The sequence below is a fragment of the Jaculus jaculus genome, chromosome 5 (genome assembly GCF_020740685.1).
Source record: "Jaculus jaculus isolate mJacJac1 chromosome 5, mJacJac1.mat.Y.cur, whole genome shotgun sequence".
Classification (NCBI taxonomy): Eukaryota; Metazoa; Chordata; class Mammalia; order Rodentia; family Dipodidae; genus Jaculus; species Jaculus jaculus.
The window spans coordinates 10,328,757-10,616,290 of record NC_059106.1 but is presented as its reverse complement, the minus strand read 5'-3'; the positions used below and the strand labels follow the sequence as shown (position 1 = coordinate 10,616,290).

At 48.7% G+C, this 287,534-nt stretch overlaps 2 protein-coding genes across 3 annotated transcripts; one reads left to right on the top strand and one right to left on the bottom strand.

Annotated features, from left to right (window-relative positions):
* Positions 1-88,897: 88,897 nt before the first annotated feature.
* Positions 88,898-89,791, bottom strand: LOC123460597 (skin secretory protein xP2-like). The gene has a single exon (XM_045148684.1). The coding sequence runs from the start codon at positions 89,789-89,791 to the stop codon at positions 88,898-88,900; it is 894 nt and encodes a 297-aa protein (XP_045004619.1).
* On the top strand, positions 89,341-272,360 carry Sipa1l2 (signal induced proliferation associated 1 like 2). Of its 2 annotated transcripts, XM_045149330.1 has the most exons (22): positions 89,341-89,424; positions 191,799-193,545; positions 205,075-205,208; positions 207,065-207,253; positions 211,396-211,570; positions 214,070-214,173; positions 217,271-217,428; positions 219,654-220,230; positions 224,419-224,693; positions 236,927-237,184; positions 239,974-240,057; positions 241,572-241,672; positions 242,099-242,202; positions 244,838-245,226; positions 245,949-246,173; positions 249,174-249,327; positions 251,592-251,811; positions 256,433-256,564; positions 269,053-269,106; positions 269,639-269,762; positions 270,548-270,629; positions 271,116-272,360. In XM_045149330.1, exons 2-22 carry the CDS (start codon positions 192,060-192,062, stop codon positions 271,260-271,262), a joined length of 5,172 nt encoding a protein of 1,723 aa, XP_045005265.1. In that variant the 5' UTR covers positions 89,341-89,424; positions 191,799-192,059; the 3' UTR covers positions 271,263-272,360. The 2 variants fall into 2 exon arrangements, with proteins under 2 accessions (XP_045005265.1, XP_045005266.1); XM_045149331.1 differs by lacking the exon at positions 269,053-269,106.
* The last annotated feature ends 15,174 nt before the right edge of the window (positions 272,361-287,534 follow it).

The window sequence follows — 287,534 nt, the reverse complement described above, 5'->3', positions numbered from 1 at the left end:
AGTTATGGACATACTCAGTGTGTAGACAGCATATGCTGGCGCCATCTTTACTGTCATCTCTGTCTCACTTCCCCCAAAGGGACCCTCATTGTGGATGCTGCTTATCCCCATGGGGATTGTGGGTCATGCATCAGTTATGGATAAGAGGCAATGTCTCTGTGCATGATGTCTCAATTGTATCTCTAACAATCTTTCCGTCCCCTTTTCAGTGAATTTCCCCGCGCCATGTTGGGTTCGTTTTAGGTCTGCTTCAGTGAAGAGGTCTTGTGAGCCTCTGTGTCTCTGGAGTGTTCTCTGCGTCTATCTCCTTCACCCTTGTGCTGGTACCAGGTTCACCAAGAAATCGGCACTCCTGCTCATGTCTCTAACTCCCCTATGGCTTTAGCTGGGGCCAGGATGAGGTGCGATGGGCTTGATGTCAAAGGGAATTTGTCTCCACCAGTGATGCTTTCACCAGAGCCTGATGCCAGTGGAATAGCCATCATCCAGCTCACACTCCGCCTTTCACTTGCATTGAGAGCAGATGTGCGAGAGCCGGGCTCTCAACAGGTGTGGTTTTGTTTTGTTTTCTATTGCTTTTTATGACCTGAAACTGTCAAATTACATGGTGACTGAATACACACAGCAACAGGGACAAGTGGTTACAGACTTGTGATAATAAACGTCCTGAATCCTAAGATGTGAGTTTTCCCAGAATCCCCCACCATGCTGTTTTACCCCAGCACATCCAGTTCTCTGTTCTGTTCCTTATATGTGTCCTCTGTGAAGCTACTAGGTTCCTACGTAAAACCTGTGCTCAGAAGGCAATCAAGTTTGCACAAGTTCCTCGCCCAGTGATGAATTCTTTCAATTTATTTTTGCATGTCAGGGGTGCATGTGTATGTCAGTGGGTGAATGTATGCATGGAGTGTATATGTGCATATGGACACCAGAGTATCTGCCTCTATTACTGCCCAAGTGATATATTGTTTTGAGACAGGGTATCCCACTGAGCCCAGAATTTGCCAACTTGGCCAGACAAACTGGGCAGCAAACCCTGGGGAACCCTCCTGTGTCTGCCTCCCCATGCTGGGGTTATGGGCATGCATCACAAGGCTCAGTTCCAGGGATCCGAACTCAGGTCCTCATTCTTACAGAGCAAGCATGTGGTCCACTCCCCAGTCATCTCCCTGGCCCCACCCCAAAGATGGGATCTTTGTTCTTCCCAATATCTGGATCCACCGCTGCCCACCACACAGGTCTCTAGCCACGTTCTCCAGAGAATGTCCACTCCTCCCTGGTGCACACTAACCTTTCAGTCAGGAATATTGGGTTTGGGTGCCAGCAAGCCACTCACCAGCTGGTGTACTTGGCTAAGTGGCCTCTCATCTTTTTATTTTTACTTTTGTCTGTAAAATAAAGGTGAAAAAATATATTCCAGGGCTGGGTGAACTGGGAATGTGGTTCAGTGGTAAAGTGCTTGCCTAGCATAAGCAAAGCCCTGGGATCCAGGTCCAGCATCACACAAACATGAATGCACACACACACACACACACACACACACACACACACACACTCACAGGGGGAGTTACTTTCTCATAGCTGTGATGAAATGCCTGGACAAAGCAACTTGAGGGAGAAGGGGTGTAATTTGGCTCATAGTCCATCGTGGTGGATGGGGTGGTGCATAAGCAGGAGGTAGCTGGTTACATTACATCCACAGTCAGGAAGCAGAACCAGGAATGCTAATGGAATGCTCGGCTCATGTTCTCCCTTTTATTCAGTCTAGGAGCCCAGCTCACAGGATGGTGCTGTGCACACTTGGGGTGAGTCTTCCTTCCCCAGTTAAGTGTCTCTGAAAACACTCTCACAGACACACCCAGAGGTGTGTCTCCTAGGTGATTCTAAGTCTCATTAAACTGACCATTGTGAAGATAGCCAAGTACCCACACATGTGTGTGTATATATGTGTGTGTACATATAGCCACTAAGTATGTGTGTGTGTGTGTGTGTGTGTGTATATATATATATATATATATATATATATATATGTATATGTATATGTATATATACACCACATATATATACATACCATATATATATAGATATATATATATATGTATGTATGTATACACACCATATATATATATGTGTATATGTGTATATATATATATATATATATTGATATATATATTGATATATATTGCTTACCTTCTTGTTGCTGGTAAAAAACACTGACGAAAAGCAGCTTAAGGGAGGAAAGCACTTACTCCACCGTAGTCTCAAGGGAAAACTTCATGAAAGCGAAAGCATGGTGTTGCAGCCAGGTTCACATTGCCAGCAGAAAACACCTAACCAAGAGCATCTTGTGGGGGAAAGGGAGCTTATTTTGGCTTAAAGATCTGAGGGGGAAGCTCCATGATGGCAGGGGGAAATGATGGCATGAGCAGAGGGTGTCACACCCCCTGGCCAACATCAGGTGGACAATAGCAACATGAGACTGTGTCAAACACTGGCAAGGGGGAGCTGGTTAAACACCCATAGCCCCCCACCCACAACATTACACTGCCTCCAGGAGGCGTTAAGTCCTAAATCGCCGTCAGCTGTTGACCTAGCATTCTTAAGTTTATGGGGGACACCTGAATCAAACCACCACACATGGCATGAGCAAAAAGCTGCCTCACATCTTATCATATACCTTGTGGAAGTGTAAGTATTGGGTTTGAAGCTAGGCTAGTAGACCCCAAAGTCCACCCTCCAGTGACACACCTCCTCCAGCAAGGCTCCACCTCCCAAACTGCCACCAGCTGGGGATTGAATATGAAGCTTAATCACTAACATGTGAGGCTATGGGAAACACTTTACATTCAAGCTAATATATATATACATACATACTATACATATATATACACATGCATATGCATGTATCCTAAGGCTACATGAACTGTAAGGGTATAATATACAAGGACCTTTACCCAATGGGATATGTGCATGAACAGGCATGTGTTTTCAGGATGACCTATGCCAGGGACCCCAGCAGCCTCAGAGCACCGGAGGGCATCTGGCCAGATGCCAAGACACACAGAAGACACAGCCATGCTTCTTCTTCTTGTTTCCCTCCTGCCTGAGCTGCCGCGACTTCTAATGTCTTTTCCCATGATTACATTTATTTTTCAAGGTATCTCCAATCTTTGATAGGTGAGGCTGTAACTAACAGATAATTTATAAGATAAACATAATTGGGGCTGGAGAGATGGCTCAGCAGTTGAGGCACTTGCTTGCAAAGCTTAACAACCCAGTTTTGATTACCCAGTACCCACATAAAACCAGATATAGAAAGTGGTGCATGCATCTGGAGTTCATTCACAGCATCTAGAGGCCATGGTGTACCCATATTCTCTGTCTCCCCATGTCTCTGTTTCTCTCCTTACAAATAAATAAAGCTATTTAAAAAAATAATGAATTACTTAGGGGCTAAAGAGATGGCTTAGCAGTTAAGGCACTTATGTACAAAGCTGGAGGACCCAGGTGCAATTCACCAGGACCCACATAAGCCAGATGCACAAGGTGGCACATGTGTCTGGCGTTTGTTGGCAGTGGGTGGAGGCCCTTGTGTGTCAATTCTCTATCTGCCTCTCTCTATCTCTCTCAAATAAATAAATAAAATGTTTCTAAAAATCAGTTATTGGGCTGGAGAGATGGCTTATCAGTTAAGCACTTGCCTGTGAAGCCTAAGGACCCCAATTCAAGGCTCGACTCCCCAGGACCCACGTAAGCCAGATGCACAAGGGGGCGCACGCATCTGGAGTTTGTTTGCAGTGGCTAGAGGCCCTAGTGCACCCATTCTCTCTCTTTCTCTCTCTCTCTGTCTCTGTCACTCTTGAATAGTTAAATAAAAATAAACAATTTTTTTTTAAATCAGTTACTGTCACGAATTTCAAAAGTAGGAAAACATAAACAATAGTTTTAAAGTTACCACACAGCCCTAGGGGATATGTGTGTGTGTGTGTGTGTGTGTGTGTGTTATGTACCTGTGCATGTATAGAGGGTTTACCACGTGAGGGTGTGTGTGTGTGCACATGTATGTGCATATATAGAGTATTTACCATGTGAGGGTGTGTGTGTGCACATTTATGTGCATGTATAGAGGGCTTAACATGTGAGGGTGTGTGTGTGCACATTTATGTGCATGTATAGAGGGCTTAACATGTGAGGGTGTGTGTGTGTGCACATGTGTGTGCATGTATAGAGGGCTTACCACGTGAGGGGTGTGTGTGCACATGTGTGTGCATGCATGTGGAGGTCATAAAGCAGCCTTCAGTGTCGTTGCACAGGTACTGGCCACCTTTCTGAAGACAAGGTCTCTCATTGGCCTAGAGCTCACCAAGTAGGTAGCCTGGCTGGCCAGGGCCCCAGGCTTCCGTATACCTCCACCTCCCACCTCCCCAGTGCTAGCAGCTCGCCTGGCTTGTTTTTTATGAGGCAAGTCTCATGAGCGAGGGAAAGAATTGGCACACCAGGACCTGCAGCCACTGTCATCAAACTCCAGATGTGAGTGCCACCTTGTGCATATGTGCAACCTTGCACATGCATCGCCTTTTGTGTCTGGCGTACGGGGGATTTGGGGAGTTGAACATGGGTCCTTAGGTTTCTCAGATGAGCACTTTATCAGCAAAGCCATCTCTCCAGCCCACACCTGGCATTTTTATTCAGGTCCAGGCTCTGAACTCAGACCTCATGCTTGCCAAGCAAGCACTTTACAGACTGAGTGTTAACCCAGCCCCCCCCCCATGCTGAAGAATTGTTAATTCTTAGATGCGTAGCGGGAGATGGGGGTGTGGCGGTTTGAACGTAAAAGGTCCCTCGTCGCTTCATGTGGTCGTCATTAAGCCTTGTACTTGACCACGAGCTGGCAGAGCCTTGGCAAGGTGGTGCCTTGGATGAGTCGCTGGCAGTGTACCCTGAGGTTTATTAGTTCAGCCCTATTGGGTGTTCATAGCTCAGCTCACTCTCTCTGCTACTTCCCTGCTGATATATGACCATGTGAGCCACCTTCCTATCCACGTCATGCCTTGGCCACCAGGCCAAAGCCTCCCTCTGAGTACAGAAACTGAAATAAACCCTTGCCTTCCATTAGCTGCTTCTGGTCAGGTGTTTTGTTCCAGCGATGAGAAGGTAATGCTACATGGAGCCACAGGAGTGGAGGCGGGAGACCAGCAGGGGGAGGGTCTGGGAGGGCAGGAGGTCTACAGGGTAAGAGTGAGGAGCTGTCAGGTCAGGCAAGCGCCTAAACTGATAAGCCATCTCTCCAGCTCTGACCTATTTTTTTAATTGTTGTTGTTTCTCCTTTCCCTCATTTGTAGATTGAATCACACTTTAAGTGATGCTTGACATGACTGAGGGGCCCTCCCTCAAGACACCTTTTATTGAGAGAAGCAACTTACCTGTGATGCACAAGCTCACTCAGCCTTTTCTGGTCACACCTGTAGGCAGGCCATGGTGCCTGCTTTAAGAGAAGCACCTAGTCAGAACCATATCTAAACATAAGCACACTCTCCATTATCAAGCTACCATCAATCATGGGCTACAAGAAGGCCTACACCTATTAAATTCTCTATAAAAAAAGTAAGGGTTGTCTCAGTTTTCCTGGTGCTAACTTGTTCTCCATTGGAGAATCTGCTTTTCTATTTCAGATGTAGATCCTAAGGAGAAAGCCACCCCATCATACCTCAAAAGGGCCCCGGCTAAAACTAAGAAAAATTGGCAAAACAAGCAAGGGTGCTGTTTTCCTGATGAACTGGATACCAGCACGAGGGGGAAGGAGATCAACACAGAGAAAAATCAACTCCTACCAAATCAGAGAACCAGAGCCCCAGAGGCCCCAACACCTCATCACTGAAGCAGACCAAAAATGAACCCAACATGGCTCAGGGAAATTTTGCAGAAGGGGCGGAAAGAATGTCAGAGACACATGTTGGATCATGATATGCAGAGACATTTATCTTACCCATAACTGTGGGCTACCTTCACAATGCATGACCCATATACCTCAACAAGGAGGGGCCATGGAGAGGGGGTAGGTCATGGGTGAGCCTAATAATGGTACCAAACTGCCTGTATTTGCTGAATACAAAACTAATTAATACAAAAAGATGCTTAAAAAAAGAATAAATTAAGGACTGGAGAGATGGCTTAGTGGTTAAGGTGTTTGCCTGCAAAGCTTAAGGGCCCCAGGTTCAATTCCCCAGTACTCACATGAGCCATATGCACAAGGTTACCCATGTGACTGGAGTTCGTTTGCAGTGATTGGAGACCCTGGAGTGCCCATTCTCTCCCTCTATCTCTCTCTATCTCTCATTCTTTCTATCTCTCTCTGAGTCCTTTTCTCTCTCAAATAAATAAATTAAATTAAAAGTTCAGTTCCCACAAAAAATAAAAAGAGAAGCACCTACCTGCTGTTTGTGTCTGCAGGGCTTGCTAATGGTTGTGAAAGGCCCAAGAATTCAGAAGCTCAGAAATACTATCACACTCCAAAGGGAGCTTAAGCGGGCCCCCTGCATACCTCAAACTCCAGGCTTTACTCTCTGTTAGAAGCAAGTAAAGAATCCCTCTTCTCATTATATCAGAGCCCGCTCCTAATATAAAACTAGGTAAAAAGGGCATGAGATAGCCCTCAAGGATGGGAAATGAGTAATAAAGTGAACCACTTATTTGGTTTCTGTAAATAGCCTGCACCATAAGCCTTAATAGCCCACACTGTAAGCCTTAGTAGCCTTAATAGCCCACACTGTAAGCCTTAGTAGCCTTAATAGCCCACACTGTAAGCCTTAGTAGCTCGCACCATAAGCTGTAGCAGCCTGCCTCAGACCACCAAGGTCATAGGAGGCTGATACCATACTCTGCTACCCCCACCTAAGGAATTGCACAAGTGCTGACCTCCAAGGTCATAGGAGACTGGAACCATACTCTGCTACTCCCACCCAAGGACCTGCGCAAATGCTGACCACCAAGGTCACAAGAGAATGATTGGTCCATGAGGGGCTTGAACAAAGTAAACTAATTGGCTTAGAAACTATGGGGTGACACAAACTGACTGGCTAACACCTTGCGGGCTCCTGATATTGTTAAATGATTGGTCTAATGCACAGGCTTTGTTAGAAACCCTATAAAAACTGTCCCGTTCCTGCATTTGGGGCTCTGCAGTCCTCTACCCCTGTGCGGTGTACGACTGTGGGCCCCAGCGCACTTGGAATAAAATCCTCTTGCAGTTTGCATCAAGACCGCTTCTCGTGAGTGATTTGGGGTGTCGCCTTATCCGGGCAGAGCGTGGGGGCTCCCTGCGGGGGTTTTTTCCTACAGTTGCTCCTTCCTGATTTTCCATTACTTCTGTGGACCTGGACCTTAGCCAGTGGCCCATTGAGAAAAATGAATGATACATTGACTTTTCTGCCAAAGGGTTCATAAGATGGGGAGACGACTCCATTTTGAGAAAAGAAGCCATTTTGTAAGAGTCCCTCCTGAGTCAGCAGTTTCAGAGACTAATGTGTCTTAGTCCCTTATTTGGTAAAAATTTTGAAAGTTTCATTTTCCCCTAGAAACTGTGCCATTCCATATGAAGTAGCCAATCACATCAAGTGTGAGGCTGAGTTCTGACTAATCAGAGTGAGGCTCAAGAACCTCGTGTTAGGGATAAAAACCCAGCAGACTTCAGGTTGGTGTGCGTGCTTGCCGGGACTGCATGGATGTAAGGATGGACATCCTTTTGCAAAAGTAAAACATTGCCTCCCTGAAGTACTTTGTATCTGTGGTCTTTCTTGAGTCCCCAGGCTCATTTCTAACAGCCCTGACTCACCAAGGCCAACCATCATCTCTGTCACCACATCTGTTCCCTGGGCCTTCAGTGTCCCCAAGTCCACAAGTGCAACCAACCACAGCCCCCTGGGAAAAGTAGACTTTCAAATTCAAGTTCATGGGGTAGGAACATGCTAAAGTGAGGGTAAAGAAAGACAGGAAGCCACCCTGTACACAAGTCTACTCTAAGTGGAGTAAGGACCTCAATTTAAGACCTGAAACTATAAAACAACTAGAAGAAAAATCAGGGAAAACAGTGCACAACACAGGTATAGGAAAAGACTTCCTGAATAAGACCCCAATAGCACAGGAAATTTGATCAACGCTCAACCACTGGGACCTCATGAAACTAAAAAGCTACATTACAGACAAGCAAGCTATCAGAGTCAATAGGCATCCACAGAATGGGAGAAAGTCTTCAACAGCTGTACGTCCAACAAATGTCAGATATCTAAATCTACAAAGAACTCAAAAATAGTAAACAATAAAAAAAAATCAACTCACTGGGCATGGTGGCACACGTCTTTAATCTCAGCGCTAGGGTAGCAGAGGTAGAAGGATCACTGTGAGTTTGAGAATACCCTGAGACTACATAATGAATTCCAGGTCAGCCTGAACTAGAGCCTGACCCTAACTCAAAAAAAAGAAAAAAGAAAAAACACTCAAAACATGGAGTAGAAGCTGGGTGTGGTAGCGCGCCCAGCACTCAGGATGGCAGAGGTAGAAGGATTGCCATGAGTTCAAGGCCACCCTGAGACTACATAGCGAATTCCAGGTCAGCCTGAGCTACAGTGAGACCCTACCTCATAAAACCAAAAAGAAAAAAAAAAGGGGGGGTAGAGTTTTGAACAGATAATTCTCAAAGGAAGAAATACAAATGGCCATTACACACTTAGAGATATTCAACATCTTTAGTCAAAAAAGAAATAAATCAAGCCGGGTGTGGTGGTGCATGCCTTTAATCCCAGCACTCGGGAGGCAGAGGAAGGAGGATTGCCATGAATTCGAGGCCACCCTGAGACTCCATAGTGAATTCCAGGTCAGCCTGGGCTAAAGTGAGCCATATCTTGAAAAACCAAAAAAAAAAAGAAAGAGAAAAGAAAGAAATACAAATCAAAAAATCCCTGACATTTCATCTCCCTCCAGTCAGGATGGCATTTACCAAAAAATCAAATGGCTACAAATGCCGGTGAGGCCGTGGGGAAAGAGGCCCACTTGCCCACTACTGGTAGGACAACCACTATGGAAATCAGTGTGGAAACTCCTGAAAAGATGAAAATACATCTACTATTTGATCCAGCAATACCACTCCTGGGCGTCTACCCTAAAGACTCCACTCTTGACTACAGAAATACTTGCTCAGCCATGTTTGTTGCTTCTCTATTCACAATAGCTAGGAATTGGAATCAGACCAGATGCCCATCAATGGATGAATGGATAATGCAGATGTGGTACATATACACAAAGGAATTCTACTCAGTGTTAAGAAAAAATAAAATAATGAAAATTTGCAGGAAAATGGAGGGAGTTGCAAAAAACATTCATTCTAAGGCAGGTCACGCAGGCACAAAAAGACAAAGGCTGCATATACTGTCTCACCTGTGGTTCCTCTGGGATCAGTTGAAGATGAGTGCAAACAGTAGTCAGCACCAGGCTTATGGGCACAAAACTAGACTGAGAACAGAAGAGAGAAGAAATAGGGAGAGGTTAGAGGAGAGACAGACTACCAGAATACCAGAGGTGGGAGGGGCCTGGAGGGGTGAGGGATAGGGAGAGTGGGGAGGGAATTATGCCAAAATTAAGGGCTGGAGAAATGTCTTAGCACTTAAGTCATCGCCTGCAAAGCCTGGGGACCCATGTTCGATTCCCCAGTATCTGCATAAACCAGGTGCACAAAGTAGCACATACATCTGGAGTTTGTTTGCAGTGGCTAGTGGCCCTGATGTGCCCATTCTTTCTCTCTCCACCCTCAGATAAATAAATCCCAGGCCCATAATTAGGTTGCCCCACAGCAGGCTATTGGCCAAGGAGACCCATGAGGTCCCTCCAACAATGTAGGCCATTGCCAAAACAATTGATTACCTGCCAGATCTAAAAAATAAGATCTTTTGCTGAAGACACCACAGACTGCAGTCACAGGACACTAGAATATCATGCTGGAGCCTAAAGAGAAACTAGCTTCCTCCTGGATAGTGATCATCATGCTCAAGAGCCCTACACGGGGTGCTGGAGGACAGGAGTCACCAACAGCATGAATAAGCGGGGACCCTGCAGACTATAATATCAACCAGCCAGACAAGAAGTACACACTTGTGCAATAGAGGCACACAGTCTCTGCAGGTAACCAACTGCTCTGATTGGATATGAGGCCCATTCAGTGGGAGAGAACACATACCTTGTTCTGGAAACCAAGTCAGACTCCCATGGTCAGGAAACTCAGACTTCATAGAGAAGCCCCCACTGCTCTCTGGAGAGGAGTGGGCTTGTACAGATGACTTTGCCTACCCCCTTAAATCTCAGATGCTCTTACTTTTGGTTCCAGAATATGCTTTATTTTAGAGATGGCAAAGAAGATGGATGGAAACCAAGATCCATCAATAAGAAGATATCCCACTGCCCACCTCTACCACATCTGTCAGGGCCCAGGAGAAATTACAGAGGAAGTGGCGACATGAATCCTGCTCTTACTGCTAGCCTGACAACCAGCTCCAAAGTGATGGTGACAGACATAGTGATCATTCAAAACCTATCAAAGCAGAGATCCAGAGGCTACAGAGAACTCAACACTAAATTAGGCTGCCAACAGCACTTCCATGGCTCAGGGAACATTATGGAAGAGGGGAGCAGAAAGATTGTAAGAGCCACGGAATGGGTAGGAATATCCTAAGGTATAGTCTGCCAGCTATCCCACAGGGACTGAATAAAGCTGTCATGACCCCACAGTGAATACCCTAACCTCACTGAGGTGGGCCTCAGGGAAACAGGAGCAGGGGTGAAGAGATAGCCTGTTATATATAAAAAAGTTTTAAAGGAAAATAAAATGAAAACAAGAGAGGGAGGATGCCATGACTGTTCTGATGATTCCTCTTGATGCACCACGTCTGCATGGAGCGGGGGCCTCTCCAAAGCTGCTGCTTGCGCAACGCATAGGGTCATGAGCTCTGCAGGGCCCAGGAGGGACACATTGGCCAAGAAGACTTCCTTTCCTCCAGCAGACAGGGGGGGAGGCCATGCTGAGTCACCAGGCTGCTGACTCATTAGCAGCCATTAGTCCAACCCACAGTGGACAGAAAATGAGTACAATTGTGCAATTTTTATGGAGGAGAATTTACAAATGAGGTCTGGAGGCAGGACTGACAGATCCAGGGCTGTTACTAAACAGGAGAGATTTGCCTGCTGAGTTTTCTGGAGAACTAAACCCAGGGGGAAAAGAACGTTTGCACCCAAGAAATTACTGGATGCTGTGGCAGGATTGAACAAGGCTCCCTTAGTGTTTCTGTCTCTTTCTGTCCTTCTTTGTCCTTGTGACACTCCTGCCCTGGCAGGTACAGGGCCTTATTTCATTCTAATTTCACTTGTCCTTTAAATGGGAAACTGTTTCTTAAAGATACTGTTTTAAATCAAAATAGCACTTCTGTGTTTTTCCAGATCCAGGTGGCAACAAGGGACACAGGGTACCTTAGCTGAGCATGAATGAATGGCCTGGTTGAGAAAGACAGGGAGTCCTTTCTATTAAAAAAAATTATTTGTTTGTTTATTTATTTATTTATTTATTTATTTATTTATTTATTTAAGAAAGAGAGAGAAAGAATGGCCCGCCAGGGCCTCCAGCCACTGGAAAAAAAACAAAAAACAAACTCCAGATGCATGTACTACCTGGTGCATTTGGCTTCACATGGGTACTGCAGAATCAAACCACTTGCCCCAATAAATTCTCAATAGATGTATGAGGGGGCAGGGGAGATAGCAAAGTGGCTAAGGTGCATGCTTGCAAAGCCTAATGGCATGGGTTTTATTCCTCAGTAAAGCCAGATGCACAAAGTGGCACAAGCATGTAGCCATTGTGAGTGTCCGGTAGTTCAGTGATGACAGGTTCACTTCCACTGTCATGCAGCCATCACTACCATCCACACACAGGACAAATGTCAAACACTTCACAAGTTTGCATGGCATCTGCACATGTACAGTACCTGTACCAATTTTCTTGGTCATCCCAATTTTATGTATAACTTCCAATCATTTATGGTTTTAATTGTTTATTTTTTTTTTGAGGTAGGGTATTGCTCTAGTACAGGCTGACCTGTAATTCACCATGTAGTCTCAAGCTGGCCTTGAACTCATAGCAGTCCTCCTACCTCTGACTCCTAAATTCTGGGACTAAAGGCATGCACCACTACACTTGAATACCACAAGGTTTTTAAAGTATTTTTATTTAAATATTTTGTTTATTTATTTATAAGCAGAAAGGGATGGGGAGAGAAAAACAGGGGAAGAGAGAGAAAGACAGACAGAACGGGCACTCCAGGGCCTTCAGCCCCTGCAAAAAAAAATTCTACATGCTTGCGCCACTTTGTGCATCTGCTTTACTGAGGAATAAAACCTGGGTCATTAGGCTTTGCAAGCACGCACCTTAACCACTGAGCTATCTCCCCAGCCCCTCATGCATCTACTGAGAATTTATTGGGGCAAATTGGTCCACTGTATTCCATTGACCACAGCAGATCACATGGCCACACACAACTGTGAGAAAGGTGGAGAGTAGTACTTTTCCATAAGTACCTAGAAGGAGCCTAAATTAGCTACTCTTCTTGTGGCTGAGACTAAATACCTGACAGGAAGCAGCTGGATCACAGTTTGAGGGAACACATTTCCACCACAGCATGGCAGCCAGAGCATGAGGCAGCTGGTCACAGTGTGTCTGCACTCAGGAAGCAGAGACGTGACAGGAAGTTGAGCCAGGCTATAAAACCTCAATGCCTGCCCCCAGCAACCCGCTTCCTCCAGTGGGACTCCACCCCTTAGAGGTTCTGCAACCTTCCCAAATACCATGACCAGCTGGGACCAAGTGTTTAAATACATGAGCCCATGGGAACCTATGGGGGACATTTCACATCTGAACCATAACAGGGCACTTAGGGTGATTTTTTTAATCCACAGGTCTGTCTCAGATACCCACTCCCTCACAGAAGGCTTTCTTCCTCTTCTCTGATCACCATCCTTCTTCCCTAATCACCACCACAGACAACAGGAAAGATTCTGAGGATGGAAAAACAAAATAATGCAAACTTGTCAGGCACCCTCATGACATCGCGAGTTCTTTTTTTGGGTTGTTTTTCCTGCTCAGATTTAGTGATGTCATGGAGTCTATGAATCTATTTTGAGCTTTGAATTCTGTAAGATATTACCATTATTAGTGTGTTTTAGTGTCTGAAAACATTTATCTCCATCATCTCCATGACATTTTCAACCCACTTTCACTTGACAGAGATTTGAGAGCTGAATTGATTTTTCTTTTTTTTTTTTTTTTTTTTGGTAAGTTGTGCAAATATGCTCCTCCATGAGTCAATTCTCTCACTTGAGACTACAAACAGGATGCCTTCCAGTGCTAGAGATGTGAACACAGGCTATTGACGAAGATTCTCCCTACCTGCTGTCTGGCTTTCAGGATATAGAGAGGGAGACCAGTACTTACCCATTGCCCACAGCATCCATGTCAAGGCAGGTTGTTCAAAGTTCAGACTCCAAACTCTTTTTCAGGTTATAAACTGTTACAGAGCATGATGCCTCATCCCAGAAAATGCATCCACAAAAAGTTTTCATTTGGCTTAGGGAGCTCCCAGGATCCCAAGGATTTCTGCCATTGCCGGGAGTGATCATGGGACCGAAAAGCAAGTGTAAGAAAATCACACAAAACTGCAAAGCCTAAGGGCTGTGTAGTAAGTAGAGTGAGGTCAGAGCACAATGCATCTTCTGAGACCTGGGGAAAGAGCTACTGGATGATTAAGATTCCACGCCGGGCACTGGGGAGATAGCTCCATAGGCAAAAGGCCTTGATGCACAAACATTATGACATGAGTTCAAATCCCCATAACCCACATAAAGTCAAATGCAGTAGCAAGTGCCTGCAATTCCAGCACTCCTAAGACAAGATAGGAGGTAGAGGTAGAAGAGTTCTGGAAGCTCTCAGGCCAGCTAGTCTGGTAAGTACAAGAGTAAGTGACTCTGCCTCCAATAAGGTGGAAGGCGAGAACTGACATCCAAGGTTGTCCTCGGACCTTTATATGTGCTCTGTGACACATCTGACTACTCTCATACATACAAACACATGCACAGCCGCAAACGCAAAGGTAATAATAATAATAATAGTAATGCATGTCTGCCTCAGAAAGCTCAGGGCTAGTGTGCTAAGGGAGATATAAAGACATCCCCATGGAAAGGAAATGCAGCCCCCACCTCGTGTCTGCATGAAGCTGAGAGACTTGCCTCCAGGCCACACCCTGGGGCCCATCTTCCACTGACTGTGGCCACAGGCTTTATAACTAACCACACCAGTGTTTTTCCTTGCTTGAGAGACAAGCAGGGTCCTCCTGATCTCTGCCTCCAGCTCTCTCCTTCACAAGTGATCAGGCTTTCCACCTGGAATTCAACACTGCGTCTGTGTGTGATTTGGGGTAGCTGGAAGGCTGACCCTGCAAGGGAGCCTGAAGGGAAACCAAATGAAGATTGCATGGTCCTTTGGTTTCTGTATAAATTAATTTTCTCTTGCTGCAACAAAATACCCAACAGGAAGTGACTTATAGGAGGAAGGACTTATGACTCACAGCTCCTCGGAGGGGAGGCACGGTGGTAGGGATCCACGGAGGCCATGTCAGTCTGTTACATTTTGGTGGATCAGGAGACAGAGAGCTGGAGCTTGAACTCTTGATCTGGGGCCAGCTATAAGCCTCTAGAGCTCCCAGTTATGGCTCTAAGTCTTTCAGCTAGACCCCATGTAAAGAAGGTCCCACAATTTCCCAAAACAGCACTGCCAGCTGGTTCTACGGCATGATGAGCCTACGGGGGGGCCACGTCACATTCAAACCATGCAGTTTCTCATTCACTCATCTTCGCACATCTCCTTCAGGGACGGAACAGGCTTGACAGATCAAAGTCTAGATATGGCAGTTCCTGTCCTCACACAGGATGTCAATGCCCAGACCTTATGTAAAGACTGTAAAAGTGTCTGGGATACTATTGAATCCTCGCTCCAACAGCAACGGGAGCTGCCTGCCCTGGAGGAGCGGGGGCCGGGGGTGATCATCGTGAAGCAACAGTGTAAGCCTGGTTTACCTCCGGCTGTGACAGGAGGGCAGGGAGTGAAGTGTTCTCGGGAGCTCTGCACATTGTACAGATGAAAGCAGGCATTACCGCCATGCCCCAGCTGTGACATAGCTCTCGCTTATCTCCACACACACAGTGGACTCTCTTGGGTCTGTACTCTCCCTGCCGCCCCCCCCCCCCCACCGCCCAGCCTTCCTCCCTGACCCATAACTGTCCTTGTGCAAAGGACAGTGAATGTCTCCCCGACTCCCACCCCCCAAAAAATATCGTATGTCTTCCTGAATCCTCAGGATTGTATATTTTTTCTCTTTTCTTTTGGGAAATAAGTTCCTGGGGCCAAAAGTCTTTAAATGTTGTTACTTGGGGAAAAAAAAAATCTTTCTTTGCAAAGACCAAAGCAAAACCCCAAAGCATGAGTCAGCATGGCTGGCTCCTGTTCAAGAGCCCAGAGTGGGTGGAAAAGAAAGAGCGGACTTCACAGGAGAACTGTGCTGAAATGATGCACAAGGCCCCAGAGGCCAGGAGCAGCCCAGCGCAGTCTGCCCTCCCTCCCTGGCTGCCCTCTGCTTCCCTTCTCCATACATGAAGGGGCTTCTCACTTGGGGCTAAACCCTGCATTTCTCTTTGGTTGGGGAACTGAGGCTGGAAGGCTGGTGTCAGGGTTGTAGCCTTAAAAAATATGAAATAAAGATAACATGGGCCTGTCTATATAAATAATTTCTCTCTGTATTTTATTTTTATTTATTTTAGAGAGAGAGGAAGAGAGGCAGTTAAAGAGAGAATGGGTAAACCAGGGCCTCCAGCCACTGCAAACAAACCTCAGATACATGGGCCACCATGTGCATCTGCCTTACCTGGGAACTGGGGAGTTGAACCTGGGTCCTTAGGCTTTGCAGGCAAGTGCCTTAACCACTAAGCCACCTCTCCAACCCTGTTTCATGATGCAATTAAAATGCCCAACAAAAATCAACTTCCATGGACATCACAAAAAAGGCCTTACCTACTCCCAGCCACAATCTCACTCACCATTTGATCCATAGCTATGAGGCTATGGCGTCTTGAAACTGGAGTCTATCATGTACACATTTTGTTTTCTACTCCCTAAAATCTTCCTGTGTGCTCACTTCAGGAGTACATAAACTAGAATCTTCCTGTGTCCCAAGGAGTCAGCTCTGAGAGGCCGTACACAGCAAGGGGTAATTGTACCCCTGGGCAGACTGCAGGCAGAGAGCTGAAGCTTTGTTGCTGAGTTTCCAGTGATGTTTGCAGTGCATCTGGGCAGAGTGTGCCCTAAGTCTTGGGACCCAGCATGATAGTACTAAACGCACCTCAAAGATATGGTCTAAGAGGTAGGAAGGATCCACTTAATATTTCCACCTCATTCTGCCAAACAGAAATGAGATTAAAAAAAAACAACTAGAATTTGAGAAGCTGAGGCAGAAGGAACATGAGTTCAGGGTCCACCAACCTAGACTGCATCTCATAAGACATTGTCCCCAAAACAGCAACAAAGACAAGAATTTAGTTGGCAAGATGGTTGCCCTAGATACATTCAAATCCACCTGCCCATCTTACCTGAGATGGCAAAAACTCAAGGGCCCATGAACCTGGCTTAGGAAAAACTTTGCACCCAATGTCACCTTGGCTTAGCTATGACCCCAGTGACAAGCCTGCCGCCTGCTCCAGTTACCCTACCATGATATTTGCTCATGGGTCCATCAGAACCTTAGCACATACCTGTGTGAGCGCCGCTGGGATTTCGGCACTGAGCCAAAAGTACATCCAGCCTGTGAGAGCTCAGCCTCAAGGAAGAGGTAGTCAGAGAACAGAACCTTGTGGTACAGAATAGTGAGAGGCAAACACTGGGCAATGAACTGAAGAATACTAACTCTAAATCCTAGGAAATTATATGCCTTGTGTTCAAAGCTTAAGCAACTCCACCAAAATAGTCCATAGAATATTCTTAGAATCCACAAGGTTAGATGTATGCCACTTGATCTGTGTGATTAATAGGTATCTCTTTTCCATGGGTCACTATTTATATATGTCTAAAGTCATAAAAGACTTTATGAATGTGTGTGCATTTGTGTGCGTGCATATATGTGTGTAGGATATACACAGGTGCACGTGGGGTCCAGAGGATAACTTAGGGCTTCAGGAACATCATTCCCTTTCTGTTGAGAGACAGTGTGTCTTATTGGCCTGGAACTCACCTAGTAGATTAGACTAAATGGCCAGAGAGCCCCCAAGATCTGCCTGTCTCTGCCTTCCCAGTGCTGGGATTACAGAATTGCACCCACATGCCTGGAATTGGTAGCTGGTTCTGGGGTTGAAGTCAGGTCCTCGTGCTTGCATGGAAGCACTGGGCACACTGAGCCATCTCTCCGGCTCCCAGAGCAGATTTTGAAGCTCAGTGTTGCATCCTGTCCACCACCCCCCAGCAGCCATCTCTATGAACCCCACCCAGCCATATGGTTTTTCTTTTTAGCCATATGTTTTTAAAGGAGGTTCTGAATACCGTGCTGGAGGCTTGGCTGGGGGTGTCTCTGTGCACGCTGATTCCCAAGCCTCGTGTCCTGGCTCCCTGGGCAAGGGCTGACCTGGCCAATGCCTCCTGCGGGCTTCCATGTTCCCTCAGAGCAAACAGCGCTCCTGGGGCTGCGGCTGTGGGGAGGAGGCCTCCTTCTGCGCCCTCTCCTCTTAGCTCTAGTGCTTTGTATCTTTGTACTCACCAAGCACCATGGCCTCGTTTCTATAGCTTGTCCTCAGAGCACCTCAGGCTCCCTGCACAGCCTGCCTCAGGATTGCAAATGTGGCCTAAGGCAGACACCAAAAGCTAATGCGGGCTCCAGAGAACAAAAGACTGCTTGAACTCTTCAGAGCTTCATAGCTAGTTAAAGACACCAAATACTTACAATTTGGGAAAGAAAAAAAAAAAAAAACCCACTTTGATAGGGCTGGAGAGATGGCTCAGCAGTTAAGTGTACTTACCAAGCAAGCATGAGGGCCCGAGGGGGACTGAGACTACATAAGTTCAAATCTCCAGATCCCACTTAAAACAAGTGGATATGGCCACATGCCCTGTAACTCTAGTCCATCAGGGGAGCGGTGACCCAGGACAAGCTCCAGAATCAGTAAAAGGAGACTCCGGATCACAACAAGACCAGGTAGAAGAGCCGTGGAACAGGACGTCTACTGTTCCGCTCAGGCCACAGCAGGTGAGCAACCCCCACCACAGGAGAGCATGTGGGGTGCCGCTGCATATGTGTACATACAACACACACACACATACACACGCCAAAAGACAAAAATAAAAATAAAAATAAAAAACAAACACCACCTTGACTTAGAGAAAGCAAGCAGACTTTTGGTGATAGACATGGGTTACCCATCTGTGTTCATATGTGATGCTACATGAGGCCTGGAACCTCGCTGCCCACCGTGGTGCCTGGCACACTTCAGACAGCCCATGAATATTTATCGGATGAGAGATTGTTTGAGGGCTAAGTGGCTGGACCAGTCTCTCTGCGTAGACAGCAATGGGGCATAAGTGACAAGCATCCCATTATTTACCGTTAATATTCATAAATCTGTTGCCTACTTAATAGGAAACAGTTTCATGTCAAAGCCATCATTTTGCATTCTATAGGAAGGACTACTTGAACCACGTCCCCGAGTCAAGGACAAACATCACATGATCATCTCAATAGATGCAGAGAAAGCCTTTGATAAAAGCCAACATCCCTTCATGATAACAATCCGGAAGAAACTGAGAATAGAAGGGAAATTCTCACCATAATAAAGGTTACAGACAACAAGCCCATAGCCAGCATAGCACTAGCTGGGGAGAACTCTCAAAGCATTTCCACCAAGACAGAAACAAGGTAAACGTGCTCAGTGTGTCCGCTCTTACTCAGATAGCCCTGGACGTCTTCACTAGAGCAGTAAGACGAGACACAAACAAAAGGAACACGAATAGGAAAGAAAAAAGTCAAATTATAATTTGTACATGATGTAATTCTATACACAAGACCCTCAAAACTCCACCAGAGAACTGCTAGAGCTGATAAACACTTTCAGCAAAGTGGCAGGATACAAAATTAATACACGGAAATCAGTAGCCTTCCTACATACCACCAACAAGCTGAGGAAGAAATCAGGGAATCACTCCCATTCACAATTGCCTCAAGAAAGTAAAATACAAGAACATACCTAACCAGGAGCTGGGCATGGTGGCGCACACCTTTAATCCCAGCACTTGGGAGGCAGAGGTAGTAGGAGCACAATGAGTTTGAGGCTACCCTGAGACTACATAGTGAATTTCAGGAGAGCTTGAGCTAGAGTGAAACCCTACCTCGAAAAAACAAACAAAAATAAAAAAATAGGGGGAGCAATGGGGATGGGGAAAGAGTTATTATGGTTGATTGTGTACAGTTATGGAAGCTATCAATAAAATGTTTTAAAAAATAAAACAAAAGAATACACTTAACCAAGGAAGTGAAAGACCTTTACAATGAAAACCTTTGAAACCCTCAATGGAGGAAAGAAGAAAACACTAGGAAATGGAAAGACACCCATGCTCATGGGTTGGAAAAAAATCAGTGTTATCAAAATGGATATCTTGGTTTTGGGGTTTTTTTTTGAGGGGGGGGTTGAGGTAGGGTCTCACTCTAGCTCAGGCTGACCTGGAATTCACTGTGTAGTCTCAGGACAGCCTTGAACTCATGGTGATCCACCCACCTTTGCCTCCCAAGTGCTGGGATTAAAGGCATGTGCCACCACACCCTGCTCAAAATGGAGATCTTACCAAAAGCAATATACAGAGTTAATGCAATTGCCATCAGAATCCCAATGCTATTCTTTGTTTTAAAAAAATTTTTTTTGTTGTTCATTTTTTATTTATTTATTTGAGAGTGACAGAGAGAAAGAGAGAGAGAGACAGAGAGAGAGAGAGAGATTAAGAACGGGCACGCCAGGGCTTCCAGTCACTGCAAACGAACCCCAGATGCATACGCCCCCTTGTGCATCTGGCTAACGTGGGTCCTGGGGAACTGAGCCTCGAACCAGGGTCCTTAGGCTTCACAGGCAAACGCTTAACTGCTAAGCCATCTCTCCACCCCACAATGCTATTCTTAACTGAAATAGAAAAAGCAATCCTAAAATCTACTGGAAGAACAAAAAGAGTAGATAATCAAAGTGATTCTTAGCCAGAAAAATAAGGCTGGAGGTATCGGCACACCTAATTTCAAGTTACGTGAGTGACCGAGCCACAGTAACAAACAACATGACATGGCACAAAAGCAGACGTGTGGATCAGTGGAGCAGAACAGAAGGTCCAGATATGAATCCAGACAGTCACAGCTCTCTGACTTTTGGCAAAAATGCCAAAAATACTCATTTGAGGAAAAAAAATTATATATATATATATATATATATATATATATATATATATATGTATATAATTTGAGAGAGAGAAAGAATGTATGCACCATGGCCTCTAGCCAATTTAAATGAACTCCAGACACATGAGTCACCATGTGCATCTGGCTTACTTGGATACTGGGGAATTGAACCTGGGTTCTTAGGCTTTGCAGACAAGCACCTTAACTGCTAAGCCATCTCTCCAGCCCAAGATAGGCTTTTTAACAGTGGTACTGAGAAACCTGGATATCCATATGTAGAAGGATGAAGCTAGATCCTTATCTCTCTCCAAGCACAATAATCAATTTAAAATGGATCAAAGACCAGTATAAGACCTGAAAACTCTGAAACTGCTAGAGGAAAAAGTCAGGGAAACATTTCAAGGTAAATCATAGGAAGATCTTTGGGACCGGAACTCCATTCACTAGGGAAGAAGGCCAATGATCAACAAATGGGAGCTCATGAAATTAAAAAGCTTTTTTACAGCAAAGGAAATGGTTAATAGAGCAAAGAGGTAACCTAAAAAATGGGAGGAAATATTTTCCAGCTATACATCTGACAGAGGGTTAATATCTAGACTATAAAGAGAGCTAAAACTAAAACACCAAATAATATGAAATTAAATAACCTATTCAACAAACGGACTATGGAACTGAACAGAGAGTTCACAAAAGAAGAAATGCAAGTAGCCAATAAATACTTTAAAATGAGTTCAAGATCCCCAACCATTGGGCAAATGCAAATTAAAGCTGCTTCGAGATGCCACCTCACTCTGGTCAGAATGGCTATCATCAAGAAATCACATGATGACAAATGCTGCTGAGAATGCGCGTGGAAAGGGAAGACTTGTTCGCTGCCGCCCATGCGCAGCACTGAAGGCAGCCTGTTCATCTCCCTCCTTGCGGCTCAGCACGCTGCGGGAGAAGAGGCGGGGAGGACGCGGAGTGCGAGGTTAGAGAGAAGTACCGGGGAGTGCTGCCTTGAGATCATCACACGGCCTCGCATTCATGACTTCACAGTGGCTGTCATGTTAACATCATTGGGAATACAAACTGGTATATGGAAATCAGTGTGGAAGTTTCTTAAGAGGCTAAAAATGGGGCTGGACAGTTGGCTTGGTGGTTCTGACACTTGCCTGCAAAGCCTAAGCACCCAGGTTCAATTCTCCAGGTGGCATGTAAGCCAGATGCACAAGGCGATGTGAGTGCACAAAGTTGCATATGCACATGGGGTGACACATGCATCTGGAAGTCAATTGTGATGGCTGGAGGCTCTGGCATGTTAATTCTCTCTTTATCACAAAAAAAAAAATGCAAAAAGGGAGCATGGTGACACACCCCTTTAATCCCAGCACTCGGGAAGCAGAAGTAGGAGTATCTCCATGAGTTCAAGGCTACCCTGAGACTACAAAGTCAATTCTAGGTCAGCCTGGGTGCTAGAGTGAGATCCTACCTCGAAAAACAAAAACATAAAGCTAAAATGACCCACCTGGGCATATCCCCTAAGGAATTTGCACTTTACCTTAGAGGTAATTGTTCAACCATGTTTGTTGCTGCTCTATTCACAATAGCTAGGAAATGGAACCAGCCTAGATGTCCATTAACTGAGGAGTGGATAATGAAGATATCATTCATATGTGCAATGGAGTTATATTCAGCTGTAAAGAAAAATGAAATTATAAAATAAAATAACTCGGCCTCAGAAAAGGGGGGCTTTAGTGGAAGTATTTGTAGACACATGTGATAGAAAGGTTTAAATGGGGACAGGAGTGGAGAGATGGAGGTGAGGGAGAGTTAATCAAAACTAAAGATACATGAACAAGCCATATGGAAACCTACATCTTTGTTAGCTAATTAAAAAATATAATTAAAGAAGAGTGTGAGGCCAGGCATGATGGTGCACCCCTTTAGTTCCAGCACTCAGGAGGCTGAAGTAGGAAGATTGCCATGAGTCTGAGGACAGCCTGGAGCTACGGAGTGAATCTGAGGTTTAAGGTCAGCGATGAAGTGAGACCCTGCCTCAAAAAAACAATGAGTTTGAATAGAAGCACCCTGCGTGGGGTGACTAATGCTGCCCCCCAAAAGCCATGGGTTATTATAGGAAAGTCCCAGGGCCAAGGTCTCCCAGTGACTTGTTGGTCAGGAGGTCCCTGAGGTCCCCAAACAAGACAGACGATTGTCAGTACTCTTGGTTGCCCAACAGAGCTAGATGGTAAGACCTTATTGCTAGACATACCACTTGCTTTAGTTGCAGGGCACTGAGAAATCAAGCTAGAGTTGATCTGGAAGCTTCCTTCTTGCTATATAGCTGTTCGTGCTGGAAAATGCTATGCTGCAGGCTATTGAGGAATAAAAGTCATCAATCATCTTACCCAGTGTGGGACCCATCAAACTCCACAACCAGCCAAGCAAGCTGTGTCCATTTGTGCAATCGTGGCATGACTCTAAAGACTGCTCTTTGAGACCTGCTCCCCAGGAGGGATCCATGCCTTATACTAAAAACCTGGCCAAAAGCCTGGGGTTGGAGAGGTCATGGCTCCTAGAAGGAAAGCCACCACTGCTGCCTGGCTAAATAGGTATGTGTTGCCCATCAAGCTGCCCTCTAATAGGTACATTTACGGTCACAGATTGCTGCTGCTCCAACGTTTAGTTAGAGAAGCTTCATTCTGTAGATGGCACTGACCACTGAAGAGTTTCAAACTCATCAAAATGCCAAGGGTGAGTTATGGTGGAACGCTCCACGCTGGATGAGACATCTATACCCTGCCCTGAAAGGCTAAGGGAACACTGTGGGAGAGGGGACAGGAAGCAGGCAAGCCAGAGGACGGGGACAAGTGCTGTAGTAAGCTGCCTTCTGCACATGACATGCCAGTGAATTCATGACCTCACAGTGACTGCATAAGACCTGCACGGAAGCAGGCTCATAGCGTTCTGTCATGGATAGTGGAGGAGGACATGCAGATGCGCCCCCCCCCCATTGGAAGCTGACTGCTGGGGGAGCAGGAGACATTTTCTGGTCTGGTGCAGCCACTTGTATGTTGCACCTGCTCTGGTCAAAATAGCTCCCCACCCATACTCATGCAGAAGACCCTAATTAAACTCAGTGGGTCTCTCTCTCTCTCTCTCTCTCTCTCTCTCTCTCTCTCTCTCTCTCTCATGAAAAAAGTAAGAAAAGTAGAAGAGGAGCTACTTGGGAAGAAGAAGGGAGTCCAGCGGAAGGGAGAAGGTAAGTGGGGTCAAGAGAAGGAAATAGGAGGGGGTTATGATCAAAATGTATACACATCTATAAAAATGGATTTAAAAGGGCTGGGAAGATAGCTCAGTGGTTAAAAATGCTTGCTTGCAAAGCCTGCTGGCCAGGGCCTGACTCTTCAGTACCCATGTGAAGCTAGATGCACAAAGTGGTACATGAATCTGGAGTTTGCAGTGGCAGGAAACCCTGGTGCACCCATTCTCATTCATTCTCTCTCTCTCTTCTTCCCTACCTCCCTCCTTGCAAACAAAGAGGTAAAAAATGTTATTTTAATAATGGGAATACTTGGAACAGATCATCCTAAGCAAATTCACACAAGCACAGAACGAGAAACGCTGCATCTGTGGCTCCTAACCTGGAAGAGCTTGTGCTGCAGGCATGGCTGACAGGCCACTTGTAAGACAGACAACAGGGATGGGAAGGCTTGGAGGGTTCATAGGAGAGTGTGGGGGAGATATACACAAAACTAAACCCAAAATGAATTGGTACCATACAAACTTTCCTCCTGGATTGTAGACGACAAGGTATAACCCTCAATAGAAGTATGGGGCATCGTCCGGTAAGAAGGGCCCTGGAGAGGGTGGGATGAAGCCTGGCCCTAAAACATTTAGCTCTGGCTTGTAATACCCAGTCCCAGAAATCAGTTATAACCCACCCTGAGCTGTTGGTTGGAGAGACCTATGAGGTCCCCAACACAAGACAGGCTTCTGTCAAGGCACTTGATTATCCACCTGAGGTGAAAGGTAAGAACCCTTTTGCTGAAGACACCACATGCTGCTGACACAGAACACTGAGTGACCTGGCTGAATCTGGAAGGAAGCCAGTTCCCCCATGGTTAGCAGCTACAGTACTCATAAACACTACATGAGCTGCTGGAGGAAAAGAGTGAGCAAGCAGGGGACAAAGTATGCAAAATCAACCAGCCTGACAGGATGTACACGTCTATGCAATAGTGGCACCCAGCCTAGGTGGGCAACCAGTGGATCTGTGATCAGCTAAGAGACCTGCTCAGTGGAAAGGAACCCATAGCTGGTTCTGGAACCAAGTCAGAATCCTACGGAGACCAGGAGCATGGACTCCTAATGAGAAGATCTCACTCGTCTTTGGCCAAAAGAGAGGCTCCACCCATCAAAATCTCTCTTAATTAACTATACTTATTCCCTTTAACCTATGCTTATCTCATGCTCCAATGGAGAATCTGTTTTACGGAAGGTGGCAAGAACCAAGGATAAGCAAAATCTATCAACAAGACAAGAAAAGATAGCTGACTGCCTGGAAGGAGATGGATCACCCCTCCCACGGCAGCTATGGCCCAGGTGACACCACCAGGGAATCTGTGAGATGAGCAAGGGCGCTGCTTCCATGGGGAGACTGACAACCTGCGCCAGGGTGAAGGACCCGAACACTGAGGAGACTCAAAATATCACAAAGCCTAAATCCAGAATCTGCTGTGAGCTCAACACTAAAGTAGACTTACAACACACCCACCAAGGCTCAGGGAATTTTGCTGAAGAGGGGTCAGAAAGATTGTAAGAGCCACAGGGTGAGAGGAAGTATCCAGAGGCATTGCCCCTCCTCCCCAATGACTGATTGTTGCCCCCACAGCCCATAACCCATAACTCCATGGTAAGTACCAGCAATCTCCCTGAGGAGGACCGTCAGGGGAGAGGGAAATGATGGTACCAACACATGATGTGTCCATACAAAGTATACTTGATAAAAATATAACAGAAGAAAAATTAAAGATCAGAAATGCAGGTACACACATGCACACCACACACACATACACATGCATGAAAACAAGAGGGTTGTCAGAGGGAAACCATGATTCTCTTCTAGTTTCCCACTTGACTGCCTAGAGAAGTAAAAACTGCCAAGAGCAGCCTTGTCACTCCCACGTCCCCACTGCCTCCACCTGGTGACCCATGTCATTTCCAGTCCCCCTGCCTCCACCTTGTCACCCCATGACCGTACCTTGCCCCACCTCCATCAGCTGTGGCTGAAATGCCTATCTTCCTTCAGCCAAGTCATGCGTCAGCTCCGGAGCAGCATGGGGTGTCTTCCCCAAGGTTCCTTCTCTGCAGCCCCAGTGCTGCCCAGAGCACTTCGTGTCTCCCTAGTTCTCTTTTCCATGTTGAGTCAGGACAAAGTAGGTGGAAAGCAACCAACTTGCTGTCAGTTTGAGAGTCAAATCTCATAAGTTCTTAGAAATGGTGGTGGGGGAAAAAAAAAAACCCAAACCACTCAAAAGAGAGCTATTTTCAAGATGTTTCTGATTTATCTGAAGCCAGAAAATTGAAGACATTTGTAAAAGGCAGATTTCTGTGAGGGTAAAAAAAAAAAATTTATCATCTTACCTTAATACCAGATCATGTTTAGAATGTGCAAATTGGAAGCAGATTGAGTAACGGGCTGCTGCTTGGGCCTTGAGCCTTTTGAAGTTGAGAAAAGGCCCAAGTATGAATCAATCAATTTGCCTGCATGGAGTAGGCTTATCTATCACAAGCTCTTTCCTAATAGGGGAGCCATGAACACGCCTTACCCGCTGTGGGGAGGTGTGGAGTCTTGCAAGCTTCCAAGAGGAGATTCTGGCTCCCTGAGATGAGAAGCCACTGTCTGCACTGACCATGCTCGGGAGACACTGATCCTATCAGGAGAACCCAGACCTTGTTTTAGTTACTTTCTCAGTGCTGGGACCAAACGCCTGACAAGACACTATCTGTGGCTCATGGTTATTTGTTTGTTTGTTTACTTATTTGGACTCATGGCTTGAGAGGACAGTGTGCAACGTGCTGCAGCACATGGTGACAAGAACATGTGGCTAGGTCTTGTCGCGCCTTGGCAGTCCAGGAAGCAGAAAAGGGGAATGTGGGAGCTCAGCTTCTCTATCGTTTCCCCCTTCATGCAGTCTGGGATCCCAGCCCATGGGATAGTGATGGCCTCATTCAAATTAGGTCTTCCTAGCTCACGGATGCACAGATGTGTGTCCTCTAGATGGTTCTAAATCCAGTCACATTAACCATTAAGATTACCACCACAGCTCTCTCCCTCACAAACGTCCCGTCTTTCATACAAACCTGAAAGAAACATGGAATATTCACTTGTGATTCTTTTTCAAGAGCAGAGGACTGAGCATTTCCAAAGCTACTTGGACAGTAGTCTTTTTCATTGAAAATAACTCTGGGAGAGTCATGTTCCATGGGGCACATAGAGGTTCAGCCAAAATGTCATTGGTGAACCCACTGACGGCTGATGTATGGTGAGAACCATTCAAATTCATCACTAACCTGACAGAGCTCGGATTCTTTACCTTCAACTCTGGGAGATGAAAAGGCATCACATGAGCAAAATTAACCATCATGTATGTAAACCAATTGAATAGCAAAACCTGCATGGGAGATAGCATAAAAATATACAAGAACAACCCATGTTGCTTGGCTCTGTGGATGGGGTAAGATGACAATTATCAATTGAGCTGTGATTTTTTTTCTTTGTAGAAGAATTCAGCCCGCGGAGCCATATGGTGAAGACCTGACATCGCTGACAATGATGACTTCCTCTTCATCAACGAGCGTGTGTTTGCTTTCAAAAAGAAGCACGGAGGAGCGTGTGCTCCTGGCAGAGGACAGCAGGAGAGAGTTTTGTGACCCAAGATAATATTCATGAGGGTGATGGTGTCCAGAGGTTGAGAGTCCGAGATCACCAGTGTGTCTGAGGAAGCAGGGAGTGTGCATGGGTGCATAGGCATGTGCGTGCGCGCGCGCGCGCACACACACACACACACACACACACACACACACACACACACACACAGAGAGAGAGAGAGAGAGAGAGAGAGAGAGAGAGAGGGAGGGAGGGACCAGGATGAAGATGAGAAGAAAAAAAACCTAACAATGCTTGCTGTCAGAGTAGTAAGACCTGTATTTTAAACCCTGCTTCCAGGTCTTAACCTCTGAAAGTGAGGTTTTCTACTTTTACATCATGATACCACAGGAAGTCAGAAACTCACTGGAAGTGGGCGTCTCTCAGAGGCTGCTCTGCTTCTCTAGGCAGCCTCCACACGGAGAATGATGAGGAAATGGAAATAAAGCCTGCCTCAGGAGCTGAAGACATAGCTTGGTTGGCATAGTGCTTGCCCAGAAAGACCTGAGTTTGATCCCCAGAACCCGTGTAAAATGCCAGATATGGTGGTATGAGCCCATAAAGCAGGGAGACAGAAACAGGAAGATCCTGGGGGCCCACTGGCCAATCTGTCTAGCCTAATTTGTGAGCTCCAGGCCAGTAAGAGGCCCTGTCTCAAAAAGAGGTGGGTGGCATGCCTGAGGATGACACCCGACCTTATCCTCTGGCCTGAACATGCATATGCGTGTACAGACATGAGCACACACACACACACAGAAACACACATGCATTTTTTTTTCCAGAAAGCATTCTTGCAGAACTTGCCTGCCTTCCTTGTCAAAGGCAGTAACTTCTCTACCAGCAGATCCCATACGTTGCATCTGGTCAGGTATTTTATCCTGGCAAGGAGAAGGTGTAACTAAACACATCTCACAGGAGGCTGCCGTCAGGAGTATAGAGCCGCGAGTCCTGGCCAGACCATCTCAGTACCGCGGACAATCGCGGAGGAGCTCAAAAGGGAAGAGCAGGTGCTTCTGAGTGTGTGCACGGTGACTGTGACTATCACATGTCCAGCCTGGCTTAGGATGGAAGTCACATTGGTGCAGTTAACTGGTCACTGCTGGGATGAAACACCCAACCAAAAGCGGCTTGTGAGTGGAAAGTTGTTTACTTTGGCTTCTAATCTTGAGGGTATGCTCCATGATGGCAGGAGAAAGCATTGCATGAAAAGAGGCTGGGCATCACCTCTGCCACAGCAGGTGGAAAACAGGAGCAGGAGAGTGAGCCAGCTCTGGCAAGGGGGAACTGGCTGTAACACCCTTAATACTGCCCCCAATAATACACCTTCTCCAGCAGGGCTCATCCTCTGAATTGCCATTGGCTGGGGTCCAAGCATTCAGAACACACGAGTTTATGGGGGGGGGGCATTTAATCAAACACACATATCTGGTTATGGGGCAGACAAGCAGGGGGAGGTGCGTCCTCGAGCACTCAGCTCACCCAGTCGACTTAGATTTTCTCCCACGGCTTGTGAGAGCCCCTGATGGCTTGAATGGAAGGTCACAGTTTTCTCTAGGAGAACGTCTGGTTGCAGGGGCTTGGGAGCAAGGGAGAGACTGTGAGGTGTTTTCGAAAGCTGGCAAAGAGATGTGTGCGTGGAAGACAGGAACACACAGGAAACACAGGAAATTAGGAGCCAAAGCTAGGTGCACTGTGGGGAAGGTAGGGAGTGTGTGAGACACATGAATCTTGAAGCACTTGCAAGCACCCCCATGGGTGGTCCACACCCCAACGCTTTCACCCTTTACATAACAGAACGCACCATTCCCTGCCTGTTCTTCCTCTGCTTCTCTACTTTAATTAATACACTCCTCATTAGTTAAGCTGGGAAGAAATGTGTCATGTCCACCCACCCGCTGTATGCACTCTTCTGAGCCAGGCACGGTGCGAAGTGCTGGCATTGCAGGGACACAGCGAGGAGTAAGACTGTCCCCTGCACAGGGGGCCGAATCTTCTCAACAGAGGCAGCTGCTCTCTGCAGCTCCTCTTCCACCCTGGGACACTAGAGATTCTTGAAAACATGGTCCCAGCACTTTCACCTGCCCAAGCCTCCCCCGGACGCTACTCAAGGAACAGGTTGCTGGGGCTGGTCTGTTAGCTTCGCTACTCGGAAGGCTGAAGCAGAAGGAGTATTCAAGGCCTGGCAGCCGAGAGAGTGATTTGGAGGTTAAAGGCATCCGCTTACAAAGCCTGCCAGCCCCGGCTCAGTTCCCCAGTACCCGCATAAAGCCAGATGCACAAAGTGATGCAAGTATCCCAAGTTCAGTTACAGCAGCTAGAGGCCCTGGCATGCTCATTCATTATCTCCCCTTACCCCCTCTCTCCGCTTCTAAATAAGTAAAAAATAGTGAAAAATAATTCAAGGCCTTGCTGGGCTAGAGTGAGCTCAAGACTAGTCTGAGCAACTTAATGCCACCCTATCTCCAAGTCAAAAGAGGGCTGGGGATACGGCTCAGCCCTTGCCTGGCATGTGCAAAGCTTTAGGCTCAAAGTCCACTGACACAGAGGAAGAAAGGGAGGGGAGAGGAAAGGAAGAAGGAAGGAAGGAAGAAAGGGAGAGAGGGAGAGTGATAGAGTTATACTTTACCTATCATCCATCTACCATCTATCTATCTACCATCTATCTATCTACCATCTATCTATCTATCTATCTATCTATCTATCTATCTATCATCTACTATGTGTGTGGAAGCTAGAGGACAATTTCAGGTGTCATTTCTCAGCTATACTGTCCACTTCTTTGTTTGTGTGTGTGTGTATGTGGTATCTGCATGTGTTTGTGTGTTCGTGTGTAGAATTAAGGAGAGGGTGCCTTGGCGTACGTGTGAAAATCAAAGGTTGGTTTGTGGTGGAGGTCCTCCCTTTCCACCTCTGAGGCAGGCTCTCTCATTTGTTGTTCCATTTGCCACGCCGGTGGGCCTTCAAACTTCCCGCAGCTTCCCCCGTCTCTGCCTCCCTTCTTACGAAGGCAAGCTGGCATCACAGACAGCAGCACTGCAGTGCCCCGCTTTATGTGGGTTCTTGGCATTCAAACGCAGGTCCTCTCCACTGAGCCATCTCCCCATCACCCACCTCTTTTTTTTTTAATTTTTATTAACATTTTCCATGATTATAAAATATATCCAATGGTAATTCCCTCCCTCCCCACCCCCACACTTTCCCATTTGAAATTCCATTCTCCATCATATTACCTATCCATTACAATCATTGTAATTACATATATACAATATCAACCTATTAAGTATCCTCCTCCCTTCATTTCTCTACCCTTTATGTCTCCTTTTTACCTTACTGGCCTCTGCTACTAAGTATTTTCATTCTCACGCAGAAGCCCAATCATCGGTACCTAGGATCCACATATGAGAGAGAACATGTGGCGCTTGGCTTTCTGGGCCTGGGTTACCTCACTTAGTACAATACTTTCCAGGTCCATCCATTTTTCTGCAAATTTCATAACTTCATTTTTCTTTACCGCTGAGTAGAACTCCATTGTATAAATGTGCCACATCTTCATTATCCACTCATCTGTTGAGGGACATCTAGGCTGGTTCCATTTCCCAGCTATTATAAATTGAGCAGCAATAAACATGGTTGAGCATGTACTTCTAAGGAAATGAGATGAGTTCTTTGGATATATGCCTAGGAGTGCTATAGCTGGGTCATATGGTAGATCAATCTTTAGCTGTTTTAGGAACCTCCACACTGTTTTCCACAATGGCTGGACCAGATTGCATTCCCACCAGCAGTGTAGAAGGGTTCCTTTTTTTCCACATCCCCGCCAACATTTATGATCATTTGTTTTCATGATGGTGGCCAATCTGACAGGAGTGAGATGGAATCTCAATGTAGTTTTAATCTGCATTTCCCTGATGACTAGTGACGTAGAACATTTTTTTAGATGCTTATATGCCATTCGTATTTCTTCCTTTGAGAACTCTTTATTTAGCTCCATAGCCCATTTTTTGATTGGCTTGTTTGATTCATTATTATTTAACTTTTTGAGTTCTTTGTATAACCTAGATATTAATCCTCTATCAGATATATAGCTGGAGAAGATTTTTTCCCATTCTGTAGGTTGCCTCTTTGCTTTGTTCACTGTATCCTTTGCAGTGCAAATCTTTGTAATTTCATGAGGTCCCAGTGATTAATCCGTGGTTTTATTGCCTGAGCAATTGGGGTTGTATTCAGAAAGTCTTAGCCAAGACCAATATGTTGGAGGGTTTCCCCTACTTTTTCCTCTAGCAGTTTCAGAATTTCAGGTCTGATGTTAAGGTCTTTAATCCATTTGGACTTAATTCTTATGCATGGCGAGAGAGAAGAATCTATTTTCATCCTTCTGCAGATATATATCCAGTTTTCCCAACACCATTTGCTGAAGAGGCTGTCTCTTCTCCAATGAGTATTTTTGGCATTTTTATCGAATATCAGGTGGCTATAGCTACTTGGGATTATATCTGGGTCCTCTATTCTGTTCCACTGATCTACATGTCTGTTTTTGTGCCAGTACCATGCTGTTTTTGTTACTATGGCTCTGTAGTATAGGTTAAAATCAGGTATGGTGATACCACCAGCCTCATTTTTGTTGCTCAGTATTATTTTAGATATTCGAGGTTTTTTGTGATTCCAAATGAATTTTTGGATTGTTTTTTCTATTTCCATGAAGAAAGCCTTTGGAATCTTGATAGGGATTGCATTAAATGTGTAGATTGCTTTAGGTAAGATTGCCATTTTCACAATATTGATTCTTCCAATCCAGGAACAAGGGATGTTTCTCCACTTTCTAGTGTCTTCTGCAATTTCTCGCTTGAGTGTTTTAAAGTTCTCATTGTATAGATTCTTTACTTCCTTGGTTAGGTTTATTCGAAGGTATTTTATTTTTTTTTGATGCAATTGTGAATGGAAGTGATTCTCTGATTTCATCCTCTGTGTGTTTGTTGTTAGCATATATGAAGGCTACTGATTTCTGTGTATTTATTTTGTATCCTGCTACATTGCTGTAGGTTTTGATCAGCTCTAACAGCTTGCTAGTAGAGTCTTTAGGGTCCTTTATGTATAGAATCATGTCATCTGCAAATAATGACAACTTGATTTCTTCCTTTCCAATTTGTATCCCTTTTATGTGTGTCTCTTGCCTTATTGCTATGGCTAAGACTTCCAAAACTATATTAAATAAAAGTGGGGACAGTGGACACCTTGTCTTGTTCCTGATTTTAGTGGAAAAGCTTCCAGTTTTTCCCCATTTAGTAATATGTTGGCTGTAGGCTTGTCATAAATAGCCTTTATTATATTGAGATATGTTCCTTCTATTCCCAGTCTCTGTAGGACTTTTATCATGAAGGGATGTTGGATTTTGTCAAATGCTTTCTCTGCGTCTAATGAGATGATCATGTGATTTTTGTCCTTCAACCCGTTTATGTAATGTATTACATTTATAGATTTGCATATGTTGAACCATCCTGCATCTCTGGGATAAAGCCTACTTGGTCAGGGTGAATGATCTTTTTTTTTTTTTTTTAATTTTTATTAACATTTTTCATGATTATAAAAGATATCCCATGGTAATTCCCTCCCTCCCCACCCCCACACTTTCCCGTTTGAAATTCCATTCTCCATCATATTACCTCCCCATTACAATCATTGTAATTACATATATACAATATCAACCTATTAGGTATCCTCCTCCCTTCCTTTCTCCACCCTTTATGTCTCCTTTTCAACTTACTGGCCTCTGCTACTAAGTATTTTCATTCTCACGCAGAAGCCCAGTCATCTGTAGCTAGGATCCACATATGAGAGAGAACATGTGGTGCTTGGCTTTCTGGGCCTGGGTTACCTGACTTAGTATAATACTTTCCAGGTCCATCCATTTTTCTGCAAATTTCATAACTTCATTTTTCCTTACCGCTGAGTAGAACTCCATTGTATAAATGTGCCACATCTTCATTATCCACTCATCTGTTGAGGGACATCTAGGCTGGTTCCATTTCCCAGCTATTATAAATTGAGCAGCAATAAACATGGTTGAGCATGTACTTCTAAGGAAATGAGATGAGTCCTTTGGATATATGCCTAGGAGCGCTATAGCTGGGTCATATGGTAAATCAATCTCTAGCTGTTTTAGGAACCTCCACACTGTTTTCCACAATGGCTGGACCAGATTGCATTCCCACCAGCAGTGAAGAAGGGTTCCTTTTTTTCCACATCCCCGCCAACATTTATGATCATTTGTTTTCATAATGGTGGCCAATCTGACAGGAGTGAGATGGAATCTCAATGTAGTTTTAATCTGCATTTCCCTGATGACTAGTGACGTAGAACATTTTTTTAGATGCTTATATGCCAGGTGAATGATCTTTTTGATATACTCTTGTATTCTGTTTGCCAATATTTTGTTGAGAATTTTTGCATCTATGTTCATGAGGGAGATTGGTCTGTAATTTTCTTTTTTTGTTCTATCTTTGCCTGGTTTTGGTATCAGGGTGATGCTGGCCTCATAGAAGGAGTTTGGTAGAATTCCTTATTTTTCTATTTCCTGGAAAAGCTTAAGAAGCAATGGTGTTAGCTCTTCCTTAAAAGTCTGGTAAAATTCAGCAGTGAATCCATCTGGGCCTGGGCTTTTTTTAGTTGGGAGATTATTGATAACTGTTCGGATCTCCATGCTTGTTATAGGTCTATTTAAGTGATTAATCTCATTTTGATTTAATTTAGGTAGGTCATATAGATCAAGGAAATCATCCATTTCTTTCAGATTTTCATACTTTGTGGATATATATGCTTTTATAGTATGTCCCTATGATTTTTTGAATTTCTCTGGAATCTGTTGTGTTGTTACCTTGTTCATCTCTGATTTTATTAATTTGTGTCTCTTCTCTCTTTCTTTTGGTCAGATTTGCTAAGGGTTTATCAATCTTGTTTATCCTTTCAAAGAACCAACTCTTTGTTTCATTAATTCTTTGGATTGTTCTTTTTGTTTCTATTTCATTAATTTCTGCCCTAATCTTTATTATTTCTTCCCATCTACTGATTTTTGGTTTGCCTTGTTCTTCTTTTTCCAAGGCTTTAAGGCGAAGCATTAGGTCGTTTACTTGCGACTTTTCTAATTTCTTAATATAGGCACTTAAGGCTATAAATTTACCTCTTAGAACTGCCTTCATTGTGTCCCAGAGATTTTGGTATGTTGTGTTCTCATTATCATTTGACTCTATAAATTTTTTGATTTCCTTTTTGATTTCTTCATTGACCCACTCATCATTTAGTAGTGTATTGTTTAGTTTCCATGATTTTGTGTATGCTCTATAGCCTTTCTTGCTACTGATTTGTAGTTTAATTCCATTGTGGTCAGATAGAATGCAAGGAATTATTTCAATTTTCCTGAATTTGTTAAGATTTGCTTTGTGTCCTAATATATGGTCTATTTTAGAGAATGTTCCATGTGCTGATGAAAAGAATGTATATTCTGCAGCCTTTGGATGAAATGTCCTGTATATATCTGTTAAGTCCATTCCTTCTATGACCTCATTTAGTCCAGATGCTTCTCTGTTTATTTTTTCCTGGGATGACATGTCAATTGATGAGAATGGGGTGTTAAAGTCACCCACCACCACTGTGTTTGGTGTTATCTGTGAACTTAGTTCTAATAGTGTTTGTTTGACGAATTTGGGAGCCCCCATGTTAGGTGCATATATGTTTAGGATTGTAATGTCCTCCTGTTGGAGTGTGCCCTTAATCAATATAAGTGACCTTCCTTATCTTTCTTGAATAATGTTGGACTAAAGTCTACCCTGTCCGATATTAGGATAGCAACCCCTGCTTGTTTTCTAGGCCCATTTGCTTGAAACATCGTCTTCCAACCTTTCACCCTAAGATAATGTCTATCCTTTGCAGAAAGGTGAGTTTCTTGGAGACAACAAATTGTAGGATCCTGCTTTTTAACCCAGTCTGCGAATCTATGTCTTTTCGTTGGGGCATTGAGGCCATTGATATTAAGAGATATTATTGAAAGGTGTGTATTTATGTTTGCCTTTTTTTTTTTTTTTGAGGTTCTGGTTCTACCTGTGCTCTCTTCTGTTAACTAGTATTTGAGTACTGCTTGTTTTTTCTAGGTTCCTTATATGAGTGCTTTTCCTTTTCTTCAGCATGGAGGATTCTATCAAGTATTTTCTGTAGAGCTGGTTTTGTCTTCAAATACTCCTTTAACCTGCTTTTGTCATGGAATGTCCTTATTTCTCTGTCTATTTGAATGGATAACTTTGCAGGATAAAGTAACCTTGGTTGACAGTTGTTATCTTTCAGAACTTGGAATATATCACCCCAAGCCCTTCTGGCTTTAAAAGTTTGTGTTGAATAATCTGCTGTAATCCTGATGGGCTTACTTTTGTAGGTAACTTGATTTTTCTCTCTAACTGCTTTCAATATTTTTTCTTTGGTGTGTGTGTTTGGAAGATTGATTATAATATGGTGAGGAGAGGTTCTTTCCAGGTTTTGTCTGGCCGGGGTTCTAAAGGCTTCCTGTATCTGTATTGGCACCTCTTTCCCAATTTGGGGGAAATTTTCTTCTATGATTTTGTTGAAGACACCTACTATTCCTTTGGAGTGAAATTCTTCTCCTTCTACTCTGCCCTGAATTCTTATATTTGATCTTTTCATAGTGTCCTGAATATCTTGAAATCTCCACTCATACTTTTCTATAAGTTTGTCTTTCTCTTTGTTGGCCTGTATTAGATCTGCCACCTGGTCTTCTAGCTTACATATTCTGTCCTCTCCTTCATCCATTCTACTGGTGAGATTTTCTACAGAGTTTTTTATTTCACTAACTGTATTCTTCATTGCTAGTAATTCTGACTGGTTTTTCTTTATTATTTCTATTTCCTTATTTATGTCTTGTATTGCCTTCTTTATTTCATGAAATTGGTGTCCTGCATCTTCTTTGATTCCTTGATTTCCTCTTTAAGTTCCTCTGTGACTCCTTTGATTTGTTCTCTAACTTCTTTGAACATATTTACAATCATTCTTTTGAAATCTTTTTCAGGCATTTCCTCTAACTCGTTCTCACTGAAGGTCATTTCTGATGCATTAATATTTTTAGGTGGATTTATATCATCTTGCTTTTTAGTGTTTCTTGTGTTATAATGTATATATTTTTGCATCTTGGATTAAGTTAATGCTTGGATTTTCTAGCTAGCTGGGTATTCTTAGCTGTATCAATTGATTTGATGTTATATATTTTCAGGGTAGGAGCTTAAGGTGTTAGATGTGGCTCTTAAGACTCTGAGAGTATCTACAAAGGTGTTCCTAGGGGTTGAGTTTCCCTGCTATGGGAGTATTCAAGTAGGCTGAGTGGAATAAAATACCGGTAGATTCTAAAAGTTAGCTAAACACTGTACACATTCAGTCAAAAACAGCCCCAAGTATTTATGCCAGAGTAGTTATTATAACAACCAGATCCTCTATCAACACAGAGGTTAAGATTTCTGGTCTGTTGAGGGATCCCAGTCAGCTTGTGACCAAGTGAGATCCTTCCCCGGTGCAAACCCAGTTACCTTGGATGGTTTTGGTCTCAGTCAAGTTGCTGCCTGGGTCGTCGGGCTGCTGTTCTGATTTCTGGAGCTGGGCACTGGCTTTTCCTGCGGGGCAAACCAAGCCTGGCAACTGTGGCCTTGCAGATCAGCACCCTGCTGCTGGAACTGCTGCTGCTTCTGGGTCTGCTGTTGTTGCTGCTCCTGGGTCTGCTGCTACTGGAGCCATTGGTACCGGTTCCAGAGCTGCCGATGTTGCTGCCAAACTCTGCTCCTGCTTGGGTCCCACTGTCGGCTCAAGTTGGCGTGGCCGGGTCCAGGCCGGCTGCTCTGTTCGCTGGAGCTGGGCTCAGGCGGTGGGGGAGGGGAGTGAGCCGCAGCTGCTCTGGTTCTCTCGCTGCTCCACGTGTTCTTCTACCTCGTGGTCTGCTCCTCCGCTGCTCGCTGCCGCTCTCCCCTCATGTTTCCTGAGTTGCGGAGAGCGCGGTATGAGGGGAAAATCCCGCACCTGGCTTTTCCTGTGGCTGGAGCCGGGTCTGCGGCTTTCTGGTGCACCCCGCCGCCGTGGCGGTTGGCGGAGCTGCTGGGACCGCTTTTGCCGGCCTGTGCGGGCTCTGGATGCTCTGGATCTCTCCTACTTCTCTGCTGCCGCTTCAGTTTCCTATACACCTCGGTTTTTAGTAAAAGGTTTTTTGGTCTTTTTTCCCCCCAGGCTGCTTTGACGTGGTACCTACACCGCCATCTTAACCAGAAGTCCCACCTCTTTTTTGCGACAGGATCTTTCATTGGCCCAGAGCTCATAATTGGGCTAGAGTGGCTGGCCATCTTCTTGTCTCTGCCTCCCCATGCTGGAATCACGGTTACAGTCTCATGGCACCGTGCCTGGCATTTTCACACGGCTTCTGGGGTGGAACTCGGGTCCTCATGCTTGTGAGGCAAGCCCTTTACCCGTGGAACTACATCCCCAGCCCCAGACAAGCAGTTTGACAAAGGATAAGGTACCTGACAAAAGGGTGGAAAGGGTGCAGATTGGGGTGAGCGTGGGGGACGGCCTCCTGCGGTGCTTTGAATGTGAGTGTCCTGTGGCCTCATGTGTCTGTGATTCAGCCTCCTCCTTGATCCTCAGCTTGGGGCAGTTTGTGAGGTGGAGCCTTTTGGAGGGGGTGTCTCTGGGGAGAACTTGAGGTGTCCTAGCCCAATACTCAAACTGCTCCCACCAGATATATGACAGCTTCCGGCTCGAGTGGCGTTTCCCCTGTCACGATGAATCTTCCTCCCGAAACGACAAGCTGCATCAACCCTTTTCTCCCCTCCATAAGCACTTCTGGCCGGGCCTTTGGTCCCAGCCACGAGAAGGTGTAACTGCAGCACGCCCCAAGGGGTGCTGCGGACCGGAGGGGTGAGAACTCACCACTCCCTGGAGAGCCGTAGGGATGATGGAGGAAGAATCTCCTTCCTCGCTCCAGCAGCCAGGCTGCAGTGGGAGGACATGGTCTTACCGACGTGGGGACTCCTGGGATCCAGGTGTGGAGAAATGAGTGGCCAAGAAGAAAGTGGATGGCGGAGGTGGCTCCGGGCTCGGGGGCTGGTGTAGGAAGAGCTCAGCTCACTTAGGTCTGGGCTCAGTGAGGGGCTGGCACACCTGGGCAGGTGCGAGAGAGAGCTGGCTGGATGAGACGGGATCAGACGCTGGACCCCAGCTCTGCTGCGGCATCTTTTGGGTTCCCTCTTTTTTTATATATATTTGAGTCTTCTCCTAACTGGCTTCCTGATAACAAAGCCATCTAACTAGCTCCTCCTCACAGACCCTTCAACTGCATCTGAGCCGAGCAGGCCCGGCTGAAGGAGCAGAGAAACGGTGAGTCCCCCCTCTCAGTCCTGACCCTGGCTCCAGGTAGGTGTTGATGGGCAGAGCTGGTGGTGGGAAGGAGGCAGAAGCAGCGAGAGGGAGGCTCTGGAGGAGGGGAGGGCTCGGAGGAAGGCTGCATGACAAGTCCAGGCCAGAACGGGTCTCACTGTCGGAGTCGCCTGATGACCACATGGAGGCCAGTGTCCAGGGCGTCGTGGGTGCCTAGGCCTGTCCATGGGACTGCACGAACGGGCTGCATCTCGGTCCCGAGGCAATCACTCTCCAGCCTTTGGAAAGTCTATGCCACTTCCAACAGGACAAAGGAAAAACCGCCTTGAATGTCTCCTCATTTTTCCCACCCCCATGCACCCAAAAGCTTTATTTTTGCTTCACAAAACTCCCCCAAGATAAGAAAGAAGGAAGGAAGGAGAACTGAGGAGGGAGGAAGAAGGGAGGAGGAAGGGGGAGGACAGAAGGGAAAGAAGAAAGGAAGGAGAAAGGGGAGGGGAGGCAGAGAGGAGAGAAAGAGAAGGGAGGAAGGAGAGAAGAAAGCAGGAGGCGGGAGGGATGAAAGGAAGAAACAGGCGTGAGGGAGAGAGGAGGATTTCCAACATCCAGGGTATTTCCAAGGGGAAATTTTTTCACTAACCTTTCCAGGGACATGCAGCTAGTGTCATTCTCCAGAGTCCCCGGCCAGCCTGGTTGAGTCTGGTCTGTTGTGACTTTGTCCTAGCTGTCCTGGTCTGGTCTGCAATGTCTCGTTACCTCTTGGTAGAGCTCAGGTGTCCCTGTCTAGATAAGTCCAGGCCATGTCCATCTACCTAGCTGGTGTCTTTTTTCCTGGGGTCAGAGAGCCCCTCCATTCAAGATGGTCAGAGGAAGGTCAGGTTATGCTCTGCCACAGGGGGAACTTAAGGTTTGTTCTAGAAAAGGGCAGCCTTGGGGGTTAACTGGCCAGGTAAGCACCCTGAGGTGACTCACGGGAGCCTCAAGTTCCTCTGAAGATAAAACAGGCCTTTGGTGGCCTGTCTGAGCTGTTCCTTATCTTCGGGCCTGGGGCTTTCCTGTTGCAGAACATGCAATTTGCATGGCCTGCACCCCTCTGTCCTGCCTCCTATCACTCCTCACTTCTCAGGGTGCTTAGATCTTCTCTGACCCCCCTTATTAGCCCCAACTAAGGTGGGTCCTGAACTGGCAACACATGACGAAGTTTCAGTGCCTTGGAGCCATTAGCATGCCCCATCCCAGTAGCACTGTGTGAAGACCAGTAGCTGAGCATCTCTCTGCTTTCTTCAGATGTGGACATTATTATTAGGCAGGGCTAGATTTTGTGGCTCTCTGGGAAGCTTGCCACGGCGCAGAATGTCACTCATATGAAAGTAAATTACAGAGCTGTTAACTCAGGCCTCCGTACACAGCTGCCTACAGAGCTGGGGACACACACATTGATTCTTTCATTGGTGGTTGATGAAACCTGAGGAAAGAAATGCTTTTAAAGCATCTCTTTTCTGTAAGTCTATTTTGATCTCTGAGAATGTTCAGAAGAACCTGGGCGAATGCAGCGACCGAAGTTGGGCGTTCTACTAGGATCCTGCAAGCAAGGGATGAAAGCTCCGTCCCAGTGGAGTGAGAGGTGGATTTCCTCACGTGTGAATGCAGGCGCTCTTGTGCCTCCGGGGATGCGCCACAGCTATGATCCAAGCACGCAGGAGACTGAGACAGGAGGATTGCCATCCAAGTTCCAAACTAGCCTGGGCTAAGAATGAGATTCTGTCTCAAAAAAAAAAAAAAAATCCAAGAAAAGGAAGAGAGGAAGAGAAAGAGTGGGAGGGAAGGAGGGGGAGGAAGAAGTCAGAGAGGGCTGGGATATGACTCCGTGAACAGAGTGCTTACCCAGCATGCACAAAGCCCTGGGTTCAATCCCTAGCACATAGAAACTGGGATTGTTAGTGCTCACCTACAATCCCAGCACTCAAGAGGTAGATACAAGAGGATCAGTAGTTCAAGGCCATCCTTGATTGTACCATGAGATCAAGGCCAGTATGCTTGAGAGAGATGAGGCCTTCTTTCAAAGAAAGGAGAGGGGGAGGAGAGAAGGAAGGAGCCTGAGAACAAATTAGCAGAAATGTGGGGAAAGTTTTGCCAACTGTCTTGAGATTGGTGATTTTGTTCTGGTCAGTTAAGGCGTGTTGATTAATAAACTAACATATTTCCACATCAATGTTTACTAAGGAAAATCGGTTTCTTACTATGTCTCCTTAATAATGTGGACTGTTAGCTCAGTGTGGTGGTGCACACCTTTAATCCCAGCACTTGGGAGGCAGCAGTGGGAGGATCGCTGTGAGTCGCTGTGAGTTCAAGGCTATCCTGACACTACATAGTGAATTCCTGGTCAGCCTGGGCTAGAGTGAGACGCTACCTCGCAAAACAAAAATAATAATAGTAGTAATAGTAATGTGGACTGTGACTATTGGGCATGTCCGTTTGCCTTCACCCCATCCTCTGCATCAATGGGCCAGGATGGCTCGCGCACGTAAGGGGACGGTGCCCTTGCTTGGGGCCCGAAGACCCCAGCTCTGTCCTGCAACACAGCTCCTGCTGCCCCCTCCCAGCTCATGCAGCTGCCTGCACTGATGACAAGGTGGTATCTGCTATGATTTAGCCGCTCCTGCCTCCCGGTGCCTCGAAGCCTCTGCAGTAGCTTCCTAGTACACGTCTGCTAGCTTCCTGTCTACAGAATTGTGATTTTTCTTTACTCTACCTCAAAGCTAGCTCAAGGCCAAAGTCATAGTAGACACGCAGTACAGGCCTGTGAAATGGAAAGCAAGTGGATGACCTCACCACATGGAGTTGCCCACTGCCTGCCTGCACTTGAAGTTTTCACAAAGCCATTTCTCTTAGCTTGGCCCATTGCTGGACAGACCTACACCCTGGACAGAGGGAGAGATTTAGATGACATTGGAAACAAGGAAGGGATGAAAAACACACAGAGAATCTTTCAGAAGCTCCTGATAAGCTTTCTTGGTACATACCATTTTGCCTGCCTAGTCTGAAGTTCTCTCTCTTTACCTTTATTCCAGATTTTTTTAGAAGAAAACAAAAACTTAAAAGCAAAAGCAAACAAACAAAAAACCTTACTATTCTTCAGAGATTTTATCAAAGGGCAGCTCTTTCTCAACCCTTCCCTGATGCCGCTAGCCAAACTCTATTATGAAACCCCTTTTCAACCATCCGAGTATCTTTAAATATATATATATATGTGCTGGAGAGATTGCTTACTGGTTAGGGCACTTGCTTGTAAAGCCTAAGAATCCCAGTTTGATTCCCCAAAACCCACGTAAGCCAGATGTACAAGGTGGCACATGCATCTGGAGCTTGTTTGCAGTGGCTGGAGGCCTTGATGTGCCCATTCACTCTCTCTCTCAAATATATATGTGTGTGTGTATATATATATATATAGATATAGATATATATATATGTATATATATATATGTTTGTGTGTGTATATACATATATATTATATATGTGTGTATATATATGCATATATGTACATATATATATATATATTTGAGAGAAACGAACAGGTGCACAGAGAGTGAGCAGGGGAGTACCAGGGACTGTGCTACTTTATACATCTGGCTTTATGTGGGTACTGAGAAATCGAACCCAGGCTGTCAGGCTTTGCAAGCCTTTAACCACTGAACCATCTCTCCAGACCATGAGTATCTTTTGTGAAACCTGGAAATGAACACTTTCCAGTACATTCTTCGGGTTCCCAGGTGTGTGTTCTTATCTCAGCTCCAAAAGATCACGCTTCACTGTAAATGAGGATGTTCTATTTCTTTATTCCCTTAAGTGCCTAGCAAGGGGATGTTCAATAAATATTTATTGTGTTGAAGGGAGGAATGACAATGCCTTTTAGTGGGACAGCAGTGAAGGACAACCTTCAAATGAGTATTGAGTCATGGGGTGGTTGTGTAATCGATCCTCCTGCACCCTGTACCCTGCCCACCACCACCTCAGTGATGACCGGTCAATGCACATTGGCTTCTGGCTAGCTCAAGCACGTGTGTGTGTGTGTGTGTGTCGAGACAGGGTCTCATGTAACCCAGGCTGACCTTGAATTCACTATGTAGTCAAGAATGACCTTGAGTTCCTACCTTTACCGCCTGAGTGCTGGGGCGCCACCACGCCTTGGGTTCACCATTAAAGCGCTGCCTGCAAGGAAGACAATCTACCAACTGATCTACACCGCCAGCCCGAGACATAATGATTGTGCATTACTAAATTAGCTTGATTGACAGAGAAATGAAGTGACTTCCTTTAAAATGCCAAAGCAAGTGTCTCGAAGCTCCCCAGAGCTGGGCCCTGATTCAGCTGCCGGCGCAGCCTGCCCCCCCAGCCCAGCCCCCTCCAACAGCGCAGCTGCAGCAGGGCAGCCACAGCGCAGCCTCCTCGGGGCGGCGCCTTCCCTGTGCGCTGCTCCCGGCGTTCCGTAAACAGTAATTAATACCGTGTGGAGGCTGGACTCCGCTGTTTACCCTGGCTCTCAATTAATTAGTTAATTGCCCAGCTAGGAAGTGGAGGTTTGTGTTTCGTGCTATCAGGGCGCGCACACGGTGACTCATTGGCAGCTCTGCTCCAGAGGAAACACAAGGTGTGCACAAGCCACAGCAAGACAGACCAGGCATGGGATCCCGGGCCTCCCAGGCGGGGCTGTTTTTTCAGCCTCCCTCCTTCCCAGCAGGCGGAGTGAATCATCAAAGGCAGCGCTTTTCCAGGGTGTGCGCGGGCCTCTGTGTGTGCAGACTCTTGTTTGTTCCGATAGGCTCTGAGGACAGAACCTAGACTGTAAAGTGCTCTGGGAGCTTTATAGTGTTCAGGGAGCATGGGGGGGGGGGGGCAGGGGCTTTGAGAGGGTGATAAGTGTCTGCATGTCCCAGTTGATCTGGGCAGAGCATAGTAGGTCTAGAGTGGTCTTTTTCTCAGCCTTTCATTTTCTCCTCCTCTCCTCTCCTTTCTTCTCCCTTCCCCACCCCTCCTCTCTTCCCCTTTCCATACTTTTCCTTTCTTTTCTTTTTTAATTAAAAAAAGCACAAACACATGTATTTACTAGCCAAAGGATGATCTTAGCTAAACCAACACTTTGAAATTCACGCATGTAAAGTATTTATGTTATTGGGCCTGGAGAGACTGCTTAGTGCTTAAGGCATTAGACTGCAAAGCCAAAGGATCCACGTTCAATTCCTCAGGACCCACATAAGCCAGATGCACAAGGTGGCACATGTATCTGGAGTTTGTTTGCAGTGACTGGAGGCCCTGGCACATCCATTCTCTGTCTCTCTCTCTCTCCCTCAGCCTCTCTTTCTGTCAAATTAATAAATAAAATTTTAAAAATATAAATATTGTGTTATAGAAAATTGAACACTCATAGAAAAAACAAATGAAAAAAATACACAAAGTGGCCATGGTATCCTGACCTCACAGAAGCTGATTCTTCCTGCACAAGACCTGAGTCTTGTAAGTCTTGTAAGGGAAAAAAAATGATGAAGTCAAAAGAAAAGAGAGACAACTTTGAAAGAAAAAGGGATTTAACAGAAGGCCGACTTAGGAAGGGGAAAGGGAGAACAGTGGGAGAGGATTATGATCAGCTTATAGTGTCTATATACATGGAGGCTGTCAATCAAAAGTTTTATGAAAGAATTAAGCAGTGTTGCCTGACCAAAAAAAAAAAAAAAAAAAAGGGTAAATAAGCCAGCTCCATGGGAGGGAATACATCCCTGAATCTGAAAACCTACAACAGGGGTAGTCATGAGCCCTAGGGGTGTAATGTCTGCTGCTGTCTGGCTAAATGTATATACTATGGTCACCAAACTGCCCAGTAAGCATGTCTCTTAATGTTCATACCCATATATTAATGCTACTCTCACTTTTGGTTAGAGACCTTGGGATGACTCAGAAGGCACCATGGTGCTGAGAAGAAGTGACAGGAGTGCTCAGCACTGAGATATCTCTATCATACCTTCCATGGCTCAGGGTCCATTGCGGAAAAGATGGCGGAAAGAATGTAAGAGCCAAAGGAAGGGTAGGACTCCTTACAAAGTGCTCCTCCAGACACAAAGTGGCCTGGATATCCATGACCTCACAGAGCCCGGCACTACTTACACAAGACTATCATAATAGGAGGAAAAGATCACGATATCAAAATAAAAGTGAGACTGATTGAGAGGGAAAGGGGATATGATGGAGAGTGGGGTTTCAAAGGGAAAAGTGGGAGGAGGGAGGGAATTACCATGGGCTGTTGTTTACAATTATGGAAGTTGTTAATAAAAAAAAGAAAAAGTATAAAATAAGAAAAAACTGTAAGAAGCTGGGCGTGTTGGCGCACACCTTTAATCCCAGCACTTGGGAGGCAGAGGTAGGAGGATCACTGTGAGTTCAAGGCCACCTTGAGAATACATACTGAATTCTAGATCAGCCTGGACTAGAGTAAGACCCTACCTCAAAAAACAAAAATAAAATAAAATAAATATAACTAGATAAATAAAAGAAGTGTAGATTTTTTGTGCTTTGCCCATTGAACCAAGCTCATTCATTCTCCAGGCTAATTCCTGTCCAGGACAGTAACAGAATTTTGATTCTCCTCTTTCATAGACCAAAATACCGGTGGCATTCACTGTTCATGATACCATTCACCCCTAACTCCCCCTGGCCACAGCAGGTGGGTGGGGGGGAGAGCTAGCGGCTGGAGAGATACCACAAGCAGCAGGAAGGAGCTTACGTCAATTGCAGCCTGGGCCCAGGCTCCTCTTCTGTGCCCGGGGTGCCAGGTCTCGGGGCCAGGGGTTTATCTCAGTCACTTCGACTGTCTGTGCCAGTTGGATGAGCAGGGGCATGCAATCTTGTACCCCATGGAAGTCAGTTTTGGGGCTGATGCGGAGCTGCTGGCAGAGATGGGGCGGGGAGAGCCCACTTAAGCCTGGAGCAATCCCCCTCAAGTTAGGAGCACCCTCCTCTTCCCAGCACTGAGACACGACAGCAGCTCTTGCCCTGCTTGAATCTTCTCAAGCTAGGATCTTATCCTAATGGATATATTTCTTTAGGGGCTCTTAGTTCAACAAAGATAACAATTAGTGTATGGTTAAAATTAGGATGTGGTCTTAATGAAGGGTTATGTTTCTACAGAGAAAGTAGTGGAGGTTGAATTGGGATTCTCATTATTATCTCAATGAGCCCTGGGTAAAGAAGCATATTTTTCCATCTGCACAGCCAGTGACAGTCCCCACCATTCACCCGGCGAGGCTTTCAGAATGGGAGACACGGGGTGATGCTATCTCTATTGATAACAAAAGTAAATCTGTTTAGAGACAGCATGTCTGTCAGCACGCCGTTCCTCCTTTCTTCCTTCCCTTCCTCCCTCCCTTCCCTTTTCCTGTCCTGTTTTATCCGTTGGGTGGTTCCCATATGCCAGACTACTAGGGCATAGGGACAATAGCCTCCCTGGTTACGTGCTGATAGAGCAGAGACCCACAGAGACCCTGGGATGAAGAACACAGTGACATCCCAGGGCTGGGGACTTGAGCAAGCTTTCCAAGGAAGCAGAGGCCTGGGGAGAGGCTGGGATTTGACCAGATAGGAAAGAACATTCTAGGCAGAGGACATCATATGTGTCCAGGCCTTAAGGTATAAAGGAACACAATCATTCAACAACTGTTCCAACACGCAGCATGCCTGGCTCAAACACGTAGAGCAAGAAAGCCACATGCACAGAATTGCCAGTTCTGAGTGGCCAGGGCCGCCCTGCTCCTCAATAGCCCCTGGGTGGGACACTGCACAACCAGTAGTATTTCCCTCGTGTCACATGTACCCTGGACACATGTGGTAAAAAAGCTCCCATTATGGAGACAGCAGTTTCTCCCATGGTCCAATTTTCCTACCTGAACAGGGAGCTGTCTGGCAGAACCTCATTTCTGATTGAGGGGCAGCAAGAAGCCAGTTCCTTTCCCACCACCTCCACTGAGTTCTTGCATGAGCTAAGAACAGTCATCCCATTTGGGTAGGAGTTTGTCATATTGAGGCACAACATTGACGAGCACTGTGAGGGGTTGAATCACATGCTCACTCATAACTCAGGGTTTCTGGAGGCCTGGTCCCCAGCTGGCGGCAACTGGGGAGGCGGAGCCTTGCTGCAGGAGATGTGTGGCTGGCGCCCTGGCGGGCTTTGGGAATCTCACAGGCCGGCCGCCCCCTTGCCAGAGCTGAGCTCATTCCCTCTCTCTCTGTCTGGCTGTTTTCTGGCCGCTGCCCTGGCAAGAAGGGACGCCCAGCCTCCGCTCTGCCACCCTTTGCCTTTCCCTGCCTGCCTGCCTGCCTGCCTGCCTGCCTGCCCCATCAGCGATGAACCTCCCCCCGGAGACCGTTAGTCACCCAGGATCAAGCCTTTCCCTTTCCTGCCATCTGCTGCTTTGGGCCGGGTGTTTTATACCAGTAGCAAGAATGGAGCTGGCAACCAGCACTCTTGGCTTCAAAGCACCCCCAGTGTCTGGTGGGTAGTTTTTATGGGTTCATATGAAATATCTCCCATGGGCTCATGTGTTCATCATTTCTTTCCCAGCTGGGCGACACTATATTTGAAAAGATCTGGGAACTTTAGGCGATGGGGCACCTGGATGAAGTAGGACACTTGGGGTGCATCTTTGAAGGCTATATCCAGTCTTCCCTGGCACTTATTCCTATCAATGAGATAACCAGTATCTTCCCCTACATGCTCCTGCCACCATGACGCTGCCTCGCTGACTGGCCAAGAATCACTGACCCAGAGATCTCAGAGTCTCTGAAAACGCCAGCCCGTAGAATTCCTCCCTTTCTGCTTTTCTCTCTGGTATTTTGCTGCAAGCTATACAAAAGCCTAACTCACTGCGGTAGTTTGAATCAGCTGTCCCCCATAAACTCATGTGCTTTGACTTCTTGGTCCCCAGCTGGTGGCAATTTTGGAGGTGGAACCTGGCTGGAGGAGGTGTGTCACTGGCTGTGGAGCTTAGGGTTATTAGCCCCTAGCTTACCAGTATTGGTTTGACTCACTGTCCTGCTGCTATTTTCCACCTGCTATGGCAGAAATGACGTCCAGCCTCAGCTCATGTCATGTTCTCCCCTGCCATCTTGAAGCTTCCCTTCAAGACTATAAGCCATTAAATACACACACACACACACACACACACACACACACACACACACACAGTAATAGCTGCTTTTGGTTGGATGTTTTCTTCCCAGCAATGCAAAGGTAGTTACAAAACTCACACTATGGTGTTCAGAGCCTTGGGGTGTCGATGGCCCATAAGCAGGGTAAGCCCTAGGAAAGCTCTGAAAAGGAGGGTGTCAAAGCCTCCATCCTCTGCCTGCAGGAATCAGGTGAATGTCTTGTGAAGTGTGAGATGCACGGTTCACAGGGAGAATATGAAATGGTGGGGACTAGAGGTCGTGTGTTCACATGGACAGGCTGGCACCCAGATTTCCCAATGGGCTGCAGGGTCGCATCTTTGTTATCTTGCTCTGCTTAAAGATAGAATGCAAGCTACTCTCAGTCTACCCTCAGTCACCCCTAAGGCCTAGCAGAGGCCCAGGCCTCTCTCAGTCTACCTTCATCAGCCTAAGCCTAGCAGAGACTTGGGCCACCAAGCTTGAGGGAGATGGTGTCTATGGCATAAAGGGAAGAATATGGAGGAGGCATTTCATTGTTTCCTGTGCTCAATCTTCCTTTATTCCTGCATGAAGTAGGAAGTTGTCCACTGTCTAAGGAAGGATACTGGAACTTTTGCCCTGTAATAGAAACAACCTAGGCCAGGCATGGTGGCGCACGCCTTTAATCCCAGCACTTGGGAGGCAGAGGTAGGAGGATCATCGTGAGTTCGAGGCCATCCAGAGACTACATAGATAATTCCAGGTCAGCCTGAGCCAAAGTGAGACCCTACCTCAGAAAAAGAAAAGAAACAAACAAACAAACAAACAAAACCCTTTCACCTACCCGTCCCTTCTTTTCAAGCCCTTCTGCTGCTCCTTTGGGCCAACCCTCTGTGGTGTTTTTCCAACGACTTATTTCTTTATATCAAGAACAACTTGGGGCCAGGGATGTGGTCCTCTTGGTAGAGAGCGTCCTTGGAATTCACAAGGCCCTGAGCTCAGTCCTCAGCACTACCCAAGTGAGACACGGCGGCGGCACGTCTGCATTCTCAGCACTTGGAAGTCGGGAGCAGGAGGATCCGAGGTTGAAGGTCATCTGAGACTACATGAGGAAACCTGGGATATATGAGGATCCATCATTTAAAAAAAAAAAAAGCTCATAAATTGGAGCCATTTCTACAAAGATTAAACCGCTCTCTCAAACAGATTTTTCCCTCAGTAGCATTTTGTAGAGCAATCATTGCTGATCACACCGAACCCAAAACCAGAACATGATGTCTGGAATGTGACCCGCACGCTTCAAGCCTCTTGCATTGCTGCTTCCTCTGGGAAGGTGGGAACTGTTCTGGCAATTTTTCTTCTTCAGTACAGCTCATTCAGTTTCTTTTCTACAGAAAAGATATATTACTGTGCTTAACTACCACAGTTTCCCTATTTATCATATTTATTACCTCCCTCACCACCCGAATGTAAGCTCGAGGAGAGCAGAAGTTTAGTCCCATGTCTCCAGCACCTAGAGCCACGTCCAGCTAGCATGGCACTCAGTGGATATTTGTTGAAAGAACAAATAAAAATGTATGATGAATGTTTTCTATTTTGGTGTGGCATGTTAATTCCCATACAGTCTTGCAGCCCATGTTTCCATTATTATCTTGTTTCTCTATGCTTCAATCAATGAGTCAACCTGTGGAAACAATTTTGCATTTAGGTCTGGCCTCAGAGGTAGGTACACCCAACTGATTTGCTCCACCTCAAACCACAAGTGGCGGTGGGAAGAAAATGCAGAAGCCCTAGAAGATCCATGAGGCACAAAGTCAGGGTGAGGGTCAACTTGGGGCCGTGCTAGGTGCTTCACGTTAATCCAGTCGTTTGCTCTTCAAAACAGTTTCATGGCAGCTTGATGGCTGTTCCCTCCTTACAGAGGAACTGCTGCTCTAAGGGCGGGGGAGTTTGCTCACTGGATAAAGACACTTGCAAAGCCTGGTGGGCCGGGCTTCAATTCCCCAGGAGCCATGTAAAGGCAGATGTGCAAAGTGCTACATACATCTGGAGTTCATTTGCAGTGACAGGAGGCCCTGGTGCATCCATTCTTGCTCTCTATCTCTGTTCTTCCCTCTCTAAATTAAATATTTTAAAATTATTTTTTAAGATGTACTTTTATTTATTTCTTTATTAGAGACACAGAGAGAGAAAGGGGCGGGAGTGAGAATGGGCATGCCAGGGCTTCCAGCCACTGCAAACGAACTCCAGATGCATGCACCACCATGTGCATCTGGCTCACGTGAGTCCTGGAGAGTCTCACCTGGGTCCTTAGGCTTCACAAGCAAGTACCTTAACTGCTAAGCCATCTCTCCAGCTCTTAAAATTATTTTTAAAACAAAAACTGCTGATGCACTAAGAACTTGTCCAAAGTTAGAGGCTAAGAAGTAAAAAGCCCGAATTTGAACAAATATCTTATTACTGACCCATGTAACTCCCGAGGAGCATTCATCAATGTCACTGTGCGAATGCAAAGTGTCTTCTGCAGGTTCCCGTGTGTGGACATTTGGCCCCAAGGGGGGAGGGGTGCTGTTGCAGAATGTGGAGGTAGAGCCTTTCTGAAGGAAGCGAGTGAATTACTAGGGGCTGGCCTTGAGGGCTGATAGCCTGACCCTGTTCCCTGTCCATTCTCTGCTTCCTGACTGTGGACACAGTGTCACCAGGTACCTCTTGCGCCCGCCACCATGACTTCCTTACCGTGATGGACCTCATCTCTTCAAACAATAGGCCAAAGTAACCCGTCCTCCTGAGGCAGCATTTTGTTAGGTATTTGGTCACAGCTACTGGAAAAGTGACCAATGCAGCAAATAAAGATGTATTGGGGGGGAGGCTGGAGAGATGGTTCGGAAGTTGAGGCGCTTGCCAGTAAAGCCTAAAAGACCCAGGTTCGATTCTCTAGTAGCCACATAAAGTCATTTGCACAAAGTGGCACATGCATCTAGAGTTCATTTGCAGTGGCTAGAGGCCCTGGTGTGCCCATTCATTTTCTCTCTCTCTCCCTCTCTCTCTCTCTCTCTCTCTCTCTCTCTCTCCCTCCCCCCCCTCTGTCTTTCTCTCTCCCTTTCTCTCCTTGCAAATAAATAAATAATTTTTAATGTATTGGAATGAGACATAAAGAAACACAATACAATGTATTTTACCTTTCACAACTACAAGTAACCAATAAAGTCAATGAATTGTAAAATGATGAAAAATAAAGAAATTGAACAAAATAAATTATATCTCCCCTTTAAAAAGAAAAAGGAAGAGACATTTATATCTGCAATTTTCATCAGCAACTCCAACCTGGGAAACAAATCCATTTCCCATTTGGCAAAGCTTCTTGCTTTGTTGGAGATGTAAAACTTTGGCTTGGTTCTGAAAGACTAGATAGGTATAATTCAAAAATTATGAGCAATTGCAAAATAATTTCTAGATTAAAAGCAATTAGTCTGAATCAATGTTTCATTTCCTCCCCATCCACGAAAGTCAGTCCTCTCTGCTTAGGGGCGAGTCCCAATATTCTCATCCCTTTAATTCTCTCTTAGTCATGACCCGCAGTTTCGTCTCCAATACAGTCCGAGGGGTGGATAGTATGAGTGGGCAGATACTTTGTAAGTCTTGTTCACTTTCTTACCCTTTTCTTCTTTTTTATTTCCTTTTAGCCTTTATTTATAGATCACCAAAACATCTGGCCAATTTACTTAATATCCAGATGTTTTTTACTTATTGCATTGTAGGTTAAATAGAGCCTAAATGAAAGAAAGAGGTTATGATATTGTAACTAACTAGCAATCAACAGTCAACATCTGCTCCTTCTTTCTCTATTGATTTCCTGCTCAACCAAAAAAAAAATAATAATATTTGTAATCTTTGGAGCAATTTCTGGGAAAGTCAGAATTCACTTGAGAATCTTTATCAGCACCACAATCAGAAAGAAGTCAGGGCCAGAGATGAAGACAAAATCCACATCAAGTGGGATTCACACATTCACCATGAGGCTCAAACTGGGATAAGAACTTAGATCCAAAAAATTTCAAAACCATTTGTCACACCATCTCCACCATTCATTTTCCCTCTGCAACTGTATCCCAGCATGCACAGTGTAAACCTGATTAATTGCTTTGGTTTGATGCCATCCTGGCACAGCCATAGACAAATGACTTACTGTCCTATTGGGCTATAAATCAAAGCGAGTCCAGCCTTCAGGGCCATGTCGCAATGAGACGGAGTGTCCCATAATGACTGTCACCCTTGGCCCATAGAGCCTTGGGCCAGTCAGAGAACATGACAGCTAGGTTAGTCAGAGAAAGGTTTAAACTAAATCATACTTCCTGCCCCTCCATATGGCTTAGATGTGATAATCACAGTGAAATATGTGTGACCCTGCATATCAAGTTCAAGTGAACTGACTTCTGGTCAATGGGTCATAAGTCAAAATATTTTTCCTGCCAAGCTTTTAATCCCTGTACTCAAGAGGCAGAGGTAGGAGGATTGCTGTGAGTTCAAGACCAGCCTGAGATTATAGTAAATTCCAGGTCAACCTTTGTTAGAGTGAGACCCGACCTTGGAAAAAAAAAAAAAAGATTAGTAGTGTATATTAATTACACAGAATAATAGATTTTATTGTGATCTTTTATAGATATATATGATGTGTGTTTGTCTTATTTACTACCTGCTCTTGTCCCATTGCCACCTCCTCTGGTTCTCTTCCTTTTCCAAATAATTTCCTTTCTACTTCCATGTCTTTTTAATTTAGAAAATTTAATCTAGACTTTATATGATTGTCATCTTTTCAGATCCATCTAGATTCTTACAGATTGTTGTATATTCTGTAAGTTACTGGATGAGAAGTTTATAAATCTTTTAAGGTCACTATGACTTCATTTTTTTTCTCTCTCTTTTTAGTTCTGTTAAGGTTTGCTTCCTGTATATGGAGACTTATCATGAAACGGATGTAAAGGTAACACTTGTATCTCTACGTCCCTCGTTCTCTTTAGAAATGCTTCCAACCTTCAAAGTAGTTGTGCCTGGCAAACAAAATAGTTCCTCCAGGGCTGGAGAGATGGCTTAGCGGTTAAGCGCTTGCCTGTGAAGCCTAAGGACCCCGGTTCAAGGCTCAGTTCCCCAGGTCCCACGTTAGCCAGATGCACAAGGGGGCGCACGTGTCTGGAGTTCGTTTGCAGAGGCTGGAAGCCCTGGCGCGCCCATTCTCTCTCTCTCCCTCTATCTGTCTTTCTCTCTGTGTCTGTATCTCTCAAATAAGTAAATAAAGAATTTTAAAAAAAAATTATAAAAAAAATAGTTCCTCCATGTGCTCTTTGTTTAAAAATATTTTTAATTGTTATTTGCAAGCAGAGAGAGACAGAGAAAATAAGAGCTCTAGGGCCTCCAGCCGCTGCAAATGCCCTCCAGATACATGGGCCACTTTGTGTATCTGGCTTTACGTGAGTGCTGGGGGTGGGGGCTGGGTCACTAGGCTCTGCAGACAAGCGCCTTAACCACTGAGCCATCTCTCCAGCCCCTTCCATGCTCTCTTATTTGCATCATTTGTACTCCTCTGTCTACTTCCAACCTCTTGGGCAATATGCCTGGCCATATGTCTCTTGGGAGCAGAATGTAATATTGTCATCTAGTCTGAATATTTTTTGTCTTTTAATTGAAATATTTAGTCCATACGATTTTGATACAATTCCCGTTTGTCTGACTCCTCAGCTTGGTTCTGCTCATTTGCTCTGCTTTCTCGGCTACTGGGTTGACTAAACCTTACTTCAGGCATCTCCACGAAGCAAGACTCTTTGACTTCTCCCCCAAACAGCTACCCCGAGCACACCCTTCAGGGACCTCAGTAGAGTCTACTGTGAGCCAGTACTCATCCTGCTTCCTGGACAGCGCGAGGGACACGGGGACTCTTGACATCTTTACCCTCCCGTGTGCTGAGTACTACTTCCTTCAAATTCTCTGTGGACATCAGGTCGCATCAGACCTTGTTATCATTGAGTTTCATGGCCCATGTGTTTGTCATTTTCCTTGTTCTTTTTGCTTCCTGAATCTTTGATTTGCCACATAAAATTTTCTCCTCATTGCAGAACCAATTCCTCTAATGTTTATTTCAGTATGAATCTTCTGGCAACAAATTCCTTTAACTTTTAAAAATATTTTAATTTATTTATTTATGATAGAAAGAAGGTGGAGGGAGAATGTGTGTGTGCCAGGGCCTCTTGCCACTGCAAATAATTCCAGCTACATGTGCCACTTTCTGCATCTGGATTTATGTGGGTACTGGAGAATCAATCCTGGGCCTGCAGGCTTTGCAATCAAGTATCTTTAACCACTGAGAGATCTTTCCTTTCATTTTTTTTTTAATCTAAAAATATATCTTACCTTAATTTTTTTACCTTGAGTTTTTGAAGACATTTTCACTGACAATTTATTTTTCTGTTTTAAGCACATAATCATTATCTTGGCTAAATAATTGACTGAAAGAACTGTGGAATTAACAAAAGAGCAATGAAGGTATAGAGTCTAAGCTCAAGAAGCCACTATGAACTGAATTTCCCAGGGGAAAACAAGCCACGCCAGTGTTAAAGACCAACAAGGCTAATCACTGACTAGAAATGCAAGGTTGTGGGGAGCTGGAATGTTGTGGATACAGATCCAAGTGATCCTTGGCTCTGTCTGGTCCCCTCAGTAGCCACTCACTGCTCACCTCTGATAGCCTGTGGCCTTCAGGAAAGCCTTTTGGAATGTTTGGAATTAACATAGACCACCAGTTTCTACTAAACCAAAAGCGAAGAATGTCACCAGATAACATCTGAAACCCGTAGCAGACCTTTCACTGTGCAGTAACCTGCCTGTCTGCTGTTCAGTAACCATGAAAATCTGAGGAAATTGTTCCCACAGTGGCACACAGTATTTGAGGCAGCTTCAACCCATTCCAGGCCATATGGCCGTGGCGCCACAATAAACTTTCTTGTTCCCACTGACGTGAGACATGTTTCCGTGTGGCACCTCAGCCATGTAGATAGTACGCAAACATGGACACAGCCACATAGTCCACTCAGCATCCGTGCCATAAGGAAGTTACTACATAACATCATGGGTTCTCAAACACAAAATGTATAAATGTGCGCTTTTCTAAATATTTTATTTATTTATTTGCATGCAGACAGAGAAAGTGAGAGAATGGGAGAGACAGGGCCTCCAGCCACTATACACAAACTCCAGATGCATGTGCCACTTTGTGTATCAGGCTTTATGTGGGGATTGGGGAATCAAAACCAGATCTTTAGACTTTGAAGACAAGAGCCTTAGCCACTGAGAATCTCTCCAGCCCTAAACATTAGAGAACTTAAATCTAAGCCCTAAGGTGTGTGTGTGTGTATACGTGTGCATGCACACACGCACCTGTGTGTCGTGCTTGTGTGTATGCTTCAAAGATTATTTTGTGCTGTTTCTTTTTTAAATATTTTTATTTATATATTTGAGAGCAGGAGAAAGGATGAGCATGCCAGCGCCTTTGGTCACTCTAAATGAACTCCAGATGCATGCGTCACTTTGTGCATCTGGCTTTACAGGAGTACTAGGGAATTGAACCCAGACCAGCAGGCTTTGCAAGCAAATGCCTTTCACCGCTGAGCCAATTCTCCAGCCCATTTTGTGCTATTTATTATTTATTTATTTATTGGACAGAGAGGCAGATAGAGAGAGATTGAGAGTGAGCCTGCCAGGTCTTCTTGCCACTGCAAACAAACTCCAGATGCATGTGCCAATTTATGCATCTGGCTTTATGTGGGTCCTGGAGAAGCAAACCTGGGTCCTTTGGCTTTGCAGGCAAGGGCCTTAACCCCCTTGTGCTGTTTCTTAAGGACCTAACACATGTCAATGGCTGATGAAGGAAAGCTGCCCTATATATTCATATAAGCTTAAACAAAAAATTTATATCCTAAAGCAAAGTAGCCACTTAATTTTAGATGGCAAAAGGAAGGAATTCATTATTTAGCTTACATGATACAGTTTAATGCTTTGAAAAAGGAAGAAAAAATTTTAAGTGGGTAAAGGAAATAAGACAATAAACTTTTTTTTTTTTTTCTTTTTGCAGTAAAGACTCACTCTAGCCCAGGCTGACCTGGAACTCACTCTGTAGCTCCAGGCTGGCCTTGAACATACAGTAATCCTCCTATCTCAGCCTCCTGAATTCCGGAATGCTCGGATTAAAGGCATACCCAGCTCCATGAACTATTTTTGAGAGAAAACAAAAACATAATGTGCCTCTCATTTTTCCTAAGCTCCGATTTGGAGTAATAATTTTTACACATATCTGCTTTTCAATGAAGACAGAATGACAACATGAGGATTGGGGACACACTGGGGTGTCAGTGCTAAGAAACCCTCTCTTCAGCAGAGCAGCAGACCACCCCACGGTGGTGCAGGAAGATTTTGTTGTTGCTTTTCAAGGTGGGATCTTGCTGTACCCCGGGCTGACCTGGAATTCACTATGCAATGTCAGGGTGTTGCTTTGTGTATCCCTTCATGAGAGGGAGAGGAAGAATAAACATTAAGGCTAAATATAAGGGACTGGTGAGCAAAACGCTTCTAGAATGACCGAATTCAGACCAGGCTTCTAAGAGAGGCCTGTGGGGGGCCAGGAGGAGCAGGGTCCAGGTGACGTGCTCCCTTGTCCTGTTTCCTTACTTAAGGCCACCATGTAGATGGCCTGCTGCCAAAAGCACTAATGGGCAGCCCGATGTACTGGACGCTTAGTCCTCTCTGTTTGCCATGGTTTCTTTTCTTTTTTAATTTTAAATATTTTTTCTTATGAGATAATGGTGTAGTCTCTTGCTGCTGCAAACAAACTCCACATGTGTCACTCTGTGCATCTGGCTTTATGCGGGTATCAGGGAATTGAACCCAGACCGGCAGGCTTTGCAAGCAAGTGCCTTTAACAGCTCGCACCTCTCCTCAGCCCTGCAATGGTTTCATTCTTAGGTACTTGCCCAGATCCTCCAAGTGTTTCCAGTCTTTTGCCTTGAGCCCAGCCCCCCACACCATCTGGCCCTGCTCCCTTATTTTGTATTTGTGAGCTGTGAGCTCACCTCCTGAATTCATGGTGCTATTCTCCTTGGGGTACCATGATTTCAGCTCTCTCTCTCTCTCTCTCTCTCTCTCTCTCTCTCTCTCTCTCTGTCTTTCTTTCTCTGGCTCCTTGCCCTGGAGCTGTGGATGGAGAAGACACACCCCAGCCTTCTTGTTTCAGAAGGACTGCCTTAGGCTCTTTTCTCAAGGAGATGGCTTAACTCTTGGGGCTAAACAGCCGACGTCTCCAGTATGCATGTGAGGAGGAAGGAAGGATTGCACTTTCTGTACTTTGTCCTTCTCTGTGAACTGAATGTGCTTTTTCCAAGCCTGATTTGAACGTGTTCTGGCCTATTCCTTAGACCTCTGTAACACCTGGAGCGCAGAAGCTCAAAGGCCTGAGATACGCAGTAGTAAGTGAGACTACATATGAAGAAGACAGACGTTCTTTAAACTTAATCATCATTGCTTTCCTCTGCCCTACATTTAGGCTTTAGAGAACACTTAAAAAATAATGAATAAAGATCTCTACGCTCTACCTCATGGGTTTTTTCTTTCTTTCTTTCAATAGCCTAGATTCATCTGTTTCCTCTTGTCCGTAGTTTTATGGGTCTCTCTAGGCCCATAAATTACATGGCATTAAGAAGTGCTTCCAAAAGAGAGGGACGAAACCAGACAACTGACATCTCCCCCCAGTTTTACAGCACTTGAGCTCAATTATTGTTGTCTTTAATGGGCCTGACCCCAATCTCCCTACCCCAACATAAATCAGGCACCGAATGCATTTCCACTGAGCCTCTAGGCCTGAGTGGAAACGGGGGGGGGGGGGGCAGCTCCTAGTGGGTCACTGTTGGGGCTTAAATGTGGGATGTCTCCCTCCCACAGGCACGTGTCTAGGTCTCCAGTTGGTGGCGCTGCTTGGGAAGGTTGTGGAACATTATGAGGTGGAGTGGGGTGGGCATTGGGATGTTGTAGTCCAGCTTCACTTCCTGTTCTCTCTCTGCTTTCTGTCTGTGGATCTAATGTATCCAGAACCCGCTAGGACTTCTGGGCCATGATGGACTATACACCCTTCAAGAACTAGAAGCAGAAATAAGTCTTTTCTTTCCTTAAGATGCTTCCTGTCAGGTATTTTGTCACAGCAAGAGTAAAGCACCCATGCAGTCACCTGTCACAGACATGCACTGTCTTTCCAAGAAGCTCTCTCTGTGTCCCCACACCTCAGGCCAGAGGCTTGCGTCTGGCTGCGTGCGCAGGGAGGATGGCCGTGGCCACGCACGTCATAGTATCTTGCATACTGTGGCCCGCCGACATTCAAAGGACGATTTCGTTATGGGGGACTCTAAACGGGCGTAGTGGATAAAACCATTCTCCAAGTGAAGTGTGACACAGACCGTGACAGAACTCAGGATTCCCCTGAGCACCTTCCCTAAAGCAGGAGAAATCTCTTCTTGTTATTAGCGTGATGTGACAATGTGACTGATATGTGCTTCCTCAGGAAAGTAAAACTGTCTAGCTTGAGGTCACGAGCGCACAAGTTGGTTCTATCCATTACAGTGAGTGACAATGGCTGGCCATTCAGCAGTCAGATGATTGAGAATCACCTTAACTTCAACAGTTGCGGCCCACAGGAATCCGTTAGGATATTTCAGGGCAGACCAAGCCAACAGAATATTCCTTTGTGGACTACTTTCTGCTGAGTCCCATCAATATGGTGGTACAGGGACAGCCCAAGACATCATCTGATGTGAGGTCACACGTGTCCAACACTCAGGAGGCTGAGGTGGAAGGATGGCTGTTAGTTCGAGATCAACCTGGAGCTACAGAGTGAATTCCAGGTCAGCCTGGGCTTGAGCAAGACCCTTGAAAACAAACAACTTTAGAACTCTACAAGAGGTCATGCTCACGATCTTGTAGGTAACACTACAACCTCATAAAAAAATCTGCATAGCAATATGTGTTTGTAGCTTGTCTTTGAAAATAGGGTGTTCTGGAAGAGCTAGGCAACATGGCCTCCATCAACCAAAGGTAAGAAGACAGGGCCTCTTATGACTTGACTGTAAAAGGTCCTCACAGGCTCTTGTGTGGAAGGCTGAGGACCATTTAGGAGGCAGAAAGTCACTGGAAGAAATAAATGTGACACTGGGGGGAGGGGGGAGGGTCTTGTGGTTTTAATGCCTGGCTGCACTTCCTGTCTGCTGTCTACTTCCTGTTTTCCTAAGATGTGAGCAGGTGAGGCGTCCCAGCTGCTCACTCCTGCCCGGTGGCTGCTGGTCTCCGTGGTGGACTGCATTCCCCTCAAACTATGAGCCAGAGCAACCCCTTCCTCCCTTGAGTAGCTTCTGTTGGGGTATTGATTCACAGCAGTGAGAAAAATAACTAACAGTCTCTTTCCACAGGACACAGGCTTCTGGTCAGAGGCTGGCTTCTCTGGACACTTGAGGTGGTGACTCCTGTATCTCCTTCTTGATGTCCATTGACTAAGTACGAACTTGAACATGCAGAAGTGGATGTAGTGACATGGGTAGGGATAGACGGGCAGGCACTCCATCTAGGAACAGCAGTTCTGTGCTTTGATCTCCACGTACAGCACTGACCCATGGTGAATAAAGTTTCTCTCGTATGCCCACATGACCCGAGAGACCATTAAAACCTCACCATGCCTCTGCCACACGGAGCAGCCAGCTTCCTTTAAATTTAACATCACCTTCGCTCTGTCATAGAGTTAGGTTCTGTGACACTGCTCTTCCCTTGTTGCTCACAAATGGTGACCATGAAGGGGGGTGGTATCTCTGCGGGTTTCCATAACATTTAATACACATTAAGTAGTTACTACTTATTGGTAGGTCAGTGAGTTACTTTGTTTTCCCCATGTCTCATTTTGTTGAGAGAATGACCCTTTCCTGCCCCTACAGCATCATGCCTCTTGCTGAATATATGAGGAACGCAGTGAGAGATGATTTTATAGAAATTGCTTCTCAATGAATGGCTGCTTCAAATGCACAATGCATTGTATGAAAGAATACAATCCTGGGATATTTAAGTGACAAGCTCCAGCCCAAGTGCTGTAGAAGGCTCTAGAATGCATCTTGAAGCTGAAAGAAATAGTGACTTTGATGTTTGCTTTCAAGAAAAAAAAAATCAGCTTAGAAGAAAGAAATCAGTGTGCTGGGGAAGGGGCTCTGGACCCGCAGTGTCTGGTCTGGGGGGTTGTGAGAGGAAGATGCTTCTTGGATGGAGACTGTCTGAGTGCCACAGGAAAGCATCCAGAGTTAGGCGAGGCAGGGTTTTATACACCTCCCTTTCCAAGCCTTGGCTCTTTTGTGTCTGTGTGTGTATGCATGTGCGTATGAATGTAGGTATGTGCAGGCCACATACACCGTTATTTCTCAGGTATACGCTCCATCTCATTTTTAAATTTTTTTTTAATGTATTTACAAGCAAAGAGAGACAGGGGAAGGGGGAGAGAAGGAGAGAGATCAAGAGAGAGAATGGGTGTGCCAGAGCCTCTAGCCACTGCAAATGAACTCCTGATGTATGTGTCACTTTGTGCACCCAGCTTTACATGGGTAATGGGGAATTGATCCTAGGTCATCAGGCTTTGCAGGCAAGGGCCTTAACCACTAAGCAATCTCTCCAGACCCTCTTTTATAAAAAGTATTTTATTTATTTGTTAGAAAGAGAGATACTATGGGTGTACCAGGACCTCTTGCCACTGAAACAAGCTTCAGACGCATGCACCACTTTATGCGTCTAGCCCTACATGAGTATTGGGGAAAGGAACCCCAGCCAGCAAGCTTTGCAAGAAAGCACCTTTAGCGCTGAGCAAACTCCCCAGCTCCTGTTCACCTCTTGTTTGAGACGGGAGCTCACCAGCTAGGTTAGCCTGGCCAGCTGTCCAGCAAGGTTCAGGGATTTTCTTGCCTCTGCCTTCCCTTCCCAATGCTGGCATTATAAGCGCACACTGCCAAGCCTAGCATTTTTACATGGGCTCTGGGAACCAAACTCAGGTCCTCATACTGGCAAGACAATCCCTTTACCCCCGGGGCCATCTCCCCTCTCCAGCCCTCTGAGACTTGATTATTTTGAGTCTAACTCGGATGTTGACTGTGAACTTTTGCATGGGATTCAAAGACTCTTTCTGCATTTCAGAATGTAAGCTCAACAACCTGGACCCAAGCAGGGATCTGATGTCACATATGGACCTCCTGTTACCCTTGCTGTGGTGATGGTCAAGTTGAAGGAAGCCCTTTCGAGGCACTGACGTGATGATGGCTTACCACACCAGACTCCCTGACTGCAATTCTTACGCATTCTCAACTCTGTCTTTCTGTCTAGAGGGACTTGAAGACAAATGTGTCTCTCTTTTCACATGCCCTTGCAAAGAAATTGTCCCCATAGCTCCTCTGTCCAGGGCAGAGATTGACATGTGTGTAAGGGGACGGCCCTCAGACTTAAGGGATGCCCTGGACACCGTGGCTGGGAGAACCCACTGCCTCTCTCTTTCCTCCTCTTTTTCTTCAGCACTATCTTCTGTATTTTCTTATAAGAATCACATTTTATATACCCATGGCCGTCATCAGGAAGCGAGGGCCCATGATGACAGTTAATTTCTGTTGTCAACTGGATCCCACAAGGCATCAAGTAAGAGGCATAGCTTTTTGGTAGACTGTGAAGGCATGTCTAGGAAGGATGAAAGGAGGAAGGAAGCCCTTCCGCTGGAGAAGGCAGCGCTTCCAAAGGCAGCCTGCATAGAGAGGATGCAGGAGGAAGGCGGCCCTTGCGCCTCGCTGGGGAGTTCATCTTCCATGTCGCTGCCATCCTTCTCCGACTCTGGCATCTGGCCTTTTCAGCCTTCCAGTGTGGACTGGAGACCAGACGCTCTTCCAGAACCTCCTAGGCCTTCGGGACCAGATTGGGACTGCTGGAGCCTCTAGCCTCATAGACTGAGCAGCTGCCAGGCTCTCAGACTCTTCAGTGTACAGACATCCGTTGCTGAACTGCCCAGCCCGTATCATGTAGGACAAGTTAGTAAATCCCCCTTATAATATATATTCATTCTATCAGTTCCGTTCCTCCAGAGACCCTGTCTGATAGGCACGTTATGCCTGTTTTTTTCTTCTCAACTTAGCCTATGTTTTTGCTGCTTGTCCAACACTTTGGAAAGTAGGCTCTGTCTGCGTGGCATAGACAAGCTGAGCTTGGCACCTCCTGCATGTCACATGACTGTGCAAATGCCGCTGTGCCCTGTTTGTTCACTTAGCAAATGACATAAGGATATTGCAACAGGTTTTTCCTTAACTACCTCTAATTATTGTGTGTGTGTGTGTGTGTGTGTGTGTGTGTGTGTGTGTGTGTATGGTTGTGTGTATGTGGGTACATGGGCACATATGTGTAAACGTCCATGTGGAGACCAGAGGACCATCTCAGGTGTTATTCCCCAGGTGCTGTCCACCTTTTTTGAGACAGGGTCTTTCATTACACTGTTGTTTACCAAATAAGCTAGACTGGCTGGCCAGGGATCTACCTGTCTCACATCCGGTGTATTTTACATGGATACCAGGAATGGAACGCCAGGCTCTCTTGTTTGTATGGCAAGGATTTCATCAGGTGAGCAATTTCCCCAGACCAGTCTATTCTAGTTATTCTATGTAATTGTAATTACATGTATTTCTATTGTATGTCTATTGTAATTATTCTATGCAGTTGTCTACTATCTGTTTGGAAGAAAGCTCAGTTTAGAAAGTAAGCCATTGGGAGAGCAGGGGAAGTTAGAGGTGGGCTTTCATTTTCCTGGAAGAATTTTTGCTGGTCATTGCTGGATCAGCCATACGCGGAGGACTTGGTTACCAGCAACAGTTTGCCTTCCTCCATGTGGTCACGGATGGTATACATGGATGACAGAACCTTCTCTAAAGACACATCTGACATCATTCCAATGGACTAGACCTTCTTGCGCATTCCATATCCCAACCTACCTTGCTGCCAGTCCTTTGTGTGACCAGGAGGTAGCCCTGTGACCCTCAGGAAATCCCTTAGGACATTGCCTCCTGTTCCTCTGTTCAGTCATCTCTTTGCACTAAATGTTCTCTCCAAGGATCATTTTTGACCTGCATTTGGGCATGGTCTTCTGTTAGTACATGGTGCCTTAGCATTTAAAAGAGATTGACTCATCTCAGTATGATATGGGTCTATACACCGTGCAATGGAAGTTTACTGGGAAAAAATAAAAAAAAAAAAACAGTGATGAATCATTGCTTTCTAGGATTTCTTCCAGCTCTGAGAATCCATTGTGCTTCATGGATTTGCTTTTTTTAGGAACAGAAAGTAGAAATGAATTGACTGACCATCTACTCCCTGCTTCATTGAGTGTCCCTCAGTCCGGGGTAGGATAAAGACTATCTTCTTGTCGTATCTTTAGGATGCTTGTTTCATAATATCATGGATGCTGCTTAGGAAAGCCATCATCTGCTTTCTTGGTAGACTCTGGTTCAATAGCACCATTATATATTAATGTGGTTTTGCGGGAAGCCTCTCCAGCCATGTGTCTACAGTGCTGGCCTTGCTTTCCTGTGCTATTTATTATTGATTAAATACCTCTTTGTGAACAAATGTTGTCTGGGATCTTCAATATGATTGAAAGGACAAAATCTGTATAGTGATATCATCCTGGAACTTTGTGTTTTATTGAAATGTATTTTAAAATGATACATGGTATGTCCATGACAAGTACTTTATCAGTCACGATCCTATTTCAAGATAACATTGAACCACAAGCCCAGCACAATGCATAGCATTCTATCCTTTAGCAATGTACTGAATTGAATTAGAAACATTCATGATTTTTCTAAGTCATCGGGAAGCTGCAGCCAGGCAAAAACATGCTAAATGACCAAGTGGAACTGAAGCCATGCCATTTCCTGGGGTCACCCATCCTGTCATAACCTGTGAGGATTAGACATAGCTTCCGCGGACATGTCCCCAAGACATGTGGAGGGGAGAACTGTTTGCTGGGAAAAGAGGAGGGACACAGTGGTGAGTCTCACGTGTGAATGTCATAAAGCTGAGTCTCATCTCTCATCGCAAACATGCAAACAGTGGCCTTTGCATAAACCACTGGCCAGGTCTTCCCATGCTCAGAGAACTTGGTGGAGAAATCTAGGAACTGGGCAGTTGCCTGGATTGGATTGAGGTCCTTGAGTCCTCTCCCACCTGGCAAGGATAGGGGATGGGGAAGGAGATGTGGGTAAGCTGAGCCTGATTTCTACTCTTTGCAAGCACCATGGGTCTCCTGTACTTAACATGGTCTGGCTGGCTCCCTGGAAATCAGCATTGTACCCTCAGCCATTCTTCCATCGGTTCAGATGAGAAAGTCTAATGAGTGCCTTTCTCAAAGCCTGCGGTTCTGAAGCTCCTGGCCTCTTGTGGCCTGGTGCTGTTGAAGTTTCATGAAGGAGACTGGTTAACAAAATTGGACACATGACCAGACCTCAGAGTGGTACAAACTTGCTTAACTTGGTTTACATGCTGCATTGGAGCTGGGGAGAAGGGAAAGGAAAGTAGGAATGACCTTATGGGGCATTTACACAGGGGTGGGGCAGGCCCTGCTGTGCCAAGTTTATTCCTGTCTACTAATGGCTTTCCTGGTGACAGGGCATGTCCAGCTTCTTGACAACTTCTCATGGAGACAAAGCACTTGTCCTCCTGGCTGGTTCCTACAAGTTCTCCCTGAAGGTATATTATTAATTGTTATTATTAAAACTTTGTGATGGCTGCCATGAGTGCTAAAAATAAAGTGGAAACAGACTTTCCAGCTGCCTTGAAACCCAGAGTTTTTGGCTTTTGGTGCATCTATCCAATTGGCCTCCAGTCGCTGTGCTCTGAGAAGCTGGGTCCACACAGATGCCGTGCCTGGAATCAGCAGATGGGCTGGAGGTGGAGAGAAAGAGACTTCACAGGAGAGCCCAGACCCACGCTTTGTGACCTTGGCCAGCTAACTGTGCCTTTGAGGAAATGGCGTCTTGCTCAGGGTCTCTGTTTCTTTACCTGGAAACTGGAAAGAGCATCAAAGGTGCACTCACATGCTAACAGCGGCCTTGTGATTTCCAGTTTAAAACATGTCTGTGCCCTCGACCTTAGTCCTACATTGAGCTTTGCACTCATGTGACAGAAATTATACATAAGTACATGAATCCTGAATTTAATAGTTATTTACTCATTCCACTCAACAGATCATGACAGGCTTCCTTCCTCCTCCTCCTCCTCTTCCTCCTTTTTTTTCTTTTTCTTCGAGGTACGGTCTCACTGTAGCTCAGGCTGACCTAGAATTCACTATGGAGTCTCAGGGTGGCCTTGAACTCACAGCGATCCTCCACCTCTGCCTCCTGAGTGTTGGGATTAAAGGCGTGCGTCACCACGCCCCCGGCATTCCTCCTCCTTTTCTTATTCTGGAGTCTAAGCCAGGCTCCGCATGAGCTGAGCAAGCACTTTCCCGTGGAGCTACAGCCTCAGCCCTTTTCACATTTTGAGACAGAGTTGCACTAAGTTACTCAGACAGGCCTGAATCGCACTTTTGGAGCTCTGGTGGGCCTTGAGCTTGCCATCCTTCTGCCTCAGCCTGCCACTAGGATTGCAGGAGCTCAGGCTGCACCTCCAGACCTGGCTGAGGCCTTTGCCAGGCAGCACTGAGAGGAGCACTGCTAAGAGAGCAAGCGCGGGAGAGCCTGTGGTATCGAATTAGAAGAACGTAGATTGAGATACATGTGTATGCTCGTGATTTTGAAAAATGTCCGTAGGGCTATGGAGATGGCTCAGTGTGCACAGTGCTTGCTATGGAATGATGGGGTCCCGAGTCTGTCCTCAGAACACATGAAATACCGGGAATGGCTGCCTACCGCAATAGCCCCAGTGCTGGGAGGTGGAGACAGAGACCCCCTGGGGTACACTAACCAGCTAGTCTGGTCCAAGCAGAGAGCTCTCGGTCCATCACAAGACCTTGTCTCAAAGACCAAGGTGGAGAGCTATTGAGGAAGACACCATCTGGCCTCCACAGACGTGTGCCCTTCACAGACATGTGCACGCATACGCATGCACATCTGCACTCACACACACATGTTCACAAACATACAAATATGCAGGCACTCCCCCACACAAGTATATCTGCTGTTACACTAGTTGCAAAAAATCTCTAAAGCCAACATTACTTGATTTTCCACTAACAATAGTCCGAACATTGTATCAATTACATTCTGAGTTCTAGGAACTCTCCTAACTTGAGATATAGAAAGAAAGACAAAAGTACCCCCAAGCAATAGTGGGAAATAGATTCATGAGTATGGTGGCTTGGATGTGGACTGTCTCCCGTCCATAAGCCTCATACTTAATTCACAGCTGGTGGAAGCTTGCTGCAGGGGCTGTGTTGCTGGGGGTGGGCCTTGAAGTTTATTAGTCCAGCCCCAGTGGGTGGTTATAGCCCACTCCTTTGCCATCACGGAGGCGTGACGCTCAGCTGTCTGCTCCTACTATCTCCCTCACCATGACGAAACTTCCCTTCGAAACTGTAAGCCAGACACGAGCCCTTTCCTTCAGGATGCTGCTTTGGGATGGGTGTTTTGTCGCTGTGACAAGAAGGCGATTGCTCCAATGAGCTTAATGAAGTCTTACTCCCTTAGTTGATCGCGCATGCTGCAAACAAAAATCCATGTGGCTCATAGTTGCAGAGGTTTAGTCCATGACACTTGTCCCCATACACTTGGGCAGAACACCACGGTGTCAGTAGAGTGTGACAGAGCCTGTCCTTAGCTTCTTGGCAGGTAGGAACAGAGACCAGGGCAGATATAGGCCAGGAACATGCCTCCTCCAGTGATTTTGTTCCTGCAACCAGGCCCCATCTCCTGCCTCTCACCACCTCTCAGTAACGCTGTCATGTCGTAAAGGCATCAAGGGATCATCCATCAATTGGGTCAGAATTGGGTCTGGATCTAGTTGTCTCTGGAGATGCCACACAGACATACCCAGAGGTGGGCTTTGGTAATGTGCTTCAGTCATTCCAGTTGACAGTGACTAACTGTAACATTTGTAGAGATTAAATTGCACCTGATTGGAGTCAATATCGCTATAGGGAAGCATGCACCTTTGTAAAAGCTTCCAAGACTCAACAGAAACTGACCCAGCAACTTGCAGCAGGTCCAGAGGACGGTTGCCAGGGTTCCATGTGTCCGTTTCCAGGACACCGTCCCTTCATTGATGGCCACAGTGTGGCTCGATGCATTCTCTGTCCTTCTGTGGAGTCATGGGAAGAAGGATTTTCATTCGTCGCTTTTTATAAAAGGAGTAAACTTGTAAGACAGAAACCTTTGCTTTCCACAGTGAACTCCCCTGGGCTTGGGAAACCTTCCCAGATGACACAGACCCAGGACAGCTGAGACTAAGGGTGCCCTGTCAACAGCCTGCATGCCGCACAGAGCCCAGCATAGCCATGAATGTGGCCCAACAGGATTGTAAACTTATAACCATTCAAGATAGGTTTTTTTTTGCTTGTGTGTGTGCAGGGGTGGGGCATGTATCTGCGGTGCCCTTGTACTCCAGCTGTGGGATGCACTCTCTTGTGGCGGGTGCTTGTCTGCAATGGCTGGAGTGGCGCTGCGGGTGTCCCGCGTCACTGCTCTTCAGTCGGTGCTTATTCAGAGCTGGAGGCTCTTGCAGACATCAGAGATTGTCTTTTTTTTTTTTTTTTGACGGGGAGTTTCAAGGTAGGTCTCACTCTAGCCCCAGCTGACTTGGAATTCACTACAGTCTCAGGCTGGCCTCGAACTCACGGCGATCCTCCTACTTCTGCCTTCCAAGCACTGCTGGGATGAAAGGCGTGTGCCACCACACCTGGCTGAGATTGTCTTTTTTGTTTTTGTTTGTCTTTTTTTCGTTCCTTCCTTCCTTCCTTTCTTTCACAGAGAAAGAGGGGGAGAGAGAGAGAATGGGCGCACCAGGGCCTCCAGTCACTGCAAACAAATGCCAGACTCTTGAGCCCCTTGTGCATCTTGCTAACGTGGGTCCTGGGGGATCGAACTTGGGTCCTTTGGCTTTGCAGGCAAATGCCTTAACTGCTAAGTCATCCTTCCAGCCCTTTTTTGTCTTTCGATGTAGGGTCTCACTTTGGTCCAGACTGACCTGGATTTCACGATGTAGCCCCAGGCTGAGCTCTAACTCACAATGATCCTCCTACCTTAGCCTTCCTCCTGAGTATTGGGATTAAAGGCATGCACCACCAGGCCCAGCATAATATTTTTTTACTTGAGAACTTTATTGTATGAACATGTAAATTGGTCATATTCTCACTGGGTTATATTTTATAACTCTCTCCCCACCATCTTCCACTGAGGGCCCTCCTCAATGGTATTATAGGTGTTCACTGTGGGGTCATGACTGCGCACTGGTCAGTCTCTGTAGGGGGGACAATGCTTCAGAGTAGACCTTTGCACCCTGAGGCTCTTGCAGGCTTCGTGCCTGCTCTTCCATGTGTTCTCTGAGCCTTGGAGGGCACGTCCTAAGTCTCCTTTGGTGTTGAGCTCTAGGAATCCTCTGATTTTCTGCCTTGATGAGGTTTGAGTGTCCTCAGCATCTATCACTTTCTCCCTGGAGGAGATTCTCTGGCCAGCAGTGAGAGAAGCACTTGGATTTAATCCACTTCCTCTGTAATGCTTCTTGGGCCCTGGCAGATGTTATAGAGATGTGATATTTTTCCCCTGTAGCTCCTCTGAGGGACTGGAGTTACAGGTGCATGTGGCCATACCAGCTGTTCAATATGGGTTCTGGAGATTTGAACCTGGGTGGTCTCAGGCCTCTTAAAGCTCTCATGCTTGTGTAGGACACGTGAACACTTGACCTCTGAACTCTCTCTCCTTTTTTGTCACTTAATTGTGTGGTTTCCTGAGTGTGAACTTTGTAGGTAACAATGTTATGTCACCATGATACTTAATGTATGTATGCTCCTGTAATCCATGGATCATGAGTTGGAAACCTTTGAAATTTAATGTGTGACCAACCCAAGACAATTCTTTTTTCATTTTTGATACAAGGTCTTGCTGAAGTTGCCCAGACTGGTCTTGAACTTGTGCACCTTTTGCCTCAGCCTCCCAAGTAGCTGGGGTTTGTATGCTGCCAGACTCTGCTGGAAATTCATTATATTCTTATATGAAAGATCAGGCTGTCGGGATGTGCCGGTAAGGGTAGCATTTCCTTTCTTATGCCCTTGTAACCAGGAGGGTATTTCCCTGATAAGATTTAATCTGCTTTCCCAATCCTATATCTTTGAGGGATGAAAGTTGAGCTACGGTTGCACCCTAAGGCTCTTGGCCCAAGACCCTTTGGTGAGCAAACAACATGTTTATTCACAAAAGGGCAAGCAGTCTTGCTGTGGAAACTGCTCCTGGAAGCCATGTAATCTTCCTAGGAAATTACAAAACTACATCAAACCATATAAAAGTCGTTCCTAATATCCCAGTTGAGTACAGGATGGATTAGACAGGGAGGAGGAGGGGACAGGAAGGGCTTTATTGCAGGCGCTCCAGCGGAAGCTTACAAACCAAGCCAGTGGGGGGCAGGAGACAAAGACAAAGCCGAGAAGCCTAGTGGTGGGGAGTCAGGGGAGCTAAGCACCACCTGACATGGGGGACCACAGACAGCGACTGGTTTTGGGATCAGGCAAGGTCTCCTCCAGATGAGCTATCCAGTTTAACACCATGAAACTAGAATTCAAGGCTGGGTCAGCAGACAGAAATCTGGAAGAATGTGCAAATTTGGGAAATTGAAGATGCCCAAGTTAGTCCTATGAGGATGCAGTCTTGACAAGTTTTGGAAATATTCAATTTGCAACAACAAAATCTATGTTGTGTTTTTCTTGCCTGGTGTTATGTGAAATTTTTTTCCCAGGGGAGACATGTCTGTTCACCCCAGATAGGGCCCAGAAGACAGACTATAAAGCACATTGCTTCAAAACCAGTTTTGGTGAGCATGAGTTTATTGGGGTCACTCGCAGAGCAGGGGCCATTGCTTACAGGAGCATGGGGGACTCAAAGGCAGCTGCGTCTCCACACAGCCCAGCCCAGCCCAGGGGACAACTCGTGGAAACTGATCTCTGGAGCTCACTGCAGGATTTGCAGGCAGCCGGGCTGCTCAGTCTAGGCCCTGTTTGTTTACACTTTATATCTCTTTAGGGAGGGGTTTCCAATCTGCTAAGCTGCAGCTTTCCCAGACTTCTTTTTTTAATGTGTGTGTGTGAAAGAGAGAACAAGAGAGAGAGAATTGGCACACCAGGGCCTCCAGCCATCTTGTGCGTATGTGCGACCTTGCATGCTTGCCTCACCTTGTGGGTCTGGCTAATGTGGAAAATGGAGAGCCGAACAAGCTTTGCAGGCAAGTGCTGTAACCCCTAAGCAATCTCTCCAGCCCCTCTTCCATGCTTCTCCATTACCTGCATCTTCGGCTCTCCCTCCCAGGGAGAGACTTCTGCAGTTGGGAGGAATTTGCTGCACAGTGCCTGGTAAGACTGGCCTGATGCAGTTTTTCTCTCAGGTTCTTTGCTGATCACTCAAAGCTACCTCCTGATTGTGAGATCCAGGCCTTTTTGAAGTCCCCAGTAAAGGTCTGTGTGGCTTGCCCAGAGCCCAACCTAACTGCTTTCTCCCCTGCTACCTCGCCTTAGAGTGTGAAGGCTTCCACTCCTGTCCCTGCCTCTTCTGGGTGAGAGCTGTAACTGAGCACGTCAAAGACAGCCTCTTCCCTTTTGTTGATCCTTCCTGGAGTGGGGACCCTGTGTCTGCAGCCAAAGCAGTCATCTGGAGCAGGCAAGCAGAAAGGGGCAAGAGAAGCTCAGAGGCAGCACTGTGACAGACGCACGCCTCCAAGCCTGCAGCCTTCTGCCCCTTACGTGAGCAAACGAAATCTTTGTTTGTGCAGTCTGCTCTAAGTCAGGTCATCTGTGGTTCAGAGCCAAGCATATCCCTGGTTCATACACTGCTTCTTGGGGGAAGTCCCTCAAGTGCGCATTCCAGTTTCCTATCTCTGGTAATAAAGCACGTGGCTTTATTTACTTATTTATTTATTTAAAAGATGGCTTAGTGGTTAAAGCACTTGCCTGAAATAAACCTCAAAGCATGTGGCTCAATTCCACAACAACCATTTGTTTTGGTCACAGATTTGTAATCTGGACTGAGCCCCGGGGGATCCAATGGCAGCAGCTGGAGAACCTGCACAGAGGCTGTGGATATGCTTTCAGGATACCCACTTGTTGCGGAGTTGAGAGCCATGGGGACCACGCTGGGCTCTGAGTGGACTTAGGACAAGTCCCCAAGCCAGTGGCTCTTAAGTTCTTGTCTACAACTAGCAAAGAATTAAAAAGCGTGCACACAAAGAAGGGTGGATTGTGAAATCAGGGGGACCCCCAGAGAGAACACTGAGGAAAAACCCACATGGCCTCTTGAATCAGGTCTTTTTATCAATCAAGCATCATTGCAAAGTACAGATGTATAGGAAGGGCCTTGATGGGCTGGTGGGCCCAGGAAGAGAGAGTAGACTCAAACAGGGCCCACCCAGTGGGGAACAAGCCCAGGCATGGTGGCACATACCTGTAATCCCAGCATTGGGAGGTAAGGGCAGGAGGATCAAAAGTTCAAGGTCATCTTCAGCTACATACTGTTCAAGGCAAGCCTGGGCTACATGAGACCCTATCTCCAAACAGAAAAAGAGGGGCTGGAGCAATTGCTCAGTGGTTAAGGTGCTTGCCTTCAAAGCCTAACACACAGGTTCAATTCGCCAGAAGCCACATGGAGCCAGATGCCCAAACTGGCGCGTGCATCTGGAGTTCATTTGCAGAAGTGACTTGGAGGCCCTGGCATGTCCACTCTCTCTCTTGGTCTCTCTTTCTCTGTCTGTCTGTCTTTCTGTTTGTCTCTCTGCTTGCAAATAAATAAATAATAAAAGAAAGAGGGCTGGAGAAATGGCTTAGCAGCTAAGCGCTTGCCTGTGAAGCCTAAGGACCATGGGTCGATGCTAGGTTCCCTAGGACTCACGTTAGCCAGATGCACAAGGGGGCGCACATGTCTGGAGTTCGTTTGCAGCTGCTGGAGGCCCTGGCATGCCCATTGTCTCTCTCTCTCTCTCTCTCTCTCTCTCTGCCTTTTTCTCTCTGTTTGTTGCTCTCAAATAAATAAATAATAATAAACAAAATTTTTTTAAAAAATAAATAAAAGAATACAGATCAAATGGAGGCCATTTAATTCAGTGCAGTGATTCTGACAAGTTTTCCAATAGCAGGGCCACATGGACCCACAGGTTACATACCTACAGCCATGTGGTATTAACCAGGTCTTCCAAGACTCATCCTGGTATGGCATGTGCAGTCCTGGTCCATCATCTTCAGGTAAGCATTTCCCCCAGGACACCCTGCAGGTGGTCCGAGCAGGTGAAAGTGTTCTGTGTAAGTGTGGCTATGTGCCCATATGTGTGTGTGTGTGTATACATGTACCTGTATTTGTACATACATATGTTTATGTATGTATATATGTTTATATGCATGTATTATAACGTATTTGTGGTATTAAAATATAGACCCAGGGGCTGGAAAGATGGCTTAGTGGTTAAGGTGAAAGGACCCAGGTTAGAATCCCCAGTACCAATGTAAAGCCAGATGTATAAGGTAGCACATACAACTGGAGTTCATTTGCAGTGACTAGAGGCTCTGGCATACCCATTCTCTCTCTCTCTCTCTTTTCTCTATCTGACTGTTTCTCTCGCTGTCTTTCTCAAATAAATATATAAAATATTTAAAGATATATATATATTTATATATATATATTTAAATATATGTATATATATAGCTAGGCATGGTGTCACACACCTTTATTCCTAGACTAGGTAGAGGGATCACTGAGTATGAGGCCAGCCTGAGACACATAGTGAATTCTAGGTCAGCCTGGGCTAGAAGGAGACTCTACCTCAAAAGAACAAAAACAACAACAACAAAAAACTTACTTGGTTCCAAGGACTCCACCTAAGTTGGGTAACCCTTGCCTAGAGTTAGTACTGGACACACTGTCATGAATAGAATCTGGATGAAGGATGGGGTGTCACTCCCAGAGCAGACAAAGAAAAGACTGTAACTTCCATTTCGGTCACACCCTCTCTCTCCTCCTACCTGTTTACTCCGATAAAGTCAGTTGCCACAGGGAGTCAAGAAACTAAGGGACGAGCCTGCTTACCTGCCTGGGAGAAGCTGAGTCCTTCCTGCAATCGTATGAGTGAGCAGCGCCGCCCTCCTCCCCACTGCCCAATCTGGGCCTTCCAGTGACCTTGACTCTGGCCAGCACCCTGGTTGTCATCTGAGGGCCACAGAGCCAAGGACCCAGACGAGCCCAGCCTGGATTCCACAAGCCCAGACACTGAGGCACTGCACAGAGCTGGGGAAGGCCCCACGGTTAGCAGTGATTCATTCTGCAAAGTTCTCTACGTCAACTGAAGGCCCCAGAAAAAACAAAAAACAACACCAACAAAAAAGTTGTAGCTGTGTGAAACATTCTACAAGGCTTATTGACTGACCAGAATTCTTGTACTTGCGGAGAGCTGGAATGTTAGAGGTCAGGAGCTCAGTTATCCTGGGCTATCTTCAGTCCCCTTTTTAGCCAGTTATTGCCTGCCTCTGGGTGTGATCTAACATCCTTGTGACTATTCCATCAATCCTTTGGAATGTGCAAACAGACCACCAGCTTCCACCATCCCAAAGACCAAGGATGTCAGCAGGTAGTACCTGAGGCCTGTGGCAGAAATGTCCCCACTCTGCTGTGACTGTAACCAATGTAATTTGAAAAGGGCCTTCATTTATGGCTCTATTTAAAAAGTTCATGAAACTGTTCCCACACAGGGGCATGGTATAGGCGGGGAGAGCCTTGGTGGTTAAAGGAACATGGTGTTTGGGGTCACCTGGTTCTGTGTTTCTAGGCTTTGCTCACTTATGTTGAACTTTTGAAGAAACTATCTCTTAATCCTTTGAGGTCAAACATGGTTTGTTTGCTTGGGTTTTTTTTTTTTTCCTGCATTCCAGTGGGGCCTGGGCTCATAGCTAAGTCGTTCAGGGATTGTCTGGTACACCCATGACCTCGAGTTCCACACTTAGCACCATATTAAAAAAAAAAAATTAAACATGCTTCCCCCAGCATCTTCTTGCTCCATGAGCAGCAAGCGAGCTGGGCTCCAATGTCATGTGTCACATGGTCATTCAGCCTGGAGCGAGGTGAGGGACTGGGGCCCTGGGGAAGGCTTTGTAGCCAAACTGCTGAGTGGTTTTCATATCCATTATCATTGTCTGTAGAAGCTTCCAGGATGAGCTCTTCTCCTCAGTTGTTCCTCCTTCACACAAATCCTGGAAGACCACCGAAACTTCTCTCCCTGGCAGGAACTCTCTGCAGAAGCTAGGGACAAAAACGTGCAGGCCACAGTGAGCACCTTGGGAAAGGGTCCTGAGGCATCCTGTACCAGAACGAGAAACACTATATCTTTTTATATGCCATTTTAAAATCTTTTTCTTTCCTATCCTTTTTATTTCCTTTTCCCTCTTTTCTTCCTTCCTTCCTTCTTTTTCTTGCCTCCCTCCCTCCTTCTTTCCTTCCCTCCTCTTTCCTTCCTTCCTTCTTTGACAGGATCTCACTATGTGGCTAACATGACTTTGACTACAGGGTGCATCGGGGATGGAACCCCGGGTGTTTTGCATGCTAGGCAAGGGCTCTGCCACCAGAGTTCCAGCCCTAGCCCTAAAAGGAGCACCTACATTTGCATAAACTTCATTTGCATAAACCTGGGTCTACTGGCCATATTAGATACTTTGGCTATGCAAACCTTGAAGGCCTAAAATCATACCTTTCATTCACTTAAAACAGTACTTTGTTTAGAAAGAGAAACTATCTAGAGTAAGTGTTCTGCTGCTTGTGAAACATGGATGATCTTTTCAATTTTCTTCTCATCATGGAGACACACATTCCATTTGTTTCCATTGAGTTGGTCCTAAAAAGAAGCTTGTGTAGACCAAGAAGCCACAGGGTCCGTGTCATGGCTAAATTCCCGTTATTAGCTAACTTCCTTGGATGGCTCCCCTCCTCGGCCTTTGCTCCGAGGAGCTGCCCAATATATCTCTCCTGTCAGGCACAGAGTCTCTTATTCTTAGGAGAGAAAAATATCTCTTCCTGTTGGAGTTGCCTTCAAATTGGTGGGACAAGATCCAGGACCAAGAGCAGCCGATGGGAAGAAAGGGGTTAGGCTGGCTCACAGTCTTGAGGGGAAGCGTCACGGTGGCAGAGAAAGCAGGGCGTGAGCCAGGCGTGGACTTCACTTCCTGCCTCAGCAGGTGGAAAATGGCAGCAAGAAAGTGAGCTCAGCTCTGACAGAGGGAAGCTGGGCTGTAAGACCCCACTGCCCATCCCCATAACACGCCTCCCCCAAAGGGTTTCCCAGCCGTACTGCCACTATCCAGGGACCAAGCATTCAAAACCCATGATTTTATGGGAGGGGGCACATCTGATTCGACCACCGCACTGTCCCTTTACAGAGAGGCTAGTAACTGTAGTGGAGTTAGGAGCTCTGTGTGATATCACTGCTCACACAGTGACAGACAGACAGTCAGGACACCTGTGATTCAGCCAGACCTTTGTTTTGGGTTAGGCAAGGTTTCATGCTGGCCTGGAGCTCACCAGATAGCCCAGACTGACCTGGAACTCGTAGCAACCTTCCACCCCAGCCTCCCAAAAGCTGAGGTGGCAGGAGAGCCAGTCACTTGCAGAGAGAACTCTTCTTGGGTGGCATAGGCCCATGGGAGATTGACATGGATCAGTGCTAAAGAAAAAGGAAAGAACACACTCCACCACACTAAGATTCTCTGAGGAAAATGAAAATGTAAAGACCTTTAGAACAATAAGGACAATAACAGATTTCTGTTGAGGGAAGCCAAGAAACCTTTATAGATCAGCTTTAGACGTTCAGGTTTTGAAGTTTGCAATGCCGTTTCCCAACACACAATGAGCCTTACATTAAATGAAAAAGTATGCCATAGGCTAGGAGCCACAGCAAAGCGGAGAAGGACTCTTTTTGGCCATGGGGATTTAGAAGACGCATCCTGCCTTTAATCCACACCGACCCGGCCAGATGTGGGTGCACGGCAAAGCGCACGCAAGCAGCGGTGTTATTTCTAGAACCCGGTGAGCCCTCAGAGGATGGGTGGCATCGCAGTGCTGTGTTTTCTGCTGCCCTTGACGGTGAACAGACCGCGTCACTCCTGCAGACTCCTCTGTCCTGGGAGCCGCGAGGGACCTTGTGGGATTACTCATTCCTCTCTGTAGATGGAAGCTGTGGAAAATGGGGCATGCAGTGGCTAAGGACACCCCTGAGTCCCATAGCGAGGCCAGATCTTGGGCCATCCCAGTGTCCAGGCTGAGGAGAAAGGAATTCCCATTTCCTAGCAAATGTGCTTACAGGTAAGACGCACTGAAAGACTTTATCCTCCTTAAAGGTAAATTCAAGAGTCCACGTAGGAGAAGCTCAGCAGTTGACTTTTGGTGGTGGGACCTGCCTTACCTGAATGAGAAGTGTTCCCTCTGGAAGCGGAGTGACGGCATGGCCACAGGCGAGTCACTGAGGTGCAGCCAAGATGAATAATAGTGCCCCATTCTCTGTGAGTCCCAGCCAGCCCCAGGCTAGAAGCCAGCATTCAGCCGCTCCTTAGGGTGCCTCCATGGTTTTGTCAGCCTTATCTATTACTGTACTTATCAGTAAACACACTTTTCTCAGGGCAGGTGCAGAAGCAATAGAGCATGTTGTTTTGATACCCTGGCTTGTTTCTTTTGCAAAGAGCCAAGGGACTGAGTTAGCTAAGGGTTAGGTTTGGAAGAAGGACAGAAAAGTTAAAGAAATTCTGTAGAATAATTCAATAGAAGAACCTGTGCACAAAAGTAGAGGTAAAATCTATTTTCTCTCAAGCTAAAATGGAATTACCTGTAACGTTCAATAGCTCTGCTAACACAAATGCTGACTAAGGACTTTTTGACTAAGGATTTTTAAGAGAAGGTTAGGCTGGGATGGTGGTGGTGATGGTGATGGTGGAGGTGGTGTGTGTGAGAAACGGGGCGGGGAAATTGAGGTTGAAATCAAATATGATCATCTGGCATTTAGGAATATGAGAAAGGATTCATTGGAGGGGGGAATCAGGAGGGGGGAAAGGGGAAGGTGGTGGGAGGGGACTATGATCGTGAATATATTGTCTATATGTATGGAAATTGTCAATAAAACATTACAAAAAAAGAGTTTGAGGAAGATTGTAAATCTCCCAGTGTACTCAGAGACTTCAGACATTTCCTCCCAGCTGTCAATTAAACTTGATTTTTCTTGCTTACCTCTGCAGCCGGATTGTAAGCATGGATTAAGTGATAATAAAAAAAAGAAGTCACCTTCACAAAGCAACCATTTTAGGCTTACACAAAAACTTGAAATCTTTAGGGAGTGGATATATGTTTAGGTTTAGGAGATTTCATCTTCAGAGAAAAAGAATCTTTTTTTTTTTTTTTTGTATTATCTCATTCCCGGGAAATATTTCACCAGATCTGGTTCAAAGACAACCTTGATCCACTCTAATCTTGAGCAGAGACATAGGAAAAGTCAAGATTTAGGGAAGGGCTGCTTAGATCAGGCTAGCTTTTGGGTGAGAAAAATGAGGACAGATGAAAATGAAAGAGAGGAAGCAGGGCTGGAGAGATGGCTTAGCGGTTAAGCGCTTGCCTGTGAAGCCTAAGGACCCCGCTTGCCTGTGAAGCCTAAGGACCCCGGTTCAAGGCTCGATTCCCCAGGACCCACGTTAGCCAGATGCACAAGGGGGCGCACTCGTCTGGAGTTCGTTTGCAGTGGCTGGAGGCCTTGGCGCACCCACTCTCCTCTCTCTCTCTCTCTCTGCCTCTTTCTCTCTCTGTCGCTCTCAAATAAATAAATAAATAAAAATAAAGAAAGAGAGGAAGTAGAGAGGGACAAACAGCTTTTTCCTTCCAGGCCAACAACCAGAAGTCCTAAGGGCTAGCCATGGTTGTTTAACTCTCCCTAGAATGGATCATCTACCTGTCTCTTCCACTAGAGGTAAAATTCATCTTTGTGATTCTAACGTCTAGCACTGCGCACAAAGAACCTGAGTGAATGGATGGACAGATGGATGGGCAGGGGGATGGATAGATGGATGGGTTAAAAAAAGTAAAAGAGAGTTGGGGAGGTGGTCCAGTGGTTAAGGTGCTTGCTGCAAAAGTGTGAGAGCAGATTCCTAGACCCCCGTACAGTGACGTGTGTGGCGGCGCATGCCTGACATTCCAGCACTGGGGAGCTGTAGACAGAAGGACCCCTAAGCCTTGCTGGCTCGCTGGTCTCGCTGAAGTGGTGAGCTCTAGGGTTGGTGAAAGAGCCTGTGTCCCAAAATTAAGATGGGGAATGACTGAAGAGGACGTTCATTGCTAATCTCTGTCCTCTATATGTGGTGAGAACCCACAACAACACACACACATGCATGCATGCACACACGCACGCACGCACGCACGCATACCACACACAAGTGAATGAATGCTGGGTGTGGTAGCATGTGCCTGTTACAGAAACCATTCGGAACACAACGTTCCGTGAAGCTGTTATCTATCCAATGTGCCTGGGTGTGTGCAGGGACCGGTATCTATATGTGCAGGATTGCGCCTGCTAGTGGCATCTGCGGCTTCATGTTAATGGGGTCACTATGGCTCAGGCTGAGACTATGGCTAACTGTGAAAGCTTATGGAAAGCCACCCGTGTCAGATCCATTGCTTCTCAGAGACTCTGCCACCTGCTATACACACATTCCCAAAGCTCAGTGAAGGCTTGTGCTGAACCTGGGTTAAATCTGTCTGTTGGCTCGTATGGTAATAAAACATGGGCTGGAGAGATGGCTTCACAGTTAAGGCACTTACCTGCAAAGTTTAAAGACCCAGGTTCAATTTCCCATATAAGCCAGGTGCACAAGGTGGTGCATGCCTCTGATGTGCATTTGCAGTGCCTAGAGGCCCTGACACACCTGTTCTCTCACTTTTCTCTTGCTCATCTGACTCTATCTCTCTTAAATAAATAAATAAAACATTTTTAAAAACTGGCTGTGTTAACTCAAAACAACAACAAAAAAACAATAACAACAAACACACACACACACACACACACACACACACACACACACACCAAACTGGCATCACACCAAAATTGGTACTATTTTTTGATATAGGGTCTCACTGTAGCCTGGGCTGATAAGGAATTCACTCTGTATTCTAGGCTGGCCTTGAACTCACAGGAATCCTCCTACCTCTTGCCTTGAGAGTACTGGGATTAAAGGCCACCACACCTGACATTGTTTATTTGTTTATTTATGTTTTTTGAGACAGAGAGAGCATGGGCATACCAGGGCCTCTGGCCACTGCAAACAAACTCTAGCACATACACCACTTTGTGTATCTGGCTTTACGTAGGTACAGGCAAAATGAAACCAGGCTGGCAGACTTAGCTACAAGAACCTTTATTTAACCACTGAGCCATCTCGCAAGCCCTGTACCATTTATTTTTATTTGAGTTAGGGTCTCATAGTTGCTCAGGCTGACCTGGAATTCACTATGTAGTCTCAGGATGGCTTCAACCTCATGAGGATCCTCCTAACTCTGCCTCCCAAATACTAGTATTAAAAGGATTGCACCACCATGCCTGGGTCCCACACCAAATTTTAATGGGTAATTTTATTTATTTATTTATTTATTTATTTATGGTGTTTTGAGAAAATGTCTCACTGTGTAGCCTGGCTTAGCTTTAAAATTGTTATACAACCGATGTTAGCCTCCTCTTCCCGCTTCAGCTTTCAGAGTGCTGGGATTACAGGTGTGAGCCGCCATGACTGCTGTTTCTCTGCTGCGTGGGTAGGTGCATGTGTGCGTATGACAGCAAACAGTTTTTTAAAAATGCTTTTCAAGGTATGGTTTCACTGTGTCCCAGGTCGACCTGGAACTCCCATGTACTCTCAGGCTGGCCTTGAACTCACTGTGATCCTCCTACCTCTGAATTGTTGGGATTAAAGGCATGTGCCACCACACCTCATTAAAAAAGTGACTCCACTTTAGGCCACAACACCAACCGCTCCCACGATCAGAAAGTTCCAAAGCATCTCAAGGTCAATGGAAAAGAATGCCCCCATTCCTGCCCATCCGCGTTAGCGTTAGCCTTCCTTTGCTCTGTCTTTGTGCTGTTTTCTTGCCCTTAGCCAATTGGGACACAGATTGTAAACTCAGGCCTCGGCTAATAGGGCAAGGCTTATGGTGCCCCCTCCTCTTCTTTGTGCTTTGGGGACGAAAGACTGGATGGACTGTGGCTGCCTTGCTTTACAGACATGCCAGGCACCCGCTTACAAGAGTGAAACTTGCCTGTGGAGACATCTGCTCTCTGCGTGTCTTTGTTCAGCACTGGTGTGTGGGCCGGGGCGAGACTCATGTATGTGCGGGGGTCAGAGGACAATCTTAGTTGTCTTGGGAATGCTGTCAATCTTTTTAAAAAGTGTGACAGTTAATCTTGGTTGTCAACTTGACAGGAGGGAGGGAGAACCAAGCTGCTGTTGTTAGGTTTTTTTTAATTAGTGTATATTTCAAATAAATATTTTATTTATTATGTGTGAGAGAGAGAAAGAGGCACAGGGGCAGAGAGAAATTGAGAGAGAGAGAGAGAGAGAGAGAGAGAGAGAGAGAGAGAGAGAGAGAGAATGGGTGCTTCAGGGCCTCCAGCCACCACTAATGAACCCCAGATGCATGCGTCCCGTTGTGCATCTGGCTTATGTGGGTCCTGGAGAGTTGAATGGGGACCCTTTTGGGCTTTTCAGGCAAACACCTTAACTGCTACACCACCTCTCCAGCCCTTGTCGTTAGTTTTATAGTGCCTTTCTTTTGTAGCTCCTTTATGTATTTGAGATAGGTTGTCACTCTGTAGCCAAGGCTAACCCAAACTTATGGCAATGCTCCTGCCTCAGTCTCCTGTATGCAGGGACTACAGGCATGAACCAACACATCCAGCTCCTTTCCGTTTACTTACTCTTTGACTTTAACATGTGGACTCTCTCAATAATAAAAGCATTTTCAATTATCTAATTTTCATATTTGTGGACAAAATTTGCATGGTTTTGTCTTCCCCACACAACTGTTTCTCTCTGGCTACCCTTCCTTCTTTCCCTTTCCGTCTCTTTCCCTCAGTAAATCTCACATGCAGCTGCAAAGCAGACAAGCAGATGTAAGAGTGAGGGTGGATTTACATGTGGGGACTGGCAGGTAGGAACAATCTGGTTCTGACAGAACATCGCATATCTATCTCCATTTCTCCCTTGTAACTCGTAACAACACTTCCCAAACATCTGTCTCTTCACGTGAGTTAAATGTGATGAGCATTTCCATCTTAGCATTCTGATGGGTTTTCTTTACGAGATAGTGTTATGCTTTGGATAGAAAGTGTCCCCAAAGGCTCAGTGTTGATGGCTTGGTCCCCAAGGCTACAACATTCAGAGGTGGGCCCCTGGGAAGAATAGATTGGATCATGAGAGTTCTGACCTCATTTCATAGATTAATCCACTGATGGGTTCGTTATTTAATGGGTTGTCGGCAGGTGATGGAGAATTGGGATGTGAGACCCAGTTGAAGGAGGTGGGTGTGTGTTCACAGGGATGCACGCTTGCAGACTCATCCCTCGTCCCTCCTCACCGCCATCACAGGGCGAGCAGCTGTGCTCCTCCGCAGGCTCCCGCCTCGGTGCTCTGTCTTGCCACGTCCCAGAAGCAACTGTGCCAAGTGACCATGGACTGGACTCTTTGAAGCTGTGATCCCAAACAAACTTTCTATCCTGAAGTTAATTTCCTCGGGTGTCTTGGCACAGTGATGGCAAGCTGACTCACGGGCAGTGGGCACATTCTCCCAAGTATTTAACACGAGATCCCTTGTTGCGGCACGCACAAGTGCATGTGACGGAGGCAGTCGAAGTGATGTGACTGCTTGTCATTTTCTCCATATTGCTTTCCACTTAAAAAAAATAGCTTTAGGCTGGAGAGATGGCTTAGCAGTTAAGCGCTAGCCTGTGAAGCCTAAGGACCCCGGTTAGAGGCTTGAGTCCCCAGGACCCACGTTAGCCAGATGCACAAGGGGGCGCACGCATCTGGAATTCATTTGCAGTGGCTGAAGGCCCTGGCATGCTCATTCTCTCTCCCTCTCTCTTTCTGCCTCCTTCTCTGTCTGTCGCTCTCAAATAAATACATAAAAATATTTTAAAAATAGCTCTATTTATTTATTTTTACAAGTAGAGGGAGAAAGAAAGAGGGAGAATGGGTACACGAGGGCCCCAAGCTGCTGCACATCTGGCTTTATGTGGATAAATGGGGAATCAAACCCTGGTTGTTAGGCTTTGCAGACAAGTGCCTTAACTGTTGAGGAATCTCCCCAGGCCCTGATTTCAACTTTTCCCAAAATTTTTCTCCAGGAATTTTGTTCTTCTCATTTTAGACTCAGTAGTCATGACCAGGTTCAGTGAAAGTCTGGCACATCCATAGTGCTTAGAGTTTAATTGGCAACTTTCAATGCTGTTATACAAGGCATTAGTGGTTTGCCAAAAGACGGGGAAGTTCTAGCTTTGTAGCCAACATTAAAAAGAAATCTGATGTAAGAAGTGAATCTATAGACATGAAAATGACTATAAACCTTTTTTGTATTGATTTCTCAGGAATTATCACTTGGCTGCTGCACAGTGCTGTGGAAGGTTGCTATTGTAGACGCCATCTAGTGGTGAAAAATAACAGCGCCTCATAGATCCATCTAATGTTATTTATTGTTAACATTTCATAAATGCAAAAAAACCAAACAGTAGTTAAAGAACTGTGTGTCCCAATTAGAGATAAGAAGTGGATGTCTTGAGGCCCACTCAGTAGGAGAGAACTCATATCCGGTACTGGGAACTGAGTCAGCACCCCATGGTCAAGAAAATCACATTACCCAGAGAGACGCCCCCAGTGTGCCCTGTACAAGTTGAGTGGGTAGTTGCATCAATGTGTCCCTCAAGCTCCTAGGCATATCCCTTTAATAAAATCTGCTGTCAGCCTTGGTCAGGGAATCTGTTTTATGTTACAGATGGCAGAGAATACTGGGGAGAGCCAAGATCCATCAATATAAGAAGACAGCCCAATGCTCTCAACGAGATATGCCATCTCTACCACTTTTACCAGGGACCAGAAGAAATTGTGGAGGCAGCAGACACAAGTATTGCTTCAATGCTAGCTAGACATTTACATCCAGGAAAATAGCAAACAAAACAAAACAAAAACAAAAGAACAAATTGGTGAGCTGAAACACATCATTAACAGAAATACCGAGGCTACAGAGAAGCCAACAACAGCCTATAACCCACCTGCCAAGGCTCAGGGACTGTTGTGGAAGAGGAGGCAGGAAGAGTGGAATGAAACCAGCCTAGCTGTCCTTCAACTAACGAGTGGATAAATGAAGACATGGTACATTCATATAATTTACACAATGGAGTTCTATATAGAAAAAAGGAAATTTGCAGGTGAATGGACAGATCTGGAAAAGATTATACTAAGTGAGGTAACCCAGGCCCAGAAAGCCAAACACTGCATGATCTCTCTCAACTTTAAATCGTTTATGGCATAAAACAGGAAAAACAACCACAGCATTGCTTTTCTCAGCGTAATCCATCTACCGCCCGCTCTCTTATCCAGTCAGCAATTACTGATCAAGCCCTGCCTGGCACCAGGCACTGGAAACAGAAAGGCTGGTGGGCCGCTTTGCTTCTTGCACTCACAGGGCACCAAATGGCATTGCAAAACCCTCCACATGGCCCTCAGAGGTTTATTTTCACATTTTCAGATGAGGAAAAGGAATTGTTTAAAAATTTGTTTATTTATTTACTCACAAGCAGAGAGAGATAGCAGGAAGAGAGACAGACAGAAAGAATGGGCATGTCAGGGCCACCAGCCACTGCAAATGAACTCCAGACACATGTGCCACTTTGTGCATCTGGCTTTATGTGGGTACTGAGGAACTGAACCTTGGTCATTAGATTTTTCAGGCAAGCACCTTAACCACTGAGCCATCTCTCCAGCCTTGGGAAAAAATAAAAATTTAACTTGTCCGGCTGGAGAGATGGCTTAGCGGTTAAGCGCCTGCCTGTGAAGCCTAAGGACCCCGGTTCGAGGCTCAGTTCCCCAGGTCCCACGTTAGCCAGATGCTCAAGGGGGCACATGCGTCTGGAGTTCATTTGCAGAGGCTGGAAGCCCTGGCGCGCCCATTCTCTCTCTCTCCCTCTATCTGTCTTTCTCTCTGTGTCTGTCGCTCTCAAATAAATAAATAAAAAATTTAAAAAAAAATTTAACCTGTAACTTGTGAATAGCTATGAAACTAATAAGCTTACAAACTTGGTTCAATCCTCTGAGTCAAATGTCCATGGGCTTCTACAAGCCCTGCTCTCTATAGCTTGAGAGGTGAGGCAATGGTGAAGGTATTCTTGGATGGCTTCTGCTCTCCCTGCTTCTCTCCCTCCCTCCCCGTGGAGAAGCAAGAGAGCCTAAGACATGTTTACGGGAGTAAAGTTGGTCCTACGTGTTCAGCTGAAGGTTGAGCTAAATGGAGACAGTGAAAGGTAGGAATCATGAGTAGTGATGACCGTGAATTGCAATCACCAGAAAATGAAGACTCCACCCCAGGGCTTAGGGGAAAGTGCAACTCGTAAAGGCCTTGTCTTGAGGACTTGAGCTTGAGCCCCAGAACTCACTAAAAAAAAGCCAGACATGGCAGTGGGGTGCTCTTGTCATCCCAGCACTGGGGAGGCAGGGGGAGGAGAAGCCCCAGGGCTGGAGTTGTTGGTGAGTTCTAGGCTGGTGACAGAACCTGTTTCAGAAAAAGTGGGGGGTGCGTGAGGAACGTTTCACCTGAGGTTGTCCACTAGCCCCATACACACATATACATACATACAGGAACACCCGCAACGCATGCACACATGAACACACAAGAAATAACCTACCCATCCTAGAAGATTTTTGGTGATACACGGGGCTGGGCATATGGACCAAAATGTAGGATATGTTTTTTATGAAACACACATAATTAAGACCAGGAGAAAGCTGTCTTGCTGAAGAGCATCTATAACTAGACCTTTTTTATTGTTTTTGTTTTTTAGAAAGACTTTATTAGATTAAGAGAAGGAAAGAGGAGAAAATACAAAGAGCTCCTTCCATGTGGAAGGCGGAGGGCATTCGAAGCCCATGTGGGTGCAGAGGTGCCCCTCATCTCAGCCTAGCAGGGCTCAGTGGGGCTTCCCAGAGCAGGCACCTGGAAGTTCAGGAAAGGTGAAATGCCAGAAAGTGGACTGTTTATTTTTGAGACAGGATCTTACTCTGTAGCCCAGGCTGACCTCAAACCTATAGATATCCTCCTGCCTCAGCCTCCCAAGTGCTGAGATAACAGGGAAGAACCACTACTGGCCAGAGTGTTGGAAAACCAAGTATTCCCTAGCGTGTAGTGGAGTCTTCATTTCCACATCCAATGCTCTTTTCCAGACCTCCATGGTGCAGATCTATGAGACATTAAATTCATAGTGGCATTTTAAACATCCTGTCTTTGCACTGTTCTTCAAACTGCTTCCTGTATAGAATGCCAGCCAGGCTGGCACCTCCTGAGGATGGTTACTCCTTGTTTAAATGCGATTACTCACTGCATCTCCCAGAGCAGTGCAGTGCAAAGAGGAGCAAAGCAGAGCAGTGCAGTGCAGAATAGAGCAGAGAACAGAGCAGTGCAGTGCAGAGCAGAGCAATGCAGTAGAGCAGAACCAAGCAGAGCAGAGCAGAGCAGTGCAGTACAGCAGGGCAGTGAACAGAGCACTGCAGAGCAGAGAACAGAGCAGTGCTGAGCAGAACAGAGCAGTGCAACGCAGAACAGAGCAGAACAGAGCAGTGCAGTGCAGTGGAGCAGGCAGGACAGAGCAGAGCAGTGCAGTGCAGAGCAGTGCAGTGGAGCAGGCAGGACAGAGCAGAGCAGAGCAGTGCAGTGGAGCAGGCAGGACAGAGCAGAGCAGAGCAGTGCAGTGCAGTGCAGTGGAGCAGGCAGGACAGAGCAGAGCAGAGCAGTGCAGTGGAGCAGACAGAGCAGAGCAGTGAAGTGCAGTGAAGAGCAGTGCAGTGGAGCAGGCAGGACAGAGCAGAGCAGAGCAGGTGGCATTGTTGGGCTCCCAGGATAGTACATGCATTATGCTATGTAACGGTATTTAATGCACAATCACACGAGACATTTCTCTTTCTGTTGCCACTTGAAGGGAAGACAGGCTTTGTTTTGGTCAGGAATAATTGGTAAATCACAACTCCAGGACCAGGAACCAGTTTTCTGAACTACAGCTGAATCACTTAAAAAAAAAAAAAAAGTGTAGCAAGACCTGGCACTGGTTTAGTCTGTAGACCACACCCAGACATTCTGCTGTGAGAGAGTTCCATTCTGGAAGAGAGGTGAAGTGTGCCCATAGGCTCAACATAGTCAGGATGTCCCCTCCAAAGCAGCAAAGAGGACCCAGCAAAAACGTGTGCTGTACAAGCAGATAAACTGCACCAGGCCAGAGGGCACGGCCCTGTGCAATGTCCCCAGCCCTTGAACACTGGAGTTCCCAGCCATTGGTGTGCCTTTCTCTCCTCTGTGTGTGTGTGTGTGTGTGTGTGTGCGCACGCGTGTGTGCAAGCGTGTGTGTCTGGGGATTAAACCAAGGCCTTCCTTATGCTAAGCAACCACTGAGCTGTCGTGCCCAGCCCTCCTTCTCTTGTTCTTGCCTTGCTTGTTTGAAGTTTTTGCCAACCGGCCCACACTTTGTTTGCAGCCGTGGACCCAATCTTCTCTCTGGAAGTTAGTCACAGCCAGTACCTGAGCACTGGCCTGTGCTCAAACCTCCCTGTCCTGAATTGTCACCACCATCCTTTTGAGTCTTTTGAGTCCAACATTATGCCCTGATCTGTGTATACAATCAATACCTATTTATTGCAAATTATGAATATTCATTAGGTATAAAGGAAAAGCTTTAACTGGGGGGGGGGGGCTTGTAGGAGAAAAGGGAAGGCAGAGTCAGATGGAAGTGTAAAGCCTTATTTAACTCATCCGTGGAGGTTTAGGACAGTGTACGCATGCTCCTAGGGCAGGACGAGTCTTGGTGTAGCATTTGTTAAGGGAATAAAACTCGCTTTGGATAAGTTCAAAGGTAAACAGATAAAAGCAGCAGGCAAGGTCAGCTAACAGGTTCAGCTCCTCGGAATGGGAACTGTAGCTGGGATGCCTCTGAACCCTGGCCCTTTCCTTTTTCGTACAGTAGCTGGGCCTGCTGCGGGAATTACTTCTGAGTTCCTGGGCAGGGGAGTGGGGCATCACCCCCTGGAGCCCGTTTTGTTGGACACCCTCAAGCGTGGCGTAATTCCCAGGAGGAAGTCTTTGAGGAGTGGAGGAGGGGAGGCGTGGGAGCCAGGGAAAGTGCGAGGGATACCTGGTAGCTCACATGGTTGATGTTTTTCCTTTGACAGTTCAGTAACTTTTATATATTCTAGCTTTGCTAGATTTTTGTTTGTTTGTTTTATTTTGTTTTTTCCCTACCGAGCCCAGGCATGTATTGGCATCTACATGCATTCAGGATTTCAGTGTTTGCCTTGGGTTTAACCTCCACGGTCTTCCCCTCAGAGCAGCAAACTGGGGTTTCTGGGGAAAAGACCTTCCAGGAAAGACAGAAGCATAGGTCCTTTAACCATCTCCACAAACGTCTCTTGAGTGAGGGTGGGGGTGGGGGCGGGGCGGGAACAGTTCTTCGGAAAGACCTCAAAACCTGGAGAACTGGGAAGTGTTATCGAGTCTTGTTCCCAGACGTGCTTTTTACAATGCCGATCCCCACGTATTACACCTGCATTATAAAAAGATACGTAAGGGGATTATGTAAATAAAGAACCAGGACGTGGGTAGGAGCAGCTTTGTTTAAACTTTACCAGGGTGTGTAGTAGGAAGTGTTGAGATAGGAAAGGAGAGATAACCTTATCTCGTCAGGGGAGGGGCTGGAAGCCCCAAGCAAACCCCACTCGATACTCCAGGGATACCAGATGAAGCCCGTGGGGAAATCCTACCACCTGCACCAGCCTGATTTTCATCTCCTCCAGGTAGTGACTCTCCTCCTACCGCTCCAGACGGAGTCAACCGGTTTTCCTCTTCCTGAGACCTTCGGCCCTCCGGCAGCCCTGGCGGCGTCAAGCAACGACCGCGAGTAATTCTAGGTTAGGCTTCCTCGTAGGTGAGCAGCCTTTCCCGGGAGGGCAGAGAAGATGAGCATGCCTACAAAGTGCGTGTCTTCCGGGGCCAGGTGAGGACCAGAGCATCCCTCCGGGGTCCGCGCCCCGCCGGGTCCCTGCCGCGCGCGGGCGTCGCTCTCCCCGCCTGGCGTCTCCCAGCTCGTGGCCGCAGCCGTCGTGGAGATCCGGCTCTCACCCTGACTTCGCACTCAGCGCCAGTGCTGGCGGGGGTGTGTGTGGGGGTGGGGGGGTCTTCGGCTCGCAGCGACCCCTAGGTGTCCCGGGGTGAGAGTGGAGCAGGGCCCAGGCTCCTGGGAGCAGGCTCGGAGCTGCCTGGGGCTGTCCGTCCCAAGTCTAGAGATCGCGCGACTCGGGAGGGGACCTAGCTCCTCCGAAGGCGCACGGTGCCGGGCGAGGACCCTGGCCTCCCCGGAGACCGCAGGCCGAGGCCTCCCTCCGGCCTCCCGCCTCCGCCTGGGAATCGCGTTCTGCTGGCGCGCGCGCGCGCGCGCCCGGAGGGTGGGCGGGTCCGGGCCAGGAGGTAAGCCAATAGGAGACTGCACAGCGCTCGGGGGCGGGGCCCGGGCGGTCAGCGTCCAGTGGGAGGCGGCGGAGCGCACGGGGGCGGAGCCGGGGCCGGCGGGCAGCGGCGAGAGCCGGCGCGGCAGACGCGAGCCGGGCAGCGGAGGACGCAGCGCAGCGCAGCGCCTCGCCCGCCGCCCGCGCAGGCGACAGCTCCAGCCGCCTCCGCCCGAGCGCGGCGCGCGGGGTCCGCGCCGATGGGCAGCCCGGGGCAGCGGCGGGCGGCGAGGCGGCGGCCCCAGGACTCACCGCCCTGCGCGCGCCGGCCGTAGCAGGTCCGGTTGGATCGTGGCTCCGAGGTGCGTGTCGGGGGCGTGCGGGGTGGGAGCCTGTCCCGGAGGAGCGGGGGGCGGCCGCCGACGCGCTGCGCTCCGTGCGCCGGTGCGAGCCGAGGCGCTCACTCGTCCCCAAGTTCCCGATGGTCTCCGGGGCTTGTCCCAGCCGTGGGGACACGGGCACCGGGACGGACGCCCAGAACTCCGTGTGACCCGCGGCCTGGCAGGGGAGGCTGGCGCGGGGCGCAGCTCCTTGGCGCCGGGCGGGGGGACGCGCCCCACTTGCGGGGCCGGGTCCCCGAGGGGCGCGCCGGGCTCCTTTGTACGCGCCCGCCCGCGACCTCTCCGCGGAGTCCGCCCGCTGCGCTCGCTGCCGCGCCGGGGCCAGCATCTCCCAGGGTCCGTGGCCAGGTCTGGGATTATTGCACCCCCTCCCCCAGCGCCGGCAGATTAATTTCAGCCTCTCTCTCAGCAAACCCAGAGAATCAATTTTGTCTCATCACTCAAGAGCGACGGTCCAGCACAACTTGGCATTACCCCTCTGGGGGCATTCGTCATTAACCTGTTCGGCTAAATTAACTCAGCTCAAGCGGACTCCAAACCCTTGTACGGGGCGCATCAGGTGCTCTGACCCGAAATTGGGCTCGCCAACACTTGATTTTGGTCAAAACAGAATTGTATACATTTTAGATTTTGCTTAGAGTTTCACTTGGTTTTGAGCAGGACGGCTTTAAGAAAGAAAGAAGGACAAAAAAGGGAGGGGGGACAAAAAGAAAACCATACCAAAACCCAAATCACCCAAACCCAGAATCGTCGTGATTTTCATGGTTTGCTCAGTAAGTTCAAAATAGTCTCACAAATTTTTCTTTTGTCTGCAGTTTTCACTTCTAAACTTTAACACTAGATGGCTTTCTTATGACAGGCATCTAATACGCTGCTGGCTTGAGTCGCCTGCGTCTGCAATCTAGCTTGCGATTCTTTTTCTAAATATCGTCTTATCAATAGTAATGGAAAGAAGAAAATCTCCGAAACTGTGGCTTTGTTTGAAATACAGCACTTCCCTGTAAGACTTATACCGTTCAATATTTTGGCAGATACGGAAAAGTGAGCTTTGATTTCTGGCCCTTGAAGGTGATGCCATATAGTCATGTATTTAAGAATATTTTGGTTGATGTTTGTGATGGTGTTTAGATAGTGTTGTCACTTGTACCGCTTTTCCTGCCGGGTTTTGTAATTCGGAGTGACAGAAGAGTGATGTGATCATTGGTGACCAGATGAGTCTGTCTTGAGTTTTGATCCTACACAGTATTGCTTGTTCCTGAAGGCTGACAAACTGCATTTGGGGAAAGCTGTCATTGGAGTGTGTGCGTGTGTGTGCGTGTGTGTGTGTGTGTGCGTGCGCGCGTGCGTGCACGCGCATGAGTCACACTGAGGGGTTGTGTCGGGCACCTACCTCCTCATTTCCTTCTTCCCAGGTGATATTTGGTTCTTTTGTAAGTATAGCCCTTTAATAGTGAGTTCAACTGCCTGTCCTTAACTGCAGCAGATGCCAGATTCCGGGTTACCTTGAATATCATTTATTTATTTATATGTGGTCCTGGGGATTAAACTCAGAGCCTTGGGTATGCTGGCCAAGCAGTCCACTGAGCTACATCCCCAGCCCAATTTATCATCACCATTCTTATTGTAACGATGATGATGATTTTGAAACGGTCTAAGTTGCTGGCACTGGCCTTGAACTTGCAATGTAGCCTAAACAGGCTTTGAATTTGTAATCCTTCTGCCTCAGCCTTCTGAGTAGCTGGGACACAGGTGTGCACCACCACACCCCTTTTGTATTCAATACTTTTACTCTACAACAAGGCATGATAGCAGTCTAAATCCTGCCCAGGTAAGCAAACGTTTATGAGTTGGAGAAATGTCTCGAACTTATCATTGTAGTTGTCACTTCTCGTGTGTCTTGCTCAGCTTAAAATACGACATGCTAAATCTGAGTGTTCTAAATTAGAGTGGATTCATAAATAGCTGAAGGAGAAAAGAGAAACAACCGGGCAGACATCTGGGAAGCGGGAATGTCATGAAAGGGAGACTGCTTCTCTCAGTACCCTGTGCTACCTATAGATGGGGTGAGGTGAACTTAGATTAGAACCCTCACAGACGGCAGAGAGAGCAGCATAGGATCCCATGCAGGTATGGGGTAGAGCCCCACCCCCCCAGCTTCCCAGCTTAAGTGTATGCTGTTCACAACATCATTTTAATGTCTGAAAAATGCTAGGTTTTTGTAAAGAGCTTTCATTTTGCAGGCTGTAGCTTTTAGTCTAATAGGAGAATTTCCAGATCATGATTTGATGTTTATTTTAGAAATTCACATTTGTAAGGCAGGTTCCTCCCCCCACTCCCCCCGCCCACACACACACTTAGACTGGAGTGATGCATTGAACGGTTCCTCGCTCCCGGGCTTAGTCGGCGGATCTTCACCGGTGGGCACCTCTTTCACCTGAGACGAAAGGGATGCTTGGTTACACACTTTGTTGAAAATCTGTTTCTGAAAGGAAGGAAGTGTTCATATTCTACCCTAAAAGGGTGATTGCTTGCCAATTGAAACTGGTTTTAAGAGTGCCAGCTACGGCTGTCAGAACCAGCTACTACAACCAAATAGTTCACCGGACCGTTTGCACAGACCGGTGCGTTTTCATGGACACAGCCTTTTACCCTTTCCCCCAGCTGTAATTGGCAGATGCCTGGCTTTTCTGAGATTAAGGAAGCATTGACTCTTTGAACTTCTGATCTTTTGTGGTGGTGGTTTAGGATTACAGAGTCTACAAAGACATGCTGAATTCGAAGACAGTTTAGACTGTTACTGTTCACTGGAGAGTCACATCTCTCTTCTGGTTTGAACTGGAATGAAATATGAAACAGAGCCCAAAAGAACATTTTCTCTCTCTCTCTCTCTCTCTCTCTCTCTCTCTGTGTGTGTGTGTGTGTGTGTATGCCATGCACGTGTGTGTGGAAGTTAGAGGTAAACATTGTTTGTTTTTCCAAGATCACTTTCAGCTTTTTTGTTTTTTGAGGTAAGGTCTCACTGTACCTCAGGCTGACCTGGAATTCACTATGTAGTCTCAGAGTGGCCTTGAACTAATGGCGCTTCTTCTACCTCTGCCTCCCGTGTGCTGGGATTAAAGGTGTGTGCCACCATGCCTGGCTTCTCTTTCAGCTTTTTAAAAAAGATTTTTTTAAAAAATTTTATTTATTTATTTGAGAGCGACAGACACAGAGAGAAAGACAGATAGAGGGAGAGAGAGAGAATGGGCGCGCCAGGGCTTCCAGCCTCTGCAAACGAACTCCAGACGCGTGCGCCCCCTTGTGCATCTGGCTAACGGGGGACCTGGGGAACCGAGCCTTGAACCGGGGTTCTTAGGCTTCACGGGCAAGTGCTTAACCGCTAAGCCATCTCTCCAGCCCTAAAAAAGATTTTTTAACTTTATTTATTCATTCATTTGAGAGAAGCAGAAAGACAGAGAAAATGGGTGCACTAGGGCCTCCAGCCACTGCAAATGAACTCCAGATGCATGCACCCCTTTGTGCACTTGGCTTACGTGGGTCCTGGGGAATTGAACCTGGGTCCTTTGGCTTTGCAGGCAAATGCCTTAACTGCTAAGCCCTCTCTCCACCCACCCCCCTTTATTTTTTGAGTTAGTCTCTCTCACTGAATCTAGAGTACACAATTTAGACTAGGTAGTCAGCAAGCCTTAAGGCTCCTTTTTCCGCCTCCCCTCACTGGGATTATAGGTGTTTCCCATCACGTCTGGCTTTACATGTGTGCTGCGGATCTGAACTGAGGTCCTCATGATCGTGTGGCATGTACTTTACCCCCTGAGCCATTTCCCTAGTACATATTTTCTGCTTCTGCTGATGCGTTCTTTCCCGTTACGTCACAGTGAGTGGAGAGGAGCAGTTTCTGTGCCCTGTTGGTGGTCACAGGAGTGTGGATAAGGCGGCTGCACCAAATGTGCCATGGTACATATTTCAGTCCCAGCACTCGGGGCTGAGGCAGACGACAACCACTGTGAGTTCAAGGTCAGCCTGGGCTAGAGTGAGACCTTACCTTGAACTCCCACCCTTGGCAAAACACGTATTAGAGCAATGAACACGTCTGTTTGAGTGAGATAGTTTATACTTCACATGATTGTGCCTTCTCTTGGACTTGATGTATTGTACGTTTATGTACAATGAGCCATTGTAAGAGTTTATAGCTGCTTGGTTTACCTTGAAACCAGTGACTCAAAAATTGCTTTTTGGTGCCAGTTGCATTTAGCTGTGACCCTTTTAAGGAGAGGTAATAGTGTGTTAGGAATTTGAATGCCTTTCAACTTCAAGGGTAAATTGTTTTGATCTTTTCTCAACCTGACTCATAAACTTTTTCCCAAGAGCAGCTGGGGGGGGGGGAGGGGCAGATCTGACCGGGGAGGGCTCTGCTTTCTGGAGAGGCCTCCTTGTTAGTGTGAAGCCTGCTCTGAGACACTTCCTGAGCAGTATTGCCCAGAACCCTGAGCGAGGGAGGGAAGAGGGTACGAGTAAGCTGAAGGTAAGTGTAGGTAGCACCTCTGGGTCACAAAGGACCTTAAAAGTGTTGACTGCTTTGTGTTTAAAAACTTTGTTTCTGTCCTATTATAAGATTAAACGTAGCACATGTCTGTGGTTCCAGCACTTGAGGAGTGGAAGCAGGAGAATTCACGGTCATCCTAGGCTACATGAGAGTCTGTCCCCAAAACAAGAAAAGCAGGGCTGGAGGGATGGGTTAGCAGTTAAGGTGTTTGCCTGCAAAGCCAAAGGACCTTGGTTCGATTCCCCAGGACCCACGTTAGCCAGCTGCATAAGGCGGTGCATGCGTCTTGAGTTCCTTTACAGTGGCTGGAGGCCCTGGCGCACCCATTCTCTCTCTTTCTTCCTCTTTTTGTGTCAAATAAATAAAAATAAAATATTTTTAAAAAGTAAATTTTAGGAATGGTTAGATTTATAGGCATTTAATGTGGCTACATAAATCTATCATGTATATATACACAGACATTAAGTAAAGTAATAATATAATATAATAATAGCCTCTGCAGACAAACTTCAGGCACACATGCATCTGGCCTTATGTGGGTATTGGGGAGTTGAACTTGAGCCGTTAGGCTTTGCGAGCAAGTGCCTTTAATTGCTGAGCCATTTCCCCAGCCCAGTAATAGCCATTATTAATTTATTATCTGTGCATGTAATCAAGGTAACAGTTTGGGCGATAGTGCCAGTTGAGTGTGATGATTTAACTCTAATCTCAGCTCTTGGGAGCTTGATGCAGGAGGATTGCTGTGATTTCAAGGACAGCCTGGGCAGCAGAGTTAAGGCCTTGCATAAAAATAAAACAACACCTAAACCCCAATAACAGCAACCAAAGCATCAGAAAAAGAGGGTGTGTGTGTGTGTGTGTGTGTGTGTGTGTGTGTGTGTGTGTGTGTTTGCTCTGTGAGACTGAAGGAAGCTGCCTTCTGTCTGGACAGGATATTTCTTGATCTGACACATGCCTGGGTACCCACTCAACTCAGAGACCCTTTGTCCTTTTGCATGGGGCAGTAGAAATAGCGCCAGGACCTGGGATTTGGAAACCACGCATGGCCCTGCTCAGCCACTCTTCTGCTGCCTGGGTTCCTGCCTGGGATTTCTGTAGGGGATCTTCCCATGGGATTGCTGCAGGGCTAGTGGTGGGGGTGGCTTGTGGCTTTCTAATGGTTTTCAGTATAAGGAACTTCCCTCCCTCCCTCCTTTCTGTACTGAGATTTATGTATGCCAGCTTTCTTCTTACTTTTTTCCCCCCTTTTTAAATTGGGCTGGAGAGATGGCTTACTGGTTAAGGCGATTGCCTATGAAGCCTAAGGACCCAGGTTTGATTCCCCAGTACCCATGTAAGGCAGATGTAGATGGTGGCGCCTGCATCTGGAGTAGGTTCTGGTGTACCCATTCATTCTCTCAAATAAATAAATAGAAATAAAAGTAAAATATTTAAAAAATATTTATTGATGATAGAGAGAGAGGGAGATTGGGTGCTGCAGGGCCTCCTGCCTCTGTAAATGAACTACAGACTCATGCACCACTGCGCGTCTCATGTGGGTTCTGAGGAATGGACCAGAGGCTGTTAGGCTTTGCAGGTGAGTGCCTTAGCAGCTGAACCATCTCTCCAGCCCTGCTTTTTACTTTACATTTCGAGACAAGAGTGAGTTGCCTAGGTTAACATGGAACTCACCGTGTAGGCATAGGTGGTCTTGAACGTAGGACCCTTTTGGTGGTGGTAGCCTGTCCTACCACCACCAGGCCCTCGACCGTTTCTGCAGCTGTGGAGTGAATTCTCAAGATACTGCTTCATTGGAACTTGACTCCCTCCATAGGCTTCAGAACAGATCTCTCTGGAATGGCATTTCAGCTTTGGAATAGGCTTTTCAAGTGGGCTGCAGAACCCAGAACTCCCCTGCTTGCTACGTAAGGCCGGAGTGGAGCGGGGACGCCTTTCAAGGCCTCCTGTCCTGCTGGCTGTGACGGTGTTCACGGTCCTGCTGCTGCTGCCTCAGAGGGTTCCTGCGACCGCGGAGCCCTCACCCCGCGTCTGTCTGTCTCCTCGGTGGTGTGACCTACTGCTGCCACTGTGCAATTCAGTGTTGCTACTTCTTCCCACGAGGCTCTTTGGAAGTTGATTCTTTTTTTTTTTATTTTTATTTATTCACTTGATAGAGAAAGAGGGAGGGAGGGAGGGAAAGAGAGAGAGAGAGAGAGAGGGAAAATGGGTGTGCCAGGCCTCCAGCCACTGCAAACAAATTCCAGATGCATGTGTCCCCATTGTGCATCTGGCTTACATGGGTCCTGGGGAATTGAACCTGGGTCCTTGGGCTTTGCAGGCAAATGTCTTAACCTGTAAGCCCATCCCTCCAGCCCAGAATTTGATTCTTTTTTCATTTTTCACTTTTTATTGAGAACTTTAATGAGTGAACAGACCAGAATTTGATCGTGTTCCACGCCCCCCTTCCTCTTCTATCTCCTCACCCCTTATTCACTGAGGGCCCTTTTCTTTCTAGGGAGTCCTCTTTCTATTTTGCTGTCTCATTCGTTTGTCCTCTGTCTTCCATGTCACAAAGTTGATGGGCTCAAGACCGTGCAGGCATTTTGGGGGATGCTGGGAACTGCTGTGGGGTCATGAATGTACCCATTGGTTCATGTCAGGAGGCCAGTGCCCCATAATGCTCCTTTCCGCCCTGTGACTCTTACCTTTCATCCATTCTCTCTCCTCTGGGTTCCCTGAGCCTTGTGGGTGCACTGGCTATTTCATCTAACATAAGCTCTTGACACCTTACTTTTGATGACCTTTGAGTCTCAGACTCTGCCATCATCTCCACAGAGGAGGTTCTCTGGCTGGTGTGAGAACAGCTGTCACTCAAACCCTGTGGCTGTGGTAGACATGACTTGTCCAGTGCCAAGCCCTGGCCTTTTTCCTTTTCTTGTTGTGGTGAGCTTCGGCGCTGGTCTCCCTGATACTCCCCACCATTGCAACATGGGGCTGGGCAAGGAGGGCTGTGTCCTCCTTGCTCCTGGGCAGCCTCTGAAATTTGGTTCTCTTGGCACTTTTGTCCATCTCCTCAAAGGAGTTCGCACTTGAGGTCAGTCTGGCGCTTTACCTGCACTGCCCACGGAATGGGTCAACCCTGTGCACCTGCTTGGTGACCCTTTAGCCAGAGTGGCTTCTGGGAGACAAAGCCTGCGGGTATGTCTGTGAGGGATCATCGAGACTAGGTTGGCTGAACTGGGAAGACCCATGCTAACTGTCCAGCACCATCCCATGGACTGGGGACCTGGGGTGAATAAAGTGACCTGAGAACCAGCATTCACCCTTTCCTCCATCCTGGCTCAATGCAGTGTAACATGCTGCCTCGGCCTCTGCAGCCATGGCTTCCCTCTGGCGATGGACTGTGTCCTCAAGGTGGAAGCCCAAGATATTTTGTCATAGCATTGAGAAAAGTAACTAATACAGCTCTGGCCTCGTGGTGTAAGGAGCTGTATTCTTGCTCACAGATAAGAGCCAGCATGAGTGACTTAGTCCCCTAAAACTAGCCTGGGGCTTGTGAAAGAGCCCATCTAACCTGCTTTTCGAGTTCCACTGATCAAGTTATTCTAGGTCAGAAGTGAGTCCATTTGCAGTGTGTCCCTGTGAGTTCAACTCTATGTAGCATGTGTGTAGTGATGGGAAGTACAAGTTTCATGATTGGCCAAATGTCTGAGAAGCTAGCTGACCCGGTGGCTTTTGAAGTCCTGGCCACTGCATATGTGGGGGGAAAAAACAGACAGACAGAATAATGATGACCTTTCTTGAGCTCACTTTTCAGTTTTGCATGGTTTTGTTTACATCTGCTTTCAGATGTGGGTGAGAGCCACATTTTCCTGGTGTTTTAATTAAGTTGGTGCAGGTATTACTTTTCTCGCTGTGACAAGATACCTGCCAAAGCCACAGAAGTAAGGACGGCATGGAGGGAGCAAGGGGAGGAGGGAGGAAGGAAGGGAAGGTTTGTTTGGAGCACAGTTTGAGGGTACTGTCCATCGTGGTGGGGAGTCATGGAGGCAGGAAGGTGAGGCAGCTGGTCACGTTGTGTCTGCAGTAAGGAAGCAGAGGGAGTTCATGCTAATGCTCAGCTTGCTTTCTCAAGGGATGGAGCCATTAGAGTGGGATTTCCCATCTGAGTTAACCTACCCTAGAACTCCTCTCACAGGCATGCCCAGAGGCGTGTCTCCTCGGTGACTCTCTGTCCTGTCATGTTGACAGTCGTCATCAACTGTGGCAGTGCCCGCGTGTTTCTCATTGACACATATCCTTCAGCTACAGGCCATCTTGAGCTTTGCCCATTTCACCACTCCATGCTTCTCCCCCATAGTTGTGCTGGTCAAGAAATCCGCAGTCTAAAATAGGAGACATAATAAATAAAAATATTTTTTTTTAAAAAAAGGGCTGGACAGATGGCTTAGTGGTTAAGGCGCTTGCCTGCAAAGCCAGAGGACCCAGGTTCAATTCCTCAGGGCCCACGTTAGCCAGATGAACAAGGCAGGTGGGGAGGCACGCAGCTAAGAGTTCTTTTGCAGTGGCTGGAGGCCCTGGTGCGCCTGTTCATCCCCCCCTTTTCTCTGTCAAACAAGTAAATAAAAAGTATTTTTAAGATAGGAGACATTAGCTAGCTTCTCACTGCTGTGGTCAAGATACCTGACAGAGACAAATGAAGGAGGGACTTCTGCTCATGGGCTTGGGGCCATCAGACCATCATGACTGGGAAGGCGTGGAACCAAGCAGCTCACGCCACTGGGCCAAGAAACCGGGGAGGGAATGCTGGTGCTCAGCTCACTTTCTTCTTTACCCCTTGTGCCCCATGGGCAGGTGCCACCCACACTCAGGGTGGGTCTTCCCTTCTCCCTGGAAACACCCTCCGAGACATGCCCAAGAGGTGTGCCTTAACCAGTCTCCTGGGTAATTCTAAGTCCGGGAAAGTTGATAATCAGGTTTAGCCATCACCATAGCTTGTATTCAGTTATTCTTTTCTGTTTTAATTTTCTTTTCCTAAGATGAGGTGTATCTCCCTGTACGTCTCAAGCCGGTCTTGAATTTGTGACCCTTCTGCCTTTCCCTCCCAAATGTACGCATCGCCATGCCTGGCTACTCTTAAGTTAGAAGAACTAGAGCAAAGAGCCAGTGTTTGGAATTGTGACCATGGAAAGTAAGAACTGTGGGGCAAGTAATGCATTAAGTATTCTGGGTGATCTATTGTGTGGAGTTTTCACAGAGTTCTGAGCCCTGTGTCGCCAGCACAATGTCTGCCTTCACTGTGCTCTGGGGCGTTTTTGAGTTTGGTTCCTGTGGAACAGTGGGATACATGTGGTCCCGGAATAGCCCTGGGCTATTGCTCTGTGTGTTGAAATTTCTAACAAGGGATTTTAGGAATTACAGTTTTGATCCTTCATCCAAAGGAAATGCTACCATTTTGAGTGTTTAATGCCTTAATCCAAAGAACAATGGTTGCTTTGTAGAATGGTTTGGAAGTTCCTTTCACTGTACATAGTCACCTCTCTCACTGTCCACACATGTGTGAATATACATGTACATCCCCTTCTCTGTGTATGCATGTGGGTGCATGCATGTGTGTGGTCACATATGTCATAGGTATTAGACATGTACGTGTGTGCATAGGTTTACCATGCTGAGTATGCTGGGCATTATTAAACATCAGCAAATAAATATTTCATAAAGGATACCCTTAAAAGTGGAAGTGTTTTCTCTCATATCCTGGAGGCTCATTTGCCACCATTGAAATATGTGGCCCCATTCCGAGTCCTCCGTTCTTCCGTCCTCCCTGGTGGAGTGCTGGGCTGTGCTGTGGGAACAGGTTTCTGGGGTTCCAGGGCTAGCTCACCCCAATGAGCTCTGTGTTCACAGTGTATACTGTCCTGGGGACTTTCCTCCAGTTGCCTGTTTTTCTGGAAGTACAGTGCCTTGGTTGGGGTTTCCTTTGGTGATAGATGGGGTGCCGACCTCCTTAGAATGTTCCCAGTTAAGCTGTGCTTGGAGCAAGCTGTACACCTTCATGGCACCCTTTTCCTGGGCTGTGGCACAAGCACATGCCTGCACACGCACTCGTCCAGAAGCATCTAAGAGAACCAAGTTCAGTGCGCAGCGTCGTGGTGCTGTGCTGTCTGTGAGTGGAGTGGACTGTGGCATTGGCCACTCCTGCTGCGAGGTCGCCCTGAGCTTCCCAGCTGTCGGGGTCAAGTGTGAGGTGTTCCCGGAGGTGCACATGTTTGAACACTTGCTCCCCTGCTAATGGTGGTACTGCTGTGGAACTTGGGGGACATTGAGGAGGTAGGGCCTCCATGGGGAAGTGGGTTACTGGAGGGATGGGCGTTCCGGGCTGAGGCCCAGCCCCACTTCCTAGTCTGATTCTTTCCTGGTCTGCTGAGATGTGAGCAAACTGCTTCACGTTCCCACTGCCATGGTGGATGCTCGCCCTGAAGTTGTGAGCTAAAATAAATGTTTTCTCTCAAACTGTTTTGTCAGGTGTCTGGTCACAGGAAGGAGAAGAGGCCCAACGCGCTGGTCCTCAGGGAGCAGGAGGCTTGAGGGTGGGTGGAGAAGAGGATGGCCACCCCTCACCGTCTCTTGCCACGTTCAGCTAAGCACCACCCCCAAGGCCAGGGCCACTCTCCTTGCAGTTTGAATTTCCAGCGTGCACCTCGCATGACACATTTGTGTCTTTTTGTGTCTTGCCGCTGAGTCCCATCAGTAGAGGGGCGGCATCCTGTGGGCAGCTGTCTCACTGCATACCCCTTGCATTTAGCATTCTGCCATGTCATTGGCATGTGGCCCATGTAGCTGGTAAGGAAATGACTGAGAGGCGAGGGTTTGAACGTGACCTTTGTCGTGGCTTTGGTTGCGCTAAGTAGAATTGCCCCAAGCGCCTGCCAGTTTTTGCTGTTACTCTTCTAAGCAGCCTTGCACGGCTCCCATTTTGTTCCCACGTCCCAGGAAGTGGCCACAGCTGAACTCTGGGGTGCAGCTGTGAGGGGCGAGAGTTCTGGTGGACAGATCAGAGCTTTACACGTCCAGTGAAGCTGCTGATGCTGTGACCACAGGTCCGAGGTTCTGGGGAGCTGGCGTGCTCGTTCTCCTCCCGCCACAGTCTGTCCTTCCTCAGTCAGTCTTCCATGTTCTGATGACCGCCAGCCCTGGTGCAGTTTGCTTGAAAGCCCTGGTGTGGGCTCAGTAATAAGAGGACTGGAGGTAGATGAGGTGTGAGTTGTCACCCTGCAGCCTATTATTGATTGTAATTTCTACTGGAAATAGACTTTTGAAAACCACATTTCCAGTGTACAGGTTATGATGTTAATTACATGGTTGTGAGGGTTGCAAAGTATGTTAGGGTGTTGCCGCTGCCCTCGATGTGGCGGTTACGTGGTGACTGTTAGGATGCTGCCGCTGCCTTTGATGTGGCGGTTACGTGGTGACTGTGGCTTTAACTTTTATCTTTAGTGTCTCGACGTAGTAATGATTCCCGTTTTGCAAGCAAGCACCTTTAAACACCATGCCTTCTCCTCAGCCCATGATTCTTGTTCTGTATGGCATCCGAGGATGTGGTCCTAACTCCCTGCTCTGGTCAGAGCTGCCTGCAGAGGGATCAGCCTGTGTAGATGTGTAATAGGCAAGGCATGCAGCTGACCATTGGATTTGCTGATTTGAATCATGGGTCTGTTTTCCATTAAAAAAAAATTCCAGTTAGCTAGGCATGGTGGCAGACGCCTTTAATCCTAGCACTTGGGAGGCAGAGGTAGGAGGATCACCATGAGTTCGAGGATACCCTGAGACTACATAGTGAGTTCCAGGTTAGCCTGAGCTAGATTGAGACCCTACATAGGGGAAAAAAAATTCTAGGTAGGGCTGGAGGGATGGCTTAGCAGTTATGACACTTGCCTGAAAAGCCTAAGGACCCAGGTTTGATTCCCCAGTTCATCTGCAGTGGCTGGAGGCCCTGGTGTGCCCATTCTCTCTTTCTACCCGTATGTCTATTTCTCTTTCCCTGTGTGTCTCTCTCCTCTCAAATAAGTAAATAATAAATAAGTCTAAAAACAAAGTTTTAAATAATAAGAGCCAAAGAGACCAATCCACTTGGCAGAGCCAGGGTAAAGATTCCTCAAGGCAGGTCCCAGCCATTTGTGTGTGAGTTCTCCCGCTTGTCCTGGTCATTCCTGCCCTGCAAGGGAGTTTTGTAAGGCTGCTGTGATTTTTCCCTTGTACAGAGGCAGTCACCGAGGCTTAATGAGAGAGATGTGGCTTTTCTGAACTTTTATTAGCTCTTGTTTCCAGCCCACATCTCAAGTCTGAATGAAGTACTCCGTCCTGCCCTGGATGCTACAGGCTCCCAGGGGCTGGGCAGGTGTCAGTGAGTCAGGGGACTGGGAGTGCACAGAGGGTAGGAAGGAAGAAGGGAGGATTAAAGGAAGATGAGCGTATATGCAGATAGTGGAGGTGCCCAGCTCCTGTCCCCAGAGAGGCTGGTGAGGAGGCGTTGGGTTGGGCCAGGGAGCCATGCCCGTGAGTTGGCATGTAGGGTGAGGTGGCTGTGGAGTCAGTTAGCGTCCTTATTGTTAATCCCAAGAGGACTTTTCTTGAGCCCGAGAGAGAGAGAGAGAGAGAGAGAGAGAGAGAGAGAGAGAGAGAGGGAGAGGGAGGGGGGAGGGAGGGGGAGAGGGGAGAGAGAGAGGGAGGGGGGAAGGGGAGAGAGAGACAGCCAAGATTAAAAGAAATCTAAGAGGAAAAACGTGGTTTTTTTTTTGTTTTGTTTTGAATTTCTCCTTTGCTGGATTTGCATAATCTTTGTTGAAGCCAGTTGAATGTGAATCCCTAAATAAATTCAAGACATTTAAATATTTAAAAGGATTCATCCACAGTACTTTACTCACCCAAAGAATAAATGCTTTCAACAAAGAAAATAACACCCTCGCAGATGCAGCCCGGGTAGACTGTGTTCACCTTGTCATGGAATTATCAAACATTAATAGCGAAGCTAGAATTTGAACTGGCTCCGAAAATCTCCGCTGGCCCCATGCCAAAATCTTGTTTCCCTGGTACAGAAAGCAGGAAGGGTTGTTTCAAGCTGGCAGCTCGCCAGTCAGAGGCTCTGACGCAATCATCGCCGGAGCTGCTCGGCTCCTCGGGACTAATTTTAGGGCAGTTAAATCCGGGTGATGTCTGATGGCTGCTGTCGCTGCGCGTCTGGTTTTGTAAATCCGTCCTCTTAGCTTGACATCACAGTTCCTGGTTCTTTCTAGAACAAGCTGAGGGCAGAGGGGATGTTGAGTCAGCGGGGGATATGTGCCTGGAGGGGGAGCAAGGCTAGAGCTGGGAGGAACTGGGGCTCCAGTCTCCACCACGGTGGGCTGTGTCCAGCCGGTGCTCAGGACCCCGCACCTGGGCTTCTCTGGCGCCTGCACCAGGTGAGGGGCTGGGTAGTGGGGAGCTGCACATGGGGGGGGGGGGTCTCCACTTTGAGATTAGGCCACTTGCTGTCCCTGACAGCATCACTGTGATCATCACTGAGCCTCACGTTCTTTTCTGAGGAATGTAAAACTAGGGAGAAAGATGGTAACTAAAAAAAATAGAAACCTCATAGCGGCTGCAGCTATTTCGAGCTCTGTAGGGAACTAGAGTTCCTGCCCTTACAGGAGTTGGTAACCCTGGTGGGGCTGCCTTGTCCAATCCACTGAGCTTCCTGGGATGGGATGGAGAGTCAGGTTTTCTTTTTCTTTTCTTCTTTAGTTTTGATGTAGGGTTTTATTCTCCCCTAGGATGACCCGGAATGTACTCTGTAGCCTCAGGCTGGCTTCAAACTCACAGCAATCCTCCTAACTCTGCCTCCTGAGTGCTGGGATTAAAGGCACGCCCAGCTTTTCTTGTGTGTGTATACATGTGTATGCATGTGTGTATGTGTTCATATGTGTGGGGGTGAACATGTGTGCACCAGAGCGTGGAGACCAGCGGTCAATGTTAGGTAACTTCTTAATTTTTTTAAAATTAAAAAAAATTAATTTTTTTATAATTAACTACTTCCATGATTGTAAACAATATCCCATGGTAATTCCCTCCCTCCCCCACTTTCCCCTTTGAAACTCCAATCCCCATCATATCTCAGTCAGTCTCTCTTTTATTTTGCTGTCATCATCTTTTCCTCCACACTACCTACACAAGACCACCTTAATTTATTTTATTTTATTTTTATTTATTTATTCATTTGACAGAGAAAGAGGGAGGGAGAAAGAATGGGCGCACCAGGGCCTCCAGCTATTGTAAACAAATTCCAGATGTGTGCACCCCCTTGTGCATCTGGCTAATGTGGGTCCTGGGGAATTGAACCAGGGTCCTTTGGCTTTTCAGGCAATCGCCTTAACTGCTAAGCCATCCTTCCAGCCCCAAGACCACCTTAATTTTTGAGACAGATCTCTCAGTGAACCTGGATTTCACTCATTTAGTCAGGTCAGCCAGCCATTGATCTCCAGGGATCCTCCTATGTCTGTCTCCCCAGAATTGGATTATGGATGTCTAGTGCTCTGCTTGGTTCTGCTTTTATGTGTGTTTTGGATATTAGACTCGGGTCTTCACTTTAAACAGTGAACCTCTAGATTCAGTTGTCATAGGGATGTGAGGCCACAAGTTTGGATTTTCTTTAGCTCTCCCTTCTATGATTGATTGATTGATTTCCAGGTTAGCCAGGGAATCCCAGGGTATGGACCCCTGTAGGCCCCAGCCCTGGTACTTGTGGACCTCATCGGAACCTGCAGAACTCCCCTCCCCTCAACTCCCCTCCTCTTCTCTCCTCTCCTGTCATCGGAACCTGCGGGGCTCTCACCTCACCTCACCTATGCAACTTCCCCTGTGGCTGATGCAGATCAGTGTCAAACTTTGAATTCAACATGTTCCCTGGTGCTTTACCTGTGAAAGGCATGGTCCCAGCTGATGGTGTTGGAGACATGATTCAGTCATGGGCACTACCCTTATTCCACGAGCTCATAGCTGGATGAAGTTGAGGCCTACTTAGAGGACATAGGTCTTTGGTTGAAGAGGTCATGTCTTTGAAGGCGGTATCTTGTCTTGGCCTCTTCTTGCCACCTGGAGGTAGGCAGTCCCCTGTGTCGTTCCCACTACCATGATGCTGCCTCACCACAGGCCCATGGCCATGGAGTCAGAACGGTGGGCCCACATTCATTCACTCTTCCTACGAGGCTTTCTGTCAGGTGCTTGTCAGTGTGAGAAAATCTAAGCCCTGAGTCTGTTTTGTGATGCCATTGTTGGCCTTTCTAGGTGAGGAGGTTGTTTCTTCTTTAGTTGGGCATGGCATGGGTGGACTGATGGCCCACCAGTGGGAATTAGAACCATCTAGATTCCTTTAAGGTTGAGAGCAGAGTACAGATGGTGCCATGATGCCCTTCAGAGGAACGACTTGGTCCTGAGAAGAGTATGTGTCTGTGTGGTTTGGGGACGATATGACTTAAGTAGAGCTTTGCAAGATGGTGTACATTGGAGGATTTTTTCTTTTTTTGGCTTTTCAAGGTAGGGTCTCACTCTAGTCCAGGCTGACCTGGGACTCACTATGTAGTCTCAGGATAGCCTAAAACTCACGGTGATGCTCCTACCTCTGCCTCCCAAGTGCTGGAATTAAAGACATGTGCCACCATGCCTGGCTTCATTGGAGTTTTTATTGAGCCTTGTGTTGAGGACCATCCTGGCTCTGTGGGGAACCAACAGATGACCACAGGAGAGTCTAAGTTGCTCATTTGGTCACAGTACAGAACTTAGTAAGTTTGTTTTGCTCAAAACTGGATTCTGGGGCTGGGGAGATGGCTCAGCAGTTAAAGGTGCTTGCCTGCCAAGCCTGCTGGCCCATGTTCAGTTCCCTAGTACCCATGTAAACCAGGTACACAATGTGATTCGTAAGTCTAGAGTTTGTTTGCAGTGTCCAGAGGCCCTAGCATGCCCATTTGTTCACTCCCTCTCTCCCAAAACAAGCAACAAACACAAAAAACAAATTATTTTTTCTTTACCTAGTTTGGGTTTCACAATTCCAGAGCAAAGAACTTTCTGGAGAGTGATAGATGCATTTTCGTTGGCAGATGAGCTTGTCCTTCATGGACGACAGCAGCCTGACTTTCTTCTTTGCAACTTGCACAGTTACAGAATGTGGCATGAGCCTGGAAGAGAACGCATTCAGCTCCAGCCTCAATGTAGGCACTGTGTCCAGGTTGCCTGTCCAGAGAAAATGTGTGCACTCTTACTTACAGTCAGGATTCAGGACCATGCATTTTGTTTTGAGATCCTGGGTTTAGGAGCTTGTAACTTGACCATTGATTGGCTGTAGCAACTTATTGAAAATGAAGCTGAGTCGTCAAGCTTCAACTGGGCAGTGTTGGGAAGAGCTGCCCTGGCCTGGGGCGTAGCTGAGGCTCCTGGCACCTGAACCTTGTGCCTGCACGGCACCTGAACCTTACCGTGGCCTCAGTCATGCCCAACTGTGTGTCCTCTGGAGTGATTGGAATTGCTGGGTGACGTGTGCACTGTCCTTTGACCTCCAGACATTGAATCTTAATGTAGTTACCATTTACTTTCTCTACACACACACACACACACACACACACACACACACACACCTGCGATCATGTGTGTGGATGCATTTTGGTATGTGTGCACGTGCATATGGAGGTCAGAGGACAGCCTAAGACTCAGGTGTCGTTTTTCTGGAATGCTCCTCCTTTGGGACAGGATCTCTCATTGGCCCAGAACTTGTCAATTAGTATAGACTGGCTGGCCAGGGAGCCCCAGAATTCATCCAGGGGTCTCTCTCTGTCCAGAGCTGGGAATACAAGCACATGCCCCAGGCCTGGCGTTTTTACATGGATTCTAGTGGTCAAACTCAGCTCCTTGTGTCTGCAAAGGAAGTACTTGCTCCAGCCCTCTCCCAACAAGTTACATGCAGATTGTCAAACTCGCTGAAAGTCGAAAGCACCGTGTCCCACAGGGGGTGTCCGTGTTCTCACAGCTCGTGCCCGGCGCACAGTTGCTCACTGGCTTCCTTGTGCTATGTGTGGTCAGCGCCCTCCACACACCCGTCTTCCCACGCACAGTTATGGTGCGGGCTATTGTCGATGTAGAATTTGGGTTTTTTTTTGTTGTTGTTGTTCTGTTTTTTTCTAGGTAGGGTTTCACTCTAGCCCAGGCTGACCTGGAATTCACTAGGTAATCTCAGGGTGGCCTCAAACTCACGGCGATCCTCCTACCACTGCCTCTGAAGTTCTGGGATTAAAGGTGTGTGCCACCACACCCAGCAGAACTTGTTTTTAATGCAGGCCCTTAATGTTTAGCCCTGGCTGGCTAGGTGATCACAGTTTAACATAGGCTGGTCTCAGATTCATGGCAGCCCTCCTGTCTTGGCTTTCTGAGTGCTGGAATTACAGGTGGGCACCACACAGGTCTCCACCTCCGTATTTCTGTTCCGAAGTCTGTTACATGCACCAGCATCAGGTATTCTTCACCACTGAGCATCTCAGCATGTGGATGGCACATGAGTTCTGAGCTTGTTCACTATTGGAAGTGACTTTTATAGGTTGAAACGCACAAATCTTAAGTGTATCGTTCTGTTAGTTTTGACAGGTCTGTGTACCGATGTAAGTAATCTTTCCGTTAGGCTGTGACGGTGCCTGCCTCACCTCACTTCTCTCCTGCCCCACCTACTCGCCCCACGCCCATCCAAGGAAACCCATCTCATTTTTCTGCCGTAAATAAGCTTTGCCTGCTCCTGAATAAATAAATACAGGTGGAATCGCAGACCTGCCTCTTGTGTGAGCTTCTTTTGCTGGCGTCCCATGCTTGCGTTCCCTTGCTATTGGTCTTCGCATACGTTACCCCTGAGCTTGTCTGCCTGCGTTGCTGCCCTCTGATCAAAGTACCCCTCTCAGAGGTCACACTCCATGTCTTAGGATTTTAGGAGCAGTTTCCTAGGTGTTGGTGTCTCAGTGACAGCTGCATTCCCTTTTCCCTGTGGGGACATGGCTTTCTGTCTTGCAGAGGCATTGCTGTCCGGGCGTTTTCCCACCCTGTACCCTCTGAAGGTCACATGAAGCTGGGGTCAGAGAACAGAAACCAGGAGCCCATGAATTGGTCCTGTCTTAAAGGGGGGGGGGTCCAGGGCAGTGGGGCATGAGAACAGCAGCAAACGAGGCGTGGTGGAGCCAGGCGCCCATTCTGGTGCCTGCAGGGTTGAAAGCTTGTAGTGTTTCAGGATTGGAGCTCTGGGGGGGGGGGATTAGATCTCCGTAATGATGCTGGAGGACCCCAAGATTGTGAACCCTAAACTTCAGGTCCTTGTCTGAGTTATTGAAGAACTGAAAAGTAAAGATACAGAGAAGGGTAAGTTATGAGGACTTGTAAAGGGTTGGGTGAAAGCAGGAGAGAAGGAAAGCTGGAAAGAGGAATTCCTGTCCGTTCAGCACCAACATGCAGAGAGGGGAGAGGAAGACCAGGGAAGAATCTCCCTCACACCACATGGGAACTAGAAGTCTCAGAGGCCTGTAGGCGAAGGGGCTCACACATGAGTTTCTGAGCCGGGCATGGTGGTACATGCCTTTAGTCCTAGCACTCAGGAGGCTCGCCATGAATTCAAGGCCATTCTGAGACTATAACATAGTGAACTCCAGGTCAGTCTGGGCTAGAGCAAGACTCTACCTCGAAAGAAACCAAACCAACCAACCAAACAAAAAAACACATGTGTTTCATGTCCATTCATATGAATCAGACATCCAATTAGAATGGGCCTCATCACCAGGGTCAAGTGTATAAGGAGGAATCTGATTGGTTGGTGGGCCCAGGAGGAACACTGATGTAGGAGGGGGCATCCATGGAGCCTAAGCCCATGAAATTTGGGGAAGAAACAGGAAGCTCTTCTGAAGAGGGATTAGAAGGTGGTTGTTTGTAGAACATCTTGGATGACGCTGAATCAGGCATGAGTTCTAGTCCCTCTGGGGCAGACAGGTTGACATCCTTATTTCTTTGGGTCAGTCCCTAGCTGACCAGCTATCAGGAAAAAGCTGCCTTGCTCCTAACCCATATCAGTAGCCCTGTCTGGGCTCCTGGCTTTCTAAGTGGAGTCTTGCCACCTTGGCTGTTCACTGGCCTGTGCTGTTCCTAAAACGCTAGGTGAAAGGAGACGTCTGTGTCATTGGGAAGCTGACTCCTTTCTGGTTCAAGCGCAGCAGATGAAACTAGAATTCCCGGAGCTGTTTGATGATGTCATCTGTGGAGGAGACTAACCAACTAAACTGGGAAGACCAGATTTTCAGATCTCCTGTGCGGAGGGGATACTGACTAATGGCCTCAAATTCCTGATGACTTTACGCAGCTTTCTAGACCAAGTGAACCTTGGTCGCTGAGGCTGTGGGGGCTGGCCCTTTCCGGCCATGCCCACAGCTGGTTGTCACCTGCTGTTTGGGGGTTCCTGGCACCGCTCATCATGTGTGGGGCTGTTGGTACTCTACCCGCTCCAGGAGACACTTCTGAGTGGAGTGCCTGCTTTCCTGCGCGACACTGGCAGGGCGGGCCAGCTGCCATGTGGGACCTACTCTCCTTGCTACGATCTCGTCCCGCGCTCTGAACCGTCTGTGCTCCATACTGAGGCCCGTTTAGAAGAGAAGGGGCAGTTAGGTGAGACAGCTAAGGATCTGAAGAAGGACCCTCCTTACACCTACTCTCATTTCCTGGGGACCATGTCTCTCCCAGGGGAAGCCAGGGACTGTTGTAGCTGCCACTGTGGCCTTCTGTTCTGGTCATGTGTAATCAGTGCTGGGCTTTATGGTGCCTTGTTGAGACTGGGTTCATGTCCTTGTGGTCACGGGCATCTGGTTTCTGTTCTCTGATCCCAGGCTTGTGGCTGTGGCTGTAGTGTCCAAGGTCAAAGTCTTCCTTTGCTTCAGGTTTTGCACCTGTGAGTGGAGTGTGGTTGGCCCACTGTGCACTGTGCAGTGTTACTGGGAGGAGTCTGTCTGCACTGGGGTGCATGCCTTCCTTTTTGTCCTGTGTCTACCAAGGATTCCGTCGGCCCAGGGGAGGTTCTGTGGTCGTGGACCATGGTGGTGGGAAGGAAGATGGGGTGTTGCCCTCGAAGTATTTTCATTTCCAAAAATATACTTGATATCTTTCCAAGTGTGTGTGTGTGTGTGTGTGTGTGTGTGTGTGTGTGTGTGAGAGAGAGAGAGAGAGAGAGAGAGAGAGAGAGAGAGAGGGAATGAATGAATGAATAAATGAGTATGAGTGCACCAAGGCCTTCTGCCATTGCAAACAATCTGCAGATGCATGCACCACTTTCTGTGTTTGGCTTTATCTGGGTACTGGGGAATCAAATCCAGGCCATTAGGCTTTTCGAGCAAGTGCCTTTAACCAATGAGCCATCTCTCCAGCCTCTCCAAGTCATTTAAAAAAATCGTTTGCTGTTGGAGGCAGAGCTGTGCTGTGTTACATAGTGCATTTTAGTTCAGGGTGGAAGGAGGGAGGGTTGAGTGTAATTAATAATGGCATTGCAGACATTCTGGAATTTAGAAAGAAATGCAACTGGGGACGTGGACTAGGGTATGTAATGGAAGACTGGGTCCCTGTGTAAAATTCACTCTCATAATGGAGGGCTCAGGAGACACACGATAGTGGTGGCCCTTTAGTCTGGAGGCAGAAGGGTTCTTGGGAACAGAGCCTTTTGAGTGATCACAGGGCCTGGGGGCTTGCTTGCCACTCCGAGTGTCCTACTGATGTCAGGGGAGCTGGGGCGGCTCCGGCTGGTCCAGAGGAAGTAGCTGAGTGTGTGACTTACTCTCCTTCATCTGTCACCCTGGGTCACTCCCCAGGCAGCCCATTGGTTAGCGCCGGGAAGTAGCCACTTTGGGCTCTTGTAGCTTCTTCTTCTTTGGAGACCGCACAGATTTTCTGCTGGGATTCAGGGAAGCTTGTGCCCTGGGTGGTGTATCGGGTGGTGATGAAGTGTGGCCACCACCCCTGCGGCCTGGTTTAGAGTTACCTTGTCTGCTTGCCCACGGATGCATAGAGCTATCCGGGAGCTTACTTCTGGGTGGTGGAGACCACAGGCTGTTTCTGTTTTTGAGTCAGCATCTCATGTAGCCATAGTGGCCTTGAGTATGCATGTGGCTGAGGATAACCTTGAAATCCTGATCGTCCCGTCTTTACCTCCCAAGTGTAGGGATTACAGATGCGCACTACCACACCTGGGACTCAGTACAGATACGGACACTGGCCTTTGCCCTTGTATCTCGCTATTCCATCAGCCAGACTCCTTTATCTCTTTCTACTGATGCTGTTACCTAAAGCATCGGGCCCCTGCTGGGGATCCTGAGTTAGTATGGCTTTTGGCTGATGGTGTGAAGGCAGGCTGCAGGGTATGTCAGGAAGTGGGATGAAGGCTTCTCAAGAGTTCTTGTTTTCTTGGAGGAGTGGGAGGGAAGATTCCAGGGAAATTGCGAATACACTGGTAATCCTTAGAGGATTTCACACAGCGCTCTCCCACTAAGTGTTCTCTCTGTGTTATTATTGGACTGAGAAGAAAGGCCCTCTGACTGAGTCGCGCCTCTGATCCTGTGGGCGATTCTTCCATTTCTGTTTCAGACCCTTCCTGGCTGCCTTTGGCTCAGATGCTGGGTGTGTCCCCTGCGTTTAGAAAGTGCTTGGCACCTCACAGAGCATGGCCTGTGCTCCTAAATTGAGATGAGCTAATTCGACCAACGTCAAAACACTTTTTGGCATCTAATCTTTTTTTGTGTATGCGTTGTTCTTGAATTATGACTTAATTGGCGAGTTTTCCAAGCCCGATCCTTCTAATCTTCATAGTAGTATTAGAATTTGGCTCACAGTTTTATATCTTCCTCTGCTCTTCTGAGATTAAATTCCTGGTAATGCAGAAGATAGGCTTGTGTTGGATCCCTTTGGAGGGTCCCTGGGGCTGTGTTGGCACCCGGAGGTAGTTCCCTCACCGGAATAAAAGCAGGGAGCTGGAGACCACCTGAAACCCTGTCCCTGCTCCTACCTGGGCCTGCAGCTTCACCAACAGGAATCTTATTTGTTTTGTTTATTTGCAAGTAGGGGGTCAGGGAGATGAGCACTCCAGGGCCTCCTGCCACTGCAAATGAACTCCAGATACATGCACCACTGTGTGCATCTGGCTTTGCCTGGGTATTGGAGAATCAAACCTAGGCTGCCGGGCTTTGCAAGCAAGCCCCTTTAACCACAGAGCCATCTCTCCAGCCCTTATTTATTTTAATCTACTAAGCGTATATACTGTAAAGTGCTAACTCAGTGTCGCATTGTTAAGTCCCTCCACAGACCTCTCACCATCCTGCTGGTCCGTTGGGAGAGGTGTTTCGTGAGCGCAGAACCAGGATCTGTGACTATAAGCACAGGTCTGTCATTGGCACCACAGACCAGGCTGGCCTTGAACTTAGGGTGGTCCTCCTGCCTCTGCCTCCTGCCTCCAGGTATTTCAGGTGTGTGCCTGGCTTGGGGAAGAGATTTTGAAATAATTTCAGCAAGTTCATTTGGTCTTCATTGCTCAATAACAGCATCCAGAAGAGTCTGAGGGGGTGTGAACACTATTAGGATGGAGGTAACTTTTATTTTGGACTGTAGATGTGTGTGGCATGTGTATGCAGGTTGGTGTGTGGTGTGTGCATGCGTCTAGGCTGGCATCAGTGTTTTCCTCGTTGCTGTTTACTTTCAGATTTCAGAGCTGGTCTCTCACAGACCTAGAGCCCACTGAATTGGCTGGACTAGCTAGCCAGCAAGTCCTGGGGACCCAGCTGTCTCTGCCTCCCCAGTGCCTGGATTCCCGTCGTGTACCACCACCTGCGGCTGTTCTGTGAGAGCTGGGGATCTGAAGTCAGTCTTTATGCTCACCGAGCTGTGTCTTCAGGCACAGTGTGCCCCTCCCCCTTTTAAAGAGAGGGTTGTGGGCTGGCATTAGGTATTGTTCTTTACTTTGTAATGACTGACTGGGATCTCCATGAGTCCAAGGCTAGTCTAGAGTTACAGAATGAATTCCAGGCCAGCCTAGGCTAGAGTGAGACACTGCCTCAAAGTAAATAAATAAATAGAATTTGAAAAAGAAGAAAAGAAAAAGAACATTTATAATGACCTTTCCCAAGTACCCAGTAGATTTGGAATACTTTGGACAATTATGGGACTGCAAAGTTAGGATGTAGTCATGGGACCTCAGAGGCCCCTGTCCAGGTGAGCCTGCCTTTAAGACCTCATTGTTGCTGTCCCTGGGCGGCATTCCCACCCAGCGCCCCTCTCTACCTGAGCAGATCAGCCCTGTGCTGTAGAGCGTGTGGAGATAGGAGTGTGCAGCATGTGGGGGAAAGCAGTTGTAACTGGAGTCACCTGCTGATGTTGAAATGCTGGAGTCGTGATTGAGCGAGAGGAGGCCGTCCTGCGGAGCCAGTGCTAGGAGGGCGGAGGAAGCCGTCATGGGGACGCCAGGACCCGAGCCCGCGGGTTCTAGTGCATTGTTTTCTGCACTTCAGGCTGTGCAGGTCTGTCCTCGGCAGCGTCTCCCCACTGAGCTTTTGTTCCTTCATAAGAAATTGTAACTAAAGATTCTTTTCTTAATCTTTTTTATTTTTATTTATTTGAGAGCGACCGACAGAGAAAGAGGCGGAGAGAGAGAGAGGGAGGGAGGGAGAGAATGGGCATGCCAGGGCCTCCAGCCAATGCAAAGGAACTCCAGATGCATGTGCCCCCTTGTGCATCTGGCTAACGTGGGTCCTGGGGAATCGAGCCTTGATCCAGGGTCCTTAGGCTTCACAGGCAAGCACTTAACCACTAAGCCATCTCTCCAGCCTGGTAACTAAAGATTCTTTATGTTCATTCCCAGCAAGAGGAAGAGATGGGTCATGGGTGCAGTGCAGGTGTGTGACAGGTACTTAGAAACAGCTTTTGCTCGAGATATGGTTACCTCACTTGGGCCCACAAGGTAAACTAAAAGCAGAATGAAAATGTGTCACCCGAGCCTCCAGTGTGTGCCTGTCCCCTTTACTTTGGGCCAGCCCCCTGCTGGACTCTGCGCTGCACGTAGGCCAGTTAATCATTCAAGGAATGTCTGTGTAAAAACCAGGATACCTAACTTATCTCATCCACTTTCAAGGCCAAAAGCACAAAGATAAGAATAGCTGAGGTTCTTTTACTGTGAACTTTGTCAGCTTCCTATTCTAGTCCCTAAAAGGCACCCAAGAGTCTGCAGTTAATGTCCTAAGCCTGCAGTCGCTGTGGATTTTGGGAGCCATCGACACGCAGATGAAGGACGTCGTGATGGAACTGAAGGTCTGCCCGTCCCTCCAGCAGGAAGTCATCTCGTGGGAACCAGATTGCCCCCTCAAGAGGTGGAAATTTCCCTAGAGGCACTCTGAAGAGCTAGAAAGGAGAAAATACCAGCTTGAGCACAGCTTCTCCGACTGCTTAGTTATGCATGTCTCTCACCTCTGTGAAACCTCAAGCTCAGCCAGACTCCAGAGATGGGCTCTCTCCGTCTTCCAATGCGGCCACTCTTACATGCCCATTTGATTTCTAGGGCAACTGATTGGATCCAGTTTGATGAGAGCCTCCAGAGTTGGGACTGTGGCTTAGGATTCTAGTTATAATGTGAAAATTATTGGCACCATGACATTAAATTAAATTAACTTAATATTGAATCCATGATTTTCCATGTATTAGCTTCTCTAAAGGAACAAAACCAATAGACCCCCCCCCCCCATATATTACAAAGGGGAATTATTAGACTGGCTTGCGGGATATGAGCTGGGCAGGTCAGCAGTGGATGTCTTGTCTGTAGGCGGGAGAGGTACAGACTGGCCCCAAGAGTTGGTTCCTAACCAACTCCAGTTGACAATCAAAATTAACCATCACACGCCATATGATCAAGTAATTTAAACTGATTAAGTGTCCTGTTTTAGAAGTCTGTTAATGACACGAGAAAACATTCATGGAATATTAAATGAAAAGCATCTTCTAAGCAGTGTATCAGTTTCCCAGGAAAATTAAATATTCATGTGCATTGTTAGAATGGGACTATATTAAACATTTTTTATGACTATTACTTATAGATACGTATAATTATCTTCCCCTTTTGCATTTGTTTTCCAGATTTTCTCAAAGGAACAGATTAATTTTTAGGGAAAAAACACCCTCAAGCTATTAAGATATTTGACTGGCTGAGTTATGTGTCCTGTAAAAGTGATTAGTTTATCTCCATAGTTTGGGGTTTTTGTTATATAATCTTTCTTGTTTTATTCTTTTGAGTGTATTTAAAGAAGTTTTCAAAACAACTAATTAGCAGCCATTTATTAGCCACCTACTGTGTCTAAGAAGTGTTTTTGGTATATACCGAGGCATCTGTAATCTGATGGTCTCCATTTAATCTCATGCAGGTGAAAGTTCTTTCAGTGTTCCCTAATGTTGAAACTTAAAGCCTTATATTTTAACCTGTGTGTCTTTCATTTAAACTTGTTAATTGGGTGTGTATGTATATATTTAATTTCAGGATTTTTTTTTCTTAGTAACTTAGTTACTGAATGATGTGTATTACATGTGTGTTACTAGCATGCAGGTGTGTGTGTGCAGTGACTTGGTTGTGTGCCTGCTGGTTCGCCCTCACAGGTGCCTTGCCCTATGATGGTGTGTCTTGAGGATACCAAGGTGATGGAGACATATTTCTGACTTGCTATTAAGAAGATTGTTAGCATTTGTTTGAAAAAAAAATGTTATTAAAGCCCTCTGCTTATCTCTGAGAACAGACATCTTGACCCAGAAAGCTCATGTGTCTTTTTAGCAGTATAATTGCCAGCTCTTTGATTCCATGCTCTTTTGACATTTACATTAAAGTAAAAATTAGCTATTTGTAAGTTATGAGGTCTTAAAATATTCATTATGGGGCTGGCGAGATGGCTTAGTGGTTAAGCACTTTCTAGTGAAGCCTAAGGACCCCGGTTTGAGGCTCAACTCCCCAGGACCCATATAAGCCAGATGCACAAGGTGGCACGTGCATCTGGAGTTCATTTGCGGTGGCTGGAGGCCTTGGTGTGCCCATTCTCTCTCTCCCTCTCAAATAAAGGAATAAAAATAAAAAAAAAAAATCAAAACACATTCGTTCCTCCTTCACTCCTGTGAATGCTTCTATTAAGACTCCGAGAGGGCTCATTCAGTGCAGTGACAACAGTTAATTCTCTCTGAATTAGCACTGCGTGACGTAGAAAGGTGCATGTAAGCCTTGTGTTTGAGTAGTGACTCGGAAGTCGGTACTGCATATGTTAGATCACAGTCTTTGCAGCACAAGTGTCTGTAGATAATTAATCTCATCTCTTGCTGTTCCAAAGAATGCCTGACATATTCAGTGTTAATGAACTTGAAGCTACGTGAAACTTCCCAGTGTCATACATGTGAGGCACAGGCTTGTGGTCAGAGTGGCTGCGCCTGGCTCAGCACTGTCCTGGTCAGCAGCTGTGCCTGACTCTGAGCCCACGCATGCCTGTACTTGAGATGTGTGGGGCACAGCACACAGCATCGTATTGGTGGGGGACCCAGAGTCCTGCTTGCCTGTCCTCTTATTTTCTTTGTAACATTAAAAACGGTCTCACAAGTCAGTGTGACTTCAGTGGAATGAGATGAGGTTTGAAGTAACTGTTTGCTGTCTCCTTTGAACATCTTTTCTTCCAGAAAAGTGAGGGCCCACTTCCAACTAATTCTGCTCTCTCTGAAAAAAAGGGGGGTTCTACTTTCTAAGCTGAGCTTTCTTCCAATAGGTAGTAGACAACTGCATAAAATAATTACAGAGACTGGGCTAGGGAAATAGCTCACCTGATAAAATCCGTGCCGTTCAAACACGAGGATCTGGAGTTCCATCCCCAGTACCCATGCAGCACATAGCGGATGTGAAACAGGTGGATTCCTGGGGATCACTGGCCAGCCAGCCTAGTTTACCTCGTAAGCAACAGTATAATGAAAGACCCTGTTAGTTGGAATAATGCGGTAACCCCAGATTTGAGTTTAAGTTTTGAACCCCTAGGCCAGTGGGCCTCTCGTTTCCCTCTAGGAGTGTAGGGATGGCATGCCTGTGGTGGAAATTTGCTGTGAGGTTCTGGTAATGACCCTTCCGGTTGACTGCCGTGTGCCCTGCGGTGGCATTGAGTGGATCTGTCTGAATGGTGCTGCCATGTTCTGCAGGAGCTGAGGAGTCAGCTGGAGGTGACAGCTAGTCCAGGCAGACCTTGGACCTTGAGTGTGATAATGCCTGTGCCTGTCCAACTCTTCACTACTGTTTGTCTGAATTTCCCGTGCTTGGTGTCTTTAGCCAGAAATAGGGAACTTAAGCCCTTCTGAGAACTGCTGCTCCCCCACCTCACGGCCAGAGCCCACACGCCCAGTGCTCGCGTGCAGCTGGTGGCTGTTCTGGATAGCGTGCGAGACGCTTGCGTGGCCGAGTCTCCCTTGTTTGCGCACCGCTCCGGCCGCTCTCCCGGCCTTGGACCTCTGGACACAGTCCCTCCTTTATGTGGCTTCTGGCCTTCTCTATTTTTTAAAGATGCATTTATCATTTTTTTATTTTTCTAAAACAGATTATACCCTTTTATTCCCTCTCCCCTGTTTCTGATTCCTTGGGGCCCCTCCTCTGTGGGGTTATGGGGTTTACTGTGGGGTCATGAAGGCCTCAGTCAGTCCCAGTGGAACAGTGGGGGACCATCCCTCTAGGAATTCCCACCCACTCGGTGGCTCTTTCTGCCCCTTCTTCTGCTGTGTTCCCTGAGCCTTTGACCTTTTCTTCATAGAGCACCCCCACATCCTGGCCGTGAGCCCCCTGCAGAGCTGGAGGTCCCAGTGCCACCCCATCCCTTGCCATGAAGGTGAGCTTTCCTCACTGGCTCGGGTCCACTGCTTCCTCAGCAGGCCTCCCCATTGTGGCCTCCCCCTAGGGGCTCATACATACTTATGTATTTGCTCCTCTGAAATAATCCTCAAAAAAAAAAAAAATCTGTGTGCACCACAGGGTTTTGACATCTGACACTTTCTTCACACATTGAAATAACTTGTTTTTGTTCACAGGGAGTGGAAAATATTAAACTTAACACAAAAATATCATGAGAGCCGACTTAGTCGGGATCCATCGTTCACAGTATAATTTGGGAAGAATTGTTATGGGCCGCCTGGTTGGAATGTGCATGTAGAGAATGCCAGTAAATACCAGCGAGGCTGACTCCCGTGCCCTGTGTAATGTGGGCTTGGCATGAGCATTTGGTTGTTGTGAGGGAAAATCCCAGGTATATTTAAAAGCATTCAGTCAGCCTGCTTGCCTTTTGTTTCTCTAAATTTAGGACATCCTTAAGGTCTCCAGGGTTCACTAGAACTTTGTCTGTGACACCCAGGGAGGGAGTCTTTGGGCTTGCGGCCAGGTTGGCAGCCAGGGACTCAGGTGGTCAGCTTCTGCGGTATCCTGGGGGGGGGGGGTTGACCTGGACGCTTGTAAGTGTGCTGCGGTGCATTGTGGGATTGTGTCAGCGAGAGGAACTGCTGGGAAGGCAGGATGCCCACCTGCTGTCAGGAAGCTGCCCATGGGAAGTGAAGGTCTCATTACTTGCATGCTGCACACATCTCCCGAGTCCTCGGACCCTCAAGTTGCCCTCCCCGTTGGACAACAGCAGCTCTGAAGCCGAGTCGTTTCTGTCACGTGTATGTCCACGGTGCTGGTTCCCTGCTGTCCCCTAGAATTGTCATGGGCCTGCTGCGGGATCCTGGCCATTCTAATTTAAGACATCATCTTTCTCAGAAACTCAGAATGATCCTTTTAGGCTAAATGATAAGTCAGAAAGTGTGTTTCTGACAACAGCGTGAGTCTCAGTCGCCAGGGCATCATGGGTCCTCCGTCCCCATACGCTGGAAGCTGCCTCTTCCGGGAGAGGGTCCGCATGAGGCCCTGTCACTGCTCTTGGAAGCTTGAAGCAGTGAGGGTGAGGTAGAAACACTTGATTAAAAATAAGCAGGAACCGGATGCAGAGACGGTTGGCTCGGTGGCTAAAGGTGCTTGCTTGCAAAGCTAATGACCCTGGTTCAACCTGCCAGTACCCATGTAAAGCTAGATGCACAAAGTGGCACATGCATCTGGAGTTGGCTTACAGTGGCAGGAGGCCCTGGCATGTCCATACTCACTCTTAAGTAATTTAGAAAATAAACAGGAATGTTAATTTTGTCTCTTAACCTATTAGGGCAGGTAACTGGGAAATTTCAAAATCTGCTTAATATATACAAGGAGATGGCTACTTTTCTTTGAGTGTGTGTGTGTGTGTGGGGGGTGGGACAGAGAGACAGCAGCACAGCCCCTTCTTTGAAACCCGCATGTCCACAGCGGTTCTGGCTCCTGTGGGGCCGCGCTTCAGGACCGCCACAGCTCTGGAGAGCGCCCGCTCCAGAGCTGGCCAGTCGTGGCCCAGGGCCTCCTGGGGAAGGCTGGAAGTCCAGCGTGGAAGTCCAGCGCGGACCTGTGCCCAGGGCTGGCTGAGCTCCTGAGAATGTGTAAGCGCATCCCAAAGGCTTGCTTTCCGACCGCTGGTGTCTCAGCTGTGCATCTGGTAAACCCATGGAGCCCTGCAGAAGCTGTTCCTTGTCCCCTGTACATCTGTGATTCAGGAGTGCTTGTTTTCTGAACACTTTTGCACATGTGCTCTGTAGAGCATCAGACTGCGTGGTAACAGGCTTCCAGCCTGAGGTAAGTGACCGGTCGTGACAGCGGGAGGCCCAGGCCTTGCTGAGGAGCTCTTGGCAGAAGTGTGTTCACCACAGCTCTGCCCAGTGTTGAGGGGAGACCTGGGGCGATTATGGTCTCAACTCTCAAGGAAGCTGTGCCTCAGTGTGCAGCCACTGGCTCAAACGCACCACTGCTTTCCCTGGTGAGCAGTACTGGAGCCATCAGTTGTGGCTTTCCCTCCGAACTGGTGGCACATGTTGATGACAGTGTACAGAATACGAGGAACTTCCTGCATGGGTAGTTCTCCCTGGCCACGGTGCTTACAGGCAGAGCTTGGCTGTTCAGCTGTCAGCTGTAGTCCCGGCTCCCCAGCCAAGGGGTGCACTTGGGTGGGAATACAGGTGTTGGGAATAAGCCGGAGAGCTGACCTTCACGGCCACACTCGCTTAGCAAGGCGCGCTTGACACAAGCAGAGGGGACCGTCTTTGCAGAAGCTGCTGTGTGACCTGAAGCCTTCATGGCGGGAGGGTTATAATGAGCTTGCTAAGAAGTTGTTGGCAGAAATGACCAGCAGCCACTGTGCAATTTCTTTTTAAAAATAAAGTGTGTAATCTGAATCCAGAATCCGTGTTCAGTTGCATTCCAGGGCTTGACGCTCACACCTGGATGCTGCTTCCCAGACAATGTGTGTGGTTTTTGAGGGACGTGTACCAGTTACCTTCTTGTGGTTGGGAGGGACTAGCTGGCAAAAATCAGTTTAGGGGAGGAAGGGTTTATTCCAGCTTACGCCTCCAGGGTACATCAATCATGGGAAGATTGGCGGCAGGCACTCAAGGCAGCTGGTCCCATTCAGTGCAGCGGGAAAGCAGAGGGATGAAGGCTGTGCTCTCCTCTCCACAGTTCACCACTCCAGCCCATGGAATGGGCCACCCACACTTCTGGTGGGTTTTCCCACTTCAATTCACTTGCCCAAGATGACCCCTCACAGGCATGTCCAGAGGCTAACCTAGTCTACATAATCCCTGGCAGGTGATTTTAGGTCCAGTCATTAACATGGTAAACCTTTGCAGGAGGTAATGACTGGAACTCATGGATTTGAGTCACCAAGGAAATCACTCCATAATAAAGCAACTATGAAATCAGATTTGAATCACCTTCCACTTCCCCAGAGAGCGACTGACAGTAAGGGTTGCTGGGGAGGAAAAAACATTTTGTTCAGTGATGGAGCCGCTGGTAAGTTGCCCATGTTCCTGTAAATAACCCTCCCCGTGTGTGGGAAAGCAGCTCTGTCTGACTCCTACATCCATATACACATGTACACGTACACACACATACACGCATACACCATACACACAGACGTACACACACACACACACACACACACACACACACACACGAAAGTGGAAGGGGAATATTCAGGAAGAGGAAGAAAATCAGTGGAGAAGGCAAGAAAAGGATATGATCAAAATACATTATATACATAGATACATATTATACCTATATAATTGTCACATACTAATAAAAATAAAAAATGAATACAGTAGATATGCAATCATATCAATAATTTATGATATACTCATTTAAATGTAAGGTTCAGTAGTTTGGATGTACTATTTACTATTTTTTAAGTTGCAAAAATATGTGTTTATATATATCCATTGGTCTTTAATGTTATATATATTGTATCATAAATGACCATTTGATAAAAAAGGTCAGATTTCACCTGGTTGGCCTGGTGTAGGCTCAGGCACACTGACTGTGAGCATGAAAGTCTGGATGCCACATGTCAGCTTCAGCTGCCTTCCCAGACTTAGTGTTAGGAAAGTGAAATTGATCTGTTACTATGTACAGATATCGGGGTGTCTGGGGTGCTTCGTCTCTTGCTCTCCTTCCTGCCCTGGCTTTGATGGCATTGGAGGTATAGACAGAGGACAGTCATTTGTTGTGGAAAGTGCAGTGTTGTTGTGCTTACAATCTCAGGGTAAGAATGTGCACCCAGTAGGCCTAGGTGTGGGACCTGGGCAGGAGGAGGTGAGTGGGGCCATTTTCTGCTCGCATCAGGGGGTGGAGGACCTGATTTAGCTCCCAGAGCCCTCGCACATGAGGGAAGAGCTCAGCTCGCCGAGGCAGGTTCTTGCTTGAAGTCTCTTTCCCAGCCAGGGTCTCAGTATGGATGATGAGCAGCTGCTGCTCTACAACAGGGAAGCCTGGGCAAGTGCAGCAGTGGCATGTTAAAGTCCCCCCTCCCTCCCTACTTCCCTCCCTCCCCTCTCTCCTTCCCTCCCTCCATAGGAGTGTTGATGCTTTAGACTACATTTGTTGACATGCCATTGATGTCCCATGACTTTCTGGGGAGACATGAGGAAATGTCTCCTCAGTCCAGATAGAGCACCAACAAGCCAAAGAAAGGATTCTCTCCAAGTCCAGCTTGGTGCACTAACCAAGGAGTTGATTGGGTTGCTTACAGGGGCATGAGCGACTCACAGGCAGCTACCATCACCAGGAAGTCCCACTCCTGTCCATTGTTTCCCTCTGATGTAGTGGTGCCTGGAATCTCAGGGAGGGAGAGGTCCTGTGAGGGTCTCCTGAGAATAAGTCTTGTCCCTCCAGGAGGGAAGGTTAGTAGGTTTGTTCTCATGAAGGTCTCCTGCAGGTGTCATAGGCACTCTGCTTCAGGATAGTGATGGGGTGCCCAGCCCACAGGAATCAGCCACACAGCAATGCTTTTTCCCTTTCTATGGTTATGTTTTTCTGTATCCGTGCGTGGACGGGTGCAGTGACACTGTGAACTGGGCCATCCTGCCGAGCGTCACCTCTCCCGGGACGAGCCGGAGCTGCCCTCCTCTGCAGTTCCCTCACATGGGAAACTTGCCTCTTTGCTTTTGGCTGTGGATGTTGGAAAACTTCTCCCTGCAGCGTTCCTCATGTTTTCTGAGGGTCGGGGGCCTGAGCTCAGACACGTGGTGTATTCAAGGCAAGCTCAGGTCATCCTCCTCACCATGTACTGGCTCCCCAGGAGGAGGTCTGCGTGGTTTTAAGGTCAAGGGTCCCTGGCTTTCGCTCCCCTCCTCTGTGTCCCTGCGCTTGGAACCTGCTGCCAGACTTCCTTTTGCCGAGGAGCACAGGGCACTAGTGCATGGGGACAGTGAGGACCAGGAGGGAAGTCTCTCATTTGGTTCTCAGCAGTGGAGCTCAGTTAGCCATGGTGCAACACAGAGTTTCGATTTGGTTAAGGGTTATTTTGCTGGTGTTTGGTGGGGGCGGTTGTTCGATTTTTATTTTGTTTAGTTTTGAAACCGGGTATCACTTGTGTAGCCCTGATTGGCCTCAAACTTGTGACCTTCCTGCTTCTGCCTCCAGAGTGCTACATTATAGTTGTATGTTTACCTTTTCCAATATATTCTTCTTCTTTTTTCTTTTTTCTTTTTCTTTTTTTTTTTTTTGAGGCAAGCCTAACAGACTGGCCTTTGATTATTTATACAAGAGAGCAAGAGTGAGAGAGTGAAGGGGGGGGGGAGAATTGGAACACCAGAGCCTCCAGCTACTGTACTCGAACTTCAGACACGTGCGCATCTTGTACGCATGTGTGTGCTTGAGTCCCCTGTGCGTCTGGCTTATGTGGGATCTGAAGAGTTTAACATGGGTCCTTAGGCTTTGCAGGCAAGCACCTTAACTGCTAAGCCATCTCTCCACCCCTTCACATATGTGTGTGTGTGTGTGTATTAACATATATATTTTTATTGACAACTTCCATAGTTACAAACAATATCCCATGGTAATTCCCTCCCTCCCCCAACCTTCCCCTTTGAAACTCCACTCTCCATCATATGCCCTCCCCCTCTCAATCAGTCTCTCTTTTATTTTGATGTCATGATTTTTTCTTCCTATTATGATGGTCGTTTGTAGGTATTATGCAGGTATTATTGTCAGACACTGTGAGGTCATGGATATCCAGGCCATTTTGTGTCTGGAGGAGCACGTTGTAAGGAGTCCTACCCTTTCTTTGTCTCTTACATTCTTTCTGCCACCTCTTCCGCAATGGACTCTTAGCCATGGAAGGTGTGATAGAGATATTGCAGTGCTGAGGACTCCTCTGTCACTTCTTCCCAGCACTGTGATGCCTTGTGAGTCATCACAAGGTCACTGCCATCTGAAAAGAGAATCTTCTCTAACCAAAAATGACAGTAGCATTAATATATGGATATGACCATTAAGATACGTGCTTGCTGGGCAGTTTGGTGAGCATAGTATATAGCAGCAGACGTTGCAACCCTAGGGCTCATGACTTCCCCTGTTGTAGGTTTTCAGTATCAGGGATATATTCTTCCATGGAGCCAGCCTCTAGTCAAATTATAGGGCAGTTGGTTTCCCCCGTAATAGATGTGCCATTATTGCACCTTGGCTCATTTGGCCTGGCTGGCCAAATATAAGGCTTACAGTGTCCATTGTTGGGTATCTTCACTGGTGATTTCTCTCTCTCCCATTGAACTGCATGCAGCATGGCTTTTTCTAGCTTTCTGTCAGCTGGTCTACTTGGGGGAGGTTTTCAGCTCAGCTCCAGCAGAATTTCTCAGTGACGTTGCAGCCCAGGTATTCACATATATTTTTTAATGAAGTGTGTAGCCTTTCCTTTAAAATTTTTATTTTTTTATTTTTCTACTTATAGAGAAAGTGAGAGAGAGAGAATGAGAATTGGCACACCAGGGCCTCCGCCACTGCAATTGAACTCCAGGCGCTTGCACCACCTAATGGGTATGTGTGACCTTGTGCTTGCTTCGCCTTTGTGCGTCTGGCTAACATGGGATCTGGAGAGTCAAACATGGGTCCTTAGGCCCTTAGGCTTCACAGGCAAGTGCCTTAACCGTTAAGACATCTTTCTAGCCCTCTATGAAAAATTCAAAGCAATAAAAGCTCAAATTTTTAAAAAGTTTTTTTCTAATTATTTTATGCTTTTATTTATTAGAGAGAAGGGGGGGGAGATAGAGAGAATGGGTACATCAGGGCCTCAGCCACTGCAAATGAACTCTAGACACATGTGCCACCCTGTGCATCTGGCTTACATGGGTCCTGGGGAATCAAACCTGGGTGTTTAGGCTTCACAGTCAAGTGCCTTAACTGCTAAGCCGGATGGTCCTCTTTTAAACATTTTAATTTTTTAATTATTTTGAGCCTAGATCACATAGACTCAGATTCCGGGGATCACCAAGTCCAAACTCAGTGACCTGCGCCCTTCTTGTGGGAAGTCAGTTTCTGAAGTCAGGACTCTGAGCACAGAGAGGACCTGGCTGAGGGAGATCAGTACCCTGGGGGTGGCCTAGGTCCCGCCGCCCCTGCTCGTGAGGAAGATGATGGCTGAAAAGAGTCGGGAGCCTCCTGGCAGCAGTGACCTGCCCCCGCCTTTGCTGCCCTTCATGGTGGGGCAGTTGAGGGGGGCGGTTTCTCCAAGCTGTATCTTCAGTCGTCGTTGCACGGTGTCTTGTTTATCTTTCTCCTGGTTTGACTTCATTTTCAGTGACTGGGTTGGAGGAAGGGCCTTTTGTGGCCCCAGGCTGAGAGCTGTCCTGACCAAATGTAGTAGGGCGAGATGACGGAGTCCACATTCGTGTGGAGAGTTCTGGTTCTGGGACCACTGAGCTCTGGACCCTGCTGACCCCCCACCCCCACCCCTGCAGGGATTTCATGCTGAGCCAGGGGCAGCTGGGAGTGAGAGATCCTGGGAAGTAGAGTGTGCCCATCGTCCCACGGCTGTGTGTTTCTGGAACCTTCTTAAGCTGGGCTACCCCTCTGTCACTGGGCATTTGAGAGCGAGGATGGCGGGTCCATGGCCTCGCCCATGGGGACTGCGGTCCCGCTGTACTGTCTGCGGTGCTCCTCGGTGGAGGCAGGAAGTGCATGTGGCCTCCCAGACGTGGTCCATCTGTGCCCTGCTCTGCCTCTCTCTCAGACTGGAGTGTTGATGGTCTCTATGTGGTCCTAGGGACTTGGAGTTAAAAACAGTTCCCTGATGTTAGATTATTTCAGGAGAGGCTCTGACAAGCACCAAGATGGCGCATGTTAAATTTAGGAGAGACTGGTTATTTTGGGTTGCTGGACTGGGAAAGCCTTATGGGAAGCTAGGCGCTGTAGATTTTCCTAAAACCTCAAAGGGCACTGTGAGAATGAGGGCGGGTCAGAGAGCATCGAATCTGGCTTCCGCTAGCACTTGTCCCAGGCCTCTCTCCCGGGATAAAGGATGCATTTCAGAAGTGATGGTTCAGCGGGCAGCCGTGCAGCGAAACTGGGTCCATGGGGTCAGGAGTGGAAAGTGCCATCGGGCAGAGATCTCCCTGGCCTCTGGGGTGAGCACAGTTGCTCAGTTGCCCCTCTTGGATGCCAGTTCGCCCACTTAGCTTCTGTTTGCTGCTTCTTGCTCTTTCGGGTATTCATTTTTGCTCAGCCACCGTGTTGCCCATGGATGGTTAGCTGCTGCCGTACTTCTCCTTCTCTGTGCTCTCAGCCATGTGGCATCTGTTGGAGTCACCTGTGACAAGCCCATTCTAGTTGGCATGGCACAGAAGTGAGGTTACCAGAAGGCTGGACGGGCGCTGGAGTATGGGCCTGGCAGGGTCCCGAGCATTCACGGGAGGCCAGGGTCAAGTGTTGAGAATCAGAATGACAGACTTAGATTGTTGGAGGTCCTGCACCTTGGATTGGAGGCAGGAGCTGGCTTAGGGGGCTGAGTGTGCTCTGGATTGGTGCAGGCCTTGCTTGCATTATTGACCTGTTCACCTGGCTTGTGCCCACTCTTACAAGTGTGCTCTCTGCCCCTTGGATTATCCCCCATGTGGAGAGATGGTTCAGCCAGATGATGAACATGGGCTTTCCCAAAGATCTTTTCCCACTGTGAATCTGGATTTTTAAATAAGGTTTTATGTAAGCCAGGCTGACTTTACACTCTTTATGTAGCAAAAGCTAACACACACACACACACACACACAAACACACACACACGTACGTATATAGAGAGAAGGGGTGTGCCAGCGTCTTCAGCCTTCTGTGAACCAACTCTAGACTTGTGCGCCCCCTTGTGTGCATGCGTGACATTGCATGCTTGCGTTACTGCATCTGGCTATGTGGGACCTGGAGATTTGAACATGAGTTTGTAGTCCTCACAAGTCAGCACCTTAACTGTTAAGCTAGCTCTCCAGAGAGAATGAGAATGGGCATGCCAGGGCCTCTGGTCACTGAAGATGAACTCCAGATACATGCACTACTTTGTGCATCTGGCTTTACATGAGTACTAGAGAATTGAACCTGGGTCCTTAGGCTTTGCAGGCAGACACCTTAACTACTGAACCATCTCTCAAGCCCCCCTTATTGTTTATTTTTGTTGTTGTTGTTCTTTTGAGGTAGGGTCTTGCTGTACCCCATGCTGACCTGGAATTCACTGTGTAGTCTCAGGCTGGCCTTGAACTCACAGTGATCCTCCAACCTCTGCCTCCTGAGTTTTGGGATTAAAGGTGTGCGCAGGAAGATAAATTTGAATTTCTGATCCTTCTGCCTCCACCTCCCAAGTGCTAGGATTACACATGTGCTCCCTCTGCCTTGTTTATGAGGTACTGGGGATTGAATCAAGGGTACATGCATAAAAACAGTCTACATCCTGAGCTGCGTCATGCGGCCCAGTCTGGCTGCTTTGATACCATTTCAAAATGGGTTATCTTCACTTTGTTCTCTGCATTGCTAAGAGTTTGTGTCTTTTCATTTCATTTCACTTTTGGCATCTTGTTAGGAAATTTCTGCCACGGTGCTAGTTTCTAAAATGCCTAGCAACGTTTTGTGGTTTGGACAGTTTTCTCACTAATCGTTTTAATGAAACCATAATAAATCATTTTATGAAGAACACCCTGGAGACAGTGAGTCTAAGATTGGCTTTGGATCCCTCGCACTGCAGAGCTTTTTAATGAAATGTAGTCTTGGGCACAGCCTTAACCAGAGCCGCCGCAGGAAGGTTCCTCCAGTACCCAGCACACCTGGAAAGGGGCAGGTGCTACTGAAAGCCGGAAGTGTGTCCTGCATGTGCTATCTGCCTCCTTCCCAACCTCTGGCCCAGACCAAGGACCGGGACACGTGGCTGAACCCCTCACTGTATTAGTATGTGGGATGGGAGAGACCCCAAACCTCATTTTACATCGTGAAAATGGCCCCGAGGGAGAGTGCCATACTTCACTTTGGGATGTTTTGGATAAAATATCTCCTTAGTATTCTTAGTACTGTTTCTGTGCTTGTTGTTAGTGTGTGACATGAGATGTCATAACTAAAGCTGTGCTCCTGAACAGACTTGTCCTCAGAGCCACCGTGGGCTGCTGTCTGAGTTAGCTGAGTAACCGGGTGGGTGTGTCCAGTCCAGGTAACAATCTGGCTGTACCTGGGTGTGTGCAGTAGCCTGGCATTTCCTGAGGTCAGAAACCAAACCGCACGGTCCTGGTTAACCTCATTTCCTTCACATGGGAACAATTTGCTCATGGGACCAGTTTGCCTGTTCTCACTTTCCCAGTTATACAACAGAGAAAGATGCTTTCACTCTTACCCTGTTATTCTCCAGACGCACGAAAGCTTGCACTATTGGTGCCCATTTTTGTTTTATATTAGTCTACTTAGTTTTCTAGATTTCTTTCAGAAAAGTTCAGAAGAGTCTTGCTATTCTTTTCTTTCTTTTTTCCCTTAAGTTCTAGAGGAATTCCTTATTGACTAAGCTTTTGGCTCCCAGGCATTCCTTTTAGTTTCTCTTAAAATTTGTTGTTGATTTTTTTATATATATAGTCTTTTCAATATGTAAAGGCCAGGAGTGTATAAGAATGCTTAAGAAATCAGTTTTTGTTTTTTTCACATGTAAGCCAGAGTTGTTGATCTGAAACCAGCAGACAACATTTATAATAGGACTCATTTTTTTAAAACGATGTGACTGTTTTAGTGACCAAAGGCTTATCCCCAAATTAAAAGCCTTTGGGAAACCAGTGGCAGGTGGCCCCAGTCTCCCGCCCCAGTTTGGAAGCATTCATTGCGTCTGGGGACAGAGTGGCTGCCACTGCATCAGCGAGGGACCGACCACACAACAAACATGTCTTCGCTGCTCATTCCTCAGCGCCTTCTCTCCACGCAGCTTCCCGTTTTAATTCTGACAGTAAGCGTCTGCGAATGTCTGCTAAATATTCTCCTGCTATCAGACAGCCTCCAGCCAGACTGTGCACGTGCCTGAGGACCGATAGTCTCGAATTCCCTGCTGCCTTCTCCCTGGACGTCTATTCTCAGCACTCGCTTCGTGGGAGCAATCTCTCAGCAGCGATAAAGGGAAGAGGGCCCAGGGCTCAGCCCCAAGACGGACGCTCCTGGGACGCCCTGCACGGCGGCGGGCGGCGCTTACACAGGGCTGTTGCCTTTCCGCTGTGTTTGGATTTCTTGGAGCAAGACTTAGAGCACATTGTAGGAAATTAAAAGTCGGAACAGGATATGTGATCTCGTTAGTCTCATGTTGCTGAGGTGTGACCCTCCCTCCCTCACTGCTCGGGTCCTCTATGACCCCAAGGATCCTGAAGTGTTTCCCCCTTGTTGTTTTTAACATTCTATCCTGCTGTGGCCTCGCAAGGCCTCGGAGAGCCAAGAGAAAGTCCTGCTGTCCCTGGAGGCCCAGCGGAAGGGCTCGGAGACAAAAGCATGGCGGCGGCAGGCGGGGGGACCTGGGGCCAGGCCTCCCGGGTTAGAGGCCAGGCGTGACGCTCCCTGGAGGCCTGGACGGTCCTCTGCGGGTTCCCAGCCTGATGGCGCAGCTGGCCTGAGAACTCGTCTTCCCACCAGGCCGGCCCAGGCGGAGCTGGCCACCTGGTGTCCAGCCACTCCGCAGTGACCTCAGGCTGGGGCTGCTCCAGTCTCCTGCTGACCAGCCTGAAGAATGGCCCTCCTCTTTTTTGGTGAGTGTGTGTGGTGCCTGCGTGTGCGTGTGCAGATGTGTGTGTCCCGTGCTCACGCATGCAAAGGTCAGAGGATGACGTCACGTGCACTCCCCTATCACCCTCAGCCTTACTTCCCTGAGACGGTCATGACTGTCTCAGTGGCCTCTTCAGGTAGACTGGCTGACCGGGGCGCCCAGCAGTCCTCCTGTCTCCTCAGCGCTGAGGCACGTGTGGCCGTGGCCGACGCTTGACTGGAGCACTGGGAATGAACTTGGGCCCTCGTGCCCGTGCGACAAGCACCCTTACCCGCTGAGCCGTCTCCCCAGCTTTCTGCAAGCCTCCGCTCTGCCACGTGAGCGCCGGCTCGGTGAAGGGGAGCCCCACGTGGGGTGCTGTTGTGCAGGCTGCAGGCGGTCACCGCCTGGGCTTCACCTGGGTTCAGTCGATGCTCTCTGCTCTTCAGAGAGGCCTGCAGGTAGGCTTGTGGGGGGCCAGGTCCAGTGTGGGTGCCCTGCACCCCACCCCTTTGATGTCCAGAACTCAGCCAGGCATGTTCCTTGAGATTCACCAGGTTACGAGTTCCCTGGCTTTCCCATGCCCCACCCCCCAGGGTCAAGGGTAGCGCCCCGTGTTTGTTGTGAAGCACACAGAGGAACCTGACCCTGGGCACAGGACTTCCTGTCTGCCTGTGGATTTCAGTTCCCTCCAGTCGCCCCTGCCAGCAGCTTGCCGTCCTCGAACCTGCTCAGCACACGGCTTGTGGACAGCGTTTCCGCTCTGGTCTGTGAACTGCAAGGTCTCACATTCTGAGTGAAGCCACGCCTTCTTTCTGGGGTGGAATTGATCTTTGGAGGAGTGACAGGGAGGGGACACTCTGTGGCAGCTCTGGCCAAGTCCCCCTTTGGGAGGTGAGGTGCTGGGTCTGAACATGCACCTGATGTCCAGCCCACCATGTCTTTTCCGTGTTCCTGTTTTTCCAGAAGAGAGCGTGCCTGAGCTCAGACTCGCTGCCTTTGCGCCCATCCCGCTGTGGCGCTGGCCTCTCTGCGCTCAGCGTCTTCCTTCTTTCTCCTTCAGTGGTGATGGAGGAACTTGGAGAGGCTTTGCGAGTGGTGGAGGCATTCTTGGCTTTTGGTTGGCTGTTAACCCAGGAGTTAGGGTGCCAGACAGCTGCGGTCACACACAAATTCTGCTGAGTCACTGGCCTGCAGGTTCTTGTCCCATGACTTCAGTGAATGAAATCCACAGACCGAGCAAGGTGAAGGCTGGAAGGGTTTTATTACAGAGCTGCAGAGAAGGAAAGAAGGCAGAACTCCTGCTGTAAGGCAGGAGGGGGGTGTCTCTGGAAATGGGGAAGCCCACCTGGTGACCATGATTGGGGTGTTTATGGAACTTGACTGGATGGGACCTGAGCTCGTCATTCCAGTTCCCATGCTAGGTGTCCCGGTGCTTTATAACTCTATTTACATCTTCCCCTCATATTCCTAGGGAAGGGGAACTCCATTAGGGAAGAAGAGATAAGGATACACCAGATCCCCTGCCAGGCGTTCAGGCACCTCGTCATCATGTCCACATCCTCTGGTCACGTGCTAGGGAAGAAGAGGCAAGGACAACAGCGTACGCCCTGCTCACCCCAGGCTGCCTGGCTGGCGCTCAGTTTTGCTGTCGCTTTTTTCTTCAAGCTTAACTTGTATGCAAATGTAAATTGTGCCTTACCAGATCTCTGTGTCACCTGATGGCACACTGTCCTTATGGATACCTTGAGACAGCCGAGAGACTGGCAGTGGGACCTTGGGCAGAAGTGAGATTTGGGAGGGGGATAGTACTAATCCCTTTACTCGTTGCAGTGCGGATAGCTGACCAGAAGCAGCCTGGGGGGAGGGATCTCGCCAGGCTCGCAGTCTGAGGACACAGTGCGCGTGGCCGGGAAGGGCTGGCGGCAGGAGTGTGAGGCGCTGCTCCCGTCTCTGTGGGTCAGGAAGTGGAGGAGGCCAGGACATAGCGCCAGGCCGTACACCTGAGGAGTTGGGGTGGCCTGTCCCACTCCATGCCCCTTGAGGTGTCTGGGGGTCATGCTTCCCTGATGAAACAGAGGACAGGAGAAGTGGACGTGGAGGCCAGGCTTAGGCAGTCATTTTTGGATAGATTTTTCCTCTCACGTGGACTCAGGAGGCCTGTTGGAGGAAGTGTTTGCTGGTGACATCGACTGAATGTCCTCTTGTGTGGCGAGTGCATCCTCCGCCCCATCCTTGGCTTCCTGCAGCTCTGGACATGTTGCTTTAGGAGGTAGGACGTGCTTCTCCTCTGACGCGTCCATGCTGCCCTGCAGTTGGTGACTGAGTGCATTTCTCCTTGTGCTTGCACTTCAAGCACCTCCTTTATTCTGAACAAGAGCACAGGAAGCCCCCCAGTCCTTTCCTGGGCTCAGACACACTTAATTGATATCGAGACTTACGTTGCCAAGTTGGTGGGAGAAGTATGCAGAGATCTCCATTGAAAACACCTGCAGAGATCTCCATTGAAAACACCCTCATCCGGAACTGAGTAGAAACCAGGTCTGTGCCCACTCCAGTGTCTGGTGGCGACCGAGCCATCGTTGGACGCACCGAGGACATGTTTCAGAACTGTGTCTCATGCTCAGGGCTCCGACTGTTTTGATTCCCCTCCTCCCAGACTCCAAGGGTACCAGAGAAATGAGACTGGGAAAAAAACATCCCTGCAAAGATGAGCCTGGGTGACTCTTACTGTGGTAATTAATTGGCAGAAAAATCAATAATTCAGTGAGAAGTCTCTCAGCTTGCAGTGACTGAAGACAGTACAGCAAAATGTTTGTGAGTTTGAGAGAATACACCAGTATCAGGAGTTAATTGGGCAAATTTACATACTGTGGGCTCCATACAGTTGAACGTTACTAGTCACTTGGGAAATTTTTAGGAGAGTTGTGGGAGACCCACATGTTTAAATAGTTGAACCATTTGACCCTGAAGAGAAAGCTTAGTGCGTATGTATTTGACTTAATGAATTAAGATGGGACAACATTATGCATTGCCATCTGATAGTTAGACAAATTTAGCTCATCTTTATTTCTCAAATTCTTTCCCGTGTATCTGCTTCGGTGTGTCCTCTTGGGAGTCGCCATCTAAATGTTTCTTTCAGCTTGGAACTCAGATATATTCTCAGGCCTTTTTTTTTTTTTTTTTTTTTTTTGAGGACTCCAAAGAGCTTGTGTTTATGTGGGTTCTGTCAATATTTATCATATTGGAAAGTAAAAGCAAATGACTTTGGATGGCGCTGTTGGGTGTAAGGAAGCACCGGGGATATAGCTCTGCAGCCGAGCAGGATGTCATCTGAAAATGGAGCAGGAAACTTCTCGAGAAGCTCCAGAAAGTGATGCATCCCTGCTTAAAAAGACTCCGTGCCATTCCTGTCAGTGCTCCTCTTTGGTTCCACCTTCGATGAAATCCGCCCAGCGACAGGGAAAGCTAACTTGAACTTCTATGGGTTATGCTGCCTTTGTGCTTTGAGTTCACTTTATTTTATAACTCGAAGTTATCCAGGATGGTGGGCCCCCGTTCATTGATATTTTGCCCCATTTCTTTACTTAGTTGCTGAGGCTGTCTGACTACAGGAGGGGCTTGTCCTAGAGCCTAGAGTGAGCAGGCTAGAGGAGCTGTGGGGCCATCAGCACCCTGTGCACAGACGTCCCCTCACGCTGGCAGGTGGCAGACACTCTGTTGGGTACCTCTTCACTGCCTGCTCTTGCAGGTGTGGAGGACAGGTGCCAAGACAGCGATACCACGGAGGCCTTTCGTGTGGCGTGTCCTGTGTCACACACAGAAGGACCCACGTATCTTAGGCAGCCACAGAATAGCAGCGAAACCCCTGGCAGGATCGGATGCACAGCATAGCTCTGGAAGGCAGTGGGCCTCACGTTCTGCTTCCTCGAGGCAGGCTTCCAGGCTAGCTGGTGAGGCCATACTGAGTCATCATTACCTTCTTTTGGTGTTGGCCCTGTGTTTTGAAATATTCCCACTATGCAGCCTTGCCTGTCCTGCTGCATGATGCTGGTATTTTTGCAGACAAGAGCCACCACCTCTTCCAGCCGTGCTCATCCACATTTGCTCCTCGGAGCAGGGAGGATCTCACTGGATTCTGTGGGCGTTTATGGAGTGTTGGCAAGTTGGTAGCTGCATCATTATTACAAGCCTGCCTTTTTGCTTCCCACATCGCTGCCGTTGTTGCCCGGAGCCTTTGGTTAGTGCGCCGGGGCCGGAGCTCTGGCATGCTCGTTCCCCGGCTCTCCCCGGTGGGTTCTTAAGTCTGAGCACCTCGTCACCGAGACGAGTGCTCCAGGGCTCCCCCTGCTTCGTTCCACTGCTGGGGTTCGCTTGTGTGTGCACAGAGGTTGGCTACCAAGCTGGTGGCTCTCCTGTCGGAGTGGAAGGTGGGAAAGGAGGAGGGCGAGAGTTAGAAAACTCATCGTTCTCTTTGCCAGTACTGTAGCAGTCACTGCACCTGCCTCTGGGGAAGGACATAATCTCTTAGTACGAAAAATTCCATAAATATATATATATATATTTTGTTTTTTTGAGGTAGGGTCTCACTCTAGCCCAGGCTGACCTGGAATTCACTATGGAGTCTCTGGGTGGCCTCAGACTCACAGCAATCCTCCTACCTCTGCCTCCCGAGTGCTGGGATTAAAGGCGTGCGCCACCACGCCCGGCTTCCATAAATATTTTTAATACAGTGCGTTGCCTAAATAATTACTTTTTTATTACACTTTGAAAGGTCTCTGTATTTTCCCCTCAGATGGTATAGTGGTTTTAGAAGTTAGTCTTGCATTTCTACTTTGATGTGAGTATGATGGGAACTACACCCCAGTTGTATAGACACGCACTTACTTAAAGCTGAGCAGCGTAAACTTGTGAAATACCCTTTTCCTGATGAGTAACTACTTGGTATACGTCAGTTAAGATCTGTCCCTCCCCCAGTACGAAGTAGTAGCTGCACGGTTTCCATCGGCAGATGTATTTAATCTCTTACACAGTGGTTAAGCCTCGGAGGGCTTATGAGTATCAATTTTATTTTCTCTTCTTCACGTTTCTTCTGCTTCCATAGTTACCGGTTCCCATTTTGTGTTGTGAATGAATATAGTAAGTGAAGCGTGAGGTAAGAAATGCCTGTGCGAACACAGTCTACCCTTCTCAGTGTCTGAAAACGATAACATTATTCAAGCAATTATCAGCTGGAGACATTTTGTGCCTTTCAAAGATACCTTTAGTCATTTGAGTTTGGCCTTTCTTAGGTATCAAGGATTCTATTAATACCCATCCTTAAAATAGAGAATGTACATGAATTTCACAAATATGTTTCCTTCTCTCCTTTCTCCACTGACTTAATGAGCACACTTTCAGGTTCACACTGTGGAATTCCCCAGGCTGACAGTTAAGGCGCTGTACCGTCCTGTGCCTTTGGAGCTGCGATCAGACACTGCAGCGGGAAAAAGCAGCATGTCGGGGTTCTCCTTGTGTTTCACGACTGTGGGCGGTCTGAGGGTTAGGTTGTGTTCAGCTCTAAAGACAATGAAAATAAACGACAGCTTCTCATATTTTTAAAAAATTTTTCTGCTCGTCTACAGGCATGCGCTAAAGCAAACTAGCAAATGATGACGGAAAATATGAGTCGGCTGTGGGAGTGCTTAGGGTAGGTGCGTCGTGTGTCATAACATTGAGGCTTTTGCAAGTGAAGCTGCTCCTCAGTCTGTTTCTAGAATGATAGCAGTTTGTCATGTTTTACCGACTGGCTTGGGGAGAGGATTGTTTACCAAGTGTGGTGATGACTTCTCCTGCTCCACCCGCTGTCAGAGCAGGTTGGAAGAGCCACCATCAGGGCGTGAGAACCAATGCGGCAGGACTAGGAGCTGGGCGGAGGGGGTGGGGAAGGGGCAAGGGCTAGGCTGTCTCGTCTGCAAGTTTGGGTTTATGGTCATTGTTGGGTAGAACTTTTTTGCTGTAATATAACAGGAATCTATTGATTTTTAAAGGGATTTTCCTGAATTTATCTTATTTGTGATAAATTCTGAAAATGGCAAGAATTTCCTATTCTACATTGGGCCTAAGAGTTACAGAAATTTAGTTATTGACTCCTAAAAATTCACAAAAGAATTCACCAAATGTGTTTAGAGAAAGAGAATGAAACTACTGAATTCACTGTGATAGCAGCAAGTATTTTTTGACATATACACTCTCTCCCTTATTCAGTTCACTATTTATTGATTACTTTTTATGCCTAAGGCATCTGCCTATTAAGAGTACAGTTGAAAGTAACAGACTTGTCTATAAAGGAGTTCATAGAGTAGATTGAAAAAGTTATAGCAGAAGGTACAATGTCCTGGAGGAGCAGTGGTGAATAACAGACACTTGCTGTCTAGGAAGTTGATTAGCCGTACTCTCTCTTAGAGATGTCAGAGGTTTTCTGGATCGTGAAGCCTCTGAAGGATGCCATATAAGGCCGGGACAATATGGTGTGAGGCGAGATGTAGGGCAGAGGGAGCGTTCTGTGAGGTGAGATATGTTCTAGAATGTTCTAGGACTGTAGGACTGATGGGATGCTCTGTGAGGTGAGATATGTTCTAGAATGTTCTAGGACTGTAGGACTGAGGGGAGCGCTCTTTGCGGTCATGAGGAGCGCACAGGGTTGAGAGAGATTGCTTTGTGAGATAAGGTGTGAGTGGGCTCAGAGTGCTCTATGAGGTGAGGTGTAGGGTTTTTCATGTTCTGTGAGGTTAGATGTCGTAGGGCCAAGAGAGTAGAGTGCTCGGAGCTGAGGTGCAGGGCTGGGAGAGTGCTTTATGAGATACGGTGACTTCGGGCTGACACAGTAGCTGTGCGGTAAGGTGAGGTAAGGCGAAGAGAAAGCTCTATGGGATAAGGTGTTGTAGGCCTAAAAGAGTACTTTGTAAGTGAACCGCCTTAGTGCTAAGACAGTGCTGTGTGAGGTGAGGTGATCTAGGCTGAGATAGCTGTGTGAGGTGAGGTGCGTGGGAGTAAGGCATCCATCTTGAGGTGAGGCATTGTAGAGCTAGGAGAGTGTCTTGTGAGGTCAAGGTGTTCTGGGCTGAGAGAGTAGAGTATTCTTGTCGGGTTAAGTGTACAGCTAAGAGAGTATGTTGTGAGATGAGGTATTGAAGTGCTGAAAGAGTTCAGTGTGAGGTGAGATATTTTAGGGCTGTGCCTTATGAAGTGAGGTGAATTGAGGTGAGGTCGAGCTGAGAGAGTATGCAGTTAGGTGTAAGATCTTCGGGCTGAGGAAGTGCTGTGTGAGGTGGAGTCCATCCACTAGGACTGAGAGTGCCCTGGGGGTGAACTTCTGTAGGGCTAAAACAGCTCTGTGTGGGTTGAGGTCTGAAAGGGTACTTTGTGTGAGATATGAGGAGCATTTAATATTCCAGATATTTCCTCATTAACTCTGGGCTGGGATGGTGTGGTAGGCTTGCCTGAACATTTTATAGATATAGATATAGATATAGATATAGATATAGATATAGATATAGATATAGATATAGATATAGATATAGATAGATAGATAGATAGAGAGAGAGAGAGAGGGATGGATGGATGGATGGATGGATGGATGGATGGATGTGTGCTGACAGAGTTTCAAGGTGAAAGGACGCAGCACTCCTCTTACGCCCTTGCCATAGCGCCACTCTGTCCGGCTGCTCTAGAAGCCTTTCCTTTTTCCACCACCTTCTTCCAGGTGAAAGTGACTGTCTCCTATTTGACATGCACAGAATCCCGTTCAAGATTTCCTCCAGTGTCATCTGTGGATCTCCGGTCCTTTCTTCTGTGGGAAGCCTGGCTTCCCACATTCCTCATTGATGTTCTGTTGCCAAGAACTATGTCTAGTGTGGACAGCACTTAGTGCTGTGTTTGAGAGCTATGTAAATATTTATTGAATGAAAAATATGTTCAAAGAGGTTCTGGGTCCAGTTTATTTCTATTTCTATTTTCTCTAAGTAACTTACCAACAACCAGAGCAATGGCAGCACTTGATGTCATGCCAAGCTGGTATTTTACATGGTGGTCATTCCCATTGGGTGCTGTGCTGCCCGTGATGGGCATTTCATAATATCTCGAACTGCTTCAGAGCAGTCGTGTGTGTGTGTGTGTGTGTGTGTGTGTGTTACAGACGTGTGTGTGTGGGCATGCGCGTGTCACAGCGTGCGTGTGGAAGTCAGAGAACAAGCTTAGCCTACCAGTTCTCCCCTTCCACATTTTTGAGACGCTCTCTCTTGTTTTTGCCGCTGGAAAGGCCAGTGGAGCTGGCAGGCAAGCGTCGGGATTTTCCTGGCTCAGCCTCTTGTCACTGTGGTGCACTGGGCGTATAGACATCTGCACCACTTTGTGTGGGTGCTGGGGCTCAAGCTCAGGTCGGCAGGCTTACAGAGCAAGCACCTCTACGACAGAGCAAACTCCTCGGGCCCCAGGTCGCCCATTTGCTTGGCTTTGTAGCATGCCTTAAATCAGGTTGATAACTCCTCTGTGATATAAGGAACCCCTGTGAAGTTGCCCTTTCAGCAGGCTGGGAGCAGTAGAGTTCTGTGTGTAGCCAGTTGAGTCAGCAGAGCCCAGCGCTGGCCCTGGTGGGAGTTCGGCGTGTTGAACATGGACCATTGACAGGAGCGCCGCTGTCCAAAGTGTTTCCAGGGGTGACAGCTGCGTGATGCCAAGTCCATTCCCAGCTATCGCCTCCAGCCATCTCTGGAACTCTGCAATCTGATGTCCTTGTACTGATCCCCTGTGACCCAAAGGCCTTGTCTCATGGTTTGAATCCAGCACTGACTGCCCACATTATTGAGGAGCTGTCTCCTGAGATGGGGAGACAGGGATGGGATCCAGCTGTGTTTTGAGGGCGGGGTGGGGGGGGGAGATGCGCTAGACCTGGATGCTGATGTCTGGATTTTGCCACTGGCTTATGTCGCCATGTCTTGGATTGGGAAAGGTGATGAGGTGGCCGTGCCTAGCTGGGTGGGATAGTGAGGGGAAGCAGATAATCTTTGTGTAGATTGCCAAAGGTCCCAATACCATGGGCAGAGAGACATGGTATAGATTGGCATGTCTGACTTTTCCCCCTTGGAGCAATCTCAGTAATTTTTTTTGGTTTTTCGAGGTAGGGTCTCACTCTGGTCCCGGCTAACCTGGAATTAACTCTGTCATCTCAGGGTGGTCTTGAACTCATGGCAATCCTCCTACCTCTGCCTCCCGAGTGCTGGGATTAAAGGCGTGCGCCACCACGCCTGGCTCAATCTCAGTAATTTGACAGGAAATATTTATTTATTTAGAGACAGGGTCTTATGTAGCCCAGGTTGGCTTCAAACTCCATGTAGCCCAGGATGAACTTGAACTTCTGATGCTCTTGCCTTCACCTCTGGGGTGCTGAGATTACAGGTGTGAGCTGCCATCCCTAGTTTTGGGGGTACTGGGATTGGAAATTTCATTTTAAAAATAAAACCCAAAAGCAAACATAGTAGCCTGCCTTGGGTGCTAGCTTTCCCTGGATACCTGCAAGCTTGTCTTCATACCAGTTGGAAAATCAGCCAGATGGAAGTTTGACTGTATTTGGCAAGATCATGCTGGTCACACTTGTGAGAAGTCGTCCTCTTCTTGCAAAATATGCAGAGTGGGGAATGGGGACCTTTCTGTCCCTTCCCCCTGATCACAAGTCAAGGGTTAAGAAGACATTGCTGTAAGGAGCACCCCCCCACCCCCGCTCTAAAGTCCCAGCAGGGAGGCCAGGCCGCCTGTGGGGGAGGGGAAGGCAGGCTCCGAGTCCCTGTGGCTCCTTGCAGAATTGGTTGGTGGCTTCTTTTCCTGTACACAAGCAGCAGCAGCCAGCAGGGAGAGCAGGCACCAGTGGTCCCATGACACATGTCCAGCATCAGAGAAGGAAAGTGCCCTTCATGCAGAGGAATCTCACCGTAAATGGGTACCCAGACAAGGGGCATCAACTGGGAAGCGCAGACACCAAACAGCCTGCAACCAGCAAGACTGAAGTCGTACTGTGTACATGCGGTGGGTGTCACAGGGTATCGATGTGTGGACGTGTAGAGGTGGACGTGTAGAGAACAGAACCCTCTGTAAAGGAAAAATGCCACCCTCTTTGACAGACACTCTTGTTTCCCAGGATTTGAGCTGTTGTTTTGAGTATTACTGTTCGAGAGGACTGAGTTGTTTGTCGTCGTTCTTGTCATTTAGAGTGCAGTTCTGCCTCCCACACAAGCCTGCCAGCTTGCTACTCCATGTGTCCCAGCACAGTGTCCCCGTATGCTTTCTCCACGGCAGAGACTGTCACACTGCACCCTGATCCCACGAGCCCTTGCCTGGTGGCCGCTCTGACGGGGGTGGGTGAAGCATCATCGATTTAGACCACGTTGTAAGCAGTTCCATGGGGCGCTCTCTGAATTATTGCTAAAGGTCTGTGTCTTGTTTATGTTGTGGTAAAATAAGCAGCTCCGTGATGCCAAGTCCATTCCCAGCCATCGCCTCCAGCCATCTCTGGAACTCTGCATCCCTTAAAACTAGGACTCACACCTATTAAAGCAGCTCCCTGGGCGCTTCCCCAGCCTGTCCGTCCCCCTTCTGTTTCTGTGTCTGAACTGACCTGCTAGGACTGGTGTGTACCTGGAGCCGGAGCTGCCCTGCCCGCTTTGTGATGAGTGTATTCTCCTCAGCTTGGCTGGAGACTTCATCCGTAGTGTAGCGAATGCTGGAATCCCCTTCCTCCTTGAGGCCGAATAATGTTCCACCGTATGAGTGGACTACATTTTGTTTATTTATTCATCAATAGACACTTGGGTTGGTTCCATCTTCTGGTTGGGCAGGGGGCAGTGCTGTTGTCAGCGTGGGTGATGCATACCCCAAGAGCCTGTTTTCAGTTCTCTGAAGGTACAGCACCCAGAGGTGAGATTGCTGAGTTCTATGGCAATGTTGTGTCATTAGTATGAGGAACCCACTATACTACGTTTTTGATTTTTAACCTCAGAATTGCATATATTGGTTGTTAAAACCGAGAATTTGTGCTGGAGAGATGGCTTAGTAGTTGCAGTTAAGGTGCTTGCCTACAAAGCCAAAGGACCCAGGTTCTATTCCGCAGGAGGTGGCACATATGCCTGGAGTTCATTTGCAGCTGCTGAAGGCCCTGGCATGCCCATTCTCTTTCTCTTTCTGCTGCTTCTTCAGTCTCTCCCTCTCTAATAAATACTTTTTAAGAACTGGCAATTTTTCACTGTACATAATCAAAAATTCAGCCACAGTTGCAGGGGAAACTCTTAACTTCTTATCAACTGTGGTTCATCAAAATGGAGACGGACTGAAAAGTGAGACTTCCTAAGAGTAAGAGGAGTTAGAGCCTTCTGGGTAGGTAACCCTGTGTTTACTTTAAGGAACAATGGGTGGTGTTAACAGTATGCCAGGACAGCAGTATAAACCGGATTGTCTTGGGGGGACCCCACGCAGTGGGATCTGTCTTACCTGTTGCGGAAACACAGTAAGCTTAGAAGCTCTGCTGTCTTCACTCCCCCCAACCCTTGGGTTTTGTCTCAGCTGTGTCTCCCCGCATTGTCGCGTCTCGAGTTCCTGCAGTGCCACACACAGGTGCGGGCTATGGGACTCTGGAGTGTGCGGGAAGTCTTAGAACTACTGCTTTTAAAGATGATGCATGGGGGGCTGGGAGGCGGCTCAGCAGCTAAAGTTATTTGTTTGCAAAGCCTGCTAGTCTGAGCTTAGTTTCTCAGCACCCACTTAGTGGAACTTGCAGACCAGACTCAATTGTTTGCAGCAGCAAGAGACCCTGTCTCAGAGAAGGCAGAACACTGAAGGATCTTGTTGACCTCCCACACATTGGCTGTGGCATGTGTGCCCCCTCCACATGAATAAATTTAAAAGATGATATGTGGGTTGGAGAGATGGCTTAGTGGTTAAGACACTTGCCTGAAAAATAATGTGTGGAGAAGCTCACGATCCCAGATGAAGGCTGACTTGAGTTCAGATCGTATTCTGATACCCCTGGGACAGGTGGCTGGTGTCTCAGAGCACTGTTTTCTCATCCCGAGAGGCCAGTGTAATAGACTGTCATTTCCTTACTCAGGGAGGCATTAAAACTGGGTGATTATTATTATCTCCTCTCCCCCCCTTGAGGCAGCGTTTCACTCTAGCCCAGGCTGACCTGAAGCTCGTTCTGTTGCCCCACTCTTGGCCTCAGGCTTTGGCAAGCCTCCTGCCTCAGCCTCCAAGTATGAGGTTAACAGCACGAGCCACCACGCCTGGTTCCAGTTCCTGCTTTTTCTTCTCATGGGGATGAGTTATTTACCTGTGGTTAGTAGGGTTTCATATCTAGCAATGCATACTGCATTCGGGCGGCTGCTGTCAGCCGTGAGAAGTAGATGAAGGTTAACAGGGCTAAGCACCAAAATCAGATCCTAGGGCCACATTTTACTGTCCTCTTGACGCTTAGGAATGACCGGGATCCGAAAGCTAATGAGTGACCAGTGACATGGCTTATCTGTGTTAATGTTTTTACCATGTGAGAATTAGAACTGAGATGTCTTAAAAGTATTTGTTAAAATGACAGAAATCAGTTGGGGCATATGGGAAAACATGACAATAAAACCGTTATGTTGTATTATGAATAACATCTTACAAAAATAGCTTTCCTAAGACCAAAACGGTCATGAACAGAATGGTATTGTTTTCTCTGTTTGCAAATCTCCTGCTGCTGGGATGGAGGGCAGACAGGCGGATTCTCTTACCTGCTTCCCCGGCAACCTTTGACACTAGCAGCCTAGTGTTACTTTACCCTTGGAAAGCTCGCACACCATGAGAGGAGGAGGGCAGAAAAGATAAGATAACGTCTTGGTATTGCTGGTGAAACCGGCTTTGACCTCCTGGGGCCCCGGAAGGAGCTTTGGGATTCCTCAGAGTCTGAGCACCTGAGGAGACTGCCCATGGTGAGTTTCCCGGGAGTCCGAACACACCTCTGTGCTCTCCAGCACTCCTCGCTCAGGCCCGGCCACTGGAGGCTGCAGGTAAGCCTGCAGGCCTCCCGCCACAAGATGTTTAATGTTTAAATTGGACTCCTGTGACCCTATAATGGTTCTTTTGAAGGATTGTGTATGTTCTTCTTGGTCGATGGATTGAATATTGGGTTGTTTTTTTTTTTCCTGCCCCTGTAAGCGTGTACAGGGCTTATGCATGCTCATTTGAGCTTTGGAGCTGGCCAAATAGGGGCTTAAAGCAAGTCATTCACCAGTTCCTGAGCGTGTCCTTTGGTGGGTTTAGGAGGCTTGTGCATGTCTGCATGGAGTGCCCGTTAGGTGAGAGCGACACAGGTGAGCATAGTGGTGGGCACAGGGCTGCCTTCCTGCCAGAGGCCTTCCTGGCGATGCTGAGACGGGCATTTGAGAGAAGGGTGGTGGTTGAGGCAGGTGCGATTGGCTCCTGCCTGCACCCTTCCGCTGCAGTCAGGGCTGGGCTGCCCGTTCCTGCAGTGGGTTCTCTGAGGAGACAGAGTAAGTCTGTGAAGGAGCCTGTCAGGGCAGCCACTCAGGGCACCAGGCCTCGGGCCTTGGGTTACCCCCCACCTTCTGCCCGCATAACCACACTCACGTCCCTGCGCAGCTTAGGGGTGCGTGCACTGTACATCTGCATAACAGACACACGTGCACGTTCACTCGCCCAGTTTCCCACCCATTGTCCCCAAGAACAGCAGTGTGCATGTCCTGGGAGTGCATGTGTGGGTCACAAAGCTCACACTTTGGGTTATTTAATATTGGCTCATATTTATGCCTGAGCTGTCATCGCCACACCAGTCCCGTTCTTCCTGTGACCCAGCGCGTCCTTCAGGCTGCTGTTCCGAGTCCGGGCCGGGCGCTCCTGGAGCCGCTGTGTCGCTTGCGTCCTCACTTCCCCAGCCTTTGCTACTGCACGTGGGCGTGCATTGGGCAGCTGTAGCTGAGCTTGCCTTTGGCATGCTGTAGGGGGGTGACTGCATTTGGACACGGGCAGAATGTTACCACAGGTGGCCTTGATGTCACCCCGGCCTCTCGTACACGTGTAGCCGAGGCCTGAGGCCTGTGCTGTTGGGTGGTGACACGGAGGAAGTCCTGAGAAAAAGGAATAACAGAAGAGGTGGAGGGGGACTCTCGTGATGTGACCATTCCCTCCTCACGGCAAGTGGAGGCTCAGCTTGTTTCCCGTGCTCGTGGAAGCAGTTGAACCTGGGTAAAAGTGCAGGCAGGCGAGGGGCGTCTCCACACAGGCACCCGTAGGGTTGCCTGGTGAGGCTGCCCTTAAGTGCTGGTGTGGCCCCCTGCCGCTGGGTGATGAGCTAACGCCAGCAGATGGGCACTGTTGTGCCTGGCATGTTTCCATTTGAAAATTAAGGACAGGGAAGCATGATAAGGGGGAAGGCCTTGATCCAGACCATGTATGTAACTCTCTAAAGCCAAGAGGACAGTACAGACCTCACTGATCCTGGGCCCCAGGGATTCTAACCGGGACGTCAAGCCATCCACATAGGCTTGCTTTGCAGGCATTACAGAATGAGGTGTTTTCTACAGGAGGTTAGATTATCCTGTCGCCACCCATATATTGCACACGTAGACAGATAAAGCACACCGAAATATGATATGGAGGGCTGGGGAAATGGCTCACTGGAGAAAGCGTTTGCCTTGGAAGCATGAGTACCTGATTCTAGATCCCATACCCCATTGTAAAAGCTAGAGGTCATGGCGGGCTTCTGTGACTCCATCGTGTCATTGCAATGTGGGAGAATTTCCCACATATTTGTGGGGTCCGCTGGCCTGGCAAACTCAGAGCCGAGCAACAATGAGGCAGATAGACCCTGTCTCACGTGAGGTGGAAAGTGCGGACTGACACCTGAAAGTTCACCTCTGGCCTCCACACGTGCACTGTACATACATTCACCAGTATTCATGCATATCAACATAAAAACCCAGTAGAGGGCTAAAGAGATGGCTGAGCACTTAAGGTACTTGCCTGCAAAGCCAAGGACCTCAGTTTGATTCCCCAGGACCCACATAAGCCAGATGCACAAGGTGGCACATGTGTCTTGGAGTTCCTTTGCAGTGGTTGGAAACCCTGGCATGCCCATTCTTCCTCTCTCTTTCTCTCTGCCAAATCAATAAAAATAAAATGTTTTTTTTTTAAAGCAGTAGAATCCTTAAGAAATTTAATTCATGCATTCACATTATATGAAATCATTATGTAATCTCACAGTCCACTGAAGGATCGAGCCCTGGTTCAAGCCCTACTTGACATACCAGGCTTCTCAGCATGCACTTGTCCCCAGGTGTAGAATGGCCTGAATCGTTTCCTGCTTAGCTGAAGTTCCAACATCAGACACCTCTTTGTCACAGTGATAATTCTGTGTGATCACCAAGAAGACAGTGGGGCTGGCGGCGAGGCCAGCATGCTGCAACTCTCACAGGCAGTGTTTACAGTGTGACGCGGAGCTGTGTGCCAGCCCCCCCCCCGGCCCCCCCCCCCGTTTCTGTCTGGAAGGAAGGTGTTTACAGTCCACGCTGTGAAGATGCACTTCTGTGTGTCCCCTTAAGTGACGCTGCTGGGTCTGCCTGGAGTCCATGAATTGGAAAGCCGGCAGGGCCCTCACTGACATTGTCATTTCATAAGTTGTTTGCTTTCTTCCATGTGTTTGTTTATAGGAAGCGTTTGTTTAGAGGCTGCGTGAGTGGAAGGTCTCATGAAGAAGGCATTCAGTGAGGAACAATGGGTAGTGTTCAGGCTTTGATTTGTTAGTAAAATAACTGTTTTTGCTGCATGGGAGCTCATCCCGTGGTAATTAGGGGAATGTGAGAGTGGCTGGGAGAACCCATCCCATTCCATCATTCCAAGCCCGTGCTCTCCTGCTTTCTGTCTTCTGTGTGCAGGGCTGCTGAAGATGGTGGGTCATTTGGTCCTCTACGCTCCAGGAGGCACAGTACAAATCAAGGCCTAGGAGTCACCCACTTCACAGGACCGTTTAGAGAGAGAAATGAATAGAAAACTTAGCTGTACGGTACAATGTGGTGAACTTTTGTATTGAATCTGCTACTGACGAGGTTCTTTGATTCTTTACATCCCACACGGTGATACTGGCAGCCAGCATTTAGCAAGTGCTTCTTGCCCTAAGTCTGTGTAAGTACCCGCAGCTCTTCCCTTTGGTCCGAAGCATCACTTTGCACTGTCTGCCTGCTGTGAGGTTGTAGGATGCTCAGCCACCGAGATACTCAGAGGCCTGGCCAGGTCACATAGCAAACATAGTGCTGCGTCTCTGGCTGTGGGGACTAGATTCCATTGTCAGACTGTTATTAGCTCTGGCCCCATACTGGCTTCCTCCATTTGTAGAAGAATGTTCTGGCAAATTGGTTTGGGCATAAGGATATGTGCCTGTAATCCCGGCACTTGGAAGGCTAAGGCAGGAGGGTTATGATTTCAAGGCCATGCAGGACTCTGTAGTGAGACTGTCGAAACACACCCACACCCACACCCAACCAAACTTGTCATTCCTCAGATGAGCTTGGTGGCAATAGTGTCATTTACTGGAATGAAAGTTAATTGTAGAGTTGGACAGCATCATGCCTGACCTTTGGATTATCAGCATGCTCACGTTTGTAACCTTGAGCAAGTCATTTTAGCATAGTTTGCTGCCGGGTGAGATAATAGTGGTCACATGACCTACCCTGGGAAGGGAATGGACATTTCATTATCTCTTGAGTAATCTGGGTGTGTGTGTGAAGTCTCCTGAGGGTCTGCTGCCCTCCAGGAAGGAATGTTAATACACTAGATCTCAGAGCTCCAAGCTGGTGGGCACAGGGATGAAACAGTTACACGGCAGTCTGTGTTAAGGTTTTTGTCTGTGTTAAGGTTTTTGTCAAATAACTGACATGGTGCTTGGAACTAGCTATTTTATTTCCTTGTATGTGGGGGTGGGGGGCAGCTAAACTGCTGGTAAGACACTTGCATTCCTGCAAAATAACTGCATTAAGCAGAGCAAGGAAATCATTTGTTCTGAGCTAAGTAAGAATGACTATGGCCAGCAAGCATAGGTCCAAGTAACTCTGAGTGACATCTCCCACCATGGAAGAGTGTCCCTGGAACAAGAGGACTTCTCCCACCGTGGAGGAGTGGCCCGGAACAAGAGGAAGTCATAAGTCAGCGCATTTACAGCTATACTGATGGGCGTATCTGGTTGCAGCCAGGCAGGGATGTCTCTTTGTGTTCAGGTGTTATCTGACAGGATCCTTAGCCTCAGGGTCGGTGGTAACTAGAGGCTTCTAAGCTTAGAGATGAATGCCCAGAAGTTAGGTCAGGTGCAGAAATTAAGCTAATTGGCGATTAAAGGGCCTAGGATTATTTTTGCTCTGCACTTGCCGCAGTCCACTTTGCCATAATGCCAATGTTCCTGTCCACTCAAGTCTAGTTATCTGTAGCATTTTTGTTACTGCTTTAGTTTTTTTTTTTAATTATTTATTTGTTTGTTTGAGACAACGAGAGAGAGAGAGAGAGAGAGAGAGAGAGAGAGAGAGACAGACAGACAGACAGACAGACAGTGACAGAGACAGAGAATGGGCACGCCAGGGCCTCTAACAATTGCAAACGAACTCCAGAATCATGCTCCACCATGTGCATCTGGCGTACATGGATCCTGGGTCTTTTTGGCTTTGCTGGTAAGCACGTTAACTCCTTAACTGCTAAGCATATTTCCAGCTCTCACTTTAGCTTTTGCATGTGTATGTGTGTCCACACATGCATGCATGTTGGCACACTCAATGCATGCACACACACACACATACACACACGTGCTTGCATGCACATTTGCCTGTGCTGCACATATATGTACAGGTCTGTGTACACATGTGCATTTAGAGACCAGAGGACAATCTTTTAAAAAATTTATTTATTTATTTATTTATGAGAGAGAAAGAGGCAGAGTGAGAGAGAGAGAGAGAAATTCCGGGGGGAGAGAGAGAGAGAGAGACGGGGGATGAGAGAGAGAGAATATGGGCACTTCAGGGCCTCCAGCCACTGAAAATGAACTCCGGATGCATGTGCCCCCTTGTGCATTGGGCTTCATGGGTCCTGGAGAATCAAACTGGGATCCTTTGGCTTTGCAGGCAAACGCCTTAACCACTAAGCCATCTCTCCAGCCCCAGAGGACAATCTTAAGTGCTTTTCCTCAGAGTACCTGACACCCTTTTTGGAGGTGGGTGGGTGTGATATATATGTGCACAGACATATTCCTATGCAAGTCGGAGAACAGCTTTGGCTGTTGATCTTCACCTTCCATCTTGTCTCTGGTTATTCACTGCAGTGTTCACCAAGCTAGCTGGCCTGGAAGCTTCTGGGCGATTTTCCTGGCCCTGGCTCCCTTCTTGTCATAGGGTGCGTTGGGATTACAGATACAGGCTATGCTTTCAACTGTTTACGTGGGTGCTAGGGGCCCAAGCTCCAGTACTCATACTGGTGCCACAAGCATTTTATCTCCTGAGCTGTCTTATCTCCTCAGTACCTCCAGCTACCTTGTTTTGAGATAGGGTCTTTCATTGACCCATAACTTGCCAAGTAGGCTAGACTGGCTGGTCAGCAAGCCCTAGGGAAACCTTCTGTCGCTTCCTCCCCAGAATTTGGATTACATGTGCATGCCTCCACACCTGGCTTTAATGCGTGGATTCTGGGCATCAAACTCAGGTCTTCATGCCTGCAAAGAGAGCATGTCACTGATTGTGCTATCTCCCTGGCCTCTTCAGCTGTAGATATGTGGCTTGTTCAGAGAACTTACATTCATAGTCACTTCCCTTACCTCCTTCTAATGACTACCCTGAACAAAGAAACCGTGAATACGGAATGAGAATGGGAATGGAGGCATGTGGAAACCCAGCTTTTGCTTTTCCTGTTAGCCTGGGCCTCCTGTCTGTGTCTGCGCAGGTCACAGTGAGGTCTGTTTGGTCCACCGTGCTCTCTGGGAAGGCAGTGCTCCTAGCTTCCCAGTGGCCTGGGCTCTGTAGGCTCTGCCCCTGAAGCTGACCCACCCCAGACAAGGTTCGGTTGCTTGCTTTGCTGGCCGGGGCAGTGGCTCTGGGTTGGTCTGAAAGCTTGTGTTGTTTTAAGCTGCTCTCGGTCCTAGCTGAGATTACACCAAGGAATCTTGGAAAATACCAATGCCTGATATTTAAAAACCAAATTAATACTGCATTCCTAACATCTCTATTTTTTCTAACCTTCTTGGGTGATTCTGATAGGCAGTGAAGGTTGAAGAACCTTGCTTTAGTGTAAAGGAAACAAGAAAGATCCATTACCAGGCATTATTAGAATAATGTGCTCATCGTTTTCAAGTCTGTTGAGGAGGTGAGAAGGGTCTTAGTGAAGTTTTTATTTTTATTTTTATTTTTAAAATATTTATTCAGAGAGGCAGATAGAGAGAATGGGCATGCCTGGGCCTCTGGCAACTGCAAATGAACTCCAGACACATGCACCACCTTTTGCATCTGGCTTTACGTGAGTACTGGGAAATCAAACCTGGGTCCTTGGGCTTTGCAGGCGAGTGTCTTAACCTCTTAGTGAAATTTTTAAAAAGCTGCATGCGTGCGTGTGTGTTCATGCATGTGTGTGTGTTCATGCATGCGTGTGTGTTCATGCGTGCGTGTGGAGACCAGAGCGCGGCATCGTGTGTTGTCCTCAGGTAGTCGTCACCGTGCTTTGGGAGCCGTGCTCTCACTGAGCTCGGAGCTCACTGATTCACCAGGCCGGGTGCCTGCAAGCCCCACCGATGCTCCTGTCTCCACCTTCCCAGTACTGAGATGCAGGCGCGTAAGAGCACTCCTGGCTTTTTGTTTTGTTTTTCAAGGTCGGCCTCGCTGTAGCCCAGGCTGACCTGGAGTTCACCAGGTAGCCTCAGGGTGGCCTTGAACTCACAGCAGTCCTCTTACCTCTGTGTGCGCCACCATGCCAGGCACTCCTGGCTTTTATTAGGGGCTGGGGATCCACACTCTAGTTCTCATGCTTGTGAGGCAAGCACTTGACATCTCCCAAGCCCGAGAGGTGTCTCTGTAGGTCCAGCTTCCCTCCTGCTGCGGGCGGCTTCCTGGGAAGGCTGCAGGAGGCCATGCAGTTCACCCTGTAGTCCCAGCCCTAGCCCTAGGGGGCTGTGCAGGTAAGCAGGGAGGCCCCCACCAGGGCCCCTTGCAGCCTGAGGTCGCCTCCTGACCTCCTCCTCCTTTGTCTGTTGTGTGAAGCCTGAGCCTCTCTGGGACATATCTGCCGTGAGCTATTTAAAGCACCATGCCAGACAACAGGTTTATCAAGGGGTCATTGAGCCTTGAGGTGGCTGTGCTCTGTCAGGGACTGGGTTTCTCGCCTCATAGTTCAAGCACAGGCACGTGGGCTTTTTTTTTTGTTTGTTTGTTTGTTTACCTGTTTGTTTCTTTATAAAGCACCTGAATCTCTTGAAAATCCAGGATTTGGCGGCCTAACAGGTCTACCAGATGTCTGCAGAGCACTCCAGATGCCCTTTTCCTGGTGTCCTCACAGGTGTCAGCTCAGTTACAGGTTTTTTTACTTCTCTTTCTCCTTTGGAAAATGTGCTAAAATATGCATAGTTAGCAGTGTGCCTGGAAAGGGAGGTACTTCTGCTTTCTTGAGTTCCCTGTAGGGAGTGTGTTTGTCCATGCAGGGGGCCTTTGTCTGGGCACTGTTCAGTGTGTACTTCATTTCTCAGAGTGATCAGGCTAGGGAGGTGGCTCCCTTGGTAGAGTGCCTGCCTAGCACGCACAAGGCCTGAATTCCATCCCCAGCACCTCATAAAACAATTTTGTGACAAACTTTTGTGATCCCAGCACTCAGGAGGTTGAGGCAGGAGCATCAGAAGTTCACAGTGATCCTCAGCTATATAGGGAATTTGAGGCCAGCCTAGGCTACATGGGAACCTGTCTCAAAAATTAATCCCTCCCCTCAAAAAAAAAAAAGAAAAGAAAAGAAAAGCAGTCAGATCTGACTGGTTTCTGATGATCTCAGAAATATGTATCTGTCTGTCAGGATGAAAGCATTAGGCTACCAGCCACTGCAGTGTGAAAAATGTATGACTCATTATAAAATAATGGGCTGTTCTTCATGTGTCCACATAATAGACTGGCTGTTTATGAACATCTTTATTGTATCTCCCTCCATTGAGATGCTATAATAAGCAGTGTATGAGGCGTAATACTGTGACTGACTTTTTAACACACACATGACTCCTAAGCTAATTTTCACCCAGGCAATTAGCCAGATAAAGATTTTCTTAGCACTGCCAGAGGAGGGGGTGGATTCAGTCACCTTTGACAATCCTGTGATGAGTTCTTTATATATATGACGGGGAGGGGGGTGGAGAGAATGGATGTACCTGGGCCTCCAGCCACTGAAAATAAACTCCAGACACATGCACCCCCTTGTGCATCTGGCTTACATGGGTCCTGAGAATTGAACCAGGGTCCTTTGGCTTTGCAGGAAAATGCCTTACCCTCTAACCTATCTATTTATCCCCCCTTTTAAAAATATATTTTATTTATTTGACAGAGAAAGATACAGAGAGAGAATTAAGTGTTCTTTTAAAAATTTATTTATTTATTTGACAGGGGGAGAGAGAGAAAAAAAAAATGAGTCAATTGGGTGGGGGGAACAAATGGGTGTGCCAGGGCCTCCAGCCACTGCAAACTAACTCCAGACACAGCAGCACCTTGTGTATCTATCTGGCTTATGTGGGTACTGGGGAATTGAACCTGGGTCCTTAAGCTTCACAGGCAAGTGGCTAAACCTCTAAGCCATCTCTCTAGCCCCTGTGATGAATTTTTGCGGGTACTTTTGGCCACCTTCCACCAGCCTTACAGCTTGTGACTATTCCTGGTGTTTGCATGTGCTCTTGGGGTTTAGACCCATCTGAGGACAGGTCTGGAGGCCTTGTTGGGGGTAGTTTGCCCATTTTTCCTGTTTCTTTTCTTTCAGTGCCTCTCTCTTGTTCCTCACTCTCTTGGCACTCCATCGGGGGTGTATGGTGTGAGGTATATGAGTGTGCATGTGTCCGTGCAGTGCCCCTTGCACGAGCCTGCCATGAGGTGTGCTTGCCTGTGGTGGCCAGACAAGAACACCGGCTGTCCCTTCCCAATGCCCTTTCACCTGTGTGTGTGTGAGCTGGTCTCACCGACCCTGGAGCTTGCCATTTTCCCTGTGAGCTCTGGTCACCCTCAGGTCTCTGCTCCCCTGTGGCACTTAGGGTTACAGATGTGCTGTCCATGCCCAGCCGCTTACGGGGGGTCTTGCGGATTGAACTCCAGCAGTCTCTCAGGCTTCCTCAGGCCCTGGTGCTTGCACAGGAAGTAGTCTTGGTTGCTGAGCCATCTCTCCAGCCCGTAGGCAGTATTCTTCGTGCTAGGACAGTTACCGACTTGTCGGGCATTAGCACAGCTCTCAGGCTCACAGCTGGCTGTCAGGGTTATCCTTGACATCTGACGGCTCCTGCTGCAACCCGGGGCACTGTGGACCCTGAGTGTGGCGGGTCTAGCTTGGCTGCTGTGGTGTATTCGTGCTCCCCATCTTGGAGGCAGCCCTTCTGCCCCCAGTGTGAAGAGGTGTAAGGCAAAGTTTATTAAACAGGATGCTGGGGTTCCGTCGCTGAGCTTTGCAGCAGGAAAATATTGACTCAGCCTGGCTGATCGCTGGAACAGCCTTCACTGTCCCAGGGACAGGGGGAGGCTAGAGGTGCTCAGGCTTCCTGCTGGGCCTGGAGGGCTGCTATCCGGGGGCCTTGGGTAAGTTCAGACACTCTGCTGCTTTACATAATTGCAACCCCCACCCACCCGTGGGATGAGGACTCTAGAGTGTGAAATTAACACATCAAGTGAATTTGATATCACTGTAGCCTTGGGCAGGTTTTTGCAAATTAAATTTTGCAGAAATTAGACCCAGCCTTGCAAAGGCAGCATTAATTTAGTGCTTGTGACATGGAACTATTCTATGACACTTCCACCACTTCCATCCACCCTGAGATGGTGAGGCTGGATTTCTACCAGGATAATGAAGACCCTTGCCGTGAAAATTTCCTGTTTGATCAAAACTGCCAGTAGGGATGAGGAGATGGCTCAGTGGGCCACGCCATGCTTGCCTTGCATACATGGAGATCAGCATTTGATTCCCAGAACCCAGGTGAGAAAGCTGAGCAGGCTAGCCCACCCTTGTGACTCTGGCACCGAGAGGTGGAGACCGGAGGAGCTGTTGGGGCTTGCTGACCAGCCAGTTTAGCCTACTAAGTTCCAGGCCAATGAGAGATCCTGTCTCAAAAATGGCGGGTGGTGTTCCTGAGAAACGACACCTGAGGTTATCCTCTGGTATCCACAGATACGTGCACATGCACCTGCACACACACACGAAAATGCCATGATTAAAAGTGATTGCCTTCACAATACTCCGCCCACATAGTACACATTTCTAGAAAATAGACATGAAAGAGACGTGCCAAACTTCCCTAAGACTTTTCATTATTTTCCCTTCATTAAAAGATGATCCTTTCAGTGTGCTGAGAATGGATCTGTGTCTCAGACCCGTCAGATTAACAAAGCTCTACCTGACTATAGCTAAAATGCGTGCTTAGTGATCCTCAGCAATTAGTAGGACCATCTGGGCACCTGAAGACCCAGGTCCCAAAACGTGGGCAGAACCTAGGGTCACTGGGCACATTTGCCCTCAGAACAAGGGAGAGTCCCTCTGAGCTGTGGCGTCAGACCAGGACTGCCCACCTAGTGGCCCAAGGTCCTTGTTGTCTGCATGCCAAGACCCGCTGTGGAGGTTTCCTTGTTTCCATCTGTATCCCATTCTGTTTCTGTTGTCACGTTTTACCGTTAATTAGGATGTAGTCAAATGTTAGGGGCCCGAGGGTTCTTGTTCATTAAAGTTTGGATCCCAGTGGGCATTCTCTTTCCCAGTTCCCAGCTCTCCTGAGGCTTTGCTTCCTGGCTCTAAACCCACAGCTGCTGGTTTCCAGCTGAGGCTTTGCTAGTCCCCTGCGGCAGTGACATGTCACTGTTTCAGGAAAGGTGCTGCTTCAAATAGGGTTATTTCTCGGGCCAACATTTTGTATTTTGTTGATGTGGAAAATGAATCATAGAAAAATATTGTATCTGAATGTTTGAATTGATGGTGTCTGTGAATGGGTAATGTGCCTGTGGTCAGTGTGGTAAGGAATGCCTTTGTCTCTCCTTAGAAGTTGCTGGTAAGAATCCATTCATGGGGCCACCCTGAGTGTTAGCACACAAAGATAGAACAGGGAGGGCTGGAGCGATGGTTGAGCGCTTAAGGCGTTTGCCCACACAGCCGAAGGATCCCGGTTTGACTCTCCAGGATCCACGTAAGCCAGATACACAAGGGGATGCATGCATCTGGAGTTCGTTTGCAGAGGCTGGATGCCCTGGCGTGCCCATTCTCCCCTTCTCCTCCTGCCTCTTTCTCTCTTTAAAATAAATAAATGAAATACATATAAAAAACATAATAGAACAGGGAGTAGATTTCTCCATCTTCAGGACAATGAGGCAGGCAGGCATTTCAGTCAGTCAGAGTAATGCTAGGTCAGGTCCACCAGTGCAAAGAAAACCACATGGCAAGAGCCATGGCTTCCGGAGGCCATGTGACACGGAAAATGGCAGGTGAGGAGAGCCCTTGGGGAGTAAGAAGAATAGTGATAAATGGGTTTGGTTAGCAGGGGTGGGAAGGAGAGCGCAGTAGATTGCATTGGGATGGAATGATAGGGCCTGGGATGCTGTAGGTTGAGAGTGAGGGTTTGAAAGGAAACCCCACTGGAGACTGTTTGATTTATTTATTTATTTTTACTTCTCCCCCACCCCTCTCTGTGTGTGTCTCCCTCTCTCTCTGTAGTATGGGTGGTGGTGGTGTGTGCATGTCTCTGTGTGTGTGTGTGTGTGCGTGCGTGTGTGTGTGTGTGTGTGCGTGTGCGTGCGCGCGTGTGCATGCAGATGTTCTGGTGCATGGAGACTATAGGGGAATGTCAGGTGGACTCTCTTGCTTGTGCGCATACTTCCTTGAGATAGTCTCTCTCCTAATATAGAGCTGTGGTTTTGACCAGTCCCAGCGAGTCTCCAGTCTGCTCCAGGGACCAGGGTTATAGAAGTGTGTGACCTCACCCAACTCTCTATGTGGATCCTGCTAAATTTAATTCATATGTTCTCAGGCCTTCATACTTACTACAAGTGCCCTTATCCACTGAGCCACCTCCTAGCCCCACACGGGAGACCTTGACAAGCTTCTGGATTTGTTACTCTTGCACAACTGTGACCAAAATACTTGACTACACAACTTGAGGGAGAGATGTTTATTTTGGCTCGCAGTTGCAGAAGGTTCAGTCCATGGTCTCGCCACCCTGGGCTTGGGTAGAACATGGTGGCCTGAGGGCATGGCAGAACAGATTCTTCACCGCACAGTAGACAGGAAGCAGAGAGCAAGGAAGTGACAAGGGACCGAGTCTGACCTTCAAAGGCATTTCCCTGGTGAGTCTTCCTCTAACTCGGTCTCATCTAAAAAACTGTAGACTCTGCAAGTGCATCTTTCTAGCCGGGACCTAATCAACTGCTTAACACCTGGGCCATGGGGGAACGTTCCTCGGCAAGCCAGAGCGAGTCTTTAACCCAAGTGGTGGTGGCAGTGGCATGCTAAGAGGAAACCTAAGAGGTCTTGCTGCGGTCAGAGGCTCCAGGTGGCCGAGGGCTCTTTGTCCATTGTGTCCCTCCTTGACCTCCATGCCCGTCAGGGTGAAGTTCCCACGGCCCACACTTGTGCTCTGGTGCTCATTGCATCTCGAGCGCTTGCTCAGGCCGTGTAGACAGAACATCCGTGCCGTGCTGTAGTTGGCTGTCTTTTAGACGTTCTGTAGCTGTCGTCAAGCCCAGGTGCTCCTGGAACTGTCTTGCAGTCTTCTCTGAGTTGAGCCGGCCATTACTGTACCTTTCGAGAACCTTGTAGTCCCAGCCAAGGGCTGGGCAGTCAGCTTGCTGGCTTGTGCTTTGCGATGGGCAGGTCTTTCCTCCCACCTGTGATGGGACAGTCACAGGGCTGTTTTGTTTTTGTTTTTATTGTGTGGCAGGGTCTTATTCTAGCCCAGACTGACCTGGAACTCACTATAGCCCAGGCTATATTTATAGCTTTCCTCCTACCTCTGCCTTCTAAATGCTGGGATTAAAACCATGCCTTGGTCACAGGGCTGTTAGTTTAGAGGTGGTTCTGTACTTTCTGGGATATGATTAGTTCTCTACCTCCTACCGTGAGGGCCTGTTTAGTGTTTCCTTTCTTCGGGATTTCTGAGCATGTAACGGACTAGTAGGTTTTTTTTAAAATATTTTTTGTTTTTATTTTATTTATTTATTGAGAGAGACAGAGAGAGGGGGAGAGAATGGGTGCACCAGGGCCTCTAGCCACTGCAAATGAACTCCGGATGCATGCACCACCTTGCACATCTGGCTTACGTTGGGTACTGGGGAATTGAGCCTTGAACCAGGGTCCTTAGGTTTCACAAGCAAGTGCTTAACCACTAAGTCATCTCTCCAGCCCGGACTAGCAGTTTTCTTTTTTCTTCTGTCTGGCTCAGGCTGTAACCCAGCTGGTCTCAAACAGGTGGCGATCCTCTTGCCTCAGCTTCCTGAGTGCTGGGATTACAGATGCATACCACCACAGCAGACGGAGGCGTGTGTGCAGTGTCGGGGCTCCGCCTTTGTGTAGGACGGTATTATGTGGTGAAAACTTGCAGGTATAGGCTCCGCGTTCTGATTAGTCAGCTTGGGGCCTTGCATTCTGCTCAGTCAAAATCTGCCCCTGGCACCTCTGATGAGAAATAGACGGGAGGAACCAAGCTGTGCCAGTGCCATGGGACTTTAGAGGAGGTCGGGCCACCCTGTGTTGTGCAGGAGGAGGAGGCAAGGCAGGCACGGAAGACAAACTTCTGACTTGGTGCCCCAGGAGCCCGCTTTCTGCCTGGCCTGGAGGGGTTCGAACGTAAGACTTCCTTCTTTTTTCTTGGCATATGGCAGGAACCCAGCAGCAAGGTCCGTGAGCCACGCCAGACTTCTGTTTGTTACTTGTAAGTGTCTTCTTGTCTTTGGTGGATTAGGGATGTGATTTATAGTGACTTTGTTTCTGATGTGGAGGCTGTAACTGATTTAAAATAAAAGCTTCTGCCCAAACCAAATAACTAATGAACATGCATTTATACATCCCGTCCCTGGTTTAACTTACTTGCTCTCCCTCCCCACCCCCGTGAATAGTTATTATAAAGAAGAAAGCCAGATTAATGAAAATGGGTGAGACATTTGATTTTGCTAATTGCAGACTCCTTCCTTTAGAATTTTGCTGTTGTAAATTATTTCCTTAAGTTATTTTACTAAAATTAATTTACCCTTTTTGAGCCATTAAACCATCAAACTGTGGATGACTGGGAACGCACCTGAGGCGCCGTCACCAACAGCTGTGAGGGCAAGGCGAGTACCAAACAAGGCCGCTGCCTCCTGTTTCTGGAAAGACAACACCATCACGTGTGCAAGCATGTAGGAGATGTGCGTGTTACAGAAATAGCATATTCTCGTGGAAATAGTCGTCCCGAGAGCAGCTTCGGTGCGGAAGCAGGCTGGAGGAACCCTAAGCCATGTCCTAAGCAAGGATGAAGAACTCTTTCTAGGGCAGTGCTGTGGAAAGGCTGTTCCCGCTGGAGGCGTAGGTATTGGCCGCAGCAAGTGTGTGAAAAACAGGACGTGAAGTGTAAACATGTTGTTCCCCGTCCCTGCTCTCACGCAGCTGCCACTGTCATCTTGGGCAGTGCCTGTGGGTCGCGGGCATCTCTGTGCGGCGGGGCTCTGACTCTCACCTCACCGTCTGGCCTCTGCCCCCTGTGGCTGACCTTCCGGTTCACCCGCTCTGTGTCCCTTGATGACTGGGCTCATGTGGTCCAGCGCTTGCTAACATTGATTGTCCACAGGGACGGGCGGCGTGTCAGGATAGAAATTTAAAATCAGATTTATGTTTTGCTCTCAACTGTGGTGGATCAAATGTTAAGAGGTTGGAGCCAGCCAGGAATCATGGCACACGCCCTTAATCCCAGACAGCTCTCAGGAGGCGCTGGTAGGAGGATCGCCTTGAGTTTGAGACAAGCCTGAACCACAGAATGAGTTCCAGGTCAGCCTGGGCTAGAGCGAGATCCTACCTTGAAACAAATCAAAACAAAACAAGATAAAAGAAAATAAAAGAATGTTTTTTGTTTTTTTTCTTGGTTGATGCCTTGACTTATTTGTTGTTTTGTTTGAACTTTAAATCTTCCTGTCTCTCTGATCACGTGTGTGGGTATAGGCATGTGTGTGCCACAGCTCACAAGAGTATGTCAGAGGACAGCCTTGGGTGTTGGTCCTCCCCTTCCACCTTGTTGGAGGAGAATCTCTTGTTCACCACTGAGTATGTCCGGCTAGCCAGCCCGTGAGCTTCTGGGAGATTCTCGTGTCGCCATCTCCCATCATGCTGACCCATAGTATGTGGCTGCATGTGGGTTCTGTGGGTGCAAACTCAGGTGGTCAGACGTGACAGCAAGCACTGTGACACATGGAGCCACCTTCCCAGTCAGTCCCTGTCGGTTTGATTTTTGAGGCAGGTTGATTCAGACTGGTCTTGAACCCAACTCGCAATCCTCTTGCCTCATCCTCCTGTGTGCTGGGTTGTATTCATGTGGCACCACACCTGACCACCATTCCTACCCTGTGCTCTGCGCTTGTGTGTGGCACTCAGGGCTAGAATAGGGTCGCGGGCAAGCGAGATAAGTGCCCTGGTACTGACCTGTGTTCCCAGCCCTCCTTTAACTTCTTATTTGAGACAGGTTCTCACAAGTTGCTCAGGCTGCCTTTGAGTTCACTCTGCAGCCCAGGCAGCCCTTGAACTTGCTATCCTCCTGGCCTAGCCTCCTGGGTAGCTGGGATTTTAGGCCTGCACCACTGTGTTTGGCCTCTTTTAACCTGTTCTTCATCAGAAAATTCTTTTGGAATCATACTAAGGGCCCTGGCCCTGCAGCAAACATACATTTATTGTCTGAAACTAGAGTGAGGGCCATAAACAAACTACATGGTGGGGCTACTTGTGAACGGAACCTGTGGAGAAAGAGGATCTCTGTGAGTTTTGGGCAGAGGAAAACCTTTCGTTAATGCACAGTGGGAGAAGGGTGTGAGCGTACCTGGCTAGCTGCTCTCTCTAAGGCCTGGGTCTCCTCAGCCTCGCTTTTCACAGTCACCCCAGGAACTGTCACAGACCAGGCAGGTCATGTGCTCCCCAGCCGCATCTGAGCACCCCCTTTCTCTTGTGAGGTGACGGGCAGGTTTCCTCTCTGTGCTGTGTCCTTGTCTCATCTCTCTGTCTCTGGGCTTGTTGTAGCTGCCCCTTCTCCTCACTCCTCACATGTTGGGCATGCATCCTCAGGTCTTCTGTGGTGAGCCACCCGTCCTGTGCGGTGCCGACCTGCCCCCCTACCCCCCACTTCAGGAGGTGGTTGGGTGCTGTGTCACTGCCGCTGGATGAAGAAAGAGCAGGTTCTGGGGCGTACACTAAAGCAGCTTACCTCTGGGGGGTCACAGGGTTTGTGGCATGGGTGTGTCTGGACTGCCACATGCATCCTGTCTGCCTTCTGGTCCTCCTGTGTCTCCCACCATCCTTTACAGGTGAGGAAGCCAGCTCAGCGGGGTATGGCAGCTGGTCCAGGGCCTTGGCTGACCCCTGGCCGCACATTCTCATCTTGGCTTGTCCGTCTCCAGGTTCCTGCTGATGTCACCTGCTGCCCACCTGGCTCCTCATTCACTGTTGGCCTGTGCCTTTCTCCTTAGCTGCACTTAGTGGTTTAAGTCAGAGCCCGCTGAGCTGGCTCAGCACGTTCTCTTCATGCCCCCTTCCATTTAACACACTCTTGAGTGTCTTGGTATTCTTGAATATTTTAAACAGCTTGGAAAGTGTTCATTAATGCCTCTGCTTTGGGCCACACCCTGCCTTTCTGCCTGTTGTGAACAGGGCCGGCCGAGGTCTGTGGTCTGCGCGATGGAGCCCTTGGTGGGGTCGATGCTGGTGTCGGTGATGCCACTGAGATTGCCACACTGCTTCTGCTGTGTTGACAGTAGTGACAACAGCCTTGATTGCCGTGCTCGGAGATGCAGAGTCAGCTGTTTTTCCGAATGCTTCCTTGCTGCCATTCTGGGAGTCGGTGCTGCTGCTGCTGCTTATTTCTTGTGCAAACGCAGGCGGCTGTGCGGGCTCCTGCGGCCGCAGCCTGTGCCTCAGCTCAGCTCCCCTGCATTTTCTGTATGGGTTGGAAAACAAAGATGAGCACAGTACCCAAAACCCAAAGGCACTGCGATTCAAGTGTGGCTCATGGGTGACTGGAGGAAGATGTTCATATTTAAAACACTGAGGGCTGGAGAGATGGCTTAGCGGTTAAGCGCTTGCCTGTGAAGCCTAAGGACCCCGGTTCAAGGCTCGGTTCCCCAGGTCCCACGTTAGCCAGATGCACAAGGGGGCGCACGCGTCTGGAGTTCGTTTGCAGTGGCTGGAAGCCCTGGTGTGCCCATTCTCTCTCTTTCCCTCTATGTGTCTTTCTCTCTATGTCTGTCGCTCTCAAATAAATAAATAAAAAATGAACCAAAAAACTTTAAAAAAAAAAAAAAACGCTGAGAACGGTCAATATTTGTCTCGCTGTAGCGCACCCTCACATCAGTGCCGGGGAGCTGGATCCTGGTGATGTCAGCCTTCTGTTGGGCTCCCAGGCAGCTGGTCCTTGGAGTAATGAGCCATCTCCTTTGAATATATATAGCAAGATGGCATTTGGTAAAGTGATGAAGTGGCATTATTAATAAATATTTCCTGCAGCAACAACAAAAGAGGCCCACAGAGGCTGGGCACAAGGATTCTGAGTCACAGGTAACTGAGAGTGTGGCCCCTTTTAAGAAATGGAATTAGTGGAATAATGAAGAAATTCCCTGTGTGGCTGGCTTCGGGATGGTCTGGAAAGCCACCCGACCTGCTCCTAGTACTTGAGAGAGGGATGTGGTATGCAGGGCAGAGAGTCATGGTGGAAGCAGAGATGAAGCAACAGGCCTGGGGAGATCTCGGCTCAGTGGGCCAAGTGCCTGCCATGTCAGTACGAGGACATGGTGGGGACCCCAGGCGCCCACATCGAAGGCCAGGAGTGGCGTGGTAGCATGCGTCTGTGCTCTTAGCCCCTGGGAGGCAGGCACAGTAGCATCCCTGCCTTGAAAATAAGGTAGAGCGCAACTGAGCCAGACACTTGATGTTGACTTCTGGCTTCCACATGCATGTGCACATGAATGTACAAGCTCCTGCACACACACCACACACATACATGCAAAAAATAGCCAGGGGCTGGAGAGATGGCTTAGTGGTTAAGCGCTTGCCTGCAAATCCTAAGGACCCCAATTCAAAGCTCGATTTCCCAGGACCCATGTCAGCCAGATGCACAAGGGGGCACACATGTCTGGAGTTCATTTGCAGTGGCTGGAAGCCCTGGCTTGCTTGTTCTCTCCCCCCTCCCCCCTCCCCCCCTTCTCTCTGTCACTCTCAAATAAATAAGAACTAACAAAAAATTTTAAAAAAATAGCCAGGGGCTGGAGAGATGGCTTAGTGGTTAAAGCACTTGCCTGCAAAGCCAAAAGACCCGGGTTTGATTCCCCAGGACCCATGTAAGCTAGATGCACAAGATGGTGCTTGAGTCTGGAGTTTGTTTGCAGTGACTGGAGGCCCTGGTGCGCCCATTCTCTCCCTGTCTCTCTCTTTCAAATAAATAAATAAGAGATTTTTAAAAATAGCCAAGTAAGGCTGATTGTAATTTTTGCATGCTGAGGCATGAAATCTAAGTTGGGGTCAACAGTTTTAAGGTTCCGTTGTCCCCCCGTGTCTGTGCCTCAACCCTCTAGAACGTTAGGTGAATATTCGGCCCATTTATGCATTATCTTCTGGAAAGCAGCCCCCCAGCTATCAAGGCTTCCCAGATAAAGGACATTCCCATCAGTACCAAAGGGTCCAAGTATGTTGAACAGTGTCTGAAACTTTGTGGTAACCTGGCTCCTTCAGCAGAGGACAGAAATCCCCAAACAACTGTGTGGGCAGCAGCTCTCATTCTGGATCCTTCCTACAGCCTGAGGACATAGCTTTCAAGTGTCTGTCTCTGGGAATAATTAGGAAAGGCCACAGAGAGAGCAAGAAATGATACAGATTAGGAGCAAGGTAGCCTTTTCATGTGGAAAGTAGCCAGCTAGGGACTGGCCCACTGAGACATGGATGCGACCTTGCCTGCTATGGCAGGACTAGAACCTGCATCTGATCCAGTCTCGCCCAAGATGGCTGCACGAAGCACTTCATCATCAACTTTTCCAGGCTTAGCACCTGTGGGCTGGTCCTTCTTGAGTCAGTATCCTGAGCCCACCAACCTAACAGGTCCCTTCCTTACGCACCTGAGCCTGGTGGTAAGGCTCACCCTAACTGGACACCTCAGCCCCACATATGAGCTCACTTAGTCCTTGACCCAGAGCCCCTCCCACAAGAGAGACCTTTCTCTATGTGGGCCCCCCTTTACCTTCAAAGCCAGCCTGGGAAGGGGGAGAATTTTTTCCAGCTTAGGCTCTTTCCTGCCTTGCTTTCCCTCTTACCCCTCCATAAAATAGATCTCATAATTCATAATTTACCCTGGTCTGAGTTAGTGTTCTCAATTCTTTGTCAACATTGATGAGAAGTCAAGAGCTACTAGAGTGGAGTTCTAATCCCGCCGAGCTCTCCCACATCAGCAGGCAGAGATGGTGAGAAATTCATTGGTAGAGCTTTAGAGAGCGAGGACTCCGGGGAAGGTGAAATTCAGGGCAGTCTGGAAATGGATTGGGGCTGGGTGCTGGCCTAGGGTCCTGTACATTCTCCATAGTGGAAACAAGCATTTCCATTCTTTCTAGAAGACCCCTGGGTCAGTTTTCTTCAGGTCAGTGGCCATCCAAGGGTCTTTGGTCTCTGTGGAAGTACGTGTCCCTGCCTGTCCCTTACTCTCTCCTCAATTCCTGTATCATCACTGCTTGGTATGCCTTCTCCCTTCACGACCGGATGCCATTCATATGTGACGGGTCTGTCTTAACAGTTTGCCTAAGTCCCCTCTGTACCCTGGTGTCATGTTCTATTTGGCACGGGGCGGTCACACAGTTCCCATAAGCCAGTGGTGTGTCTTCTGTGGGTCTTCACATACTCTGTGGGGTGGCACCTGTCATGCTGTGGGGCTGTTTAGGTTCTACAGTGAGAGTCAGTTGAACAGAAGGTGCCAGGAAGGAGGAAGAGAATGATGACGGAGAGGGTCATTTGTGGTCTCTGGAGAGGAGGGTACCCCTCCACTGTGGCTTGCAGCAGGGCTTCCCCCCCCACACACACACACGTGGTCCTTCCCTCTGCCCTGTAGACCCCATCAGAGCCAGGAGCCTGGGCCTCCACCTTCAGTGGCTCTGTGATGACTGCAGCCTGTCCCACTGTTCATCTGAGCACTTCCTTCCTTTGGCTCTGTAATTACTCTGTAGCAAAGCTTGTCTGCAAAGAGTACATTATGTAATTACCTCTCCAGAAAATTGGCTTTCGGCTTTCACGGGGGATTCGTGTTGGAGGAGACTGGGATCCTACTGGGGACGTGTGTCAGGCCACACCTGAGCTTGTGTGTGTTGGGAGGTCCCCTCAGTGCGGCACAGGTGTGGGGCAGATGTCTCTGGGCCTTTTTCAACTGGTTTACTATCCCCTATGACTGGCGGGCCAGGGGTCTTTCCAGATGGTCTTTACTCAACACAGAAAAAAAGGCAGGGCGTGAGGAGGTGGATGGTGGGCTGGGTCAGGTGACAGTGGCCCATCACTAGAGTCATTTTGTGAAGCTCCATGGCAGGCGTCAGGACGTCTCTGGAGATGAGGAGGTGGAGGTGCTGGGGTAGGTGCGGTTTTGTTGTGTTGCGACAGGGTCTCATGTAGCTCAGGCTCTTCTCAAACTTACTATGTAGCTGGGGATGACCTTGGACTCCCTATCTGCTAACCTGCACCTCCCAAACGCTGGCATTACAAGCATGTGTCACCACGTCAGCCTTTGTTGGACTTCATGTGTTGTTGTCTCATCTAGTCCAGCCTGACCTCTAGCTTGCTCTGTAGCTGAGAGTGACCTTGAACTTTGGATCTTCTTCCCTCCATCTCCTGAGTGCTGGGATTACAGGTGTGCACCACCGTGCCTGGCTGCAGGGCTGTGTTCAGAGACTGGATTTATTTTTACCACTCTGTAATGTCTGCTCCCAAAAGTGTTCAAAATTAATTGTTTCTGCCCATCCTTTGCTGGGCAGTCAGCAGAGTGAATAATCAGCCTATGAAAATTCTTTTCCACGTCTACATCTGACAGGGGTTTACCATCTAGCATATGTAAAAACCTCAAAGAATTAAACACACACACAAATCAGCCTGCCAGTCATTGGGAAAGTAAACTGAGCAGACAACTGAAAGGAAGAAATGCAGAGAGAGGGCCAGTCAATATGTGGAAAAATATCCCACCCTTAACCAGACACGTCTGAAATCCTGAGTTCTGCGGACAAGAGCAGATCAGATCTCTTAGGTCAGGTGTCTGTCGCAAGAGGCCGCCTTGTCTCGAGAGGGCTTCTCCGTCCAGGGGTCTGTCTGTGTGGCTTGGGTGTGGTGTGTGCTAGAGGCTCAGATTGAAGGCGGCTGAGCACTGCTGATATGGGGTTCAGGGGTGTCACTGGATGCTGCCCCTAGGGAGGGCTAAGGTGTTCCATTGCCACCCCAGGCTGGTTCCTGCAGGAGGGAGCCTAACCCTTGAACTCCTGGCTCTGGGTCTCTGAGCTAAAAACTCACATTTTCTTAGAAAGGTCCAGGTGTCTCATTACAGTAACAGAGTGCACACATGCCTGAGGCCACCACATGGTCGTGACTCCCGTGATGGGCCCAGTCTCATGGTCTTGACTTACGGACTTGGTGGATACTGGCTTCCTATCTGTTGCTTTTTAGCTTATTTTCTGCTTATCAATTTTTTTTTTTTTTATTTTTAGAGAAATGAAGGCAAGAGTCAGTTTTGCTGCTGACATTTTTATCGACTTAGAAAAACATATGCACGGGAATAGAAGTGTGTTCAGTGAAAGGTGTTCGCCCCGCCACACTCCTCCCCATTTTGTACAGCGATTGGGGTGATGGATGACATATCTGTGTTCGGTGTCAGACGTGTACCGGGCACCTGCCGGCAGCTTTGTCCTCTCAATATTTTGCACCTGTATGTGTGCCTATGAATTAGCTTCATGTAGAAAGTAAGTAGATTTGGAAAACGACCAGCATTTGTGAAATTCACTTACGGAATTGGGAAGGCTTAGCTCGAAGCTGGTGGCCTCTGGGTTGGCAGGAACCCTCCTTCCCATACTTCCCAGATAGTGAGGTTGCCAGCATGGATAGTCCCTGCTCTGTGGTTTCCTCTGTGGGAAGCCGTAGTAGGCTTCGGTGTGTCGAGTCCTCACCACGCCCTCCAACCAAACCATCACCACCAGCGTGGGAGTCCAGAAGGGCCAGCTTGGCGGGCTGGATTTCTTACAGCACTCGAGTCTAGCAGCCTGGCATGTCAACTGGCTGAATTTCTTATCCTGTTTTTCTTTATTTCCACAGAAACTAAGAGAATCTCGCAAACCAACAAAGAGAGTTCAGCTTGTATTTTGTCAAGTCTTTAGCTCCAGCTGGCCTAGATTTTGAGATCTTCCTGCCAGTCTCTAGAATAGCTGGGATTGTAGGTGTAATCCACCATATACAGTTAAGGGTTCGTTGGTTTTCAAACAGCAGAGCTTACTTGGTTGGTCTTCATTTAATCCATTCAAAGATTTCAAGAGTAAAGCTAAGTTTACCTTGGAGAAAAAGAAATGGTCTGTGAACCACAGCTCCATCCTTGTACCCAAGTTTCCAACCAGCAGCAGAGGTCCCACAGGCCTGTATGCCAGTCTCTGCCTTACCCTTCTCTCCATCCACAGGTGGAGGGTGCAAGATCCCATACACGTGCGTCCACAGGTGGGGAGGGCAGGATTCCATACCCGTACATAAGCAGGTGGGGAGGGCAGGATTCCGTACACGTGTGTCCACAGGTGGGGAGGGCAGGATTCCGTACACGTGTGTCCACGGTGGGGAGGGCAGGATTCCGTACACGTGCGTCCACAGGTGGGGAGGGCAGGATTCCGTACACGTGCGTCCACAGGTGGGGAGGGCAGGATTCCGTACACGTGCGTCCACAGGTGGGGAGGGCAGGATTACGTATAGCATCTATACATGCACAGACTCAGAATTGTTGCCACACATGTCAGGTTCTATGTCTTCTACCTGGACACTGCATGTAGGAAGGCGCAGCCCACTGCGGGGCTACAATGTCCATCCACTCCCTGTGGCCTTTGGACGTTCATGGCTCTAAGACAAAGCATAGGGTCCAGCTGTCTGCTTCCCACTCCCTTCCTTGGAGGAGCCTGTTCCGCGTGGTGGTCATCCCTCACGCCCATTTCTTAGTGCTGTCACAGTGTCCTGCTACCCAGAACGCCTTTCCTTCTCTCACACGCAGATGCACTCTGGCCTCTCAGGGCCAGGCTTCAGAGTCCAGCCTGCTGAGAACCTCCTTGGGCCCCTTTCTGTGATCGTTGGCACTCTCCATGAGGCTGCCCAGCCTTACATTCCCCACCACCCCTTTGAGACATGGAGGATCCCATTTTTAGGAACTGGGCTTTTGTTTCCAGACTGTCCCTCAGGTTTCCTGAAAGAGCATGGGTGTCCAGCACATGAGTGTGGTGGCCTGTGTTCATTAGCACATGACATTGTGTGACTTGTAAGCACATGCCTGCGAGCAGTGTCTTGGAGTCATGTGCTCTGCTGTTGTTAACCAACAATCATGACTGAGGACCAGGAAGTTGACTTAGCTCACTGGATATTGCTAAGGAGGAGTCGGCCATTAAGCCCTTTTATGGAAGTAGATGGAGGGTAGAAATGGCCAGGGTGCAATCTCTGAATACCAAACGCCTGGCTCTCTTTCCCTCTGCTCTCAGTGTAGCAGAAAGCTCTTGATCAAAAGCAAAGAGGGGCCAGGAAGATGCTCTGTAAGTAAACCATTTGTCAGTAAGGCACTTGCTGCATAAACCAAGGACCTGAGTTCAGATCCCTCAGAACCTATGTGAAAGCCAGGTATGGAGGTGCACACCAACTCTGGGGAGGTAGAGACAAGAAGGTCCTTGGGGCTTGCTGGCCAACTGGTCTACCTGAATCATGAGCTTCAGATCCAGTGAGAGTCCCTGATTCAAAAAATAAGGTGGAGAGCAACTAAGGAAGACACCCAGGGCTGACTTCTGCTGCATACCTGCATACATGTATGCATGACCCACATAAGAACACACGTAACATGTGTATCACATACTTGTGCACAAAATACCGCCTTTCTGTGGGAAAGATGAGCGTTACTAAGTGGTCATGGTGGAAGTCTTGGAATTCCAATAACCCGAGTTCCTCTCGTGCTCAGGGAGGTTCTCTGTGGGAAACGCAGCGGGTTTCTCAGGCAGAAGGAGTCTGCAGAGTGTGGATGCAGCGGTGCGGCCAGCACTTCCAATGCCGCACGCTCAGGCAGGCTGCTGGGGCTCACGAGCCTTCGCTTCCTCCCGCCTGCAGATCAGACAGGACCACGGTGCACAGTGGAGATAAAGCAGCTTTTTACTTTTGTCACCTGTGCACTCCCAGCTGAGTGACAGTGTTCAGCGTAACGATGGCTCCGGTGTGATGCGGCCACTTCACTGACTCCAGTCTCGGTGATTCGTATTCTCAGTGTTGTCTGTGGCTCTGGCTCCTGAAGGAAGCTGGCTGATACAAAAGAGGGAGACAGACCTTTCTTAATTAACTAACAGGGAGGATAGTCATTGAAACTCTCTGAAAACTACAAGGCTATAAAACAATAGTGCATACTTCTATTACTGCTAAATTATCAAAACTAGGTAATTGCTCATGAATTAGAAGTAGAAAATAAAGGCTGAGCATGTCAAACTCTTAATAATAGTTATGATTTTCTGTTCTCTGGACTTTCATTTGTGTGTGTGTGTGTGTGTGTGTGTGTGTGAGAGAGAGAGAGAGAGAGAGAGAGAGAGTCAGGCTCACTCTGTAGCCCAGGCTGGCCCCTGACCTGCAGCCCTCCTGTCTGACCCTCCCAGATGTAGTTGGGATTGCAGGTGTGAACCGCGGCATGTGGGCTCGGTTAGAATTTTCTTTTCAAACCATTTTATTCTATCAAGGTACAAAGCTATGAATGTTCCAGTCATCTGTAGGGACCACATTCCCAGATGAGAGGTCAGGAGGCACAGGCTCCAGCCACAGCTTCCGTGAGGCAGTCACACTCTGTGTAATCGTGTATTTTCTGGCTCTCTTGTGGTTTTGGAAGGTCAGCCAGTCCCTTAAAACTAAATATCAGCAAAACCAATGCAGCTCTCTCGTGCACCCAGACTCTCACACAGCCTCTTAGACACTCGGTGATTCAATCCAAACTTTGAAATCAGATGTCGGTGCTCAGTGTAACGCACACTTGGTAGGCTAAGGCGGGTGGGTTGCTATGAGTTTGACACCAGCCTGGGCTACACAGTGGTTACCAGGACAGCCAGAACTGCATAGCAAGACTCTGTCTCAGAACTGAAAATACACACACACACACTTAACAAGCAAAGAAACAACAGATGTTAAGAGCAAACAAGAAGTGCACATAGTAAGAGGTTGGTTTTCCTGCAGTTGGGAAATGCAAATCTTCTGTGGCCCGGTTTGCATCTCTGGGGACGGCACATATCCTTCTTGTGGATTTCTCTTGCAGGAACTGAACAGAACACTGTGCTGGCTGAGTCCCTGGTGAGGAGAGTGCCACCAGCCCTGGAAGTGCCTTGTGTCACACAGTGGCAGCTTTGGCACGTCTGTGGCCATCCACCCAACGCAGGTCACTTTGTTTCCAGGAAGGAATGGGTTGAAATGAAAGAACATGGGGGTGCTGGCCTGCGCTCTTACACATGTGTGAGCTTGCTGGGTCTACAAGGAGCTCACGAGCTCAGTTCTGACGCCCCTTCACAAGGAGTCCTGTCTGAGAGAAAGGGCCACCTGGTTTCCAAGCCTTTGGGGTTGGGCCTTGTTGTCCACATGTGTGTACCTGTTGTGTGTGTGCAGGTGCACGTGTGTGCACATCCGTGTTCACTTGGAACCCAGAGTCCTGAGTCGGCGTCTTCTTAGTTGCACTCTCTCTCACTGAACCTGGAGTGCACTGATTCAGGTAAACTAGCGTAGCCACTGGGCCCCAGGGACCCTGTCCTCATCCCCCCCAGGGCTAGCATTGCAGTTGATCCCCGTCACACCCTGCCTGCATGTGGGTGCTGCGGGTCCACTGAAGCCTTCATGCTTGCATAGCAGGCACTTTCGCCACTGAGCCATCTCCCCAGCCTGAGGTGATTATTGTTGAAACGGTTTTACATTTGAAATTCTTTATAACCATGTGAAACTGTCCCTGGATCCCAGGATGTCCCAGAACATGGAAGTAATTCAGTGACATTTGTGTGTACAAGGAGGCCAAAATTTAATTTTTTCTCTTAGAAAATAGGAAGATTGTATTGAGGGGAGAGTTATGTAAATACAAAGATAGACTTTCAGATACACTGATAGGTGTGTGCCCACGATTAAAACACTTGATTTGAAAATGATAGTTCTAGAATTCCATCTTTCTGCAGTTTTGATTTGTTGTCATGTGATAAAGAATCTTCTGGCAGGATGTCCATCTTGGATTTGTGGAGCATGCTCCCCCTGGGGCAGACGCACCTGGCTGGGGAGGGAAGCATGGAGGCGTCCTTGGTCTCCTTGTGCCCATGGAGCTGTGTGGTCACAGGCTGTGCTTGGGCAGCGAGGACCCCACATGACATGGAGACATTACACAGTGCGCTTTCTTCTAGCACAGCCTGAGCCTCATGGGGAGCGTGAGCCTGTAAAGTAACCCTAAAATAGCTTCTTGCAGATTCTTGGACAACTTGGCTGCTTCTCTGCGCTGAGGGAAATAGTAGGTGGCAAAGCCTGATTTCTGCCACGGGCGGCTTCCAGTGTGTACAAACAAGATATGTTCCATTCATTGTCTCAGGCTGCTGGTGGCTGCGCAGGGAAGAGCAAACCTGGCGGAGAGTGGCACGGCTCCTTGTGGGGCTCGGCGGGCGGGGCACGTCACAGCCTGGAGAACGGCTTTGCCTTCAGCTCCGTCAACTCAGTGCCTGGCTTGGTGGGCAGTGGGCAGAGGCAGGAATGAGGGTGCCCTGCTTGTTCGGCTGAGGACTCTGCTTTCTGTCCTACAGCAGGGCAAGGAACCTTTGGAGGGACCGGATATAGTCAGCTGTGAAGGCCATTCTGGTACCCCATCTCAGAATGGAGGCAAAATGTGTTATAACTTTGATCCAGCAGTTATCCACCACATCTGTGAGAACTTCTTTAAATATGTGCTTTGTGGAGTCAAAGAGATGGCGCCGTGGCTATAACACTTGCCACCAAAGCTGGAGTACCTGAGTTCAATCCCCAGATCCCTTTCCCAAACACACCACACCATAATGCTACACACACACACACATTGCACACACACACGCGAAAACAAATGAGGTGGACAGGTGAGGACTAACCTGAAATTTGTCCTGTGACTTCCACACGTGCACACCCTGCAGGCACACACACGTCGTCATCAAGATGTGCGTTGCTTGCAGCCAGTTGTAGGATGTGGTGAATAATTCCCGGTATGTGAAGGCGCCCATCCTTGCCACAGGCCTTAGGTGCTTGTCTAACCCTAGGGCAAGACATTGACGTTGACCTTGGTGCGTCTCCGTGTTGGTTAGCAGTTAGCTTTCTGTTACTGTAGTGGGAGCCCGAGGTAATCATCTTACGAATACGAAAGGTTTATTTGGGCTAACAGTTTTCGAGGTTCTGGTCAGGTTTGTATGTGCATGTGTGTGCATGTATGTGTGCTCATCTGTGTGTCTACACAAATGTGTGTGGATGCATGTGTAGCAGCCAGAGGTTGGCATCAGGAGTCTCCCTCTATCATTCTGTACCTTAGTTTTCTTTGCTTGTGTCTATGGTGTGGCTGTAGGTGTGTCTGGGACGTGTGTCCACCTATATGTGTGCTCTTGCAGCGCCCTGTGTCCTCCTGTGGTGGCTGGGGCAGGAAATCGGTTATCCGGTTCCATCCCTTTCTCTCCCATTCTTGTCTGAACGGGAGTCTCTTCCTGGCCGTGGAGCTTGCCCTTTGTTGGTGAACTTTGGTGACTCCTGGGTCTCTGCTCCCCCGCGGGGCTGGGGCTGTCGGCACCCGCAACCTGCCCAGCTGCTGATGTGGGCTCTAGGGATTTGAACCCAGGCTCCACCAGGCCCCCACGCTTGCCTAGGAAGTACACGTAACTGCTGCGACCTCTTTCCAGCCTGCCACCTTGTTTTTTAAGATTAGGGCCCCACATTAAACCTGGAACTCACTCATTTGGCTACCATAGCTAGAAAAGCCCTAGGAATCCTCTGTCTCTGCCCCCACAGCCCTGGGATTGCAGGTGCATGCCACATCTCTTTGGTTTTTACGTGGATGCTGGATCCAAACTAGAGTCTTCATATGTGAATGCAGGCACTTCACCCATCCAACCATTTCCCCAGCCCTCTAGGCCCATGTTTGTCTGAGTCTGAGGGACTAGTTGGTGACAAAGCCTTTTGTATGTCATGTGTGTAAGGACAAGTCCAGCCCAGTGTGAACACGTAAGTCATGCTCCAGTCTTAGGAAGGCCCCACTTAGCATCGTACAGTGGCCCCCAAATTAAAGCACTTTTTTAGCTAAGTCATTTTAAGTCAGTAGATTTCTCAGATAATTGGACACAAAAAAATTGTTTTCTGATAGTCTGTCACCCAGACTCTATCATTTGTTGTAAGCCTTTTAGGCCAAAGGATTTGTTCTTCTGTGCTTTGAAAGCAAAATCATGGGAGTTTATGCACACAGAGAACTCACAGCCCTGTGGGTGCCTTGATTCTCAAGAACGCTGTTTCACTAAACTAAGCTTTAAAGATCTGTGGAGCGGTGTGGGCACGCTCTTGGTTTAGCTGAAAGGCTTATCACATAGCCTGTTTTCTCCCTATAGGAGGGCTTTGAGTGACTGCTGTCACTCTCTGAAGCTGGTAAGAGGAAGTCAGACCCCATGAGTAGTGACTAGAGAGGTCGAGAGACATGTGGGTTCATCCAATGGGGCCTCAAGTGTCCACAAACTCCCAGGGTTCCATCAGATCTCCTCTGATTCTCTGTAGGGTCTTTTCTATTGGTTCAGTGTGCATGCATAAGACCAGACCGTTGGAAAAAGATGTCCACTTTGTGGCTGCCAGGACAAAGTTGTGGGCAGTGGTCACTGCGGTTTGGGGAGAGAAGGGAAATTCACAGGTGATGCTGATGCAGTGCGACCTGCTTTCTGGGTAGCAGTGGCTGGCTGCCCGTCTGGGGCTCCCCTGCCGTCTGTGCCTCAGCACATCTGGTTTGTGGTCACCCTGACTTTGACCTGTCAGCCAGAGCTGTTCTGAATGTCTCTGAGCCTGTCTCAGGACTGTTGGAATCAAAACTTTCTGAACCACATACCTGAAGAGAAAGTGACTTGAGGCCTCTATATTTATAACTTGGAAAGGACATAAGGTCTTTTTTCATGCGGAGTGTGTCTCACTTATGTTTCTGTTTAATATTAGTCAAATCCTAGCCAAAGTTGTATATTTTTTTTTAGAACTTGGAATAGAAAATTTATAACTGAAGGATTTTCTGCAGGATTTTATTTTTAATCTTTCTCAGACTAATTTCCAGACATTTGGCTTATGGAAAACTTGTGATTTTGGTTTTGTAGAGGGGAAGGGGAAAAAAAAAACACATTTTGCCAATGAAGAGCATTAAAATTTCGGCTTCTGCTCGTGTCAGATTTCATACTAAAGACATTTTACAATCAAACCAAGGGAACGTGAAAAATAGAGATTTATAATGGAAATGTTGATTCAATTTGAGCTGAAGCCAGACATTCATGAGGAAAAATTAGATTAAACAGTAAATGTTCAGAGAGACTTAACATTGTGACAGCTTTAAACGAGTTCATGCTGCACGTATTTCCCAGGATTTGGTATGCTTCTGCGGAGGCGGCTCCTTGATGTTTGTGGCCTTTATTGAACCCTTTAATCTGGCTTTGGATGCGTGGACCCCAAAACTTACTGCTTGATGTCTTCTGATTGGAACTGTATCTCGTGCGTTACTGTGGGATCAAAACCCAGTGCCATCCGTGGAAGTAATTCAGGCCTGTCACGCTGTATTATCTTTATGAGTGTAAATTGCCATTTTAGAACGTGAGCGTAAAGCTACCAGTTCCTACTGATTGATTCCATTTGTCAAAGGCTGACAGACTGCATGCAACTAATTCATTTTCATATTCTGTTCGGATGTGGGCGGTGGGGTTCTTGAAGTCAGAGGTTCTAGGAGGATGAGCGTGGCAGGGAGAGGCTTCATGCTGTAGCTGGACGTACATGCCACAACTGGGGCTCCCCCCAGACACCCTCAGGGCTCCGCCCTACGGGGACCAGCTGAGCCGCATGACGATGGCCGTGTCCCAGCCTGGCCCGAGCACCCTGGGCCTGACGCCGCCTCCTGCTCAAGTGCGGTCACAGGTGTCTCCACAGCTGCCTGTCTCCTTTGTTCGTTGCGTCCCTTTATACAGTTTGGATGAAATTTACCTGCCAATCATTTTCTCTGGTTCTCTGTGTTTTTTGTGTCCTATTCAGAAGACCCATTTTCAGATCCAATGGCATGAAGGTTTTTCCTGGTTTTGTTTTTTCTGTGAGTTTTTATAGTTTCTATACTTAGGTCTTTAGTCCATTTTTTAAAAATTTTCATGGGTAATATGTGTGTGCAGTGTGTGTATGTGCTGTGTGTGTGTAGGCACACGTGCACATGTGCAAACCAGAGTTTGGCGGCAGTTTCTTCTACCGCTCTACGCTTTATGTGTTGAGCTAGAGTTTCTCGGTGAACCCAGAGCATACCAGTTCATCTACAGTGCTCAGCTTGCCCAAGGATCCTCCTGTGTCTACTTCCCAGTGCTGGGATTACAGTGACACCACCATACCAAGCCTTTACATTGGTCCTGGGGAGTAATGTTATTTGTCCTGTTTGGTAAGGTTTCAACTTCATTCTTTTGCATGTATTTCTCTGGTTTATTTTTTTTTAACATGTGTGTGTGAGAGAGAATTGGCACTCCAGCACCTCCATCCACTATAGTTGAACTCCAGATCTGTGTGCCACCTTGTACGCATGTGTGGCCTCATGCACTTCCATCACCTTGTGCCTCTGGCTTACATGGGATCTGGAGAGTTTAACATGGGTCCTTAGGCTTCACAGGCAAGCGCCTTAACCTCTTAGACATATCTCCAGCCCTCCAGCTTATTTTTTAAAATATATTTTTATTTTTATTTATTTATTTGACTGAGACAAAGAGGTAGAGAGACAGTGACAGAGAGAGAGAGAGAGAGAGAGAGAGAGAGAATGGGTACATTCAGGGCCCCCAGCCACTTCAAAGGAACTACAGATGCATGTACCACCTGTGCATCTTGCTTACATGGGTCCTGGGGAATTGAACCTGGGTCTTTGGGCTTTGCAGGCAAGTACCTTAACCACTAAGCAATGCCTCCAGCTCTCCAGTTTATTTTTTTTTAATTTATTTGAGAGCAACAGACACAGAGAGAAAGATAGAGGGAGAGAGAGAGAATGGGCTCACCAGGGCTTCCGGCCTCTGCAAACGAACTCCAGACGCGTGCGCCCCCTTGTGCATCTGGCTAACGTGGGACCTGGGGAACTGAGCCTCGAACCGGGGTCCTTAGGCTTCACAGGCCAGCGCTCAACCGCTAAGCCATCTCTCCAGCCCTCTCCAGTTTATTTTTTATTTATTTTTTTTTTTTTAATTTTTTATTTATTTATTTGAGAGCGACAGACACAAAGAGAAAGACAGATAGAGGGAGAGAGAGAGAATGGGTGCGCCAGGGCTTCCAGCCACTGCAAACGAACTCCAGACGCATGCGCCCCCTTGTGCATCTGGCTAACGTGGGACCTGGGGAACCGAGCCTCGAACTGGGGTCCTTAGGCTTCACAGGCAAGCGCTTAACCGCCAAGCCATCTCTCCAGCCCTCCAGTTTATTTTTAATGTCATATGTTGGAAGGGTTGTCTTGTCGCCTTTGAATGTACTCATTAGCAGCCTCATTGTAAGTGACTGAACAGTGTATGTGCCCCAGGCCTCTGTTCCATCATTGTGTCTTTGTGAAAGCACCACACTGTTTTGATGACTGTCATTGGATTATAAATTCTGAAATCAGAAAGCACGAGACCTTCAGCTTGCTTTTTTTTTTTTTTTTTGAGGTTAGGGTCTTTTTCTAGCCTAGGCTGACTTGGGATTTACTATGTAGTCTCAAGGTAGCCTTGAACTCACAGTGATCCTTCTGCCTCTGCCTCTGCCTCTGCCTCTGCCTCTGCCTCCCAAATGCTGGGATTAAAGGCATGTGCACCATGCCTAGCTCATCTTATTCTTATTCTTTCTTTCTGGGTCCTCTAAGATTCTATATGAGAGCCAAACACAGTGGCAACTCTCTTAATCCCACCACTAGGGAGGCTGAGGTAGGAGGATCATCATGAGTTCCAGGCCAGACTGTGGCTGAGACCCTACTTCCAAAACACCACCAAAATATTCTATATGACTTACAATTTACATTTTTTCTGTTTTCACAAAAATTGGGATTTTGATAGCTTGCACTGGATTTTTACCTGCTTCAGACCTACTTCTGTGACGATGGACTGTCGCCTCATTTATTCATGTCAGACTCTCTTGTCTGATATCTTCGCCCACAGTGTGACTTCAGACAGGTGTGTCAGGTCTGAAGGGAGCGTGGGAACACGGCACGCACACTGACTGCATAGACAGCCCTGAACAGTAGAGTGTCGCTTTCTCCATGGACATCTGTCTGCCTGCCCTGGTCATCTGACCCTCATCCACTCTGTCTTTGGTTAAGCCAAGGCTTGGTCTGCCAGCACTCACATTAAGACCAAACATGGTCTCTGGCAACGTGCTGGTTGAAGCTGACTCCTCGTGACTCTGCTTGCCTGGTACTCTGTTTCAGGCAGTGGCACCTTCCAGCCCACTTTCTGCTGGGATCTGTGATGGATTATATTGATTGTCATCTTGGCCAGCCTGTAAGGGGTCATGGAGATTAGGTTAGCCTCTGGGCATAGACACGAGGCATCATCTTGATTAGGTTAATGAAGGTAGGAGGCCTTAAGTATGGGCAGCACCATCCCAGAGCGGGGGTCCGTCACTGTATGAAAATGAGAGAGCAGCCTTCCTCACTGTGGACTGAATGTGACCAGCCACCTCCGGTCTGTCTCCACCAAGATGGACTGCAACTGGAACTATGAGGAGAAATCAGTTCTTTCTTCCTTAAACTGATTTTTGTTGTGTACTTTGTCCCAGGACAAGTAAGTAACCGATACAGGATCGTACGCAACCAAGCCCCTTCGTGTGCACTCCTGGGCGGTGTGGACTTAACATATGTTGTCCCAGTGTAGCAGGGCAAGCAAGGCCAGGTGACCTGGAAGGGGGTGGGTGGATGACCTCAGAGGTGCCAACCATCAGTACTTCTTTGAATTAATGGCCTTCGTTTTTCACGTGCTTGCGCATTTCACATTTTCCAAATCACTTTCCTGTTTTGTGGCTCTCAAAGGTGAATCTACCCTGGCCACACCAGAAGCACTTGTTAAGAAGGGGGTGGGACACCACCCATTTCCTGCATGTGAGTCAAGGTCCCTAGGGAATTGGCTGTGAATAGGTTTGTAGGAGTTAATTTCTCAGTGTTGCGAGCAGATACTGGATAAGAAGCAGCTCTTTGAAGGAAGTCTGTATTTACAATGCAACATGGTGGGCAGGTGTGGCAGCTGGTCACATTCACCCACAGCGAGAAATGGGTGCTGGTTTTAGCTTGCTTTCCCCTTTCCATTCAGTGTGGGGCTCCGGCCCGTGGAAGAGTGCCCCCCCTCAGGGAGGGTCCTCCTGTCCACGTTAACCTAAACTAGAAAGTCCCTCAGAAACATTCCCAGGAATTTGTTCACATAGCAGTTCTAAATTCTGCCAAGTTGATATTCAGATACTCACTTTCACAAAGTGTCCCTGGTGGCTGGTTGGCTGTGGTTCACAGCAGGTCTTTGGGAGCTCTGGCCCATGCCCTGTGCTTATGCATCCACCTTGTAGTTAGAATCCCACCAGACTTTATAGTCTGGATAAGGTCGTGTCCCCCAGGGGTAGCGTCATCTTGACTCCAGTGCCCTCTCCTGCCTCCTACCTAGGGGCCTCAGGACCCAGGTCCTTCTTAGCGTGGGACACTGGAGTCCCTTTGCCTACCATGCGGTTGTCATGTGCTGATGAGCCAGTTATCAGGCTAAGCCCAAGATTCTTCCCTCACAACACAAAGTCCCGTCCCCTGGTCACAGCTCATTCTGACAGGTACCATGGAGCAAACTTTACTTCTGTTATGAAGCCTGGAAACCATTCTGGAAGCTAAATTTGTCTTTTGTCCTCTCATCCCATTGAAAACAACCCGATGCAAGGCAAGTGTCGTGACATGTCCAGATGAGCAGAGCATGTGACACAGTGCTTGGTACGCAGTGGTCATGGTGAGCGCCAGGGCTTGAGTTTCAGCCTGGCACGTTGGCCGTAGCAAGCATGCCTGTTCACACATCGCGGCCTCCGGCTGTGTTCCAGAAAGCGCTCACGCGCCCGTCCTCCCCGTGTACGCTCCCGATCCTCTCCGTCTTGGTGGAGCTGAGCCTCTGCCTGCCAGCAACAGTGGAGAGCAGGGGCGACCCTTGCCCTCCGCGTCGTCAGCTGAAGCTGCAGGGTGCTCCTCCCTCCTGGGAGCCGGCTGGCCAGCGCCCTCATCACTGCCCTGGTCCAGCTCCCGTCACCCTCTCCAGGCCAGAGTGTCGCACTGACTCCCCGTATCACTTCTACGTTCGCTGTGCACACCGTGGCAGACAGGCTGCTCTCACGTGCTCTGCTCTGAACTCCCCAGAAAGAAAGCCAGCCACAGCCTCAGGTCAACGTGACCATCAGTCCCGGGGCCTGCCCCTGTTGTCTCTGCGCACTCCCTCCCTACCTAGCCCCCCCTGCCTGCCTCCCGGCCAGCCTGTGTCACTCCTGTCCCCATCCCGACCCAGGTTTGTCTTGACCTGCCTCTGTTAACAGGCCCACACCCCGACACCCCAGCACCCCAGCCTTCCATATCTTGTCTCTGTACAGTACACCTCTGGGACAGGCGAACTTATTCCTTGTTCGACTTTATTAAGAGTGACTTTTTATGCCATATTCTGTGAAAACCAGGACCTTTCCAGTTTCTTCATTACCCTTTTGTAAACCTTCATGAAGTCCCTCGAACGTAGTCCCATGCAGAATAACTCATTTCAAACATAAATTAAGGTTTCTTTCATAGAAGATGAAACAGAGGTTAATGCAGTTTGAGATTTGTCTAGCAGATACCATGAGTTAGTGGCTGGGCCAGATCTGAATTTGGGACTAATGTCACTGTGGGAATGTCCCCGAAGATTTACAACCGTGGGACAGACATCGTCTGGGGAGGGAACTAAGTAAGAAGTCACACAGAGAGGACAGGGCTGGGTACATTTAAGAAACTGAGATCATTTTGGTCATTATCTGGGCTGGGCCGGCCGCTTGGACTGTTAGCTAGACTGTTAAGATGGAACTAATTTGTGTAGGACCTTCATGCCCACTTGAAGTATTTTTCTGTAGTTTGAGGTGACAGTTCCAGCCACATAGGCTCATGGGGTTCAAAAATCTTCAGGTGTTCACCACTTGGAAAGCACTCCATGAAGGTGGTTTAGAGGAAATCTTGATACGGTACAAACCCAGCTTCTGAGGTCAGCCAAGGACCTTTGGATGTTTGGACTCGCGGCGGTGGCTTCTAGAGCACGTTCAGCTTCAGAGTAACATCGAGTGAGAGGTTTGTCTGGTGCTCAGCTGTGGCATCTGAGTGAAAAGTAGTTCAGTCCCAAGAAAGGAGCATTGTAAAGCCACGCCTTTGACCTCATCCTTTAGCATTTGGAATGGTATTTTTACCCAGTAGACCCTAGGGCCCCCCAGGCTCCCAGGAGCAAAATGTCTGGGACCAAAGCCAGAGAAGCAAGAAGTGAAAATTCAAGCTGGGTGTGACAAGGCACACTTGTCATCCAGCACTCAGGAGACTGAGATAGGAGGGATGGGAGTTCAAGACCATTGTGGGCTACATAGTGAAAACATTGTCTCTGTGTCAATAACCAGGCGTCGTGGTGCATGCTTGTAATCCAAGCACTTGGGAGGCTGAGTTAGAAAGATTATGAGTTCAAGACCAGCTTGGGTTACGTAGTGAGACTGCCACTAAGTAAATAAATAAATCCAGCGAGGCATAGTGGCTCTCTCTGTAACTCCAGCACTAGGGAGGCTGAAGTAGGAGGATCACAAATTTAAGTCCAGTCTGGGCTGCCTAGTGAGTTCCCGAGCAGCCTCTGGTGCAGAGCTCCTGTCTACAAACAAATGACAAAAACAGAAGGAGAAGGGGCTTCATAGATAGTTTAAAGTGCATAGCCAAGATGGAGAGCACCTGTGCAAAACCTCCCCAAGCCTGTTCACATTTTTTCCCCAGTCTGTAGTCTGTGGAGGGCTTTCTGGTGACGCCACATTTGTGGAGTGCTGAAAGACATACTGAGGCCATGTCAAAATGGGGACAGTAACGAGGGAATGAGTGGTGAGGTTTTATTTATTTATTTTTCCCCAGATGATAATGTTCTGGCTTGGTAGGAAAGATGTAGGCAAAACAGGTCTGTCTACCTCCAGTGACAAGCCCAGGAGTCAGCATGAGTCACTAGCCCCTGCTTGCTGGAGCCTTGGAACCAGCGCTTCTCCCAGGCTTGAGCTCTGTGGGGAATCCTGGCCGGGGTTGCTCATGCGCTCATGAGACATCACCCTGCAGGAGGAAGAGCGCTGTGCTGGGCGGTGCCACGGCCGGGCCTGTGTGTCAGCCCGCAGCACCTCTTCTCCTGTGAGACACAAAGCAGGCGTCGCAGCTCTCTCCACGTGGGGGACGGGGAAGGAGGGAATGGTGCTGTCTTCTTCTCTCAACTCTTGTGCTGTCTCTGATAACTTGCTCGGTTTTCAAGCATACGAGATTCCATCTTGGCAATAGAATGAGTTGTGTACTCAGCACCATGTAAAAGCCAGGCATGGCAGTGTGCCTACCACCTGTAATCCTGGTGTGGGGCAGGGGTGGGGAGGGCCTTCACAGGAGGATCTCCAGTATGTGCCAGTCTAGCCAGATGGGTGAGCTGGGTTCAGTGTGAGACTCAATCCCAAAAAACCAACTGAAGGAGACACCAGCATGGCCTGTGGCCTCCACATGCCCGCATGCAATTCTCCCGTGTGTACATGCTCACTGCATACACATAGGAAGAATTGGAAGCTGTGCGGTGCTCCACTGTATAGATGGAGCATGTTTATTCTGGCCAACGGACGTGGGGATGTTTGTGTTGTCCGTTCTTGTAGCTGTGGAGTGGACACCTTGCTAGACTTCCAACTTGCACCCCGTGTTCTCTTGGGTGGGATGATCAGCTGTAGAGAGGATTGTGTCAAACTTTTGGGGCAGATTTTGGCACTTGCTACTGTATATGTATATGTATATATGTATATATGTATATGTATACTATATATGTAGGGAGCCCATCTGCACTGTCATTAGAATGAGGGAGGCCTGTCCCAGACCCTCTCGGCCTAGAGGATGTGACAAGCACAGTTGGCAGGTGTGGAACTCCTAAGCAGCTAGTCCAAGGTGTTGCTATACTGTGCCATCACTGAACCTTCTATGACTTGGCGCCCATCTCTGTGTCTTGCCCAGCTAAGCTTCCTGGGGACGGACAAGCTGCTTCTGGATGCATCTGCACATCCCCAGCCCAGTGTCCAGGGTGGTGCCTAGAGCTCGGGCTGAGTGTGTTCCCATAGTGTGTTTTTGTCAGCTTTCCAGTGCTGAGAGAACACGCCACTTCAGAGGAAGAAGCGACTCCAGCCCACGGGGCGGCGCTGTGGGCCCGGGGCCTGTGGCAGGGCAGGAGCGTCAGGGTGGGAGTGATTCAGTCTAGTGGTGTTGGGTTCATTTTCTCTGCTGATTCAGAAATTTACAAAAGACTGGAAAATGTTTAAAAGAATAAAGTTGATGTTAGGATAGTTAGAGTAAGAGGTAAAGAACACAGAAAGAAAGCTAGGTTCCTCTGTGAGGAGGAGAGGTCCAGAGTTGGGAAATCCACAGCCCCAGTGGAGCAGAACGTTCTTGAATCTGGCCTGCCCAGAGTCCACGACTGGGCAGTGAGACTGGGCAGTGTACGCGAGGCCAAGGAAGGCGCTGCTTGGCCACAGTGCATGCACACTGCTCAGGTCCCGGAAGGAGCACCCAGCCGGCGGGAAAGTGCACCCAGGCCAGGAAGGAGGGTGGGCGGCCACTCCTTCGTCAGCCTGGGTTCACCCCCAAGGGGCCCTTTCTCTGTCTGCCTCGCCAAGGAAGCCGTCTAGCCCCTAGTGTTTCCAGAGCCACTCACCTCATGCAGGCCAGGAAGCAAAAAGAGAGAGAGAGAGAGAGAGAGAGAGGGAAGGGGCTGGCGGTGGTCTCCGCAGCCCCCCTCCCTGACGTCATTCCTTCATCTAGGCCCGCCTCCTAAAGGCTCCACAACCTCCTGGTGGCTTTGCCGGCTGGGGCCAAGCCTGCATATGTGACTTAGGGGCTTCAGATGCAAGCAGGACGTACTCAGTAGGAACAAGCAGGTTTTTGTGTTAGGTGATGAGCTCATGAGCCCTTCCAAGGATACTCTAGTCTCCCACAGTTCAAATAAACACAGAACAGTGCAGGAATGGCTTCCAGCCGGTGAGCAGTGAATAGGGCTCCTTGTGGGTCTGCTGCTCAAATTGCTATTTAAAAGAAAAGATCAAATACTAGGCCACAGCCCAATGAGCAGGCCTGCCTTCCCGTGTCCTCTGTGCCAAGTTGAATGCAAGTGTCTCTGGTCTGGGTGGCTTTGTGTCTCGCTTGTTGCATTGTCTCAAAAGACACTTTGAGCCAGATATGTTGTGCCCCTTGGTTCACTTTTCAGTTGGTCCATGGATTGTGGTTTTGTGGGCAGGAAGAGAAGAGTTCTATGCTCTGCACACACCTTCCCGGAAGGGTTACAGAAACAATGTTGGTGACAAGATGAGAGCGTGGCTTCTGCTCTGAGTAGAGCTAGGAAAACATTATTTTCATTTTTTTTTTTATTGACAACTTCCATAATAATACACAATAGCCCGTGGTAATTCCTTCCCTCCCCCCTCTTTCCCCTTTGATACTCCACTCTCCATCATATTCTCTCCCCCTCTCAATCAGTCTCTCTTATTTTGATGTCATGATCTTTTCCTCCTCTTATGATGGTCTTGTGTAGGTAGTGTCAGGCACTGTGAGATCATGGATATTCAGGCCATTTTGTGTCTGGAGGAGCACATTGTAAGGAGTCCTCCTCTTCCTTTGGCTCTTAACATTCTTTCCGCCACCTCTTTCACAATGGACCCTGAGCCATGGAAGATGTGATTGAGATATTTAGTGCTTAGCACTCCTTTGTCACTTCTTTTCAGCACCATGGTGTCTTCTGAGTCATCCCAAGGTCACTGCCATCTGAAAAGAGAAAGTTCTCTACCAAAAGTGAGAGTAGCATTAATATAAGGGTATGAACATTAAGAGAAGTGCTTACTGGGCAGTTTGGTGAGCATAGTATATACATTTAGCCAGACAGCAGAAGACATTACACCCTTAGGGCTCATGACTACCCCTGTTGTAGGTTTTCACTATCAGTGATGTGTTCTTTCCCATGGAGCGGGCCTCCAGTCAAATTAGAGGGCAGTTGGTTTCCCCCATAACAGACATGCCACTATTGCACCCGTTGGTTCATTTGGCCTGGCTAGCCAAATATAAGGCTTGAAGTGTCCACTGTTGGTTATCTTCACTGGTGATTTCTCTCTCTCCCATTAAACTGCATGCAGAATGGCTTCTTCCAGCTTTCTGTCAGCTGGTCTACATGGAGGAGGTTTTCAGCTCAGTTCCAGCAGGGTTTCTCAGTGACCTTGCAGCCCAGGTATGTGGAGTCTTCATCAATAGGGTCTTACCATCTATTCCTGGTGGGAAACCAAGGGCCTCGGCAGTGGCCTGTAATGTTTTGGGGGGAGGCATTAGGGACCTCCCTAGCCAACAACTCACTGGAAGGTATCCCATCCCTGGCACTGAAAACTTTCTTGTAATAATCTATGGCTCCTGAGTGTTCCATTGTCCCCAAGTAGGTTTCCATGTGACTTATTCATGTCCTCCCCACTCTCAATGTGTGTATGTCTCGTGAGTACACATGTGTGGGGGCGGGTGCTCATGTATGTGTGCATCCATACATACCGAGGCCACAGGTTGGTGCTGGTGTCTTCCTTAATCACTGAACATAGAGCTCACCCATTCTGCTTCACTGTCTACCCAGCATGCCATGGTAATCTGCCTGTCTCTGCCTCCCCAGTACTGGGATTACAGGTGTGCACACCATGCCTGGCATGTATATGAGTTCTGGGAATGGAACTCACACTTGTATGCCAAGCTCTTTCACACTGAGCCATTGCCCCAGCCCCTCACCCACTCCCCTGGTTTTATTGGGAAATACGTTCTCCTCTTTGTCATGAGGCCCAAAGTAAGGCCATAGGAACGAACCTAAGATCTGGGGCAGCTCCTAGTGGGTCTGAAGTCAGGGAGGGAAGATGATCTGGGAAAGTCCATGGACAGAGCGTGTGTGGTCAGCATTAGAGAGCACAGAGAGAGGAGGCCTGACTGCTGTATGGTTTGTGATGATGACCCACTGTGCCTTCAGCCAAGCAGATTTCGTTCGGAGGGGACAAGACAGTAGTTTGACTAGGCTGCAGGCAGCTGAGGGGGAGAGGAACATGGCTCAGAGGAGTATTGGAAGGTGAAGTTGGCAAGTGGTGGGGTGGCCGTGGTCCGTGAGGAGGGCTGAGTGAATCCTCAGTGTGTGGAGGACTGGCGGGGGTGTGAACATAGGCGATCATAGTGCAGGCGGAAGCATTGGATAAGGTGGCTTTGAGCTATGGAGAAAGACTTGTCCGTGACCAGTGCAGAAAGGACATATGGAGTCTCCAGGATTGTTCCAGAATGTGGATAGAATGAAGAGAATGTAGCCTAGGTTGAGCCCTGAAGAATGTTCTCATATGTATATAGATGATTCCAGGAGGAAAAGCCAGCATGAGACCCAAACTAGAAATGGGGAGTCTTTGTGTCCGACCTGGGTGCCATGAAGGGGTACCCACTCAGTCCTCTGGGGCCTAGGTCTGCAGCCACATAGGTTTAGGGTAACAGGTACAGGCCAGTCCTGAGTGCCAGCCCTGAGGTGGCCATGGGGCTGGGAAAGCAGCAGCCACTGTTGCCGCCCAGCGCCCCGCCCAGGTGGAGCTAGTAGCCACGTCACCTGCGTCCACACTGGGGCCCATCTGACCCACCTGTGCCTCAGGCTTCTCTCACCTGGGAGGGCAAGCTGCTACCTGCTACGTGGCAGCTCGACGTCATCACAGGTTCTCCTGGGCACCACGTCTTCCAGGGCTCTTTTTCAAGGTCCTGCTGGACTGTAATGGAAAACTCCCTGACTTCCACATGGACCACCTTTCCTGGGCTCCTCACTGGAGAAGTTGCCACGTGTGGCACGTGGGGTCTTAAGAGACTGGAAGAGTTAACTCCAATGTGAGCTTGCCACCAGGGGATTTAAATTCCCTTCAAAACCACCGGTCTACCCTTGCATTATCAAACTCGAAAGAGGAGAACTGTGTTTCCTGTGTTTTCACAGCCCCAAGCATACCTTTGGTACCAGCCAGGGTCTCGTTCAAGACAAATATCTGAGAATTGATATCCTGGCCGATCTGCCAAAACCTTGTCTGTCATGCTATTGTTTTACTCAGTGTGGAACCCCAGCTCATGGGAGGAGGTGTTCTATGTTCAGTTAAACCCCAGCCCATGGGAGGAGGTGTTCTATGTTCAGTTAAACCTCACAGACACACACAAAGTGAGTGTAGTGGGTGATTTCACATCCAGTCCAAGCTGGCAATGGAGACTCACCCATTTCGCAGATGGCCTTGGACCCTGCCTTTGTGTGGCATGACACGCCTGTGACGCAATGAGCTGTTTTGGATTCATTTTGTCACAGCGTCATGTGACACCAGGTTGAGCACTTTGGTCCGGGTGGCTCGGGTGCTGAACCTTCAAGGGGACCACACCACAGCTCTGCACTGTCCTCTTGTCCACAGAGAGGGTCGCAACAGGGAGCCCCTATTCCTCTCTTCCTTCTCTGACGTGTTGGTATCAGAGCTGAGGGGATACTGGTATGAAAAATGAGCATTTTTCCAGTAGTTGTCCTTGTATTAGCAATCTGCCATATAATTTTAACCACTTTTTTCCTTGAATGGAACTCCTAATTTGTACATTTGTGGGTTTCAAGCATTTGCTACAGCTGCAGTCCTGTAAGAGGCTCAATTATCAGCACAATATTGGTCTTCAAGACACACTGCTGTCTTGTGGAAAACTTAGAAATGCATTCTGTTTATTGACAATGGTGCTTAAGTAGTGCACCTCCTCCATGCCTATCCCGTCCCTTAGCAGTGGCTACCGCAGGCATCAGCTGAGCAGCGAGCCTCTCTCGGATCCTCAGCCCTTGAGTTTGCCCTGGAGTTTTCATCTGACGGGCAGCAAAAGCCACAGAAGTTGAAGAAACGCGATGATGTTTGCACAGCGTGTGCATGGGTAATAGCCTGTGCTTGCATGTGTGTGTACGGGTGCAGGCGTGTGCAGATGCATGTGTGTGCATACGTGTATGCATGTGTAATAGCCTGTGCTTATATGTATGTGTATAGGTGCACGTATGTGCAGATGCATGTGTGTATGGGTGCACACGTGTGCAGATGCAAGTGTCTGCATCCGTGTGCAGAAGTCAAAGGGCCGCGTCAGGCACCTTCCTTCGTCACTCTCCACATGAGTGTTTTGAGGCAGGTCTCTCACTGAACCCAGACCTTGCCAGTCAGACTAGACTGGCTTCTTAGCAATCCCCAGGGATCCTTCGGTCTCTGCATCTCCAGCTGTAGGGTTACAGGTGTGCACCACCGGATTTTACATAGGTGCTAGGAACCCAAGCCCAAGTCCTTATGCTTGCATAGCAGGGGCTTGACTTACTGAGCCATTTTCCCAGCCCTGGCAATCGATTTTTGACACTAACAGTGAACACACAGTAAAGAATCAAAAATGATAAAAATCTGGAGAACCATGTACCTCGGTGGTCACTCAGGGGTTAGCCCTGTGTGTTTTCCCTGCCTGTGGCTAGAGCCGGGTCTGGAAACTTGCCTGAGCTGGGGGGCGGGCGGTGGCGTTTCTTTTAAGGTCAGTAGCTCCGATGCAGAGTATCCATGAGTTCTCTAAGGAGCCCAGGGCAGGGATGAAATGACGGCATTCTCTTTGATGTTTGCTGCTTTTAAAGCACACCAGCCCGGGCAGCGTGCGCTCATGCGGCCGTACACACGGGCAGCAGTCTTGCTCCTCGCACCCTAGCAGCGGAGCAGGTGGAAGGTCGGCGCCAACGAGGTGCACCCGCTGCATATTCCAGTGTGTAGATTTTCAGGCTTTCTGGGAAAGGGCGCCCTGGGCTTGTTTGACAACACTACATCTGCCAGCATAAGGCATCAAAACCGACACTCCACAGAAGAGAGGCAGGGGCTTTTAAGCCTCTGATGCTGATGTGAAGTTTGAGTGCCTGAGCACCAAGGTCCCTGACGTTGTGATGTGGAGTGGTTCTGTTCACAGCTTGCATCCAGGGCTCAGCCCAGCCCAGAGTGGACCAAAAGGGTGGCAGATGGCCATGGAGTCTGCTGATTACTTGTTTGTGTGGGACTGGGACTTGCCACGTGGGGAAACCGCTGGGGTGCTGAGGGGGTGGAGGTGACATTCCTTGCAGTCTGTCCAGTTGTGGGTTCCATGTGCTCATTTGGCTGGTGTGCCTGTGGGGGTGGGGAGCCCTCTTTGCCGAGTGGAAGAGTGTTAACGTTTGTGATAACCTGTCGTTTGGGAGAAAGCCCAGAGCTTCCTCCTTCTCATATGAGTGTGTGTCTGCGAAGTTACATCGGGACTCTTAGGATGAACGTGTATCCCACAGCTACACAGACAGGGCCCTTGAACGTGGTGTATTATGAAGAGGTACCACTCGGTGCATCTCTTGAGGGTTTTTTTTTTAAATTTTTTATTTATTTAAGAGAGAGTGAAAGAGAGGAAGAGTCAGAGAGAGAAAGGGAGGGAGGGAGGGAGGGAGGGAGGGAAAGAAATGGACACTCCAGATCCTCTAGCTACTACAAACAAACTCCGTTCACGTTTCACCTCATACGTCTGACTTACATGGGTTGTGGGGACTTGAACCTGGGAGCCATTTTTCAGCTAGACTGCCCAGAATAAGTCCCAGCGGCCTCCTGCCCCCAGCTCCCTCAGTGTACATGGCCACGCTGATGTGTCCCATGGGTGCTGATATTTGTACTCAGGTCTTTGTGCTTACACAGCAACCATGTGTCTCCACTGAGCATCTCCCAGTCTCCTCATCCTGCCCTTAATAGTCATAGTGCCCACTGGCTTTCGTGGGTCTTTTGGTCAGCAGCCTGGCCTCTGGGCTCCCCTGCCCCATGGTGACCTGCTGATCGGCTCACCTCAGAGGAGGTGGTGGTGTTGGGCCAAACGTGGCAGGTCTCTTCACCGAGCCTCATGTTCTGAGCATTTTCTTGGTTTTTCTCCCATTTGCTGTACATATTGGTCCTTTGGTGTATGCTGTGGTATGGGGAAGGAAGGAAGGTAAGGCCCATCCTGACTGTTTACATGGCATTCACTTCATAAATTGGGTGATAAAGGACTTTCAGAGTAATTATTAAGTTTTTTTCTTTTCTTTTTTTTTTGAGGGGGGGGTATTTCATGCATATACTTATTGTGCCATGCTGTTAGTTAGGAATGACTTATTTTTGTTCTCTTCTGGTGGTAAAGAATCCATTCAAATTGTCAGTTCCTGGGTCAGTTTTGGGAATTTGTGTTTGATTGGGAAATTAGTAGTTTTCAGTTGCTTCTGGTATACTATTTTTTAACTTTAAAAATCCATACATGTAGGGCTGGAGAGATGGCTTAATGGTTAAGGCCTGCAAAGTCCAAGGACCCAGGTTCAATTCTCCTGTACCCATGTAAAGCCAGATACACAAAGTGGTTCATGCACCTATAGTGTGTTTGCAGTGGCTGGAGACCTTGGTGTGCCTGTTCCCTTTGTCTCTCCCTCTCTGCCTATTTCTCTCTCTCAAATAAATAAATAAATAATAACATTTTTTTAAAAATCCATTCATTTAGACAATATATCATATGGTATACTTCCTTTATGTCTATTTTATTTTATTTATTTATTTATTTAAGAGAGAGAGGAAGATGCAGAGGGAAAGACAGAATGGGTGCACCAGGTCCTCCAGCCACTGCAAATGAACTCCAGACGCATGCGCTCCCTTGTGCATCTGGCTTACATGGGTCCTGGGGAACCAAACCAGGGTCCTTGGACTTTTCAGGCAAATCCCTTAACTACTAAGCTATCTCCCCAGCCCCGTATTTTATTTTTTAATAATACTTTATTTATTTGGCGAGGGGAGGAGAGTATGGGCAAACCAGGGGCCACACCACGGCTGCTGTATGAATTGCAGGTCATGTGTCACTTTGTGCATCTGGCTTCACCTGAGTCCTGGGGGAATAGAACCTGGGCCATCAAGCTCTAAGAGTAAGCACTGTAACTACTGAACCATCTCTCCACCTCCTATGTCTATTTTAATGTTTTTTGTATGTGTACTTATGGCTTTATTTCCTTTTGTGGGCTTAAGAAGGATCATACTTTCCTGCTTTTTTTAAAAAAAGTAGTTTTTAGACTGACTTCTTTTTACTACTTTCCTTTTATTCCATTAATTTCTGGTGTCCCTTGTCATGCTTTGCCATTCTCTTTGTCATTTGCTAGATTAGTGGGAATTAGTTCCTGTATGCTTTTCCAGAAACTATTCAGCGAGTTGGAACTAGGTGCTGGGGTGGGGGTGGGGAGGCTTTGTACAAAGAATATTTACAAGTTAATTCTAGGCAGCTGAATATGTTTTACATTAATGCCTGTTGAGAAGTCAAGCAGTCTTGTACCAACCACTGGAAGTAAGTTTTCAGTTTAATCTCGCTGTCTTCCGTAAGCAGCAGGTGTCAGTAGGACGAGTACGTTCTGCAGCAGCCTCGTTCGCGGAGCCAAGTACCCTTCTGTGGACGAGGGAAGAGATGTGCTCTTCTGCACCCTCCCTGTCACTTTGTCGGTTTCCAGGGACTGATTTGCTCACAGACTGAATTGTATGGGAAATAACTATAAGCTTGTGTGTGATTCTTTTTCTTTTAAATATTTTTTTCATTTTTATTTATTTATTTGAGAGTGACAGAGAGAGAGAGAGAAAGAGGCAGATAGAGAGAGAATGGGCGCGCCAGGGCCTCCAGCCACTATAAACGAACTCCAGATGTGTGCACCCCCTTGTGCATCTGGCTAATGTGGGTCCTGGGGAATCAAGCCTCGAACTGGGATCCTTAGGCTTCACAGGCAAGCGCTTAACCATTAAGCCATCTCTCTAGCCCTCCATCTGTGATTATTTATACATACAAATTCTTTTTTAAAAATGTTTTTTAAGCTGGGCATGGTGTTTAATCCCAGCACTCAGGAGGCAGAGGTAGGAGGATCACCATGAGTTCGAGGCCACCCTGAGACTACATTGTGAATTCCAGGTCAGCTTGGGCTAGAGTGAGACCCTTCCTCCAAAAAAAGTTGTTTGTTTTTTTTTTGTTTTGTTTTTTTTTTTTTTTGTAAGCAGAGAGATAAAGGCGGGGTGGGGGACGTGGGTGTACCAGGGCTTCTTGCCCCTGCAAATGCAACTCCAGACACATGCTTCTTTTTGTGCATCTGGCTTTATGGGAGTACTGGGTCACCAGGCTTTGCAAGCATATGCTTTTAAACTGCTGAGGCATCTCCCTAGCCCTTATATGTGCAAATTCTTAGTGGAGTGCGTAGATCACATGCAGTCATGGGCTTGTCTTTCTGAGATCTGTGGGGAGGACATGCGATCTATTTAGTGAGCCCAGTCATACTTCTTCCCCCCCTTTTGTCGCATCTTAAAATATCTGATTTCCTCACTTAACGAAACAGCTCCAGGGTAAATAGCATGCTGCTACGCCCAGGCTGATCGATTGTCTGTAGTAGCTCACTAGTGGGGTGGAGCAGCAGCCGCCGTCTCAGTAACGTGCCTCTTGTTCCAAGAGCCATTGCCTGTGCTCATGGTGGCCACCAAGAGCCACCATAAACAGCTCTCACTCTCTTCATTTAGTTGGGATTCACCATCATTGAACCGAACTGTACTTGCCTCTTATCTTTGGTGAAAGGTAGGGGAGTGGATCTGTAATCCTTCTCTCACCATTGTTTGGAAAGGTAGGGTTATTTGTTCATTCTCAGGTCCATGAATATCCATGAATACTTGGCATATCTGGAGTTGGGAAGATATGTAATACCTGGAAATATTTTTGTGTGATTAAAGAGAATATAGGGGGAAACCATCCCAGCTACGGTGGAGCGGTGGACTGGGTCAGGTTTCTGCCAGGGGACCTGTGTCTTTGTGTCTGGTACTTTCTTGAGTTAACGCTGTGTATATGAGTTGCCTGTGGTCTGTTGAGCTTAGAAATGGTTCTTTTTCTGACACAGATCTGCAAGGATCCCCTGTTCTTCCCACTGGGGTCTCTCTGAGCTCCAGTTTGATTAGGGAAAGTCTTGTGACAGTTCGCTTGATAATGCCTGCTGCTGACCATCCTGCTGGGAGAACTTTTAGCTGCTTTACAGTATAACGAGAGCTGGGCTGATAGCTTAGTCCGCAGAGTCTTCCTTGCAAGCATAGCACCTGACTTTGACCCCCAAACTCATGTCAACTAAGCCAGGGCATGGTGATGCAGAGTATCTCTGGGGCTTCCAGGCCAGCCCCTCAATGCCACTTGGCACATGCTATGCCACTGAGAGAACCTGTCCCATAAAAGACGGGTGAGGCCTGAGGCAAATGTCTGAGATTGTCCTCTGGGCTCCACACACATGTATAGGTGTGCTTCTGCACACACTTGAACTGTACACACACATGAACACACACAGAGATAGTGTGATGACCTTCCAGTGTATTCTATACACCATGGCCACGCCACTCCAGCAGCTGCTTTATTTAGGCTTCATAGTTGCCTTGTTTAAGCCAGACTGTGGGCCGTTAACATTGGAACAGTGCTGAAAAGCAAAGGACCTGGCTTCAAGGAGCTTGAGGTCAGCTCCTGAGAAGACAAGAACGCAACAGTTGAGAAACAGCCCTGCTGGACGCCGATGTGGGCACTAGGCTCTCACTGAGGAAGTGCTGTGTGCTCACGGGGTGAGGGCCAGCTATAGAGACATCTCAAAGGCTCACCACTCGGTTCTAGCGAGTTCCAGCTGTCTTTGCTCAGAGGGTGGACAGGTAATCCAGAGTCATGTGAACCCACTGTGGAAATGTTGTAAGAGTTATGGGGACACTGAATTGGGCAGAAGCTGGATCGAGGGGCGGTAATGAAATGGTAAAACTGTGTTGACTTTGAACTGTGTCAATGGCTAACGACTGCTTCTTGCCTTTTTTGTTCACTTCAGGTGAATGAGATGTGTATGACCAGATGTCTTAAGGAATGCTACTGAAAAGAACAGAGGTGGTGACGTTATCGAGGCAATTGGGAAGCATGTTGGCTTTGGAGAAACTGTTCTCTGAGGATGTTGTTTCCTTTGGGTGAAAAGGCGAAAAATACCACTACAGGCCACTCTTCATGTCTGCATTCGTCCTAGCACTTTCAGTGGCCATGGAGGAGGATTTACACCAGGGTTGCTGGTGAGACACTGCTTTCAGCCTCTGTGGACATGAGCGACTCAAGGCCTTCTCAGGCAGAGAAACACAAGCTCAGCAGAGCCTCCTCCAAGTTCAAGGACCCTCCTAGAATCATGCAGTCCGATGACTATTTTGCTAGGAAATTTAAAGCCATCAATGGCAACATGGGACCTGCTACTTTAAATGCCTCAAATCCAGCTGACGGGGGTGGTGGTGGTGGGCCAGTCAATGGTACACCAGCAATGCCCAAGATGGGCGTGAGGGCCAGAGTGTCCGAGTGGCCTCCCAAGAAGGACTGCTCTAAGGACTTGACCTGCAAGACACTGTGGGAAAGCCGATCTCAGTCCAGCTACGAGAGTGTCGCCTCCATCAGCCAGAACGGGCAGAACGACCAGGGTGATGGTGCACAGGAGGAGCAGATCGATCTGGATTTTGTCGAGGCGAAGTACACCATCGGGGACATCTTTGTCCATTCTCCTCAGAGAGGACTCCACCCCATACGTCAGAGGAGCAACAGCGATGTCACCATCAGCGACATCGATGCCGAGGACGTCCTGGATCAACGCGCGGTCAACCCCAACACCGGGGCCGCCCTGCACCGGGAGTATGGGAGCACGTCATCTATCGACAGGCAGGGCTTGTCCGGGGAGAATGTCTTTGCCATGCTTCGAGGGTATCGAGTGGAGAATTATGACCCCAAGACATCTGGCTCCTTTGGATTCCCTGAATTCTTCCCCTGCGACACGGCCATCTCCCCAAGCCTCCATGCCGCAGCCCAGATTTCTAGAGGAGAGTTTGTCCGTGTCTCCGGATTGGACTACATGGACAGGGCCCTCTTGATGGGGAGGGGCAGGGACAAACCCTTCAAGCGCAGGTTAAAATCCGAATCTGTAGAAACGTCGCTCTTCCGAAAGCTGCGGACCGCGAAAAGTGAACACGAGGCGTTCAAGTTCACTTCTGAGCTGGAGGAGGGCCGCCTGGACCGGGGCGTCCGCCCCTGGAGCTGCCAGCGCTGCTTCGCCCATTACGACGTGCAGAGCATCCTGTTCAACATCAACGAGGCCATGGCCACGCGCGCCAGCGTGGGGAAGAGGAAGAACATCACCACGGGGGCCTCAGCGGCCTCCCAGGCCCCGGCGTCGTCGGCAGGCCCGGCGGGCGGCTGTGAGTCCCCCCTAGGGAGCAAGGAGAACCTGAACTCCAAGGAGAACCCGGACGCCGACGAGGGCGACGGGAAGAGCAACGACCTGGTCCTCAGCTGCCCTTACTTCCGAAATGAGACAGGTGGGGAGGGCGACCGCCGCATCGCGCTCTCCAGGGCCAGCTCGGCCTCCTTCAGCTCGGGGGAGAGCTGCTCCTTTGAATCGTCCCTCAGCTCGCATTGCACCAACGCGGGCGTTTCTGTCCTGGAAGTGCCTCGAGAAAACCAGCCCATCCACAGGGAGAAAGTCAAGCGCTACATCATTGAGCACATTGACCTCGGGGCCTACTACTACCGCAAGTTCTTCTACGGGAAAGGTAGGTGCCACAGGGAACGTGTCACCACTTTCCCTATAGCTGTGACCACAACCTAAGGGAACACCTCGGAAGGAGGAAGGGTTTCTATTGCTAGCAGCTTCCTAGAGCTGGGCCCATGGTCCCGTGCACTTGGGACATGTGGTGAGGGATGGCCTCCCATCACGGGAGACAAGAAGTAGAAGGAAGGGATGGGGACCAGGTGTAGCCTTCAAAGGCACATCCCTGTTCCTCCAGCTAGCTCCCCACCAAAGTTGCTAGAATTTTTCAGCTAGGGACCAAGCCTTCAACATATATGAGCCTGTTGGGTACAGTTCGTATACAAACCACAACACACGTCTTCTGGGTCTGCGGTGCGTCACTATGTTTGGAGCACATCCAGGACCCTGGCCCATTGCGCTGGAGTGGCCCTTCGTCACAGGACCTCAGCTACTGCCTGTCTTAACGTGGACACGCCCTCTATTTCACTCTGTCCCGTTCTCTCTGCCGACTGGTGAGTGTCACGCGTGTCGGCCTTCGTTTAGATATTACCCCTCTTATCACGTGTCCCCTGCTTAGCTCCGTCCCTGTGCTCTTCTTGCTTGTCACACTTGGGGGTTCTTTTGGGTGTCTCCCCATTCCTTGCTACACTTCGTTCTTACCTTGGTTTTTCACGCCTTGGAAGTGTGAAACCCGTGTTGAAAGGCTGCACAGATTAGCAAATACACAGATTCAGCTTCTGTATGGCTCTGCAAATGGGATTACATGGGTGGGTATGAATAATTCTCTTGTGGTGTTATTGCAAGATTCTTTAAGCTCCCGAAAAGCAAATTTCTTTCGCTTTTGTTTGTGTCTTCAGGCTTGAAGGATGTTTTCTGGAGGGATCATGTAATTGAGTCCTCAGCCTTTAAAACGGTATCCTCAGCTGTCCCTGAAACGCAGGAACGGCTCTCTCAGAGGCACACAGAGAAGCGTGTCGGGCATGCGCCTGCGGTCTTGCTTGGCGCGCCGGTCCCTTGACCCCTTTCTTAGGAGTTGCTTCCTTTTTAGGGCTTCCTATTTTTCTTAAAAAATATAAATAAATAAATAAATAAATAAATAAATAAATAAAACCTGGGCTGAAGAGATGGATTAGCAGTTAAGGTGCTTGCTTACAAAGCCAAAGGACCCAGTTTCCATTCCCCAGGACCCACATAAGCCAGATGCACAAGGTGGTGCATGCATCTGGAGTTTTTGCAGTGGCTAGAAGCCCTGATGTGCCCATTCTTTCTCTCTATCTGCCTCTTCCTCCCTCTCCTCAAATAAATAAATACATTAAAAATACTTTTTTGTTTCTTTGAGAGAGAGTGTGTGTTTTTGTGCTCATGCATACTAGGGCATCCTGCCACTAGAAATTCCAGATACATGCGCTACTTTGTGCATCTGGCTTTACATAGGTACTGGGGCACTGAACCCAAGTTGTTAGGCTTTGCAGGCAAGTGCCTTGACTGCTGAACCATCTCTCCAGTCCTGAGAGCTTCCTCTTTTTCTGTTTGCAGTCCCACCCGCCATCCTTCCCCATTCCCAGGGACAAGCATCAGAACACCCGAGTGGCAGAAGTGACTGCCCCAGAGCCTCTCCTCCTACCCGAGTGAATGAGCTGCTCTGACCTCCTGTTTTCTGAACAGTCACATGCGGATTTGGACTCTGGTTTCTTTGTGTGGTCCGAGAGTGGCTTAGATACTAGGAAGTAACTGTGGCTCCGGTCCTTCACACTGCTACATGACATGCAGCTTTTGTTACCTTGTCCCATGGCTGATACGCACAAAAGAATGCATCTGTCAGATCTTTCATAGTTATTAAATTAATAATTTCACTTTTCCTTTTGCATCAATCTAGATGTAGCCCACCATCCATAATCATAATGTCATGGGATCATGAAGGTCATATAAGTGACCCTAGCACTGGCCGAGCCTCAGAGCTCCAGGCGGTGGGCCTTGCACTGTGGCTGTCATTTAGCTCTCTTTCTCCTGGCAGCTGACAGTGGCCAGCAAATCTTGTCAGCAGGTCCTGTTTACCAGGGCTACCTTTGTTCCCTCAAACCCCAGCTCCCATCCACAGTTCTGGCTTTGGGGTTTCATTGCTCTTGTCACTCTGTGTGGAATCCTTGTTACAGAAAAGTCCAGCAACCTCTGGCCTTCCTTCCAGTCTCTGAATTTAACCTTGATTTATCCCTGAGCAGCTGGTCATCAAACAACATGGAAGCTGGTCTCTGAGCAGAAGAGGGATTTTGGAAAGGGGACCCTGGAGGAGCAGGCTTCTTTGCCAGTGCAGCTCTAGCAGAACTGTGGCTGCCAGTGCCAGCTGTAAAGTAAAACCTCATATTTATTATGCCCTGAAGTCTGCAAGTAGCTTGTCATTCTGGCTGGCTGAGTTCAGTATAGCATTCATGACTCACCCTTAGAAAGAAACATCAATACATGCAGGGTATCTCTGTTCCTGTTGTATAGATGCTTCGCCCCAACATCTCAATCTGCCTCACACCATGCTGTGTGTGTGAAGGAGGAGCTCTCACACCACGCTGTGTGTGTGTGAAGGAGGAGCTCTCACACCACGCTGTGTGTGTGTGAAGGAGGAGCTCTCACACCACGCTGTGTGTGTGTGAAGGAGGAGCTCTCACACCACACTGTGTGTGTGTGTCGAGGAGCTCTCACACCACGCTGTGTGTGTGTGAAGGAGGAGCTTTCACACCACGCTGTGTGTGTGTGAAGGAGGAGCTCTCACACCACGCTGTGTGTGTGTGTGTGTCAAGGAGGAGCTTTCACACCACGCTGTGTGTGTGTCAAGGAGGTGCTATGTCTTCTGTCCTGAGCGCACCACAGTGGGCTCCGTTCCCAGAGGTGGTGTTCTGTTGCTGGAACGTGTTGGTTCTCAGGATGGTCTGCCCATTTGGTTCTCATCTATCACTTTTGAAAGCTCCTCTGCAGGTGGCTTTCCTCACTTGCCTTTTCTGATTGGTTGCTCAAGATGCCTGAGCATCAGAAGTGACAACACTGGATTTGTTAAATTGGAATGTGAGATTAAAAGTTACTTAGCACTAGAGCCAGGCATGGTGGCGCACACCTTTATTCCCAGAACTTGAGAGGCAGAGGTAGGGGAATCGCCCTGAGTTTGAGGCTACCCTGAGACTACACAGTTAATTCCAGGTCAGCCTGGACCAGAATGAGACCCTACCCCCCTAAAAACAAAACAAAACAAAAAGTTATTAAGCCCTAGGAATAATGTGCATGTAGAGAGCCATGAGTGACTTGTGGGGGGGGTCAGGCATGCCCACTGCCTGTGCTGGGAGGTGGGTTCATCTCGGGTGGAGCTTTGACTGAGGACCTGTGAACTGGGTGTAGAACCGAGTCCTAGGCTGCAAGAAGCCCACAGAATGAGGGAAGGGCCTCCAGCCCCGAGGTCCCCTGCTTTGTCAGGGCCCCATGGTGATATGCTGGAAAGGCTCCCGTGAGCTCCAGCCTGGCAAGGTAGCAGTCTGGGGAGAGAACTGTGCTGGCCTTCAGTGCAACTGGGGACATTGCCGCTGTCTCTGCATTTAGCTGTGCCTAGAGTGACTTGAAAGAGAAATTGCCCACAAGACTGTGCTGGTCCCTGAGTAGAGCCGTGAAGGACCAGCGGGGGCTGTCTGGGGTCCTGAGTGGTCAGTGTCTTGCACGGCCTTAGCCTGTAGCCTGGGCCAGTGACGAGGTGAGGCAGGGCCCTGTGTGTGCAGTCTTCTCACCTCACAGGGGACATCCTCATGGTTAAGAGTGCCCCCCCCCCCCCCGCCAGGCGGGCTCTGAGGCCTGTTCTTCTTTCTCCTTTCTCCCTGCTCAGGAATCGTGTTTTCAGGGACTTTGGGTACCTTGTAAAGGGCTTTTCATTTTGTTCTGTGTCTGTGTGAAACTTGATTTTCAAAAGACTCAGCAGCTCCCAGTCACTGGGAAACGTTTAAAACACACACTTTATAAGGCAGTTTGCTCTTTACTGGGTCTTTAAGGAGAAAAGGCTGCTCTTGATGCCGAGGTGTGTCCCCTGACACAATCACTGGAGTTGTTTTAATGGCTTTGTGAATGGGTCACCCAGGGAGTGGCTCTGGCCCATAAACAGAGGCAGCCCAGCTTGTCCAGGCAAATCCACCTGCACCCTTCTGCCTTTTTAAGTCAGCGTGTGGTCAGCCACGTTCCTGTCCCCTCTCCTGGCCACCCTCTCAATAGAGCAGTCTGCCATGAAGAGCCCTGGATAGGGATTCTCCTCACCTGGCTGCACTTGGGTCCTGCAAGACTCCCCCAGCTTCAACTCTCGACCCTTTTTGTTCAGCTACTGCAGGCTGGGGCCCCGTGGCACTGCGTGTGTTGCCGTGGGAATGAGGGTGACCTGACAGGAGCTGCTCACGGCTCCTTCCGCTCTCCTTCAGACTCACCAGCCAGCTCTCTCGTGCTTCTGCCCTCCCGGCCTCCCCCCTTTCCCTGACTTCTTATGACGATGTGCCTGATGCGAAGCCTAGGCCTTCCTGCTGCCCTCTGAGCTTCCTTCTGGGGCGGGGACAACGTGAAAACAGCAGACACTTTCTAAAAAGCATCCCAGGGTGGAAGGAGGCCCCCAGAGAAGCTGCAGCTGTGCTCCCGTGCCTTTGGTGCAGCCTGAATGCATTCAGGCTACCATCTCCGGCCCTTTGTGGAGCCCCCGTCTCAGTGCTAGCCTTCCTCATTAGCTGAAGGATGCATGCCTAAACCTCCTAAGTAAACCCATGGAGGAGCCTGAATACGGGCTGGAGCCAGGGCTTCGTAGCAGAGCTTGCACAAGGCCTGGTTTCAGTCGCTAGTGTGTGGGGGGAAGTATGTACCAGCCCTCTCCCCTTTGGGGTACCTCCTTATTGTTTTGTGTGTAGCATACTTTCTCTTACCGTTAGGCATGTCTATCTGTTTTTGTTACAGCTGGGGACTGTGGGTGGGGAGGGACAGGTGGGAACATACCTGGGCTCATATCCCAGTTCTGTTTGGCACAAACCCTTGAACTTCTCTGTGGCCAGGTAACCATGTTTAAAAGGAGCCAGTGATTCTGAAATATCCTCCAAAGGCATTAGCTCAGTGCCTGTCACGTGGCATGCCTCCCCCATAGGGTACTTACATAAGTATGTGAGATGTTTGTCTCTTGAAAGAGGCCGTTGTCCACACCATGGGCACTGTAAGTAGAGAGTAGCACTTAGTTTTAATGATTAAAAGATGAGGAGAGGGCTGGAGAGATGGCTTAGCGGTTAAGCGCTTGCCTGTGAAGCCTAAGGACACCGGTTCGAGGCTCGATTCCCCAGGACCCACGTTAGCCAGATGCTCAAGGGGTCGCACATGTCTGGAGTTCATTTGCAGTGGCTGGAGGCCATGGTGCGCCCATTCTCTCTCTTCTCTCCCTATCTGCCTCTTTCTCTCTCTGTCACTATCAAATAAATAAATAAAAATAAAAAATTTTTTTTTTCAAGATGAGGAGAAGCAGGACAGGCCTGGGGTGGGGTTCGGTGGCCTTTGCTGCGTATTTCATGCCTGCTGCCTTTTCTCCTTATTCAGTCACTGACAGAAATTAACGGGGAGTTGGACCCTATTAAATTCACATGGGTGAATGGAGCGCCACCTAACAGTGATGCTACTAAGACACGCGCTCCTCCCCGAGAGAACGCAGTCTACTCCTGTCTGTGGCCACCACAAACAGAGATCCCATTGAGCTTGTGGGGTGCCCTCAAGGGAGGAACTGCCCCGTGCACATAGGCCTTTGCCCCAGGAGACATGGCCGCATCCACTCGTGTGGCGTGTGGCCCGTAGGGAGTGGAGACATTGCCGCATGCACTCCTGCAGGGCGCAGGGAGCAGGGCCGTCGACTCCGTTGTGTTGCAGCCATTGGGTACCCGGAAAAGGACACAGGCTGCCGCAGATCCGTAGACACTTCAGCACTAGGAAAGAGGCACGGATGCTCTGCAGTTTCCCTGAAAGAGGGATGAGGACTCGGGCTGAGCTCATGGCGGAAGTAGGACTCCCTCACTGTCGTTTGATTTGAGTCAGCAAGTTGGAAGCCTGGTAAAACCTGCCATTTGTTTGTTAAGGTCTGCATGTTCCCCTTCCCACCGAACTGGGGAGCCGCCCCTCACTGGTGGTGTAACACGCTGTGTCCTTCCCTGCTCACAGCGCTCTTCCTCCTTTGGAAAATAATGCTCGTGAAAAATCTGCCTCACTCCCTCATCTTTCCTTTTTTAATTTTTTTTTTGTTTTAAGTTTTAATTTAGAATATGAGAGAAAGAGACAGAGAGAGAGAGTTGGCATGCCAGGGCCTCAGCCACTACAATCAAACTCCAGACGCTTGCGACACCAAGTGGACATGTGTAGCCTTGTGCTTGCCTCACCCTTGTGTGTCTGGCTAACATAGGATCTAGAGAGTGGAACATGGGTCCTTGGGCTTCACAGACAAGCACCTTAACCACTGAGCCATCTCTCCAGCCCTCATCTTTCAATTTTTATCCTTAAAAGTGCACCTTGGAAGACGCTGTCCTTATGTTCAAGATCTGTTCTCCCATCTGTATGCTCCGTTGGCTTCCCCGCATGGCTGGATTTTTAAGACTTCAACTGTCACATGAACTTCCTCCCCTGGAGTTGCTTTCCATGAGAGCACTTCCCTCAGGCTGCTGTTTGCATCCTGACTATCCCAGCAGATCCTGACCTTGAGCAAATTGGTTACCCCCTCACATCAGTCCTATCTGAAACACAGGGTCTCCTAGCCATGCTTTCTCAATAGTTTTATGTGAAACTGTTTAATATTTTAAACGTGTCATTGTTTTCTATTTGATGCCTCAGGGTTTCTAAGCTTAGTTAATACATAAGTTAAATTTGGGTCAAAAGATTCCCCAGTGTGGGGAATTCCCCAGTGACCCAGGAAGCAATCACAGCACAGGTACATGGGTTTCTGGAAGCCCCTGGAGTGACTTTAGGACCTTGAAGTGCAGAGATAACAGTTGCCACTTTCCTCATCTCTTGTACCGTTTGTCTTTGGTAACTTCTAGAAGGCATGAGTGGAGGTGATATGCAGTTATGTAGTTACATGGAGGGAAAGGGAGCGAATGCTACATGCTAGGGAGCTTCAAGAGCTCCAGCTGAGACCACAGATGTTCCTCGGATCAGAGCATTGGAAGACGGAAGTAACTAGCTCACTGTTGAAAGGACAGAGAGCTGTAACACTGGGTCTCAGGGACATGGGGATGAAGCAGACGACGGGACCACCCGGTGACTTCAGTGCCCCCACATGTGTGTTTGAGAGCTGGGCCCCCGACAACCAGACAGAGCTGCCCTGACTTAGCCCCATGTGCAGAGTGGGGCTCTTGCCCTGCCCAGTTCACTGGTGACTTGTCCGATAAATCCCTCCCCAGATGCACTTGTGCCTCAGGGTCCCAGGGGGCTCTGCCCCTTTTCCTCTTAGGATTTGCATGAGTACATGTAAACTGTTTGTGTTCATTTGAGTGTGAATGCACGTGTGTTGTGGGTACACGCATGTACACGTGGAGGCCAGAGGTTGATGTCTGGTGTCTCCTCCTGTACTCTCCATCCTACCTTTCAGAGACAGGGTCTCTCACTGAACCTGGAGCTCTCCTGTTGGTCTAGAGTAGCTGGCCAGCAAGCTTCAGGGCTCCCTGTCTCTTCCTTACCAGCCCGGGATTACAGGTGCGTGCTGCCACATCCAGCCTTTGTGTGGGTGTCGGGGATCACACTCAGGTTTTCGTGCTTGCGAGGCAAGTACTTTCACAAACACTGGGCCATCTCTCTAGCCCTGAGTTAGGATTTTTGTTTTTTAATCTTTCCACAGAATGGCCAGAACGTACCAGAGATGCACCGAGTCTCATTTCTTAGACTGCAGTGCCATTAACCGACTTTTTAGAAAATCTTGTCCCATTATGTTCACACGATATGTGGATTTACATTCAGCTCTCCACAGTCTTTCACAGCTTCTGTTCTGCTGGGAAGGGACTTCGTCTGATTCACTCCCGAAGCAATTTTATGGAAATCATCGGCTTGGAAATAAGGCCGGGCTGTGGGGGGCAAGGGTTTGAATGCACGCAGCTCTGAGGCGCTCACTCACGGTCTCCTGCCCAGGGTGGTGGTGGTGGGGGGGGGCGGGGGGGCTTCCAGGCTTGAGATTAGCATTTGGATTTTTTCTGAAAGGGAGGCAGGCTTTCCTCTGAAAGAGTTGCCATTGTTTCCTCTGGAAGCCCGGGTTGGGGTGTCACGGTCCCTGCTCAGGCCTTCATGGTCTGTGGGCATGCCTTGTATAGCAGTTAGACAGCATGTTTCCAAATCCAGGGAAAGGGTTAAGCCTCCTTAGAAACATCCAGGCACCCTGCAGGATTTTTGCTGGAACAAAAGGCACAGCAAGAGCCCTTCTTCAGAGTGGTGAGGCATAAAAGCTGTCTGTCCCGCAGGCTTGGTGGCTGTAGAACACAGACATCTCCTTTCTCTACTTACACCCAGAAGTACATGGGTGTACATGACAGAGGCAGAAATGGAAGTGGGGTGTGCCTGGGGTTGGGTAGAACAGGGAGGAAGGATAACTCTTTTTAATTATTAGTCAGCTTGTCATTTTTGGTAGGAGGGGAAATACTCAATTATGGACTCCCTGGTTTTTAAAAATAGAATTTCTGATCCAAGAAAATGCTACACATGCCATTATCTGCTTCTAAGCAGATATGCATATGGAAAGGTGTCCCAGTGGATAAGGCACTTGCCTTCAGATGGAGTTAGGGACAACTAAGTTGTCTTTGTCTTGAGACAGTATCCTACTCTGTAGCTCAGGCTGGCCATATATTCATGGCAACACTCCCGCCTTGGCTTTCCCAAGGGCTGGAATTATAGGTATGAGCCACCATGCTAGACTTGCTATTTTTTGTGTTTGTTTATTTGTTTGAGAGCAACAGACAGAGAAAAGGGTAAATAGATAGAGAGAGAATGGGCATGCCAGGGCAGGGCCTCCAACCACTGCAAACGAAATCCAGATGCATGCACTACCTTGTTCAACTGGCTTACGTGGGTCCTGGGGAATCAAGCCTCTAACCGGGGTCCTTAGGCTTCACACTAGGCTTGTTATTTTTTAATTAAAGCCTAATAGAAGAGCTTAGCTAACAAGAGGAATACATCCTTATGTTAGGCTAGAGCAGGTGGGCTTGGTGACATTGGCTTTGAGGACACACGTGGAGGTTTGGCTCTGTACTGGGTATATTCTGTGCCCTCACCCACACCTGCCACAGAACCCACAGTGTGTAGGGCAATGCCCTGGGCCTATCACTGATGGGACTGTCAGGAATAGTAAAATCAGGAAGTAGACCACTTTCTAGCCATTGTCAAATGCAGTCACACTGTTAAAGTTACAAATAGTTGTCCTGATTCGGTTTCCTCAAACCCAGACCTCGCAAGTATTGGTCTCATTGCATTCAGTCCACAAAGGGCTTTCCGTATCCAAGTAATGATTAGTTCTGCCAGTAATTCAGCCCCAGGAGTCCCCCTGCTGCTTCTGGCCTTTCCTGGATCCAGAGGGCCAGTGTTAAGTTCATTTGCTCCTTAAGCAGTAGGGAAATGAATGTTGCAGTCACCTTCTCTTTGCTGGCCCAAACACCCAACCAAAAGCAGCTGATGGGAAGAAAGGACTGACTTTGTCTCATAGTCTTGAGGCGACACGATGTCAGGGGAAAGAGCGCGCAGAGGCTGGACGTCATCTCTGCCACAGCAAGAGCGTGCGCTGAGATCTGGCAAGGATGAACTTTAACACCCTAAGCACGTCTTCCAGCAGGACCCCACCTCCAAAACTGTCAACAGTTGGGGACCAAGCCTTGAAAGCACAGGTGTTTATGGGGACGTCTGACCCACACCACCACACGTGGTTGCTTCTGAAGCTGGCCGTGCTTCTCAGTGGCCTGGCTGCAGTGGGTTGCTGCTCCTCAGCAACCTCTGGTCCTTTTTTGGGGGGCGTCGTCGAGCTCATGTGTGTCCATGTCATAGCTGTGACTGAAAACCAAGAGTCAGGCAGGAAGGCCATCTTCAAAGGAGAAAATGCAGTGTTTTTCACAAAGGATGAAAAACACCAGTATTCGGCACGCGGCCCCGGGAGAACCGACGCTCTGTGGGTGATTAGGGTGAGCGAGCAGCACCGAGGGGCTGCATCCCGCTGCCTGCTCTACACGAATGACTGCTGGGGTGCCGCTGCTAGAAACAGATACATGTTTCAGCCGCATCGATGAGCATGGGGGCGATCGCTCCCTTTGTGTGGTCAGGGTGCCTCTGGGTGTTAAGATGGACTGTTTTGAGGAACTACTTACCAAGTCGGAAATTTCAAGGGAGAATGCGACCAGTGAGCAGAGCTCAGTGACTGGATCCCTGTCACATGGCCCACAGGGAGATGCCCGCTGAACAGGAAGCTGTCCCCATTGGATGGTTTTCACCAGAATGTTCTAGAATGTTCACTGTATCCGCACTGAAGGTTGCCTTGTGTGCTGCTCACGTGAGTTGAGGCTGGTGACTGTCCTTTACAAAGTGTGTCCTAGAGGATTCTGCACATGATGGACAGGACACCCCAACGTCTGTTTCTGCTGTGCGATTGTGATGCTCTGGGTCCCCTTCGAGATCAGTGATTTATGAGAAAGCAAAATAAGCTGACCATCTGGTCGAGGGAGTTACTGGATTTACAGGTTCCTGAGCCTTAGTAGGTCAGTGACCTTCGCGAATTTCCTGTTGTTGGGTCCCGCCTTAGGCGCTAGGTAGTTTAGGGGGTGTGATGGGAGGGTGAGCTTTGCCACTCACAATGGCCAAGATAACTCTGACCAGTCTGAGTGACCCATCAGTTCACCTAGGAAGTGTTCACCTTCTAGGTGAAGGGAGCTGTGCTCAGAATTGATTCCAAGAGCAGGCAGAACCCTCCAACAGTGCTGCAAACGGTGAACCCCCCCCATCCTGGGGGTGCTGTCCCCAGAACTACAGTCAGAACTTTGGGGTGAGGCGCCTCCTCCTGCTTTGCTTAGTGAAGAGCAGAATGAGAGGATATGAGTGAGATGAGATGCAAAGGAAAATCTCATTCAGGAGCCAAGCAGATGCCAAGCAAGCATCGGGACCCAAGTTCAGATCCTCCGCAACCGCGGACAAAGCTGGACGACTATCATTGTAGCAAGTGCTCCGCTTATCTAAGCGATCCTTGAGGTCTGTGTTCACTGGGAGACCCTGTCTCAATACGTAGTGGTGAAGAGGTGATGGAGGAAAACGCCCATTGTCAACCTGTGGCCTCCACACGTGCCTGCATGTGTGTGCTAACACATAAACACACAAACACGCACACATAACATGCGCAAATAAAGATATTTATTTAGAAAGCACATTTAAATTGAAAACCAGAACACTTTGCCCAAACGTGTTGGGAGATTGTGGTATATGAGCCTGGTGTGCTTCTCCAGAGATGTTGACACAAACTAACCTGCCCATGCCTTCTCTCTTCCCCTGCTGCCTCTGCTCTCTGGCATCACAGAACACCAAAACTACTTTGGACTGGATGAAAACCTTGGCCCTGTGGCCGTCAGCATCCGGAGGGAGAAGGTGGAGGACCCCAAAGAGAAAGAAGGATCCCAGTTCAACTACAGGGTGGCCTTCAGGACGAGCGAGGTAACGTGCTGTGCTGATGAACTGTCCCGGGCAGAGTCCAAGCCACCTGCCGCATCGCGGCTTTAATTCGTCTTAGGAAAGGCAGTGAGTCTGGGGAGGATTGCTCACTGGGTAAAGCACTTGCTATACAAGCTTGAGGACCAGAGTTCGGATCCCCAGCAGCCATGTGAATGCTGAGTAGGCACGATGGCCTGCCTGTAATCCCAGCACTTGGGAGGTAGCGTCCCTGGGGAAGCTGGCTGGCTAGAGTAGCTAAATGAGGGAGCCCCGGGTTCAAAACCTTGCCTCAATAAGCAGTCATTGAGGAAGACACCAGTGCCCATCTTTGGCCTCCACCTGTGCCCACACTGCAGGTGTGTGCATGCACACACACGTGCACACCACTCACACCAAAAAAAAAAAAAAGACTTGAATTTACAAATTTTAACTTCAGTTATGCAACACTTCAGGAAGTTGAAGAGGTCACACAATTTTCGGTGAAAAAATTTGCAAGCATGTCAAGGGAGTTAAGTGGCAGTGGCTTACATGCTAGAAAGGATGGCGTGATGAAGGTGGAAGGTTCTGGAGTCTGAGACATGAAGACAGACGCTAGCTACCCAGTTCACGTCAGACTTCAAAGCTGGGATGCAGAAGGTGAGGTGTCCTGCAGTGGGGGAGCCTTCCGCTGAGCCTGGCTCACAGAGAGGGTCGCGCTGTGTACCCAGCCCACATCACACAGAGGCGCAGCTGTTCCTGGCTGGCCTCACTTGGCGTGAAAAGTGAGCTGGTTCCAGGCCTGGAATAGCCCAGCAGCTGAACAGTGTCAGTGCTGGCTGCTTAAGGAATTAAATCCATCAGCAATCCTGGTTTTGCTCCCTTCACCACCACCACCACCACCCCCCCCCCCGCCCACAGTCAGAACAGTATATACTTGGCAGGTATTACACGATGTGGCAGCCGACCCCTCCCAGTGAAAAGAGCCTTTTCCTGAGTCCTTCAGTCTGTACAGACACAGTGACCCTGTCTGTTTCCCCTAGGCTGAATGCTAGGTGTGTTCATGAGCTAAGTGCTTCCTTTAGAGTGACCTGCCAGAGAACAGAGACCTAGAAAGTAGCCGCTCGCTGCACGTGGCGAAGGCTTTAAACGGTCATTATGTTGTACTAATTGAGGAAAGCCAGTAGTTCATCACTTCTGTCATGTAGTCACCTCTCTGGGTCAGTGGTCGTCATAGTAGGTGTTCTGGTCTCAGTAGATGGTTCTGTCAGCCCGCGTCGTGCGCATGTCAGGTGTCCCTGTGACCATGCAGCTCCCAAAGTCGGGGTTGTGGGATCAGAGACTAGAACCAGATCCCGTGTCCACAGGCTTTGGCTTCCTGTCTTCCTGCCAGCTCTGAGACGCACACTTAGGCCAGTGACTTCAGCCTCCCAAGGACATAGCATAGACCATGCGATCATAGTTGCCCATCTCTTCCCTGATTCACTGGTCCCAAGGTGTCATCAGTCACTCACATTCAGCCCCAGGAATGTTCAAGATAAGAAAGAGGGTGACAGAGAGGAAACAATATAGGTAAATAGGGAGACCCTCAAAGAGGAAGGGTGGATGCTGGGGGACCCAGGAGGTCCTGCAGTTGAGCCTCAATGCTCTTCCCAAGGGGTTCAGAGCTGTGAGGCTGTGTCAGGGTTTTAGCATTGCTCCTCTCTGCTTCCCCTGTTCTGGGCACACATCTGATTATCTCAGCCCACCTAGTGTCTCTGGCGTTCCTGCGATAAAAGGAAGAACGTTTCCTCCACGTTTTCAGATACAGCACCTCACTCCTTTCTTCCCCGCTCAGGAGCCAAGTAGGCAGCCATACTAATCAATGTCACGTTTGGCCACAGCTCACGACCCTGAGAGGAGCGATCCTGGAAGACGCGGTCCCCTCCACAGCCCGGCACGGCACCGCCCGGGGCCTGCCCCTCAAGGAGGTCCTGGAGTACGTGATCCCTGAGCTGAGCATCTCGTGCCTGCGCCAGGCCTCCAGCTCTCCCAAGGTCCCCGAGCAGCTGCTAAAGCTTGACGAGCAAGGGGTACGTACGGAGTAGGGGCCGCCTGCGAACTTGTGTCCACATGTCCCAGTCTGGCAGTTTCCATCTTTCTTTTCCGTCGGTCACTGTGTGTGTGTGTGTGTGTGTGTGTGTGTGTGTGTGTGTGTGTCTGCCTGTACACATGTGTGCACATGTGGGTTGAAGCCAGAAGTCAAATGTTGGAAGTCTTCCTCAGTGGCTCTGCACTTTTATCTTTTGAGTCAGCGCCTCTCACTGAACCTGGAGTTCATGGATTTAGCTAGACTAGCTGGCCAGTAAGCTCCAGGGAGTTTCCTGTCTCTGCCCCTCCAGTGTGGGTATTACAGGCATGGGCCACCACACCTGGATTTTGCAGGTGAAGGTCCATTGTCCCCTAACCCCATCAGCTCTGTTTCATGGGCACTCTCGTCCATCTGGGCCCCCATGGAAGCTGCAGTCCTCTGGCCAAGAGACTCTCCACACAGGGAAGCGCCACTGGGCATGTTGTGAGCCGGGCAGGTCAGAAGCTGTGCCTGACGCTTGCAGGCATTAGGGAACACCTGCCTGTTTCCAGTGCGATGTCGAGGAGCCAGTTTGAAGGCTCAGGACGCTTCTCGTCGTTTGTCTTCAGGCTTCATGATGCTGGTCTTGTGTTGTGATGGAGTTCACAGCTGAGCAGAAGCTGACATTTCAACTCCTGCAACTCTCCATGTGGCACAGGAGCCCAGTATCACTAAAGAGGCTATTTGTTTTCATCCTAACACAGATCTGAGGCATTTTAACGTCCTGCAGTTCACCACCACTGGCTGGTGTCTGAGAGCCTACACCAGGCAGCGCTGTTTTTGTTTATTTTCCTGATAGTATATCTGCCTCCTTGACACAGGGGTGGCGATGGAACGTTAGTGCTGGAAAAGCTTTTAGTCATGATACAAAGGAACAAGTAGTTCAGCTATTTTATGTGTTGTGACACCTGCCACGGTTTCTGCTTTCTCGGGGTCTATAACTTGCCTGGCCCACAGAGATGGCCATGGGGCATCTCTGCTTCATTCAGAACACAGCTGGGTGCAGAGTCTCTAGCTTTCTCATTCCGTTCTCGGAACCTGGTAGGGTTTTCCAAGCAAGAAGCTCCCACACAGTGGCGAACTGAAAGGGAGGCAGGTAGGAAGTGGGGCCTTAAGGGTTCTGTTACTCAGTGTATACGCTTTCAAGTGCCATCCATCACTTTTCCTTTTTCAAGAAAACTATCCTGGGCTGGAGAGATGGCTTAGCGGTTAAGCGCTCGCCTGTGAAGCCTAAGGACCCCGGTTCGAGGCTCGGTTCCCCAGGTCCCACGTTAGCCAGATGCACAAGGGGGCGCACGCGTCTGGAGTTCGTTTGCAGAGGCTGGAAGCCCTGGCGCGCCCATTCTCTCTCTCTCCCTCTATCTGTCTTTCTCTCTGTGTCTGTTGCTCTCAAATAAATAAATAAAATATTAAAAAAAAAAAAAGAAAACTATCCTAATTTACACATGAAGTAAGTTCATAGAATTATATAGGTTGGCTATTTTTCCTGTTTTGGGGGGTGTGTGTATCATATGTGTACATGTATTCGTGTGTGCAAGCCAGAGAACAACATTAGATGCTATCCTCAGGAACACTGTTCACATGTGTTTGAAACATGGTGTTTCAGTGTTCTGGAGTTCTCCAATTAGGATGGAGGCTAGCCAGCAAGCTCTAGAGTGTCTCCTGCCTCCACCTCCCTGGAGCTGGGATTGGAGCTGCAGACCACCACACGCAGCATGTCACACGGGTCATGGGGACCGAACTCGGGTCTTCATGCTTGGGCAGCAGACGTCCCCCCCCGTCCCCCCCCCCCCGAGCCATCACCCTAGCCCTTTTAAAAAAGACTGGCCTTTAAAAAAGAAGTTATTTAGATGATTGTAATAGTATCCAAACAGCCAGCAAAGTGGTCAGTCATTTCTTATGGCCAGCTGCCCTCGCCCATGGACTCTTATCCTGGTAGCACAGGCGGATACCAGCTTTGCCAGATACCTCCTGATACGGGCTGCGTGGCTGATCCGTGGAGCCAAGTTTCTGCCCACGCGACCCTAGTTGCTAACACCAGTCTGAAACTTGTTCACAGTGACAAAGCTTCTGGCTTCAGTGCTGCAGCAGCCATGATTGATCCAACCCCAGGGGAAGGGATGGGGGCCGGGGGCTCTCCCTGGGTGCATGTGTCCAGCTCAGCACTGAAGCCCCAGGAGAGTTTGAAGAGCGAGTGTTGTTGGCAACAGTGCCTGGGGACTGTTCCTGTCCCTCCAGGACTGTGGACTGGCTGTAGTTCTCCTGCCTCCATACACATGTGCACAGGTGTGCGCGTGCGCCCCTCCTGCACACACACACACACACACACACACACACACACACACACACAAGAAGGAAAAAGAAATCTTCTAACAGCAAGGGAGATGGCACAACAGCATGACGTCACAGATGCAGAGTGGGTGTGTGGGGCAGTGCAGTACTAACTCAAACCCCAGCAGCCACTCCTGTCACCACATCTGTGTGGTAATTGCCAGTCCCAAGTGTCCCCGTGTCCCCGGTGCCCTACAGATCCTGAAACAGCCCCTGGGATGCTCAGGACTGGTTGCTGTTTGTAATGAAAGAAGACATCTTTACTGTATTTTTGGAAGTTTTCTGTTCTTGACCCTAGTAAAGTAGTAATGGAATAAAGTACCTGGAATTCAGTCGTGATGGCACACCATCTTGCAGGCACAGTTAAGGCCATTCTCACGGAGCAGTGAGGAAGCCCATGTCTGATGGAGCCCAGGCCCCATGGCCCCCATACACCCTGGCATCTGTCAACAGAGACCGCTGGTTCTGTCAGGGTGTGAGCAGGTGACAGTACCTTGTATAGCCTCCAGACACCCATCAAAGGGACAGAGCCATTTCTGCAGCCTGTGAGGTCATGGGGGCTGGGGACCGCGCCCTCTCGCGGAGTGTGTTGTCCTCCGTAATGAGTGGCTGCTCCAGGGAACGAGTGTCATTCTGCCTTACTTCACTGCGGTAGTCAGCCATGTATTTTGATCAAAGGCCGAGTTTTACCCCTTGGTAATAAAAACGAACACATTATGCGTGGATGTCTCCAGGGGTGGGGGATGTCTCCTAATCTGTCAGTCTTTCCGGCTTAGTTGCTGGTGGTAGGATTAAGGGCTCTGACTGCGTGAGTGAGAAGTGGTTCTCTGGGGAAGGGATCTGGTTTCTTGCTGGCTTCAGGGAAAGTCGTGGCTTCCAGTCCGACATCACTGGCTTAGGTAGCGCTCCGGCAGGGATCTTCAGTTGCTGCTGAAATTCTTTCTGATGTGTCATTAATCATTAGCAATGTTTTCTTTACAAGATAGCAAAATTTTGAGAAATGACTGTAATCATATAACCCAACTTTACCTTTATGGAAGCAAAACATTTTTCTATTTATACACATGTATCATAATTTCCACTGGGATTCTTCCCTTACCAGACCTTAATTTGATTGGATTTTCCCCTTACAGTCTTCCATATTTTCATGGACATTCAAATAAATTTCAGAAGAAAAAGGCACTAGAACCATAGAGGGGAATCTTTTTAAAGTTCATGGCTTTTTCTTCATCCCAGCTTGGAAGACAATTCTAATTATCGTATGTACTATGTAAGATTCAATATTTACATTAAATTTTTTTAAATTTATTTTTCAAGAGAGAGTGAGAATGGGCACACCAGGGCCTTCAGCCACTTCGTATGAACTCTAGACACATGAGCCACCTTGTGCATCTGGCTTATGTGGTTACTGGGGAATTGAACCAAGGTCCTTTGGCTTTGCAGGCAAGTGCCTTAACCGGTAAGCCATCTCTGCAGCCCCCATTTATTTACATTTTTAGTAAATGTTTGGATAGAACTCCCTATTCTTTTGGCAACCTGGCACATCCTACATGGCCATACATGGGATTTCATAGGGTTTTGACTCTTCTCTGGCTGTTTGGAATTTCCTGGGACTGATGTTTGCTTGTGATATTTTGTACAGTGAATTGTTGCTTAGTTTTCTGATGTGCTTTTCAGAGCATAGAGTTCCAAGCTGCCATAGTTTTCGTGTTGCTGGACATGAGCATGCGTGGTATTCTCAGCCAAGTAAGATGCATTTTTCACCCACTGCAGCTGAGCTTTCAACATAAGATTGGGATCCTGTACTGCAAAGCCGGCCAGAGCACAGAGGAGGAAATGTACAACAACGAGACGGCGGGGCCGGCCTTCGAAGAGTTCCTGGACCTCCTGGGCCAGAGAGTGCGGCTGAAAGGCTTCAGCAAATACCGAGCCCAGCTGGACAATAAGAGTACGTGTGTGCGCGCGCGCGTTAGTTCAAGTCTCCTGAGGTCAGTGAAGGAAGTGGTTGTGTCGCACTATGAACTTCCTGCCAGTAGCACAAAAGCTCAGGGTTTCTTCATGAGACACGCAGCGATTTCCCCTCCTCAGTGTGTCTGAGGACCTTCCAGTATTCCCTTCCTCTTCACCAGCTGTCCTGTTCTGTGACAGCCTAGTTCCAGCACACTGAGGACAGGTACTGCTTCCTTCCTTCTGAAGGGACACTGTGGTCCCTGCATGTGGCTGGCTTTGTCTCCAGGTTGGTAGTGTTAACTGTAGACTTCCTCCTCACTGGGAGTGGCGACGTGACAAGCTATGCACCCTGTTCTTTCTAGAACCTAAGTCCCTTTGAGTCGGACGCGGGGCAGTTCTCAGGTGCCAGGGTGTGCAGACCAGTCCCGCGTTTTTAGTTAGGTGCTCATATTCCGCCTGGCCCTTATAAGGACAATAGAGTTTTATCTTTACTTAGTTGGTCCCAGCACCTAGTCACCACAAAGGGTAGTTTTAATATTTTTAGGAAATTTTCATCTTCCATCAAGTAATTAGTTCCTGCTCTTTTAATGACAAGAAGTGATGAGCAGATTCCAAAGCAGAAGGGTTCGAGAGCGCATGTGGCCCAGCCCAGGGGAAACGGAGAAGCGGGGCAGTGGTGTGGCCCAGGACGGGACTGCTGGCCCCGGGTTCCTCGCCTTCTGTTCTCCTGAGTTTTCCAGCTTCCCCCAGCATCTAGCCAACTTGGGTCCATTGTTGATGCTGTCTAGAAGGGGCGGTGCTTACAGTCCGTTCCATTTTTGGGGTTCTGTTTTTGAGTTGGCATCAGCTTTGCTTCCTATAACAAGGGGATTTCTGGTTGTGCTTGGCTCTGAGCGTGAGTGCAAGCCGTGGGTTGACAGGTTGTCTCCGATAACCCACAGGCACTTCATTTTTGGTGCTCTACAAGGCACGCAGATGTCTGACGTGGCTGTACAATGCATGCAATATTTAAGAACCTTCCTTCTAAAATTCAGTGGAACAGAGTTCTAGTTTTAGCTGTATCCGCCCATGGGATATGGGTCACAGCTGAGCCTCGAGGTCATCACAAGGAGAGTTGAAGATGTGGATGGGGATTTTGGGGTTTCCCATCAAGCTCTGAAGGTTGGCTTCTCCCATGAGCGCAGGATGAGTAAAGGCGTGGCCAGAGGGAATAATCATGAAGATTCTCTTTTCTAGCAGAGCCCAGTCCTGGCCACAGGCAGGAGTGACCCTACTGCTCGGTGGCACCTCTTTTTGAGTAGAAATGTTTTGCAGTGCACCCCTGTGCAAGCCTTTCTAGCTCCCCTCCCCCACAGCCAACTGGTGCTTGAGATACAAACTTCAGAATGGAGACTGTTGGAAAGCTATCTTTTAAGCCAGGCCCATTACCCTAGCTACTTGAGAGGCTGAGGCAAGGAGGGTCCCGACTTCAAGGCCTGTCTCAGCAATCTCGTAAGAACTTGTCTAAAAATAGAAGAAATAAAAGGCTGCGTGTTTAGCTCAGGAGGTAGAGTACGTGCTCAGCGTATGCAAGGTCTTGAGTTCAAAATCCAGGGTCAACAAAAAGAAAAGTCACCTTATAGTATTGCTCAAAATAGACAAATCTGGTAACATTGGAATAATGTTGCTGCCATCGTCATTGCATTTCCCTGCTCTTAAATCATATTGTTCCCCCTGGTTTTGTTTGTGTGTTTGTGTGTGGGCACGTGTTTGTGTGGGCGCGCGTGCACATGTGGACATTTGCATGTGAAGACCAAAGGCCATCGTTGGGTATCTTCCTCAGTCACTATGCACCTTTATTTATTTATTTATTTATTTATTTATTTATTTATTTATTTATTTATTTTTGAGACAGGATCTCACACAGAATCTAGAACTCGCAGAATCCACCAAACTAGCTAGCCAGCAGGGCCCAGGGATCCCAGTCCTGGTGCATTCCACCACACCCAGCTTTTTATGTGGGTGTTGGGCAGGCGAAGAATAAAAAATGATATACTTCAGGGAAGGAAATCTTTTTCAGTAACTTTTGCTCCTCTTTGCATACTGAGTAAATCGTGTTTCACTTTCCTGTGTTCTGGAAGCCCCAGTGCTCCAAAATCAGTAGGAATTAACTGTAAATGCCCACACAGGGTGCAGCCTGGCTGCCTGCCCTCGGCCACGCTCTTCGGATAGGCGCCTCTTGCACGTGCCTTTCTGCTGTGTGCACCCAGAGGGCCCTCCTGCTCCCTGGGCTTCCGTAAGTCCACGGTGCTGGAAAACACGCACACAGTAGAAGGCACGTGTGGGGAGCGGAGACCCCCAAGCCCAGCCCCGGGCGAGAGCTCGTGCCCAAGCCTGCTTGTTCACAGCGTGGTGTGTGCTGACAACCCTCTCTCCCCACTGTGCAAGACCCCCCAGGTGCTGGGGCCCCGATTCTCTGCTTGCCTAACTCGCACTTGCAATGGGTCTTTGTTTTCAGCGGATTCCACAGGAACTCACTCCCTCTACACCACGTATAAAGACTACGAGCTCATGTTCCACGTGTCCACCCTGCTCCCGTACATGCCCAGCAACAGACAGCAGGTAAGTGCTCCGGCCTCACACCGCCACTCCATGTCCACTGTGTGCATTGGAAAAGGACAGCCGTGTTGAACAGGCGGGCGTCTGCATGAGGGTAAACGAGCTGTTTAAAGACAACGTCACTTGCAGTTGTAGCTGGTGCTGTGTCACTGTGGCCCTCTTCGGTTCTCGTTGTCGTAAGGGCTGCATTGTTTAAGCCCCTTTTAGGTGGGGGTGGCGCTCCGCCGTGCATTCCGCTGTGACTGGCGGTTACTCACCGAGACCCGAGAACCTTTGAAAACTTGAATGCACACAGCGTAAAATCATTTATGGAACTTCTAGGCATAATGGGAGATACAAGGTTTTTCCGGGCACGTAAGTGATGACAGACAGTGCCATATCTGCTTAGGAGGCCTTAGCTTGTCATAGAGGCTGTCTGTACCTGGGTTACGGAGGGTCCCTGCGGTGGGAAGCTCTGCTCCCAACTGGTTTAGAATCTGAGCTCTGCCAGCGTGAAAGAGGAAGACTGGGTTTCAGAAAAGGCCCTTGGAGGAAAGTTTGTCATTTGCTAGGATGTGATTTAGGGATGTGTTTGTGTTGGGACTGGAACCCAGGGTTAACGCACATTTTGTTTTCATGTTTGGGAAATTCAGATTCCCAACGCCAGCCACCTGCTCCCTGCTTGGCTGTAATACTTTGAAGCACGCAGACCACAGAAGGTGGCTTGATAGTTTCTGGTCCAGTGAATGAAACCTAGTTGTTACAGAGAATTTTCTCATCTTGTAAACACTTGCGAAACCTATGAATTAAGTCAAAGAAACGAGCTACCTCCCTTCCGTCCCTACCCCCACCCCCCACAAGTGCATTGAGGTATAGCTGGGAGGCGCCCTCGGGCCCCAGGCTTCTCACACTGCTTCTCTCTCCTCCTCTCCCCTCAGCCCCCATGTCCCCTCCCTGCCTTCCCTGACCAGCCTCCTGTCCTTTTCTCTCCCCTCCCTTCGCCCTCCTCAGTCCCCTTCCATCTCCCTCTCCTCTACCCCCTCTGCCCTCACCTCCCCTCAGCAAACAGAAAGCTGAAGGAGAGCAGCAGACTGATTAAAGCTTTGTTAGGATTGTGGGAAGTGCCATGCCAAGGTGTGGGGCAGTGGGATCCGAAGCCAGAGAGCAAGAACACAGAGACGTGTTCCCTTTATGAGTGTCTGGGGACAGGGATGTGTCTGGATTTCATGAGAGAAGTCACCTAGGCAATGGAGGAAAGAGTGGGAGATAAGAAGTCTTTAAGGAAGAGGGGCTGTTCTGCACTGCTCTTTCATAGGACCCAAGGTCATAACCCTGACAATAGCGGGCTGGCTGCTGCTTTCCTGACTGGCCCTGGCCTTGGGGAGCAGGGGCCTCTTAAAGTGATCACATCTATTTTCTTATCCCAAAGATCTGTTATGTAAAGGTGATAAAGAAAGTTGGTTCACCAAGAAACGTACCAGTAACTTTGGAAATTACCTGTACCTAACACTAGATAAACTTTAGCTGATCTCAGGTGTCACCTGCGTGCTGAGTCTGTAGCTGAGTGACGCCCCCCCCCCGTGATTTTGCCACGCGTGTTCCAAATCTATCATGTCTTGTGCTGATGAGTCCTATTCCGTTCACCCCATGAATGATGTCTATAACTATGTCATTACCAAGGTCGAAATGTGGGAAGGGCCAGCCAGGGTGGTGACTGCAGTCGGAGGCCACAGGATTCTGCATGTGCGATGGTTGCTTCCTGAATCCTGCCTGTTCCTTCCCTCTTTTCTCCTTAGCACGAGGATATGTGGGGGGCGGGGGGACTTGTCCTCCTTGGATCTGATTTTCATGTGTGCTCTTGTAATAAATCACCCTGAGAGGCCAAGTTCAGAGAGTTCACACCACATTGTAAGAGCTTACACCTGCCTCACAGAGGAACCTTGCTGGGGCTCTGGGGACCATGAGGATCAGAGACCTGCTTGTGGAGTGTCACTGGACTTACTTGTCTGTTTGTCCACTTTTCCCACATCTGTGTCCCTCTATGCTTTCAAGCCATGGTCACTCGGTTGCTTATTTCTAGTCCTAGGGTCAGAGAAAAGCTGCTTACTTCAGGGCAGCCAAGAAGCTCGGGAGGGTTGGGGCAAGGACCTAAGGTACAAACTCCCACATGTGACTGCCGTGACCTGCTCCTCCAGCTAGACCCGCCACCTGCTTTCTACGACTTCATACTATCGCCAACTTATAAACCCATTAGTGGGTTAATCCACTGATTAGGTCAGAGCCCTGGCTATCCACTCACCTTCCAAAAACTCCACTCCCAAGCAGTCCTGCATGGGAGGCCAAGCCTTCCACATGGGAGATTTTGGCAGGTTTGAGAGATCCAAACCACCACAACAGAGACGTTTCTTCCGGTTAGACAGGCCTCACACCAACATTGAGCTCAACTGACCCCATGGGGCATATTCTTCTACGTCAAAAGTAAAGCTGTTTCTAGAATGTTCCTCTCCTCTTAGCAGACGTGCGTTTATAAGATTACAAACAAATTGGTATTTCTGACTACTAATGCAACAGAATCCTGGACTCATTCGTTACTCTGGATTGTATGAAAAGGTCAAGTTTCAGTAGAGTTAGTTTGAATATCTTGCCCACTGAGGAGATGGTCTATTTTTTTGTTGCAGAAATGCATGCTGCTGTGGGAGCAGGGGTCAAAGCTGAGGCCCCGGCACAGCGGCCAAGGGCACATCAGCAGGCCCCTTCCTGGACCACTACTTTAGTTGAAATACTTAAAGAGTTGGAGTTCGTACGTGCTATGTTAGAGATGTCAGAGGAGTTAAGTAAAGATGAGAGAGAATGCGCGGGATTCCAAGTGGAAGGGATAATGGGCTGTGTAGCTCAGGCTCAGCCCTCAGCACCAGACCTGGATTCCATCCCCACCCTCATGCAAAGGGGCACCCACAGACACGCTCCCTGAGCATCTTCTGCGCACTGCCCACTTGGCTTCCTGTGCCAAGCTGAGGAACGCTCACTTCCCAGGAGCAGAGTGCCAGGGGCTTGTTCATGTCCCTGTACTGGTCGGTGTTAAGGAGACATTGTTGTCACTGTATGTGTATTCTTCCCACAGCTTCTGAGGAAGAGGCACATTGGGAACGACATCGTCACCGTTGTCTTCCAGGAGCCAGGGGCACTCCCGTTCACCCCCAAGAACATCCGCTCCCACTTCCAGCATGTCTTCGTCATAGTGAAAGTGCACAACCCGTGCACAGAAAACGTGTGCTACAGGTGAGCCGTGTGCCCGGCCCCTGTCCCTTTGTCTGCATTCCCTCCCCCTTTGTCTTAGTAAAAGTGCAGAATCCACGTGTGGAAAACATGTGCTACAGGTGAGCCATGTCCCCAGTCCCTGTCCTCATAGATCACTTCCTCCACTTTGGCTTCCAGATCTTCCAGCTTCCTCTCCCCTCCGCACACCTCCCTCCAGGAGCCCAGGGCACCCCAAGAACATCTGCTCTCACTTCCAGCACATCTTTGTCATAGTGAAAGTGCTCACTTCTTTCCCGCTCTCCCTCCCTCCCTCCTTCCCTCCCTCCCTCCCTCCCTCCCTCCCTCCTTCCCTGGTACTCAGGAACTCAAGGCGGCCCTCCCACCTCAGCCGTCCCCAGTGCTGGTGTCACCATTGTGAGCCACCATCTGGATAATAAGCATGTTTAGTTTTTCTTAGCGCTGGGACTGGAACCCAGAGCCTTGCTCTTCCTGGGCAAGTGCCGATCCGCTGAACTGCAACCCTAGCCAGGCCCCGAACTCTCTGATTTTCTTTCCCACTCAGCTATTTCCTGTCAGGAATCATTGCCCTCTCCTACTTGAGAAGGCAAATGCCTGGCATTCAGAGGGTGGAGCACACATTTCGCCTGAGCAGCTGAGCCCTGCTCTGCTGCAAAACACAGCTGACAGCAGGTGGTGTGGCTGGTCAAGTCCTGGACACTCCCACACTGCGCTGCTGAGACCAGGAGGCCGCATTTTCCTTGGTAACTGCAGAGGCCTGCGTATGCCATGCATGGTGCCCTGAGGCTGGCCTGGCCTGCTTTGTCTTTGCCCCGTCTGGAACTTGATTTGAGGAGATGGCTCAGGTGAATGACCACTCCACTGTATGTTGGTAAGAACACACCTGCCACCCAAGTTTGCCTCCAGCCCTAGCACTTGCCCTGGGTGTTGAGGGCATTCAATTTTCTTACCCTTCAATCTCTTGTCTTAAATTGAGGATTTCACACCTTCTTCAAAATGTGGTTACCCAGAGTGAGTGAATGAAACAGAGCTGATACCTGTGAAAGTTCCCGCCCGCCATCTGGGCCTCTCTTCTCCTTGGTCTTTGTAATTTTTTTTTTTTTTTTTTTTTGAGGCAAGCCCAACAGACTTTGTTTTTTAATGAGGGGAGAGGGAGAATTGGCACACTAGGGCCTCCAGCTACTGTAATTGAATTCCATAATTGTGTGCCACCTTGTGTGCACGTGTGGCCTTGTGCATGTGTCGCCTTCTGTGTCTGACTTACATGGGATCTGGGGGTCAAACATGGGTTCGCAAGCAAGCATCTTAACCACTAAGCCATCTTTCCAGGCCCTCCTTCGTGTTCAAAGGCAGCTATCGCTAACTGAGCTGCCTGTGTCCCTGGCCACCCCACCAATGGCATAGTCCTTATGGCCCACGTAGGAGGAAAGACAGCAAAGCCTGCTCTGAAGGCAAGAAGACGCCAGTCTGCACATAGGACATTGGCAGTATGCCCCCGATCAATGCCTAGCCTATGAAAAGAATGCTCTGAAATCACTAGTTCCTGCCTAGCTCATTAATTGTCACAAGTCTGTAGCACAGAATCTACTGCACTCCATCTAGAATCAGCCATGAGGGACACAGTTTCCTCCCTTAGTGACGTCTAACCTCAAGGCTAGAACACTGGCCTTAGTGCTCAGAACTGTGTGCAGAAAAGAATGTATCAGTTCATGTTCTATATAAGCAGTGTGCATAAAAGAGAAATATAGGTTCACTAAATCTGATACTTACCGATGAGAATTTTTAAGTGAAAGTTAGTAGTCTTCCTCAAGCATTTGGGGGTGCTCCATCAACTCGTTGATCATCTTAAAATTAGAAGACTAAGAACCTACAAAATAAGTGTGCTAAGGACTGGAGAGAGAGCTCAGTTAGTAAAGTGGTTACCTCATGAGTATGAGGACCAAGGTTCACTCCTCAGTGCCCACACAAGTGCCAGGAGTGGTGGTACATGCCTATAACCACAGCAGTGGTGAGGTGGAGACAGGATCGCTGGAGCTTGCTGGTGAGTTTCAGGCCAGTGAGAGACCCTCTTTCAAAGGAGAAGGATGGTACTCTTGAGACTGCCTGTATTCTGGTCTGTACACACTCATACCCCCATGATAGGTAGTGAGGGGGCCTGTCACATTTCAGACAGGAAGGAGCAGGAAGCCACAGCTCACCTTGATTCATTCTCCTTTCTTCCTTCTCAGTGTTGGAGTTTCCAGGTCAAAGGACGTGCCACCCTTCGGCCCCCCAATTCCCAAAGGCGTAACTTTTCCAAAGTCAGCCGTATTCCGGGACTTCCTTTTAGCCAAAGTAATCAATGCAGAAAATGCAGCCCATAAATCAGAAAAATTCCGCGCCATGGCCACTCGAACAAGGCAAGAGTACTTGAAGGACCTAGCTGAGAACTTCGTCACGACTGCCACAGTGGATCCCTCTGCGAAATTCAGCTTCATCACCTTGGGTGCAAAGAAGAAGGAACGAGTGAAACCCAGGAAGGACGCCCACCTGTTCAGCATCGGGGCCATCATGTGGCACGTGGTGGCACGGGACTTTGGCCAGTCAGCAGACATTGAGTGTCTTCTTGGGATTTCCAATGAGTTCATCATGTTAATCGAGAAGGCGTCCAAGAACGTTGTGTTTAACTGTTCCTGCAGGGATGTGATTGGGTGGACGTCTGGATTAATGAGCATCAAGGTCTTCTACGAGAGAGGGGAATGTATATTGCTGTCCTCTGTGGATCGGTGCACAGAAGACATTCGCGAAATCGTGCAGCGGCTCGTGGTAAGTAGTCAGCTTGTGTCTCTGGCCGTCTCAGGCTTCCATCCAGGTTCCCAGCAGGTTACAGTAGGAACTCCTCCTGTGCTGTGGTGCTGGGGTGGTCCGATCAACAGATAAGTAACATATCCATGTGTGTATATATACCTAATCTCCTGGCATGTGTGTGGTGCCTGTGCATGTACACACATGTGGAGACCAGAGGTCTATATCAGGCATCATCTTCAGTCACTCTCCACCTTTAATTTTTGCTTGTTTTTTTGGTATGGTGTTTTTGTTTGTTTGTTTTGATTTGTTTTTTTAAGGTAGGATCTCGCTGTAGCCCAGGCTGACCTGGAATTCACTATGGAGTCTCAGGGTGGCCTCGAACTCATGGCGAGTCTCCTACCGCTGCCTCCCGAGTGCGCCACCACCTTAGTTTTTTTTTTTTTTTAATATTTTATTTATTTATTTGAGAGCAACAGAGACAGAGAGAAAGACAGATAGAGGGAGAGAGAGAGAATGGGCGCGCCAGGGCTTCCAGCCTCTGCAAACGAACTCCAGATGCGTGCACCCCCTTGTGCTAACGTGGGACCTGGGGAATTCAGCCTCGAACCAGGGTCCTTAGGCTTCACAGGCGAGCGCTTAACCACTAAGCCATCTCTCCAGCCCACCACCTTAGTTTTTGAGACAAGATCTCTCACTGCACCTGGAGCTAGCCAGCAAGCCCTAGGGGCCCTGCTGTTTCTGCTCCCCAGCACCGGGCTTCCCTGTGCACATCACCACCGCAGGCTTTCAGGTGGGCACTGGGGGTCCCAACCCAGGTCCTTGTACTTGCACAAAACGTGCTTTTCCCACCGAGCCATCCCCCCGCCTCTCCCCCAGCTTCATAGTTGACGCCGAACTCTGGAGAGGTGCCGCGCACAGGTGGAGGAGAGGAGTAGCGGAGGCACGGGTGACCGAGAGGCTGAGCCAGGCCAGCCTCAGGGAACATCAGGCCCGTTTCCGTGGTATTTGAAGGAGAGGCAGAATTGTCTGGGTGTTGTGTCCGTGTGACCAGCGTGACATGCTGTGACAGAATCGCAGTGACAAAGCTCTCTTTCCTGGTCTCTGCGTGTTTGTGTGGGACATAGTTAATTTCATACTGTACTCTGCAGAGTGCGTTATTAATCGTCCAGCCACTGTCCCTGAAGGGTGTTTGACACAATTAGCTATTAAGTCATAAAAACCTAAAAAAGGAAAAGACATAAAAAGAGACTTTTTTTAAAAGACATTTTTAAGTGGGGGGCCTGATACGTAACCCAGGTTCCCTTTATCTCACAATAAAGCCTGGGATGGTCTCACACTCGCCATTCCCCTGCCTCATCCTCCCAAGTTCTAGGACTGTAGGCACGTGCCACCATACCCACGGTGTGACTTTTAATTCAGATACCTACATTGTGCCCGTGGCATGTAACATTCCCACGTCCCCTCCCAGTGTCAGCAAAGCACGGTCGAGGTTGTCGTTTGAGCACCTGCCGCCGGGCACGAGGACTAAATCAGGCGGTTCCCGGTTTTACTGCTCGGGTAGCACGAGGTCAGGCTCTGGCCATGAAACATCTCACGGAAGAGGCGGCGGAAAGAATGTAAGAGCCAAAGGAAGGGCAGGACTCCTTACAACGTGCTCCTCCAGACACAAAATGGCCTGGATATCCATGACCTGGCAGTGCCTGACACTACCTACACAAGAGCCTCATAATAGGAGGAAAAGATGATGACATCACATCACATTAAAAGAGAAACTAATGGAGAAAGGGAGGGGATATGATGGAGAGCAGAGTTATGAAGGGGAAGGTGGAGGAGGGGAGGGAAGTACCATAGTTTGTTGTCTGTAAGTATAGAAGTTGTGTATATATATAAAATAACCAAAAAAACATGAGGTGCTCTAGAAATGTTGAGATCTTTGTCCTTCATACTACCAAGATATAGCAAGGAAGAAAGGGTTTAAAAAAAACAAAAGGCCCAAGTGGAGGAGTTGAAAGGCAGAAACCACGGCAGGAAAAGGACTAAGACAAAGGAGGGCTGGGAGATAACCTCACTGGGTAAGTGCTTGTCAAACAAAAGCATGAGGACCTGAGTTCGGGTTCCCTGCTCCCAGGTAGAAAGGTGGCATGTGTCTGTAATGTCACTGGGAAGATGAAGCTAGGAGAATCCCTGGACTAACTGGCTGGCTGGTCTAGCCAAATCAGTGAGCTTTAAGTTCAGTGAGGGTCCTGTCTAAAGAATCAAGGTACAGAGTGATGGAGGAAGACACTTGATGTCCACCCTGGCCTCCACACACCCGCACACACGAGAAGAAATCAAGCCCCATGAGACTCCAGCACAGCCCAGCAGATGCTCTAGAGTCTAATATGTGAAGGTGAATCTCAGACGACAGTTACCCTCATATCTGGAAGAAAGCATGACACCTTTGATATGTCATCTGTGGTCAGTTTGCTTAAGACAAAGTTGAAGAACAGGGCTGTGTGTATTACAAAAGTGCACTTTCCACAGTTTCAAGTGAGTTTGGTCCATACCTCTGAAAACTTGAATTTTTTAGAACTTCACCCCAAACTAGCACTAGCATTCTCTTCCGGCTGAGTACCAAATGCCATGTTTGTCTGGGAAAAGCTGACTGGCAACTTGTTCGCTGTTTGTAACCATGGAAACCCAGGTCTGGGTCTGAAGCTGGGAGCGCCGCAGTCCTCCCCCAGCTGTGCACACACCCACGGGGCTCGTTAAGTGGTATCTGTGCGTTCAGAGCTCGATTCATGGACACGGAGCGTTTATTAAACTGAAACTCCGTGCACTACCCCAGGGCTACAGGGCTAGGAGATGATACCTCCCAGCTTGAAATTTCCCACAAAAAATGATGTCATCGTCCTCAAATGATGCTTAATGAGCCGTGGTCTCCTTTCATGGCTTGTGAGTGGCACCCCGTCAGCGCCTCTGAGGGCTGTGGTGACTCACTCTGCACGGGCAGCGCCAGGGCGGTGATGGCACCCTGCGCTTCAGTGTTCTTCCTGAGGGGCTACATCGACCCCAACTCTTCCAGAAGGGAAGCGGCATCACAACTGCCAGTGACTGCTGTGGCCCACAGCCCCAGGGGCCAGGTGGGAGGAGAAAGTTGGCTGCAGACATAGGTGGCCCTCTGCTGTGCCCCAGGGCCACGGAGCACCGTGCCCCGCACACAGATGGCAGACAGTGAGCCTCCAAACCCTTCCTCCGTTGATCTGAAGTGCCCTCGGCGTCAGGGGAGCTTGGGAGGCCATTCCCAGGAGAGAGGTCTGAAGAGACCATGTGGTGTGGAGAACAGCTGTTTTCTCCAGTCTGACCTCTGCTGAGGCTCTTCCTGAGCATAGGGGCAACCACCAGGGTTCTTAGCAGCACTTGGGGACACATCATTGCTTTTTGTTGTGTTTTTAGGTGGATGGGATTGTCCAGTAGGTTTTCGGTTTTGATAGTGGAGATGTTCAATGGTTTAGAAGTTTCCATGCTGTCCGTGCTACCGTCCGTCTAACAGGATGGGATTTGCGTGCTGAAGAACCAGTCAGCAGGCAGAACTAACAGGCTGAGGCTCAGTGAGAGGCAGGCTGCCTGCAGCAGGAAGCTGATGCTGTAGTCGCCTTGACATTGCTGGAATAAAACACCTAACCAAAAGCAGCTGGTGGGAGGGGAGGCCTTATTTCAGCTTCCAGTCTTGAGGGGAAGTTTCAGCATGGCAGAGAAAGGGTGGCGGGGCAGAGGCTGGGCGTCCCTTCTTGCCAGGGCAGCGGCCAGAAAACAGCCAGACAGAGAGAGAGGGAATGAGCTCAGCTCTGGCAAGGGGGCGGCCGGCCTGTGAGATTCCCAAAGCCCGCCAGGGCGCCAGCCACACATCTCCTGCAGCAAGGCTCCGCTTCCCCAGTTGCCGCCAGCTGGGGACCAGGCCTTGAAAACACACAAGCCTATGGGCCATGTGACTCAAGCCACCGCACTGGGCCTTCGAGGCTGGGCTGTTATTACTTTCTTTGCCAAGGTTAACTGTGGTGAACTCAGAGTTTATATCCTTTTGTGTGACTTGCCTCGTTTGAGGGAAAGACTGACAGGTAGTAGGGAGGAGAGGCTGGTCTAGACCCTGTATGCGTGTCCCGACAAGACCCAATAGCAACCAGGGAGGAAGACCAAGGATGTATCTAACAGCCTCCTTCCCCTCAGATAGTGACGAGAGGCTGCGAGACGGTGGAAATGACCCTGAGGAGGAACGGATTGGGCCAGCTCGGCTTCCACGTGAACTTTGAAGGCATAGTGGCTGATGTGGAGCCCTTTGGCTTTGCCTGGAAGGCCGGCCTTCGCCAGGGGAGCCGGCTCGTGGAAATCTGCAAGGTGGCTGTGGCCACGCTGACCCACGAACAGATGATTGACCTGCTGCGGACGTCTGTGACTGTGAAAGTTGTCATCATCCAGCCCCACGATGATGGCTCTCCACGCAGGTAAAAAAAATGAGCTGCCTGGGCAATGTGCACTATTTCTGGAAGTGGTCCGAGCTATCATGCAGGCTCCTCAGCAAGCATGGCGGTGCCTCTGCACTGTGGTAGCCATGGGCGCTAGAGCGCTGGACTTGGGAGGAGGGCATGATGTTGCAGTGAGGAACATGTTACGAGCAGTGACACCCACTCCATGAATGCTGAGTCACATAGAACAAAGGAACAGCCAGCGGACTCCGTTGGCCACGAGACTTGCGTGTGAGCGGCACAGCCTGCAGACCCTTCCAGACCTCTTGCATAGGGCATCTTTCCGTAACGGGCTCCAGATCCGTGGTGACTGGCAGGACGCTGGGCAGTAGGGCTCTGTCTCGGAAGGACTGCGGGGCCAAACACGGGTCTGACGGCTGTACTGAAGCTTAGCGGTGTTGAGCAGGACCAGAGTGCCATGACCTTCCATGACAACCAGGAAAGGAGGCAGCTGGGCTGGGAAGCTCTGAGCATCACAGGTGGAAGGAAGGGACACGACTGGGGAGAGGAACGGTTCTGTTTGCTCTGATAGAGAATAACCATGGTCAGCATTAAGAAAACACCGGTGAGGACCACAGACTATGGAGGTGGCTGCGGCGCGGAAGAGCTCCTGCTGCCTAAGCGTGAAGCCCCTAGGGCTAGAGACTGCCAGGCTCAACTCTGCAGACCTGGTCAAGAGCAGGGCGGTTGTGGCCATGAATGTTTTTAAGCCCAGTCCAAAGGGAGTGGAGACTAGTCACAGAGACTTGCTGAGGGACAGTTCTGGGTTGGGGTAGGAACCTCACCTCAAGGAAAGAAATCCATGGATAAGCACATGAGGATACGTGGTGTTCTCCTCTGGCCTCTGCTGGCACACGCATGGGGCCTGTGCATTGTCACATACATTTGCCCCACATCACATCTACACAAAGAAAACACCAAACCTTAGGGCTAGGGAAACAACTCAGTGGTAAAAAGCTCTGGCAGTGCAAGCCTGACCACTGAATTTTGAACTACAGAACCCCATAGAGCTAGACTTACGTAGATCCTCTGTCTGTAATCCCAGTGCATCCGTGACAAAGGGGCATCGAATAAGGAGATGCCCAAAGCCTGCATCACCAGGTAATCTGGTGTGCCCTGGGGCAAAACAGAGACTGTGTCTCAAAGCTGAAGACAGTGAGTGACATACCAAGGTTGTCCTCTGACCTCCACACGCACCACACACACACACACACACACACACACACACACACAGGCACACTAAACCAAATGGGAGAGTGCACCCTCTGTAGCCCACAACCCATACCATACTGGGGGACAGAGGTCTGGTATCTTTGGCATAACTCTCTCCATCCAGGGCCAGGTCCTGAGGCAGACTCTAGAGGGATGTGGGAAGCTGAGGTCCAGACCTCGTCTGTGTGATCATGGGGGACTCTCAACTCCCCTTACCATCTGTAAGATGGGGACTTCATGATGTCTACCTTATGGGACTTTTACAAGGTTTAAATAGCATGATGTCTTAAAGCTTTTAAAATCTTCTAGCGTATTTGATGCTTCCACATTGTAGCCTAGGAAAAAAGTAAACTTTATATTCACTTTCATTTTCTTTATGCCCAAAGGGAAGTTTTTACCAAAGCAGCAGGATGATAGTGCCCACCTTTCAAACTCATGACCCAAGGGTGACTGTTTGCCTCCCTTTATCATTCAGACCAGTGCTGCCCAGCGGCAGATTCTGTGGTGACACACTCTGCATCTGTGTTGTGCAGGAAATGGCTGTCACATACTTGAAGCATGGCTGAGTTTTTCATATTAATTAATTTAGATTTAATTAAGTGCACATGGCTCTGGTGGCTGCCCTTGTGGAAAGGTCAGATCTAAACTGGGTCCTTTTAGAAAACACAACGATCTTCTGCCATCTTCGTCTCTTGGCCAGCGTGCTGGGGTTGTACGTTTGTGTGGCATGTGTATGTTTATACACGGGTGGGGACACGTGTCTGCAGGTGGAGGTCAGAACCTGACATCAGGTACCTTCCTCTGTTTCTCTGCTTGCTGTGGTTCGCTCTGTGTTGCTGGGAATAATCCACCCAACCAAAAGCATCTCGTGGGAGGAAAGAACTTATTTTGGCTTCTAGTCTCCCGGGAAAAGACGGTAGAGCAAAGGCTGAAGCTGGCCTCCTGCCTCAGCAAGGGAGTGAGCTTGGCTAGAGAACTGACAGATTGGTGGCTAATAAGCCTCACGATCTGACCCCAGCGACACTCCTTCTCTAGCAGGCCTCCCAAATTGCCCCCAGACAGGGACCAAACATCCAGAACATCCGAGTATATAGGAGACATCTGATGCAGCTCACGACACTCCAGCTTCTTCTTTGAGCTGGTCTCTTGTTGAACTTTGCATTCACCAGCTAGTTAGCAACCCCAGAAACCCCCGTGTCTGCCTCCCCAGTGCCTGGCTTTTACATGGGCGCTGGGGACTCAAACTCAGCACCTCCTCCTGCTTGCCCACTTTATCCTTGAGCCATCTCCGCAGCCCCAAAAGTCTGTTTTTATTAATCACAACATTGGCTCTCAGCCTGTTTGCACTTTGCACACTGGGCAAGTGCTCTACCCTGAGCTAAGGCCTCAGTCTGCCATACGTTGTGTGGCCATGTTTCCTGTACTGGATCAGTACAGTACTGTTTAGAAAGCAAAGAGCTGAAATCTCTCTTTAGGTCTCAGTCTTACATCCCATCCCATCCCATAAAACCCCCAAAGTCTCCTCACCTGATTTGTTCTTTAGAACAAATGAAAAGAAAATGCAGAAGATGGGCTCAGCCATTAAGAGAGTTGCTTAAGTCCGAGGACCTGGGAGGGCCTCGGACAGTCCGAGACAGCTGGAGCCCACTAAAAGCCTGGCCATGGTCTCATGTCCACAACCCCATCCATGGGTGGCAGACAATCGCTGGTGTTTCTGCATTGTGAGAGCCACTCCATCTCAAGGAAGTACATGGTTTAACGACAGAAAAGAGCATCCAGTCTCTGGCTGCCACACATGCGTGACATGCCCATCTGTGCCCACACATGCATATGTGACGCAACACACACACACACACACACACACACACACAAAGAAACAAACTGGTGCACATGTAAAATAAAAATAAAGGTGTAAAACTATTTTACTAAAAGTGAGACTTGAAATACCTACAGGCAAATCTTTTTTTTTTTTTTTTTTTTTTTTTTTGGTTTTTCGAGGTAGGGTTTCACTCTGGACCAGGCTGACCTGGAATTAACTATGTAGTTTCAAGGTGGCCTTGAACTCATGGCGATCCTACTACCTCTACCTCCGAGTGCTGGGATTAAAGGTGTGTGCCACCACTCCCAGCCCTACAGGCAAATCTTTTAGGCCTTCAGAGCTAAGGTATTATGTAAGTGAAACTCCTTTACAATAAATTTGAAGCCACTTCTTTGATGAAAATAGAGATTTACGACTCCTGTGGTGAGAATCAAGTCTTCGGTCTTTCTTACAGGCCAGCTAATTCAGAACTGAGCAAAAATAATACCACGTTCTTCTTTTGGGTTAAAAAAAGAACATCTCTTGCCTATTTTAGTAGGTTTGGTCTACTATAACTCAGTGAGAAATTCTTTAAGTATTCAAAAGAGCTAGTTGAAAATGGTAGCATTCTCATTATGTCTCATGTTTAAAACATATAATTTCAAAGAATAGAATTTCCTAGGAAATAACTGAATGGTTTTTCAGCTAAAACAAACAAAACTATAGCATAAAAGTTCTAGCTATTATCTTTTTTTCTGTAAGAACATGTTTTTCCTCTGTAGAGACCTACTTCTCTACCCAGATCTGCATGTAACTAATCTTTTATTTTTATTGTAATTGAAAGTAGTCAAGGTATTGATTTGGAGGTCTTGCCTTTGTTTCCTAAAGGTCTCCTTAATGTCATTTCTCAAGTACATAGGCTTTTCCTGCCTTGTCACCATGTGTGTCTTTAACTCCCAGAGAGGGACCTGGATTAGCTGAAGGTGATTTGGCAGAAATACCACAGGCCTGGTAGGCACATAGATCTGGTAGGAGGTTCACCACAGGCCCGGTAGGATCACCGCAGGCCTGGTAGGATCACCTCGGGCCTGGTAGGCTCACCGTGGGCCTGGTAGGATCACTGCGGACCTGGTAGGATCACCTCGGGCCTGGTAGGGTCACCTCAGTCCTGGTAGGATCACCGTGGGCCTGGTAGGATCACCACAGGCCTGGTAGGCTCACCACGGGCCTGGTAGGATCACCACAGGCCTGGTAGGATCACCTCAGTCCTGGTAGGATCACACAGGCCTGGTAGGATCATGCAGGCGGAGGTGGAGCACCGCAGGCGTGGTGTGTCTCTGACTGGCGGTCCTACAGGTCACGACGGTTTTCAGTCAGACATGCATCATGCAAAGCTTCCAATTTCCATTTTCTAGTTTTATACAAATCTGACTTTGTAAATTTTTGAAACCATATTTTCACTTTTATTCTGGGTCCTCACCTCAAAGAGGATAAAAGAGAGTTTATTCTTGTGCCAAATATAAATGGCCATGGCCAAAGAACACAGTTCAGGTTACCCCACTTTCCATGTGCCAACGTGTTAACAATTTCATGAAGGGTTTATAGTTCCAGAACAAATATCATAATTCAAAGCACTTTTCAGATACATTGGTGGAAACATCAGGCCTGCAGTTAACAGCAAAGTAGGAAATCTCCTCCACGGCCTTCAGATGCTGTCTGATGACATTCTTAGCCTTTGAGCTGGTGGAAGCTGGAGGTCTGTTCACACATTCCACAAAGCTTGTACCGGATGGTCACCAGGATGTTAGGTCAAACACAGATGTGGGCAGTAACTTGCTGTGAAAGGGATGAAGGTAGCCCAAGGTCATCTGGCTCTGACCCTGCAGCATCCCACCACTCTGTGACCCCAGCTCTGACTCCACCCGACCTTGCTGGAAGTAGATGCAGCACTTGCAGGAACTTTTGTCTGCAGATTCATTCTTCCTTGGGCTGTCTGAGGGCCATGGCAATGGTCCTTGGGTGCTTAGTGTGGCCAGACAACCTCCTCTGGTAGCCCGGGCCCTTAAGGAGTCAGCCCCTAGCTGCAGACTGCACACGAGAAAGAATGTTTTCAATCACAGCCACACTCCAGCACAGCCTACCCTCTGCACTGTGCGAGTGCGTGTGCGTGTGTGTATGTGTGTGGTGCTGGTAATTGAATGCAGGGTCTCAGCAGTGCTGGACAAGCCTTTTGCCCTGTTGTTAGACTATATCAGACCTGCAGGCTTCACACTTAAGGAAACCCTTCTGCCTCAACTTCCCACAAGCAGTACCAAGCCTGGCCATTGTTAGACTTTTTTTTTTTTTTTTTTTTTTATTTGAGAGCGACAGACACAGAGAGAAAGACAGATAGAGGGAGAGAGAGAGAATGGGCGCGCCAGGGCTTCCAGCCTCTGCAAACGAACTCCAGACGCGTGCGCCCCCTTGTGCATCTGGCTAACGTGGGACCTGGGGAACCGAGCCTGGAACCGGGGTCCTTAGGCTTCACAGGCAAGTGCTTAACCGCTACGCCATCTCTCCAGCCCCCATTGTTAGACTTTTTAAGAACCCATAGAAGAGTGATTAAAAGAGAAAATAGGCAGTCGTCGCCTCATTTTTACTGTATTATTGTTTGTTTGTTTTTAAGGTGGGTTCTCTCCATATGTAGTAGTCCAGGCTGGCCTTAAACTCACTTTGTAGCCCAGACTGGCTTCAATCTCATGATGCTCCTGCCTCAGCCTCTCAAGTGTTGGTATTATAGGCATAATTTGACTCATTTCAGAAGCATGTTTAAATGAATCTTCTCTTAGCTCTGCTGCTTCTGTAGCCAAGTACACTAGGACTTGCCCGAAGCTGTTACCACACATTAGGTTTGTGGTGTGGAAAATTACCTCCGTCTTTGGTAAATTGCTCTTAGAATCTGTCAGGGAGGAAAAGAATTAATTTAAATGAACAGCTATGTGCATGCGCCTGTACATGTAATTTTTTCTATGAAGTTGTCGTTAATGTAAGTGCCACGATGCCCACAGAAATGGCCAAATTAATTAATTACAAGGTATTTTAACAATTCATAAACTGTGAAAAATGCTTCAACTTATTTTTGCATGTATGTTTTAGGAGATAGATAAGTTATAAAATAATGTGACCCATTGCCTATCTGCCCCCCACCCCCAGAAGCCTGGCCTTCAGTGGCTGGACTGTGGATGTCCCGGTCAGGAGGTGCTGGTTACAAGGCTGTCACGGCTGCATTCACTGAAGTCTTCTGCGGAGAAGGCACTTGGGCTACATCAAAAGCCACCAGCATTTTGAAGTACCTCTCCCCAGCCATGGGGAGCAGAGAACAGTCCAGCTGTCCCCTAGCTTGAAAGGAAGCAGAGCCAATTTGAGTTTTCCTGAGGGTGCTTGTTAGGGTTTCCTGCTGGGCTGGGACACAGGCTTCAGTTCCTGCACATTGAGAGTGAGCAGCTCGAAGCAGCTTGGGAATGGCTGTCTTCAAATGGAAATGAGCCCAAGGAGAAGGAACTGCCCAGGCTACCAGACAGGAGGTGTTGCTTAGCTAAGATCAGTCTTGATTTGGCAAAGGGGGTGGCTTACAGCCACTGGGGTGGCCCAGCCCCTACCCCTCAGAGGTGATGACATTCCGACAATGTCATTTTCGGGAAGAGGCATCATTAAAAGACCAATATCTAAAGGAAGATGTAGCTCATCAGAATTATGCATGAGCTATTGTACAGTACCAGTGAATTTGGTAAATATGTCCAATAAAAATGGAAATGCAATTCCTTGCCGCGCCACATCTGTTTTCTGTGATTTTTCATGCTTTGTTGACACAGGGGGCCAGGCATGCATGTCTACATGGTGCAAAACAGTGGGGATTTTTTTTGCCAAGGCGATTATTCTCTCTTCATTCGATAAGATTAAAATATTATTTTCTGTCTTCTGTTGCTTGACTGCCCAGCTCCATGAAGTACAGAGAGAAGGAAGGATGTGGGAATCAGAAGTAGGAAGGAAAACCAGTTTGTCATCAGTCCACCACTGTGTGTGTGAGTTGAAATCCAGACTCAAGAAAGGGATTCAGTTACAGTTCTGTCGTTTGTATGTCAGTAAAATGTATGCTGTATCTAATGTCTGTGGACCTCTAGTAGGAATTTCACGTGAAAACCTTGAGGACTTGAGGCTCTGTCGGCTTCCTCCATCACGTTGCGGCACTGCTGCCCTGACGTGACGTGGGATTGCAGAGCCTGTGTTCCTGTGGTCATCCGTGCATTCATTCACTCGTCGCTCTCATTAGACCACCAGAAACTGCTGGTCACTTGGAACTTTTAAGAGGAAAAATGTCATCTTCCCCTTCACAGGCCCCTGTTAGTTTGTCTGGCATTTTAAATAGAACACTTTCTGTTCACATTTTGGCTGTCTAAAACTGAGTTTCTCTCACAAAAGCAATAACTTACCACTCAGAAACAGGTATCTCCCAGCAGTCCGCACTGGCTTCCACTTGCTAGCCAGCTCGCTTTTGCAGTTTGCACGCTGAGCAGTCACTAGCATTAAGTGGAACACAGACAACTGTGACAACTGTGAGATGTGAGCTTTCTGTTGGATTTTAGCTGGCCAGGTTACATGTGGCCTAAATGGTGGACAGTGCTGGGTGCCTCCTCCTGACCGCAGCCATCCTTCACCCAAAATCAGCTGACAAGTAACTATGGAGAGTCTCCTCTGTATAACTTTCAAGTGTTTTAATACATTAAAATGTTGTTTCTGATGACAGCCTCGCGACAAAAAGAAAAAGGAAATAGTTGGCTTTAGCAAGAACTCTGTGTGTATGTGTGTGCGTGCATGTATGTGTGCATGTGCATGTGTGTGTAGATCCGAATGTCAGTGGTGAGGGGACTGGGACACAGTTCTACAGTCCCACAGTCTCACCCTCAACACCCTTAGGTTTCTAGGGATTTCAACTTGGGCTAAATCCAGGACTCATGTCTGCAGTGCCAAAAAGAATTTCAGCAAGTGCCGATATGAAGCAGAGTTGGGAGATTTCATTATGAGTATTTTAATGCAGGCATAGGCATATGGATTAGGGGAGAGGGGTGCTTAGAAAGAAAGAAGCACACCTAAGAGCATGGGTGGGCTTTGCTGAGAGAAGGTTGCATCAAGTGCCTTAGCAGTTGCTGTACGTGCTGTCTTCATGGCTCTCAAGTTAACATCTCAAAAACGCTGCGACCAAAATAATAAATAAGGGCTGGAGAGATGGCTTAGTGGTTAAGCCCTTGCCTTTGAAGCCTAAGGACCCTGGTTCGAGGCTCGATTCCCCAGTACCCACGTTAGCCAGATGCACAAGGGGGTGCATGTGTCTGGAGTTCTTTTGCAGTGGCTGGATGCCCTGGCGCACCCATTCTCACTATCTCTACCTGCCTCTTTCTCTCTCTCTCTGTCACTCTCAAATAAATAAATAAATAAATAAAATAAACAAAATACTAAATAAAGGTCAGTTGTAATGGCACACGCCTTTAATCCCAGCACTTGGGTGGCAGAGGTAGGAGGATCGCTGTGTGTTCTAGGCTAGCCTGAGAATTCCAGGTCAGCCTGGGCTAGATTTAGAACCAACCTCGAAAAATGGAAAAGGTGGGGAGGAGATTGCTACGAGCGAGCCCTTCTTTCTTTTCCTGTGCGATCACAGGGTGGAGCACGGGGCTTAGCCCACGCCCTCTCCTACAGGTGGGGTTTCTTGCGAGATTCCTAGAACTTGGCAGGTTTGCAGCTGGGAAGAGATGTCACTTGTGCTGGGGTTTTGTCTTTGCTGGAGGGGAAAGGCCTAACGGACGGTGCCTGGGTGAGACCTCCTCCTCTCTCATGTCTTCATAGTCTCCCTCATCCCTCTCAGGAGGACAGCCTTGGGGCTTAGGGCCTCACATCCCACCTTGATGGAGACAATGTCTCTTTTTCTGCCACTGCAAACGGGGTATGCTTATTGTCCCAAGAGCATCAACGTTTTCCTGGTTCCATCTCCCATTGCCGTAGGCTTGCTGGGATTACGTGAATTATGTCTGGCCTTATGTGGGTTTCAAAGATTTGAACTTTGACCTCAGTCCTTGGCAGCAAATTCTTTCAAATCACCGAGCCATTTCCCCAGTCCCTCAGCAAGAACTTTCTAAGCCTGCCCAGGTCTGTGTAAGGTCCTGTGTTCCCAGGCTCCCTGATAGGGCAGGAAGGGGAGTTGCTCAGCATGGCATGGCCTCACCTGCTGTTCTGTGTGGCACTAACCTGTTCAACTTCAGGCCTTTTCCCAGAGGGCCCGGTTGATGGGAGTAGGTCTGTGGTCTTCTACCTGTCCTGTGCTCACTTCTGTTTCTATCTGTAAACGCAAGGTGGCGGGGAGGGGGTTCCTGAAAAGCAAGTTGCTTTCTTGTTGCCCTAGGCCAGGTCAGGCACTGGCCTCACTGTAGTGAACGCCAGTACTTGGTTATTTTCCGGTAGGAAGCTTTTGGTTTTTTTTTTTTTTTTTTTTAACGCACCAGAAAGATTTTGGCCTCACATGAATGAATCAGTTAGCCTTGTCATCTTGTGTGATTTGGACTCTTTTTAGCTATTATCAGGCTATCGGCATAAGAGACATTAAAGTAATTAACATATCAGTGATTACCTTAATTCCTAGGGCCATGAAAAGGTTCCTTTACAAAATACATAACATAGAAGAAGTAGGTAGTTCATTTGAGGGCTGTTGCTTTGTTTCCATCTCTCAGCATCTCTTGGAAAACGCAGCTTACTGTTGGCTGCCTTGACTGGACTCGGTGGCTCACTATAAAGTGCTGCGTGTTTTAGAAATAACACGGCACTAAGAGGACCCATGTTCCCAAGAGTCTCTGGCGATACCTTCCCAACATCCCCCTGCTGGACAGTGTCAGTTTACTTGGTGCTTGTACAGGAGCAGAGAGTGTTGGAGCCTGTTTTGGTTCTTGGATGAGCAATAACTCAGGAGCTAGGGTGCTGAACACTCATGGTCACACAGCAATTTCACAGAATTAGGGGCCTCTGAGTTCTTATCTGAATGAATTTTGATGAATGAAAACCACAGACCAGTGGATAAAATTTAGGAAGATGTTATTGGAAAGGTTTTATTATATATAGAGATAGAGCTTAAGAGAAGGGAGGCATGTGGAGCTCTTTTCTATAGAGGAAACAACAGGGGGTTCTTAGAAAATGGGAAAGCCCGCCTAGAGACCCAGATAGGGTCTTGAAGGGTTGGAGCCATGTGGGCTGAGCACTCTGGCCCAGCCCTGAACCCCAGCTGTGCAGGCTCATCCGGGTTGTCGGGAAGGGGGTGACCTCACCTCCTCATTTTCCCTTTCAGGAAAGAAAGATCAGGAAAATCAGCTGCTGCCCACGCATCCCGGTGTCAGTAGCTCCTAACCACATGTTGTACGTGAGAACCGATGCTGCGTTGTGCGAGGGGCAGCGATAGGGTCCTTGCAGCCTGTGAGGGACTTGCAGATGATCAGTTGACAAATTCCCTCTGATGTAGCCAAGTACAGTGAGTAAAGTTGTATCATGGGTGGTGTCAGATGCAGTCAGTCTCGTGACTGTCACGTAACTGAGCACAGTCCAGGATCCCTGGCTCAGCTCATCTGTTAGCTGTCTGACTGACTTTCTGGTTTTTGAATTTCTGGTTTTTGAATTTTGTTTTGCTAACTTTCCCCAGGACATTCCCTCTTAGTTTTAAGAAGTACATATTTTTAAAAAGAGCCGTGTGCCCTCTTTTCACAGAAGATGAAAAGAGCAAGATATAGGATGATGATAGACTGTTCTATAGGCAAAGTCAGATGAGAGAGATTTTGCAGCTCTAAAGGTTTTGTTTTGTTTTGTTTTTAATTTTAAACTTTAGGGGCTGAGGAGATTTAGGGGCTGGGGAGATAGATGAGGTGGTGAAATATTTGTCTTCCAAGCATGAGAACCTGTGTTTGATCCCCAGAAATGGAAATGCTGGGACTGGTGGTGTGCACCTCTACAATTCCAGTCCTAGGGAAGCTGAAACCCGGTGAGGGGAGTTGGGTTGCAGACTCGAGCCTCCCTGGCAAGTTCCAGGGCAGCACCACTAACTGGGAACCATGTGTTAAGCACATGAACCTGGGGGGTATTTCATAGTCAACCATAGCTGGCACCAAGGAATGAAGCACTAGGTTGAGTATGAGACCCCCTCTCGAAAAATAAGATGCATAGTGTGGAGAGATGGCTGACTGGTGAAGGCATTGCCTGCCATGTGTAAGGACCCTAGTTCAGTTCCCCAGGACCCATGTAAGTCAGATACACAAGGGGGTGCATGCATCTGGAGTTTGTTTGCAGTGGTTGGAGGCCCTAGCGTGCCCTCCCTCGCCCCCGTCTGCCTCTTTTTCTTAAATAAATAAGGTGCAAAGCAACTGAGGAAGACCCCTGACCTCTAGCCTCCATATGCATCTACCACACACACCAAAGAAGACGTTTGCATGTGACTTTATGCAAGAGGTTCACAAAGGAATAATTCTCCTCTGATTCTTCCCTCCGTCTTATGCACAACACTCTCTTGGCTATTCATCAAGATTAAACATTTATGCAAAGCCTTGTCTTCCACAACGCAAGTTCAATTATTGTGTCTTACTGAAGACAACAGTCTATGGCATGAATTAAGTAGATTGCCCTCTTCAGCCATCTGTCCTCCCTTTGCCTCTTCCCCTTATAAGCCCACCCTGAAGAATTGGAAGTCCACACAAACCCCAGAAATTCAGGTTGCCATGAGGTCCACAAGAATCCAGGTTGTGGTCGCCATGAGGTGTCCATGCTCTGTCTTGCCACTGCAAATGAATTGCCCAATTTCACATAAACATCAAGACTAGCTGGCCCGTGAGTTTCAGATTCATTTTTAGAGGCACCTTGGGAGCACCGATACATGCACCACTTTGCATCTGGCTTTATGTGGGTGCTGGGGCATTGAACCCCAGGCTGGCAGGCTCTGCAGGTAAGTGCCTCTAACTGCTGAGCCATCTCCCCAGCCTGGGAATATGTTGGCAGGTGTTACAGGAATGATAACCCACATTGTCCAGCCGAGCCAGAATAAGCACCCTCTCCACCTCGAGCAGCCATGGGCACAGCTGCAAGAGGGCCATATCTGGGCTCCTCTGAGGGGTTCCTTCTCAACCACTTCTTCTTGGCCCATCAGAGGCTGTTCGGAGCTCTGTCGGATTCCCATGGTGGAGTACAAGCTGGACAGCGAGGGCACGCCCTGCGAGTACAAGACCCCCTTCAGGAGAAACACCACCTGGCACCGCGTGCCCACGCCAGCCCTGCAGCCTGTTCCCAGGGCCTCACCCGTGCCCGGAACACCCGACCGTCTTCAGTGCCAGCCGCTGCTCCAGCAGGCACAGGCCGCCATCCCCAGAAGCACTTCCTTCGACCGGAAGCTGCCTGATGGCACCAGGTAACTCTCACACCTTCCTCGGGCCCCAAGAGGTGCCAGTCAGCGGTTCAAAATACAGAGACAGGCTGGGCATCCTCAGCCTGAGGCCCTCTTGTGCAGGCTAGCTCTGAGCTGTTGGCTGAGTGACAGGGCGGCATCAGGCACAGTGGCACTCTGAATCCAGCCTTTCCTTGGTGTCACAGGATAAGATACAGTCTACCACCAGGGCCACTGTCTGTCCTCTTCCCATGCACCTGCCCTCCATGGCGAATGAACTACCATGGGGAGGGCATCTCAGGATTGTTCTTCATGCACCTGCCAGAATTCACAAGCATGTTTAGGGACAAATAAAGCAAAATTAAGGCACGGACATGAACGATGTCCTCCTACCACATTAAAAGGCACTGTGGGATATGGCATGTCATCTTTGTTTTTCTCACGCATCGTGAGTAAAGTGAGTTGAGTCTAAAATTACAGTGTCTCACTCAAGTTGTCCAGGCTAGCCTCGACCCCACAATCCTCCCTCCTCTGCCTCCTGGGTGGCAGGAGCTACAGGCTTGCACTGCCAGGCCCTGCTTCATGTAAACTCTTCAATGAAAGATTGCACTTTTTTTTTGCATGTGTATATGTTGTGTGTTGCACATACATGCCAAATAGGCATGTGTGTGTGCGCAGGCACATATCCCATGTACACACACGTGGAGAAAAGTGGGGTTTTCCTCCTCTATTGCTCATCCACATGGTTTCTTTGAGACTTAAGTCCTCACTGAACCTGGAGCCAGTGGTGTTTAGTCAGACTGACTGACCAGTAGACCCAGTGAGTCTCCTGTCTCTGTCCCCTACAGGACTGGGTGTGTGGCCATGCCAACTCTGTAAATGGGTGCTAAGAAGCGTGGGTGCCAGGAAGTGGAGCTCAGGGGAAATCAGGCCCTCACTCTCACATGGCAAGAGCTCTTGCCACTGATCCACCTCTATATCTGTGCTTTAAAAGTAGGTGTAGGGCTGGAGAAATGGCTTAGCGGTTAACAGCTTGCCTGTGAAGCCTAAGGACCCTGGTTCGAGGCTTGATTTCCCAGGTACCACGTTAGCCAGATGCACAAGGGGGTGCATGTGTCTGGAGTTTGTTTGCAGTGGCTGGAGGCCCTGGTGTGCCCCCCCCCCCCCCATGTCTCTTTCTCTCTCTGTCACACTCAAACAAATAAATAAAAATGAATAAAAATTTTTAAAAAGGTGTTCATCTCTACAGAATGCACTTTGAAAAATATTTAATTTTATTTATTTATTTATTTGACAGAGGGAAATAGAGAATGGGTGCACCAGGGCCTTCAGCCACTGCAAACAAACTCCAGATGCATGTGCCACCTTGTGCATCTGGCTAAAGTGGGTCCTGGGGAATCGAACCTGGGTCCTTTGGCTTTGCAGACAAATGCCTTAACCCTTAAGCCATCCCTCCAGCCCAGAATACACTTTTAAAAGTTAAACCCAGTAACATTAGAAGCTGGTGAGATGGGGTTTTTGTTTGTTTGTTTGTTTTGGTTTTTTGCAAGGCTCATATTAAGAAAGCAAAATTGTGAGTTTTTTTTCTGTTAATTCCTTTCCTATCCTTTTGTCTTAACTTTACATGTCTCATGGCCTTGGAGGCAGGAGTTTCATTAGGACAGCTGGTCTTCTTGGGCTCGGGTCCGAAATGCTCGCCAGCACACGATGGCGGTCCAGCCTCCCGTGTTTGGACTGGGTTCTGATGTGCTGTCCCTGGGCCTGTCACTCATCTCCCACCCTTCAGTCTCCTTTATCTGGCAAATAGACACCAATAATAAAGAGCCTGCCTATCCCTGGGAACTGACTGGATCTGGTCTCTGAAATGCTTAGACTGGTACACAGAGCATCTGTATTTATCCAGATTAATAAATTTGAAGAGTGTCCCCTTCCTCTGCTTCCTCTAATTATTTTTTGAGACCGTCTCATGAAGCCCAGGCTGGCCTCCCAACTTGCTATGTATATAGCCAGGGATGACCTGAACTTCAAGTCCTGTTGTTTATGTCCCCGAGTGCTGGAATTTCAAGAACGCGCCATCAAGAGTGGTCTGCGAGGCGCCAGGTTCCAGCAGAGGGTGAGCACACTACCAACGGACCTGCTTCTCCAGATGCTTATCTTATCTCAGAGCAGGTGCAGGGATATTTTAACTTAGCATGCCTTAAATCACTTGGGCTGCAGACCACCTTACTTGAAGGTCATGTGGTTCGTGAGCCAATCCCCCCTCTCCACGCGCAAAGACACAGGTAGCCGCAGTGCGAGGAGCGGCCAGAAGCACCTGGAGGTAGGGCTGCCCATGTTGAGTGTAGAGAGCCCCGGGGAAATCCGGGGTGACTCCAGAGCCAGAGGCAAACATGGCAAACGCACCTCCAGCCAGAGAGTTCCCACGAGTATCCAACAAAATTAGAAGCAGGATTGCATCAACAGTTCTGTGAAAATCAGTGATTTTCCATGTTGGGTTTTGCTGTTTGTTGATTTTAGGTATAGAACCAGATGTGACATGCATCTCTGTTGTCACTGGAGATGTCATCATCTGCCCCTTAAAGCTGTAGACAGCCAACACCTGTCTGTCACCTCGCCCCCCCAGGATGGATCACCAGCCACGTAGCACCAGAAGTCTTGGGCGCCACCCGTTCTCAATGCTGTTGCATATCACAGTGTACTTTGTTCTCAGCCACTGTCTAAGAAAATTTGTTTATTAAACTGTTTGACCAGACTGGTCAGCCTGGTGGGTGCAGGGCCATGTTAACACCTGCCCTCCTTGCTCCACCCCGCAGAAGCTCTCCCAGCAACCAGTCATCCTCCAGCGACCCTGGACCTGGCGCGAGCGGACCCTGGAGACCACAAGTGGGCTATGACGGGTACGCAGTCTTTCTACTTTTCTGTCACTAGGGGAGAAACCTGGGCCGGGGATTCATTCAAACCCATTTCCTGTGTGCAGGCTGCATGCAAGGCCAGCCTTGAGAGTGCCAGGTTGGTCTGGAGAACAAGTCTCACACTATAGCCTCTGCAGGCCTCGAACCTGCTGCAGTCTGCCTGCCTCAGCTTCCCGAGTGCTGGTGTTGTAAAGACACCACCGCCAGGCAGGGGGTTCTGCCCTGCGCATGTGGAGGTCTCCGGTGCCCTCTCGCGATGCTTCCCTCCCGATCGGGAGAAGATCTTGAGCTTGAGCATGAAGGTACTGGAGACCATGATGGGGACCTCAGAAGGACAGCCCCTCCGAGTCGGAGAAGTGATGCCGACATTGAGGCTCCTCTGCTTCCTGCTGGAGAACAGTGGTAGGAGGTCACCTGGCACACGGGGCCAGCAGTGGCCCTGGTGGTGTGTGCCTGGCCCCAGGAGCAGCAGCTGAGGGAACGTCTGTGGACACAGACACACTGACCTTCTGCAGGATGCCTGGAGACGACCTGCCCCACGGTGGTGACCTGGCCGAGCTGCTCAGTGCGGCACAGCTCCAGTCGTCCGTCATCAGGGGCCGGGCACTGGCACAGACAGAACACAGCCATCCGTGGGAGGCCACCACTGCAGGGAGCCTTGGGGTTGTCTCTGAGTGCAGCGCAGAGCTCAGCTTCATGCACCCCGCTCTTCCCGTTTGGGTTTAGGAATAGGTGCTCTGTAGCCAGGATGACGCGTGCGCCTCACCGTAGGTGACGGACAGAGCACTTTAAGCTGTATGTTGAGAGTCTTTTTTAAACGAAGTCACGTGTTCATCCTGGAGGTCCATGTTCTCTTTTTGTATACATGGAAAACTTTTTTTCTGGGTTTTCTGTAAACCAGGCTCTATAATCTGTGCTCTGCCAGGAAGAATCACATTGTGATGTGCAGCACTTTGATTCTTTCTTTCCAAGATTTCATCTTGGGGCGTCCATAAAGTAGAGCCCCATTGGATGGGTATATATATGATTTTTCCTTACAAACAGTGAAGTAGAGCTGTATTGATGATGTGTGCATAGGCAGGAGGGAAATAAAAAATATGTGCTACACTTTAGCCACAGCCCTGCAGCTCCCTGGGTCCGTGTCCATCATCCAGGTGCCTGCATCAACCCCTGGTGAGCAGGATCTGACTCCCCTTGCTTCTCCTGTCCTGGCAGCGTCAGCCAGGGCACTTCCTGAGCGGGTGTCCTGTCCTGCTGGTCGTATGCAGAAAGGGACAGCTGGACTCTGCCTTTTTTTTTTTTTTCCTGAAGCAAGTCCAACAGACTACCTTTTTCTCAGTATGAGAGTGGGGATTTGTGGGGGGCAGAATTGGTGTGCCAGGGCCTCTGGCCACTGTAAGTGAACTGCAGGTGCATGTGCCCCCAGTGCACACAGGCAGCTTTGCATGCCAGCGTTGCCGCCTTCACCACTAGGCAGCCCAACTCTGCCTTCTTTTCAGGTGTGCGTCCCCTCTGCTGCTTGAGCACCAGGGCCCAGGCCCCGTGGAGTGTGACGGAGCCAGGGACCATGAGGACGCCATGGAGGGAGGCAGGCTGTCAGGTAACATGGAGCTCCTAGAGGCCCAACGTTCCTGGTGCTCCTCGATGGCTCCCTCCCCATTTTCACTCTTCCTCCACTCTCGCAGCCCTTTGCGAGCAGCTCCCTGGAGCAGGCGGGAGTGTTCAGCAGGGCCACCTGGCATGGGGGGCTGTGCCAGTGAGCGGCTGTCAGTGGTGGTGGTACAGGTGTGGATGGCTATGTCGCCGTGAGTGTCTGTGGGTTGGCGCCTGGCTTACGGGTTACTGTGGTTGTAATGCCGTGGAGATAGCCCTGCTCCGCGGTGGTCTGCCAGACCTCGTGGTGGACCCTTTGGTACAAATTGGAAGCTCCAGAATCCATCCTGTGTATTTGTACCAAACTCTTGTTTTTCTGACTTTGGCCAACACCAGAAATTGGAAATTCAGCCCTCCTGTCTTTATGAAACAGAAACCAAGTGGCATGGCGCACCTTCCAAAGTCCTGAGCTCCTACAAAGACAGAGCACTGCAGAAGGAGGCGGCCTGCAAAGACTCTCCCAGCAAGCTTTCTCACGTAAGTCCTTGGCGCACGGCCAGCCGCATCTTGTGCCAGCACTGACCGTCCCTGTGCCAGCACAGTGAGGCGTGGCATGCCTGACCACAGGGCTCCAGAGTATGGGAGGCACCCTGGCACATAGTAGGGCAGCACACCAGTCCCTAGTACTCTATAGCACGTTCTGTTTCCCGCACGGGCGCTTAGAAGAGAGAGTAGAAAGAAAGCTCAAACGTGGGGGCTTTCTTCCTTCCCTGAGCTGTAAAGGGCCTGGAGAAAGGCCATGCAACAGATGACTGGTACCTCAGCTTTCTGAGACTCAGGGTCCAGGGGGCAGTTTCAAGATTCTGTCTCCAGGATGAGCCTGTTAACCACTTGCACACGCCATGGCTCAGTGTAGACGTGGGTACTAAGGCTTGCATGTGATTAGAACTGCAACAGGGTCCGCTCACTGCTGTCATCGAGACGCGCAGTGACTGAGGCGCCCCTCGTTCCTGCCACAGCCATCCAGGAAGCATGCTTCTGGGATTGCTTTCTTCATCACCATCCATTATTATTATTATTATTAGATATGGACATATTTTGTAAGCAGTCACATGTTGGTGCCATCTTTTCCATCCTCCCACCTCCTCCCTGCCCCTTTTCTGAAGAGGCCTTCCTCACTGGCAGTGCTGGTCAACCCCATGGGGATTATGGGTCACGCATAATGGGGGCAGCAGTCAGTTATGGGGGAAAGGCAGTGTCTCTGCAAAATGTCCCGACTTGTGGCTCTAACAATATTTCCGCCCCCCCCCCTCCACAAAATTCCATGCTGTGGAAGCGTTTTAAGTCTACTAGTGAGGGGCTCTTAGGAGCATCTAGATGTCTGGTTTGGTGGGTGCTGCGCGTCCTCGGTGTCTTTCTCCATCACTTCTGGGGTGCTTTCTATGAAACCAGGACAAAGTGGTTTTCACTGGCTTTTGTCAAATAAAGCCTGTTAGAAGTACTTTTGAAAATGCACAGGTGATGGTACAGGAGCCTCCGAAGGAAGTTCTTCCTCTGTGTGTTGGCAATGAGCAACGTTTCTTCCCAAAGCTGAGGCTCTGACCTGGTCTTGAGTCAGCCTCTGTCCACTCACGTCCGTCTCTCTGGTTTTCACTCCATAGTTTGACGAAGGAAGGCAGGCTATGGGAGTTAGGATATCAGGAAAAGACCCACGGGCCATAGGATTTGCTTAAGGAGCTGATGGGATGGAAGGAAGTGAGAGGTGGCTAAACCATTTGGAAATTGCTCAGAGCCCAAGTCCGAGTCCTGCTGGTTCCTCAGGCTGTGGCCTGAGGTATTCAGAACGGCCACACTGAGCAGATGAGGATCTTTTTTTTTTTTAATTTTATTTTATTTTTTAATTTTATTTATTTATTTATTTGAGAGCGACAGACACAGAGAGAAAGACAGGTAGAGGGAGAGAGAGAGAATGGGCGCGCCAGGGCTTCCAGCCTCTGCAAACGAACTCCAGACGCGTGCGCCCCCTTGTGCATCTGGCTAACGTGGGACCTGGGGAACCGAGCCTCGAACCGGGGTCCTTAGGCTTCACAGGCAAGCGCTTAACCGCTACGCCATCTCTCCAGCCCGCAGATGAGGATCTTTATTCTGTTATGTTTGCTGTTGGTCTCTGAGAGACCCTAAGCATCGAGTCTTCATACAGGTAGGCTCTGAAGAGTCCTGCTTTCTAGGATATAATCTGACTTTAGCCGTCCTGAGATCATGAGTTCACATTTTCACCCCATTCCTGTGACCTCCTCAGTCTTCCCAAGAGCCGTGTAACACTGTATGCTCAGAAGAGGTTGAGGGCAGGGGTGGGGACTAGAGAGATGGCTTAGTGGTTAAGGTGCTTTCCTGAAAAGCCAAAGGACCCAGGTTTGATTCCCCAGTACCAACAAAAAGCCAGATGCACAAGGTGGTGCATGTGTTCAGTTTGTTTGCTGTGGTTAGAGGCCCTGGTGCACGCATTCTCTCTCTTTCTATCTTTCTATCTCTCTCTCTTTCTCTGTGTGCCTCTTTTTTCTCTCTCTCAAATAAACAAAATATGTATTAAAAAAATCCAGGGACTGGACTTGCCAAATGTCTTACCATTGACACACTAACCACCCTCGGAGTTGGCATATCGTTCTCTTGACAAACGGTTGCCCTCCTCCCAGTAACTTTCCTTGTCCCTCCCCTTTCTAGACAGCCTGCTGCTCTGCCTTATGGCCAGACTTCTCTTGGGTGATGGGCTCCTGAAGCAGGGCCTACTTTGCTGAGCAAGCGTGAGGACCTGAGTTCTAGCCCCAGCTCCTATACAAAGCCAGGCATGGCTGCACGTGCTTTAGACCCCAGTACTAAGGGACCAGGAGAAAGCAGAAATCCTGGGGCTCCTGGGCCAGCCAGTCTGATTGAAAACAAGTTAGCTGAAGGTCTGGTGAGATAGTGTCTCAGAAATAGAGGAGGACAGCCGACGTCTTCCTCTGTGTGTACACGAATATGTGCATTTGCACACACTCACGTGCATGCACACTCAAGATGTGATACTTTCCCCTGGCTTGGGGAGGTCAGTGGCGGCCCTGGCTATGCCCTGTGGTCCATGGGGGCAGCTGGTGGGGTTACTTGAAGGTGTTCGCCTGCCCTCTGTCTCATCCAGGTCGGCGATAAGAGCTGCTCCAGCACCTCCAGTAGCAACACGCTCTCCAGCAACACCTCCAGCAACAGCGACGACAAGCACTTTGGCTCAGGGGACCTGATGGACCCTGAGATGCTGGGGCTGACCTACATCAAAGGGGCCTCCACTGACAGTGGCATCGACACTGCCCCGTGCATGTCTGCCTCCATCCTCGGCCCCGTGCACCTGACGGGAAGCAGGTCTCTGATCCACAGCCGCGCCGAGCAGTGGGCCGACGCGGCCGACATCTCGGGAGCTGACGACGAGCCGGCCAAGATGTACGCTCTGCACGGCTATCCCGCCGCCATCTCCACCAGCGGCGCCCCTGAGGGCAGCATGGGTGACCTGAGCGAGATATCGTCTCACTCCAGGTGAGCCACCATGCTCCAAGGTACACCCACTCCCGTTCAGAGGGGGTGAGGCAAGGCCTGAGGCCTGTTGGCGCTGTGTGATGTCGAGGAAGTGCCTGTTCAGAAACCCAGTCACTCTCGTTTTAAACTTAAAGCAGAAATGAACAGGGATATGAACTGCTCCGACCAGGTCAATCACTTCTCCTCTGTCTTGGGCTAAAGGAACAAGCTGGGTAGCCTTCACTGGGTAGTGGCCTGTCCATCCTGCAGACCCCATGTCCCACGACAGCTGTGCATATGGTCCAACATATTGGAGGACGACAATGTCATGTCACAATGTGAAAAGATTGGGCACCCCTAGTACAGGGAAGGCTCCGGAGTAGCTGTTCACAGGGAGCAGACCCATAGCGCCTCCTGAGCATGCAGAGACCCTCTGCAGACTGAAGGCAGGCCAGACACGCGCTCTCCACCCAGCAGGAGGCTGGCAGAGGGAGCTTCACAGCCGAGTTTTCTGTGCACTTTCGTCATTGGCGCCCCAGGGCCCAGCTGCCACCCTGCTGCCCTGAGGTGCCACCGTTGCACGCCCAGCACATGACTGTTCAGCCCCCACGTTGGAGGCTTTCCATGCAGCCAGCTTGGCAGTGGCAGGAAGGTTACCCTGTCTACCCGCCCGGCCCTGTGGCCAGCTCTGGCCAGGCACTGCTGCTGAGTCTAATGGAGTCGCTACCTTTGTCTCCCCACAGCGGCTCTCACCATTCAGGAAGCCCCTCGGCTCACTGTTCCAAAAGCAGTGGGTCTCTGGACACCTCCAAAGTCTACATCGTGTCTCACAGTGGCAGTCAGCAGGTGCCCGGGGCCCTGGCCAAGCCCTACCACAGACAAGGGGCAGCAAGTAAATACATCATTGGCTGGAAAAAGTCAGAAGGCAGCCCGCCGCCCGAGGAGCCGGACGTGTCTGAATGTCCCCAGTAAGTGACTGGCCGTTCTGTGGACAAGCTCATGCACCTTCAGAATTGACTAAGCAAGTGTATTTCCCCATGGAATACATACAGGTGTTTGGTTTCTTACTTGTTTTTGAGGCAGAGTTTTATGCTAACCCAGACTGACCTGGAACTCATTCTATAAGCTTCGGGCTGGCCTGGAACCCATGGTGATCCTCCCTCCTGTCTCAGCCTCTTGAATGCTGGGATTAAAGGCATGGGCCACCATGCCTGGCAGTATAAATTAAAAAAAAAAACCTCTTTAAATTTTAGCATTTATATTTCTCTTTAAATGTCCACACTTCCCTTGATTTCTATGTAAAAGAAAAATAGTGTATGGTTTTTTATTTCACACGCATCCAGAAACCACCCATAGTAGGAAAGGATGGTGATGATGTGGGCATGCACCCTGTCACACCACCAAGGAGAGGACACTGAATTCCAGTCAGCAAGCGCAGCACAAAAAAGCCTTTACCTCATTGTTCTCAGCCACCTGGACTGAAGTTCCAGTGTGAGATTTTGATAGGCTGGAAAGAAAGGTCCTTGTGTCTGAGAGAGAAGGGAAAACCGATCACTCACTTATAACACTTGAAACTTCCCAAGCCTTTTTTTAGGTTCTGGAAAGCATTGGTATGAGCCTTTAAGCAGGACGTGGCTCTACTCTGCCTCCCATCACCTGAGTGCAGGGAGAGGGCCAGGAGTATGGGGAACAAGGGTACTGGCCTTGCTGAGAAGCAGTTCACTCACTGCAGAGGGGACTCAGCATGGCCCTATGGCATTGCCCCCACTCGTGCCCTCAGCTGACGGTGCAGGGAGGGGTTGTGGAAGTCCTTTGGCCTCATCCGGCCCTCACTCGCTTCTTCAGGACGCTTTGAGGTCAGAGCACACGTTGCACCCTCGCCACCCTGGCTCACTGTGGGACTCAAGGCCAGGGCTCCCCGTCAATTTTGTCAGCCACCCACAGGCATCGCGGCCATTGCAGGCTGTGTCCAGCGGCGGCACGTTTCTGAGGCAAGACATCCAGACAGGGCTGCACCCCTGGGTTTGGAATCCCATGAAAATGCAGTGTGGCTCCCCAGAAGACCCTGTGAGAAAGCCATCAGGGCCTCACAGCTTGCACCCCTGCTGGTTAACCACCAGGAGTTCCCCCTGCGTACAGAATGAAGCACAGGTGTGCGTTCCTCCAGGAAAGCCTTCATGCAGCTCTGACATGTTACTGCCTCACCATCATGATGTAGAGCCTTCACCAGTCATTCCTGCTGGCAACACCCTGTGTCGTAAGATCACAGCAGGAAAGAACCAGTTCCGCCTTGTGCCTGTGCGCGCGTGTGCCCGTGCTGCCTCAGCGTCCCATTTCCCGTCCCAGCCGGCCGGCACCCCTCCAGCCAGGCCCTTCCCCGATCCGTCAGCCTAGCTCGCACTCTCTAGGGGCGTGCCACCCTGTGATTGTGCAGCCCAGATGTCCACACGTGTGTAGGCATGTACACCCAGCCTGGGGGCTCATCCGGACCCCATGTTCCGCTCAGCTCTGTCCTCACAGAGACTAGCACCGAGTGTAAACCCTTAGAGCACATTTCTGACACATCACTGGATACGTTTCTCAGAATTAGTTTATTCAGGTCCACATAGAAGCCAGGCGAGTGCACTGTAATTGTAATCACAGGCGTGATCTTTGCAGTCCATGCAGCAACTGTTAATGAGGCTCAGGTCGTCTCCCACGTCTCCCCGAAGCACACTGAGCACCTCCCAGCCCCTCGTGTCAGGACACAGACTCTGGGCACTTCTCAGATGTGCTCTTCATAAAAGCAGCGTGTGTCTCCCCTCGGAAGACTTGTCTGCAGAAGTCCCCCAAACTCGGGTTCTGGTGTGTCCCGCTTTTATGTCATACCATCCCCCAAGCCAGGCCCTGTCAGGGCTAAGAGGTTCCGAGCCACTATGTGGTCACATGGTCGGTATTGCCAGTGGTTCAGGGGACGGAAGCACAGGCCATCTGTCCTGCCTCAAGAGCCAAGCCAGCTCTATGGAGAGTTTCCCATAAGCCCTCTTTCACTGTGAGCAGGCCTCCCCAGTGAGCTGTCATTGTGACAAGGTACCTTTGCTTTTGAGACAGAGGCATCTTGGTGGCATACTGCCATGACATGCAGGTTACCCTCTGAAGCCCACCTCTGGGCAGCAATGTCCTGAGTCTTGCACCCCCTGCCACCTCCCCCAGCTGGCAGCCCAACCCCTGACTTTCCAGGTCCCTGGGAGGATTGCAGTGTGCTTGCACGGTGAACCTTCCTAGAGTGACTTCCCACTTTCTTCCTGGAAGGAGCTGGACTCACACGGCAGCCTTTTATGTCCATAAATACACTTACGTCTTGATAATTAAGTGAGACAGCTTCTTTGTTTATCCAAACAGCTTTGTGAAATCGCTGATTGTAAAGCATGCCTGGCACATGCCTCAACTGATTTCTTTTAAACACCAGGCTGCCCGGGACAACCTTCTCTCTGCCCTGGCAGCCCTGGAGTCCTACTGGCCAGCCTCAGGAGGGGCCGTCAGGTCTCCGGGGGTGCAGCAGAACTTCAAAGACACGGCATGATCACTTCTGATAAATTATGAAAGCTGTTTTCTGACACAGTTTAGGAAAGGGAAAACATGGCCTTATTTTAAAAGTTGGTAGTGTTTTCTCACCCTGGGCTTTGGGGATCTGATTTGTCCCTGAATTATTCAAAAATCAAACCACATTTAGTTCATGTCACAGAGTTGAGGGGGTGGGGAGGGCTGGTAACACATGCGGAAGCACAGGGAACCAACCTGATGGCTCAGAAGGGTGGGCTTGCTCGGGCTCAGCTGCTTCCCGGAGCGTCTCTCTCACACTCGGGGATGCCTCGCAGATGGGCCGCTATATTGCCAGGGGACACCTTACAGATGGGATACTACCACCAGGGAAGCTCTCTACAGATAAGGCACACCCCTCAGAGCCTCCTTTTGATTTGTTCCACTAGGATATATAGTGAGATAGACGTCATGTCCGCTGCCACACAGCATCAGGCCGTCGTGGGAGACGCCATCTCAGAACCTCAGCATGTCCTGTCCAAAGACGACTTCCTGAAGCTGATGCTTCCTGACAGCCCCTTAGTGGAGGAGGGGAGACGAAAGGTGAGTGAGTGTGTGGCCTGAGAGCCAGCTAGAACAACTCTGGGGTCCCCAGAATATGCCGTCCCTAGTAACCCCCCAACAGCGCCGTTCAGAGGGGCTGATGCCACTGTCACAGATGGGTCTCAGTTTTGCAGTGCTGGGGATGGAACCCAGGGCCTCACACATGCTGAGCACGCCCTCTGCCACCAAGTGGCAGCCCCAGTCCTGTCCCTGCCATTCTGTAAACTCACTTAGAAGCCTGAGGAGGCTGGAGCCTAAGGTGGTGAGCTCTTGGCGGGTTGTGTGGACAGCTGGGCAGGCTCCAGCCGTGACGAGCTGTGTTGTGACTGTATGCAAGTGGCATGGCCTCGGTGTTCTCATCTAGTGAGAGGAGGTGACGCTGGCTGCACTGTGGAGTCTGACATGGGATTGGAAGTGACTTGCAAGAGCGAGTCTGTGCCTAGACACAAGCAGCAAATAAATAGTGGGGACATAATACTACTTGGCCCGCTCCAGATGTGAGCCTGTGCCCCATCCAAGCCTTCTAGGGTGCTCCCTGCTCTGGAATGAACTGGGGCTGGCCACAGCCTTGCCTGCCAGGCCTCGGGCAGCAGCCGTACCTTGCGCTGTGCTGTGCAGCGCGGCAGAGCTCTCGGGAGGCGTCTTTGCACACTCATCAGCACAGTTTCCGTTCCCCATGAGGAGGTTTTGCACCCTCAGCTGCGTTCTTGTTATGATCCAGAAGCCATGCTTGAAAACAATACGAAGTATGCACAGAGACTTAACAAGCTTAGTCCAGTCACCTCTTTGTCCAAGTACCAGAGACTCAGATGACAGAGCATGAGGCACTAACCTTTGGTGCCAGAGCCTAGAGCAGAATCCCTCTATCACTTGAGGTCCAATCCTCCTCTCCGAGGCATTGCCGTGTAACTGGTCCCTGTGCTTGTGTCTTCCTGGGAGTGAACAGCACCGCAATTAGCTGTCTTGTATGCCCAGAGCAGCACTTTCATTAGGCCCTACTTCCAACCCTCTTTAATCTGAACACCTGCCGTGGCTGGTGGGCATGGAGGGGATCCCACAAGAAGTCATCCCAATGTGCCTGTTATTAAATGTCTGTCAGATCACAGAGAAGACGCAGTAAGCTTGAGTTCAAGGGCAGACAGTTCCATGCCAGCAGTAGCGGCATTTTAGTGGAGGTGAACTTGGGCTTGTCGTGTTTTCTCTTCAAAAACAGATCGCCTCCTTTTCACAGTACAAATTTAACTCCATAGTTCCACACATTCCAGTTACCATTCATCATTGGGAAGGCTGGACAGAATAGAAGGAACACGTACAATAGGACTATTTTTAGCCTTCTCACCACATTCAACAATGTAAATCGCCAGGGCTATATTTGTTGGAAGTGAACATTCTGGCTCTTGGCCATTGGGAAAGGAATGTGGCTCAGTATCTGAAGGAAGTGTGGGACTTTCAGATTGATCGTGAGCCCTTGCTCTTCAACCAGATTTCCCTGACTGCCTGCGATTTAACACGCAGTACTATAAAGGTTCCCCTAAAGCTGCCATTACTATAACTCAATTTCCAACAGTTGGGAAACAGACTTTGACAAGTAATAATTTTTAAGTGGACAGTGGAATTTTACTAGACATGGACCATTTTTCTTGCACCTACTTGTATGTCTTGGGAAACACCAGTGTTCTGAAGTAGTTTGTCATATAGAGTAGTTTAAACTTCACGTGCCATCAGTTGATACAGAAGTCACCTGATATTAAAATGTAGTCATTTTCAATTATAATCAAGCCTGAATGTGTGCCTTTGAATTAGTGTTGCCCGAAATGGCAGTCTTGTGTGTTTCCAGGGCTCTCACCACTGTAAGGTTATCAGGCCTCCTCCTAACATTTCAGAATTAATAAGGTCGTGCATGTCTAATTCGAGGTAATATTTCACAAAATGTCAAGAGAGGAAACACTGAAATCCAATAACCTCACAGAAGTCCTGATGGCTACATGCCTGCTTAGCTTTTCTGAGCTCATGGACCCCATATCTTTAGTCCATTGAACTCCACATCTTCAGATTTTTATTCATTTATTTTGGTCATTTTGTTTGTTTGTACAAGTTCTTGCTATGTAACCAGCTAGCCTCAAACTTGGCAGCAGTCTTCCTTCAGTCTTCTCAGCCTCCCAAATACTAGAATTATGAGTATGTTCCACACTCCCATAACCTTTGTACTCTTAAATAAGTCTCTGTCCCCCCCCCCCCCATGTCTCATCTTGCTTGGCCCCTAGTTTTCTTTCTATGGGAACCTGTCTCCGCGGAGGTCGCTGTACCGCACGCTGTCCGACGAGAGCGTGTGCAGCAGCCGCAGGGCCTCGTCCTTCGCCAGCTCCCGGAGCTCCATCCTTGACCAGGCTCTGCCCAACGACATTCTGTTCAGCAGCACGCCACCCTACCACAGCACGCTGCCTCCGCGGACGCACCCCGCACCCAGCATGGGAAGCCTGCGAAGTAAGTGGTGACCTGGCTGCTTGGGGGCAGCTGCTGGGACACCTCCAGACCCACGGGCTCTGCAGGCTGCTCACCCCCAGCCCAGGTGTGGGGATCTTACTCAGTTTTATTTTTTTTAATATTTTATTTCTTTATTTGAAGAAAGAAAGTGTGTGTGAAAGAGAGAGAGAGAGAGAGAGAATGGGCATGCCAGGGCATCCAGCCACTGCAAACAAACTCCAGATGCATGTGCCATGTGCATCTGGTTTATGTGGGTCCTGAGGAATTGAGCCCGGATCCTTTGGCTTTGCAGACAAGTTCCTTAACCATTAGGCAATCTCTCCAGCTCCAATGTGGGGATTTTAAAAACTGCATTTGTTTATATGTGGGTGTGCCAGGGCCTCTGCCACTGCAAACAAACACCAGACGCAGATGTCACTGTGCATCTGGCTTTCCATGGGTCCTGGGAAACTGAACTTGGGCCAGCAGGCTATCTTTAAATACTGAGCCATCTCTCTAACCCAGGTGTGGGATTTTGAGTGGAAGGTTTTTGGATTTTGTTTGTTTGGTTTTGGTTGGTGGGATTGCAGTAGTTTTTTCTTGAAATTAACTTCCAAATATCAAAGCACCAGGCTGAACATTTAACAGAAGAAAGCGCTATGTGTTTAGAAGGAAGTTGGAATACTTACAGACATTTTTAATCAGGTTTCCAATAGTGATTTGTACTCTTTTGGTCTCTGAAGGATATAATGGATAATGCATGACTTTTCAAAAGGGAAATGGTAGGATGGGCTTTCTGTCAGGCAGTGGTCAAGGAGGAAGGTTGGGTACTCTGGCCCTCCATCTCTTCTTCAAGTGTGGTTCTGGTGATGGGAGGTGACAGATGGGCACTGGGAGACGTGGGCTTATGTCTTGGTGCTGGTGCCTCATTTGTTCAGCTAATGCCAGCACACTTGTCAATCTGAGGGTTGCTCAGTATTCCTTCAAACCCTAAAACTGTCAATCCTTGCTTCTTAGTATCCTAGAAATGCCAGTCCTTGCTTGGTACTGTCCTTTTAATAACGTGCTGGTTTTGATCGCAACCCTTTAATGTTATTGTTTCCTAATTTCTATTGCAAGGAAAGGATGGCATTTTAATTAGAATATATTCATTCTGGTTTTTATTATTTCGTTATAGAAAGCATGATCTTTAGAACCAATCTAACTGCCATAATGAACATAAATGTCCCAGGCTCACTAAAATCAGACTTCTGATGACGTTTAACAGAACTGGAAGTGAGCCTCATCTTATATAGTTCTTACCCTGCCTGTTACAAAGCTTCCATTTAAGCTGAGAAAAGCTTTACCCTACTTGACGAGACGAAAGGTCAGACCACTGGAATCCCGTAGTCCCCAGTGCCCCTTAGCAGTAGTGACTGCCTGTGTGTGTCGTACAGTGAGCAGGGACCTGTGAGGCTAGCTGAGCCACACCCACCCTCTGCCTAGGCACCCACACATTCACCCACCTGGAACATCTCTCTGTCTGTATCAAGATTTTTATTTTTGCCTTGGCAAAGTGGCTCTGTGTCCTGGAACCTCATGGTGCTCAGAAATAGAGAGCTTTAATCATTTTCCTCCAGGGACTACCCCACTGATTATTTGGGAGGTGGCTTTTTCCACACACAAATGCTGGACATTAGTCTCACATCCCATCTTCTGAATGAGTACCACCACTGCCTCTCCATTCCAACACCAGTCACTGTCCCCTCCATTCTTGCGCCGGCCACTGTCTGTCCCCTCCATTCTGACATGACCACTATTCCTTTTCTAACACTGACCACTGTTCCCAAGCCCACCCCTCCCCTGAGGCGGCCTCCGAGGAGGGACCCACAAATCTGAGGACTCTCTCCAGCTTGCAATCCAGCCAGGCTGACGGCGTAGTCCTCAGCAGGGACTCAGCCCATCCTGCCTTGAGCGTGCGTGAATGCTGTCATCGCAGAGGTGGAGGACGCTGCCACCAGACTCTTCCCTCATGGTGGAGGCTGGGAACACACTGGCAGACCTCAGCACATCTCCACAGAATCGCGGGCAGCAGCGCTGTCTGACTGGCGTCTGCCACGATGAGAGGTCTCCCTCCGCTACTGTGAGAGGTCTGCTGAGGCTGTGCTTGTGAAGTGGGAGCTGACTGTGGGTGTCCTTCAAAGCCACGTTTTCAAATGCTCCATGTCCCAGACCAGATGCCAGCATTTCACAGCTTCCCCAAAGGATGTAGGCACAAAAAAATCACAGGTGCACCTGGTTAATTATGCCCCTTAACTTAATTGCGAGCTCCGCCAGCCAGGTGGTCATTATTTTGATTGGTTTCATTACATACACCCGCAAGCAGCTGCACGCAGCACTCTGGGTGGGTTTGGAGAAGGCGAGTTAAAGATGTCCAGTCAAGCCCTTTCGGAATTTGTTCTCAAGTGCATAACGAGTCCTTAGCAACTAGTGTTATTAATGACCAGAGAACTTAAGAAGCCGTGATGAGAACTTAAGGAGAAAAGAAAGAGGGAGACAATGGTGCGCCACGGCCATAACCTCGAGACCTGGCACAACGTGAAGGAGAGCCCGAGGCTTCTCGTGAGGAGCGTCCTCACCAGGCAGCCGAGCGTGGCTATGTGCGGGCGCACAGACGTGCGAGACCCAGGACAGCTTCGAGGGTCATGCTCAGGAGGTGCTCATGTCCTTTGAGACAGGGCTTCTCGTTGGCCCGGGGCTTTCGAGTTCATCTAAACTGGCCAGTGAGCCCCAGGGAGGCTCCTGTCTCCGCTTCCCCAGTCCTGGGGCTATAAACTCACACCAGTGTGTTTGTGCTGGGAATCAGGTTCAGATCCTCGTTCTTGTGAGGCAAGCACTTTCCCCTCCCTGTCCCTGGCCCGCAACAACCCCTTTTGCATATTGGATATGAGATGTTGTCATTATTTTCCTGACCTGTTAGTTGAAATGGTGTTAGTGCATTATTATAAGAAGATGGAGCTTTGTAGCATCTTGAATTTCTGCTGTTTGGAGTAGAGAACTTTGTTCTTCAGACTTTTTTTTTTTAATTTTTTATTTTATTTATTTATTTGAGAGCGACAGACACAGAGAGAAAGACAGATAGAGGGAGAGAGAGAGAATGGGCGCGCCAGGGCTTCCAGCCTCTGCAAACGAACTCCAGACGCGTGCGCCCCCTTGTGCATCTGGCTAACGTGGGACCTGGGGAACCGAGCCTCGAACCGGGGTCCTTAGGCTTCACAGGCAAGCGCTTAACCGCTACGCCATCTCTCCAGCCCTTCTTCAGACTTTTTAAGTTATCAGGAACAAGAGATTGGTGTAAGCCTTGCTGCAGTTCTTGTTAAAGGGGCAGTCCCTCTGGAGAAGCAGGCACTTATCCTGGGCCTGTCAGACTTAGGCTTTCTGGAGGACAGTGACTGTGGAATAACAGTGCTCTACAAACGATCAGCTCAGATCGCCCAGACCCTGTGTCCTGCTGGTTCATCACATTTGCTGCTTATGATAAGCCTCCTTTCCTCAAGCTCTCTGCCTTTTGGCCACTGTAGCTTAGTGTTTCCCTTTGAATAGGCCTCGGTTCAGGGATGGTTATGCACACTAATGAATGGGCACAGGTGTCTGTGCACATGTGTGCTGTCTCACTAGCCCCAAAGACATGTTTCACAGAAAATTTCCTAGGCCATTTTTAGGCTGTAACTAACTGGTCTATAGACTGATTCTGTGATGCACTATGCATGCAGACTATAGTGCTCATATTGTAACTGATTCCACATGAGGATGGTGGGCCCCATGCTGTGACTGACTGACTGGCTCTGTGTAAGGATAGTGGTCTCCATGCTGTGACTGACTGATTCTGTGTGAGGATGATGGTTCCCATGCTGTGACTGACTGACTGACTCTGTGTAAGAATGGTGTTTCCCATGCTGTGACTGACTGATTCTGTGTGAGGATGGTGGTTCCCATGCTGTGACTGACTGACTCTGTGTGAGGATTATGGTTCCCATGCTATGACCGACCGACTGATTCTGTGTGAGGATTATGGTCCCCATTCTGTGACTGACTGATTCTGAGTGAGGATTGTGGTTCCCATGCTGTGACTGACTGACTGACTGACTGTGTGAGGATGGTGGTTCCCATGTTGTGAATGACTGACTGAGTGACTCTGTGTGAGGATGGTGGTTCCCATGCTGTGAGTGACTGACTGACTGTGTGAGGATGGTGGTTCCCATGCTGTGAATGAATTGACAGATTCGATGTGAAGGTGGTAGTAGGTGAATGCATGATTGATATATTGTGTGGAAACACTGGTCCTCGTGCTGTGACTGGCTGACCACTTTATGGTAGGTGATGGCAGTGTCTGCTCTGTGACTGATTGACCCTTTGTGGGGATGGTGGCACCCGTGCTGTGACTGTACAGCTGCAGCAAATCTTGTGCTGTGCCTGCTTGACTTACTGATTGTGCGAGGAGGCAGCTGTCCTAAGACTAACTGATTCACACTGTGTGAAGATAACAGTGACCACGTATTGACTGATTCAGGAAGGAACACGGTGTCTGCTGTGATGAGCTGCTTGATACTGGGGATGGCAGGAACCCTGCTATGACTGGCTGACTTTTTTGTTTCTGATTTAGATGAGTTCTGGTTCTCCGATGGGTCCTTATCGGATAAGTCCAAGTGCGCAGATCCTGGCTTGATGCCTCTTCCAGACACTGCCATGGGGTTAGATTGGAACCACCTTGTGGACGCTGCACGGGCATTTGAAGGTAAAGACACTCACATACCCTAGATCCTTCTGGTGACCATGCTTCTGCAGGATCTACATGACAGGTTAGGGAAACATGACTATATTGGATCATCTGGCAGACATTGAGCACTTTATCCAGATTTCAAGGTGGAAACAGTGAAAGACTTGGGCTTTGACTCAGGAAGCTTCCTAAAAGAGACATGTTGCTTGGTAAATGAGAGCTCAGCAAAGGATCCCAAAACTTGAGTTGTAGCCCAGGAACCAGCTACTGCGCGGGGGGGACAAGCCCCCTTCCCTCTTTGACTCTGTTTTCCCATGTGAGAAGTAGAGTTGATTATGTAGTGCGCACACTGTGCCTGTCCTTGAGACATGAGATGAGAGACGGGGACTCTTAGGCCACAGCTACTGAGTTTGTCAGGATGAGTTGCCCACCAACTTGATGGCAACATGAACGGTGCTGGCCGGATAACTGCTCACGCGTCTCACCATCATTGTGGCCCTCGACTTCCCCTGTGTCTGGGAGCTCATGGGCTATAAGGGGTCAGCCATCCTCAGAGAGCCAGAGCTAGTGTGCTGACTTTGATGGTGGTCGGTGGTGTCTGTCAGAGGGTGGAAGCTGCCTCTTGGGAACATGTTTTTCCTGTTTGCAGGTACCTGTAGACATACCTGCTTCTCACTTCTCTGGGTTTTGGGGTGATAACAATAGAGCCGATAGATCATAGCTGTTAGGACATTTTGCCATTTGTCACACGTATGAATTTTCTCACTGCTGTGACCAGATACCTGACACATCAGGGCTCAAGGAAGGAGAGACTTATTTCTGCCCATGACTTGAGGGGGATAGTTCATTCCAGTGGGGAAAGTGTGGCATTGTGAGGCTCTATACCCATGGGGGTGTGCAGCAGCCACGTGCTCACATCTCAGCAGACCAGGAAGCAGAGAAAGAACAGGAAGTGGGGCCAGACAGCAGACTCCAAGGCCTCCCCTCAATGATCCACCTCCTCCAGCAAGGCCCTACCTCCTAAGGCTCACAGCCTTCCCAAAAAGACATCACCAGTTGGAGACCAAGTGTTCAAACATACAGACTTGAAGAAAGTGTTTTACCAGAACCAGAACACACAGCATTCTTAAGTAGGAATTGACCAGGGAGGAATTGACCATCTCCATCTAAAATCAGCTTTCAGGGCAGTCTTGGCCTCTGGCCGCTATGAGACTCTCCCAGTCCTCTCTAGTCCTAACGTGACCCACAGTGCCCAGGGCTCAGCATCATGTCCCCTCATACTCTTCTCAGTTGCTGGTAGCTCTCTGCCACCTCCCGTGGCATCAGGGCTCAGGAAACAAGGTCAGTTCTTGTTCTGGACATCAGAGTGCAGAAAGCTGAGGTCTGCTGCTATAACCCCTCCTGACCTCCCGTGACTTGGCTTGTTGGAGAGGCCTTGTCAGGCCCATTCCCAGTCCCTCTGGGCTCATGTCTGGAGGCTGAGGGTGGTCTGTGATTTGGGCAACAGGATAAGACAGAGTGTGCAACGTGACCAGGCCCTCTCTGCTTTCCTGACAGGACTGAGCCTGTGTGGGCTTCCCCCCACTAGGTGCTCTCTCCCTTCTGGAGACATCCACATGTTGTGCTTCATTATTATAAGCTACTAAAGTTGTGGTAAATACCTTACTGGGTTCAGACCCCAACACTCACTTTTGACATAAGAAGCAGTAGTAGGCACATACGAAAACAGGCTTTTTAAAAGGGAAGTCAGACATCTGCTGGAGTGAAACATTGTAGTGTAACTTTTTCTTTAGGATGGACATGACCGTTTCCATCTTAAGTCAGAGTAGCTGGAGGCCTTCGCTGCATTATGACTTTTCCCCATGAAGAGGATGAGGCTCCTGAGACCCTCACCTGAGATTCCCAGAGCTCTCCTACCTCAGCTGCATGTGGATCTGGAGTGCTACAGAGTATATGGCATATGTGAGGTTGGGAGCAGGGACTCTTCAGGTCCTCCTTGATCCTGTCAGGAACCCCAATCAACTCATGGTCTCACCAAGCTGGACTTGGATTAGGGCTCTTTTTCTGGGGTGGTAAAATCTCCCCAGAAAAAGCCACGCAACAGACACCATAATTTTTACCAAATCAACCTTCTAAATCCAAAACATTAATTCTTCCCTGGCAGACTTGTCTTCCCCATTGGCCCACTTCATTCATGCGGCATGAGGGCATATCCACCTCTGTTGAGCTAAGTTGACATTGGACATATGAATTGAAGGATTTAAGTTTTGCTGTGTCATTCAAGAATAGGGCAGACATCAAATTAATCATCCCCACCATGGCTGCTTGAGTATGTTCAAAGAGTTAGGTTGAAGAATGGGACATCTTCCATGTGACCATGGGTGGGTCACCAGGCATCTGCCCACACACATTCCATGAGCTTCTGCCAAAAAGGAGTGGCACCCTTAAATTCTCATGGACCACAAGGCAGTGAGAACAGAAATGAGAAGCAAAAGTCAAGCAAGACACTCCAGGCTTTAGAAAGATCTTAAATGTTACTCTAATAATAATTGAAGCAGAATGAATTAAGGAATATAATGGGAGCTTTGTTTTTTAGGAAGTGGTAATAAAAAAAAATGCTGGCTACTATATGGACTACAGCCAAAGAGAGTAGTTTGTAAGGAAAAAATGCAATTATTTCAGGAACATGTAAGTAGGAAATGTGAAGAATAACTAACTCAACCATATTTCAAAAACTGAACAAAAAAATTACAGGTAGCCTGGTGTGGTGGTGCACACCTTTAATCCTAGCACTAGGGAAGCAGAGGTAGGAGGATCTCTGTGAGTTCTAGGCCACCCTGAGACTACATAGTGAATTCCAGGTCAGCCTGAGCTAGAGTGAGACCCTACCTCCAAAAACAAAAACAAACAAACAAACAAACAAAAAATTACAGGTAAAGAGAATGATGAAATCCATTTTAAAACAGCTAGCACAAGAAATTTTATAAATAGGATCAGCAGTTAATTTTTTTTGAATGATAAACTATTAACAAATGTGAGCCCCACCACCACCAATGGAAGGGGTCATGAGCAATGTCAGAAACAAGCTGCACTTGATGTAATAGAGGAGGTGCGTTAGTTGCTGTGGGCCTTGTCGCCCCTGGAGAAGGTGCACACTTGCCTTACTCATGCACCCCCCCCCACCAGCTGCAGTGATGACTCATGACCCCACAGCAGAGCCTCTCCTGGCCTGCGACATGGAGACCATACAGTGCTTCAGGGTCTTTCTTTCCATTGCAAAATAATGTGCACCCTACCAGCCCAAGCCATCAAACCTAGTGACGTCAAGGCACCCTGCCCTAACTTGAGAACCTCGTTTCCAAGCTAGGACTGGAGGCACAAGTCTGTCATCCTAGCTACTCAGGAGGCTGAAGCAGGAGGATCAAAAGTTTAAGTACTGCCTGGGCAACAGAGTGAGTTCAAGGCCATCCTGTGCACCTTAATGAGACCCTGTCTCAAGAAGGCCAGGTCTGTAGTACGGTGATAGAGCACTTGCCTAGCATTCTGAAGCCTGTGTTCAATCCCCATTCTAATGACAGAAAAGCTTGGTTTCCTGTGACTCTCAGCTATCCAGTGTATTACGAATCAGCTGAGAGACTGAAGGGAACCTAGCACACAACAGTCTAGCAGTATCAAACTCAGAGCACCCCTTCAGCTCACTGCAGTTCACATGCCCCTCATGGTAGCTGACCCCATGTGGGACTTGGACTTAGCCAGCACTTGCTTTTCTGTTGTCACCCAAGTGAAAACCATGCATCTGGCCCCACACAGATAGGTGCCAGTCTTTCATGTTTCCCCAAAATTTCATGTTCTCTGGATGATACTAAAAAGAAAGAGAAATTGTTAAAGACAGTCAAGTGACTGTATATGAACAAATTTCATGGGTGAGATCATTGAATGTTTCTTATAAGAAAAGGGGGAATAAGAAACAGTTAAAGGCCAGAGTGTGAAGGATTTTGAAAAGGCCATCCGAGAATGTCCCCAAACCCCAAATGCCACTTGAAAGCGCCAAGTTTATAGCTGATTGTTTCCAGAGTTTCGGAGAATAATGATGCCCTTGTGTGAATTTTTCCTGAAATTCAGAAGTAGTTTTCTGGAATAATAGGATTCTTTCCTGATTAAATATATAAAACAAAGATAAATGAGACAATCTCAGTCTTTAAGATTGACATGAGAAGGCTCAATGAAGTTCAGTAGTAGGCTGAAGATTATTAATTCTGACTGGCAAGAGTTTAACTGGTGTAATACAAGAAAACTTTCTTATAAGTTATACTGTGTGAAGTATTTAAAATGGTGATACTAATTTTCCTCAAAAATATATCTTATAGGATTAAAGACCTGTTTCTAATGAAGATTAAGGTTTGAGGGCTAGAGAAATGGCTCAGTAGTTAAGGCATTTGCCTACAAAGCCTAATGACTCTGGTTCAGTTCCCCAGTACCTACTTAAAGCCATCAGATGCACAAAGTGGCACATACATCTGGAGCTCATTTGCCATGGCTAGAGGCCCTGGTGCACCCATTTTGTCTCTCTCTCTCCTCTCCCCCCCTTTCAAATAAATAAATAAATAAATATTTTAACTTAAGATTTGAGAGATTTCCAAAGCCTTAACAAAGGATAATTACTTGATTCAACCAAATAGTTCAATAAATTATGAGGCCATGTTTATAAGCAGAGGCCTTAAGGCTAGAAATTAAACAATGGTGCCCTTGAGACCATGTCCTTTAATGTTATACTGGAAAATTTGGCATGGAAACAAGCAATGAAAAAATATATTGGAGGTTTAAAAAGAATTATTGCCACGCTTGTACACCTAGAAAATATAGAATCAAAAAGAAAATGCTACTGGTTATAAAATTTTCTATGTTAGCATCATTTCATTCTGACTTTTCCCACTAATTTTCATATATAACAGACAACTCCAAAATTAATAGCCAAAACTATCCGTGACTTGTATGGTGTTTCTTACAATGCTAGAGGTCAGGGAAGGCTCTGCTGGGTGGCTCTTCTGCTCTATGTAATTGGAACCCCTCTAGGACAGGCCGTCAGGGGGTCTACTCCATGTCTATCTGCAATAGCCATCCCTGGCTGTACTGTATCCTTAATGAGGTCATTGTACTTCCTCATCCATTGAGAAGTTCACAGGAGAGTGAAAGCTAGTTCTGTGGTTGTGTGAGGGGATTGTGGTCAGAGAAGTCCCAAAATGTACCACCTACCACAGTCTGTGGGTCAAAACAGTCTCAAGGCCAGCTTCCAGAGTGAGAAGCACGCCTCCTCTCTAGAAGGAATAGTGTGTTTACACAAGAGAGGACTGACTGATAGTGATTCTGCACACAGTATAATGGCCATGAAGGACACTAGAAAGGTCCAACTATAGTAGGTCTTTGGGAACTAAGCCTCTACTGTAATTATAAGGAGACAAACCAGGGAACACTTCAGTAACTGAACTGAAAAATCTTCATATATGTGAAGACAGGAGTGAACAGAGTGTTCCATGGTAAAAATGACAGTTCTTTTTGAATTAATTTGTAGATAAGTGCAGTTTCAATTCAGCTATCTAAAGATACATTAAAAGCTTAATTGCATCCATTTGGAAAATAGATGAACAGTGTTCAACAGAAAGCCCATTATAAATCAATAATAATTAAAACAGCATAATAATGATTCAAAAATAGAGTAAATTCTTTTGCAGAAAAATAACATAGAAATCTGCATATATTTGAGACTTAAATGAGAAAGGGATTTATATACACGATTTCAATTAGGAACTAGAAAAGTCAACTTTAGAAATAAAAAAAATTATCATTTTTGAAAGCAAAGCAGTGCTTTAACTATAATGAGAGACATGAAATATAATATAGCCAGATAAACATAATTAAATAGTAAGGCCTTTTATGAACTTGAAAGAGGAGACTTTCCTGAAAGGTGGACACACGAGGGAGAAGTTCACAATAAAAGTAATAGATGAAGGCCAGCCATCTGGGCTGGGAGGCAGCTGAGTCAGTAAAGCACTTGCTGCACAAGCGTGAAAACTCAGGTTTAAGTTGCCAGCCCCCATGTAAAAGGCAGGTGTAGCAGTGCGTGTTTTTAACCCCACACTTGGGAGGCAGGACAGGGGCACCCTAGGCCTTGCTGGCTAGTCTAACTGAGTTAGAGAGCTCTAAGTTTAAGGAGAGACCTTCTTTCAAGAATAAGGTGGGACAAAAAAATAAGGTGGAGAGCAATTGAGGATATCTGACATCAGCCTCTGGTCTCCGCATCATGTGCACACACATACACACATGTGCATCCACACATTGTGAACACACATATGCATGCACCATACACAGGGTGAAAAGAAAAAGAAGAAAAAGCAAACTTTCTACAGTACAAAAGAAACTTAGAAGGAAATACTGATGACATGGTAAACAAATAAAGTGGATGTGGTCCATGCATGAAGAGATATAAATAAGTATGTGAACAGTGAAATTTCAGTGACAGTGAGCTACCAGCACTCACCTATTGAATATGAAAAATGATGTAGCTGCTGTGGGAAGCCGTGGAGAATACTCACAGCTGGTGTTGTCCTGAAGATTACAAAGTAATCCATCTTCTTACTCGACCATGGTGACAATGCATAACCAGACAGAGCAAGAAAAATCTAACCACCCTTTGGCCAGAAGGCTATTTTGTAAGAATTAACTGACATCAAATTATGTGAAGAAAAAAATAAAGGTGCCTTAGAATTAGCTGATACCAAATGACTTGAATAAAAAGAAGTGCTGTGTATTGTACAAAAATCAATTAGAAGTACATGGAGAATCGGCTTGTACCCAAACACCAAAATGCCAATAAAGTTAAGCAATCCTCTTGGTCTGGGAGAGCACGAGAGAATGGGAGAGAGAGAAGGCGTGTGGGTGCTGATGCTGTCTTCCCAGCCAGAAGCTCCCCTGTGCTGTGGCTATCATGTTTGAAGGCATAGCTGGGTCACATGTCAGATTTTGTTTTCAGAGACCCATTTATCCTATTTGGTGTAGTTCGATAATGCCCTGTCATGTCTGAACTCCTGCTCCCAATTGCCCGTCTGGCACTGGGGAGATGGCCCAGCAGGTAAGAGCACTTGCCATGAAAGCATGAAGGCCTGAGACGGGCTGAGTTTGATTCTGGCATCCACATAAGCAGCTGGGCGTGGCTACACATGCCGGTCACTCCAGTTCTCTAGGGAGCATCAGAGACCAGCAGTTCCAGGTTCAGAGACTGTCTCAAGGAAATGACAGATAAGCAATAGGAGGGCACACAACATTCTCTGGCCTGCACATAAGACATGCACCTCTGCTCACACCCTTCCATGAACCATGCACACAAAAATGGCCTGTCTGGGCCAAGCACTGAGGCACGTTTCTTTAATCCCAGCACCCAGGAGACAGAGGTAGGAAGATCACTGCAAGTTCGAGGCCAGCCTGGGACTACAGAGTGAGTTCCAGGCCAGTCTGGGCTAGATTGAGACCCTACCTCTAATAAACCAAAGAAGAATAATTAATAACCGCCACCCTATCTAAGCTGGCAAGGTATCAGTCCTTCAGCCGCCCTTCACGCAGGAGCTCATGCAGTGACGCCTGTATAAACAGTCCCTGAGCTACTCGGCTTCTTACGGCTTTCCTGGCTTCCAGTGATGAGCAAGTGGTGTGTCTCCCATAGAGCTGTACTTGGACTTTAAATGCAGTGCAGCCTACTGCTTCCCACAGCACCTTCAGCCTGTGACCACGGGCCAAGCAGTCAGCACTCTAGGCGCACTCTGTGGCCAACCTGATGTCCCACAGGCCAGGTGTGCAAAAGGTATTTCTGACTTAAAGATGTGTCCACTTAACCATGGTTTTACTAGGATATGACCTCATGGTAAACTGAGGCACACGCCCACAATAGCTCTGTACCCCCACACACACATGGTCACAGGAGCAAAGCCTGCAAGAAAACCTGACTGTGGGTCCATCTGAAACAGAGGAGGGAAGTTGAGTCTCTCTAAAAATGTCGAGTTTGGGGCTGGAGAGATGGCTTAGTGGTTAAGCACTTGCCTGTGAAGCGTAAGGACCCCAGTTCGAGGCTCGATTCCCCAGGACCCACGTTAGCCAGATGCACAAGGGGGCGCATGTGTCTGGAGTTCATTTGTAGTGGCTGGAGGCCATGACGCACCCATATTCTCTCTCTCTTTCTCTCTCCCTCCTTCCCTCCCTCCCTCTTTCTCTCTGTCTCTCTCAAATAAATAAATAAAAATAAAAACAAAAAAAGTTCTAAATGTCAGATTTCAAGTAACACATTCCCTGCAAATCCAGGAGGTGCCAGAGGGATTCCTAAGCCTGTGAAAAGGCTCAAAGTGAGGTCAGGGGAAGAGATTGAGTAAAGGAAAGGTGGAGGGAGGGCTAATCAAAATCTAAGAGGATGCAAATAAATCATATGGTGTGGAGAGCAAATGAGATGCTGGCAGTCAGAGAGTAGGTTATGTGTCCCCAGTCTAAGAGGGACTCTTCTCTAGGATGCCAATATCTGCCCTTAGTGGTGACCATCACCATGTTCCCAAGGCTGCTTGGGAGTGGGGTGTGTATAGTCGCATGCAGAAAACATCTGTAAGTGACATGTGGCATTAACACTTATGCCAGGTACTGCCACAGGATAAAGTGACCACAGAGCATATTTCACGAAGAAAATCAGTAAGTCTGTGCTTTTAAGTTATGTGTCATATGCCTTTGATTTCTTAGCATAGTAATAAAATTGATGAGGACTTTTTTTGAGGCAAACCCAACAAACTGGCCTTTTATTTTATTTATTTATTTTTTTTTTGGTGAGATATCAAGAATAAGAGAGCGAGAGAAAGAGAGAGAGGGAGGGAGGGAACTGGCACACAAGGCCTCCAGACACTACAGTCAAGCCCCAGATGCGTGTGCCCCCTTGTATGCATATGCAACCTTGCACGCTTGCGTCTGTTGGTGTGTCTGGCTTATGTGGGACTTAGAGTGTCAAACATGAGTCCTTAGGCTTCATAGGCAAGCGCCTTAGCCACTAAACCATCTCTTTAGCCTGAGGACCTTTGCAGTTTTAAAATTTTGGCACAAAGTTGATAAGGTTAATGATGTTTGACATACACGTGTATAAACTTAAAACATGCTAGATATCACTTAATCACATAATTGGTGAAAAATACAGTAATGCTTGCTACTGAGATGAAAATGCCATTCAACTTAAACTAACCCAGTGGTAAATTAAAATCACCTCATGCCAAGGCAGTTGTGTCTTGAGTGGAGGACAATCTGAAATCTCATTCCGCCTCTCAGTTGGGGCAGATTCCGTAGCATTGCGTTTCCGCTGTCCTCAGAGGGCTGCCAAGGCCAGAGCAAGAGTATTCTACATGGACAGTGCAGTGTGCCCTGTGTGCCTTTCCTGGCATCCAATTACCACAGCTGCCTACGGCCCAGTGAGCACAGATGTCAAGCCAGTGCCCCCAGCCGCGTGACTTAGCCGCAGCTCCCCGCCTGTCTGTCCTGTTGGTCTATGAGAACAACTGTGGGGAAACTTAGCATTGCCTCTTGTTTGCACATCCTGTTTGGTGAGTCTCTGGTGTGTCCACTGTTACTCTACTCCCCATTCCCATAGCCACTGGCCACACTGCTGTCTACCTTACCGCGTCAGCCCTGAGCTAACATTGAACATACTCATTGATTATTCCTGCTCTTTTGTGTAGTATTAGGTTCGTTAAAGTCTTTTAAAATGGCACTGGAGTAAGTTCAGGCATATTTAAGGAGTGGACTGCCTGTCACATAAGCCATGTCTGGTGTCCCCATTAGCTGGAACTGCTTAGCCTGCAGGAAGGGGGAAGACAAAAGCCACCAGGCCGCCTGCAGAGTGCAGGTGCTGGCCAGGCCTGCGTACCGTACGTGGGCGGTGTCCGCTGTCCCCCGCCTGTCGTCACCTGTGCTTTCAATGCTGTGCGTGGCTCCAGGTCAGTAGTCACTTGATTACAGCAGTGTCGTCGCAGAAACGAGCTGTGGAAGCCAAAAGCGTCCCCTGGAAGTGTCGCAGCGATGAAGCAGCCCGGGCTCTGCTCGGCAGGGCAGTGTGTGCATGCCCCAGCTCGCCAGCCTGGCAGCATATCCCTGGGGACACAAGTCTGCAGCGGCTTCTTGCCCTGACCGTAGGACCATGCATCTCCCTAAGGACCATCTGGATGGGTGATAGCTGCACGTTCTGTCCCTGTCACATGAGTGGTTTTTATCCATTAAGGCAGCAGTAGGTGGAGAAAACTAAGATGTTTGGGCTAAGGTATTTAGACTTGACCACCAGAGCCACGGGCACCAGGAACAAAGGAACGTGACCACATAATTGCCAGGTCACGCTGTGAAGGTGAGCCCCTGGGTATTTCCCACAAAGTGAAAAGGCCCAGTCCTTCATATCTTTGACATTCCTTTTGTCAGTAGTGAACTGTGGGAGGAAGACTCGTCTTACGGCTGGGAGATGGCTTGGTAGGGACTATGCGTGCTTCAAGCACAAGGACCTGAGCTCCATCTCCAGAACCCCAGCTTAAAAACAAGTTGAAGGCTGGAGGAATGGTTTAACGGTTAAGACGTTTGCCTGCAAAGCCAAAGGACCCAAGTTCTATTCCCCAAGACCCACGTTAGCCAGATGCACAAGGGGGCGCATGCGTCTGGAGTTTGTTTGCAGTGGCTGGAGGCCCTGGCCCATTCTCTCTCTGTGAAATAAATAAAAATAAAATATTAAGAAAACAAGTAGAGCACGGTAGCACACCCTTTCAATCCCAACAGTGGGGAGGAGGAGAGAGAAAGATCTCGGGCTCATTGACCAGCCAGTCCGGAGTACGAGGGGAAAGAAAAAGCCCACATCTTCTCTTGCATATTTATTTTTTTAATATCATTTATTTATTTATTTGACATAGAAAGAGAGAGAATGAGAATGGGTGCGCCAGGGCCTCCAGCCACTGCAAATGAACTCCAGATGTGTGCGCCCCCTTGTGCATCTGGCTAACATGGGTCCTGGGGACCCGAACCAGGGTCTTTTGGTTTTGCAGGCAAGCGCTATAACCACTAAGCAATCCCTCCAGCCCCTCTTGCATTGAATGCTGTGACATTTTATCGGCCCTCACAGAACAGGGCCCTGTGGAATACTGCAGCTGCTCGTGCTTCCCATTGTACCCTGACTAGGGCTTCCCCAGCACCTCACCTCCTCTGAACACCCCAGGGTGCATGGATGAGGCCGTGCCATCACTGTGCCTCATCTTCATTAAGCTACACATGACTTGACCATATATAGACACCCTAACTGTTGAGTCACAAGTTGCTAACATGGCTCCCTTGGGACTAAATATAGGCGTATCTTAGTCTTGGGCTTTACAGAAAGGACAGTTGAAGGACATCTGTACATCTGTGGCAGGTGTTAGGAAGGGGCTGCAAACCTTCAGAACTCCCATGTAACGGGTCCACTGGTGGGCTCGCTGTGAGTTAGAGGAGGACCCCAGCTTCTGTGGTGACTTTCCCGCACTTTCTGGCAGCCTCAGCATAGCCATCCTTTGTAATTAAGTGGTACTGCGTGACCCTCTGTCGACCAGACATGCAGGTGGCCTCATTAGGAGGCCTGTGCAGCAGCTAGCTGGAGACAGAACTGGGTAAATGAGCAGAGCACCCAGCCAGGGCCCACGTGCAGTTTCTGCCCGTTAATCAAGCCATGGGAGGAGGGCCACTGCATCCCTCACATTCCGGCCGCAACTGTGCATAAGCTCAGAGGCCAGGGGCAAGATGCCAGGGGACCAGTGGAGACTCTAAAGGCGGTTTCCCACACACTATAAAGAGAAGTTCTCCTGAGTGTCTTGAAGCATTTCTGGCCCATGTTCTTGGTCAGAGTTCAACCCTAATAGGATCTGGGCTGGTTCTCTCACAGCATTGAATGCCAGGTTCCTGATGCCAGAGTAGAAATGTCCTCATGGTGAGAGCAGGCTCTGTGTTCAGGTGGTCAGGGGTGTGTGCTGACAATGTCAAGTCCTCCAAGCTTCCTGCAAGTTTCTAGTGAGATGGCCCAGCTGGTCACTCTCTACCAGCAGCCTTCTCGGATTTGTAGAGCAGGTCATAGAAGTCAAACCAAAATGGTGCGACTTGTGGCTAAGCCCATGTATGTACGTGTTGTGTTGGCACACAGTGGGAGAGAGAGCACCTGTTCCTCGCGATACACTCCTGCCCTGCCTCTCACCAGGATGCTTCAGACGTGAAATGTATAACCTCACCATGCTGTGACATCCCGAAATACTGCCTCTCCAACCTTCTCCGCTTCCTCACATACAAAGACACGTGCGCACACATTCGCACAAATGCTCGAGAGCACATGCATGCATGTTTACTGCACATAACCCCATCCTCTGAGCCTCAGGACCCCTGAGCTTCTCGAGGTCAGAGAGACCTTCCTATTCATGGGAGACTTCTAAATCTTATTTCAGGTCTTGACTCAGACGAAGAACTGGGGCTTCTCTGTCACCACGCCTCCTACCTAGGTGATTGTCCAAGACCACGGGCTCCTGACACCCCGTAGCTCGTTCTGTTCATTCCATGTATCTGCACGCCTGCATGGGGCCCCACATGCTGAGGGTGGGGTGCTCCTGGGGTGCGGGCCTTGTCTCAGGTCTCGCGGGCTCGGGGAGCTTGCCGTCATCTCTGTTGCACTCACCAGCCGCATCACCAGCTTGTTACTCCAACAAAGCTGCAGCTTTGGCTTTCTTGGGACGAGGAAAGAAGAGAGCAGATTGGCACTAGCAAATCCCAGATCTGCTAGCTGCACCCGTGGATGTGATGTGTGTGCGCGTGTGTGTGCGCGCGTGCACGCGCGTGCCATTGGCCCATGGGGGGCAGCCCGTTTTGAGCTATGTCATTGCCAGCAGCTTGCCTGGGTTTTTGTTTCTTTGTTTTGTTTCACATTCAAGCAGGGCAGTGTGGAGGGACAACAGATTTCATTCAGTTCATCTGTACAAAGTCACCGTGCCTTGTAGCTCTCGCTAACCCTGCTTTCTGTATGTCCCCTGTCCCCAGACCAGAGGGTGGCCTCCTTCTGCACCCTGACAGACCTGCAGCATGGGCAAGAGCTGGAAGGGGCTTCAGAGCTGCCCCTGTGTGTAGACCCTGCCAGCGGCAAGGAGTTCATGGACACACCAGGGTATGTGCACCTCCCTCCTGCTATCCCTGGGTCATGGTCAGCCAGGACTCGCTGGCGCAGGAAGGCCAGTGCGCATGTTACCGTAAGACTGACTCACTTCCTGCCGTGCTGGGTATGACAGTGTTGGGCAGCGGGACCATCCACTGCATGGAACTTAGCTCTGGCCTACCCTTTCTCAGTTTAAATACTGTCTTTTATTTTCTTTTCAACCTGGGTGCCTTACAGAGGCTTAGTCCTTTTCTAAACCACCAAAGTTCACCGAAGTAGCACTTTGAGGAACACTTTCACAGTCTGATAAGCGATTATTCGTCCCCTTGCTGGGGTATACACACATAAAATAATAATTTTATTTTTAAGTTTGTGTGTGTATTTGGGGCGCATGCCTGTATATGCATATTTGTATGAGTTTGAGCACTTGTGTGTCTGAGTGCAAGTCCGTGGTGTGTGCGTGTGCAAGCCCAAGGTCCGTGTCAGCTACTGTTGCTCTCCCCTCCCTTTTTTGTGACAAGGTCTCTCACTGAACCTAGAGCTCACTGATTCTGCTAGACTAGTTATCCAGCAGATCCAAGGACCCTCCCGTCTCCATCTCCTCAGTGCTGTGATGACAGGGTCACACCTCCACACTCAGGATTTTCCACGGATGCTGGAGATCTAAGCTCAGCACTTAACCAACTGAGCCATCTCCTCATCCTACATGAAATAACGTTTTGGTGAAAACTTTACTAACAAAACAAGTGCAATATTTTGGCTTTGTGTCTTATGTCCTGTTTACTTAACCACTTCAGGGAGCGCTCACCCTCCACACTGACAGGGAAAGTCAACCAGCTAGAGCTGGTACTCCGACAACTACAGACAGACCTTCGGAAGGTGAGTCAACCACTGGACAGAGTTCTGTCTCCTTGGCAGCACCTTTTAACTCTGAGGAGTCAGTCAGGGAGACCAGGGATGGAAAATGCCCTAGACAAACACAACAGTCAGAAAGGAAGTTCCCGGCAGGCTGGAATGGCTGCTTCCAAGAATGGGATGAGTGGCCCAAGAGCTTGCAGCATGTGTTAGGTAGTAAGGAAGGCAGCTTGGAAAGCCCTGCGTGGAAGTGGGTCACACCAGCCTGGGACTGTGGTCTGCCTCTTCTGGGTGGGTAGAGGATACCATAATCTCTGATGGACAGACTTTCTGCTTAGCAATGGTTCTGTTGTTCTTTGGGAGCACACATGGAGGGAACCAAGGGGCTGTGGTGGCTTTTGTCCCTCTGTCAGTGATAGAAGTCAGACAGGAATGAGGGGTGCTTATTCCCAGCTCAGTGGAAGCAATGGACCTGTGGCACTGGGGTGATGTTTGTATCTACTCACACAGGAGAAACAGGACAAGGCAGTACTGCAGGCTGAGGTCCAGCATCTGAGGCAGGACAACATGAGGCTGCAGGAGGAGTCACAGACTGCCACAGCTCAGCTCCGCAAGTTTACCGAGTGGTTCTTCAGCACCATCGACAAGAAGACCTGACCAGCCGCCCCCCCACCCTCATGCAGGGACCACAGGGCTGGCCTGCCTGGTGTCCCTCGAAGGTCGCCAACCCGGCTTTTACATGCGCTTTCCACCACCTATAGGTAGATGTCTCACTGTTCGGCTCTGTGTCACACCATTCACCCCAGCAAGACGGGCCTCAACTGCTTTTGGATAGCCACAGCGGAAGATGAATGTAACTCCTGGTAAAGGCAGATGTAGCCGGCTGCTGGCTGAGAGGCTCACCAGACAGTGCTCTGGCCTGGGCTTCCCTGGGGAGGAGTATAGGTGGTACTTTGTCAAGCAGGTGACTCACAGAGATGTTAAGCCAGTGTCCCATAGCCAGGGTATAGTAATGTAAAATAAACATGGAGGCAAATAACCAGACATATACTTTAACGTTAAAGGTGCTCTATTTTTTTGGATGTACAGTAGTTTTATTTCCACAGCCACATTATCATAGCAATAAGAAGGGAGGCACAGTAAGTAGTTGGCAAGCTTTGTCAGGGCTGAAAGCACTGATGTGTTTAACACTAGTTCGAATGCTGTTACTATAGAGACTTATTTATTTGCAGGAACAAATGGTGCCTGATATTAACAGTGTTCTGATTTTTGTTTGAAGAAAATAGTCTGCCTTGTAATCAGCTTGACCTTCGACCTGTCAGTAGTCACTTCAGCGCTTAGGCTCACTTCTGTACAGTTGCTCCGCTGATAAGAGTCGATTTGCTTTACCTGCTAGGGCTCCCCAGAGGCTGTGAGCCAGTGGGATCACGTGTACAATGTCAGATTTGTTTATCTTTGTACAGAAGCTCCGATGGATTGTCTTGTATTTAACACCCTTATTTAAGCTTATTTAACCTTAAGTTGTTAATTTTATGAGATGTGGTTTCACCCACACTAGCTGCAGTGAGGGAGGGCGATGGCAGTGAACGCAGTGCTGACCGCACTCGCCCCGGGTGGATGGAAGAGGTGGGCGGACGAAGGCCTGGACGCTGCTAGTCACACGTCATCTGTATTGCTTTACCATTTCTAACTGTTACATTTGAGATGAACATACATTTTGCTTTTCTAATAAATGTTTAAAAGAAGTCCACACAAGCAACAGCGTCGGGTGTTGTAGACTGTGTGCGCTCTCTGAACTCACTTCAGGTCATAAGATCCTGATTAAGTAGGTTTCACTGCTTTTTGGAGAACCCCCATCTGATTAAGAGTGCCAGACGCTGAAGGGAGAAGGGCAGTGCGCTGCCGCCGTTTAGATAGATGGCCTGACTCAGAAGAGAAAGGGAAGAGAAAGGGAAGAGAAAGGGCGTATGGGCTTCCCACGTGCCGAACAGGGCACATGGTAAACAGGTTGGGCTTTGGGAGCCAGACCACACGGGTGCAGACGTGAGGGACAAGGCCAGAGCCACGGCATGGCGTCTGGGAAGGTGGCACCGGTGGCCTGTGCCCTGCGCACGTTACCTGCCCTTGTGGTTGATTAACCTCCATCAACTGTTTGGATAATCAAGAGCCTGCAAGTCAAAATTAGAAATAAGCTTTTATTTGTGAGTGTGTATATATACGTTTGTGTGTGTGTGTATGTGTACGTATGTGTATGCGAATGCAGACTCCCGAAAAAAAAGGCCACTTATGACAGTGTGCTCAAGCACAATTTGGGCTCTTAGGAACTTGTGCCCCATGACCACCATAACAGATCATATTCCCAGTACTGGAACTCGGAATCCCACATGTTCTTTCTCACTACCCCTCTTTCTCAGCCTACCCCGCCTCATATCACCCTATATCAGTTACTTTCTCATTTGCTTGAACAACCTAGGAAAGGGAAGGGTTTATTTTGGCCTGTCACTGAGGAGGGTAGACCCCATCATGACAGAAATAGCAAGGCAGAAGCAGGGAGCTGATGGCCGCCTCCTCACATCAGCAGGCAGGAAGCAGAGGGTGGACAGGCCACGGGGCCTTCCTCAAGCATGACACCACTTCCTGCACCACCAGCTGAGGGCCATGTGTTCAAGGGAGCCTATAAATCCTGTCTCAAAAAAAGAGAAAGGAAGGAAGGAGAGTCTGGAGAGATGGCTCAGCAGTTAAAGATGCTTGCATGCAAAGCCAGAAGGCCTGGGTTTGATGCCCCACGTACCCACATAAAATAAAATGCACAAAGTAGCACATGTTTGGAGTTCATTTGCAGTGGCCCTACGCCCTGGTGTGTCCATTCTCATTCTGTCTCTCTCCCTTTCTGCTTGAAAGTAAATAAATAAAACCATTTAAAATAACATGATGGGGCTAGGAATATGCCTCAGTGATTAAAGGTGCTCGCTTGCAAATCTTGACAGGCAAGTTCAAGTCCCAATACCCATGTAAAGCCAGGTGTACAGAGTGCCATTTGTATCTGGAATCCATCTGCAGTGGCAGGAGGCCCTGGTGCACCCATTCTCTCTCTCCTCTTTCAAGTAAACAAATTAAAATACATTATATTTTAAATTGAGACTAGTAGAAGGACCCCAAAAGTCAACTTCTGGCTTCTACATGCACGAGCACACCATACAGGCACCCACATACATACAAACATGCATACACACATACATACACATGCAAAAAATAAAAACCACCCTCGAGTTTTGTGCCCCAGTGCACCAAGACTGCAGGCAAATGCTTCCCTCGGACACTCAAAGGGCTGTCTGCGCAGCACTACCGAGGTCATCCAGCCAGGCCGGCGGCCGCGAAGCAGCGAGCGTGTGCTGGGGCGCGGGGAGCGGCCTGCCATGAGTGGCCTCGGCAGCAACCAGCACCCTTGGAATCATGCTGGGCTTTGGTTAAGTCCAGGTACTAGTTCCTGTCTATTTGCTGTGTTCAAACATCTGCCGAAAAGCACCTTAAGGGAGGAAGGGGTTGCTGGGGCTTATGTTATGCCCAGTTCTCGGCATCCCTAGTGGCCACCAAGGAGAACCAAACATGTATGCAAGGGCAAGGAGCTTTAATTCAGGCTTAAGCTCAGTCTCTTGACTTCACCAACGCAGTGGATCCGTACAAGAGCCTCGAGTAGCGGGAGGGGAGGGTTTTTATAGGGATTTGAACATAGAAGAAGGGGATGGGTACATGATTGGTTGATTTAAACAGTGTACTCTTCTGGTTGGCTTAGGATTTTGGCAGGCAAAGTTGGCGGGCTGGAACTAGGGGAATTGAGCTCATCCATGACTACAGGAATGTCTCATGACCTCAGGATTGTATGGCATAATGTATGGCATAACCGGTTTAACTGTTAAGCCTACCCTTATGGCAAGGTCGGCGGGCTGGAGCTAGGGGAATTGAACATTATGACTTCAAGAATGTATGGCATGATCAGTTTCCAGTATCCGTTAAGCCCATCCTTACCAGAAGATTAAAAAAAAAAAAAAACTTAGATCTTGCTGGGAAACAGAAACAGGCCTACTGAGGACTCTGAAGCCTGTCATGGCGTCCATCTGGTTCCTGAGTCCTTCAGCTTACAGTCCTCTCTGCGGGAAGGCATGGGCAGGAGCAGCTGAGCAGCCTCTGCCTTCAGTCAGAAGGCAAAGAATGGACGGAAAGTGGGGTCAGGCTATCAAACCTCGAGGTCCACCCCTTGACCCACTTTCTCCAGCAAGGCTCCACTTCCTGAGGGCTCCACAACCTTCTCGAACAGCACCAGTGGCAGGGAACCAAGCGTTCAAATACATGCACCTAGGAGTACATTTCACATCCAAACAATAATTGTCAGGAGGCCCAAGGCACCACCCAGCATCCCTGGTAGGTACAACATGCCTGGAACACCTCAGTGCCTCAGCCCCTGCCCTGCCTGGGTTATACGGGACCAGGTGGGGTGAGGGCAAATGGGATCTGGGAGGAGGGAAGGGCAGGCTTAGTGACCCATCTCCCTCGGCACCTAGAAAGCCAGAGCATCTTCCACAACCAGCTGTGGGGAGGCACTCCACAATCTAGGAGTTGCAGGCCTCAGAACCATGCTAAAGGCAGCAGTTAGCTGAGCCATGTCCTCCATTTCTCCGCAGGTTTCTGATGTCAAGCCCTCTAGGGCGGCCCTGGGCCTTTGCATCCGGCCAGCCTCCAGCTTTCTGTGGTGCATGGCTGTGTTGTCCAGAACCACGCAGCTCCTCACTGTCCCCTGAAAGCACCACCCCCTCTGGTTATCCCACCAGGGGCACCTCACTGTCATGTCCTTACTTGACACCTGGTCCATCCCCACTTCTACCATCCTCCTCCCCACAACCTCACTTTCACTCTTTAGTAGCTGCCCAGGGATTGGGGAAATAGTTGAGTGAGGACCTGAGTTTGATCCCCAAACCCCACATACAAGATGGGCACAGGGAGGGGCTGCAAGGGGACCCTGGGTGCTCACAAGTCAGCCAGTCCAGCCTAATTAGTGAGCTCTAAGCAGTGAGAGACGCTGGCTCAACAAGAGGTGGACAGCATTCCAGAGGATGTCACTTAAGATTGTCCTCCGTCCTCCACAAGCATGTGTGTGAGTGCACACACACAGAAACACACACACACACACAGAGAAGCATCATGTTTAGGTAAGACCTTGCAAGTGAACTTTGTCCCTTCCCAGACACGATGAGTCACAAACCCTCTGGTGTGACTTCCATCTCTAATGAACCAAAAGGCCACCCTGCCCTGCCCAATCTCCTGAAAATCAGTCAATTCATCCACTCAACAGACCCTCACTGAGTACTTACTCCCCACTTGTCCATGGCCAGCTCCCTACCTGACACATGGTGCTTAGTTCACATTGTTGGCACCAGAAGCTGAGAATTGGGGTGCCCATAACCAGTGTGCTGGCACCCGTTTATTTCAGCAGCAAGGCTAGGAAGACACTGGGACGAAGAAACGATATGCCCTCCACAACCACAAGACCACCCCCCCCCCCGCCCGGCTCTGTGCCAAGCTGCCTGGGCCCACAACAGGACACTAATCTTCAGGAGCTGCGTGGCCTTGGATGAGCATCGCTGTGCCTCAGTTTCCCCATGTACAAATATGGTTGATGATAGTACATACTTCTAAGCGCACCTGTGAGGAGCGAGGGCACACACAGGACACAGGCACCTTCACAAAGCACCCGTCATTGCACAGCAGCTGCTAATACCACCCGACACCCTGCTGGACCAGGTGCTCCTGTGCAGCCTCACCACACTGTCCTGGTCACTAAAACTGCCAAGCACACAGTAGGAGCTCACCAAAGGTCCACCAACCACATGGGGACCTGGTGCTCCAATCTGAGTCGCCCCCAAGGGCCAGGTGTGGAAGCATGGTGCTGTCGGGAGGCCGTAGAGCCCTTGGGAGGTGAAGCCTCATGAGAGACCTTTGGGTCACTGGAGGCATGTCCTTGAAGGGGGTCATGGGATCCCAGCCCCTTCCCCTTTCTCTTTGGCTTTCTGACTGATGACAGGAACAGCCCTGGTTGACCACAGGCTCGCACCACAGTGTGCTGCCTCCTCCCAATCTTGGACTGGAGCCTTCAGAACTTCCAGCCAAAGGCAGCCTTGCTCCGCAAGTTTTCACTTCGGCAGGAAGCTGCCCGGTGCACTCGGCCCGCGCACTGCCCGCTTGTGCTTTTACAGGCCGGTTTCTCCGGCTGGCATGTGAGCTGCTCCTCCGCGTCCCTATTCGAAGGTTTCCTCGGCACCCCACCACCAAGTAGCAGGTTCTTGGGGATGCTGGGTGTTTTGGAAAAGGAGTTAGGCAGTTGGCGCCCCACTCAGGCCCCAGAATGTATGTGGTGTCCCAGCCAGGACACTTGAGGCCACATTAGTTCAGTTCTCTTTGCTGACAGCTTTCACTATTGCCTACTCAAGGGGACAAGTGGCGTAGCTGGAGGACGAAAACGGCGCTGTCGGAGGAGCCTTCAATAATGCAATGGCTCCGTGCCGGGCCTCCCTCTGCAGCTTCCATGCCACTAGGCAAATGCGATGGGACGTGTCAGCTGGTGTCCCTGCAGAGCAGCGGAGCCCCAGCTGGGTCTAGAGCCAGGGGGGAGCGGCCCAGTAACTGAGCCCAGTGAGGCAGTCCTCAAGGTTCACAGCCACTGGGTCCTTGCCTGAGCACACAAGTGTTCATGTGTGCCTGTGTGTCTACATGTGTGTTTGTGTGTGTGCGGTACATACATGTGCATGGGTGTGGAGGCAGTCAATGCATCTGTATGTGTGTATGTGGGTGCTGTGGTGTGCATGAATGTCGCTATTATGTGCATGTGTGTTTACATAGTGTGCTCATGTGCATACCTGTTTGCTCACACATGTGCTTGTGTGTGTATAGAAATTGTCTAGAAAGCAGGTTCAGGAGTTTATACAATTAAAGTTTTCATGGCCAGGCAGGGGGGTGCATATCTTTAACCCCAGCACTTGTGCGGCCAAGTGTCACCGGAAACTTTTCCTGTGGGGAGATGCAGACACAGGTCTTCACCCCAAATAGGGGTCAGATGGCAAACCAAAGTATGATTACACCAATACCAGTTTGGTGAACCAGTGAGTTTACTAGAGGGAGGGGGGAGAGAGATATCACTTACAGAGCATAAAGAAGGGTTACTTACAGGAACGTGGGGCCCCCAAGACGACCACTTTGATGGAGATTCCTTTGTCCAAATTACTCACTGGGTGCTCCTCCATCAGCCTCAGGATGAGAGCTTACTTACAGAGCAGGGGGGCCCCCCCGAGCAGCCACACCACGAGGTCTCCTTCCACCCTGGCAACGACTTCCCCGTGGCCACTTCTAGAAGCTCCTTGACCCTGTCCAGGAGTGTGAGACCCCAGAGCAGGACCACAGTGGGGACCTCTATATCGAGATTACCCCCCACCGCACCCCAACACACGCTGTGGATGCTCCTCCCTCAGCCTCAGGGTGAGGGCTGACTTACAGAGCATGGAGACTCCAGAGATACCACCTGGGTGGAGCTCATTGATCCCTGATCTTTTGACCTCTATGTAGTCCATTTCCTCCTGAGGCCACAGGACCTTGTGGACTATTGTATACAGCCAGGACAGGGGACACCTGAATCTCAGGTGGGGATCTGATGACCCTCCCACACCTCTTTTCATGAGTTGACCCAGTTGCTTTTGATAATAGTTGTTTACACATTTCAATGCAAAAGAAATTTGCCACACAACACTGAGGCAGGAGAATCACCTTGAGTTCAAGAGCAACATGAAGCTACAGAGTGAGTACCAGGTCAGCCTAGCCTAGAGTGAGACTCTGCTGCAAAGAAAAGAAAAGAAAGTTTTCATCGCAGGGCATGATGGCTCACGCCTGTAATCTCAACCCTCGGAAGGCTGAGGGAGGGGGATTGCTCTAAATTTAGACCAGCCTGAGCTACATAGTAAATACTAAGCTGGCCTGGGCTAAAAAGTGAGGTCCTGCCTCAGACCCTCCCCTCAAATATTTTTTTAAAATATATTTATTTATTTACTTATTTGAGAGAGAGAAAGAGGCAGAGAGAGAGAAGGAGAGAAAGAGAATGGGCACGCCAGGGCCTCCAGCCACTGCAAACGAACTCCAGATGCACGTGCCCCCTGTGCATCTGGCTTACGTGGGTCCTGGGGAGTCGAACCAGGATCCTTTGGCTTTGCAGGCAAATGCCTTAACTACTAAGCCATCTCTCCAGCCCTCAAATATTCTTTTTAAATTCCAGATTCACTAAAAACCTAATCCAAGTGGCTCCTTCCCTTCACAACCATTCCCTTCCAGGTCTTGCTCCTCTGCCTGGAGACAAAAGCCTCTCCTGGCCCCGGGGGATGACGGAACAGTGCCAAGTCCAAGAATGGGTACAACCTTTTAAAGTCAGCGGTTACGGTTACCGAAACCAGGCAGTCTCTGAACTCCTGGCCCTCACCCCAAAGCACCCCAGCCCCCAGGAGACCTAAGGTCCCCAGAGGAACTCCAGCCAGTCACAGGAGCGAGCACTGATTGCAGTGACCTTCCCCTATGCGGACTGGCTCAGCTCGCCCCACCCCCACCCCAACCTTGACTGCCTCCAGCCCTTCCCAGCGCTCATTCCCAGGCTTGTGGGCTGACTTGCCAGTCCAAGGTCACAGAGCTCTGAGGGGTCATGAGAATGGCACTGGGGAAGAGGCGGAGGAGGCTGAGGAGCTGGCCACAAGGCCACGCCACTTAGCAACTGCAGTCTGGGGCTCCATGAAGTGTCTTGACAATAGGCTGAAAGTTCCTTACAGTTTATTCTGCGAGCTAAGGTCCTGGCTCCCATTTCTTTCTCAGCTGCCTTCCCCAACCCATAAATGGGACCAGTTTGTTCTGCATCCCAGCTCCGTGGGTAAGCAATCAAGTCATGGGAAATGCCTCACAGAATAGCCGCTGAAGAAATGCAGGCCCCGGCTGGGGGGAGGTGCTGGCAGTGTCCAGGCGGGCTGCCTTCTGGGGAGCCCACTGGAGTCCCTGGGGTGACGACAGAAGACGCTAAGGCAGCCCGCTGTTCCCCTGAGCAACAAGAAGATACGAATCCTGTTAACTTGATCCTCTTAGACATTGCAAACTGTCTAACAGTTCCAGACAAGTGCTCGTGACTCAAGACGTCGCTCAAGTCACAGCAGCAAAAGATCCTCAGAGAGGCCTTGAGGCCCCTAGTGTGATCCCCTCCTGCTGGCAAGCTAGCTGTGCAAGGACAGCATGATGGGGGTGATCAGAAGAAGGATTAGCCTGGCATGCGTCTTCCCTCCATTGGTCAGCACAGGCAGACAGCGGTCTCATGCCCACCACACGTACTCCAGACTGGCAACATTGGGCGTGTGAACCCCACTTCTGCACCTAGCCAGAGACCCAGGAACCCATCTTTGCCATTGGCAAGGAAGCAGGGGGACTGCCTGTTTTCACTTGAGGGCGATGGACCCTTAGTACTGGGCTTAATTGCCAGCGCACTCCATCCTGAATCGGCCTGTGTCTCACCAATTGTACCATCTCCACAGTACATTCTCCTTTGCAGAAATCTTTGTCGTTGTTGTTATTGCTGTTTTTTGGGGCATTGTCTCATGTAACCCAAGCTGGCCTCCAACTTGCTATGTAGCTGAGGACGGCCTTGTTCTCTTATCCCCCTGCATCTGCCCTCTGAGCTACGTTACAGGCACGCATCACTGTGCCCCACGGGACGAGGTGCTCTCAGGATTGAATGCAGGGCTTCATGCGTGCTAGGCAAGTACTGCCCACTGAGCTAAAATCATGCTACAACCTGTGGGACTATGATGCCAACCCTCAATATAGGATGGACACATGGCCACAATATTCTCCTCACCCTCTGATGACCTTGCCTGGCTCAGTCTTGCCCTCTGGCTTTGGACTGACCTTGGCTGTTGGTTCTGGCCTTGCTGGGTTGCGGTGTGCGTCCACATCTCTGGATGGGCACCAGTGCCTGCTCCGATGCTTCCCATGGAGTCTCTGAGTTGTAGAAAAGTTCATTCTGTCCACTCTGCTGTGTCTTTCCTGGGGCAGCCTTGTGTAAGTGCGTCTGGCCCAAGGCCCCGGGTAGTAACAGCAGCTTGCTACTGTAGAGGGTCCTCATCTCATGAGATCAGCAACAGTGTCGTGGGGTCCTGGGGTACCCGGCCCCAAGTGAGGGCTCCCCAAGAATGGACATTACAGCCGTGGGTGCGGTGATCCCCACCCACAGGCCCCTCCTTGACCCCTCCCTGGGTGCGCGTTCTTTCCTCAGTCTCTTGCTGGAGGTGTGACACATTTCTGATCGGGCTGCTCACCTTTCCTTGGCCTGGGCCTCAGGAATATGACAGTGCCGGGGTAAGGGGGCTCTCCTCCCAGGGGACTGCCCACCGTGGGCTTAGCCAGTTTATCAGGAGCCAGTTTTGGTCCTGAGCAGTAGAGCCGCAGGGCATCCAAGGGCAGGGGTCCTCGAGCCTCCTTCCCCAATGCCCGGGACAAGAAGCCGGGAGAGTCCGCCTCAGAGCCGCCCTGGGTCGTACGCGAGCGCTCAAGACTGGTCACTTGGGGCTAGAAGAAGGTCGTCTGGGTCAAACACTCGTCACACAGCCCCGAGAACCTCAGGTTGGATCTCCAGCATTCACGTAAAAGACAGATGTGGTGCTGGTTGCTTGTGCTCTCGGTATAGGTAGAGCTGGGTGGATCCCTGGGGCTCCCTAACCAGCTCTTCTAGCTGCATCGGTGGGTTCTGCATTCAGGGACAAGATCCTGTCTCTAGATCTGAGGTAGGGAGTGAATAAGAAAGACACCAGGCATCGGCCTCTGGCCCCCACATGCACATACACACATCCACACAGTTGTGTGCTCACAGACACATGAACACACGTGGAGGCGCAGCACCCATGTTGCTGTTGAGTCAGGGCTTACGGGGTGGAGGGGATGCCTCTCCGTGACGTGGAAAGCACGGCAAGGGCCAGGACGAACAGAAGGCCATGTGCCCCAGCGGGTCATCCAGGGGTGGAAGGAGTCTAAGTGCTGGGCTCAGAGCTGCCCTGTGGAACCCCAAAGGCCCCCCAGAGATGAACCTCCTCCAACAAGGCCCCACAGACTACACCAGCTGGGTCCGTGCATTCAAAACACACGAGCCCGTGAGGGACATTTCTTCTAAACCTCCACCAGACACACACAGAGGAAACCAGAACAGGTCGGCCACTGTTGGTCTGTCATCTTTGTGGGCTTTGATACCCAGCAGTGCAAGGTAAGTGAGCTAGAATTCTGAAGACCTGACTTCTTGGCCCCCTGGCTTCTTATGGCTTTCATCTCTTCACTAACCCTTCAAGGATTTGAGTTCTTTAGCCCACATCCCAGGCCCTGAGAAAGCCCTCTGGCCCAGACCACAGGCCCAAGGCTGCTCTGAGCAGATGGATTCTATCTGCTTTTCAAAAAAAAAATACTTCATTTAGCTCAGAGAGAGGCAGAAAGAAGAAAGAGAGCGAACAAACGTGAAAGAGAGAATTGGTGTACCAGGGCCTCTAGTCACTGTTAACAAACTCCAGCTGCATGCACCACTTTGTGCATCTGTCTTTATGTGCGTACTGAGGAATCTAACCCAGGTTGTTAGTGCCTTAACCACTGAGGCATCTCTGCAGCCCTCAACCCACTTTTTTTTTCTAAAATCACTGTTATTATTTACTGCCACACAATGATCGAATGCATCATAATTGTTAGATGGGACCCAGTGATGAACCTGTCACAGAATGGCCACCAAATGCCTCCCCATTAGCTCCGCAGTGGAGAGACCAACAGCAGAGGGAGCGCAGAGGAGCTGTCACCACGGTTAAGGTAAATGATGGCTAGGCTGTGAGACTGTCTCCACGTTCAAAGAGGAACGCAGTCATTGAAGATGCCTTTATTCACAAAGCAACTGTGTTTCCATTGTCATGTTTCCATGGTTACAAAAAAAACTGAGAAGTATTCTCACTCAGAGGGTCCTGCTAGAAGAAGGATGGCTTCTTGTGAGTCCTGGGGAGCAAGTCATGAGACTTTGTCCTTAGCCTTTTCTCCGTCTGGGCTCCCGGAGCGGATGGCGTCTACTCACCTGCTGAGCTTTCCCCTCTTCCACACTCAGAGCTCTCAGCCTCCGTAAGTAGGCACTGAGAGAATCACATGTGACTTCTTCCCACTTTGGCATTCATCAGAGACCTATAACACCACCTAAAATATCTGTCAAAGATCAGCTTCTTCCCTGATCTAGCGCCAACTCCCATTCTGGTCCAAAGTGCCTCCATCTCTCCTCCGGCTGAGAAAGAGGCCCACCCTGTGGCTTCTGCCGTCCCTGACCGCCTGCGAGGCCGGCGCCTCCCTGTCCCGCGGAGCTCGCTGCAGCCCCTCAGGTTCTGAGGTCCTCATCAAGGCCCCAGTCGCCGCCTGCCCTGGACCCGCTGCTCACAGCCTGCGGCAGGGTGAGCCCTCAGCCTGGCCACACTCCCGCCACCTTGGGGCCCTGCATGTGTTCCGTGGTCTCGGGCACATGTAGTCTTGCTCCCTTCAGCCTCAATGTCACTTCCTGAAAAAAAATAACGACGTCCCCACTCACCAGATGCCAGCAGCGCTCCCTAGCCTCCAGCCTTGCCACGCCTAGGGCTTTCTTGAACAGACATTCTTCAAATGGCTATTGCAGTGTGGCTACGTCTTTTTACATTTATGTGTACATGTGTATGTGTGTGCATGTGCATGTATGTGGCAACGTAGCTTGCACATGGGCACACTTGGATGTGTAGGGCAGAGGTGAACGTTGGAGGTTTTCCTCAGTTGTTTCTATTTTATTCTTTTAGACAGTTTCTCTCTGAACCCGGAGCTCACTGGCTCAGTATGACTAGCTGGCCAGCAAGCCCCAGGGATTTTACCTCTCAAGCCCTGGGGTTACAGGCATCCCCCATCGCACTGCCCATTTACAAGGGAACTGGGGATCTGAACCCGGGTCCTCACATTTGCCTGGCAAGCACTTGACCCACTGAGCCAGTTTCCCCAATCCCTTTGCCTGTCTTTGGACTCAGTGATTCACTGTTCCATTTGTCTCATGTATGTTAAAAAATCTTCTGGGTTTTCTTCTAAGTTATTTTTTCTTATATAATAGTGTGAGAAATAACCTAAATACTATACTATTCACCCATCTAAAGAGAGCAATACCATGGAATTTAATGTGATTAGACTAACCACATTGTTTAAATATTTTCACTCCCTACAAAGAAACCTTGTACCCATTACCGTCAGCTTCCATGTCCTCTCAAGCATCCCGGTCCTGAGCACTGACTCTTCAACCTTTGTCTCTATGGAGTTCCTGAACATTCCATGTGGATGGAGTCATGCAACATGGATGTTTTACAACTGGCTTCTTTTTTTTTAGATATTTATTTATTTATTTTGAGAAATAGAAAGACAGGGAGAAGAGGCAGATATATATATACATATATACATATATATATATATATATATACACACACACACACATACATATATATGTATGTATGTATATATATATATATATATATACACACACACACATATATACATATATACATATAATATACACACATATATACATATATACATATAATGGAAACACAGTTGCTTTGTGTGAGAGACAGAGAGAGAGAATGGGTGTCCAAGGGCCTCTAGTCACTGCAAACGAACTCCATGCGGGTTACTTTGTGCATCTAGCTTTACATGGGTTCTGGGGAATCAAACCTTGGTCCTTAGGCTTCACAGGCAAGTGCCTTAACTGCTAAGCCATCTCTCCAGCCCATGCCTGGTTTCTTTCACTTCTCGTAACATGTCCTAAGCTTGCCCACACTGGAGCAGGTATGAGCGCTTCATTTCTTTTTCTACCTATTTATTACTGCATTTCCTCTCGTTGCCAAGTAACACTGCACCATGTGGATCTATCACATTCTATTTCCCCACATGCCAGTTGACACACCTTCGGGTTGTTTCCAGTGCTGGGCTGTTATGTATGAGCGATGCTGCCGTAAGCGTGTGCACCTGTGTGCTGAGTCATCGTTCCTCTGTGTTTAACCTTTTCAGGAGATGCCAAACTTTTCCATGGCAGTTGCACTATTTTGCAGTCACGAGGGCTCCGTTTTCTCCACATCCTTGCCAACATTTGTTGCTTTTTAGCATAGCCATCCTAGTGGGCGTAAGTGTTCAGTGTTGAGCGTGGCTTGTGCTGCCAAGCATATTTCCATTGGTTCCGTGCGTCAGTGGGGGTTACCCACTGGCAAAAGCATGTCCACACCAAGGTGGGCGTGCACGAGATGGAAGTAAAAGTAGGCTTTTGCTGGTGGCTTCTGAACCTGCCGAATTGTAATGACTGTTTTGTTGTTTTGTTTTTGTTTTTGCTTTTTTTAAATTTTTTTTTATTTATTTATTTGAGAGCGACAGACACAGAGAGAAAGAAAGATAGAGGGAGAGAGAGAGAATGGGCCCGCCAGGGCTTCCAGCCTCTGCAAACGAACTCCAGATGCATGCGCCCCCTTGTGCATCTGGCTAACATGGGACCTGGGGAACCGAGCCTTGAACCAGGGTCCTTAGGCTTCACAGGCAAGCGCTTAACCGCTAAGCCATCTCTCCAGCCCCTGTTTTTGCTTTTTGAGATACGGTCTCACTCTAGTCCAGGCTGCCCTGGAATTCGCTACATACTCTCAGGCTGGCCTCAAACTCATAGTAATCCTTCTACCTCTGCCTCCTGAGTGCTGGGATTAAAGGCGTGTGCCACCATGCCCGCTGTAACCGCTCTTACCTGCCGTTGAAGCTTGCTTAGTTACAAGGCTGGTCTGTTCTTGTCTTGTGTACATGTGTGTGAAAATGTGTGCACACACGTGTGCACATGCAGGTGGAGGTCAGAGGAAACCTCTGGTGGCATTCTTCAGAAACATTATCTACCTTTCTTGAGACAGGGTCTCTCTGGTCTGGAGCTCTGATTGGACGAGACTAGCTGGCCAGCAAGCCCCAGTCACGATCCACCTGTCTCCGCCCCAGTGACGGGAATCATCACAGCTGGCGTTTTAACATAGATTCTAGGGATTGAACTCAGACCTTCACACTTGTAAGTGCAAGTGTTTTACCCATTGGGGCATCTTTCCTGCAAGGTGCTAGTTGTTTTTTAAAATATTTACTTATTTATCTAAGAGAGAGAGAGAAAGGAAGGAAGGAAGGAAGGAAGGAAGGAAGGAAGGAAGGAAGGAAGGAAGGAAGGAAGGAAAGAAGGAAGGAAGGAAGGAAAGAAGGAAGGAAGGAAGGAAAAAAGAAAGAAAGAAAGAAAGAAAGAAAGAAAGAAAGAAAGAAAGAAAGAAAGAAAGAAAGGGTATACCAGGGCTTACAAACACCACTGAACAATATTTCCAGCCCAGGTCCTAGTTTTGATGGAGGGACTTAACCAAGGTATGGGACTCCCAGGAGTAACGAAGCTACCCATGTTAAAATCTCTCTCTCAGGCTGGAGAGATGGCTTAGGGGTTAAGACACTTGCCTGTGAATCCTAAGGACTCATGTTTGACTCTCTTCCCATGTAAGCCACATGCACAAGGGTGACACAATCACGCAAGGTCATACACATGCACAAGATGACACATGTGCCTGGAGTTCGATTGCAGTGGCTGTAGGCCCTGGTGCACCTAGTCTCTCTCATTTTTTTTAATCTGCATTTTAGCGGTTAAGATGGCGGCGTAGGTACCACGCCAAAGCAGTCTGGGGGGGGAAAGACCAAAAAAAACTCAGCAAAATACACACTTTTACTAAAAAGTGAGGTGTATAGGAAATTGGAAGGGCAGCGGAGAAGTAGAAGAGATCCAGAGCATCCAGAGCCAGCACAGGCCAGCAAAAGTGGTCCCGGCAGGTCGGGCGGCGGCGGCGCACCAGAAAGCCACCAGGCTCGGCTCGAACTGCAGGAAAAGCCAAGTGCGGGACCTTCCACTCACACTGGAGCTCTCCGCAACTCTAGAAGCATGAATGGAGAGCGGCAGTGAGCAACGGAGGAGCAGATTGCAAGGTAGAAGAACATGTGGAACAGCGAGAGAACCAGAGCAGCTGCGGCTCCCTCCCCTCCCCCACCGCCTGAGCCCAGCTCCAGCGAACAGAGCAGTGGTCCCCAGCTCCTAATTTTCCATTTTCTTACACAACTGCATCAAAGAAAATAAAGTACCTTGGAATAAACCTAACCAAGGAAGTAAGGGATCTCTACAATGAAAACTATAAAACACTCAAGCAAGAAATTGCAGAAGACACTAGGAAAAACATCCCTTGTTCCTGGATCAGAAGAATCAATATTGTGAAAATGGCAATCTTACCAAAAGCAATCTACACATTTAATGCAATCCCCACAAAAATTCCAATGTCATTCTTCACAGAAACAGAAAAACAATCCAAAATTTCATTTGGAATCACAAAAAAACTTGAATATCTAAAATAATACTGACCAATAAAAATAAGGCTGGTGGTATCACCATACTGATTTTAACCTATACTACAGAGCCATAGTAACAAAAACAGTGTGGTATTGGCACAAAAACAGACATGTAGATCAATGGAACAGAATAGAGGACCCAGATGTAAGTCCAGGTAGCTATAGCCACCTGATATTCAATAAAAATGCCAAAAATACTCATTGGAGAAGAGACAGTATATTCAGCAAATGGTGTTGGGAAAACTGGATATATATCTGTAGAAGGATGAAAATAGATTCTTCTCTCTCTCCATGCACAAGAATTAAGTCCAAGTGGATTAAAGTCCTTAACATCAGACATGAAACTCTGAAACTGCTAGAGGAAAAAGTAGGGGAAACCGTTCAATATATTGGTCTTGGCAAAAACTT

Excerpts from the sequence above, each read along its gene's own strand:
- Sipa1l2 (XM_045149330.1), top strand. The coding sequence starts at position 192,060 with ATGAGCGACTCAAGGCCTTCTCAGGCAGAGAAACACAAGCTCAGCAGA. Across the intron at positions 211,571-214,069 it reads AGCCCAGCTGGACAATAAGA|CGGATTCCACAGGAACTCAC; the intron begins GTACGTGTGTGC and ends CTTTGTTTTCAG. Across the intron at positions 269,763-270,547 it reads GAGTTCATGGACACACCAGG|GGAGCGCTCACCCTCCACAC; the intron begins GTATGTGCACCT and ends TAACCACTTCAG.
- LOC123460597 (XM_045148684.1), bottom strand. The coding sequence starts at position 89,791 with ATGCTGGCCCCGGCGCGGCAGCGAGCGCAGCGGGCGGACTCCGCGGAG.